At 48.8% G+C, this 214,158-nt stretch overlaps 3 protein-coding genes across 5 annotated transcripts; 2 read left to right on the forward strand and 1 right to left on the reverse strand.

Moving 5' to 3' along the window:
* Window positions 1-13,433: 13,433 nt before the first annotated feature.
* Window positions 13,434-77,694, forward strand: hdac3 (histone deacetylase 3). The gene is made up of 15 exons (XM_073067059.1): window positions 13,434-13,539; window positions 26,796-26,878; window positions 28,767-28,909; window positions 38,602-38,683; window positions 41,094-41,150; window positions 42,782-42,837; window positions 47,736-47,869; window positions 52,619-52,699; window positions 59,773-59,846; window positions 61,195-61,259; window positions 63,302-63,391; window positions 65,300-65,358; window positions 65,968-66,047; window positions 73,028-73,185; window positions 76,430-77,694. Exons 1-15 carry the CDS (start codon window positions 13,485-13,487, stop codon window positions 76,497-76,499), a joined length of 1,287 nt encoding a protein of 428 aa, XP_072923160.1. The 5' UTR covers window positions 13,434-13,484; the 3' UTR covers window positions 76,500-77,694.
* A 4,288-nt stretch (window positions 77,695-81,982) lies between these two features.
* znhit2 (zinc finger, HIT-type containing 2) lies at window positions 81,983-86,848 on the reverse strand. Of its 3 annotated transcripts, none has more exons than XM_073067060.1 (2): window positions 86,304-86,848; window positions 81,983-83,831 (listed from the first exon to the last, which is right to left on the reverse strand). In XM_073067060.1, exons 1-2 carry the CDS (start codon window positions 86,715-86,717, stop codon window positions 83,073-83,075), a joined length of 1,173 nt encoding a protein of 390 aa, XP_072923161.1. In that variant the 5' UTR covers window positions 86,718-86,848; the 3' UTR covers window positions 81,983-83,072. The 3 variants fall into 3 exon arrangements, with proteins under 3 accessions (XP_072923161.1, XP_072923163.1, XP_072923162.1); XM_073067062.1 differs by having other exon boundaries at window positions 86,299-86,634; XM_073067061.1 differs by having other exon boundaries at window positions 86,260-86,634.
* Window positions 86,849-103,960: 17,112 nt separating this feature from the next.
* On the forward strand, window positions 103,961-212,545 carry LOC140739104 (macrophage colony-stimulating factor 1 receptor-like). The gene is made up of 17 exons (XM_073067063.1): window positions 103,961-104,202; window positions 144,968-145,092; window positions 146,542-146,713; window positions 156,181-156,364; window positions 166,572-166,687; window positions 170,250-170,356; window positions 171,731-171,857; window positions 176,969-177,073; window positions 177,923-178,033; window positions 184,811-184,946; window positions 190,833-190,915; window positions 193,250-193,335; window positions 195,732-195,854; window positions 196,243-196,354; window positions 196,833-196,932; window positions 202,445-202,550; window positions 211,785-212,545. Exons 1-17 carry the CDS (start codon window positions 104,154-104,156, stop codon window positions 211,905-211,907), a joined length of 1,965 nt encoding a protein of 654 aa, XP_072923164.1. The 5' UTR covers window positions 103,961-104,153; the 3' UTR covers window positions 211,908-212,545.
* The last annotated feature ends 1,613 nt before the right edge of the window (window positions 212,546-214,158 follow it).

Below are 214,158 nucleotides of genomic sequence, written 5' to 3' on the forward strand. Positions count from 1 at the left end.
ACCGACCCCCCCCCCAGCTCAAAGACAGTGACTCTCCCCGGACAGTAATGCTGACCACCCCCCCCGCCCGACCCAGCTCAAAGACAGTGACTCTCCCCGGACAGTAATGCTGACCACCCCCCCCCCCCAGCTCAAAGACAGTGACTCTCCCCGGACAGTAATGCTGACCACCCCCCCCCCCCCAGCTCAAAGACAGTGACTCTCCCCGGACAGTAATGCTGACCACCCCCCCCCCCCCAGCTCAAAGACAGTGACTCTCCCCGGACAGTAATGCTGACCACCCCCCCAGCTCAAAGACAGTGACTCTCCCCGGACAGTAATGCTGACCACCCCCCCCCCCAGCTCAAAGACAGTGACTCTCCCCGGACAGTAATGCTGACCCCCCCCCCCAACTCAAAGACAGTGACTCTCCCCGGACAGTAATGCTGACCACCCCCCCCCCCCAGCTCAAAGACAGTGACTCTCCCCGGACAGTAATGCTGACCACCCCCCCAGCTCAAAGACAGTGACTCTCCCCGGACAGTAATGCTGACCACCCTCCCCCCAGCTCAAAGACAGTGACTCTCCCCGGACAGTAATGCTGACCACCCCCCCCCCCCAGCTCAAAGACAGTGACTCTCCCCGGACAGTAATGCTGACCACCCCCCCAGCTCAAAGACAGTGACTCTCCCCGGACAGTAATGCTGACCACCCCCCCCAGCTCAAAGACAGTGACTCTCCCCGGACAGTAATGCTGACCACCCCCCCCCCCAGCTCAAAGACAGTGACTCTCCCCGGACAGTAATGCTGACCACCCCCCCCCCAGCTCAAAGACAGTGACTCTCCCCGGACAGTAATGCTGACCCTCCCCCCCCCCAGCTCAAAGACAGTGACTCTCCCCGGACAGTAATGCTGACCACCCCCCCCCAGCTCAAAGACAGTGACTCTCCCCGGACAGTAATGCTGACCACCCTCCCCCCAGCTCAAAGACAGTGACTCTCCCCGGACAGTAATGCTGACCCCCCCCCCCCCAGCTCAAAGACAGTGACTCTCCCCGGACAGTAATGCTGACCACCCCCCCAGCTCAAAGACAGTGACTCTCCCCGGACAGTAATGCTGACCACCCCCCCCAGCTCAAAGACAGTGACTCTCCCCGGACAGTAATGCTGACCACCCCCCCCCCCCCACTCAAAGACAGTGACTCTCCCCGGACAGTAATGCTGACCACCCCCCCCAGCTCAAAGACAGTGACTCTCCCCGGACAGTAATGCTGACCACCCCCCCCCCCCCCAGCTCAAAGACAGTGACTCTCCCCGGACAGTAATGCTGACCCCCCCTCCCCCCAGCTCAAAGACAGTGACTCTCCCCAGACAGTAATGCTGACCACCCCCCCCCCCCCAGCTCAAAGACAGTGACTCTCCCCGGACAGTAATGCTGACCCCCCCTCCCCCCCAGCTCAAAGACAGTGACTCTCCCCGGACAGTAATGCTGACCACCCCCCCCCCCCCCACTCAAAGACAGTGACTCTCCCCGGACAGTAATGCTGACCCCCCCTCCCCCCAGCTCAAAGACAGTGACTCTCCCCGGACAGTAATGCTGACCCCCCCTCCCCCCAGCTCAAAGACAGTGACTCTCCCCGGACAGTAATGCTGACCCCCCCTCCCCCCAGCTCAAAGACAGTGACTCTCCCCGGACAGTAATGCTGACCCCCCCCCCCCCAACTCAAAGACAGTGACTCTCCCCGGACAGTAATGCTGACCACCCCCCCCCAGCTCAAAGACAGTGACTCTCCCCGGACAGTAATGCTGACCACCCCCCCCCCCCCAGCTCAAAGACAGTGACTCTCCCCGGACAGTAATGCTGACCCCCCCTCCCCCCAGCTCAAAGACAGTGACTCTCCCCGGACAGTAATGCTGACCACCCCCCCCCCCCAGCTCAAAGACAGTGACTCTCCCCGACAGTAATGCTGACCACCCCCCCCCCAGCTCAAAGACAGTGACTCTCCCGGACAGTAATGCTGACCACCCCCCCCCCCAGCTCAAAGACAGTGACTCTCCCCGGACAGTAATGCTGACCACCCCCCCCAACTCAAAGACAGTGACTCTCCCCGGACAGTAATGCTGACCACCTCCCCCCCCAGCTCAAAGACAGTGACTCTCCCCGGACAGTAATGCTGACCCCCCCCCCCCAGCTCAAAGACAGTGACTCTCCCCGGACAGTAATGCTGACCACCCCCCCCCCCCAGCTCAAAGACAGTGACTCTCCCCGGACAGTAATGCTGACCACCCCCCCCCCCCAGCTCAAAGACAGTGACTCTCCCCGGACAGTAATGCTGACCACCCCCCCCCCCAGCTCAAAGACAGTGACTCTCCCCGGACAGTAATGCTGACCACCCCCCCCCAGCTCAAAGACAGTGACTCTCCCCGGACAGTAATGCTGACCACCCCCCCCCCCAGCTCAAAGACAGTGACTCTCCCCGGACAGTAATGCTGACCACCCCCCCAGCTCAAAGACAGTGACTCTCCCCGGACAGTAATGCTGACCACCCCCCCCCCAGCTCAAAGACAGTGACTCTCCCCCGGACAGTAATGCTGACCACCCCCCCCCCCCAGCTCAAAGACAGTGACTCTCCCCGGACAGTAATGCTGACCACCCCCCCCCCCCCAGCTCAAAGACAGTGACTCTCCCCGGACAGTAATGCTGACCACCCCCCCCCCCCAGCTCAAAGACAGTGACTCTCCCCGGACAGTAATGCTGACCACCCCCCCCCCCCCAGCTCAAAGACAGTGACTCTCCCCGGACAGTAATGCTGACCACCCCCCCAGCTCAAAGACAGTGACTCTCCCCGGACAGTAATGCTGACCACCCCCCCAGCTCAAAGACAGTGACTCTCCCCGGACAGTAATGCTGACCACCCCCCCCCCAGCTCAAAGGACAGTGACTCTCCCCGGACAGTAATGCTGACCACCCCCCCCCCCCAGCTCAAAGACAGTGACTCTCCCCGGACAGTAATGCTGACCACCCCCCCCCCCCAGCTCAAAGACAGTGACTCTCCCCGGACAGTAATGCTGACCACCCCCCCCCCCCAGCTCAAAGACAGTGACTCTCCCCGGACAGTAATGCTGACCACCCCCCCCAGCTCAAAGACAGTGACTCTCCCCGGACAGTAATGCTGACCCCCCCCCCCCCCCAGCTCAAAGACAGTGACTCTCCCCGGACAGTAATGCTGACCACCCCCCCCAGCTCAAAGACAGTGACTCTCCCCGGACAGTAATGCTGACCCCTCCCCCCAGCTCAAAGACAGTGACTCTCCCCGGACAGTAATGCTGACCCCCCCCCCCCCCAGCTCAAAGACAGTGACTCTCCCCGGACAGTAATGCTGACCACCCCCCCCAGCTCAAAGACAGTGACTCTCCCCGGACAGTAATGCTGACCACCCCCCCAGCTCAAAGACAGTGACTCTCCCCGGACAGTAATGCTGACCCCCCCCCCCCAGCTCAAAGACAGTGACTCTCCCCGGACAGTAATGCTGACCCCCCCCCCCCCAGCTCAAAGACAGTGACTCTCCCCGGACAGTAATGCTGACCACCCCCCCAGCTCAAAGACAGTGACTCTCCCCGGACAGTAATGCTGACCCCCCCCCCCCCCAGCTCAAAGACAGTGACTCTCCCCGGACAGTAATGCTGACCACCCCCCCCAGCTCAAAGACAGTGACTCTCCCCGGACAGTAATGCTGACCACCCTCCCCCAGCTCAAAGACAGTGACTCTCCCCGGACAGTAATGCTGACCCCCCCCCCCCCAGCTCAAAGACAGTGACTCTCCCCGGACAGTAATGCTGACCCCCCCCCCAGCTCAAAGACAGTGACTCTCCCGGACAGTAATGCTGACCACCCCCCCCCAGCTCAAAGACAGTGACTCTCCCCGGACAGTAATGCTGACCCACCCCCCCCAGCTCAAAGACAGTGACTCTCCCCGGACAGTAATGCTGACCACCCTCCCCGCAGCTCAAAGACAGTGACTCTCCCCGGACAGTAATGCTGACCCCCCCCCCCCCCAGCTCAAAGACAGTGACTCTCCCCGGACAGTAATGCTGACCCCCCCCCCCCCCCAGCTCAAAGACAGTGACTCTCCCCGGACAGTAATGCTGACCCACCCCCCCCCCCCAGCTCAAAGACAGTGACTCTCCCCGGACAGTAATGCTGACCCCCCCCCTCCCAGCTCAAAGACAGTGACTCTCCCCGGACAGTAATGCTGACCCCCCCCCCCCCAGCTCAAAGACAGTGACTCTCCCCGGACAGTAATGCTGACCCCCCCCCCCCAGCTCAAAGACAGTGACTCTCCCCGGACAGTAATGCTGACCACCCCCCCAGCTCAAAGACAGTGACTCTCCCCGGACAGTAATGCTGACCCCCCCCCCCCAGCTCAAAGACAGTGACTCTCCCCGGACAGTAATGCTGACCCCCCCCCCCCCCAGCTCAAAGACAGTGACTCTCCCCGGACAGTAATGCTGACCACCCCCCCAGCTCAAAGACAGTGACTCTCCCCGGACAGTAATGCTGACCACCCCTCCCCCAGCTCAAAGACAGTGACTCTCCCCGGACAGTAATGCTGACCCCCCCCCCCAGCTCAAAGACAGTGACTCTCCCCGGACAGTAATGCTGACCCCCCCCCCCCAGCTCAAAGACAGTGACTCTCCCCGGACAGTAATGCTGACCACCCCCCCCAGCTCAAAGACAGTGACTCTCCCCGGACAGTAATGCTGACCACCCCCCCCAGCTCAAAGACAGTGACTCTCCCCGGACAGTAATGCTGACCACCCCCCCCCCCAGCTCAAAGACAGTGACTCTCCCCGGACAGTAATGCTGACCACCCCCCCAGCTCAAAGACAGTGACTCTCCCCGGACAGTAATGCTGACCCCCCCCCCCCCAGCTCAAAGACAGTGACTCTCCACGGACAGTAATGCTGACCACCCCCCCAGCTCAAAGACAGTGACTCTCCCCGGACAGTAATGCTGACCACCCCCCCCCCCAGCTCAAAGACAGTGACTCTCCCCGGACAGTAATGCTGACCACCCCCCCCCCAGCTCAAAGACAGTGACTCTCCACGGACAGTAATGCTGACCACCCCCCCAGCTCAAAGACAGTGACTCTCCCCGGACAGTAATGCTGACCACCCTCCCCCCAGCTCAAAGACAGTGACTCTCCCCGGACAGTAATGCTGACCACCCCCCCCAGCTCAAAGACAGTGACTCTCCCCGGACAGTAATGCTGACCACCCCCCCAGCTCAAAGACAGTGACTCTCCCCGGACAGTAATGCTGACCACCCCCCCAGCTCAAAGACAGTGACTCTCCCCGGACAGTAATGCTGACCACCCCCCCCCAGCTCAAAGACAGTGACTCTCCCCGGACAGTAATGCTGACCACCCCCCCCAGCTCAAAGACAGTGACTCTCCCCGGACAGTAATGCTGACCACCCCCCCCAGCTCAAAGACAGTGACTCTCCCCGGACAGTAATGCTGACCACCCCCCCCAGCTCAAAGACAGTGACTCTCCCGGACAGTAATGCTGACCACCCCCCCCCAGCTCAAAGACAGTGACTCTCCCCGGACAGTAATGCTGACCACCCCCCCCCCCCAGCTCAAAGACAGTGACTCTCCCCGGACAGTAATGCTGACCACCCCCCCCCAGCTCAAAGACAGTGACTCTCCCCCGGACAGTAATGCTGACCACCCCCCCCAGCTCAAAGACAGTGACTCTCCCCGGACAGTAATGCTGACCACCCCCCAGCTCAAAGACAGTGACTCTCCCCGGACAGTAATGCTGACCCCCCTCCCCCCAGCTCAAAGACAGTGACTCTCCCCGGACAGTAATGCTGACCACCCCCCCCCCAGCTCAAAGACAGTGACTCTCCCCGGACAGTAATGCTGACCCCCCCCCCCAGCTCAAAGACAGTGACTCTCCCCGGACAGTAATGCTGACCACCCCCCCCCAGCTCAAAGACAGTGACTCTCCCCGGACAGTAATGCTGACCACCCCCCCCCCCAGCTCAAAGACAGTGACTCTCCCCGGACAGTAATGCTGACCACCCCCCCCAGCTCAAAGACAGTGACTCTCCCGGACAGTAATGCTGACCCCCCCCCCCAGCTCAAAGACAGTGACTCTCCCCGGACAGTAATGCTGACCACCCCCCCCAGCTCAAAGACAGTGACTCTCCCCGGACAGTAATGCTGACCACCCCCCCCCAGCTCAAAGACAGTGACTCTCCCCGGACAGTAATGCTGACCACCCCCCCCCCAGCTCAAAGACAGTGACTCTCCCCGGACAGTAATGCTGACCACCCCCCCCCCAGCTCAAAGACAGTGACTCTCCCCGGACAGTAATGCTGACCCCCCCCCCCAGCTCAAAGACAGTGACTCTCCCCGGACAGTAATGCTGACCACCCCCCCCCCAGCTCAAAGACAGTGACTCTCCCCGGACAGTAATGCTGACCCCCCCCCCCCAGCTCAAAGACAGTGACTCTCCCCGGACAGTAATGCTGACCACCCTCCCCCCAGCTCAAAGACAGTGACTCTCCCCGGACAGTAATGCTGACCCCCCCCCCCCAGCTCAAAGACAGTGACTCTCCCCGGACAGTAATGCTGACCCCCCCCCCCCCAGCTCAAAGACAGTGACTCTCCCCGGACAGTAATGCTGACCACCCCCCCCCCCCCAGCTCAAAGACAGTGACTCTCCCCGGACAGTAATGCTGACCCCCCCCCCCCCAGCTCAAAGACAGTGACTCTCCCCGGACAGTAATGCTGACCCCCCCCCCCCCCAGCTCAAAGACAGTGACTCTCCCCGGACAGTAATGCTGACCACCCTCCCCCCAGCTCAAAGACAGTGACTCTCCCCGGACAGTAATGCTGACCCCCCCCCCCCCAGCTCAAAGACAGTGACTCTCCCCGGACAGTAATGCTGACCCCCCCCCCCCCAGCTCAAAGACAGTGACTCTCCCCGGACAGTAATGCTGACCCCCCCCCCCCCCAGCTCAAAGACAGTGACTCTCCCCGGACAGTAATGCTGACCACCCTCCCCCCAGCTCAAAGACAGTGACTCTCCCCGGACAGTAATGCTGACCACCCTCCCCCCAGCTCAAAGACAGTGACTCTCCCCGGACAGTAATGCTGACCACCACCCCCCCAGCTCAAAGACAGTGACTCTCCCCGGACAGTAATGCTGACCACCCTCCCCCCAGCTCAAAGACAGTGACTCTCCCCGGACAGTAATGCTGACCACCCCCCCCAGCTCAAAGACAGTGACTCTCCCCGGACAGTAATGCTGACCACCCCCCCCCCCAGCTCAAAGACAGTGACTCTCCCCGGACAGTAATGCTGACCCCCCCCCCCAGCTCAAAGACAGTGACTCTCCCCGGACAGTAATGCTGACCCCCCCCCAGCTCAAAGACAGTGACTCACCCCGGACAGTAATGCTGACCACCCTCCCCCCAGCTCAAAGACAGTGACTCTCCCCGGACAGTAATGCTGACCCTCCCCCAGCTCAAAGACAGTGACTCACCCCGGACAGTAATGCTGACCACCCTCCCCCCAGCTCAAAGACAGTGACTCTCCCCGGACAGTAATGCTGACCCTCCCCCAGCTCAAAGACAGTGACTCACCCCGGACAGTAATGCTGACCCCCCCCCAGCTCAAAGACAGTGACTCACCCCGGACAGTAATGCTGACCACCCTCCAGCTCAAAGACAGTGACTCACCCCGGACAGTAATGCTGACCACCCCCCCCAACTCAAAGACAGTGACTCACCCCGGACAGTAATGCTGACCCCCCCCCCAGCTCAAAGACAGTGACTCTCCCCGACAGTAATGCTGACCACCCCCCCAGCTCAAAGACAGTGACTCTCCCCGGACAGTAATGCTGACCCCCCCCCAGCTCAAAGACAGTGACTCACCCCGGACAGTAATGCTGACCACCCCCCCTCCAGCTCAAAGACAGTGACTCTCCCCGGACAGTAATGCTGACCACCCCCCCCCTCCCAGCTCAAAGACAGTGACTCTCCCCGGACAGTAATGCTGACCACCCTCCCCCCCAGCTCAAAGACAGTGACTCTCCCCGGACAGTAATGCTGACCACCCTCCCCCCAGCTCAAAGACAGTGACTCTCCCCGGACAGTAATGCTGACCACCCCCCCCCCCCAGCTCAAAGACAGTGACTCTCCCCGGACAGTAATGCTGACCACCCTCCCCCCCAGCTCAAAGACAGTGACTCTCCCCGGACAGTAATGCTGACCACCCCCCCCCCCCCCAGCTCAAAGACAGTGACTCTCCCGGACAGTAATGCTGACCACCCTCCCCCCAGCTCAAAGACAGTGACTCTCCCGGACAGTAATGCTGACCACCCTCCCCCCAGCTCAAAGACAGTGACTCTCCCCGGACAGTAATGCTGACCACCCTCCCCCCAGCTCAAAGACAGTGACTCTCCCCGGACAGTAATGCTGACCACCCCCCCCCCAGCTCAAAGACAGTGACTCTCCCCGGACAGTAATGCTGACCCACCCCCCCCCAGCTCAAAGACAGTGACTCTCCCCGGACAGTAATGCTGACCACCCCCCCCCCCCCAGCTCAAAGACAGTGACTCTCCCCGGACAGTAATGCTGACCACCCTCCCCCCAGCTCAAAGACAGTGACTCTCCCCGGACAGTAATGCTGACCACCCCCCCCCCCCCAGCTCAAAGACAGTGACTCTCCCGGACAGTAATGCTGACCACCCTCCCCCCAGCTCAAAGACAGTGACTCTCCCCGGACAGTAATGCTGACCACCCTCCCCCCAGCTCAAAGACAGTGACTCTCCCCGGACAGTAATGCTGACCACCCTCCCCCCAGCTCAAAGACAGTGACTCTCCCCGGACAGTAATGCTGACCACCCCCCCCAGCTCAAAGACAGTGACTCTCCCCGGACAGTAATGCTGACCACCCTCCCCCCCAGCTCAAAGACAGTGACTCTCCCCGGACAGTAATGCTGACCACCCCCTCCCCCCAGCTCAAAGACAGTGACTCTCCCCGGACAGTAATGCTGACCACCCCTCCCCCCAGCTCAATGACAGTGACTCTCCACGGACAGTAATGCTGACCACCCCCCTCCCCCCAGCTCAAAGACAGTGACTCTCCCCGGACAGTAATGCTGACCACCCTCCCCCCAGCTCAAAGACAGTGACTCTCCCCGGACAGTAATGCTGACCACCCCCCCCCCCCCAGCTCAAAGACAGTGACTCTCCCCGGACAGTAATGCTGACCACCCCCCCAGCTCAAAGACAGTGACTCTCCCCGGACAGTAATGCTGACCACCCTCCCCCCAGCTCAAAGACAGTGACTCTCCCCGGACAGTAATGCTGACCCCCCCCCCCCCCCCCAGCTCAAAGACAGTGACTCTCCCCGGACAGTAATGCTGACCACCCCCCCCAGCTCAAAGACAGTGACTCTCCCCGGACAGTAATGCTGACCACCCCCCCCCCCCCAGCTCAAAGACAGTGACTCTCCCCGGACAGTAATGCTGACCCCACCCCCCCCAGCTCAAAGACAGTGACTCTCCCCGGACAGTAATGCTGACCCCCCCCCCCCAGCTCAAAGACAGTGACTCTCCCCGGACAGTAATGCTGACCACCCCCCCCAGCTCAAAGACAGTGACTCTCCCCGGACAGTAATGCTGACCACCCTCCCCCCAGCTCAAAGACAGTGACTCTCCACGGACAGTAATGCTGACCACCCCCCCCCCCCAGCTCAAAGACAGTGACTCTCCCCGGACAGTAATGCTGACCACCCCCCCCCCTCCCCAGCTCAAAGACAGTGACTCTCCCCGGACAGTAATGCTGACCACCCTCCTCCCAGCTCAAAGACAGTGACTCTCCCCGGACAGTAATGCTGACCACCCTCCCCCCAGCTCAAAGACAGTGACTCTCCCCGGACAGTAATGCTGACCCCCCCCCCCCCAGCTCAAAGACAGTGACTCTCCCCGGACAGTAATGCTGACCCCCCCCCCCCCCAGCTCAAAGACAGTGACTCTCCCCGGACAGTAATGCTGACCCCCCCCCAGCTCAAAGACAGTGACTCTCCCCGGACAGTAATGCTGACCCCCCCCCCCCCCAGCTCAAAGACAGTGACTCTCCCCGGACAGTAATGCTGACCACCCCCCCCAGCTCAAAGACAGTGACTCTCCCCGGACAGTAATGCTGACCCCCCCCCCCCCCAGCTCAAAGACAGTGACTCTCCCCGGACAGTAATGCTGACCACCCCCCCCAGCTCAAAGACAGTGACTCTCCCCGGACAGTAATGCTGACCACCCCCCCCAACTCAAAGACAGTGACTCTCCCCGGACAGTAATGCTGACCACCCTCCCCCCAGCTCAAAGACAGTGACTCTCCCCGGACAGTAATGCTGACCACCCCCCCCAGCTCAAAGACAGTGACTCTCCCCGGACAGTAATGCTGACCACCCCCCCCAGCTCAAAGACAGTGACTCTCCCCGGGCAGTAATGCTGACCACCCCCCCCAGCTCAAAGACAGTGACTCTCCCCGGACAGTAATGCTGACCACCCCCCCCCCCCAGCTCAAAGACAGTGACTCTCCCCGGACAGTAATGCTGACCACCCCCCCCCCCAGCTCAAAGACAGTGACTCTCCCCGGACAGTAATGCTGACCACCCTCCCCCCAGCTCAAAGACAGTGACTCTCCCCGGACAGTAATGCTGACCACCCCCCCAGCTCAAAGACAGTGACTCTCCCCGGACAGTAATGCTGACCACCCCCCCCCCAGCTCAAAGACAGTGACTCTCCCCGGACAGTAATGCTGACCACCCCCCCCTCCCAACTCAAAGACAGTGACTCTCCCCCGGACAGTAATGCTGACCACCCCCCCCCAGCTCAAAGACAGTGACTCTCCCCGGACAGTAATGCTGACCACCCCCCCCCCCTCCCAACTCAAAGACAGTGACTCTCCCCGGACAGTAATGCTGACCACCCCCCCAGCTCAAAGACAGTGACTCTCCCCGGACAGTAATGCTGACCACCCCCCCCAGCTCAAAGACAGTGACTCTCCCCGGACAGTAATGCTGACCACCCCTCCCAACTCAAAGACAGTGACTCTCCCCGGACAGTAATGCTGACCACCCCCCCAGCTCAAAGACAGTGACTCTCCCCGGACAGTAATGCTGACCACCCCTCCCCCCAGCTCAAAGACAGTGACTCTCCCCGGACAGTAATGCTGACCACCCCCCCCCCCAGCTCAAAGACAGTGACTCTCCCCGGACAGTAATGCTGACCACCCCCCCAGCTCAAAGACAGTGACTCTCCCCGGACAGTAATGCTGACCACCCTCCCCCAGCTCAAAGACAGTGACTCTCCCCGGACAGTAATGCTGACCACCCCTCCCCCCAGCTCAAAGACAGTGACTCTCCCCGGACAGTAATGCTGACCCCCCCCCTCCCCAGCTCAAAGACAGTGACTCTCCCCGGACAGTAATGCTGACCACCCCCCCCCAGCTCAAAGACAGTGACTCTCCCCGGACAGTAATGCTGACCACCACCCCCCCCCAGCTCAAAGACAGTGACTCTCCCCGGACAGTAATGCTGACCACCCTCCCCCCAGCTCAAAGACAGTGACTCTCCCCGACAGTAATGCTGACCCCCCCTCCCCCCAGCTCAAAGACAGTGACTCTCCCCGGACAGTAATGCTGACCACCCCCCCCCCAGCTCAAAGACAGTGACTCTCCCCGGACAGTAATGCTGACCCCCCCCCCAGCTCAAAGACAGTGACTCTCCCCGGACAGTAATGCTGACCACCCCCCCCAGCTCAAAGACAGTGACTCTCCCGGACAGTAATGCTGACCACCCCCCCCAACTCAAAGACAGTGACTCTCCCCGGACAGTAATGCTGACCACCCCCCCCCCCAGCTCAAAGACAGTGACTCTCCCCGGACAGTGATGCTGACCACCCCCCCCAGCTCAAAGACAGTGACTCTCCCCGGACAGTAATGCTGACCACCCCCCCCAACTCAAAGACAGTGACTCTCCCCGGACAGTAATGCTGACCACCCCCCCAGCTCAAAGACAGTGACTCTCCCCGGACAGTAATGCTGACCACCCCCCCAGCTCAAAGACAGTGACTCTCCCCGGACAGTAATGCTGACCACCCCCCCCAGCTCAAAGACAGTGACTCTCCCCGGACAGTAATGCTGACCACCCCCCCCAGCTCAAAGACAGTGACTCTCCCCGGACAGTAATGCTGACCACCCCCCCCAGCTCAAAGACAGTGACTCTCCCCGGACAGTAATGCTGACCACCCCCCCCAGCTCAAAGACAGTGACTCTCCCCGGACAGTAATGCTGACCACCCCCCCCCAGCTCAAAGACAGTGACTCTCCCCGGACAGTAATGCTGACCACCCCTCCCCCAGCTCAAAGACAGTGACTCTCCCCGGACAGTAATGCTGACAACCCCCCCCCCCCCCAGCTCAAAGACAGTGACTCTCCCCGGACAGTAATGCTGACAACCCCCCCCCCCCCAGCTCAAAGACAGTGACTCTCCACGGACAGTAATGCTGACCACCCCCCCCCCCCCAGCTCAAAGACAGTGACTCTCCCCGGACAGTAATGCTGACCACCCCTCCCCCCAGCTCAAAGGACAGTGACTCTCCCCGGACAGTAATGCTGACCACCCCCCCCCCCCCCAGCTCAAAGACAGTGACTCTCCCCGGACAGTAATGCTGACCACCCCCCCAGCTCAAAGACAGTGACTCTCCCCGGACAGTAATGCTGACCACCCCCCCCAACTCAAAGACAGTGACTCTCCCCGGACAGTAATGCTGACCACCCCTCCCCCCAGCTCAAAGACAGTGACTCTCCCCGGACAGTAATGCTGACCACCCCCCCAGCTCAAAGACAGTGACTCTCCCCGGACAGTAATGCTGACCCCCCCCCCCAGCTCAAAGACAGTGACTCTCCCCGGACAGTAATGCCTGACCACCCACCCCCCCAGCTCAAAGACAGTGACTCTCCCCGGACAGTAATGCTGACCACCCCCCCCCCCCCCAGCTCAAAGACAGTGACTCTCCCCGGACAGTAATGCTGACCACCCCTCCCCCCAGCTCAAAGACAGTGACTCTCCCCCGGACAGTAATGCTGACCACCCCCCCCAGCTCAAAGACAGTGACTCTCCCCGGACAGTAATGCTGACCCCCCCCCCCCAGCTCAAAGACAGTGACTCTCCCCGGACAGTAATGCTGACCACCCCCCCCAGCTCAAAGACAGTGACTCTCCCCGGACAGTAATGCTGACCACCCCCCCCCCCAGCTCAAAGACAGTGACTCTCCCCGGACAGTAATGCTGACCACCCCCCCAACCGATCAGTACAGACGCGCCTCCTCAGAAACCCCGCCCCTCGTCTCGGGACATTTGGAGCACGTTATCGCACGTATGACGCGATGACGCAATGACGTGTGACGCCGGATTGGAGACCGCGCCATGGCCAGGAAGGTTTCTTATTTCTATGACCCGGACGTGGGCAACTTCCACTATGGTGAGAGAGGGCAGGCTGAGGGGTTCGGGGGTGAGAGAGGGCAGCTGAGGGGTTCGGGGGTGTAGGTGTATGGTCACGCCTTGTGTTGCTACGATGGTGTAGGTTTGGGGTCAGTGTGTGGGAGTGGAGTGGGTGAGGGGACACTGTTAGGTATCGGGGTGTGTGTGGGGTCGGTGTGCAGGTATGGGGGTGTGGAGTGGGTGTAGGTATCGGGGTGTGTGTGGGGTCGGTGTGCAGGTATGGGGGTGTGGAGTGGGTGTAGGTATCGGGGTGTGTGTGGGGTCGGTGTGCAGGTATGGGGTTGTGTCAAGCGGGTGTGAGGTCAGTGAGAAGGTATGGGGGTGCGTGGTGTAGGGTCAGTGTGTGGAGTGGGTGAGGTGTCAGTGTTAGATATGGGGGTGTGGGGTCAGTGTAGGTTGAAGGGGTTGCGGAGCGGTTGAGGGTCAGTGTCAGTATGGGGGTGTGGTACTGTAACAGGTGTTCAGTCAGTGTGTAAGGTTTGACGGTGTGTGTTTAGATAGTGTAGGGTTTATGGGTTTAGCTTTGGGGAGTGGGGTCAGGCTATAATAATGACTTTATTAACAGCATTTTTCATACAGATGTAGTTCAAAGAGCTTTGCAATGGGATAAAAGTACAAATCTGAGAATAAAATAAATTATTGTGTGATTCCTTCCTGAGAGGCTGGAATACATCACAGATCATTTCTGTTTGATAATCCTGCTTGAGATATCAGGTCTTTCCTCAGTCTCTTAAATTTAAACAATCTTTTCAGAAGATGGTCAAGTCAGCATTTTTGAACTATGCTCCAAAACTCTGGAATTCAATATCTAAAACTATAAGGGATACAGACGTGGTTGACACTTTAAATACCACCTCAAAACCTATTTATTTAATCTTGTTTTTAAACTAACATTGTTCTGTCTTTTATTTTCATGTTTGCATTGTATCACATTGTAAATCACTTTGACCCATAGTCTGTGTGAAAAGTGCTCTGTAAATAAAGTTGTTGTTATAATTCTATTTCCATTAACCATACTGGTTCCCTCTCACCTATTCTCTTCATCTCATCTGTCCATCAGCTCCCCAGGTCCTCCCCACCTTTCCCTTTCTTTCATAGTCCACTCACACCTCCCATCAGATTCCTCCTCCCTCAGCCCATTACCTTTCCCACGTATCACCTCCCAACTTCTCACATCATTCCCACTGGCCTACCCACCAACCTTCCCCCTCAGCTTCCACCTTGTCCTCCTCTTCTCCCCACCTTCTTGTTTTGGCCTCTTACCTCCTTTACAGTCCTGATAAAGGGTTCCAGGTGGGAGCCAGTGTGATAGAGCTGAGGACAGTCCTGGTAAAGGGTTCCAGGTGGGAGCCAGTGTGATAGAGCTGAGGACAGTCCTGGTAAAGGGTTCCAGGTGGGAGCCAGTGTGATAGAGCTGAGGACAGTCCTGATAAAGGGTTCCAGGTGGGAGCCAGTGTGATAGAGCTGAGGACAGTCCTGATAAAGGGTTCCAGGTGGGAGCCAGTGTGATAGAGCTGAGGACAGTCCTGATAAAGGGTTCCAGGTGGGAGCCAGTGTGATAGAGCTGAGGACAGTCCTGATAAAGGGTACCAGGTGGGAGCCAGTGTGATGGAGCTGAGGACAGTCCTGGTAAAGGGTTCCAGATCTTATTAGGGAGCTTAATGTAAAGGAGCCTTCAGGAAGCAATGATCATAATATGGTTGAATTCAAACTGCAGTTTGAGAGGGAGAAGCACAAATCACGTGTATCAGTATCACAATGGAATAAAGGGAATGATAGAGGCCTGAGAAAGGAGTTTGCCCAGGTGGGTTGGAGGAGGATACTTACGGCAGAGCAGAGGTAGCTCAAGTTTCTGGGAATAGTTCACAAGGCGCAGGACAGATATGTCTCACAGAAATAGTTCTCAAATGGTAGGGCTATTTCTCAAATGAAGTTAATGCATAAAAGATAAGGAAAGGGCATATAAGGTTGCAAAAGTGAGTGGGAAGTTGGATGATTGGGAGGCTTAAAAATCCAACAAAAGGCAACTAAAAAAGTTGTAAGAAAGGAAAAGATTAAATAAGAGGGCAAACTAGCCAAAAATATAAAGTAGGATACTAGAAGTTTTATTCAGTTATGTACGAGTAATAGGGAGGTGAGGGTTGATATGGGACCACTGGAAAATGATGCTGGTGATGTAGTACAGGTTTCCCCCGCTATCCGAAAGTAGAGCATTCCTATGAAACCCCTCGTAAGTCGAAATGGCGTAAAGCGAGGAAGCGATTACCACTAATTTAAACTGTATGGGAAACATTTCTGAGCGTTCCCAGACCCAAAAAATAGCCTACCAAATCATACCAAATAACAAATAAAACCTAAAAAAAAAGGCAGGTACATGCACGCGCAAGGCTTCACAGTCATGGTAGTCTTTCTCGGGGTAAACACAAGTTTTAAGCAGCTGCCTTTTTTATATATAAAGTAGAAATTATGTACAGTGTAGTTTCACTTACCGGAATCGGGCAGATTTAGCCAAAAACTGATTTGTAGAAAAATAATGACACGTACGTGCATGCACACATACCTGCCCACGCGAAGGCTTCACGGTCATGGTCGTCTTTGTCGGGGTAAACAGGAGTTTAAAGCAGGCGCCTTTTTTCATAAAAGCAAAAATCCTCTTCGGATTTCTTTTGGTTAACGAAAACAGGTACTAATATGAGTCTTTCGTAAAGTGGGGGACACCTGTAATGGAGGACAAAAAAATGGCATTTCAACTTAATGGGTAAAAGAATCATGGTATACAAAGGATGTGGAAAATCTAGTTAAGAAAAATTTAAGAAAGGATTGAGAAACTAGGTACTGATAGAGCTGGAAAATTACAAGGGTGCCAGGGAGGAGCTTAAGAATGAAATTAGGAGAGCTAGAAGGGGCCATGAGAAGGCCTTGGTGAGCAGGATTAAGAAAAACCCCAAGGCATTCCACCAGTATGTGAAGAGCAAGAGGATGAGCCGTATGAGAATAGGACCAATCAGGAGTGAGAGTGGAAACGTGCATGGAGCCAGAGGAGTTAGCAGAGGTACTTAATGAATACTTTGCTTCAGTATTCTCCAGTGAAGAGGACCTTGGCAATTGTGGAGATGACTTACAGTGGAATGAAAAGCTTGAGCATGTAGGCATTAAGAAAGAGGATGTGCTGGAGCTTTTGAAAGGTATTAAATTAGTTAAGTCGTCAGATCTGGGTGAGATATACCCCAGGCTACTGTGGGAAGCAAGGGAGGAGATTGCTGAGCCTCTGGCGATGATCTTTGCATCATCAATAGGGACTGGAGAGGTTCCTGAGGATTACAAGTTTGCAAACATTGTTCCCTTGTTCAAGAAAGGGAGTAGAGATACCCAGGAAATTATAGACCAGTCAGTCTTCAGTGATGGACAAATTGTTGAAAATCCTGAGAGGCAGGATTTATGAATATTTGGAGAGACATAATCTGATTAGGGATTGTCAGCATGGCTTTGTCAAGAGCAGGTCATGCCTTATGAACGTGACTGAATTTTTTGAGGATGTGACTAAACACATTGATGAAGGTAGAACAGTGGATGTAGTATGTATGGATTTCAGTAAGACATTTGATAAGGTTCCCATGCGAGGCTCATTCAGAAATTAAGAAGGCATGGGATTCAAGGAGACCTTGCTTTGTGGATCCAGAATTGGCTTGACCACAGAAGGCAAAGAGTGGTTGTGGATGTTTGTATTCAGCATGGAGGTCGGTGACCAGTGGTGTTCCACAGGGATCTGTTTTGGGACCCCTCCTCTTTTGTGATTTTTATAAATGACCTGGGTGAAGAAGGAATGAGGAAGTAAAAGGGTGGGTTTATAAGTTTGCTGATGTTACAAAGGTTGGGGGTGTTGTGGAGAGTCTGGAGAGTTGTCAGAGGTTACAGCAGGACATTGATAGGATGCAGAACTGGGCTGAGAAGTAGCAGATGGAGTTCAACCCAGATAAGTGTGAAGTGGTTCAAATTTGAAGACAGAATATAATATTAATGGTAAGATTTTTGGCAGCAAAATCTTGGGGTCTATGTCCATAGGACACTCAAAGCTGCTGCGCAGGTTGAGAGTGTTAAGAAGGCATATGGTGTGTTGGCCTTGAGTTCAAGAGCCAAGAGGTAATATTACAACTATATAAGATCTTAGTTAGACCCCACTTGGAGTACTGTGCTCAGTTCTGGTCACCTCACTATAGGAAGGATATGGAGACTCTCTGGAGAGTGCAGAGGAGATTTATAAGGATGTTGGCTGGATTGGAGAACATGCTTTTTGAGAATAAGTTAAATGAACTTGGATTTTTCTCCTTGGAGTGACGGAAGATGAGAGGTGACAGGATAGAGGTGTATAAGATGATGAGAGGCATTGATCATGTGCGTAGCCAGAGGCTTTTTCCCAGGGCTGAAATGGCTAACACAAGGAGGCATAGTTTTACGGTGCTTGGAAATAGGTACGAGGGGGATGTCAAGGGTAAGTTTTTCACACAGAGTGGTGGATGTTGTGGAGTGCACCGCCAGTGAAGGTAGTCGAGGTGGATACAGTAGAGTCTTTTAAGAGACTCTTAGATAGATACATGGAGCTTAGAAAAATAGAGGGCTAAGCGGTGGGTAAATTCTAGGCAGCTTGTAGAAAAGGTTACCTAGTCAGAGTAACATTGTGGGCCGAAGAGCCTGTAATGTGCTGTAGATATTTTATGATCTACCTTGGATCAGTCTTCACTGTGGAAGACACTAGCAGTGTGCCTGAGATCTGTGAGTGTCAGGGAGCAGGAGTGAGTGCCATTGCTATTACAAAGGGAAAAGTGCTAAGCAAACTTAAAGATCTTATGGTGGATAAGTCACCTGGACCAGATGGACTACATCCCAGAGTTCTGAGAGAGGTTGCTGAAGAGATAATGGATGCATTGGTCATGATCTTTCAAGAATCACTTGACTCTGGCATGGTCCCGGAGGGCTGGAAGACTACAAATGTCACTCCACTCTCTAAGAAGGGAGAAAGGCAGAAGAAAGGGAATTGTAGGCCAGTTTACCCAACCTCAGTGTTTGGGAAAGTGTTGGAGTCCATCATTAAGGATGAGGTTTCGAGGTATTTGGAGACTAATGATAAAATAAGTCAAAGTCAGCATGATTTCTGTAGAGGGAAATCTTGCCTGACACATCTGTTAGAATTCTTTGAGGATGTAACAAGTAGGGTGGATAATGGAGAGGCAGTTAATGTCAATTACTTGGATTTTCAGAAATATAGAAAACCTACAGCACAATTCAGGCCCTTCGGCCCACAAAGCTGGGCCAAACATGTCCTTACCTTAGAACTACCTAGGTTTACCCACAGCCCTCTATTTTTCTAAGCTCCTTGTACCCATCCAGGAGACTCTTAAAAGACCCTATCGTATCCTTCACCACCACCACTGCTGGCAGCCCATTCCACGCACTCACCACTGTCTGCGTAAAAAACTTAACCCCTAACATCTCTGCTCTGCCTACTTCCAAGTACCTTAAAACTATGCCCTCTTGTGCTAGCCATTTCAACCCTGGGAAAAAGCCTCTGACTATCTACACGATCAATGCCTTTCATTATCTTGTACACCTCTATCAGGTCACCTCTCATCCTCCGTCGCTCCAAGGAGAAAAGGCCGAGTTCACTCAACCTATTCTCATAAGGCATGCTCCCCAATCCAATAGACAATAGGTGCAGAAGTAGACCATTCGGCCCTTCGAGCCTGCACCACCATTTTGAGATCATGGCTGATCAATTACTATCAATACCCGGTTCCTGCCTTGTCCCCATATCCCTTGATTCCCCTATCCATAAGATACCTATCTAGCTCCTTCTTGAAAGCATCCAGAAAATTGGCCTCCACTACCTTCTGAGGCAGTGCATTCCAGACCCCCACAACTCTCTGGGAGAAGAAGTTTTTCCTTAACTCTGTCCTAAATGACCTACCCCTTATTCTCAAACCATGCCCTCTGGTACTGGACTCTCCCAGCATCTGGAACATATTTCCTGCCTCTATCTTGTCCAATCCCTTAATAATCTTATATGTTTCAATCAGATTCCCTCTCAATCTCCTTAATTCCAGCGTGTACAAGCCCAGTCTCTCTAACCTCTCTGCGTAAGACAGTCCAGACATCCCAGGAATTAACCTCGTGAATCTACGCTGCACTTCCTCTACAGCCAGGATGTCCTTCCTTAACCCTGGAGACCAAAACTGTACACAATACTCCAGGTGTGGTCTCACCAGGGCTCTGTACAAATGCAAGAGGATTTCCTTGCTCTTGTACTCAATTCCCTTTGTAATAAAGGCCAACATTCCATTAGCCTTCTTCACTGCCTGCTGCACTTGCTCATTCACCTTCAGTGACTGATGAACAAGGACTCCGAGATCTCTTTGTATTTCTCCCTTACCCAACTCTACACCGTTCAGATAATAATCTGCCTTCCTGTTCTTACTCCCAGTGGATAACCTCACACTTATTTACATTAAACGCCATCTGCCAAGTATCTGCCCACTCACCCAGCCTATCCAAGTCACCGTGAATTCTCCTAACATCCTCATCACATGTCGCACTGCCACCCAGCTTAGTATCATCTGCAAATTTGCTGATGTTATTTTCTATGCCTTCATCCAAATCGTTAACGTAAATGGTAAACAGCTGTGGTCCCAATACCAAGCCCTGTGGCACCCCACTAGTCACCACCTGCCATTCCGAGAAACACCCATTCACCGCTACCCTTTGCTTTCTATCTGCCAACCAGTTTCTATCCATGTCAATGCCTTCCCCCCGATGCCCTGAGCTTTGATTTTACCCACCAATCTTCTATGTGGGACCTTATCAAATGCCTTCTGAAAATCGAGGTACACTACATCCACTGGATCTCCCCTGTCAACTTCCCGGTTACATCCTCGAAAAACTCCAATAGATTAGTCAAGCATGATTTACCCTTGGTAAATCCATGCTGGCTCGGCCCAATCCTATCACTGCTATCTAGATATGCCACTATTTCATCCTTAATAATGGACTCTAGCATCTTTCCCACCACCGATGTCAGGCTGACAGGTCGATAGTTCTCTGTTTTCTCCCTCCCTCCTTTCTTAAAAAGTGGGATAACATTAGCCATTCTCCAATCCTCAGGAACTGATCCTGAATCTAAGGAACATCGGAAAATGATTACCAATGCATCCGCAATTTCCAGGGCCACCTCCTTTAGTACCCTAGGGTGCAGACCATCTGGACCTGGGGATTTGTCAGCCTTCAGTCCCATCAGTCTTCTCATCACCGTTTCCTTCCGAATGTCAATCTGTTTCATTTCCTCTGATACCCTATGTCCTTGGCCCATCCATACATCTGGGAGATTGCTTGTCTTCCTTAGTGAAAACAGATCTAAAGTACTCATTAAATTCTTCTGCCATTTCTCTGTTTCCCATAACAATTTCACCCAATTCATTCTTCAAGGGCCCAACATTGTTCTTAACTATCTTCTTTCTCTTCACATACCTAAAAAAGCTTTTGCTATCTTCCTTTATATTCCTGGCTAGCTTGCGTTCGTACCTCATTTTTTCTCCCCATATTGTCTTTTTAGTTAAGTTCTGTTGTTCCTTAAAAACTTCCCAATCATCTGTCCTCCCACTCACCTTAGCTCTGTCATATTTCCTTTTTTTTAATGCTATGCAGTCTCTGACTTCCTTTGTCAACCACTGAGGCCCCTTTCCCCCCTTTGAATCCTTCCTTCTCTGGGGGATGAACTGATTTTGCACCTTGTGCATTATTCCCAAGAATACCTGCCATTGCTGTTCCACTGTCTTTTCTGCTAGGCTATCCATCCAGTCAACTTTGGCCAGCTCCTCCCTCATGGCTCCATAGTTTCACCTGTTCATCTGCAACACTGACACCTCCGAGCTGCCCTTATCCTTCCCAAATTGCAGATAAAAGCTTATCATATTGTGATCACTACCTCCTAATGGCTCCTTTACTGTGAGATCGCTTATCAAATCCTGTTCATTACATAACACTAAATCCAGAATAGTCTTGTCCCTGGTCGGCTCTCGTACAAGCTGTTCCAAGAATGCATCCCGTAGGCACTCTACAAATTCCCTATCCTGTAGTCCAGCACCAACCTGATTCTCCCAGTTCACCTGCATGTTGAAATCCCCCATAACTTCTGTGACATTACCTTTGCCACATGTCAATGTTAACTCCCTATTCAACTTGCACCTAATATCCATGCTACTGTTTGGTGGCCTGTAGACAACACCCATTTGGGTCCTTTTGCCCTTACTGTTCCTCAGTTCTATCCACACAGACTCTACTTCTCCTGACCCTATGTCCCCCCTTGCAAAGGACTGAATCTCATTCCTCACCAACAGGGCCACCCCACCCCCTCTGCCCACATTTCTGTCCCTACGATAGCACGTATACCCTTGTACATTCATTTCCCAGGTCTGATCTCCCTGCAGCCATGTCTCCGTTATCCCACCAACATCATAGTTACCCATTCGCACCTGGGCTTCAAGCTCATCCGCCTTATTTCTGACACTTCGTGCATTCAGATATAGAATTTTTAACCCATTTCTCCTCTCTCTGTTTGAATCGCTACCTATTGTGCTTAACCTAGCTCCCCGAACTCCCATCGGGCTATACACCCCTAGAATTCTGTTGTCCTTCCTACATTTACTTATTCTTTCAACACATTTAACTCCATGTTCCGTCAGACCATCCCTTTGTACACGAGTCCTCCTTATCACTTGTTCCGTCCCACCTTCCTCTACTACACACTTAATATTCTGGATCCCCGCCCCCTGCAAATTTAGTTTAAACCCCCCCCAAGAAGCTCTAGCAAACTTCCCTGCAAGAATGTTAGTACCGCTCCAGTTCAGGTGTAAACCGTCCCTTCGGAACAGATCCCACTTTCCCTGGAACAAGGCCCAATTATCTACAAACCTGAAGCCCTCCCTCCTGCACCATCCTCTCAGCCACGTATTAATCTTTATAATCCTCCTGTTCCTTGCCTCACTCGCACGTGGCACAGGTAGCAATCCTGTGATTGTTACCCTGGAAGTCCTGCTCTTCAGCTTCACACCTAACTCCCTGAACTCCCTACGCAGGACCTCCTCACTCATCCTACCCATGTCATTGGTCCCTACATGGACCACAACATCTGGATTCTTGCCCTCCCTCTCGAGAATAACCTGCACCCGATCTGAGCTGTCTCGGACCCCGGCACCAGGGAAGCAACATACCATCCGAGACTCCCGATCTTCCCCACAAAATCTCCTATCCGCCCCCCTGACTATAGAATCCCCTATCAATACCGCTCTCTTCTCTTCCCTCCTCCCCTTCCTAGTCGAGGGTCCAACCTCAGTGCCAGAGACAGGACCACTGCAACTTGTTCCTGGTAGGCCATCCCCACCAACAGTATCCAAAACGGTATACTTATTTTTGATGGGAATGGCCACAGGGGTGCTCTTCTCTCTCTCTCTGCTCCCCCTGCCTCTCTTGACTGTCACCCATTTGCCTACCTCCTGTCTTTTCAGTGTGACTACCTCCCGATAACTCTTATCTATCTCTGCCTCTGCCTCCAGAATGATCCGTAGTTCATCCAGCTCCTGCTCCAATTCCCTAACTCGGTCTGATAGGAGCTGCAGCTGGATGCACCTTTTGCAGGTGTGGTCATCAGGGACAACTGTGTTGACCCTGACCTCCCACATACTGCATATGGAGCACACCACTGCTCGAACTGTCTCCCCCATTACCTGATCCTAGATTAGTCAGAATAAATGAAAAGCAGGCTTCTTGCCGAAGTCCTCTTGCGCCGAAGCCCGCTGAGCCAAAGCCCAGCACTCCGCTGCCCGCTCCTGAAAGTGGGTCGCTTTTTAAAGCCCGCGCTCGCCACTGACGTCACCCGTGCTTGCGCAGCTTTACCTTCCTCCTCAGGTACTCTCCAGGTAGGTCCGAGGGTCTCGGCCTACCTACAACGGCTGATCCTCCGATCTCCAGTCGTATGTCGATCACGAGCACTCCTTACTCCCACTCCGCTGCCCACACCGAGCAATCCAGGCAACATCCTCGTAAATCTCCTCTGCGCCCTTTCTTTTTTTTAAATTGTTTTTTTTTAATGCATTTCTACAACCACTAGAAGCAAAAACCCAATAGCAAAATGAAGATTTTGCTTCATTTTGCAAAATAAACATATAAATTATATAGTTCAAAACAGTAAGGAAAACGTACCCAGAATAAAATCATATAAAGTTAGTATCCTCCCCACCCTCCCACGGGAAGAAAGACTCCAGGCCAACCATTACAAGATGTAAAAAAAAATTAATCGGAGCATTCAAACCCCCAAAACTGTAAATATAAATAAAAACAAAGAATAATAATGCCTACTACCAAAAAAAGCTGAAAGTAAGGGATTAAAGAAAATAGACTTAATTTAAAGAGGAGTTGTGAAAGTATTCAAGAAAAGGTCCCCACACCTTTTGAAACTTTATGTCAGAGTTAAGAATTGAGTAGTGAATTTTTTCAAGGTCTAAACAGGACATAATATCATTAAGCCATTGAGCATGGGTGGGTGGGGCAACATCTCTCCACCTAAGAAGAATTAAACGTCTAGCCAAAAGAGAAACAAAAGATAATGTTCGACGTTTAGTCAGACTCAAATGTATATCTGCCTCACCCAAGGTACAAAAAGAGCAATCGGGGTTAGGTTCTAAGTGGCAATTAATAATATGGGATAAAGTTTTAAAAAACTTCTCTCCAAAATTTCTCTAGACTAGGACAAGCCCAGTACATACGGATAAGAGAAGCCTCGTCACCTTTACACTTGTCACAAACAGGACTAATGTCGGTAAAATCAGGACAATTTAGATTTGGACATGTGAGCCCTATGTACAACCTTAAACTGTAAAAGGCAGTGGCGAGCACATAGAGAGGTTGAATTAACTGACTTGAGAATTGAGTCCCAAACTGCATCAGGTAAAGAAATATTTAAGTCATGCTCCCAAGCAGTTCTAATTTTATCAAAGGGGGCATGCCTTAGGGTAACTAATTTATCACGAATAAAAGATATTAAGCCTTTGCCCAATGGATTGATAGAAAGAAACAGGTCCTTTCTATGGTTTCCATGTCTTTCCTGTAGTGAGGCGACCAGAATTGAGCACAGTACTCCAAGTGGGGTCTGACCAGGATCCTATATAGCTGCAACATTACCTCTCGACTCTTAAACTCAACCCCACGATTGGTGAAGACCAATGCACCGCATGCCTTCTTAACCATAGAGTCAACCTGCATAGCAACTTTGAGTGTCCTATGGACTGGAACCCCAAGATCCCTCTGATCCTCCACACTGCCAAGAGTCTTACCATTAATACTATATTCTGCCATCATATTTGACCTACCAAAGTGAACCACTTCACACTTATCTGGGTTGAACTCCATCTGCCACTTCTCAGCCCAGTTTTGCATCCTATCAATGTCCTGCTGTGACCTCTGATAACCCTCCAGACTCTCCACAACACCCCCAACCTTTGTGTCATCAGCAAATTTACTAACCGATCCCTCCACTTCCTGATCCAGGTCATTTATAAAAATGACAAAGAGTAAGGGTCCCAGAACAGATCCCTGAGGCACACCTCTGGTGACTGACCTCCATGCAGAATATGACCCATCTACAACCATTCTTTGCCTTCTGTGAGCAAGCCAGTTCTGGATCCACAAAGCAATGTCCCCTTGGATCCCATGCCTCCTTACTTTCTCAATAAGCCTTGCATGGGGTACCTTATCAAATGCCTTGCTGAAATCCATATACACTACAGAAGGCGTTTGATAAGATGCCACACATGAGGCTGCTTAACAAGATAAAATCCTATGGCATTACAGGAAAGATACTGGCATGGATAGAGGAATGGCTGACAGGCAGGAGACAGTAAGTGGGAATAACGGGCCTTTTCTGGTTGGCTGCCAGTGACTAGTGGTGTTCTGAAGGGATCAGTATTGGGACCGCTACTTTTCATGTTGTTTGTCAATAATTTGGATAGTAGAATTGATGGGTTTGTGGATGATACAAAGATAGTTGGAGTGGTAGGTAGTGCTGAGGAAGCAATGCAATTGCAGCAAGACTTGGTCAAATTGGAAGAATGGGTAAAAAAGTGGCAGATGGAATACAGTGTTGGGAAAGGTATGGTAATGCATTTTGGTAAAAGGAACAATAGTGTAGACTATTATCTAAATGAGGAGAAAGTGCAGAGGGACTTAGGAGACCTCATTCAAGACTCCCAGAGTTTGATTTACAGGCCGAGTCTGTGGTAAAGAAAGTAAATGCAATGTTGGCATTTATTTGAAGAGGAATAGAATATAAAAGCTGAGCCTAGACAAGCTGCACTTGGAGTATTGTCAACAGTTTTGGGCCTGGTATATCAGAAAAGATGTGTTATCATTGGAGAGAGTCCAGAAGAGGTTCATGGGGATTAATTCTGAGAATGAAGGGGTTAACATGTGGAGAGTTTGGCAGCTTTGGGCCTGTACATTAGAAGAATGCATGGGGATCTCATTGAAACATATTGAATGTTGAAAGGACTAGATAGTTTGGATGTGGAGAGGATGTTTCCTCTGGTGGGGGTCTCCAGAACTAGAGAGCACAGCCTCAAAATTGAGGGGCAACCCTTTAGAACAGAGGTAAGGAGTAGTTTTTTAGCCAGAGTAGTGAATCTGTGGAATGCTCTGCCATAGACTGCGGTGGAAGTCAAGTCCGTGGGTATATTTAAAGTGGAAGTTGATCACTTCCTGATGGGTCAGGGCATCGAAGGATATGGTGAGAAGGCAGGTGTATGGGGTTGAGTGGGATCCGGGCTCAGCGTGCTGGAATGGCAGAGCAGACTTGGTGGGCTGAATGGCCTAATTCTGCTCCTGTGCCTTGTGGTTTCGACCCAAAACATTGACAGTTTATTCATTTCCATAGATGCTCTTTTCCTGCCAAGTTTCTCTAGCATTTTGTAGGTGTTGCTCTGGATTTCCAGCATGTGCAGAATCTCTTGTGGTTATGAGTAATAAAAGTATAGGTTTAATTGTCAATCAACCATACATGAACACCTATGACTACAGCCAAACAAAGCGGTGTTTCTTTGCAGTAGCACAGTACCAACAGTCACACACAGCACAAGCATGTCTAAGATAAGTGAACAAGCCGTCCTGTGGACTGAGTGTTTTGTGTCTGTTGTTGTTTAGGTGCTGGACACCCAATGAAACCACATCGCCTGTCTCTCACACACAGCTTGGTTCTTCACTACGGACTCTACAAAAAAATGATGGTTGGTGCCGTGACTTGGGAGCGTTTCATTGCACTGAATTGCAGGGATCTGTACTACAAAGCAGGCATCTCTGCTGCTGTTGATAGCCGACACACTCCCACCTCTCAGTGTAGCGGTTAGCGCAATGCTGTTACAGCTTGGGGCATCAGACTTAACTGCCAGCGTCCTCTGTAAGGAGTCTGCCTTCTCCCCATGACCGCGTGAGTGCCCTCCAGGTGCTCAGTTCCTTCCCACAGTCCAAAGTTAGTACATTGTTTGATTATTGTAAATTGTCCTGTGATTAAGCTAGGATGAAATCAGTGAATTGCTGGGAGGCTCAGCTTGTTGGGCTGGAAGGGATTGTAAAATATAGAAATCAATTATCTCCTGCCAGCAGTGATTTTTGGGTAAAGGCGGCTGTAATCTGGGTGATGAGACTCTGCGTGGAACATCAACTGTCCATCTTCCTTCGTCGATTGCGTGAGCTCCTGAGTTTCTCCAGAACCTGGCGTGTTTCTCTTGATTCCGGTGTCTGTGCTGTCCATTGCGTAGCTTGTGATCTTCACCCGCATGGAAGATGGGGAAGAAATGGGTTCATTTCTATAGCCAGAAACTGGAAAATGCTTAAAAAGACTATACAGTAACCATATTATTACATAGGTAGAACATGATGTTTTGCTAACCTTAGAGTTTCAGTTACTCTAACCCTTCCCTCTTACATAGCCCTCAATGCCTCCAGGGTGTAATAATAAACAACATCAAAAACACATTAGACTGACGAGAAAGAAAATGATTAAAAGTGGAGAATATTTTTATGTATTTGTTGAGATACAGCGCAGAACAGCGCCTTCCTGCCCAACCCAGCAGTCCCCTTGCCTCATCACAGAACGATTTACAATGACTAACTAACCTACCAACAAGGGCACTCTGAGGAAACCCAAGTGGTCATGGGGAGAATATATAAATTCCTTAGAGAAAGCAACAGGAATTGAACCTGGGTGGCTGGTAGTGTAAAGCATTGTGCTAACCACTACACTACTGTGCTGTCCCTTGGCCTCACCCTGAGCTGTCTTCAAAGATTAGCTTTATTTGTCGAGTACAGATGCAAACACTGTACAGTGAAATGTATTGTTTGAGTCAAATCAAATCAGCAAGAATATGCTGGGGGCTGCCAGCAAGTGTCGGCCAACACTGCAATCCCACAACCAGCTCACCCTAACCCGTGCTACTTTGAAGTGTGAGAGGAAAGCAGAACACCTGGAGAAACCCCATGCTGTCACGGGGAGAATGTACAAACTCGTTACAAACTGGGACAGGAATTGAACCCCGATCACTGGCTCTGTAAAGTGATTGTGCTGACTGCTCAATCATGCCATCCTGATGGTCTCTTGTTACTTCTGCACCTCACATTTTCAGGATCTTTATCCCATCCCCTCCCACCCAAATCCTGTAATAGTATCGGGTCTTCCTACAGTCTCCGCTGTTCTAGAGAAAGCACATGCCCTCTAATCCAGATAGCACCCTGGTAAACTTCTGCACCCTCTCCAAAGCCTCCACACCCTTCCTATTTTAACAGGATAACCAGAAATGCATACAAGATTCGGTGTGGTCTGACCAGAGTTTTATAGAGCTGCATCAAGACGTCCTGACACTCTCGGTGCCCCGACCAGTGAAGGCCAGCACCTGTGCACAGCGGCAGGAAACTCACTCACTCACGCTGGCACTGTAACGCACTGTGCTAACTGCTACACTATCGTTGCCCTCTCCAAACCCTTCCTGTAATGGGGGCAAAGAGAACTGTACACCTGGTGGAGGTCCCAACAGTTTCTCCAGCCCAATGGTGTCTCTGGCCGCGACGGTGTCTGTAACCTGCCCAAGGGGGACCCGTATAACTGCTCTCTTCCCTCAGGTCTTCAAGCCGTACCAGGCCTCTCAGCACGATATGTGTCGTTTTCATTCCGAGGATTACATCGACTTCTTACAGCGAGTGAGCCCCAACAACATGCAGGGCTTCACCAAGAGTCTGAACACCTTCAATGTGGGGGACGATTGGTAAGATAAAGACTAGTACTGTTAGTATTAACGGACAGCTCTATATTTAATTTTACTTAAGTCCACTGCGACTAGACTGCTGACACTAGCTCACCAGAGTCCTCTTTCTTGACCAGATTTTTGGGTGTATTCTTCCTCTCCCATGGATGAGATCTTTGAAGCTTCTATAGCTCTGGGTTCTCACGGGACGGAGTTACTAGTCCCACACCCAATCCTGCTCCTTTTGCAGCCAAGCTTGGACTGTCCATGGCAGAGTTCAGCTCTGTACTTAACCGCTAAATATGAAATGGACCATTCACTCTGCCTGATCAAAATCTGCTAGAAATGTGGTATAATAGTGTTTGAAATCAACGGAGAAATTGATGTTAGTACAAATACCGAGGAGATTTACAAAGATGTTTCCAGAACTTGTGGATCTGGGTCTTGGGGAAAGTTTGAATAGGTTAGAACTTTATTCCCTGGTGTGCAGGAGAATGAGGGGCGATTTAATAGAGGTAAACAAAATTACGAGGAGTATAGATAGGGTAAATGCAAGCATGCGTTTTCCATTGAGGTCAGGCAGCATCTATAGAAATGAACTAACAGTTGACATTTTGGGCCGAGACCCTTCTCAGGACTGGAAGGGAAGGGGGAAGACCCCAGCGTAAACAGGTGGGGGGAGGGAAAGGAGGATAGCTAGAAGGTGGGTGGGAAAGGTAAAGGGCTGGAGATGAAGGAATCTTTTTCCCTCTCAGGCCCAATCTCTTGTCTTCTCCTATATCCCTTCATGCCCTGACTAATCAAGAACCTGTCAATTTCCGCTTTAAATATACCCAATGATTTGGCCTCCACAGCTATGAATTCCACACATTCTTTCTCTGGCTAAAGAAGATTCTCCTCATCTGCATTCTAATTAGATGCCCTTCTGTTCTGAGGCTACACTCCCCCACCACAGGAAACATCATAAGAAATAGGAGCAGGAGTAGGCCATCTGGCCGGTCAAGCCTGCTTTGCCATTCAAAGCTGATCTGGCCATGGATCTGGCCATCTCCACCCTTAATTCCCCTTCTGTGCAAAAATCTATCCAACTTTGTCCGAAATATATTTACTGAGTATTGCTTCATTGGGCAGAGAATTCCACAGATTCACCACTCTCTGAAAAAAGCATCTCACCTCTATCCTAAATCTACTCCCTTGGATCTTGAGGCTATGTACAGAAGAAATGTGGCAAATGTTCAGGGGATATTTCTGTGGCGTTCTGTATAGGTACGTTCCAATGAGACAGGGATGTTATGGTAGGGTACAGGAACCGTGGTGAACAAAGGCTGTAATAAATCTAGTCAAGAAGAAAAAAAAAGCTTACAAAAGGTTCAGAGAGCTAGGTAATGTTAGAGATCTAGAAAATTATAAGGCTAACAGGAAGGAGCTTAAGAAGGAAATTAGGAGAGTCAGAAGGGGCCATGAGAAGAGCATGGAGGACAGAATTAAAGAAAACCTCAAGGCATTCTACAAGTATGTGAAGAGCAAGAGGACAAGACGTGAAAGAATAGGACTATCAAGTGTGACAGGGAAAGTGTGTATGGAACTGGAGGAAATAGCAGAGGTACTTAATAAATACTTGATAAGGTACCCCATACAAGGCTTACTGAGAAAGTAAGGAGGCATGGGATCCAAGGAGACATTGCTTTGTGGATCCAGAATTGGCTTGCCCGCAGAAGGCAAAGAGTGGTTGTAGAGGGGTCATATTCTGCATGGAGGTCGGTCACCAGTGGAGTGCCTCAGGGATCTGTTCTGGGACCTTTACTTTTTGTGAGTTTTATAAATGATCTGGATGAGGAAGTGGAGGGATGGGTTAGCTGATGACACAAAGGTTGGGGGTGTTGTGGATAGTGTGGAGGGCTGTCAGAGGTTACAGCGGGACATTGATAGGATGTAAAACTGGGCTGAGAAGTGGCAGATGGACTTCAACCCAGATAAGTGTGAAGTGGCTCATTTTGGTAATTCAAATATGATGGCAGAATATAGTACTAATGGTAAGATTCCTGGCAGTGTGGAGGATCAGAGGGATCTTGGGGTCCGAGTCCATAGGATGCTCAAAGCAGCTGTGCAGGTTGACTCTGTGGTTAAGAAGGCGTATGGTGTATTGGCCTTCATCAATCGTGGAATTGAATTTAGGAGCTGAGAGGTAACGTTGCAGCTATTTCGGACCCTGGTCAGATTCCACTTGGAGTACTGTGCTCAGTTCTGGTCGCCTCACTGCAGGAAGGATGTGGAAACTATAGAAAGGGTGCAGAGGAGATTTACAAAGATGTTGCCTGGATTGGGGAGCATGCCTTATGAGAATGGTTTGAGTAAACTCTGCCTTTTCTTCTTGGAGTGACGGAGGATGAGAGGTGACTTGATAGAGGTGTACAAGATGATGAGAGGCATTAATCATGTGGATAGTCAGAGGCTTCTTCCCAGGGCTGAAATGGTTGCCACAAGAGGACACAGGTTTAAGGTGCTGGGGAGTAGGTACAGAGGAGATGTCAGGGTAAGTTTTTTACTCAGAGAGTGGTAAGTGCGTGGAATGGGCTGCTGGCAACGGTGGTGGAGGCGGATACGATAGGGTCTTTTAAGAGACTCCTGGACAGGTACATGGAGCTCAGAAAAATAGAGGGCTATGGGCAACCCTAGGTAATTTCTAAGGTTGTGACATGTTCGGCACAGCTTTGTGGGCCAAAGGGCCTGTATTGTGCTGTAGGCTTTCTATGTTTTCTAGTTCTAGTCTCACCTACCAGTGGAAACAACTTTCCTGCCTCTATCTTATCTATCCCTTTCATAATTCGATAGGTACATTTAATGTCAGAGAAATGTATACAATATACATCCTGAAATTATTTTTCTTTGCAAACATCCACAGAAACAGAGGACTGCCCCAAAGAATGAATGACAGCTAAATGTTGGAACCCCAAAGGCCCCTCCCCGCTCCGCTCCACGTGTAAGCAGCAGCAAAGCATTGAACCCCCCCGCCCCCACCAGAAAAAAAGCATCTGCACCCCCCACCGAGCACTCAAGCGTGCAGCAAAGCATCAGTAAAGGCACAGACTTGCAGTAGCCCAAAGACTGCTCGTTCACCCGGTAATTCGACAGACCATAGGCACTCATTTCACAGTGAGAGGGGAGACATAACAGAACAGCTCACCAATTTATGATGTTAAAAGTCTGTTGCGTCGCTTTTTCGGAGTTCTGTGCCCAAAGAAGTTGGGTCTCTGGGCACACAGCCAGCTCGCTGCTTCCGATCTTACGTGTATTCCCAAGACACACCAGGTAGCAGCACCGACCTTGAATCCGCCCGCCTCCAGAGCCACGAAAATCCAGCACCCTGAAGGCGCGCTAGTCTTCCAGGCCGCGTCCTCGGCATATCGAAAAGAGGCCGGTCGCGAGGCCCTGAGAGCGGGTCCCATTCCCGCAAAGAACCAAAGTCAGCGTGTAACTCAGGTCAGGGTCTTCAAAAGAATCCTGAAAAGGAAAAAAAAGAGATATTAAAGATAGAAATAGAGCTGTTTTTGAAGATGCAATCAAAGGTGTCGCCGTTAGGCGCCTCATCCTAAGCTCCGCCCTCATATAATTTTAAATGTTTCTATAAGATCTCCTCTTGTTCCAGCAAGTACAGTCCTAGGCAACGCATCTCTCCTTGTAGTCTACCCCCTCATCTCTGAATCAACCTGGTGAACCTCCTCTGCACCGCCTCCAAAGTCAGTATATCCTTCCTCAAGTAAGGAGACCAGAACTGCACACAGTACTCCAGGTGCGGCCTCACCAGTACCCTGTACAGTTGCAGCATAACCTCCCTGCTGTTAAACTCAATCCCTCTAGCAATGAAGGCCAGCATTCTCTTTGCCTTCTTGTTGGCATGTTGCAATTTTTTTTACTATTTAAATAATAATCTGCTTTTCCATTTTATCTTCCCAAGTGGATGACCTTGTAGTTACCAACATTTTATTCCATCTGCCAGACCCTTGCCCACTCACTTAACCTATTTATATTTCTCTGCAGACTCCGCATCTTCTGCCCAGTTTGCTTTTCCACTCAATTTAGTATCATCAGCAAACTTAGATACACTGCAGTCGGTCCCCTCTTCCAGATGGTTACTGTATATCGTGAACAATTGTGGGCCCAGCACCAACCCCTGCGAGTCATCACTCACCACTGATTGCCAACCAGAGTAACACACATGTATCCCAACTCTGTGCTTTCTATTGGTTAACCAATCCTCTAACCATGCTAATACATCACCCCAACTCTATGCATCCTTATCCTATGGATAAGTGTTTTATGCGGCACCTTATAGAACACCTTTTGGAATTCCAAGTAAATAACATCCATCTGTTCCCCTCTTTGCTGTCTTCTAATCTACCGGGAACTGCTCAGAGTCCAGAGAATTTTGGTAAAATTATCACCAAAGCCTCTATTATAACTTCTGCCATTTCTTTCAGTACCCTGGGATGTATTCCAACAGGACCAGGGGACTTCCTATCTTCAGGTCTACAGGTTTGCTTAGCTCTACCTCTTTAGTGATAGTTCTTGTATTGAGGGCCTCAACTCCCATTGCATCCGTAACATCTCTCTTTGCCATGTTGGACATGTCCTCCACTGTGAAGACCAACACAAAATACTCATTGAAAGCCTTGGCCATTTCCTCACTACCTAATATCAATTCCCCCTTGTCCTCCAAAGGACCTGCGTTCACTTTAGCCACCCTTTTCCACTTCATATAATTATAAAAACGCTTACTATTCGTTTTTATATTTTGTGCTAGTTTATTTTCTTTATTGCTGGCTTAGTGGTTCTTTGCTGCTTTTTAAAGTTTTCCCAATCTCCCAGTTTCCCACTACCCTTGGCGACTTTGTATGCATGTGCTTTTAGTTTGATGCCTTCTTTTATTTCCTTAGTTATCCAAGGCTGGCTCTCCCCACCGTTATTGTCTGCTTTTAACTGGAATATACTTTTGTTGAGCACCATGAACAATCTCTTTGAAAGACTTCCACCATTCCTCAACTGTCCCATCATATAGCCTGTGTTCTCAGTCTACACTAGCCAAATCCTCCCTCATCCCATTGTCATCTCCATTATTTAGGCATAATACACTGATTTTCGATCAAACTATTGCTCCCTCCATTTGTATGAGAAACTCAGTCATACTGTGATCACTCTTTCCAAGAGGATCCCTAACTACTAGATCAATTACTACAATTTTACCTGTCTCATTGCATAGGACCAGACATAAGACAGCATGTTCCCTTGTAGGTTCAGTAACACGCTGTTCAAGAAAGCCATCACAGATGCACTCTATGAAGTCCTCCTCAAGACTGTCTCAACCAACTTGATTCACCCAATCTAAGTTAAAGTCCCCATTATAACCGCTTTTCCATTCTTACATGCCTCAGATATTTCTGTGTTTGTTGCCTGTGCCACTGTAATGTTATTATTCGGTGGCCGATAGACAACTCCCACCAGTGCTTTTTTCTCTTTACCATTCCTAATCTCTACCCAGATGGATTCAACATTCTGCTCCTTAGATCTTATATCATCTCTCTCTATCACCCTGATCTCTTCTTTAATTAAGAGTGCTACCCCACCTCTCTTACCTTCCTGCTTATCCTTCCGTATTACCTGATATCTTTGAATATTTAATTCCCAGTCCTCTCCCCACTGCAACCACATCTCTTTAATGGCCACTAAATCATACCCCTTTGTACTGATTTGTGCCTCAGGTTCACTGACCTTATTTCGAATACTATGTGCATTCCAATAAAGTGCCCTTACACTCATTGTGCTTTTAAAATCGTGTGATTTTTTGCACTTGACTTTTCTTCACTCCACTCTTACTTTTCTTTTTTCTTTTTTGTTTTTTCTTTATCCACACTTTTCTTTTTTTACTTTATCCATACTTCTCCAATCTGTTGAACCCACCCTCCTATCCACAGCCCTAGTTATGAGATTCACTAGGATCTACATTCCGGTTCAGGTGGAGCCCATCCCATTGGTACAGCTCCCTCCTTCCCCAATACCAATGCCAATTTCCCATGAATTCAAACCCACTTCTCCCACACCAATCCTTGAGCCATGCATTTAACTCTATAATCTTCTAGACGTGGCTCAGGTAGTAATCCAGAGATGACCACCTTTCTTGGTTCAGCTTTTTAATTTGGTCCCTAGCTGTTCAAATTCCCTGAGCAGAACCTCTTTCCTTGCTCTACCCATGTCAAATTGGTACTCATACTGACCAGGACAACTGGAACTTGCCCCTCCCACTGCAAATTCCTCTGCATTTCAGATAAGATGTCCCGAACACAGCCTTCAGGGTGCTCTATCCTCACGACAGAGAACTCTGTCTATTCCCCTGACTATACTATCCCCAATTACCACTACACTTCTCTTTCTCCCACCTCTTGAATGGTTCCCTGAACTACGGTGCCACAGTTAGGTTGCTCATCCTTCCTACAGCCCCCACTCTCATCCACACAGGGAGCAAGAGTCTCAGACCTGTTGGACAAGCTCAAGGGCTGAGGCTCCTCCAGCACTGTCTCTTGTAACCGCTACCCGCCTCACTCACAGTCACACCCTCTTGTCCCTGGCCACAGTCCGAATTTGAGGCAGCTAATCTAATGGGTGTGCCTACCTCCTGAAACAGAGAATCCAGGAAACTCTCCCCCTCCCCGATGTGCCTCAGTGTTTGCTCAGATTCCAGTTCATCAACTTTGAGCCCGAGTTCCTCGAGCAGCCAGCACTTGCTGCAGATGTGGTCACCAGGAACCACATTGGGGTCCATCAGCTCCCACGTCATGCAGCTATTGCACATCACCTGATCCTGCATCATCCCACCTTTATTTAACTACCGTAGCTGTAATTTGGTGACTTTTTATTCAACTACAACAGCAGCCTTACCTGTGCCTCCTCACCGAAGCCTCTTGAGCCACGCCTCAAATTTCCACTTCTGCACTGGTCTACCCACAAAATGAGGTTCCGCTTTGACCCTGCTTTACTTTCATTTTCTACTTCTAATGAATCAATTGGATCACCACTAATGCGGCAAGCCCTGTGAAACATTCCTTTTATAAACTCTTCACCCTGACCTATGTGAAGCTCATTCTCTCTGTGAATCGATTGGTCCATTGCTAATGATAGATTGGTCCGCTGTTAATCCACTCTATCTAGGCCTTTCAACACTGGATAGGTTTTAATGAGATCCTCCCCCACCCCCCCATTCTTCTGAATTCCAGTGAGTACAGGCCCAGAGCCATCAAACGCTCCTCGTTATAAGCCTTTCGATCCCGGAATCATTTTCATGGACTTCCTTTGGGGCATCTCCAATATCAAAGGTTTCAAAGGTACAATTTAATGTCAGAGAAATGGATACAATATACATCCTGAGAAGCATTACCAGGAAAGGCTTGGAACATGGACTATTCTACATAGCCAGCAGAAAGGCAGGCATAGCTGGGGCCATTAGAGCTATCTCTCAATTCTGGAGGAAGTGGGAGGAGTCAAAGGAGAAATTGTTGAGGGTGAGAGCCAGATGGTGGAGGGGAAAAGATTGGTTGTTTTATTGAGAAAGAAGCAGAGAGCTGGAGAGCTTTCAGGCCCTGACGGGGAATGGGAATGTACAGGGACTGGACATCCATGGTGTAGGTGAGGTGATCAGGGCCAGGGAACTGAAAGTTAGCGAAGAGATTAAGAGCACAAGAAGTATACCAGAGATCATAGGTTAAGGGTAAAAGGTAAAAGGTTTAAGGGGAACCTGAGGTGAAATTCTTCACTCAGAGGGTGGTGAGAGTGTGGAACGAGCTGCTAGACAAATTGGTGGATGCAGGTTTGATTTCAACATTTAAAAGAAGTTTAATGGATATACACGTGGATGGGAGGAGTATGGAAGGCCATGATCCTGGTGCTTTGAGCAATTCTTCATATGTAGGTGTTGCAGAGCTATGATTTAGATGGTGGGTAATTGTCTGGTCTTACTCCCGTATATGTGGGATCTGAAATTTAGTCAGTTCGGTCTCCTAACTGGTCACTTTTAATCACGAGCTCTTGTAGATGCTCGAAATCCAGAGCAGCACACATAAAATTCTGGAGGAACAACAACACACACAAAATGCTGGTGGAACACAGCAGGCCAGGCAGCATCTATAGGGAGAAGTGCTGTCGTCAGGACCGAAACGTCGACAGCACTTCTCCCTATAGATGCTGCCTGGCCTGCTGTGTTCCACCAGCATTTTGTGTGTGTTGTTTGAATTTCCAGCATCTGCAGATTTCCTCGTGTTTGCTCTTTAAATCCTGGAGCAACTCAGCAGGACGGACAGCATCTATGGAGGGGAATAAAGAGTCAATGTTTAGGACAGAGACCCCTCACCCGACTTGATAAAGGGTCTTGCCCCAAGCGTGAACTGTTTATTCCTCTCCATAAATGCTGCTGCTACCTGACCTGCGGAGTTCCTCCAGCATCCTGTGTGTGTTTAACTGTTAAGTAGCTGGGTGGTTTATCATTGTCCTGTGTACTGAGATGCTGGTTGGTTTATTGTCTTGTGTACTGAGATACTGGGTGGTTTATTGTCTTGTGTACTGAGATGCTGAGTGGTTTATTGTCCTGTGTACTGAGATGCTGAGTGGTTTGTTGTCCTGTGTACTGAGATACTGGGTGGTTTATTGTCCTGTGTACTGAGATACTGGGTGGTTTGTTGTCCTGTGTACTGAGATACTGGGTGGTTTATTGTCCTGTGTACTGAGATACTGGGTGGTTTATTGTCCTGTGTACTGAGATACTGGGTGGTTTATTGTCCTGCGTACTGAGATACTGGGTGGTTTGTTGTCCTGTGTACTGAGATACTGGGTGGTTTATTGTCCTGTGTACTGAGATACTGGGTGGTTTATTGTCCTGTGTACTGAGATACTGGGTGGTTTGTTGTCCTGCGTACTGAGATGCTGTTGGTTTATCATTGTCTTGTGTACTGAGCTAATGGGTGGTTTATTGTCCTGTGTACTGAGATACTGGGTGGTTTGTTGTCCTGTGTACTGAGATACTGGGTGGTTTATTGTCCTGTGTACTGAGATGCTGAGTGGTTTATTGTCCTGTGTACTGAGATACTGGGTGGTTTATTGTCCTGTGTACTGAGATACTGGGTGGTTTATTGTCCTGTGTACTGAGATACTGGGTGGTTTATTGTCCTGTGTACTGAGATACTGGGTGGTTTATTGTCTTGTGTACTGAGATACTGGGTGGTTTATTGTCCTGTGTACTGAGATACTGGGTGGTTTATTGTCCTGTGTACTGAGATACTGGGTGGTTTATTGTCCTGTGTACTGAGATACTGGGTGGTTTATTGTCTTGTGTACTGAGATACTGGGTGGTTTATTGGCCTGTGTACTGAGATACTGGGTGGTTTGTTGTCCTGTGTACTAAGATGCTGTTGGGTTATCATTGTCTTGTGTACTGAGATACTGATTATTTCATATATAAATACTCTACGTCCAATGTGAGAAGGAAGGGAGAATGACTGGGGTAGTTGGGATGTTTGATAATGCTGGCTGCTTTACTGAGGCAGAGTCCATGGGGGAGGGAGGCTGGTTTCTATGAAATGCGGAGCTGTGTCCACAACTGTGAAGTTTCTTGTTGTCATGGACAGAGCAGTTGCCCTGCTTGTAACTGAATGAAACTTGTATTGTGTTTTTAGTCCAGTTTTTCCTGGATTATTTGAATTCTGCTCGCGCTATACGGGAGCTTCTCTACAGGGAGCAACACAACTGAATAACAAGGTAAATCTGTCACTGTGACCTCATCCATGAATAAATAGTTGGGCGTTGCTTTACAGCAATGGGGGTGAGGGATTTCAGTGGTGTGGAAGGCTCTGTAACCTACTTCGCACCCTGCACTTGCCTGATCTCAGTCTCATGCATTGGCCTAGATTTGTGTCAGTCCAGTTCCCTAGTCTGACTGCTCCCTCTGACCTCCTTCCCCACCCTTTCCCAACCATTCCATCATGTTTGATTTATTATCCCTCTCAACCCCATTCTCCTGACTAATCTGACTAACTTTTGACACCCTGACTAATCAAGAAACTATCAACCTCCATTTTAAATATACCCATTGACTTGGCCTCCACAACCATCTGTAGCAATGAATTCCATAGATTCACCACCCTCTGGCTAAAGAAATTCCTCTCCATTTCCATTGGAAAGGGATGTCCCTCTGTTTGTGGGTGGCACGGTTATGTGGTGGTTAACATAACACTTTACAGCATACCAGTTGTAAGATCACGGTTCATTTCCCGCTGTTGTCTGCAAGAAGTTTATACGTTCTCTCCATGACTGTATGTTTTCTGCGGGTGCTCCAGTTTCCTCCCACATTCCAAAGACGTACGGGTTAGGGTTAAGAAGTTGTGGGCGTGCTATGTTGGTGCCAGAAGCGTGGTGACACTTGTGGGCTGCCCCCAGCGCATCCTTCCAGTGTGTTAGTTGTTGGTGCAAACAACACATCTCACTGTGTGTTTCAATGTACATGTGACAAATAAAGCTAACTTTTACTCTGAGACTCTCCCACTATTGGAAACATCCTTCGTGTTTCACAGACTTTCCCATCTGTTTCTTGTTTTGTTTGGAGATACAGAGCAGAACAGGCCCTTCCGGCCTTTCGAACTGCACTACCCAGCACCTCCCGACAACCCCAATTAAACCCTAACCTGATCACGGGACAATTAACCTAACCAGTAGGACTGTGGGAGGAAACTTTATCATCTGGGTAAACCCCTTACATTTCACAGGGAGGACCTACAAACTCCTCACAGAGGACACTGATGCCCTGAGCTGTAATGGTGTTGCGCTAAACACTATGCTATCATGGCGACTTTGCCCTCACCTTCACCCCAACCCTTCATAATATCTCATGCACCTTTTCCCTAGCAAGCCTACCTTCTCCAGGTTGAGTTGGTGGTGAAGAAGGCAAATGCAATGTTGGCATTCATTTCTAGAGGTATAGAACATAAGAGCAGGGATGTGATGTTGAGGCTCTAAAAGGCACTCGTGAGACCACACTTGGAGGATTGTGTGCAGTTTTGGGCTCTTTATTTTAGAAAGGATATACTGACATTGGAGAAGGTTCAGAGAAGATTAATGAGAATGATTCCAGGAATGAAAGGGTTACTGAATGAGGAACGTCTGGCAGCTCTTGGGCTGTATTCCCTGGAGTTCAGGAGAATGAAGGGGGATCTCATAGAAATATTCCAAATGTTAAAAGGCCTGAACAGATTAGATATGTCAAAGTTATTTCCCATGGTAGGAGATTCTACGACAAGAGGGCATGACGTTAGGATTGAAAGATGTCCATTTAGAACAGAGATGCAGTGAAATTATTTTAGTCAAATGGTGATAAAACTGTGGAATTTATTGTCACGATCAGCTGTGGAGGCCAAGTCATTGGGTGCATTTAAGGCAGAGATAGATAGGTTCTTGATTAGCCAGGACATCAAAGGGTATGGGGTGAAGGCAGGGGAGTGGGGATGACGGGAAGAATTGGATCAGCCCATGATTGAATGATGAAGCAGACTATATCTGCACCTATATCTTATGGTCTTCTCGCTCTCTCCTGCTATCCTTTTTCTCTTTCCCTGTTCTCTGCCCTGCCTCTTGCTTGTGCTGCACACCCTGGCTCTTGGTGCTGGAATTGGGTTGATTTACTGTGTGACACGCACAAAATGCTGGAGGAACTCAGCAGGACAGGCAGCATCTATGGAAAAAAGTACAGTTGACGTTTTGGGCCGAAACCTTTCGGCAGGACTGGAGAAAAACGCTGAGGAGTAGATTTGAAAGGTGGGGGGAGGCGAGAGAGGAATGCCAGGCGATAGGTGAAACTTGGAGAGGGAGGGATGGGGAGGGGTGGGTGGAAGTCTGAGAAATCAATGTTCATGCCATCAGGTGATTGGAAGCTACTGTCCAAGTTTTACCTATCTCCTGGCGTTTCTCTCTGTCCTCCCCACACCTTTCAAATCAACTCCTCAGCACTTTTCTCCAGTCCTGCTGAAGGGCTTCGGCCTGAAACATTGACTGTACTTTTTTCCATAGATGCTGCCTGGCCTGCTGTGTTCCTCCAGCATTTTGTGCGTGTTGCTTGAATTTCCAGCATCTGCAGATTTTTTCTTCTTCGTGATTTACTGTGTGTTTGTGTCTCCAGGTGTGCGATATCGCCATCAACTGGGCAGGAGGACTTCACCATGCCAAGAAATTTGAGGTATTGCACCATCCGATGAAAAGAATCAGTTACACACAACACTCACGGATCAGACCAAAGGCTGATTTATACTTGTGCGTCGCATCTACGCTGTAGGTACCGCGTACTCTACTCCGTAGGGTGACGTGCACCTCCCCAAAAAATTAACTCGTGTCGCGGTGTCGCAGACCACAACAGCTGTGATTGGTCTGCTTGGTAGCATCGCATTTCCTCCTACACATTTCCAGTTGCTTCTTCTCCGCCATGTCTGTACACCGATGCGAATCAGATGAACTAAATCATCTACCTGCCAACATGTGAAAATGTTTGAAATGCATTTCCTCGTCCACGTCTCTCACGAAGAAACTCAACACAGTGGCATCGATTTCCAGGATTTCTCATGTTCTCAGTATTATTCTACTTGCACTGTTTGTCTTTCGCATGTTGGTTGTTTTTCAGTCTCTGTGTATAGTTTTTCATGAATTCTCTTGTATTTTATTTCCTGGTAAATGCCTGCAAGAAAATGAATCTCAGTGTAGTAATATATGGTGCCATTAATTTCAAGATAATTATAGAGAAGGATAGATCTGATCCTTGGGTTGAGATTCTAATTGGAGAAAGGCCAATTTTAATGGTATCAGAAAGGATCTGGCAAGTGTAGATTAGGAGGCCCTCAAAAGTGAAATTTTGAGAGTATAGAGTTTCAAAGTTCCCGTCATAATAAAAGGAAAAGGTAACAAGTTTAGGGAACCTTAGTTTTCAAGAGATATTAAGGCCTTGGTTGAGAACCAGAAGGAAGTTCATAGCAGGTACAGGGAAGAGGGAGCAAATGAGGTAAGAAGTGCAAGAGAACACTTCAGAAGGAAATCAGGAAAGCTAAATGAAGGCAAGAGGTTGCTGTAGCAGACTAGCTGAAGGAGAATCCCTGGGGCTTCCACAGATAGATTAAGAGCAAAAGGATTGCAAGGGACCAAGTTTTACCTCTGGAAAGTCAAAGTGGTCATCTATGCGTGGAGCCAAAAGAGACAGGGGAGATCTTAAATGGATATTTTGTACCTGTGTTTACTCACATTACTGTGTCTGAGGCAGATGTGAGGCAGAGCAGCAGCAAGGTCAGGGACCATATACAAACTTCAGGGAGGAGGTGTTTGCTGTCTCGAGGCAAATTAGGGTGAATAAATCCTCAGGGCCTGACGAAGTGTTTCCATGGACGCTGTGGGAGGCCCTAGCAGAAATTTTTAAAACATCTTCACCAAGGGTGTGGATTGGAAGATAGTGTTATTCCTTTGTGTAAGAAAGGCTCTAAGAAAAAGCCAAGAAATTACAGACCGGTGAGCCTGACACCAGTAATGGGAAAATTATTGGAAGGTATTCCAAGGGATCAGTTATATGAGTATTTGGATAGGCGGTCTGATTAGGGATAGTCAACATGGATTTGTGCATGGTGGGTTGTGTCTAAACAACCTTAGAGTTTTTCGAGGAAGTTACCATGAAAGTTGATGAAAGCAGGGCAGTGGATGTTGTCTACGTGGTCTTTCACAAGGCCTTTGACAAGGCCCCACATAGGACGTTGGTCAACAAAGTTCAGTTGCTTGGCATTCAACATAAGGTAGTAAACTTTAGCTTTGACTTTGAATTCTTCTCTTCCCCAGGCTTCGGGCTTCTGTTACGTCAACGACATTGTCATCGGGATCCTTGAACTGTTGAAGTAAGACACTTTGATTCTATTTCACACAAATAGTGGTGTTTCCCACTCTAAAACATTTTGAAGTGTCAGAAGATGCTAGATAAATCAAGTGCATATATGTTTTAGTTTTTGGGTCATGTTGCAATTTTGGAGATGTTTGTGGATTTTTGGGTGCCAGTGGGGATTGAGGGGAACAGAAAAGCCCAGTCCATCACAAGCGAGGCCTTTCCCACCATTGTAGTGAACAGAAAGGCCTGGACCATCACGGGCAAAGCCTTTCCGATCATTGAGTGTTATCAAATCCCATGAGGCGTGGGAGGAGAATTAGGCCATTCAGCCTGTCAAGTCTGCTTCGCCATTTGATCATGTCAGATTTTATTATCCCTCTCATTTACCTGCCTTCTTCCGTGACCTTTGGCACCCTGACTAATCAAGAACCTACCAACTTCTGCTTTAAATATCCCCAATGACTTGGCCTTCACAACCGTCTGTGGCAATGAATTGCACAGATTCACCAAGCTCTGGCTAAAGAAATTGCTCCTCATCTCCATTCTAAATGGACGTCTCTCTATCCTGGGGCTATTGCCTCTGGTCCTCAACTCCCCCGCTATAGATAACATCCTCTCCACATCCACTGTATATAGGCCTTTCAATATTCAATAGGTTTCAATGATATCCCCCCTCATTCTTCTAATCTCCAGCTGGTACGGGCCTTGTGCCATCAAATGCTCTTCATACATTAACCCTTTCATTCCTGGAATAATTCTTGAGAACCTCCTGGACCCTCTCAATGGGCGGCCATTGTTGGGAGCAGGCCAGTTAGAGTAGGAACGTCAGACTTTGGCTCGAAAGAGGCATTGGCTGTGGGTAAGTTTCTGATAAGGATCCCTTTTTCTTTCTCCTACTGTACCTAGTGTAGTAAATGGCTGTTGTGTGTTCTTCATGCTGGGTGTTGGAGACCCAGAGTCTCCCAAGGAACTACATCTGCGCAAAGTGCTACCAGCTGCAGCCTCTTGAAGACCGTTATGGATCTGGAGCAGCAGCTGGATGACCTTCGGCTTGTATGGGAGAGTGAAGAGATAATTGATCAGAGTTACAGGGAGGTAGTCACCCTGAAGTTGCAGAAGGCGAGTAGCTGGGTGACTGTCAGGAGAAATGGAAATGTGAATAGGCAGTTAGTGCAGAGCGCCCCTGAGGCCATTCTCCTCAATAACAAGTATACTGTTTTGGATGCTGTTGTGGGGGATGACCTCCCGGGGGAATGCCACAGATACTGGCTTACTGGTACTGAGTGTGAGTCCGTGGTGCAGAAGGGAAAGAGGGAGAAGAGGGGAGCGGTAGTGATAAGGACTCGATAGTCAGTGAAACAGGAGATTCTGTGGATGTGAACGGGACAACGGATGGTTGTTGCCTCCTGTGTGCCAGGGTTAGGGACATCTTGAATCATGTCCACAACATTTTGGAGGGGTGGGGGGAGGGGGGAAAAGCCAGATGTCTTGGTATATATTGGTACCAATGACATAGGAAGGAAAAGCAAAGAGGTCCTGAAAAGAGAATTTAGAGAGCTTGGTAGAAAGCTAAGAAGCAGGACCTCCAAGGTTGTAATTTCTGGATTGCTGCCTATTCCACGCACCAGTGAGGGTAGGAACAGCATTATTTGGCAAATTAATGTGTGGCTGAGAAGCTGGTGCAGGGAGCAGGGCTTCAGGTTCTTGGATCACTGGGATCTCTTCTGAGGGAGGTATGATCTGTTAAGGAAGGTTTAAACTCATTTGGCAGGGGGTAGGAACCAGAGTGAAGGGACTTAGGATAGAATGGATGGTTTAAAAAAAAGCAAAGATAGCATACAGTCAGACTGTCAGGATGGGCAAGCAGATGAAAGGACAACATTGCAGCCAGCTGGGTGAGTATCAGTGCATGAGGGATGCAGAATCAAAAAGGATAGCAAATACAGTACTCAAAGTGTTAAATCTCAATGTGCAGAGTATAAGAAATAAGGTGGATGATCATGTTGCACTATTAGAGATTGTCAGGCATGATGTTGTGGCCATCACTGAATCATGGCTGAAAGATGGTTGTAGTTAGGAGCTAAATGTCCAAGGTTACACGTGATATCGGAGAGATAGGAATGGTGGCATGGTTCTGGTGAAGAATGGCATCAAATCAGAAGAAAGATGTGACATAGGATTGGAAGATGTTGAATCTTTGTGGGTTGAGTTGAGAAACTGCAACAGTAAAAGGATCTTGATGGCAGTTATATACAAGCCTTCCAAGAGCTGGGATGAGGACCACAGATTACAACTGGAAACAGAAAAGGCTTGTTAAAAGGGCAATGGTAAGATAGTGTTGGGAGATTTTAACATGCACATCAATTAGGAAAATTAGATTGGTAATGGATCTCAAGAGAATGAGTTTTTTGAATGCCTATGGGATGGCTTTTTAGAACAGCTTGTCATTGTGCCTACTAGGGATCTGCTGTACTGGATGCCGTGTTATGTAATGAACCAGAGGTGATTAGGGAGCTTAAGGTAAAAGAACCCTCAGGAAGCAGTGATCACAATATGATTGAGTTCAACTTGAAATTTGATAGGGAGAAAGTGAAGTCTAATGTAGCAGTATTTCAGATTGTGGAGGCGTTAATAATGATCTTTCAAAAATCATTTGACTCTGGCATGGTGCCAGAGGACTGGAAAATTGCAAATGTCGCTCTTTAAAAAGGAGGGAGGTAGCAGAAAGGAAATTATAGACCAGTTATCCTGAACTCAGTGGTTGGGAAGATGTTGGAGTAAGTAGTTAAGAATGAGATTATGGAGTACTTGGTGACACAGGACAAGATAGGACAAAGTCAGCATGGTTTCCTTAAGGGAAAATCTTACCTGACAAACCTGTTGGAATTCTTTGAGGAGTTTACATGTAGGATAGGTAAAGGGGGATATTATATCATTGGATTTTCAGAAGACCTTTGACAAGGTGCCGCACCAAGTTAAGAGCCCATGGCATTACAGGAAAGTTACTGCCACGGTTAGAGCATTGGCCAATTGGTAGGAGGCAGCAAGTGGGAATAAAAGAATCCTTTTCTAGTTAGTTGCCAGTGACTAGTGGTGTTCCGCAGGGGTCGGTGTTAGGACCAGTTCTTTTTATGCTGTATATCAATGATTTAGATAATGGAATAGATGGCCTTGTTACCTGGTTTGTAGATGATACAAAGATTGGTGGAAGTGCAGGTAGTGTTGAGGAAACAGGTAGGCTGCAGAAGGTTAGGAGAATGGTCAAGGAAGTGGCAAATTAAATACAATGGAAAATACATGGTCATGCACTTTGGTAGTAGAAATCAATGTGCGGACTATTTTCTGAGCGGGAAGAAAATCCAAAAATCTAAGATGCAAATGGACTTGGAAGTCCTTGTGCAGAACACCCTGAAGCTTAACTTGCAGGTAGAGTTGGTGGTGAGGAAGGCAAATGCAATGTTAGCATTTAGTTCAAGAGGTCGAGAATGCAAGAGCAGGGATGTGATGCTGAGGCTTTATAAGGCACTGGCGCGGCCTCACCTTGAGAATTGAGAACAGTTTTGGACTCCTGTGCTAGCATTGGGGAGGGTTCACAAGGACAATTCCAGGAATGAAAGGGTTATCATATAAGGAACATTTGATGGCTCTGGGTGTGTACTCACTGGAATTTAGAAGGTTGAGGGGGGGATCTCATTGAAACCTTTTGAATGCTGAAAGGCCTAGACAGAGTAGATGTTTCCCATGCAGGGAGAGTCTAGGACAAGAGGGCACATCTTTAGGATAGAGGGGCATCCATTTAAAACAGATACAGAGAAATTTCTTATACCAAAGGTGGTGAATTTATGGAATTCCTTACCATAGACAGCTGTGGAGGCCAAGTCATTGGGTGTATTTAAGGCAGAGCTTGATAGGTTCTTGATTGGACACAGTATCAAAGTTATGGGGAGAAGACTGGGGTGTGGGGCTGAGGAGGGGAAAAGATCCAGATCAGCCAATGATTGAATGGTTAGAGCAGATTCGATGGGCCAGATGGCTTAATTCTGCTCCTATATCTTACAATTTCAATAGGTTACAATTGGTACATTTAATGTCAAGAAATGTATATAATATACATCCTGAAATTATTTTTCTTCTCAAACACCCCACGAAACAGGAATGCCCCAGAGAATGAATGACAGTTAAACGTTAGAACACCAAAGACCCCCCTCCCATGCATAAACAGCAGTAAGGCAGCAAGCCCCCCTTCCCCACCAGCAAAAATCATCGGCGGCCCCCACCGAGCACTCAAGTGTGCAGCAAAGCATCAATAAAGACACAGGCTTGCAGTAGCCCAAAAACTACTCGTTCACCAACAGGCATACCTATGCATTCGACATACCACAGGCTCTCTCCCTGATAAGAGAAAAAACAGTGTCCCCATTTCACAGCAAGAGGGGAGACATAACATTCAGCCTGCTGATTTATGATGTTAAAAGTCTGATGTGTCGCTTTTTCCAATCTCTGCACCCAGAGAGTTGGTCCCCAGGGCTCAGGTCTCTGGACACACAGCCCACGGCAGCTAACCCGCTACTCCAATGTTCCATGTTCTCCTGTGACGCCTCAATCAGGGCACTGCCCTGAATCAGCCACGAAAATCTGGTACCCTGAAGGCGCGCTTGTCTTCCAGGCCGTGTCCTTGGGATGTCAAAAAGCTGCCGGTTGTGAGGCCTTGAGAGTAGGTCCCATTCCCGCAAAGAACCGAAAGCCTTATGGTCTCTCCAATACCATCACATCCTTTCTTAGATAAGCAGCCCAAAACTGCTCACAGTACTCTAAATTCAGTCTGACCAATGAGTTGCAAAGCCTCTGTGTTTTTACGCTCCATGAGAAGAAGAATTTTGGCCTGGTGTAATCGATGCTGTCTTCCTGTAGATACCACCCTCGTGTCCTCTACATCGACATCGACATCCATCATGGCGATGGGGTGCAGGAGGCCTTCTACCTCACAGACAGGGTCATGACTGTATCCTTCCACAAGTATGGGAACTACTTTTTCCCAGGAACAGGTGAGACATGACAAAGCTTCAGGTTCAATTTATTGTCATTCAGCTGTACACAAAACAACATTCTTCTGGACCAAGGTGCACAACACAGATCATAAAACTCACACCTATAACGCATCATGTGATATTATCTCGCGTAAATTAGCAAATAATAAGGTGCATTTACAATGCAAGTTAAAAAGTAAACAGTGTAATGCTACTGTGTGAGACCTGGGTGGTGGTGGGAGTTCAGTAGTCTTAAAGGAAGAGCAGGCCGGGGGAAGAAGCTGTTTACCATCCTAACGTTACTTGTTCTAATGTTACGGTACCTCCTGCATGATGGTAGGGGATCAAAGAGATGTGGGGCGAATGGGAGGGCTCCTCATAAATGTCTCTGATGGTTGGAAGAGAGACCCCAATGATCCTCACTACCCTTTGTAGGGAGGTGGTCAGATGCTTTGCAGTTCCGGTGATGCGGCTGGTCAGGACACGCTAGCTTTCTGCATGGAGGAATTGTGTATCTGCAGGGAGGAGTGCCGGATGATATGAGGCATAGATTGAGTGGACAGCCAGAAGATTTTTTTTCTAGAGCGAAAGTAGGTTATATGAGGGTGAATAATTTTAAGGTGATAGGAGGAAAGTGTAGAGTGGATGTCAGAGGTAGGTTTTTTACACAGAGAGTGGTGGGTGTGTAGAATTTGCTGCCAGGCTTGGTGGTACATTAGTGACATATAAGAAACTCTTAGATGGGCACATGGATGGTAGAAAAATGGAGGGCTATCTGGGAGGGATGTGGTAGATCAACCTTGGAGCAGTTTAAAAGGTCGGCACAACATCATGGGCTGTAGACTTCAGTGATGACTTGGGTTTGATGCAGATCAATTTTGAGTGTACCACCTTGTTATGGAGGGGTTGCTTCTTAAAAACGACCCTTCATGCAATTTTCCACAAAGCAAACCCTTCCCAACACCCCTCCACACTCAATTGGTGGAGATGCACTCCCATTATCTCAGCAGTAAAAACCTTGCAGGGCCACAGGCTATAGGCAAGGAAATTCTAGTTGTATTGGCAGCTTTCAAAAGTTCAAAGTAAATTTATTAAAGTACACATATGTCACAATATGGTGCTCTGAGATTAGTTTTCTTGCAGGCATTCCCAGTAAATAGAAGGAATCACAATAGTATCAATGAAAGGCCACATCCAGCAGTATGGACAAGCAGCCAATGTGCAAAAGACAACAAGCTGTGCAAATACAAGAGCCCTGGGGTCCTCTACTGTGTCTGGAGCTCCCTGTGTGGCCTCCTGTACATTAGTAGATTGAGAGACCACTTTGCCAAGCACCTACGCTCTGTCCGCTAGAAGAAGCAGGATCTCCCAGTAACCACTCATTTTAACAGCACTTCCCATTTCCTTTCTGTTGTGCCTATCCGTGGCCTCCTCTACTGTCGCGATGAGGCCACGCTCAGGTTGGAGGAACAGTACGTTATATTCCGTTCGGGTGGCCTCCAACCTGATGGTATGAACATCAGTTTCTCAAACTTCTGGTAATGCCCCCTTCCATTCCTTTTTCCCTCTCTCGCCTTATCTCCTTGCCTGCCCATTGCCTCCCTCTGGTGCTCCTCCCCCCTTTTCTTTCTTCCTTGGCCTTCTATCCTTTCCTTTTAGATTCCCCCTTTTCCAGCACTGTACCTCTTTCACCAATCAACTGCACAGCCCTTTACTTCATCCCTCCCCCTGCCGGGTTTCACCTCCACCTTTTAACTCTACTCCTCATCTTTTTTCCTCTAGTCCATAAAGCAAATCCAAAGGGTTTCAGCCTGAAATGTCGACTGTACTCTTTTTTATAGATGCTGCCTGGCCTGCTGAGTTCCTCCAGCATTTTGTGTGTGTTGCTTTGGATTTCTAGCATCTGCAGATTTCCTGGTGTTTGAGATACAGAAGCCTGGTGATTGAAGTGTGATGATTGTTCCTGAGCCTGTTGATGTGGGTCCTGAGGTTCCTGTACTGCCTCTGGACCCACATCACCAGCAGTGAAAAGAGAGCATGTCCTGGGTGCTAGGGGTCTCTGATAAAGGATGATATTTTCCTGTAACAGCACTTTGTGTAGATATGCTCAATGGTGGAGAGGGCTTTACCCGAGAGCATTCTGACAGGCTTGCGTCCCTGTCTGGTATTGGGGGGGGGGGGGCCTACTGCACAGGACTGAAAGAAGCTACAGAAAGTTGTAAAGTTAGTCAACTCCATCTAGGGTACTAGCCTCCGTAATATCCAAGATATCTTCAAGGAGCGGTGCCTCAGAAAGGCAGCATCCATTATTAAAGCCCCCCTTCACCCAGGACATGCCCTCTTCTCATTACCATCAGGAAAGAGGTACAGAAGCCTGAAGGCACACACTCAGCGATTCAGGAACAGCTTCTTTCCTTCTGCCGTCCAGTTCCGAAATGGACATTGAACCTGTGAACGCGACCTCATTTTTTAAATATATATTATTTGTTTTGCACTGTTTTGAATCTAACTGTTTAATACTGTAAGAGAAGTCAAAGCCAATAGAACAAAAATTAGTGTAAGTTAGACAATTGGGAAACTTTTAAAAACCAACAGAAGACAACTAAAAAAGTCATTAAGAAGGTAAAGATGGAATATGAAAGTAAGCTAGCGGATAATAAAGAGGATACCAAAAGTTACTTCAGATACATAACATATAAGAAAGCAGGGAGAGTGGATATTGGAACGCTGGAAAATGATGCTGGAGAGATAGTAATGGAGGCCAACAAAATGGCGGATGAACTGAATAAGTATTTTGCATCAGTCTTCACAGTGGAAAACACTAGCAGTATGGTGGAAGTTCCGGGTGTCAAGAAGTGTGTGAAGTTATCATAAGTCCTTCCACTGAGGCAACACTTCACCTGTGAGTCTGTTGTGGTCATCTACTGTATCTGGTGCTCTCAGTGTGACCTCCTGTATATCGGTGAGACCTAACGTAGATTGGGAGATCAGTGGCTATTCATTCTATTCCACTTCCCATTCCTGTTCCGACATGTCTACCCATGACCTCCTCCAATGTCGTGATGAGGCCACACTCAGGTTGGAGGAACAACACCTTATATTCCGACACAAAATGCTGGTGGAACGCAGCAGGCCAGGCAGCATCTATAGGGAGAAGTACTGTCGACGTTTCAGGCCGAGACCCTTCGTTAGTCCTGATGAAGGGTCTTGGCCTGAAACGTCGACAGTTCTTCTCCCTGTAGATGCTGTCTGACCTGCTGCATTCCACCAGCATTTTTTGTGTGTTGCTTGAATTTCCAGCATCTGCAGATTTCCTCGTGTTTACCTTATATTCCGTCTGGGTAGCCTCCAACCTAATGGCATGAACATTGATTTTTCAGACTTCTGGAAATGCCCCACACCCCCCCCCGCCCAAATTCCCCATCCCCTTTTCCCTCTCTTTTCCATATATGCTGCCTGGTCTGCTGACTCCCTCCAGCACTTAGTGTATGTTGCTTGGAATTCTAATACAGGTCCACAATCCTTTATCCAAAATCCTTGGGGCCAGTTGCATTTAGGAATTCAGAATTTTTTGGATTTCAGAATCCCTCCTTATTGGTTCCTGGACCCCCCACAGATACCAAAAAACATGTATGCTCAAGTCCCTTATTTAACCAGTCTCAGTGCGGGTGGACTTTAGGACCCGGCGGAGCACCGAACCTAAGCACATCCTCCCGTATACTTAAAATCATCGCTACATTGCTTATAATACCTAATACAATGTAAATAGTTGTTTATTGTTTAGGGAATAATGACAAGAAAAATATTTTATTTCCAACAAAAATATTCAATAAAACATAAAAATATACAGCTTCAAATGAACTGAATCAAACACATGGTAAATGACTTATTGGAATAAATGTAGAACGTCACTGTCACTATAAAACTTCAGTAACCTGTCTTTCTGTTTCTTTAAATCATATACAGTGGTAGTTCCAACACCATATTCTTCAGCAAGACTCCGCACAGACACACCAGAATCAAGCTTCTGCAATAACTCCACTTTCTGCGTTACTGATAATGATAGATGCTTCCTTCTCTTTTTCTCATTGTTATCCATAGGGGTATCTGCAGCTCCTTTTGACATTTTCACAGTGAAATTAAACACAAAGTCAACAGTGAGCACAAAATTTCAGCGAACAGCAAATGCACGTGTAACCAGTACGAGTGCTGAGCCACAACTGACGTCTGGCAGCCTCTGCTAGTGCTGCCACGTCACACCTGAGTGACGTCAACTGCTGGCGAAAAAACTGCGGTTTTTGGAGCTTTTTGGTTTTCAGAATTTCGGATAAGGGATTGTGGACCTGTATCTGCAAATTTTCTCTTAACTGCAATCTGCAAGCGCATTTTCAAGGACTCTACTACTATTCTCAGTATTATTTTTTTTACTTTTTATTTATTGTTGTTATTTTTTGTTTTTGCAGTTTGTCTTTTTTTTACACATATTGGTTGCTTGTCCATCTTTGTGTGTAGTTTTTCATAGATTCTATTGTATTTCTTTAGTGTATTGTTAATGCCTGCAAGAAAATGAATCTCAGGGTAGAATATAGTGACTTTAGGAGACTTTGATAATAAATTTACCTTGAATGTTGAGTACAACTAGAAATGGATGTTACATTAATACCTTTGGATTTGGAAGCAGTGGTTCCTTTAGTAACACATTTTTGCTCTGCATGTTTGGTTGAGAAGGAAATGATTGTTCCTGTGGTGTTGCCTTTGTCTCTTCAGGTGACATGTATGAAGTGGGAGCTGAGAGCGGGCGTTATTACTGCCTCAACGTTCCTCTCCGTGATGGGATTGATGATCAAAGTAAGAGCAAAGTTTTCCATTACTCCTGCCACAAATCCAGTTTCCCAATCCTGCTTTTCTTTTGGGAGCAGCCAAAGTTATCTCTCTTCGCACAGAATAATTAAAAATTCACTATGATTTTACCAGACCCAACCAGTTCCCCTCCGCCACCATTATCCTCTGCCTAGATACTCTGAATAATTTCTCACTCTGAATAATTTCTCCTTTGGGTCCTCCCACTTCCTTCAAACAAAAGGTGTAGCCATGGGCGCTTGTATGGTTCCCAGCTATGCCTGCCTGTTTGTCGGCTACATGGAACAGTCTATGTTGCAAGCCTATACAGGTGACTGTCCTGCACTTTCCCTATGCTACATCGACGACTGCATAGGTGCTGCTTCTTGCACCTGCGCTGAACTTGTTGATTTATCATCTTTGCCTCCAACTTCCACTTGGTTCATTTCGGACACCCCCGTTCCCTTTATTAATCTCACTGTCTCTATCTCTGGAGACAACTTATCTATCAATGTCTATTATAAACCAACAGTCTCTCACAGCTACCTGGACTATACCTTGTTCCACCCGGCTACTTGTAAAAATGCCACCCCCTTCTCTCAATTCTTCCGTCTCTGTCACATCTGCTCTCAGGATGAGGCTTTTCATTCTAGAACGAAGGAGATTGTCCTCCTTTTTCAAAGAAGGTGCTTCCCTTCCACCACCATCAGTGCTGCCCTCAACTGCATCTCTTCCATTTCATGCGTCTGCTCTTACTCCATCCTCCCGCCATGCTACCAGGGATAGGGTTCCTCTTGTCCTCATCTACCACTCCACCAGCCTCCGCGTCCATCACATAATTCTTCGAAACTTCCGCCACCTCCAACTGGATCAAACCATCAAGCGCATCTTTCCCTCCCACCCACTTTCTACTTTCTATGGGAGTTCTATGTGACTCCCTTGTCCATTTGTCCCTCCCCACTGATTATCCTTGTAAGCAGAACAAGTGCTACACCTGCCTCTACATCTCCTCCCTCACCACCATTCAGGCCCCAAACAGTCCTTCCAGGCGAGGCGACACCACCTGTGAGTCTGTTGGTGTCATATACTGTGCTTGGTGCTCCTGGTGTGGCCTCATGTATAACAGTGAGACCCAACATAGATTGGGAGCCCGCTTTGCTGAGGATCCACGCTCCGTCTGTCAGAACAAGCGGGATCTCCCAGTGGCCATCCATTTTAATTCCTCTTCGCATTCCCATTCCAATATGGCCATCCATGGCCACTGTGGATAAGGCCACACTTAGTTTGGAAGAACACCACCTTATATTCCGTTTGGGTAGCCTCCAACCTGATGGCATGATCATCGATTTCGTAAACTTCCGGTAATGCCTCCATCCCACCCCCCCCCCCCCCGCCCACCTTCACCATTTCCCATCCCCTGGTCCCTCTCTCACTTGATCTCATTGCCTGCAAATTGCCTCCCTCTGGTGCTGCTACCCTCCCCCCACCCTGCTTCTTTCTTCCATGGCCTTCAGTCTCTTTTACCAATCAACTTCCTAGCTCTTTGCTTCATCCCTCCCCTTCCAAGTTTCATCTTTCACCTATCTCTCTCCCCTCCACCCACCTTTCAAAACTACTCCTCAGCTTTTTTTCTCCAGTCCTGCTGAAGGATTTCAGCCCAAAACATCGACTGTACTTTTTTAATTTCTAAGGTAAGGACATGTTTGGCACAGCTTTGTGGGCCGAAGGGCCTGTATTGTGCTGAAGGTTTTCTATGTTTCTATTAGGATACTGTGTTTTTTCAGTAATATAAAAAGTAGGTGAGAGTTGATATTGGACCATTGGAAAATGATGCCTGTGAGGTAGCAATGTTGGACAAGGAAATGGCAGATGAACTGAATAGGTACTTTGCACCTGTCTGCACTGTGGAAGACACTAGCAGTGTGCCAGAAGTCCTTGAGTGCCAGGGAGTAGGAGTGAGTGCCATTGCTATTACAAAGGAAAAAGTGCGAGGCAAACTGAAAGATCTTAAGGTAAATAAGTCACCTGGACTACATCCCAGAATCCTGAGAGAGGTTGCTGAAGAGATAATGGATGCATTGGTCATAATCTTTCAAGACTCACTTGACTCTGGCATAATCTCGTAAGACTGGAAGATTGTAAAAGTCACTCCACTCCTTAAGAAGGGAGGAAGGCAAAAGAAAGGCAATTAGAGGCCAGTCAGCCTAACCTCCGTGGTTGGGAAAGTGCTGGAGTCTAATATTAAGGATGAGGTTTTGGGCTACTTGGAGACTAATGATAAAATAAGTCAAAGTCAGCATGGTTTCTGTGATGGGAAATCTTGCCTGAAAAACCGGTTAGAGTTCTTCAAGGAAGTAACAAGCAGGGTGGACAAAGGAGAGGCAGTGGATGACTTTTTTTCTTGGATTTTCAGAAGGCATTTGATAAGGTGCCACACGAGGCTGCTTAACAGGATAAAATCCTACGGCGTTACAGGAAAGATTCTGGCATGGGTAGAGGAATGGCTGAAGGCAGAAGGCAGCGAGTGGGAATACTAGGGCCTTATCTGGTTGGCTGCCAGTGACGAGTGGTGTTCCTCAGGGTTAGTATTGGGACTGCTGCTTTTCACGTTGTTTGTCAATAATTTGGATAGTGGAATTGATGGTTTTGTGGCAAAGTTTGCAGATGATACAAAGATAGGTGGAGGGGTAGGTAGTGCTGAGGAAGCAATGCGATTGCAGCAGGACTTAGACAAATTGGAAGAACAGGCGAAAAAGTGTCAGATGGAATACAGTGTTGGAAAATGTATAATAATGTATTTTGGTAAAAGGAACGATAGTGTGGACTATTATCTAAATGGGGAGAAAATTCAAACGTCAGAGGTGCAAAGGGAGTTAGAATCCTCGTGCAAGATTCCTGGAAAGTTAATTTACAGGTTGAGTCTGTGGTAAAGATGGCAAATGCAACACTGACAATTATTTAAAGGGGAATAGAATATAAACCCAAGGATATAATGCTGAGTCTTTTTAAGACACTAGTTAGGCCACACTTGGAGTATTGTCAACAGTTTTGAGCCCCATACCTGAGGAAGAATGTGTTGTCATTGGAGAGAGTCCAGAGGAGGGTCACGAAGATGATCCCAAAAATAAAGGGGTTAACGTATGAGCAGCATTTGGCTGCCTTGGGCTTGTAGTCACTGGAATTTAGAAGAATGCATGGGGATCTCATTGAATCCTACCAAATGTTGAAAGGACTCAACAGGGTGGATGTGGAGAGGATGTTTCCTATGGTGGGGGTATTCAGAGTTAGATGTCACAGTCTCACAATTGAGGGGTGACATTTTAGAACAGGAAGAATCTTTTAGCCTGAGAGTAGTAAATCTGTGGAATGCTCTGTCACAGACTGCGGTGGAGGCCGAGTCCGTGGGTATATTTAAGGCGGAAGTTGATAGTTTCCTGATCGGTCAGGGCATTAGGATATAGTGAGAAGGCAGATGTATGGGGTTGAGTGGGATCTGCAGTCATCCATGATGGAACGGTAAAAACATAAAAACATACAGCACAATACAGGCCTTTCGGCCCACAAAGCTGTGCCGAACATGAACCTACCTTAGAACTACCTAGGCTTTACCCATAGCCCTCTATTTTTCTAAGCTCCATGTAGCCATCCAGGAGTCTCTTAAGACCCTATCATATCTGCCTCCACCACCGTCACCAGCAGCCCATTCCACACGCACACCACTCTCTGCGTAAAAAAAAAAACTTACCCCTGACATCTCCTCTGTACCTACTTCCAAGCACCTTAAAACTGGCCCTTCGTGCTAGCCATTTCAGCCCTGGGAAAAAGCCTCTGACTATCCACATGATCAATGCCTCTCATCATCTTATACACCTCTATCAGGTCACCTCTCATCCTCCGTTGCTCCAAGGAGAAAAGGCCGAGTTCACTCAACCTGTTCTCATAAGGCATGCTCCCCAATCCAGGTAACATCCTTGTAAATCTCCTCTGCACCCTTTCTATGGCTTCCACATCCTTCGTGTAGTGAGGCGACCAGAACTGAGCATGGTACTCCAAGTGGGGTCTGACCAGGGTCCTATTATAGCTGCAACATTACCTCTCGACTCCTAAACTCAATCCCATGATTGATGAAGGCCAATGTACCGTATGCTTTCTTAACCACAGAGTCAACCTGTGCAGCAGCTTTGAGTGTCCTATGGACTCGGACCCCAAGATCCCTCTGATCCTCCACATTGCCAGGAGTCTTAACATTAATACTATAATTAATGGAGAGTATTAATACCCTCCAATCATATTTGACCTACCAAAGTGAACCACCTCACACTTATCTGGGTTGAACTCCATCTGCCACTTCTCAGCCCAGTTTTTCATTCTATCAATGTCCCGCTGTAACCTCTGACAGCCCTCCACACTATCCACAACACCTCCAACCTTTGTGTATTCAGCAAATTTTACTAACCCATCCCTCCACTTCCTCATCCATATCTTTTATAAAAATCACTAAGAGTATGAGTCCCAGAACAGATCCCTGAGGTACACCAGTGGTCACCAACCTCCATGCAGAATATGACTTGTCTACAACCACTTTTTGCCGTCTGTGGGCAAGCCAGTTCTGGATCCACAAAATAATGTCCCTTGGATCCCATGCCTCCTTACTTTCTCAATAAACCCTGCATGGGGTACCTTAACAAATGCCTTGCTAAAATCCATATACACTACATCTACTATACTCCCTTCATCAATATGTTAAGTCACATCCTCAAAAAATTCAATCAGGCTCGTAAGGCAAAACCTGCCTTTGACAAAGCCATGCTGACTATTCCTAATCATATTATGCCTCTCCAAATGTTCATAAATCCTGCCTCTCAGGATCTTCTCCATCAACTTACCAACCACTGAAGTAAGAAACTGCTTTATATTTTTGGCTAGTTTGTCCTCATATTTCATCTTTTCCCTTCTTACAGCTTTTTTAGTTGCCTTTTGTTGGATTTTAAAAGCTTCCCAATCGTCCAACTTCCCACTCACTTTTGCTACCTTATATGCTCTTTCCGTGGCTTTTATGCAGTCCTTAACTTCCTTGGTCAGCCACGGTTGCCTGCCCCTGCCATTTGAGAACTACGACTTCTGTGGGACATATCTATCCTGTGCCTTGTGAACTATTCCCAGAAACTTCCGCCATCTCTGCTCTGCCATCATCCCCACCAGTATTCCCCTCCAATCCACCTGGGCAAGCTCCTCTCTCGTGCCTCTGTAATTCCCTATAATTCTATTGCAATTCTGATACATGTGTCCTATGCTTCTCCCTCTTGTATATCAGTATGAATTCAATCACATTATGATCACTGCCTCCTAAAGGTTCCTTTACATTAAGCTCCCTAATAAGATCTGGGTTAATTGCAACACCCGATCCAAGATAGCCTTTCCCCAAATACTCCCTGTGTGTCCGAGCAGAACTCTCCCACAGCTGACTGTACCTCAAGGTCGCTGTCACTGGAGTGTTTGAAAGAAGGTTTCTCTTTTTAAAGATTAGTCTTATTCCCGTCGTTGCCTGCAAAGAGTTTTTTCGTTTTCCTTGTGGAATGGGTTTCCTCCGGCCGCTCCGGTTTCCTCCCACATTCCAAACACTTCACTCAGAGGGTGGTGAGAGTGTGCAATGAGCTGCCAATATAAGTGGTGCACGCGAGCTCGATTTCGCTGCTTCTGAAGAGTTTGGATAGGAGGGGCATGGAGGGCTGTGGTCCTGGTGCAGGTTCAGCACAGACTAGGTGGGCTGAAAAGCCCATTTCTGTGACTGTGACATAGGAGCAGAACTAGGCCATCTGACCCATTGAATCTGTTCCGCCATTCAATCATGGCTGATCCTTTTTTTTTAATCTCCTCCTCAACCCCAGTTCCCAGCCTTCTCCCTGTAACCTTTGATGCCACAAGAACCTATCAGTCTCTGCCTTAAATAAACCAACGACCTGGCCTCCACAGCTGCCTGTGGCAACAGATTCCACAAATTCACCATCCTCTGGCTAAAGAAACTTCTCTGCATGTCTGTTTTGAAAGGGCACCCCTCTATCCTGAGGCTGTGCCCTCTTGTCCTAGACTCTCCCACCATGGGAAACATCCTTTCCACATCTACTCTGTCTAGGCCTTTCAACATTTGACAGGTTTCAATGAGATTCCCCCCTCATCCTTCTGAATTCCAGTGAGTACAGACCCAGAGCCATCAAAAGTTCCTCGTATGATAACCCTTTAATTCCTGGAATCATCCTTGTGAACCTCCTCTGGACCCTCCCCAATGCCAGCACATCGCTTCTGAGATGGGGGCCCAAAGCTGTTCACAGTATTCAAGGTGAGGCCTCACCACTGCCTTATGAAGCCTCAGCATCACATCCCTGCTCTTGTATTCTGGACCTCTTGAATGCTAACATGGTATTTGCCTTCCTCACCACTGACTCAACCTGCAAGTTAACCTTCAGGGTGTTCTGCACAGGGACTCCCAAGTCCATCAGCATCTCAGAATCCTGGATTTTCTCCCCATTTAGAAAATAGTCGGCATATTTATTTCTACTGCCAAAGTGCATGACCGTGCATTTTCCAGCATTGCATTTCATTGTGATGTACAGTTAGCAGGTTAATTGGTCACATGGGTGTAATCGGATGGCACAGGAGAGCCTGTTACCATGCTGTATCTCTAAGTAAGTTGTCACCTATAGATGTGTCACTTCCACTTGTTTAGCGCAGTCTGAGGGTTGTGCTGAGGGGAAGGGTAGCAGCTTGCAACTGTTGCCACACCTCTGGTGCAAACGTAGCATTCCCACAACTCACTAACCCCGACCCGTATTACTTTGGAATGTGGGAAGGAAGTGGAGCACTCGGAGGAAAAGTGCGCGGTCACAGGGAAAACGTAGAGGCAGAGGTGGGAATCACTCCGTTTGAAGCTAACCGCTGTACTACTGCGCTGCACAGAAGGCTGCACCATGAGCTTGTGTGGGAAGTGATAAACAGATTGGACAGCTAGAGAGCAGTGCACTCCACTGTAGGTGAGTGAAATTGGCTGAATGTTCTAACCTGATGCTTATGTCCTCGTGTTTCAGGCTACAGACTGCTGTTCCAGCCCGTTATCAAGCAGGTTGTGGATTTCTATCAGCCAACCTGCATAGTGCTCCAGGTAACATTCTTGCCATTTGCTAATTCACCAAAACCCATAGAGTAACAGCAAATCAGGATGGGTCCCTGCTGTTGCTGTCACTCCACCCGTGTCTCGAGTGAAGGGCATTTCCTCCTCCTCTTCTCCCATTCCATTCAACACACCTATTCTATGGTTACTTCTTGCCCCACATCAGCCCCCTCTGATGTACTCACTACACTGATCAGCCCACTCTGATCCATAATGTACTGGTTAGGCACAGGAGTACATTCAGCCAGAGACTCATTACACCGAGATGTAACACTGAGCGTCATAGGAAGTCATTCCTACCTGTGGCCATCAAACTTTACAACTCCTCCCTTGGAGTGTCAGACACCCTGAGCCAATAGTCTGGTTCTGGACTTATTTCCACTTGGCATGATTAACTTATTATTATTTAATTATTTATGGTTTTATATTGCTATATTTCTACACTATTCTTGGTTGGTGCAGCTGTAACGAAACCCAATTTCCCTCAGGATTAGGGTTAGGGTTACTAACCCAATAAAGTCTGTCTGTCTGTCTCTTCATTGCTGACACGGCTCATCCCAGTGTCCTGTTCTGTAGGCACTCATTTTCCTATGCCATTACTGGCCTCTCCTTGGAAACCTCGCTCTTGATTCCTTGCCTGGCTGTACTGGGGTCAGTCGTTCATCTGTGTGGAGCATCACATTTCAGAGCAGGCTTCTGACTTTTTGCTGTCGTAGCTCCATAAAACCCTGGTTAGGCCCCACTTGGAGTATTGTGTTCAGTTCTGGTTGCCTCATTGTATGAAGGATGCGGAAACTTTAGAGAGATTGCAGAGGAGATTTATCAGAATGCTGTCTGGGCATCAGTGTTTGGATCTCTCTCCCTGCCCTTCCAACTCACCTTCCCCCACTCCCTCTCCTCCTGCCCCTCCCCCTTTTCTAGTCCTCCTTTCTCTCCTTCACCTCTCTCTCTGTTCTGTGGGTGTCTGGGTTTCCAGGATGGAGATTTATGTGGCCATACCTGGCATTCTCTCCCTCGCCCTCACCTTTCCCCTCCCCTCCCCCCTTACCCCCTCTTTCCCTACCTCTCTCCCTCCCCTACTCTCCTGCCTTACCCTTCTCCCCCTCTGCCCTCTCCCCCCTCCGCCCTCTCCTCTTCTCCCCCCCGCCCTTCCCCCCTCTCTCCCTCTCTCCATTCCGAGGATTGCCGGTGGGTGTCAGGGTTTACAGGGGTGGGAATTCCCGTGGCCACCCCTGACATATCCCTCTCCCTCTCGCCACTCCGAGGTTCACCGGTGGGTGTCTGGGTTGGTGAATCATACGGCCGTTCCTGACGCTTGCCTCTTCTCTCTCTGTTGCAGTGCGGTGCGGATTCCCTCGGCTGTGATCGGCTCGGTTGTTTCAATCTCAGTATTAAAGGGCACGGGTAACTTTGACTTTTCCTGTTCTGCGTGCTGTGATCTGCACTGTGACCAGAGTCATCCTTGTCACAGAGTGATAGAACACTACAGCACAGAAACAGGCCCTTTGGCCTGTCTAGCTTATGCCAAGCTATTAACCTACCTCGTCCCATCGATTACACACAGGCCATGGACCTCCACACCCCTCCCATCCATGTACCCTTCTAAACTTCTCTTAAATGTTGTAATCAAACCCACTTCCACTGGCAGCTCATTCCACACTCACACCACCCTCTGAGTGACAAAGATCTACCACAGGTTCCCCTTAAATATTTAACCTTTCTCCTTAACCCGTGACCCCTAATTCTAGTCTCACCCAATCTCAGTGGAAAAAGCCTGCTTGCGTTTACCCTATCTATACCCCTCATGATTCTGTATACTGAAATCAAATTTCCCCTCATTCTCCAACACTCAAGGGAATAAAATGTTGACCTATTCAGCCTTTCCCCGTAACTCAGGCCCTCAGGTCCTGGTGACATCCTTATCATTTTTTTCAGTTGCAGTTGAATGCAGTCAGCATTGATTTAATTGGATGTTGTGAGCAGAAACGGGTGGTGGGGAGGCGGCGATGCTCACCTATAGGGTGTGATCTGTAGTATGGGTCATTGCAGAACGTCACAGAGCCCAAACCTGCAGTGTGGGTCATTACAGCACGTTACAGAGCCCAAACCTACAGTGTGGGTCATTACAGTACATTACAGAGCCCAAACCTGCAGTGTGGGTCATTACAGCACGTTACAGAGCCCAAACCTACAGTGTGGGTCATTACAGTACATTACAGAGCCCAAACCTGCAGTGTGGGTCATTACAATACATTACAGAGCCCAAACCTACAGTGTGGGTCATTACAGTACATTACAGAGCCCAAACCTGCAGTGTGGGTCATTGCAGAATGTTACAGAGCCCAAACCTGCAGTGTGGGTCATTACAGCACGTTACAGAGCCCAAACCTACAGTGTGGGTCATTACAGTACATTACAGAGCCCAAACCTGTAGTATGGGTCATTGCAGAACGTCACAGAGCCCAAACCTGCAGTGTGGGTCATTACAGCACGTTACAGAGCCCAAACCTACAGTGTGGGTCATTACAGTACATTACAGAGCCCAAACCTGCAGTGTGGGTCATTACAGCACGTTACAGAGCCCAAACCTACAGTGTGGGTCATTACAGTACATTACAGAGCCCAAACCTGCAGTGTGGGTCATTACAATACATTACAGAGCCCAAACCTACAGTGTGGGTCATTACAGTACATTACAGAGCCCAAACCTGCAGTGTGGGTCATTGCAGAATGTTACAGAGCCCAAACCTGCAGTGTGGGTCATTACAGCACGTTACAGAGCCCAAACCTACAGTGTGGGTCATTACAGTACATTACAGAGCCCAAACCTGCAGTGTGGGTCATTGCAGAATGTTACAGAGCCCAAACCTGCAGTGTGGGTCATTGCAGAACGTTACAGAGCCCAAACATACAGTGTGGGTCATTACAGTACATTACAGAGCCCAAACCTGCAGTGTGGGTCATTACAGCACGTTACAGAGCCCAAACCTACAGTGTGGGTCATTACAGTACATTACAGAGCCTAAACCTGCAGTGTGGGTCATTACAGTACATTACAGAGCCCAAACCTGCAGTGTGGGTCATTACAGCACGTTACAGAGCCCAAGCCTACAGTGTGGGTCATTACAGTACGTTACAGAGCCCAAACCTGCAGTGTGGGTCATTACATTACAGAGTCCAAATCTGCAGTATGCCCGCTATTTTTTAATTGGAGATGCAGTGTAGAACAGGTCTTTCCAGCCTTGCCACCCTGGCAACCCCCAATTTAACCCTAACCTAATCATGGGACAATTTACAATGACCAGTGGGAGGAAACCTACACATTCCACGGGAGGACGTACAGATTCCTTACAGACAACGTTAGAATTGTACTCAAACACTAACGCCCCAAGCTGACGTAGTGTCACGTTAACCATTGGCAATAATGGAGTTTGTTGTACTTGCAGGGACTGTGTGGAGTTTGTGAAGAGTTTCAATATCCCTCTGCTGGTGATGGGTGGCGGGGGCTATACTGTCCGCAACGTTGCCAGGTGCTGGTAAGTGCTGTCGGTTGAGTTTCAGGTTCAGATTCTTTTACTTATCACGTGTACATTGAAACATCCAATGAAATATGTTGTTTGGGGGGTGGGGTATCGTGGAACCGCTTAGTCGAGCACCTACGCTCTGTTCACCACAAAAGGTAGGATTTCCTGGTGGCTAATCATTCCACTCCCCATCCCCATCTCCATCGCTGAAGCTTTATACGACACTAGTCGGGCCGCATATTGTCAACGGTTTTGGGCCTCTTATCTCAGAAAGGATGTGTTGTCATTGGAGAGAGTCCAGAGGAGATTCACAAGGATTATTTTGAGAATGAAAGGGTTAACATATGAGGAGCGTTTGGCAGCTTTGGGCCTGTACTCACTGGAATTTAGAAGAATGTGGAGGCATCTCATTGAAGTCTACTGAATGTTGAAAGGAGTCGATAGGGTGGATGTGGAGAGGCATCCTCAAAATTGAGGGGCAACCTTTTAGAACAGAAGTAAGGAGGAATTTTTTTAGTCAAAGTGTGGTGAATCTGGAATGCTCTACCACAGACAGTGATGGAGGCCAAGTCCGTGGGTATGTTCAAAACAGAAGTTGATAGATTCCTGATTGGGCATACGAAGGGATATGTTGAAAGGGCAGGTATATGAGGTTGAATGGGATCAGGGATCAGCCGTGATGAAATGGTGGAGAAGACTCGATGGGCTGAATGGCCTCATTCTACTCTTATGTCCTATGGTCTTATTCTGACGTCTCGGTCCATGGTCTCACAATGAGATGACTCTCAGGTTGGAGAAGTAACATCTCAGACTCCACCTGGGTAGCCTCCAACCTGGTGGCATGAATATCGATTTCTCCAACTTCCAATAATTCCTTCCCCCTCTCCCTTCTCTCTTTTTCCATTCTTCATTCAGGTTCCCCTCTTACCCCTTCTCTTCACCTCCCTCTGGTTCCTCTCTCCCTTCCTTTTCTCACATGGTCCACTCTCCTCTCCTATCAGATTCCTCCTTCTTCAGTAATTTACCTTTTCCATCGATCAATTTAATATCAGAGAATATATACAGTCTACAACCTGAAATCCTCACTCTTCACAGACATCCACGAAACAGACAGAACAAAACCCAAAGAATGAATGACAGAAAAAAGTTTGAATCCCAAAGCCCCCCACCACCCACAATGCAAGCAGTAGCAAAGCCCTCAGAGACCATGGTCCAGAGTCCATCAGAAGCTACTGTCCAGAATCTAGTAGAAGCTACTACGAGATGCTGAAGTGCAGGCCACTCGATGAGTTCCAAAAGTGAGAACCCACCACCCGTGAAGAATGTAGTTTGAGTGCAGCTGTAGATCATAGTCTCCGACAAGACCCCAGCCACCTTGAAAAGGAGATTTAAACTGGTTCGCAAATGGATTCCAAGAAGTCACCCAGGTCTGCCATCTTTAGCTCCTCACAGCTTAGACAATAGGTACAGGAGTAGGCCATTTGGCCCTTTGAGCCAGCACTGCCATTCAATGTGATCATGGCTGATCATCCACAATCAGTACCCCGTTTCTGTGTTCTCTTCATATCCCTTGACTCCGCTATCTTTAAGAGCTCTATCTAACTCTTTCTAGCTTCTTACTTCATTCCCCTCCCACACTTTCCCCTCACTTGGTCTCAGCTATCACCTGCCAGTTTGTACTCTCCCCTCTCCCCTCCTCCTGGCTTCTTTTCCTTTCCGGTCCTGATGAAGGGTCTCGGCCTGAAACGTCAACTGTTTATTTCACTCCAAAGATGCTGCCTGACCTGCTGAGCTCCTCCAGCGTATTGTATGTGTTGCAAGCACATGATACATTGAAAAAGACAGGAGAAGCAGGCTCCCAGTGTGGTTGTTGGAAACCAGCTTTCTGTTCATTGTTCTCTCTCTCTCTCTCTCTCCTAGGACATTTGAAACTTCGTTACTGGTTGACGAGGAGATCAGCGATGAGCTGCCATATAACGGTAAGTTAACTGGTGTCAGAGGTGCTAAACAGGTAAAGTTAGAATGTAACCATTCAAACTAGGTTACCGATGAGCATCAAAACATAGTTAATGAGCAGTGGGGAATTCATTGCCACAGATGGCTGAGGAGGCCAAGTCACGACCATATTTAAAATGGAGATTCATGGGTTCTTGATGAGACCGAGCATCAAAAGCTAGCAGGAGAATGGGGTTGAATGGGATAATAAATCCGTGAGGATGGAATTGTGGAGCAGACGATGAGCTGAACGGTCTAAGTCTGCTCCTATGTATTATGGTCTTGTGGTCTAACGAATGCTGAGTTCCAGTGAGAGCCAGCACCAAATCTATCCTGGGAGTGGAATTGTGCCTGTGCTGTGGTCAATTTTGTCAGAGCTCGGAAGGGGGGATGAAGCACAGTGTGGTCAGCAACACCGGCAGTAACTCAACAACAGTCCTGATGAAGGGTCTTGGCCCAAAATGTTGACTGTTTATTCCCCTCTGTAGATGCTCCCTGACCTGCTGAGTTCCTCCAGCATTGTGTGTGTGTTACTCTGGATTTCCAGCATCTCAGAGTCTTTTGTGTTAACTCAACAATTCCCTCTTCCTCAGAGTACTTTGAATACTTTGCACCGGACTTCACGCTTCACCCGGATGTGAGCACCAGGATTGAGAACCAGAACACAAGGCAGGTTAGTGCTTGGCCCAAGTACCCAGCCTGTATCTGGTAGGTGGGACATTTTACTTGTGAAACTTGTACTTAGTGAGGTGAGAGATGTCAGTGCAGGAACATAAATGCTGTTTGGTTATCTTTTACCAAAGCGGGGACAGCATAGATCCGAGACAGTGGAGTTCCCTCCACACCATCCCATCACACACTCCTGGGGTCAGACAGGGTGAAACTCCCTCTACACCGTCCCATCACACACTCCCGGGGTCAGACACAGAGTGAATCTCCCTCCACACCGTCCCATCACACACTCCCGGGGTCAGACACAGAGTGAATCTCCCTCCACACCGTCCCATCACACACTCCCGGGGTCAGACACAGAGTGAAGCTCCCTCCACACCGTCCCATCACACACTCCCGGGGTCAGACACAGAGTGAATCTCCCTCCACACCATTCCATCGCACACTCCCAGGGTCAGACACAGTGAAGATCTCTCCACACCGTCCCATCACACACTCGCGGGATCAGACACAGAGTGAATCTCCCTCCACACCATCCCATCACGCACTCCTGGGGTAAGACACAGTGAAGATCTCTCTACACCATTCCATCACACGCTCCCAGGGTCAGACACAGTGAAGATCTCTCCACACCGTCCCATCACGCACTCCTGGGGTCAGACACAGTGAAGATCTCTCTACACCATTCCATCACACGCTCCCGGGGTCAGACACAGTGAAGATCTCTCCACACCATTCCGTCACACACTCCTGGGGTCAGACACAGAGTGAAGCTCCCTCCACACCGTCCCATCACACATTCCCGGGGTCAGACACGGAGTGAAGCTCCCTCCACACTGTCCTATCACACACTCCCGGGGTCAGACAAAGAGTGAAGGCATCTGACCTACAAAGGGTTGTGAGGACTGCTGAGATCATCAGGGACTCTCTTTCACCCATCAGAGATATTCATTAGAAGTGTTATATACAAGGTATACAAGGAAGCTAAAGCTAGTGGGAAGATAGAGGATTGGGAAACTTTTTAAAAATTGTGGAAGGAAACTAAGAAGGTCATGAGGAAGGAAAATATGAATTATGATTGGAAGCTGGCGAGTAATATCGAAGAAGATACTAAAAGCTTTTTTTAAGTATATAAAGAGTAAAAGAAAGTTGAGGGTAAATAGAAGACCAATAGAAAATGACGCTGAAGATATTGTAATGAGAGATACAGAGATGGCAGAGGAACTGAATGCTTATTTTGCATGTCTTCACAGTGGAAGACATCTGCAGTATACCAGACATTCAAGAGTATCAGGGAAGTGAAGTTTGTGCATTGAAAATTACGACTGAGAAGGTGCTCAGGAAGCTTAATGGTCTGAGGGTGGATAAATCTCCTGGACTTGATGGAATGCACCCTCGGGTTCTGAAGGAAGTAGCTGGAGAGATTGTGGAGGCATTAACGATGATCTTTCAAGAATCGATAGATTCTGCCATTGTACTGGATGACTGGAAAATTGTAATGTTACTCCACTACTAAAGACGGGTGGGATGCAGCAGAAAGGAAACTATAGACCTGTTAGCCTGATATCAGTGGTTGGGAAGTTGTTGAAATCAATTGTTAGGGATGAGATTACAGAGTACCTGGAGGCACATGACAAGATAAGCCAAAGCTAGCATGGTTCCCTGAAAGGAAAATCCTGACTGACAAAGATACTGCAATTCTTAGAGGGTGGACAAAAGAGATGCAGTAGATGTGGTGTACTTGGATTTTCAGAAGGCCTTTGACAAGGTGCTGTAAATGAGGCTGCTTAGAAAGATAAGAGCCCATGGAATTACAGGGAAGTTACTAGCATGGGTGGAGCATTGGCTGGTTGGCAGAAAATAGAGTAGGAACAAAGGGCCCTATTCTGGCTGGCTGCCGGTTGTCAGTGGAGTTCCACGGGGTCAGTGTTGGGACCGCTGCTTTTTACGATGTATGTGAGTGATTTGGATTATGGTATTAATGGATCTGTGGCTAAATTTGCCAATACTACAAAGATAGGTGGAGGAGCGGGTAGTGTTGAGGAAACAGAGAGCCTACAGGAGAATGAGAGGGGATGTTATAGAAACATTCCAAATGTTAAAAGGCCTGAACAGGTTAGATATGGCAAAGTTATTTCCCATGGTAGGAGAGTCTAGGACAAGAGGGCACAATTTCAGGATTGAAGGACATCCATTTAGAACAGAGATGTGGAGAAATTACTTTAGGCAGGGGGTGGTAAATCTGTGGAATTTGTTACCACGAGTGGCTGTGGAGGCCAAGTCATTGGGTGCATTTAAGGCAGAGATGGATAAGTTCTTGATTAGCCAGGGCATCAAAGGGTATTGGGAGAAGACAGGGGAGTTGGGATGATTGGAAGAATTGGATCAGCCCGTGACTGAATGGCAGAGCAGACTCGATGAGCTGAATGGCCTACTTCTGCTCCTATGTCTTATGGTCTTGTGTATGGCAGCGCTTAGCATCATCGGGGACTCTCTTTCACCCATCAGAGATATTCATTAGAAGTGCTATTTACGGCAGTGTTTAGCATCATGAATCATCCCCCCACCCCATCCATCCAGCAATCACATTGTCAGTGACACCCCCATCCGTCCAACAATCACATTGTCAGTGACCCCCCCATCCATCCGTCCAACAATCACATTGTCAGTGACCCCCCGATCCATCCGTCCAACAATCACATTGTCAGTGACCTCCCCATCCATCCGTCCAACAATCACATTGTCAGTGACCCCCCCATCCATCCGTCCAACAATCACATTGTCAATGACCACCCCATCCATCCGTCCAACAATCACATTGTCAGTGACCCCCCCATCCATCCGTCCAGCAATCACATTGTCAGTGACCCCCCCATCCATCCATCCAACAATCACATTGTCAGTGACCCCATCCATCCATCCAACAATCACATTGTCAGTGACCCCCCCCATCCATCCGTCCAACAATCACATTGTCAGTGACCCCCCCATCCATCCAGCAATCACATTGTCAGTGACCCCCCCATCCGTCCAACAATCACATTGTCAGTGACCCCCCCCATCCGTCCATCCAACAATCACATTGTCAGTGACCCTCCCATCCATCCGTCCAACAATCACATTGTCAGTGACCCCCCCATCCATCCGTCCAACAATCACATTGTCAGTGACCCCCTCATCCATCCGTCCAACAATCACATTGTCAGTGACCCCCCGATCCATCCGTCCAACAATCACATTGTCAGTGACCCCCTCATCCATCCGTCCAGCAATCACATTGTCAGTGACCCCCCCATCCATCCGTCCAACAATCACATTGTCAGTGACCTCCCCATCCATCCGTCCAACAATCACATTGTCAGTGACCCCCCCATCCATCCGTCCAACAATCACATTGTCAGTGACCACCCCATCCATCCAACAATCACATTGTCAGTGACCCCACCATCCATCCGTCCAACAATCACATTGTCAGTGACCCTCCCATCCGTCCAACAATCACATTGTCAGTGACCCCATCCATCCGTCCAGCAATCACATTGTCAGTGACCCCCCCCATCCATCCGTCCAACAATCACATTGTCAGTGACCCCCCCATCCATCCAACAATCACATTGTCAGTGACCCCCCCATCCATCCGTCCAACAATCACATTGTCAGTGACCACCCCCGATCCATCCGTCCAACAATCACATTGTCAGTGACCACCCCCCATCCATCCGTCCAACAATCACATTGTCAGTGACCCCCCCCATCCATCTGTCCAGCAATCACATTGTCAGTGACCCCCCGATCCATCCAACAATCACATTGTCAGTGACCCCCCCATCCATCCGTCCAACAATCACATTGTCAGTGACCACCCCCGATCCATCCGTCCAACAATCACATTGTCAGTGACCCCCCCATCCATCCGTCCAACAATCACATTGTCAGTGACCACCCCCGATCCATCCGTCCAACAATCACATTGTCAGTGACCCCCCCATCCATCCGTCCAACAATCACATTGTCAGTGACCACCCCCGATCCATCCGTCCAACAATCACATTGTTCGTGACCCCCCCATCCATCCGTCCAACAATCACATTGTCAGTGACCCCCCCCATCCATCCGTCCAACAATCACAGTGTCAGTGACCCCCCCATCCATCCAACAATCACATTGTCAGTGACCCCCCCATCCATCCAACAATCACATTGTCAGTGACCCCACCATCCATCCGTCCAACAATCACATTGTCAGTGACCCCCCCATCCATCCAACAATCACATTGTCAGTGACCCCACCATCCATCCGTCCAACAATCACATTGTCAGTGACCCCCCCATCCATCCGTCCAACAATCACATTGTCAGTGACCCCCCCATCCGTCCAACAATCACATTGTCAGTGACCCCCCCATCCATCCGTCCAACAATCACATTGTCAGTGAACCCCCCATCCATCCGTCCAACAATCACATTGTCAGTGACCCCCCCATCCATCCAACAATCACATTGTCAGTGACCCCACCATCCATCCGTCCAACAATCACATTGTCAGTGACCCCCCCATCCGTCCAACAATCACATTGTCAGTGACCCCCCCATCCGTCCAACAATCACATTGTCAGTGACCCCCCCATCCATCCAACAATCACATTGTCAGTGACCCCCCCATCCATCCATCCAACAATCACATTGTCAGTGACCCCCCCATCCATCCAACAATCACATTGTCAGTGACCCCCCCATCCATCCATCCAACAATCACATTGTCAGTGACCCCCCCATCCATCCGTCCAACAATCACATTGTCAGTGAACCCCCTCATCCATCCGTCCAACAATCACATTGTCAGTGACCCCCCCATCCATCCGTCCAGCAATCACATTGTCAGTGACCCCCCCATCCATCCGTCCAACAATCACATTGTCAGTGACCCCCCCCATCCATCCGTCCAGCAATCACATTGTCAGTGACCCCCCGATCCATCCAACAATCACATTGTCAGTGACCCCCCCATCCATCCATCCAACAATCACATTGTCAGTGACCCCCCCATCCATCCGTCCAACAATCACATTGTCAGTGACCCCCCCATCCATCCGTCCAACAATCACATTGTCAGTGACCCCCCCATCCATCCAACAATCACATTGTCAGTGACCCCCCCATCCATCCATCCAACAATCACATTGTCAGTGACCCCCCCATCCATCCAACAATCACATTGTCAGTGACCCCACCATCCATCCAACAATCACATTGTCAGTGACCCCACCATCCATCCAACAATCACATTGTCAGTGACCCCACCATCCATCCAACAATCACATTGTCAGTGACCCCCCCATCCATCCAACAATCACATTGTCAGTGACCCCCCCCATCCGTCCAACAATCACATTGTCAGTGACCCCCCCCATCCGTCCTACAATCACATTGTCAGTGACCCCCCCATCCATCCAACAATCACATTGTCAGTGACCCCCCCATCCATCCATCCAACAATCACATTGTCAGTGACCCCCTCATCCATCCGTCCAACAATCACATTGTCAGTGACCCCCCCATCCATCCAACAATCACATTGTCAGTGACCCCCCCATCCATCCAACAATCACATTGTCAGTGACCCCCCCCATCCGTCCTACAATCACATTGTCAGTGACCCCCCCATCCATCCGTCCAACAATCATATTGTCAGTGACCCCCTCATCCATCCGTCCAACAATCACATTGTCAGTGACCCCCCCATCCATCCGTCCAACAATCACATTGTCAGTGACCCCCCCATCCATCCAACAATCACATTGTCAGTGACCCCCCCATCCATCCATCCAACAATCACATTGTCAGTGACCCCATCCATCCGTCCAACAATCACATTGTCAGTGACCCCCCCATCCATCCGTCCAACAATCACATTGTCAGTGACCCCCCCATCCATCCAACAATCACATTGTCAGTGACCCCCCCATCCATCCATCCAACAATCACATTGTCAGTGACCCCATCCATCCGTCCAACAATCACATTGTCAGTGACCCCCCCATCCATCCGTCCAACAATCACATTGTCAGTGACCCCATCCATCCGTCCAACAATCACATTGTCAGTGACCCCCCCATCCATCCGTCCAACAATCACATTGTCAGTGACCCCCCCATCCATCCGTCCAACAATCACATTGTCAGTGACCCCATCCATCCGTCCAACAATCACATTGTCAGTGACCCCATCCATCCGTCCAACAATCACATTGTCAGTGACCCCCCCATCCATCCGTCCAACAATCACATTGTCAGTGACCCCCCCCATCCATCCATCCTACAATCACATTGTCAGTGACCCCCCCATCCATCCATCCAACAATCACATTGTCAGTGACCCCATCCATCCATCCAACAATCACATTGTCAGTGACCCCCCCCATCCATCCGTCCAGCAATCACATTGTCAGTGACCCCCCCATCCATCCATCCAACAATCACATTGTCAGTGACCCCCCCATCCATCCGTCCAACAATCACATTGTCAGTGACCCCCTCATCCATCCAACAATCACATTGTCAGTGACCCCCCCATCCATCCGTCCAACAATCACATTGTCAGTGACCCCCCCCCCCCCCCCCCATCGGTCCAACAATCGCTGATGACCTCCCATCCAGCAGGCGATACCGTGCCATTAGGACAAGAACTGTTAGGATGGGTAACAGTTTCTTCCCCCAGACTCAGAGTACTGTACTCCCTGCCAGCACCCAGATCTTGTCAACAATGCCAACATTGTTGTACTGTTTACTTTTTAACTTTACCCTTATTATCTGTTAACGTATTTGTGATGATATTACTTTGGGTTGTCTGTGTGAGTTATATGTCCTGTTGTGCACCTTGGTCCGGTGGAATATTGTTCTTGAGGTGGGACTGTCTGCATGTGAGGCTGGGTTGTGAAGCGCTGGCTGATGGCAGCGTTCCTGATCAGAACGTTGTATTGTAGTACCTCGATCAGATTCGGCAGACCATCTTTGAGAATCTGAAAATGCTGAATCACGCACCCAGTGTTCAAATCCACGACGTTCCCTCGGACCTCCTGAGCTACGAACGGAGTGATGAGCCAGACCCTGAGGAGCGTGGGTCTGAGGACAACTACAACAGGTGGGTGCTACAGGAGGCCCAATAATCCATCCCATCCCCACTCAGACACCGAGAAACTCCCCGCATCCCTCGATAGCTCACCCAATCCCAACAAATTAGCTTCCGAGGACAACCCTTGCTGGGGTTTTTCCCCCATACCTTGTACCCATCCTACTGATTCCTTCCATCTTTCCATGTTATCCTTGTATGACACTGAAATTTGTAATTCTCTCCACCTTCTCCTTCGGCCTTACATGGTGAAACTATTAGATAGGCTCATCGGTAATTTGGCCCATCGAACCTGCTCCTCCATTTCATCATGATTGATCCATTTTCCCTCTTAGCCCCAATCTCCTGTCTTCTTCCTGTATCCCTTCATGCCCTGACCAATCAAGAATCTATCAACCTCTGCCTTAAATATACATAATGACGGTGTCCACTGCCACCTGAGGTAACGAATTTCACAGATTCACCACTCACTGGGTGAAGAAACTCCTCCTCATCTCCATTCTAAATGTATGTCCCTCTGTTCTGAGGCTGTCCCCTCTGGTCTTAGACTCTCCCATCATAAGAAACATCCTCTCCAAATCTACTCTATCAAGGTCTTTTAACATTTCATAGGTTTCAATGAGATCCTCCCTCATTTTTTTTAAATTCCACTAAGTACAGGCCCAGAGTCATCAAACGCTTCTCAAATGACAAGCCTTTCAATCCCGGAATCATTTTCATGAACCTCCTATGATCCCTCTCCAATGTTAGCACATACTTTCTTAGATAAAGGGCCCAAAAATATTCACAATACCAGTGCTTTATAAAGTCTCAACATTACATCCTTGCTTTTATATTCTCGTCCTCTTGAAATAAATGTTAACATAGCACTTCCCTTCCTCACCACCAACTCAACCTACAATTTAACCTTTAGGGAATCCTGCACGAGGATTCCAATGTCCCTTTGCTCCTCAGACTTCCATTTCTTCTACCAAAGTGCAAGACCATACACTTCCTGACACTATTCCATCTGCCATTTCTTTGCCCATTCTCCTAATCTGTCAAAAACCTCTTGTAGACTTGCTATTTCCTCAAAACTACCTGCCTCTCCACCTATCTTCGTATGGTCCACAAACCTGACTACAAAGCCATCAATTCTATCATTTGTGTTACTGACATAAAGTGTAAAAATAAGCGGTCCCAACACAGACCCCTGTAGAACACCACTAGTCACCGGCAGCCAACCAGAAAAGGCCCCATTTATTCCCACACTTTGCCTCCTGCCAATCAGCCACTGCTTTATCCATGCTAGAATCTTCTGCGTGTACCATCAGCTCTTAACTGTTAAGCAGCTTCTCGTGGCATCTTGTCAAAGGCCTTCTGAAAATCCGGAATCTGCTGATTCTCCATTGTCTATCCTGCTTGTTATTTCTTCAATGAATTTTAACAGATTTGTTAGACAAGATTTTTCCCTTGAGGAACCCATAAAGATTACAGCCTATTTTATCATGTTACTGCAAATACCTCAAAACCACGTCCTTAACAATCAATTTCAACATCTTCCCAATCACTGAGGTCAGACTAACTGGTCTGCAGTTTCCTTTCTTCTGCCTCCCACACTTCATGAAGAGTTGAATGACATTTGCAATTTTCAATTCCTCTGGAACTATGCCAGAATCAATTGATTCTTAATAGATCTTTACCATGACCTCCATAATCTCTTCAGCCACCTCTTTCAGAACCCTGGGGTGTAGTCCATCTGGTCCAGGTGACGGATCTACCTTCAGACTTTCCAGTATTTACCATCACCTCTCTTTTACACTTTATGTATCTGAAGAAACTTTTGTTTTCCTCTTCAATATTATTGGCTAGCTTACCTTTGTATTCCATCTTTTCCTTTCTTCCTTTATGACTTTTTTTGAGTTGCCTTCTGCTGGTTTTTAAAAGCTTCCTAATCCTCTAACTTCCCACTAATTTTTGCTCTATTATATGCCCTCTCTTTGGTTTTTATGTTGGCTTTAACTTCTCATCAGCCACAGTTGTGTCATACCGCCTTTAGAATACTTCTTCCTCTTCGTGATGTATATATCTTGCACCTTCTGAATTGCTCCCAGAAATTCCAGCCATTGCTTCTCTGTAGTCATCCCTGCTAGCGTTCCTTTCCAATCAGTTTTGGCCAACTCCTCTCTCATGCCTCTGTAATTCCCTTTACTCCACTGTAATGCTGATACAGCTGACTTCAGCTTCTCCCTTTCACATTGCAGGATGAATTTTACCATCACTGGCCCCAAAGGGTTCCTTTAATTTAAGCTCACTAAGCATTCTAGTTCATTTCACAACAGCTGGACCAGTATAGCTGATCCCCTAGTGGGCTCAACAACGAGTTGTTTGTGGGCATTCCTTCTCTTAGGATGCAGTACCAACTTGATTTTCCTAAACTCCTTGCATATTGAAATCCCCCATGAGTATCGTAACATTGCCCTTTTGACGTGTGGATTCTCTATCTCCCATTGTAATTTGTAGACCATATCTTTACTGCTGTCTGGAACTTCTGTTAGGGTCTTTTTTTACCCTCGTCAACACCTTCCAACTCTATGTCACCTCTTTCTAATGATTTTTTTTTACCAACTGAGCCATGCTACCCCCTGCCTTCCTGCATCCTTTCCATACAATCTGTATCCTTGGACGTGAAGCTCCCAGCTATAATCTTCTTTCAGCCACGATTCAGTGATGCCCACATCGTCATACATGGTAATCTGTAACTGTGCTACAAGTTCATCCACCTTAATCCATATACGGTGCACATTCAAATTTAACACCTTCAGTCCTGTATTCACCTTTTTTGATTTTGTCCGCCTTTTACATTGCAACTCATCCTGTTGACTGCAATTCTGCCCTATCAGCCTCTCCTGCTAGCAGTCTCACTACACACTGCCTTTGCACTTGCACTCCAGTTCCCATCCCCTGCCAATTAGTTCAAACACTCCTGAACAATGCAAGCAGACCTGCCCACAAGAATGTTAGTCCTGCTGGGGTTTTTGTGTAAACCATCCCTTTTATACAGGTCATACCTTCCCCAGAATAGCTCCCAGTGATCCACAAATCTGAACCCGTGGTCCATGTAACAACTCCTCAGCCTCGCCGTCATCTGCCAAATCATCCAATTACCCTCACTGGCATGTGGCACGAGCGGCAATCCAAAAATGACTACCTTAGAGGGAAGGGTTAGATTGAATTTCGAGCGCTGGGCTGTAATGTTCTGTATCGTCTGTCCTAGGCCTGACGCTGGCAACGAATTTTACGATGGTGACCATGATAATGATAAGGAGAGTGATGTGGAAATCTGAAGACCAGATCTGTGGCTTTCCGTCCCATAGAGCAGAGGCTGAGCGTCTCTCGTCTGCCCCTGAAACAGGTGGTCATTCCCCAGCCCCTGGACCCTTTGAGTTTGCTGTTTGGTTCTTTCGCCTAGCGGGGGAGGAGAATTTGTTGGTTGGAATCGCTGGCACTCTGCTGTGGGGCGTGTGGGCAGTTTACATCATCCATTCAGATACCAACAGTTGGTTTTAGACACCAAGCATCGCATCAAGGGGTTCAGGGTTTAAGTCGCTGACACTGAGAATCACCGGATCTGCAGCGTGGGACAGCCGTTCTTTCTCATCAGGGTAATTGAGCCTGGAAGGTAATCCAGAGATTCTGAGGTGTTGTCGGTACCCTGACCCCACCTTCCCTCACAGACATGCGAGTCATTAATGTCCTTTCTGGAATTGCATTATTTTAAGCAACACACTGAAAATGCTTGAGGAGCTCAAGTCAGGTGGCATCAATGGAGGAGAGTAAGCTATCTCTTTTTCCAGTCCCCATTCACCCCTCTTCTCACTTGCCCATCATCTCTGCTGGTGCCCCTCCTGCTTCCCTTTCTCCCATGGTCTACAGATTCCTCCTCCTTCAGCCCTTTACCTTTTCCACTCCACACCTCCCAGCTTCTTACTTCATCCCCCTCCTGGCTTCACTTATCACCTTCTGTCTTGTCCACCTTCCAGTCCTGAAGGGTCTCATCCCGCAAAGTTGACTGTTTATTCCTCTCCACAGATGCTGCCTGACCACCGAGTTCCTCCTGCGTTGTGTGTGTGGCTCCACATTTCTCATTTCTCTGACAATTTCAATGACACCATCCTGAGAATACAGTGGAGTTGTACAATAAATGAGAACATACTCTGAAAGTTCTGAGTCACCAGGCAGAGTTCAGCCATGTGTAGACCACTCAGTGTGTGAGGGAAGACAGTGAGGCTACTGTCTGGAAGCATTTCATGTCGGAATTACATAGCAAGACATTGGTCTGCAAGGTTTGGGGTATCTGTGTCACATTCGTGAGTTGGGTGTGTTAGCAAACTGTGATCAAGTTCAAATCATCTGACAGCAGCAATACACATCGCCCAGTGAGCATTTTATTCTGTCGTTTAGCTTGTGTAAATAAACCAGGGTTGTCTATTTGTAAAACAATTCATTTTCACATTAAAATGCTTTTAATAACTTGTTAAACTTTTGGTCATAGTTCACATATGAGATCTTAGAACTTCAGTAATTTAATTGGCTTTATTGGTCACATAGTCTTAAAACCAGTCATTTTGGGCGGGGGGGGGGGGGGTCTCGTCAGACATCGTTGGCAGCTCACCTAGAAGGAAATTTTTTTTATCTGAAACCTGCGCTGCCCTGCACCTATACCCACTCATGGGGAAGTGTAAACACTGAGGAAAATTCCGGAGCTGGAGTCCCTACATTGAGTTCCTGCGTCACTGCTGGCCCCAAAATGTACCCATCTCTGCCGTTCCTTCAGATTCATCAGCGGTGTGGAGAGGGGAGCCTGCTGCTCTCCAAATACCACCCATCTTGTCCAGAGGTATTCACCCAGTGCCATGGATCAACACCGAGACCACCCATCCAAGCTTCTCTTCAATGTTGCCATTGAACCCACATCTGCCACTTCCACTGGCCGAGCATTTCACTTTTCATCCTTGACCCATGACCTCTATTCTCGTCTCACCCTACTCAGCAGACAAGGTATGACTGTTCTTAGTTAAATTAGTTGATTTATTTTCACTTAATGTAACCAGAGAACGGGCAGATTTGCTGAGTTCCCAAAGCCGGGATAGGATTCTGGTTTGCACAAATTTGCACCAGGTGCTGGAGGAGAGTCTCATCGTACAAGGGCCCTCTGCAGGTGGCGTCTGCTGAACACGAGCCCTCTGGCTGGAGAGCAGCACTATTGTGGAGGGGCCCTGTGAGGCAGACTTGCCTTCAGTTGAGGCTGTGCATTCAGAGTGCCCTTCCCTGGGGAGGGGGAAGGCCCGAAAGAGCAGAGATCACCTGTGGGTGGAGGGTCACTAGTGAACTGTTGCCTCAATCACAGACAAATTTAGATCTAGGAATAACAGTGCATAGTTCCCCGAAGGTGGAGTCTCATGTAGATAGGGTGGTGACGCTGGCCTTTATAAATCAGAGCATTGAGTACAGAAGTTGGGATGTAATGTTAAAATTGTACAAGGCATTGGTAAGGCCAAATTTGGAATATTGTGTACAGTTCTGGTCACCGAATTATAGGAAAGATATCAATAAATTAGAGAGAGTGCAGAGACGATTTACTAGGATGTTACCTGGGTTTCAGCACTTAAGTTACAGAGAAAGGTTGAACAAGTTAGGTCTCTATTCATTGGAGCGTAGAAGGTTGAGGGGGGATTTGATCGAGGTATTTAAAATGTTGAGAGGGATAGATAGAGTTGACGTGAATAGGCTGTTTCCATTGAGAGTAGGGGAGATTCAAACGAGAGGACATGATTTGAGAGTTAAGGGGCAAAAGTTTAAGGGAAACACGAGGGGGTATTTCTTTACTCAGAGAGTGATAGCTGTGTGGAATGAGCTTCCTGTAGAAGTAGTAGAGGCCAGTTCAGTTGTGTCATTTAAGGTAAAATTGGATAGGTATATGGACAGGAAAGGAGTGGAGGGTTATGGGCTGAGTGCGGGTAGGTGGGACTAGGTGAGATTAAGAGGAGGGCCGGAATGGCCTGTTTCCGTGCTGTGATTGTTATATGGTTAAATGTTGTGCCGAGCAATGTCTGGCTCTGGAGCAACCCTACATCAGCATCCAAACATCAGTGAGCTGCCTGTTGAGAGTGTCCAGTACTGGGCGGGTGGTGGTGAAGATGGGTAAGACTTACCCTACCCTGATTCAGGACGTGGCTCTGGGATCCAGGGGTGGGGTCTCCCTCTGTCACCGATCTGGGTGGGGGTGGGGGGTCTCCTGTCACTGATCTGGGTGGGGGTGGGGGGGTCTCCCTCTGTCACCGATCTGGGTGAGGGTGGGGGGTCTCCTGTCACTGATCTGGGTGGGGGTGGGGGGGGTCTCCCTCTGTCACCGATCTGGGTGGGGGTGGGGGGGTCTCCCTCCGTCACTGATCTGGGTGGGGGTGGGGGGGGTCTCCCTCTGTCACCGATCTGGGTGGGGGTGGGGGGTCTCCTGTCACTGATCTGGGTGGGGGTGGGGGGGGTCTCCCTCTGTCACTGATCTGGGTGGGGGTCACCGTCACCGATCTGGGTGGGGGTGGGGGGGGGTCTCCCTCCATCACCGATCTGGGTGGGGGTGGGATGGGGGTCTCCCTCTGTCACCGATCTGGGTGGGGGTGGGGGGTTCTCCCGTCACCGATCTGGGTGGGGGTGGGGGGGGTCTCCCTCCGTCACTGATCTGGGTGGGGGTGGGGGTCTCCCTCTGTCACCGATCTGGGTGGGGGTGGGGGGTTCTCCCGTCACCGATCTGGGTGGGGGTGGGGGTCTCCCTCTGTCACCGATCTGGGTGGGGGTGGGGGGTTCTCCCGTCACTGATCTGGGTGCGGGGGGTATCCTGTCACTGATCTGGGTGGGGTCTCCCTCCGTCACCGATCTGGGTGGGGGGTCTCCCTCTGTCACCGATCTGGGTGGGGGGTCTCCCTCTGTCACCGATCTGGGTGGGGGTGGGGGGTTCTCCCGTCACCAATCTGGGTGGGGGTGGGGGGTTCTCCCTCTGTCACCGATCTGGGTGGGGGTGGGGGGGTTCTCCCATCACTGATCTGGGTGGGGGTGGGGGGGTCTCCCTCCGTCACCTATCTGGGTGGGGGGTCTCCCTCCGTCACCGATCTGGGTGGGGGTGGGGGGTTCTCCCATCACCGATCTGGGTGGGGGTAGGGGGGTCTCCCTCCGTCACCGATCTGGGTGGGGGTGGGGGGTGTCTCCCTCTGTCACCGATCTGGGTGGGGGTGGTGGGGGTCTCCCTCTGTCACTGATCAGGGTGGGGGTGGGGGTGGGGGGGGGTCTCTGTCACCGATCTGGGTGGGGGTGGGGGGGTCTCCCTCCGTCACCGATCTGGGTGGGGGTGGGGGGGTCTCCCTCCGTCACTGATCTGGGTGGGGGTCACCGTCACCGATCTGGGTGGGGGTGGGGGGGGGGTCTCCCTCCATCACCGATCTGGGTGGGGGTGGGGGGGGTCTCCCTCCGTCACTGATCTGGGTGGGGATGGGGGTCTCCCTCTGTCACCGATCTGGGTGGGGGTGGGGGGTTCTCCCGTCACCGATCTGGGTGGATGTGGGGGTGTCTCCCTCTGTCGCCGATCTGGGTGGGGGTGGGGGGGATCTCCCTCCGTCACTGATCTGGGTGGGGGTGGGGGGGGTCTCCCTCCGTCACCGATCTGGGTGGGGGTCTCCCTTCGTCACCGATCTGGGTGGGGGGGTCTCCTGTCACTGATCTGGGTGGGGGGTCTCCCTCCGTCACCGATCTGGGTGGGGGTGGGGGGGTCTCTGTCACCGATCTGGGTGGGGGTAGGGGGGTCTCCCTCCATCACCGATCTGGGTGGGGGTGGGGGGGTCTCTGTCACCGATCTGGGTGGGGGTAGGGGGGTCTCCCTCCGTCACCGATCTGGGTGGGGGTGGGGAGGTCTCTCTCTGTCACCGATTTGGGTGGGGGTGGGGGGTGTCTCCCTCTGTCACCGATCTGGATGGGGGTGGGGGGGCCCCCCTCCGTCACTGATCTGGGTGGGGGTGGGGGTCACCGTCACCAATCTGGGTGGGGGTGGGGGGGTCTCCCTCCGTCACTGATCTGGGTGGGGGTGGGGGTCACCGTCACCGATCTGGGTGGGGGTGGGGGGGGTCTCCCTTCGTCACCGATCTGCGTGGGGGTGGGGGGGTCTCCCTCCGTCACCGATCTGGGTGGGGGGGGTCTCCTGTCACTGATCTGGGTGGGGGGTCTCCCTCTGTCACCGATCTGGGTGTGGGTGGGGGTCACCGTCACCAATCTGGGTGGGGGTGGGGGTCACCGTCACCAATCTGGGTGGGGGTGGGGGGGTCTCCCTCTGTCACCGATCTGGGTGGGGATGGGGGCCACCGTCACCAATCTGGGTGGGGGTGGGGGGTCTCCGTCACCGATCTGGGTGGGGGTGGGGGGGTCTCCCTCTGTCACCGATCTGGGTGGGGGTGGGGGGGGTCTCCCATTGGAGCTAATCTGGGTGGGGGTGGGGGGGTCTCCCTCCGTCACGGATCTGGGTAGGGGTGGGGGGGTCTCCCTCTGTCACCGATCTGGGTGGGGGTGGGGGGGTCTCCCTCTGTCACCGATCTGGGTGGGGGTGGGGGGGGGGGTCTCCCATTGGAGCTAATCTGGGTGGGGGTGGGGGGTCTCCCTCCGTCACCGATCTGGGTGGGGGTGGGGGGGTCTCCCTCTGTCACCGATCTGGGTGGGGGTGGGGGGGGGGGTCTCCCATTGGAGCTAATCTGGGTGGGGGTGGGGGGGTCTCCCTCCGTCACCAATCTGGGTGGGGGTGTGAGTCTCCTGCTGGAGCTGATCTGGGTGGGGGTGGGGTCTCCCTCTGTCACTGTGTCGGTTGAGTCTGCAAGGGGTCGTTCAGTCAATGCATACGATCCTCCAAAAGGGGAGAGGAGGACTGTGTCCCATGTAACATAGAAAACCTACAGCACAATACAGGCCCTTCAGCCCACAATGCTGTGCTGAACATATCTTTACCTTCGAAATTACCGAGGGTTACCCATTAACCTCTATTTTCCTAAGCTCCATGTACATATCCAGGAGCCTCTTAAAAGACCCTATCGTATTCTCCTCCACCACCATCACCGGCAGCCCATTGCACGCACTCATCACCCTCTGCGTAAAAAATCTTACCCTAACATCTCCTCTGTACCTACTTCCAAGCATGAGCCAACTTGCAGCAATGCCCACCGTGCCTTTCCGTGATACGCCAAGTCTGCTCCTGCACACCTTTCACTTCCTTGTATCCACCTGCTGAGCAGCCTCGCTCTGGCAGCAGAGGAGGTCCCCAGTGGGAATCTCTTTACGCAGGGGCCCTTCCCCGGTACTCTGGGGACCCGGGGTGGAAGGTGTTGCATTGGGCAGTACCGTGCAACAGGTTTTTCAGCAGGTTCAGCTGTCCATGGTGCGGCTGGGAGGGGTCAGTGCACCACAGTTATATGGAGTGTGAGAGGTTACGGTCCCCTGTTTGAGTATTTGAGAGAGCTGCTGCTCAGGTCCAGATGGTGGATAGTTGAGCCTACTGTCTGCCCCTCTTCTAGGGATACATTAGTGCCCGGCAGTCCTTGGAGAAGGAACATGCGGTCACATTGGGGGATTTCTGGGAGCAGTGGACCCCCTAGGGAATTGACTGTTTTATGGACAGTAATTATATTTTAATTTGAATTTCTTTACTCTGGACTTTTGTGTGAATAAGCTTTTGCAGTTAAAGCTGGGAAGGAAAATCTGGTGCTTTCTTTAGAGTTTTTATCTGACTCTCACAGTAAAAGTGAATTGTTTTATGAAGGAACACTCACTGTGTGGACCATTCTAAACCTCTGCACCATCATTGAGAATAAACCCTCAAGATGACGCACGGATCAGGAATCCAGTTCCTCAATTAACACTTTTTTCTCTGGCGGACGTTTTGCCCCCCAGGCCTTCTCCAGCTGTGACTTTCCTTCCTCCACATGGAGCAGGTGACTGAGGGAGGCTGTGAACTCTTGCTGTGCTTCCAAGGACAGGGCAGCCAAAGTGCGCCGCTTCTCATTCACCCAGGACAGGAGGAACGTGCATTTCTTCCGAGCTCTGTAGCAATAGTCTTTGCCGGGCTTCCTCTCCCTTTGCCGGCATCGTTGGTCTTTGCCTAGAATGCGGCCGAGGTGGGAGAGGGCAGCCAGGGTGTAGAGTCCACTGCCCCCAGCAAGGAGGGCTGATGCGTCCTCCATCGCCCTCACAGCCTGGAAGGGATTGGAAGCAGAGGGGCAGTTGCGAACGGCCTCAGCACCGGCCTGCAGAGCGTTGGCGGTGGACGTGTACACTTTGTTGGCACTCAGAGTCTCCGAAATGGCCATCACCGTCTCCACAAACTCCTGCCGCATCTCTCCCACCACGTCCCCGTTGACAAGTCTCATGGAAAACGCGTAGGCGTAGAGAACGTTGACCACACTGTATGAGACGAGGGGGGATGGCCTGGCACTCAGAGTCTCCAGAGGAGTGATATTGGTGCAGACAGGAGGAATGGCCTCTTCTGTCTCCCACTCAGGTTCCAGGTCCAATTCTGTCCCTCCGTCCTCTGCACCGCCGACCACAGGGTGCTCATCCTGGACTTTCCCGCTAGTCTCAACTTCTTCCACCACCTTGGAATAAAAAAAAACTAGATCAGTTTGTGTTTGGAAGTGTGTGTCTGACGGTGTGGGGACTGATGGTCGAACCCCAACCCCACTCCCTCGGGAAAGAGTTCCAGCTTACCAACCAGATGAAGCCCCTGCCCCACGAAGAGCCGAGAACATTACAGATCTTTCAACCCATGGTGTTTTAACCTACTTCCCTCACACAGCCCTTCATTTTTCTATCATTTATTTGCCAATCTCAGTGTCTTAAATGTCCCTAATGTATCTGCCTCTACCACCACTCCTGGCAGTGTGTTCCACACACCCACCACTCTATATTTAAAAAAAAAACTACCTCTGACATCCCCCCTGACTTTCCTCCAATAGCCTTAAAATTAGCCATTTCTGCCCTGGGAAGAGTCTCTGACTGTCCACTTGATCGATGCCTCTTATCATCTTATACACCTCTATCAGATCACCTTTCATCCTCCTTCACTCCTAGCTCACTTAACCTATCCTCATAAGACATGCTCCCTAATTATGGCCTCTGCACCCTCTCTAAAGCTTCCACATTCTTCCTTTAGCTCACTCAACCTATTCTCATTAAGACATGCTCTCTCCTTCAATCCTCTTTTACTCCAGCCCAATATCCCCTTCAGCACTCTTCAAATCCCAGCTGGAAGGACGGAGTCCCGTCTCGGCCCAGCTATTTTCCAGGGTCTCTATACACTCTTCCCAGAAGAGAGAAGACCGGACCTCATCACCCAGACAAAGGGGGAGCCCAAAGATCCTCTGTCTCCTCTCCACCATGGCAAAGTGCCCATCCCATCAGACCCCAGTTCCAGGAACAGACCCAACTCCGTTGCAAACCCTAGGAAAACTATACCCAATCCTCTGGGCACAGTGACACTCATGGGTGGGGGTGTCATTCCATTTGGTAAGGGATGCAAACCCTTGGGTGTGGAGAGTTCCTACGGAGATATCTCCTTCCCTCCCTAATGGAGATTCTCCCCTACCCCTTACGGAAGCTTTGTTCGCCCTCTCCAGTACACGGGGCTGTTTCCCACCCCGGGAGGTCACGTCTCTACCCACCGCACGGGACGCCCCACCTCACCCCGGGAGGTCACGTCTCTACCCACCGCACGGGGCGCCCCACCTCACCCCGGGAGGTCACGTCTCTACCCACCGCACGGGGCGCCCCACCTCACCCCAGGAGGTCACGTCTCTACCCACCGCACGGGGCGCTGTTTCCCACCCCGGGAGGTCACGTCTCTACCCACCGCACGGGGCGCCCCACCTCACCCCGGGAGGTCACGTCTCTACCCACCGCACGGGGCGCTGTTTCCCACCCCAGGAGGTCACGTCTCTACCCACCGCACGGGGCGCTGTTTCCCACCCCGGGAGGTCACATCTCTACCCACCGCACAGGACGCCCCACCTCACCCCGGGAGGTCACGTCTCTACCCACCACACGGGGCGCCCCACCTCACCCCGGGAGGTCACGTCTCTACCCACCACACGGGGCGCTGTTTCCCACCCCGGGAGGTCACGTCTCTACCCACCGCACGGGGCGCCCCACCTCACCCCGGGAGGTCACGTCTCTACCCACCACACGGGGCGCTGTTTCCCACCCCGGGAGGTCACGTCTCTACCCACCGCACGGGGCGCTGTTTCCCACCCCGGGAGGTCACGTCTCTACCCACCGCACGGGGCGCTGTTTCCCACCCCGGGAGGTCACGTCTCTACCCACCGCACGGGGCGCTGTTTCCCACCCCGGGAGGTCACATCTCTACCCACCGCACAGGACGCCCCACCTCACCCCGGGAGGTCACGTCTCTACCCACCACACGGGGCGCCCCACCTCACCCCGGGAGGTCACGTCTCTACCCACCACACGGGGCGCTGTTTCCCACCCCGGGAGGTCACGTCTCTACCCACCGCACGGGGCGCCCCACCTCACCCCGGGAGGTCACGTCTCTACCCACCACACGGGGCGCTGTTTCCCACCCCGGGAGGTCACGTCTCTACCCACCGCACGGGGCGCTGTTTCCCACCCCGGGAGGTCACGTCTCTACCCACCGCACGGGGCGCTGTTTCCCACCCCGGGAGGTCACGTCTCTACCCACCGCACGGGGCGCTGTTTCCCACCCCGGGAGGTCACGTCTCTACCCACCGCACGGGGCGCCCCACCTCACCCCGGGAGGTCACGTCTCTACCCACCGCACGGGGCGCCCCACCTCACCCCGGGAGGTCACGTCTCTACCCACCGCACGGGGCGCCCCACCTCACCCCGGGAGGTCACGTCTCTACCCACCACACGGGGCGCTGTTTCCCACCCCGGGCGGTCACGTCTCTACCCACCGCACGGGGCGCTGTTTCCCACCCCGGGAGGTCACGTCTCTACCCACCGCACGGGGCGCTGTTTCCCACCCCGGGAGGTCACATCTCTACCCACCGCACGGGGCGCTGTTTCCCACCGCACGGGGCGCCCCACCTCACCCTGCGCTCCCACCACGGCCTCCACTCGCGTAGCCAGGTCGCGGCTTCGCCGTTCTCCAGTCGGCGCTCGAAATCGCTCTTTTGACGGTCGCTGAGGGCAGCCCAAAGGCGGGAGGTGGAGGTGGAAGGGTCCAGGTCCAGGGCCAGGGCCGGGTCCGGATCCATGTCCTCGGTCTCCCGCAGCCATCTTAAGCCGTCAAGGAGCCTCTGCCGCTCGGCGCTGTCCGCCCGCGCTCCCCGCAGCTCTGCTAGCACCGCGTCACGGTAGAAAAGTTCAGCACAGGCCTGGTGCTCCGGACGCCGGTAGCATGGTAACGAGCAATAAGGCCGATTACAGCGGGGGCAAGTGTACCGTGGTCCGGGGCCCCCGCACAGGCCGCAAGCCTCGGCCTCGCCTGCTGCCCGCGCCGACATTGACCTCCGCCGCAAACCCACGCTTCCTCAGTTTCACGACAGCGTCGTCCCGCTCCGCAGATAGAGCGCTTTCTCCTTCGCGATAATGTCGTTAACTGTGAAGGGGGCGTGGCCCGGGCTCCTGTTGTCAGCAGCCGGGCGGAGTCTGAAGGGGTATGCCTGGGACTGGGAGCCAAGGGCAGTTCAGTACTGTAGGTAAACAGAATCCTAGGGTACAGGGGCAATAACATCATTTATTTTCCCCTCGGACAAGTTCCCTACCAGTTTCCTATTTTCCCTATCATTGATTGAATGATCTTTATTGTCATTATACATAGGTACAATGAAACTCTGTTCAGCTTCCTCTCAGACAATTAAAGCGGTAGATAAAAACAAGACAGTAATAGAAAAACAGTATTAAATAGATAAGTAGCAGAAAATTAAGTTACAGCAGCACCAGAATATCACAGTAGTGCACAAAGTGCTGTTAGTGCAAGTATTTGAGTCCTTGTGTGTGCTCACAGTTTCAGTCATTGTTCTGTGGGAGTGGTGTGATGGAGGCCACAGCTCTGGGGTAGAAGCTGTTCTTCAGTCTATTTGTTCTGGGTTTTAATGTCCTGAACCTTTTTTCTGGATGCCAGCAGGTCAAACCGGGAGTGGCCGGGGTGTGTGGTGTCTCTGGTTGTGCTGATTGCTTTCCTCCTGAGTCTGCTGGAATAGATGGTGTCCAGTCCTGGGAGCTCCAACCTGACAATTCGCTGGGCTGCCTTCACCACGCGATGCAGGTCTTGTTGCTCAACGGCTGTGCAGCTGGCATACCACACTGTGGCGCTGTTGGTCAGGATGGTTTCAACTGTGCTTATATTATGCCATATTGGACAATGTCTCCCATCCACTCCATAATGTACTGGTTAGGCACAGGAGTACGTTCAGCCAGAGACTCATTCCACTGAGATGCAACACTGAGTGTCATAGTAAGTCATTCCTGCCTGTGGCCATCAAACCTTACAACTCCTCCCTCAGAGTGTCAGACACCCTGAGCCAATAGGCTGGTCCTGGACTTGTTTTACTTGGCATAATTTACTTATTATTATTTAATTATTTATGGTTTTATATTGCTATATTTCTACACTATTCTTGGTTGGTGCGACTGTAATGAAATCCAGTTTCCCTCGGGATCAAAAAAGTATGTCTGTCTGTCTGTAGAAGTTAAGCAACTTTTGTCCAGTCATTATATACCTCCATCTCCCACCAGGAAGGCCTCAAAGCTCTTCGTTCCTTTCTGGACACCAGACCTAACCAGTACCCCTCCACCACCACTCTCCCAGGAACTTGTCCTCACTCTCAATAATTTCTTCTTTGGCTCCTCCCACTTCCTTCAAATAAAACATGTAGCCATGGGCACTTGCATGGGTCCCAGCTGTACCTGCCTGTGTGTTGGCTACGTGGACAGTCTGTGTTCCAAGCCTACCATGGTGCCCATCCCGTACTTTTCCTACGCTACATCGATGACTACATTGGTGCTGCTTCCTGCACCTATGCTGAACTTGTCGATTTCATCTATTTTGCCTCTAACTTCCACCTGTCCTCAAATTTACCTGGTCCATTCCCCCCCCTTCCTTGATCTCTCTGTCTCTATCTCTGGAGACAACTTATCTATTGATGTCTATTATCAGAGCCACCTGGAGTATACCTCTTCTCATCCTGTTACTTTAAAAATGCCATCCCCTTCTCTCAATTCCTCCATCTCCACTGCATCTGCTCTCAGACTGAGGCCTTTCATTCCAGACCAAAGGAGATGCTTACTCCACCATCAATGCTGCCCTCACCTGCATCTCTCCCATTTCACGCACATCTGCTCTCACCCCACCAGGGGTAGGGTTCCTCTTGTCCTCACCTACCACCCCACCAGCCTGTGTGTCCAGCACATAATTCTCCATAATTTCCACCATCTCCAATGGGATCCCACCACTAAACACATCTTTCCCTCCCCCCCCCCCCCCCCCCCCACTTTCTGCTTTCCACTCCCTATGGGACTCTCTTGTTCCCACTGATCTCCCTCCTGGCACTTACACTTGCATGTGAAACAAGTGCTACACCTGCTCCTACACCGCCTCCCTCACTACCATTCAGGGCCCCTAACAGTCCTTCTAGGTGAGGCAACACTTCACCTGTGAGTCTGTTAGGGTCATTTAGGGTGTTTGGTGCTCCAAGTGTGGCCTCTTGTATATCAGTGAGACCCAATGTGGATTGGGAGACCGCTTTGCGAGCATCTACACTCCATCCATCAAGGTCTCCAAGGGACAACCCATTTTAATACCACTTCCCTTTCCGATTCCGACATGGTTCGGCACAGCCAAGAAAGGTCAAAAGGCCTGTTTCTGTGCTGTAATATTCTATGGTTCTATGTTAGCCCATGGCCTCTTCTACTGCTGTAATGACCCAAAATGTTGACTGTCTTATCCATAGACCACTGAATTCCTCCAGCAATTTTGTGTGTTTTGCCAACATCATAAAGAATCTCACCCACCCTGCTCAGGGCCCAATGTATTGTTGCAATCAATGTCATTCAATGTCTGTAGTGAGATGCTGAAGATGTTCTATAGGTCAGTTGTGGAGAGCGCCCTCTTCTTTGTGGTGGCGTGTTGGGGAGGAAGCATTAAGAAGAGGGACGCCTCACGTCTTAATAAGCTGGTAAGGAAGGCGGGCGGGCTCTGTCGTGGGCAAAGTACTGGAGAGTTTAACATCGGTAGCTGAGCGAAGGGCACTGAGTAGACTACGGTCAATTATGGATAACTCTGAACATCCTCTACATAGCACCATCCAGAGACAGAGAAGCAGTTTCAGCGACAGGTTACTATCGATGCAATGCTCCTCAGACAGGATGAAGAGGTCAATACTCCCCAATGCCATTAGGCTTTACAATTCTACCGCCAGGACTTAAGAACTTTTTAAAAGCTATTATTAATGCTTTTTGAGATAGTGATTTAGATGCATATCATATTTTTTTTTACTGAGTTAAGTATTGTATGTAATTAGTTTTGCTACAACAAGTGTATGGGACATTGGAAAAAAGTTGAATTTCCCCATGGGGATGAATAAAGTATCTATCTATCTATCTATCAATTACAAAAAAGGTACAACAGCAGCTAAATTTCATCAGGAGCTTGAGGAGACCTGGTATGTCACCAAAAACTCTTGCAAATTCCTACAGATGTACCGTGCAGAGCATTCTAACTGACTGCATCACCGTCTGGTATGGAGGGGCCACTGCACAGGATCGGAAAAAGCTGCAGAAATTGTAAACTCAGCCAGCTTCATCATTGGCACTGGCCTCCCCAGCATTGAGGACACCTTCAAAAGGTGATGCCTCAGAAAGGCTGCACCTATCATTAAGGACATCAAGCACCCAGGACGTACCCTCTTCTCATTGAGGAGGAGGTACAGGAGCCTGAAGACACTCGCTCAATGTTTGAAGACAATTTATTGCCCTTCGCCATCAGATCAACCCATCATCTTTACCTCTCTATTTTTCTCTCTATTATTTATTTTTATATACACTTCTAAATGCTATTTATAGGTTTTTATTATTATAGAACATAGAATAGTACAGCACAATACAGGCCCTTCGGCCCACAATGTTGTGCTGCCCCTTAAACCCTGCCTCCCATATAACCCCCCACCTTAAATTCCTCCATATACCTGTCTAGTAGTCTCAAACTTCACTAGTGTACCTGACTCAGGCAGTGTACTCCATGCACCAACCACTCTCTGAGTGAAAAACCTTCCTCTAATATCCCCCTTGAACTTCCCTCCCCTTACCTTAAAGCCATGTCCTCTTGTACTGAGCAGTGGTGCCCTGGGGAAGACGCACTGGCTGTCCACTCTGTCTATTCCTCTTAATATCTTGTACACCTCTATCATGTCTCCTCTCATCCTCCTCTCCAGAGAGTAAAGCCCTAGCTCCCTTAATCTCTGATCATAATCCATACTCTCTAACCAAGGCAGCGTCCTGGTAAGTCTCCTCTGTACCCTTTCCAATGCTTCCACATCCTTCCTATAGTGAGGCGACCAGAACTGGACACAGTACTCCAAGTGTGGCCTAACCAGAGTTTTATAGAGCTGCATCATTAACCAGCGACTCTTAAACTCTATCCCTCAACTTATGAAAGCTAACACCCCATAAGCTTTATTAACTACCCTATCTACCTGTGAGGCAACTTTCAGGGATCCGTGGACATGTACCCCCAGATCCCTCTGCTCCTCCACACTACCAAGTAACCTGCCATTTACTTTGTACTCTGCCTTGGAGTTTCTCCTTCCAAAGTGTACCACCTCACACTTCTCCGGGTTGAACTCCATCTGCCACTTCCAGCCCACTTCTGCATCCTATCAATGTCTCTCCGCAATCTTCGACAATCCTCAACAATATCCACAACACCACCAACCTTTGTGTCGTTTGCAAACTTGCCAACCCACCCTTGTACCCCCACATCCAGGTCGTTAATAAAAATCACGAAAATTAGAGGTCCCAGAACTGATCCTTGTGGGACACCACTAGTCACGACCCTCCAATCTGAATGTACTCCCTCCACCACAACCCTCTGCCTTCTGCAGGCAAGCCAGTTCTGAATCTACCTGGCCAAACTTCCCTGGATCCCATGCCTTCTGACTTTCTGAATATTGCATTGCATTGTACTGCTGTCACAAAACAATAAATTTCACCATGTATGCAGGTGATATTAACCTGCTTATGGTCTCCCATCAGGGAGGAGGCTACATAGCATCCACACCAGGACCACCAGACTCAAAAACATTGACTTTCCCCAAGCAGTAAGGCTGATCAACACCCCCACCCACTAACCCACCCCTCCACACCCCCAACCACCACTATATCATTTCCTGTTGGTCACCTAATGTACAGACACTCCTGTGCCTAGCGTCACTTTATGGACATACAATCAATCTATGTATACAAGTTATCTTATCTTTCATATTCATTGTGTTTTTTTTTGGTGCTGCATCAGATCTGGAGTAACAGTTATTTCATTTTCCTTTACACTTGTGTACTGGGAATGACATTAAACGGTCTTGAATCCTTGAATAGGCCTTTCAGCCCAACGGGTCCCTTCTAGCCAATCCTCTTGAACTACATCATCTGTATGCAAAGTGTGAAGATCAGTTATGATGATTAAGATCTCCACTCTCAAGACTGTTAGGTGATTTTCCCAAGCTCGCTCTCTCTATCAGTCCCCGACACCAGACAACACCTTTATAAATCTACTTTTCATTCTTTCCAGCTTAATGGCATCCTTCCAGTAGTAGGGTAACCATATCTAAACACTAGAAACAAATCTGGCCTCCCCAACGTGTTGTACAACTGCAGAATTACATCCTAACTCCTGCACTTAATGCACAGACTGAGAAGAGCCAGAGACCAGAAGCCCTCTTCCCCATCCTGCCAAACTGTATACCTGTACTCTGTTCGGTAACACTCCCCGAGGCCCTTTTCTTCAGACAGACATACTTTATTGATCCCGAGGGAAATTGGGTTTCGTTACAGCTGCACCAACCAAGAATAGTGAAGAAATATAGCAACATAAAACCATAAATAATTAAATAAGTTAATCATGCCAAGTGGAAATAAGTACAGGACCAGCCTATTGGCTCAGGGTGTTTGACACTCTGAGGGAGGAGTTGTAAAGTTTGATGGCCACAGGTAGGAATGACTTCCTATGACGCTCAGAGTTACATCTCGGTGGAATGAGTCTCTGGCTGAATGTACTCCTGTGCCTAACCAGTACATTATGGAGTGGATGGGAGTCATTGTCCAAGATGGCATGCAACTTGGACAGCATCCTCTTTTCGGAAACCACCATCAGAGAGTCCAGTTCCACCCCCACAACATCACTGGCCTTACGAATAAGTTTGTTGATTCTGTTAGTGTCTGCTACTCTCAGCCTGCTGCCCCAGCACACAACAGCAAACATGATAGCAATGGCCACCACAGCCTCGTAGAACATCCTCAGCATCGTCCGGCAGATGTTAAAGGACCTCAGTCTCCTCAGGAAATAGAGACGGCTCTGACCCTTCTTGTAGACAGCCTCAGTGTTCTTTGACCAGTCCAGTTTATTGTCCATTCATATCCCCAGGTATTTGTAATCCTCCACCATGTCCACACTGTCCCCTTGGATGGAAACAGGGGTCACCGGTGCCTTAGCCCTCCTCAGGTCCACCACCAGCTCCTTAGTCTTTTTCACATTAAGCTGCAGATGATTCTGCTCGCACCATGTGACAACGTTTCCCACCATCGCCCTGTACTCAGCCTCATCTCCCTTGCTGATGCATCCAACTATGGCAGAGTCATCAGAAAACTTCTGAAGATGGCAAGACTCTGTGTTGTAGCTGAAGTCCGAGGTGTAGATGGTGAAGAGAAAGGGAGACAGGACAGTCCCCTGTGGAGCCCCAGTGCTGCTGACCACTCTATCTGACACACAGTGTTGCAAGCGCATGTACTGTGGTCTGCCAGGCAGGTAATCAATAATCCATGACACCAGGGAAGCATCCACCTGCATCACTGTCAGCTTCTCACCCAGCAGAGCAGGACGGATGGTGTTGAACGCACTGGAGAAGTCAAAAAACGTGACCCTCACAGTGCTCACCGGCTTGTCCAGGTGGGCGTAGACACGGTTCAGCAGGTAGACAATGGCATCCTCAACTCCTAGTCGTTACTTATATCTGAACACGATAGTGCAAGCCCTTCAGCCCACAATGTTGTGACAAACATTCAACCTAGTCTAAGATCAATCTAACCCTTCCCTTCCGCATAACCCTTCATTCTTCTATCATCAATGTTCCTATTTAATAGTCTCTGAAATATCCTGACTGTACCCCTCGTCACAACTCTCCGACTCACTGTTACCTCACAGTAATGAACAACAGAGGTACCGACCCTCAGCATTCCTCACAGGTCATTGAGGTACACATGCCCCTTACGTCATCTAGACCCGATGGTTGACAGCTTAGGCTGCTGAAGTAGGTGGCTGAAATGTGGAATTAATGGATTCTGGCATGGTTGTAGAGGACTGGAACATTGCAAATGTCACTCTATCCTCAAGAAGGGGGAGAGGCAGAAGAAGGGAAATTGCAGGCCAATTAGTCTGACCTCAGTGTTTGGGAAGATATTTGTGTCGATTATTAAGGATGAGGTCTCAGGGCACTTGCAGGCAAATGATAAAATAGGTTGTATGGTTTCCTCAGGGAAAATCTTGCTTGACAAATCTGTTGGAATTCTATGAAGAAATAACAAGCAGGATAGACAAAGGAGAATCCGTTGGTATTTCAGAAGGTCATTAATGAGGTGCCATATATGATGCTGTGTACCAAGCTACGAGCCCATGGGATGGCAGGAACGATTCTAGCATGGATAAAGCAGTGGCTGTTATCAGGAGGCAAAGAGTGGGAATAAAGGGAGCTTTTTCTGGTTAGTTGCCAGTGACTAGTGATGTTCCTAAGGGGTCTGTGTTGGGACCACTTTTTATGTTATATGTCAATGATTTGGATGAAGCAATTGATGGCTTGGTGGCTAATTTTGTGGACAATTCAATGAAAGGTGAAGGGCAGGTAGTTTTGAGGAAGCAGAGAGGCTACAGGAGGACTTAATTTGGAGAATGGGCAAAGAAGTGGCAGATGGAATACAGTATTAGGAAGTGTATAGTCATAGTTTATGGAGTTCACCCAGATAAGTGAGAGGTGGTCTATTTTGGTAGATCAAATATGATGACAGAATATAGTATTAATGGTAAGACTCTTGGCAGTGTGGAGGATCAGAGAGATCTTGGGATCTGAGTCCACAGGACACTCAATGCTGCTGCACAGGTTGACTCTGTGGTTAAGAAGGCATACGGTGCATTGGCCTTCATCAATCGTGGGATTGAATTTAGGAGCCGAGAGGTAATGTTGCAGCTATATAGAACCCTGGTCAGACCCCACTTGGAGTCCTGTGCTCAGTTCTGATCGCCTCACTACAGGAAGGATGTGGAAGCCATAGAAAGGGTGCAGAGGAGATTTACAAGGATGTTGCCTGGATTGGGGAGCATGCCTTATGAGAATAGGTTGAGTGAACTCGGTGTTTTTTCCTTGGAGTGATGGAGGATGAGAGGCGACCTGATAGAGGTGTATAAGATGACGAGAGGCATTGATCGTGTGGATAGTCAGAGGCTTTTTCCCAGGGTGAAATGGCTAACACAGAGGGCATAGTTTTAAGGTGCTTGGAAGTAGGTACAGAGGAGATGTCAGGGGTAAGTTTTTACACAGAGAATGGTGAGTGCATGGAATGGGCTGCCGGTGACAGTGGTGGAGGTAGATACAATAGGGTCTTTTAAGAGACTCCAGGATAGGTACATGGAGCTCAGAAAAATAGAGGGTTATGGGTAACCCTAGGTAATTTCTCAGGTAAGAACATGTTCAGCACAGGTCGAAGAGTGTGTATTGTGCTGTTGTTTTTCTATGTTTCTATGCACTTTGATAGAAGAAATAAAAGGTAGACTGTTTTCTAAGCTAAATGAAAAATTTTTAAAAACTGAGGTGCAAAGGGGCTTGGGAGTCCTTGTGCAGGATTTCCTGCAGGTTAATTTGCAGGTTGAGTCTGGTGAAAAAGGCAAATGCAATGTTAGCATTAATTTCAAGAGGACTAGAATATAAACGCAAGGATGTAATGTTGAGGCTTTATAAAGCACTGGTGAGGCCTCACGGAGTATTGTGAGCAGTTTGGGCCCTTTAAGAAAAGATTGGAAAAGGTTTAAAGGAGGTTCACAAAAATGTTTCTGGGATTGAAAGGCTTTTCATTTGAGCATTCAATGGCTCTGGCCTAGTACTCATGGGAATTCAGAAGAATGAGGGGGGGATCTCATTGATACCTATCACATGTTAATAGGCCTCAGTTGAGTAGATATGGAGAGGATGTTTCCTACGGTGGGAGAGTGTAAGACCAGAGGACACAGCATCTGAATAGAGGGATCTTTAGAATGGAGATGAGGAATTTCTTTAGCCAGAGAGTAGTGAATCTGTGGAATTCGTTGCCACAGGCAGCCGTGGAGACCATGTATTTTTAAGGCAGAGCTTAATAGATTCTGACTGGTTAGGGCTTGAAGAGATACGGAGAGAAGGGGTGAGTTTGGGGCTGAGGGAAAATTGGATCAGCCATGATGAAATGGTAGAGCTGACTCAATGGGCCAAATGGCCTAGTGCTGCTCCTAAATTTTATGGTCTTGTCTCGCCATGAGAAGGTTCTGGCCCTCTTGGAGAGTCGCAGTAAAAAAAATTTCCATTGGGAGTGGAGTATACGCTCAGGGTAAGGTTGGCATTTCTACTGTTCAATGGTCAGTGGGATTAGTTTTCAATGAGTCCACTAGATATGATGTAAAAATGGTGGCATTGCGGTGGAAGGTTGGGAAAGGTTAGAGCGGGTGATAGAACAGGCAGCATTGAAGCACAGTAGAGTCTCTTTGGCCTTCAATGACATTCTAACCTGTATGTAACACGCTGTAAGGATTCACTGCTAATGTAATGGCTTCTCTGTAATGTTCGCTGCTGAGGTAACGGTTTCTCTGTAGCAGCAATGTTTGGGTTATGGCTGGAGATAACAGGACTGTAGTATGCATGTAGCCAATCAGAGATTGTTGCTTTGTCTTATGAATCTGGAAGGTGATTTTTCACGGTCTTGGGTTGAGGAGAGATGAAGCGGGAAGACACGTGTGGAGAGAGCTGGTAGACCACCAGACGGAGTGGACTGGGATCTGAGGGTCCGAAGGTCGGCAACGCTCAGAGGAGACATGATGGAAGAATGGTAACTGGGTGAGCTCCAATGTACACTATATTCAGATTAAGATTTATAAAGTTCAATCATGTAATTGCATATGGTGTACTGTCTGATATTTTGCGTTGTGGGTTTGTAACTGGGGGTACATTACACAACATCCACATAAACATGATTTCTCAGATGTTTCTATGTGCATCATAACGTTTATCAGATCTGCTCTCAGCCTCCAATATATTATATATGGGACCCTAGACCAACACGAGCTGGGTGAGCCTGAGGGTCACATATATAATATATTGGAGGCTGAGAGCAGATCTGATAAACGTTATGATGCACATAGAAACATAGAAAGCCTACAGCACAATACAGGCCCTTTGGCCCACAAAATTGTGCCGAACATGTCCCTACCTGAGAAATTACTGAGGGTTACCCTTAGCCCTCTATTTTTCTGAGCTCCATGTACCTGTCCAGGAGTCTCTAAAAAGACCCTATTGTATCCGCCTCCACCACCGTTGCCGGCAGACCATTCCATGCACTCACCACTCTGTGTAAAAAACTTACCCTTGATATCTCCTCTGTACTTACTTCCAAGCTCCTTAAAACTGTGCCCTCTTGTGCTAGTCATTTCAGCCCTGGGGAAAAGCCTCTGACTATTCACACGATCAATGCCTCTCATCATCTTGTACACCTCTATCAGGACATCTCTCATCCTCCTTCGCTCCAAGGAGAAAAGGCCAAGTTTGCTCAACCTATTCTCATAAGGCATGCTCCCCAAACCAGGCAAAATCCTTGCAAATCTCCTATGGTTTCCACATCCTTCCTATAGTGAGGCGACCAGAACTGAGCACAGTACTCCGTGGGGTCTGACCAGGGTCCTATATAGCTGCAACATTACCTCCTAAATTCAGTTCCACGATTGATGAAGGCCAATGCACTGTATGCCTTCTTAACCACAGCTGCTTTGAACGTCCTATGGACTCAGACCCCAAGATCCCTCTGATCCTCCACACTGCCAAGAATCTTACTATTAATACTATATTCAGCCATCATATTTTACCTACCAAAATGAACCAACTCCCATATCTGGGTTGAACTCCATCTGCCACTTCTCAGCCCAGTTTTGCATCCTATCAATGTCCTGCTGTAACCTCTGACAGCCCTCCACGCTATACATAACATATCCAACCTTTGTGTCATCAGCAAATTTACTAACCCAGCCCTCCACTTCTTCATCCAGGTCATTTATAAAAATCACAAACAGTAGGAGTCCCAGAACAGATCCCTGAGGCACTCCACTGGTCACTGACCTCCATGCAGAATATGACCCGTCTACAACCACTCTGCCTTCTGTGGGCAAACCAGTTCTGGATCCACAAAGCAATGTTCACTTGGATCTCATGCCTCCTTACTTTCTCAATAAGCCTGGCATGGGTTACCTTATCAAATACCTTGCTGAAATCCATATACACTCCATCTCTGGCTCTACCTTCATCAATGTGTTTAGTCACATCCTCAAAAAATTCAGTCAGGCTCGTAAGGCATGACCTGCCTTTGACAAAGCCATGCTGACTATTCCTAATCATGTTATGCCTCTCCTAATCATAAATCCTGCCTCTCAGGATCTTTTCCATCAACTTACCAATCACTGAAGTATGACTCACTGGTCTATAATTTCCTGGGCTATCTCTACTCCCTTTCTTGAATAAAGGATCAACATCTGCAACCCTTCAGTCCTCCGGAACCTCTCCCCTCCCCACTGATGATGCAAAGATCATCGTCAGAGGCTCAGCAATCTCATCCTTCGCATCCCACAGTAGCCTGGGGTACATCGCATCCAGGTCCGGCGACTTATCCAAGTTGATGCTTTCCAAAAGCTCCAGCACATCCTCTTTCTTAATATCTACATGCTCAAGCTTTTCAGTCCACTGCAGGTCATTACCACAATCACCAAGATCCTTTTCCGTCGTGAATACTGAAGCAAAGTACTCGTGAAGTACCTCTGCTGTCTGCCCTGGTTCCATAAACACTTTTCCACTGTCAGACTTGGCTGGTCCTATTCTCAAGTGTGACAGGAATACATAAGGAATACATGATGGTTTTGAGCTGCAATGTATGACATTGGCAATCAAGGTGTTTCCATGACCATGATTGTTTTTGGCAAAGTTCTCTGCAGAGGTGGTTTGCCTTTGCCTTCTTCTGGACAGTGACGGATGACCCCAGTCATTATCAATTCTGTCAGAGATTGTCTGCCTGGTGTCAGTGGTCACATAACTAGGGCTTGTGATCTGCACGGCTGCTTGTATGACCGTCCACCACCTGCTTCACATGACCCTGACTGGGGGCTGAGCAGGGGCTACAGCTTGCCCAAGGGTGACCTGCAGGCGAGCGGAGGGAAGGAGCACCTCACACCTCCCCTGGTGGAGATGCATCTCCACTCCTCCACCGTATAAATAATGTAGGGAATGAAAATTGTTATCTCAGGGTGGAAGTTTTAAATACCTGAGGGCACAGTTTTAAGGTGAGCGGAGAACATTATTTTCTACACAGATCACTGGGTGTATGGAACGTGCTGCTTGGGGTAATGTTGGAAGCAGATATGATGGAGGTGTGTCCTGGGAATGGAGAGATTTGGACCACATGCAAGCAGATGGGATTAGTTTAATTTGGTATGGCCAGCGGAGACATGATGGGCTAAAGAGTCTGTCCCTGATCTGTACTGACTTGTCTTCCAATGATTATTGAACAGTTCCCTTTTAATCAGAGTGAGAAACCTGTCTTCATCATTTACAGAGGCGGGAACTGGGAAAAGAGAACGTGATTTTGATAGCCATACATTCTGCTCGACAGCTCCGTGGTGGATCTGACGGGCTGGCGGCAACCACTGGGAGGCAGTGGAAGACAAGTCAGAAAGACATGGATGAACATTGGCACAGGAGAGGCACCAAAAGGTGTAGGGAGAGTGAGTGTGTGTAGAAGGGCTGAATGGTCTGCTCCTGTTTGCTGTTCATCCCTCTCTAACGTGGGCTTGCTTGCTCGCTCTCTCACACAAACTCACAAATCTCTAAGCACACAAATCTTAAACACACACTCACAAATTTCTCACGCACACTCCCAAACCTTTCCCTCTAACACATGTGCACAATTCTCTCTCATATGCACAAATCTCTCACATACACACGTAAACAAGCACACAAATCTCTCACTCACTCTCTACAGTGTTCAGTTGGTGTTTATTTCACCCTCAAACCCCAGAGACTACGGTACATTGAATATTAGTCCCGAGGTGGACTAATTCAGATCTTCCCCTCCCACCTTAAACCTGTGCCTTGCAGTTTTAGCTGCTGTCCCTCCACTCTGGGAGAGAGGCTGTAACTGTGCCATATAAAGGTTTATAAATCTCCAGAAGGCTATCCCTCAACTATGAAATTTACAGCCACCCTCCAACTCCAACACTCTTCACCTTTAGTAATAAACACAAAATGCAGCAGGAACTCCGCAGGTCAGGCAGCATCTATTGAGGGGAATAAACAGTTGACATTTTGGGCTGAGACCCTTTATTTATTTGGAGATACAATGCAAAACAGACCTTTCCTGACCAACCAGTCGCACTGTCCAGCAGCCAACAGTTTAACCTAGCCTAATCACAGGACCATTAATCTCCTAACCGGTACATCTTTGGACTGGCACGCGGCCACAGGGAGGATGTACAGAGACTCGTTTCAGACGGTACTGGAATTGAACACCGAACTCTGACTCCTCAAACTGTAATAGTCCATGCTAACCTCTACGCTACCCCAGTGTCTGCAGCTGAAACTCGAGCCCTTGTGCAGACATGGCAAATGTCTTCAGTAACCAAGTCTGTCCAGTCTCTCCTTCTGACTAAATCCCTCTGTTTCAGGCAAATTCCCACTAATTCTCTCCTGCACTCTCTCTGTTGTAACCACATCCTCACTGAAGCGAGGGGACCTGAATTGTATGTGGGACTTCATGTGTGGTCTAAACAACGCCTTGAACACTCTCTCAGTGGCCACTTTATTAGGCACACCTGCTGGTTAATGGAAATATCTAATCAGCCAATCATGTGCAGCAACTCACTGCATAAAAGCATGCAGAGATGGTCAAGGGGTTCAGTTGTTGTTCAGACCAAACATCAGAATGGGGAAGAAATGTAGTCTAAGTGACTTCGACCATGGAATGATTATTGGTGCCAGATGGGGTGGTTTGAGTATCTCAGAAACTGCTGCTCTCCTGGACCACACAACAGTCTCTAGAGTTTACAGAGAATGGTGCAAGAACAAAAACAAAACATCCAACGAGCAGCAGTTTTGTGGTCAAAAACTTCTTGTTTGAGAGAGTGGTCAGAGGAGAATGGCCAGACTGGTTCAAGCTGACAAAAAGGCAGCAAGTATGTACACGATGCTGGAAGAACTCAGCAGGTCAGGCAGCATCCGTGAGAAAAGAGTAGCCAACGTTTCGGGCCGAGACCCTTCATCAGGAAAGGCAACAGTAACTCAAATAACCAGATGTTACAACAGTAACATATCAAATCTTGGAGTGGATGGTAACAGCAGCAGAAGATAGCATGGTAGTGGAGTGGCCTGTAAGGAGTTTGTACCTTCTCCCTGAGAACTCATGGATTTTCTCTGGGTGCTCTGGTTTCCTCCAAAAATGCAAAGACCGACCTGGTGGGCTAATTGGTCATTATAAATTGTCCTATGATTAGGCTAGGATTAAATTGCAGAGGCCCTATCTGTGGCGGGAGCAGAGCCTACGAAGAGGTTTCTCGCTGGTCGGCGCCGCTTATTGAGCTTTGCAGGCATTTGGCCATTACAGAGGTCCCATCAGCTGCAGGTAGAGAGCACAGCGAACTGAATAAAACGACAGGAAGGACAAGCAGAGCAGCCATTGTCAGCAGCGGGCCGGTGGTGAGAGTAGAGGGGTCAGACATTGGCTCTGTTAAGGTTTTCTTTCTCTTCTTACTGTACCTGGTATAGTCAATAACGGTTGTGTGTTCCTCACGCCAGATTTTGGAGTCCTGGGAGACCCAGAGTCTCCAGGGGAACTACATCTGCGTGCAGTACATCCGGGTGCAGCTCCTTGAAGTCTGTGTTCGGGATCTGGAGCAGCAGCTGGAGAGTGAGGAGATAATCGATCAGAGTTACTGGGAGGTAGTCACCCCGAAGTTGCAGGTGGTGAGTAGCTGGGTGCCCATCAGGAGAACCGGCAATGTGAATAGGCAATTAGCACAGAGTGCCCCTGCGGCCATTCCTCTCAAAAACAAGTACACCGCTTTTGTGGGGCATGTCTTCCCAAGAAAATGCCACAGAGACCGGATTACAGGCATTGTAGGGGCGGTACTGAGGGAGGGTCACACTGTGGGAGGGGAGATACTGAGGGAGGGTCAGCGCGGAGGGAGGGTCCGCACTGCGGAGGGAGGGTCTGTGCGGAGGGAGGGGCGGCGCGGAGGGAGGGTGTTGTGATGGAAATAACTGGTTCTTTGAGTCTCAACAGTAGAGGCCTGGACACACACAGTTTTAATAATAAGGAATTTATTTACAAGGGGAAGTCGGGTCAACACAAGCAACTACAATACACAGGAAGCGGTGTGGGGACAGGGTACGGTTACACATTAAAAGAACAAGGGAAAAGCACTACAACAGCTATCCCCCTTGACCTTGGATAGCTGCAGCTCCCTTACCAGGACAAACGATAGACCTTCCCAAACATAAATCAATGCACTTACCTTCAATGAGGTGGTCTGTAAGGGAGACCGAGCCAGGGCCAAGTCTCACCTTTTATAGCATGGGGCTGGGCGAGATAATCCAATTAAGGTGACCAATACTGAGGAAGGGTCACACTGTGGGAGGGGTGATACTGAGGGATGGTCACTGTGGAAGGAATGATATTGCGGGAGGGTCGCACTGTAGGAGGGGGCTCTTAGAAAACAGTGTAGAAACAGTAAGTGACACCCCAGAAGTGGTTTTGGATTTAACTCCACCCTCCCTCCCACACTCTGAGCAGAACCCTTCGATGTTTCAAAGAAGTGTCCTGTGTGTGGTGTGGGTGTCAATGGTTATTTTGGATGATTTTGGGAGGGGTGATATTGCGGGAGGGTCGCACTGTGGGAGGGGGCTCTTACAAAACAGTGTAGAAACAGGAAGTGACCCCCAGAAGTGGTTTTGGATTTAACTCCACCCTCCCTCCCACACTCTGAGCAGAACCCTTCGATGTTTCAAAGAAGTGTCCTGTGTGTGGTGTGGTTGTCAATGGTTATTTTGGGTGATTTTGGGAGGGGTGATACTGAGGGAGGGTCACACTGTGGGAGGGGTGATATTGAGGGAGGGTCACACTGTGGGAGGTGTGATACTGAGGGATGGTCACACTGTGGGAGGTGTGGTACTGAGGGAGGGTCACACTGTGAGAGGGGTGATATTGAGGGATGGTCACACTGTGAGGGGGGTGATACTGAGGGAGGGTCACACTGTGGGAGGGGTGGTACTGAGGGAGGGTCACACTGTGAGGGGGGTGATACTGAGGGATGGTCACACTGTGGGAGGGGTGGTACTGAGGGAGGGTCACTGTGAGAGGGGTGATATTGAGGGATGGTCACACTGTGGGATGGGGTGATACTGAGGGATGGTCACACTGTGGGATGGGGTGATACTGAGGGATGGTCATACTGTGGGCGGTACTGAGGGAGGGTCACACTGTGGGAGGTGTGATACTGAGGGATGGTCACACTGTGGGATGGGGTGATACTGAGGGATGGTCATACTGTGGGCGGTACTGAATGAGGGTCACACTGTGGGAGGTGTGATACTGAGGGAGGGTCACACTGTGGGATGGGGTGATACTGAGGGATGGTCATACTGTGGGAGGGGTGATGCTGAAGAAGGGTCACACTGTGGGAGGGGCGATACTGAGGGAGGGTCACACTGTGGGAGGGGTGATACTGAGGGAGGGTCACACTGTGGGATGGGGTGATACTGAGGGATGGTCATACTGTGGGAGGGGTGATGCTGAAGAAGGGTCACACTGTGGGGGGGGGCAGCACTGAGGGAGGTCACACTGTGGGAGGCGTGATACTGAGGGAGGGGTCACACTGTGGGATGGGGTGATACTGAGGGAGGGTCACACTGTGGGAGGGATGATATTGAGGGAGGGTCACACTGTGGGCGGGATGATATTGAGGGAGGGTCACACTGTGGGAGGGGTGATATTGAGGGAGGGTCACACTGTGGGAGGGGGCAGCACTGAGGGAGGGTTACACTGTGGGAGTGGTGATACTGAGGGAGGGTCAGACTGTGGGAGGGATGATATTGAGGGAGGGTCGCACTGTGGGAGGGGGCTCTTACAAAACAGTGTAGAAACAGGAAGTGACCCCCAGAAGTAGTTTTGGATTTAACTCCACCCTCCCTCCCACACTCTGAGCAGAACCCTTCGATGTTTCAAAGAAGTGCCCTGTGTGTGGTGTGGGTGTCAATGGTTATTTTGGGTGTCACTCAGAGCAGAACACCAAAGGAGAAGTTCAGTGGGAGATTCCTGCTGACTCGTTAAAAATTGCTTCAGTGTGCCTTGACAGCACATTGTGACCTGAGTAACAGCGCTTAGCTGCGAATCGCTGAGCTGGGACCACCATGTATCCGTGGCTCCCCCTCCTCGCTCTGCCTATGGTCTGCCGGGCAGGTAGGAACATCACTCCCACTGAACTCTGACTCGGGGAAGCTAGGCACATGGGCTGAGGTACCATTCCAACTGGGTGAAACAGTGTTAAGGGATGTTTCTGTGATCTGGGGTTGTGGAAGACATTTGTGAGACTTAATTTGAAGATGATGGCAAGATTGAGGGTGTAGTGGGCAGCATGGAACACTACCAAAGCTTGCAGTAGGATCTGGCCCAGCTGAAAACTGGCACATGGCATTTAATGCAGACAAGTGTGAGGTTTTGCACTTTGATAGGCCTTACAGGGTAGGGCATTAAAGAGTGCAATAGAACAGAGGGTTCTGGGAATACAGGTAGATAATTCATTGATAATGACATCACAGGCAACATTGGCTTTCATAATTCTAAGTATCGAGTACTGAAGATGGGATGTTATGGTATAAGACACTGGAGACGGCAGATTTGGAGTCTTGTGTTCTATGCCTCTATAACAACACCTTATCTTTGGAAGCGGGTTTTGAAGGACAGGCAATTAGTACGGGAGTTAGAATGTTTCCTATATTCTTAGATTCATGGGATTATTGGACTGTATTTTGGTTTCTTACAATTTTTCACTGTTTTCTTTCTTGTAGATAATTGGTATGTGGGTGATCAGTTAATTTTTTGTGTGTAAATGGGGGGCCTGGGAATTTTGTGCTTTGGTCACTGTGCTTCTCTGCGAGTGAGGGGGTCGGGGATTGTTACTCTCAGTGTGCATTTCTGTGGGTGAGGGGTCGGGGATTGTTACTCTCAGTGTGCATTTCTGTGGGTGAGAGGGTTGGGGATTGTTACTCTCACTGTACATTTCTGTGGGTGAGGGGGTTGGGGATTGTACTCTCAGTGTGCTTCTCTGCGAGTGAGGGGGTCGGGATTGTTACTCTCAGTGTACATTTCTGTGGGTGAGGGGGTCGGGGATTGTTACTCTCACTGTACATTTCTGTGGGTGAGGGGGTTGGGGATTGTACTCTCACTGTACATTTCTGTGGGTGAGGGGGTCGGGGATTGTTACTCTCACTGTACATTTCTGTGGGTGAGGGGGTCGGGGATTGTTACTCTCAGTGTGCATTTCTGTGGGTGAGGGGGTCGGGGATTGTTACTCTCACTGTACATTTCTGTGGGTGAGGGGGTTGGGGATTGTTACTCTCACTGTACATTTCTGTGGGTGAGGGGGTCGGGGATTGTTACTCAGTGTACATTTCTGTGGGTGAGGGGGTCGGGGATTGTTACTCTCAGTGTACATTTCTGTGGGTGAGGGGGTCGGGGATTGTTACTCTCACTGTACATTTCTGTGGGTGAGGGGGTCGGGGATTGTACTCTCAGTGTACATTTCTGTGGGTAAGGGTGTCGGGGATTGTTACTCAGTGTACATTTCTGTGGGTGAGGGGGTCTGGATTGTTATTGTCTCTGTTTTTTCTGTGGGTGAGGGGGTCGGGGATTGTTAACGGGTCTGGTTTTTGTTGCTGGGGGATTTGGGGGTGTATGAGTTTTGTTTCATTTTCATGCTGGGGGGAGTTGATGTGTTTATTTTCATCAACACTCACGGTCTGTCTGTATTTTGTGACTCTCTGGAGAAGACAAATATCAGGGTTGTGTAGTATCTACATACTTTGACAATAAAATGAACCTTGAACTTTTGCCAGTGATGGGCTGAATAGCTATCTAGAAGTACTCTGATAAACTTATCATTTGGATTGATAGGCCACGGATCTGGGATGGTCTCCACCTGCTCAGTGTGGTGGAAGTGTCAAAGTAGATGAACGGCAAAGTCTCCACACTACCATTTTAGACAGACATTTCTCTCAAAGTCCAAATAGAGTTTATTGTTGTTCCCACCATGGAAATAGCACCATAGAATATTACAGCACAGAAACAGGCCTTTTGGCCCTTCTTGGCTGTGCCGAACCATTTTTCTGTCTAGTCCCACTGACCTGCACCTGGACCATATCCCTCCAAACCCCTCTCATCCATGTACCTGTCCAAGTTTTTCTTCAATGTTAAAAGTGAGCCTACATTCACCACTTCATCTGGCATGGCTGATATCAGATGGCAGGATTTGAGATAGTTGGAGGAAAGCAGAGGTGGGATGTCAGAGAGAGGTTTTTACACAGAGTGGTGGGTTTAAATAATTTAATGAATTTATTTAATTCATTATTTTCATTTACTTTATTTAATTAGTTCTAATTTTTTATTTTAAAGTTAGTTACTGTACAATGCTGAACTTTTCTTTCCTGCTGCTTGCTTGTGCCTCCGAGCCAAAGCCTCAGACCTTAGGCTCCACACTGGGCCAGTTACACAAAGTCCACAGGAGCAAAGAAAAACTTCCTTCCAGCAGCGTCACAGACACACGCCGCGGGGTCGCAGGGTCACAGCTGCGGGGGTCACAGACACACAGCCGGGGGGGTCACAGACACACGCCGCGGGGTCACAGACACACGCCGCGGGGTCGCAGGGTCACAGCTGCGGGGGTCACAGACACACAGCCGGGGGGGTCACAGACACACGCCGCGGGGTCACAGACACACAGCCGCGGGGTCACAGACACACGCCGCGGGGTCACAGACACACAGCCGCGGGGTCACAGACACACGCCGCGGGGTCGCAGGGTCACAGACACACAGCCGGGGGGTCGCAGGGTCACAGCTGCAGGGGTCACAGACACACAGCCGGGGGGGGTCACAGACACACAGCCGGGGGGTCGCAGGGTCACAGCTGCGGGGGTCACAGACACACAGCCGGGGGGGGGTCACAGACACATGCCGCGGGGTCGCAGGGTCACAGCTGCGGGGGTCACAGACACACAGCCGGGGGGGGGGGTCACAGACACACGCTGCGGGGTCGCAGGGTCACAGCTGCGGGGGTCACAGACACACAGCCGGGGGGTCACAGACACACAGCCGGGGGGGTCACAGACACACGCCGCGGGGTCGCAGGGTCACAGACACACGCCGCGGGGTCGCAGGGTCATAGCTGCGGGGGTCACAGACACACAGCCGGGGGGGTCACAGACACACGCCGCGGGGTCGCAGGGTCACAGACACACAGCCGGGGGGTCGCAGGGTCACAGACACACAGCCGCGGGGTCGCAGGGTCACAGACACACAGCCGGGGGGGGTCACAGACACACAGCCACGGGGTCGCAGGGTCACAGACACACAGCCGCAGGGTCGCAGGGTCACAGACACACAGCCGGGGGGGGGGGGGGGCCTCAGACACTCAGCCGGGGGGTCGTGGACACACAGCCGCGGGGTCGCAGGGTCACAGACACGCCGCGGGGTCATGGACATACAGCTGGGAGGGTCAAAGACACATGCTGTGGGGTCGCAGGGTCACAGACACACAGCTGGGGGGTTACAGACACACAGCTGGGGGGTCACAGACACATGCCGCGGGGTCGCAGGGTCACAGACACACAACATGGGGTCCCGGGTTCACAGACACACAGCCGTGGGGTCGTGGACACACAGCTGCAGGGGTCACAGACACACGCCGCGGGGTCGCGGGGTCATGGACACACGCTGTGGGGTCGCGGGGTCACAGACACACAGCCGCGGGGTCGTGGACACACAGCTGGGGGGGGGGGTGGTCACAGACACACGCCGCGGGGTCGCGGGGTCATGGACACACGCTGTGGGGTCGCGGGGTCACAGACACACAGCCGCGGGGTCGCAGGGTCACAGACACACAACTGCGGGGTCACAGACACACAACTGCGGGGTCACAGACACACAACTGCGGGGTCACAGACACACAACTGGGGGGTCACAGACACACAGCCACGGGGTCGCAGGGTCACAGACACACAGCTGGGGGGTCACAGACACACAACTGGGGGGTCACAGACACACAACTGGGGGGTCACAGACACACAGCCACAGATAAGCAGTGTTCACCAGAAAACCACCAGGGACTTGGGAGACAGATAAGTGGGTCACAGTCAGGAGGGGGAAAGGGAAGAGTCAGGTACTACAGTGTACCCCTGTGGCTGTACCCCTTGACAATAAGTACTCCTGTTTGAGTACTGTTGGGAGGGACAGCCTACCTGGGGGAAGCGGCAGTGGCCATGCCTCTGGCACAGAGTCTGGCCCTGTGGCTCAGAAGGGCAGGGAAAGGAAGAGGAAGGCAGTAGTGATAGGGTACTCCATAGTTAGGGGGTCAGACAGGCGATTCTGTGGATGCAGGAAAGAAACGCGGATGGTAGTTTGCCTCCCAGGTGCCAGGGTCCGGGATGTTTCTGATCGCGTCCACGGTATCCTGAAGTGCGGAGATGAACACCTAGAGGCCGTGGTACATATAGGTACCAACGATGTAGGTAGGAAAAGGGAGGCGGTCCTGAAAACAGACTACACGGAGTTAGGAACGAAGCTGAGAAGCAGGACCGCAAAGGTAGTAATCTCGGGATTACTGCCTGTGCCACGCGACAGTGAGTATAGGAATAGAATGAGGTGGAGGATAAATGCCTGGCTGAGGGATTGGAACAAGGGACAGGGATTCAGATTTCTGGATCATTGGGACCTCTTTTGGGACAGGTGTGACCTTTACAAAAAGGACGGGTTGCACTTGAATCTGAGGGGGACCAACATACTGGCTGGGAGGTTTGCTAAGGCTATTGGGGAGAGTTTAAACTAGAATTGCTGGTGAGCGGGAACCAAACAGAAGAGATGGAGGAAGGGGTGTTTGGCTCACAAATAGAGAAAGCTTGGAGACAGTGTGTGAGGGAGGATAAGCAGGTGACAGAGAAGGGATGCACTCAGACTAATGGTTTGAGATGTGTCTATTTTAATGCGAAGAGTATTATGAACAAAGTGGGTGAGCTTAAAGCGTGGATCTGTAATTGGAGCTATGATGTTTTGGCCATTACCGAGACTTGGATGGCTCAGGGGCAGGAATGGTTACTTTAAGTGCCGGGTTTTAGATGTTTCAGAAAGGACAGGGAGGGAGGCAAAAGAGGTGGGGGCGTGGCACTGCTGATCAGAGATAGTGTCACGGCTGCAGAAAAGGAGGAAGACATGGAGGGATTGTCTACGGAGTCTCTGTGGGTGGAAGTTAGAAACAGGAAGGGGTCAATAGCTCTACTGGGTGTTTTTTTATAGACCACCCAATAGTAACAGGGACATCGAGGAGCAGGTAGGGAGACAGATTCTGGAAAGGTGTAATCATATCAGGGTTGTTGTGGTGGGAGATTTTAATTTCCCAAATATTGATTGGCATCTCCCTAGAGCGAGGGGTTTAGATGGGGTGGAGTTTGTTAGGTGTGTATAAGAAGGTTTCTTGACACAATATGTAGATAAGCCTACAAGAGGAGAGGCTGTACTTGATCTGGTATTGGGAAATAGAAACATAGAAACATAGAAAATAGGTGCAGGAGTAGGCCATTCGGCCCTTTGAGCCTGCACCGCCATTCAGTATGATCATGGCTGATCATCCAACTCAGAACCCTGTACCTGCTTTCTCTCCATACCCCCGATCCCTTTAGCCACAAGGGCCATATCTAACTTCCTCAAATGAATCTGGTCAGGTGTCAGATCTCTTAGTGGGAGAGCATTTTGGAGATTGTGATCACAATTCTATCTTCTTTCCCATAGCATTGGAGAGGGATAGGAACAGACAAGTTAGGAAAGCATTTAATTGGAGTAAGGGGAAATATGAAGCTATCAGGCAGGAACTTGGAAGCATAAATTGGGAACAGATGTTCTCAGGAAAATGTACAGAAGAAATGTGGAAGATGTTCAAGGGATATTTGTGCGGAGTTCTGCATAGGTACATTCCAATGAGACAGGGAAGGGATGGTAGAGTACAAGAACCATGGTGTACAAAGGCTGTTGAAAATCTAGTCAAGAGGAAAAGAAGAGCTTATGAAAGGTTGAAAAAAACTAGGTGATTAGATAGAGATCCAGAAGATTATAAGGCTAGCAGGAAGGAATTTAAGAATGAAATTAGGAGAGCCAGACGGGGCCATAAGAAGGCCTTGGTGGACAGGATTAAGGAAAACCCCAAGGCATTCTACAAATTATGTGAAGAACAAGAGGATAAGACGTGAGAGAACAGGACCAATCACGTGTGACAGTGAAAAAGTGTGTATGGAACCTATCAGGAGATAGCTGAGGTACTTAATGATGGTGGTGGAGGCCGCTACGATAGGATCTTTTAAGAGACTCCTGGACAGGTACATGGACCTTAGAAAAGTAGAGGGCTATGTACAAACCCCATTTCCAGAAAAGTTGGGATATTTTCCAAAAAGCAATAAAAACAAAAATCTGTGATATGTTAATTCACGTGAACCTTTATTTAACTGACAAAAGTACAAAGAAAAGATTTTCAATAGTTTTACTGACCAATTTAATTGTATTTTGTAAATATACACAAATTTAGAATTTGATAGCTGCATCACACTCAACAAAAGTTGGGACAGAGGCATGTTTACCATTGTGTTACATCACCTTTCCTTTTAATAACACTTTTTAATCATTTTGGAACTGAGTATACTAATTGTAGTAGATTTGCAATTGGAAATTTTGTCCATTCTTACTTGATATAAGACTTCAGCTGCTCAACAGTTCGTGGTGTCCGTTGTCTGATTCTCCTCTTCATGATGCGCCATACATTTTCAATAGGAGATAGATCTGGACTGGCAGCAGGCCAGTCAAGCACACGCACTCTGTGTCTACAAAGCCACGCTGTTGTAGCCCGTGCAGAATGTGGTCTGGCATTGTCCTGCTGAAATAAGCATGGACGTCCCGGGAAGAGATTTCGCCTTGATGGCATCTTGATGGCAACATATGCCATCATATGTTTAAAAAGGGTTCTAGAAGTAAGCCTGGCAATTATAGACCTGTCAGTTTGACATCAGTGGTGGGTAAATTAATGGAAAGTATTCTTAGAGATAGTATTTATAATTATCTGGATAGACAGGATCTGATTAGGAGTAGCCAGCATGGATTTGTGCGTGGAAGGTCATGTTTGACAAACCTTATTGAATTTTTTGAAGTAGTTACGAGGAATGTTGACGAGGGTAAGGCAGTGGATGTAGTCTATATGGACTTCAGCAAGGCCTTTGACAAAGTTCCACATGGAAGGTTAGTTAAGAAGGTTCAGTCGTTAGGTATTAGTGCTGGAGTAATAAAATGGATTCAACAGTGGCTAGATGGGAGATGCCAGAGAGTAGTGGTGGATAATTGTTTATCGGGATGGAGGCCGGTGACTAGCGGGGTGCCTCAGGGATCTGTTTTGGGCCCAATGTTGTTTGTAATATACATAAATGATCTGGATGATGGGGTGGTAAATTGGATTAGTAAGTATGCTGATGATACTAAGGTAGGAGGTGTTGTGGATAATGAGGTGGGTTTTCAAAGCTTGCAGGGAGATTTATGCCGGTTAGAAGAATGGGCTGAACGTTGGCAGATGGAGTTTAATGCTGAGAAGTGTGAGGTTCTACATTTTGGCAGGAATAATCCAAATAGAACATACAGGGTAAATGGTAGGGCATTGAGGAATGCAGTGGAACAGAGAGATCTAGGAATAACAGTGCATAGTTCCCTGAAGGTGGAGTCTCATGTAGATAGGGTGGTGAAGAAGGCTTTTGGAACGCTGGCCTTTATAAATCAGAGCATTGAGTACAGAAGTTGGGATGTAATGTTAAAATTGTACAAGGCATTGGTAAGGCCAAATTTGGAATATTGTGTACAGTTCTGGTCACCGAATTATAGGAAAGATATCAATAAATTAGAGAGAGTGCAGAGACGATTTACTAGGATGTTACCAGGGTTTCAGCACTTAAGTTACAGAGAAAGGTTGAACAAGTTAGGTCTCTATTCATTGGAGCGTAGAAGGTTGAGGGGGGATTTGATCGAGGTATTTAAAATGTTGAGAGGGATAGATAGAGTTGACGTGAATAGGCTGTTTCCATTGAGAGTAGGGGAGATTCAAACGAGAGGACATGATTTGAGAGTTAGGGGGCAAAAGTTTAAGGGAAACACGAGGGGGTATTTCTTTACTCAGAGAGTGATAGCTGTGTGGAATGAGCTTCCTGTAGAAGTAGTAGAGGCCAGATCAGTTGTGTCATTTAAGGTAAAATTGGATAGGTTTATGGATAGGAAAGGAGTGGAGGGTTATGGGCTGAGTGCGGGTAGGTGGGACTAGGTGAGATTAAGAGTTCGGCACGGACTAGGAGGGCCGGAATGGCCTGTTTCCGTGCTGTGATTGTTATATGGTTATATGGTTATATGTCTCTCTGAAATCCTAATATACACCTCAGAGTCAATGGTACCTTCACATACATGCAACTCACCCATGCCGTGGGCACTGATGTACCCCCATACCATCACAGATGCTGGCTTTTGCACCTTTCGCTGATAACAATCAGGATGGTCGTTTTCATCTTTGGCATGGAGAACTCAACACCCATTTTTTCCAAAAACTAGCTGACATGTGGACTCATCTGACCACAGCACATGGTTCCACAGTCTTTCGGTCCATCTGAGATGAGCTCAGGCCCAGAGAACTCACCGGCGTTTCTGCATAGAGTTGATGTATGGCTTCCTCCTTGCGTAATATAGTTTCAAGTTGCATTTCTGGATGCAGTGATGGACTGTGTTAAGTGACAATGGTTTTCCGAAGTACTCCTGAGCCCAGGTGGCTATAATTGTCACAGTAGCATGACGGTTTCTTAGGCAGTGCCGCCTGAGGGCTCGAAGATCACGCGCATTCGACAGTGGTTTCCGACCTTGCCCTTTACACACTGAGATGTCTCTGAATTCTCTGAATCTTTTCACAATATTATGTACTGTAGATGTTGAAAGACCTAAATTCTCTGCAATCTTGCATTGGGAAATGTTCCTTTTGAACTGACTAACAATTCTCTCACGAATTTTGGCACAAAGGGGTGAGCCACGACCCATCCTTGCTTGCAAAGACTGAGCTTTTGATGGACGCTACTTTTATACCCAGTCATGATACCTCACCTGCTACCAATTAGCCTGCTTAATGTGGAGTCTTCCAAACCGGTGTTACTTGAATATTCTGTGCACTTTTCAATCTTATTTTAACTCTGTCCCAACTTTTGTTGAGTGTGTTGCAGCCATCAAATTCTAAATTTCTGTATATTTACAAAATACAATTAAGTTGGTCAGTAAAACTATTGAAAATCTTTTCTTTGTACTTTTGTCAGTTAAATAAAGGTTCCCGTGAATTAACATATCACAGATTTTTGTTTTTATTGCATTTTAGAAAATATCCCAACTTTTCTGGAAATGGAGTTTGTAAGTAAGTAAATAAGTAATTTCTAAAGTAAGTACATGTTCGGCACAGCATTGTGGGCGGAAGGGCCTGTATTGTGCTGTGGGTGTTCTATGTTTTTACATAAATCACAGTGCCCTTCCCTCCCTTAGAATTGTCGTCCCTGATACTAGATCCCCTCCCAATACCGTAAAACATAGGAGCAGGGTAAGGCCATTGAGCTCTTCGAATCTGATTTATTATCTCTCTCAGTCCCATTCTCTTTCCCTCTGTCTGTAACTTTTAACAACCCTGACTGATCAAGAACCTATCAACCTCTGCTTTAAATATACCCAACGATTTGGCCTCAAAAAGCATCCGTGGCAATGAATTCCACAGATTTGCCACCCTCTGGCTAAAGAAATTCCTCCCCATCTTTATTTTAAATCGACATCCCTCTAATCTGAGACTATGCACTCTGGTCCTAGACTTTCCCCACTATAGGAAACATCCTCTCCACATCCACTCTATCTGTGTCCTCTGGTCCTAGAATCCCCCACTTTAGGAAGCATCTTCTCCACATCCACTCTATCTGTGTCCTCTGGCCCTAGACTCCCCCACTATAGGAAACATCCTCTCCACATCCACTCTATCTGTGTCCTCTGGTCCTAGACTCCCCATTATAGGAAACATCCTCTCCACATCCACTCTATCTGTGTCCTCTGGTCCTAGACTCCCCCACTATAGGAAACATCCTCTCCACATCCACTCTATCTGTGTCCTCTGGTCCTAGACTCCCCATTATAGGAAACATCCTCTCCACATCCACTCTATCTGTGTCCTCTGGTCCTAGACTCCCCCACTCTAGGAAACATCCTCTCCACATCCACTCTTCCTAGGCCTTACGATATTCAATAAGTTTCAATGAGATTCTCCCTCGTTTTTCTAAATTACAGTGAGTACAGGCCCAGAGCCATCAGATGCTCTTCATATGATGTCATTCATTCCTGGAATCACTCTCATGAACCTCCTCTGAACCTTCTCCAAAGCCAGTACATCCTTTCTTAAATAAGAGGCGCAAAACTGCTCACCAAACAATATTCCAAGTGTGGTCTGACCAATGCCTCCAGTAAATTCTCTCCCCAGTGTTTTGTCACCCTCCCTACATAGAGGCCAGTGACTGCACCCAGCCTTCCTCCTGAGGGCTGTCTGCAGATTTCCTCTGACCTTACAAAATTCAACAGTGATATGAACCAGGTTGATAATTCCCAACATAAATCACCGTTCACTGCACAAGAGAGGAAAGCATTTCAACGTGCTCCAGTCGGTTGTCACAATCCAATGAGCTAATGAGACGTCAGGTTTATATTTCAGCAAGGGAATCAAACAAGCATAGACGTTTATAGAGTGAATGGTGGGGCACGAGGGAGTGTAGTGAACAGCGAGACTTGGGAGTACGGGTGCATAGAAAGTGACATCCAAAGTAGACTGAGTGGTGACAAAGGTGTTTAGCACGTCGGCCTACGTCAGCCAAGGCATTGAAGATGCTGCTGTCTGTCGTATGCAACAGTGACAGGAAACCAGATTTTAAAGTGAAAAAGCCTTTGCACTGAGACACTTCCACACTGTGGACGTTGGAAGTCTGGGCCCAGTGGTGCGAGTCACAATCGGGGCCTTCCTTGGTTGCAGTGGATGACCATGACTCCTCCTGTGCCTCATCATTCCCTTCGCTCTCATAAAGCTTTGCAATACCGCCTTCCTGGCTGTGGGATCTCACTGTCGACCTTATCCACCCAGACCACCAGAGCTGACTTCACAAGCTAGGACAGGCATGTCCCTATCCCACCAGCTACCCTCACCTGGTTTAGCCTGCCTGTCGAAGTGGTGAACCGGGGTGTGGCCACTGTTCCACGTAAAACTGCTACCGGTACTTGGAGCCACAAGCGAGAGCTGAGTGTCCAGTGGGGACCAAGGATGAGTGGGCTGTCCTGGATTGGACAGGACAAGCCCCTTCACCAGAGGTGCCACCCCTCCCTAGACACCCCATACACTGAGTGATGGAGTTGGGATTTTATATGTAGTTGTATAAGTCACTGGTGAGACCACACCTGGAGTACAGTGTATAGTTTTGGTCTGTTAAGAAAAAATGTTATTAACACTGAAAACATGCACTGCCCTCCCTGACAGACTCTGTCAGACTGTATCCAACTGTAACCATATAACAATTACAGCACGGAAACAGGCCATCTCAGCCCTTCTAGTCCGTGCCAAATCTCACCTAGTCCCACTGACCCGCACTCAGCCCATAACCCTCCATTTCTTTCCTGTCCATATACCTATCCAATTTTACTTTAAATGACAATATCAAACCTGCCTCTACCACTTCTACTGGAAGCTCGTTCCACACAGTTATCACTCTCTGAGTAAAGAAATCCCCCCTCGTGTTACCCTTAAACTTTTGCCCTCTAACTCTCAACTCATGTCCTCTTGTTTGAATCTCCCCTACACTCAATGGAAAAAGCCTATCCACGTCAACTCTATCTATCCCCCTCATTATTTTAAATACCTCTATCAAGTCCTCCCTCAACCTTCTACGCTCCAAAGAATAAAGACCTAACTTGTTCAACCTTTCCCTGTAACTTAGGTGCTGAAACCCAGGTAACAATCTAGTAAATCTTCTCTGTACTCTCTCTATTTTGTTGACAACTTTCCTATAATTCGGTGACCAGAACTGTACACAATACTCAGCCTTACCAATGCCTTGTACAATTTTAATATTACATCCCAACTCCTATACCCAATGCTCTGATTTATAAAGGCCAACATACCAAAAGCTTTCTTCACCACCCTATCCACATGAGATTCCACCTTCAGGGAACTATGCACCATTATTCCTAGATCACTCTGTTCTACTGCATTCTTCAATGCCCTACCATTTACCTTGTATGTCCTATTTGGATTATTCCTACCAAAATTTAACACCTCACACTTATCAGAATTAAACTCCATCTGCCATCGTTCAGCCCACTCTTCTAACTGACCTAAATCTCTCTGCAAATTTTGAAAACCTACTTCATTATCCACAACGCCACCTACCTTAGTATCATCTGCATACTTACTAATCCAAATTACCACCCCATCATCCAGATCATTAATGTAAATGACAAACAACATTGGACCCAGTACAGATCCCTGAGGCACACCACTAGTCACCGGCCTCCAACCTGACCAACAGTTATCCACCACTACTCTCTGGCATCTCCCATCCAGCCACTGTTGAATCCATTTTACTACTTCAATATTAATACCTAACGATTGAACCCTCCTAACCAATCTTCCATGTGGAACCTTGTCAAAGGCCTTACTGAAGTCCATATAGACAACATCCACTGCTTTACCCTCATCAAGTTTCCTCATAACCCCTTCAAAAAATTCAATAAGATTTGTCAAACATGACCTTCCACGCACAAATCCATGATGACTGTTCCTAATCAGACCTTGTCTATCCAGATAATTATATATACCATCTCTAAGAATATTTTCCATTAATTTACCCACCACTGATGTCAAACTAACAGGCCGATAATTGCCAGGTTTACTCTTAGAACCCTTTTTAAACAATGGAACCACATGAGCAATACACCAATCCTCCGGCACCATCCCCGTTTCTAATGACATTTGAAATATTTCTGTCAGAGCCCCTGCTATTTCTACACTAACCTCCCTCAAGGTCCTAGGGAATATCCTGTCAGGACCTGGAGATTTATCCACTTTTATATTCCTTAAAAGCAGCAGTACTTCCTCCTCTAATCGTCATAGTTTCCATAACTTCCCTACTTGTTTCCCTTACCTTACACAATTCAATATCCTTCTCCTTAGTGAATACCGAAGAAAAGAAATTGTTCAAAATCTCCCCCATCTCTTTCGGCTCCACACATAGCTGTTCACTCTGATTCTCTAAGGGACAAATTTTATCCCTCACTATCCTTTAACTGTAGAACTGTATCCTCCAACTGTAGGGAGACTGTATCCAATTGTAGGGAGACTGTAACCTCCAGCTGTAGGGAGACTCTGCAGAGAGTTGTGGACTCAGCTCAGCCCCTCACAGAAACCAGCCTCCCCTCCATGGACTCTGTCTACACCTCACTGCCTCAGTAAAGCAGCCAGTATATCCAGAGTCACCCACCCAGGACATTCCCTCTTCCGCCCTCTCCCTAAACGACTCTCCTCTGCCTGTACACGTTCCATATCCATCTGTACCCAGCCACATCACGTGCCTGTCCAAATGCCCTGTACACATTTCTGTTGTACCACCCCATTCCAGGCTCTCTGTGTAAAATGCTTGCCTACTCCTCACATCTCTCTTAATCTTTCCCCTCTCACCTTAAATATCTGCCCTTTATACAGGCCAGAAACCCACCAATTTAACTCCAATCTAGTGACAGGACAATTTAAATGACTAACTATCCAACCAACTGGAACATCTTTGGGAGGTGGGAGGAAACCGAAGCAGGTGGGACATCTATGCCATCTACCTTGCTGAGTCTGGTACAGGTCTCTGTCACAGCTGCAAACATCTCACACTGCTCAGTTCAGCCTCTCTGCATCAGAATCAGGTTTAATATCACTGTCTTATGGCAGCAGTCCATCGCAAAGCACAAAATACTGTGAGCTACAAAGAGAAATCGATAATAAATCAATAAGCCGTGTACAAAGAGAACAACACAGTTCATTGTCCATTCAGAAACCCGAGGGTGGAAGGAAGAAGCTGCCCCGAAAACACTGAGTGTGTTCCTTCAGGCTGCTGTGCCTCCTCCCTCGATGAGAAGAGCTCACATCCTGGATGCTCAGCATCTGTAATGATGAATGCGACAGTTTTTGAGATGTTTTCAAAGATGGGGATGTTTGTGCCCAAGTAGAGCTGACTGAGTTTGCAATTGCCTGCATTCTCTTGTGATCCTGTGCATCAGAGCCTCCAAACCAGACATTCAGAGCAGTCTTATTGATAAGACCACAGACATAGCTGCAGAATTAGGCCATTCGGTCCATCAAGTCTGCTCTGGCTGATTTATTTTGCCAGTCAGTCTCATTCTATTATTTAATTATTTATTCTATCACTTTATCTTTTTTTATTTTGCGATACAGCATGGTAACAGACCATTCTGGCTCAACGAGCCCATATCGTGCATTACACTCACATGAGCAATTACTGGCACAGAGCGCAACACTTTACAGTAAAGGCAAACCGGGTTCAATTCCCAGCACAGCCTGTAAGAAGTTTGAGTCTTCTCCCTGTGACCATGTGAGTTACCTCGAGATGCTCCGGTTTCCTCCCACATTCCAAAGGTCATTGTAAATTAGACTAGGGTTAAGAACATAAGCGATAGGAGCAGGAGTCGGCCATCCGGCCCATCGAGCCTGCCTCGCCATTCAATAAGATCATGGCTGATCTGTCTGTAAACTCAGCTCCATCGACCTATCTTTTCCCCAGAATCCTTACTTGCCTACGATGATGAAACCTATCTAACTATCTTACTTTGTAAAAACCTATCTAACTGTATCTGAAATATCTTAAATCAGGGGTTTGCTGGACGGTGCAGCTCGAAGGACTGGAAGGGCTTCTTCTGCCCTGTATCTCAATCAATAAATAAATATTCTACCAAGCTTTATGTCTTTAGAACATGGGAGGAAACCGACATGGTCACGAGGAGAACACACAAACTCCTTACACACAGAGTCTGATAATAGTGGGGTAGAAGCTGTCCTTGGGCCTGGTGGGACATGCTTTCACTGATAACAGTGGGGTAGAAGCTGTCCTTGGGCCTGGTGGGACGTGCTTTCACTGATAACAGTGGGGTAGAAGCTGTCCTTGGGCCTGGTGGGACGTGCTTTCACTGATAACAGTGGGGGTAGAAGCGTCCTTGGGTCTGGTGGGACGTGCTTTCACTGATAACAGTGGGGTAGAAGCTGTCCTTGGGCCTGGTGGGACGTGCTTTCACTGATAACAGTGGGGTAGAAGCTGTCCTTGGGCCTGGTGGGACGTGCTTTCACTGATAACAGTGGGGTAGAAGCTGTCCTTGGGCCTGGTGGGACGTGCTTTCACTGATAACAGTGGGGTAGAAGCTGTCCTTGGGCCTGGTGGGACGTGCTTTCACTGATAACAGTGGGGTAGAAGCTGTCCTTGGGCCTGGTGGGATGCGCTTCAGATCCCTCCAGACTAAGACTAATAGGCACTGGAGAAGTTTTTTCCCTACTGCGGTCACTTTGCTGAACAGTTAACTGCCGGTTAACTGTCGGCTAACTATTACTTGGATTGCGCTACCTGTATGTATAAACTATATTTTCATTTATATTTATCATTATTATTGTTATGAGCAGAGAGACAACATGTACCAGAAGTAAATTCCTTGTATGTGCATAGGTACTTGGCGATTAAAGTCTGATTCTGATTCTGATTCTGATAACAGTGGGGTAGAAACTGTCCTTGGGCCTGGTTGGATGTGTTTTCACTGATAACAGTGGGGTAGAAACTGTCCTTGGGCCCGGTGGAACGTGCTCTCACTGATAACAGTGGGGTAGAAACTGTCCTTGGGCCTGGTTGGATGTGTTTTCACCGATAACAGTGGGGTAGAAGCTGTCCTTGGGCCCGGTGGAACGTGCTCTCACTGATAACAGTGGGGTAGAAACTGTCCTTGGGCCTGGTGGGATGTGCTTTCACTGATAACAGTGGGATAGAAGCTGTCCTCGGGCCTGGTGGAACGTGCTTTCACTGATAACAGTGGGGTAGAAGCTGTCCTTGGGCCTGGTGGGACGTGCTTTCACTGATAACAGTGGGGTAGAAGCTGTCCTTGGGCCTGGTGGGACGTGTTTTCACCGATAACAGTGGGGTAGAAGCTGTCCTTGGGCCTGGTGGGACGTGCTTTCACTGATAACAGTGGGGTAGAAGCTGTCCTTGGGCCTGGTAGGACGTGCTTTCACTGATAACAGTGGGGTAGAAGCTGTCCTTGGGCCTGGTGGGACGTGCTTTCACTGATAACAGTGGGGTAGAAGCTGTCCTTGGGCCTGGTGGGATGTGCTTTCACTGATAACAGTGGGGTAGAAGCTGTCCTTGGGCCTGGTGGGACGTGCTTTCACTGATAACAGTGGGGTAGAAGCTGTCCTTGGGCCTGGTGGGATGTGCTTTCACTGATAACAGTGGGGTAGAAGCTGTCCTTGGGCCTGGTGGGACGTGCTTTCACTGATAACAGTGGGGTAGAAGCTGTCCTTGGGCCTGGTGGGACGTGCTTTCAGGCTTTTGTATCTTCTGCCTGATGGGAGAGGGGGGAGAGAGAATGTCCGGGGAGGGTGGGGTCTTTGATTCTGCCAGCTGCTTTACTGAAACAGTGAGAAGTGTAGACACTTCTGCGGAGGGGAGGGAGGCTGGTTTTCGTGATGTGCTGAGCTGTGTCCAAGACTCTCCGAAGTTTCTTGTGGTTACGCGCAGAACATTTGTCATATCAAGCCAAGATGCATCCACAAGCCATAGAAGCAGAATGAGGCCATTCAGCCCATCCAGTCTGCTCCACCATTCCATCATGGCTGACTTATTTTCCCTCCTGTTCTCCAACCTTCTCCCTGTAACCGTTGTCACCCTGACTAATCAGGAACCACTTTATTTAGACCTCTCAATATTCAATAGGTTTCAATGAGACTCCTCCTCATTCTTCTAAACTGCAGTGAGTACAGGCCCAGAGCCCTCAAACAATCCTCATTTTAACCCTTTCATCCCCAGAATGTTTCTTGTGAACCTCTTCTGGACCCCCTCCAATGCCAGCACATCTTTTCTTAAATAAAGGGCTGAAAACTGCTGGTAGTTATCCAAGTGTGGTCTGACCAATGCCTTAGAGGGTGTAGAATATAAAAGCAAGATTGTAATGCTAAGGCCAGTTGAAGGGGAAGGTGTGGCATGTAGGGGAGGAGGGATGAAATCAAAAGCTGGGAAGTGATAGGTCAAAGAGATAAAGGGCTGAAGAAGAAGGAATTTGATTGGAGTGGAGAGTAGAGCATGGAAGACAGGGAAAGAGGACAGGATTTGGTTTTTTTCTCTCTCTGCACATTGGGTACTTGACTGTCTTGTTTTGAGGGATTCTGTTGGGTTTCTTTGTTTTGTGGCTGTCTGTAAGGAGACTAATCTCAAGGCTGAATTAAGTATACATACTTTGATAATAAATGAACTTTGAACCGGAAAGAGGTGATGGGCAGGTGAGGAGAAGAGAAGGGTTGAGAGAGGAACCAGAATAGGGAATGGAGAAAGGGAGAAGGGGAGGGGGAAGAAATTCCCAAAAGTTACATCAGGGAAATCCCAATAAGTGAAGAGATTGTGGCCCAATATTGTCCACCCTGGTCACATTTCCCATGGACCCTTGGGGCAACAGTTTGTGAGGGAAGTGTTAATCAAAATAAAAATAACAATGCAGATGCTGGAAATCTAAATTAAAATACTAGAGATTCTCAGGAGGCCAAGTGGCTTCTGTAGGAAGTGAAACAAGGACAAAGACCCTTCATTCGAACAGAGAAGAGAAGCTGCTTATGATACAGGAAGGAGGGTGTCTTTGACAGGGTTAAACCAGAGTGGCCACAGCACTCTGCAAATGTTACAGCTACAGCATTGGACAGGTTCTTTCAGCCCTTCAAGGTGCACTGCCAGCAGCCTCCGATTTAACGCGGCCTTTCCATGGGACAATTTACAATCACCAGTCAACCTACTAACCGGTTCATCTTTGGACCGCGGGAGAAACTGGAGCACCCAGAGGAAACCCATGCATTCCATGGGGGACTTTCTTACAGAGGATGCCAGGATTGAATTCCCAGCTGTAATAGTGTCACAACTGTGCCTTCCAGTTATCCGATCAGTGCTGATTGGGATCAGTTAGAGAGAGAGAGAAGCTGGTCAAAAGGGTGTGCCGGGGTGGGCAGACTGGGAATGTCTCCCACTCCCAGAGAGAAAACACCAGCTGAATAAACAGGAACCCTAGGAACGCCTGCTCACAGCTTGGTCCGGCAACTGCTCTGTCCGAGACCACGGCAAACTGCAGAGAGTTGTGGACACAGCTCAGCACATCTCAGAAACCAGCCTCCCGTCCACCAACATTGTCTACCCTTCTCATTGCCTTGGTAAAGCAGCCAGCAGAATGAAAGACCCCACCCACCCCAGACATTCTCTCTCCCCCCCTCTCCCATCGGGCAGAAGGTACAAAAGCCTGAAAGCACGTCCCACCAGGCCCAAGGACAGCTTCTACCCCACTGTTATCAGTGAAAGCACGTCCCACCAGGCAAAAGGACAGCTTCTACCCCACTGTTATCAGTGAAAGCACGTCCCACCAGGCCCAAGGACAGCTTCTACCCCACTGTTATCAGTGAAAGCACGTCCCACCAGGCCCAAGGACAGCTTCTACCCCACTGTTATCAGTGAAAGCACGTCCCACCAGGCCCAAGGACAGCTTCTACCCCACTGTTATCAGTGAAAGCACGTCCCACCAGGCCCAAGGACAGCTTCTACCCCACTGTTATCAGTGAAAGCACGTCCCACCAGGCCCAAGGACAGCTTCTACCCCCACTGTTATCAGTGAAAGCACGTCCCACCAGGCAAAAGGACAGCTTCTACCCCACTGTTATCAGTGAAAGCACGTCCCACCAGGCCCAAGGACAGCTTCTACCCCCACTGTTATCAGTGAAAGCACGTCCCACCAGGCCCAAGGACAGCTTCTACCCCACTGTTATCAGTGAAAGCACGTCCCACCAGGCCCAAGGACAGCTTCTACCCCACTGTTATCAGTGAAAGCACGTCCCACCAGGCAAAAGGACAGCTTCTACCCCACTGTTATCAGTGAAAGCACGTCCCACCAGGCCCAAGGACAGCTTCTACCCCACTGTTATCAGTGAAAGCACGTCCCACCAGGCCCAAGGACAGCTTCTACCCCACTGTTATCAGTGAAAGCACGTCCCACCAGGCCCGAGGACAGCTTCTACCCCACTGTTATCAGTGAAAGCACGTCCTACCAGGCCCGAGGACAGCTTCTACCCCACTGTTATCAGTGAAAGCACGTCCCACCAGGCCCAAGGACAGCTTCTACCCCACTGTTATCAGTAAAAGCACGTCCCACCAGGCCCAAGGACAGCTTCTACCCCACTGTTATCAGTGAAAGCACGTCCCACCAGGCCCAAGGACAGCTTCTACCCCACTGTTATCAGTGAAAGCACGTCCCACCAGGCCCAAGGACAGCTTCTACCCCACTGTTATCAGTGAAAGCACGTCCCACCAGGCCCAAGGACAGCTTCTACCCCACTGTTATCAGTGAAAGCACGTCCCACCAGGCCCAAGGACAGCTTCTACCCCACTGTTATCAGTGAAAGCACGTCCCACCAGGCCCAAGGACAGCTTCTACCCCACTGTTATCAGTGAAAGCACGTCCCACCAGGCCCAAGGACAGCTTCTACCCTGAAAGCACATCCCACCAGGCCCAAGGACAGCTTCTACCCCACTGTTATCAGACTGTTGAATGGTCCCCTACTATGACAAGATGGACTCTTGACCTCACAATCTACCTTGTTATGACCTCACACCTTACTGTCTGCCTGCACTGCACTTTCTCTGTAACTGTGACACTTTATTCTGCATTCTGTTATTGTTTTCCCTTGTTCTACCTCAGTGCACGGTGTAATGATCTGATCTGAGTGAACAGTATGCGAGACAAGCTTTACACCCCAAGCTCTGTCCCTGCACACAGTAGCCTTCAAGAGATCTCACCTTCATCTGTGTATATTTGATGGTAAAACTCCACCTTTTAAAAAGATAAACACGAGATTCTGCAGGTGCTGGAAATCCAGAGCAACACACACAAAATACTGGAGGAGCTCAGAAGATCAGGCAGCATCGATGGAGAGGAATAAACAGTTAACATTTTGAGCTGAGCCCATTCATCCTGAGTTCCTCATCTCCTCATTATAGGGAAGCTTTAGAGAGGAGATTTATCAGGATGATGCCTGGATTAGAGAGCATGTCTTATGAGGAGAAGTTCAGTGAGTTAGGGCTTTTCTCTTTGGAAAAGGAGAGAGGCAACTTGATAGAGGTTTACAAAGTGATGAGAGGCATAGATAAATTGGTCAGCCAGAGGTTTTTTCCCAGGGTAGAAATCACTCATAAGCGAGGAAATCTGGGATATTTTAAGGTGTTTGGGGGAAAGTATAGGGGGATGTCTGATGGAGGTTTTTTCACACAGAGAGATGTGGGAGTGTGGAACACCCTTCCAGGGTGGTGGTAGAGGCAGATACGTTAGGGACATTTAAGAGACTCTTAGATAGGCACGGGGATGATAGAAAAATGGAGGCTTATGTAGGAGAAAGGGGTTAGATTGACCTTAGAGTAGGTTGATATAAGTCAGCACAATATTATAGGCCAAAGGGTCTGTACTGTGCTCTAATGTTCTATAATCCATAACTAAACCCTCCAATCCAGGCAACATCCTGGTGAATCTCATCTGCACTCTCTCTATGATCTCCACATTCTTCCTGTAGTGTGGTGACCAGAACACCAAATGGGGTCTGACCAAGGTCTGATATCGCTGTAACATTACCTCATGGCTTTGGAACTCAGTCCCATGGTTGATGAAGGCCAATTCACCGTACACCTTCTTAAAACACCGTCAACCCGCGCAGCAGCTTTGAGTGTCCTATGGACTCGGACCACAAGATCCTCCTGATCCTCTACACTGCCAAGAGTCTTACCATTGATATTATATTCTATCTTCAGATTTGACCTACAAAAATGAAGCACTCCACACTTAATCTGGGTTGAACTCCATCTGCTACTCCTCAGCCCAGTTCTGCATCCTATGATGTCCTGCTGTAACCTCTGACAACCCTCCAGACTATCCACAACACCCCCAATTTTGGTGTCATCAGCAGACTTAATAACCCACCCTTCTACTTCATTGCCCAGGTCATTTATAAAAATCACAAAGAGGAGGGGTCCCAGAACGGATCCCTGCGGAACCCCACTGGTCACTGTGTCCATGCAGAATGCGAACCATGTACAACCACCCTTTGCCTTCTGTGGGCAAGCCAATTCTGGATCCACAAAGCAAGGTCTCCTTGGATCCCATGCCTCCTTACTTTCTGAATAAGCCTCGCATGGGAAACCTTATCAAATGCCTTGCTGAAATCCATATAAACTACATCCACTGCTCATCAATGTGTTTCGTTACTTCCTCCAAGAATTCAATCAGACTTGTAAGGCACGACCTGCTCTTGACAAAGCCATGCTGACCACCCCTAATCAGATTATGTCTCTCCAAATGCTCATAAATCCTCCCTCTCAGGATCTTCTCCAACATCTTGCCCACCACTGAAGTAAGACTCACTGGTCTATAATTTCCTGGGTTATCTCTACTCCCTTTCTTGAACAATGGAACAACATTTGCAACCTTCCAATCCTCTGGTACTTCTCCCGTCCCTATTGATGGTAGTTCATTTTGGTAGGTCAAATATGATGGCAGAATATAGTATTAATGGTAAGACTCTTGGCAGTGTGGAGGATCAGAGGGATCTTGGGGTCCGAGTCCATAGGACACATAAAGCAGCTATGCAGTTGACTTAGTGGTTAAGAAGGCGTATAGTGTATTGGCCTTCATCAATCGTGGAATTAAATTTAGGTGCCGAGAGGTAATGTTGCAGCTATATAGGACCCTGGTCAGACCCCACTTGGAGTACTGTGCTCAGTTCTGGTTGCCTCACTACAGGAAGGATATGGAAACCATAGAAAGGGTGCAGAGGAGATTTACAAGGATGTTGCCAGATTGGAGAGTTTGTCTTATGAAAATAGGTTGAGTGAACTCAGCCTTTTCTTCTTGGAGCGACGGAGGATGAGAGGTGACCTGTTAGAGGTGTATAAGATGATGAGAGGCATTGATCGTGTGGATAGTCAGAGGCTTTTTCCCAGGGCTGAAATGGTTGCCACAAGAGGACACAGGTTTAAGGTGCTGGGGAGTAGGTACAGAGGAGATGTCGGGTAAGTTTTTTACTCAGAGTGGTGAGTGCATGGAATGGGCTGCTGGCAACGGTGTTGGAGGTGGATACGATTGGGTCTTTTAAGGGACTTTTGGATAGGTACCAGGAGCTTAGAAAAATAGAGGGCTATAGGTAAGCCTAGTAATTTCTAAGGTAGGGACATGTTCGGCGCAACTTTGTGGCCCTGTTTTGTGTTGTAGTTTTTCTATGTTTTTTTCTGTTTCTATGATGATCCAAAGATCATCACCAGAGGCTCAGCCATCTCGTCCCTTCATGCACACATTTCCACTGTCACACTGATTGGTCCTATCTCACACAGCTCATCCTCTTGCTCTTCACATACATGTAGAATGCCATGGGGTTTTCCTTAATCCTGCTTGCTCTCCAAGGCTTTTTCTTGGCTCCTTCTGGCTCTCCTAATTTCATTCTTGAGCTCTTTCCTGGCACCCTTGTAATTTTCTAGAGCTCCAACAGTACCAAGTTTCTTGAACCTTTCATAAGCTTGTCTTGACTAGATTTTCTACATGCTTTGTACACCATGGTTCTTTTACCCTACCATCTTTCCCTGCCACAATGGAACATACCTATGTAGAACGCCATGCAGATGTTCCCTGAAAATTTGCCATATTTCTGCCGTGCATTTCCCTGGAACATCTGCTCCCAATTTATGTTCGCAATTCCTGCTTAGTAACATCATATTTCCCCCTACCCCAATTAAATGGTTTCCCAAATTGTCTGCTCCTATCCCTCTCCAGTGCTAATGTAAATGAGATAGAGTTGTGATCACTACCTTCAAAATGTTCTCCCACAGAGAGATCTGACACCTGACCAGGTTCATTTCCCAATACCAGATCAAGTACAGCCTCTCCTCTTGTAGGCTTATCTACATATTGTGTCAAGGAACCTTCCTGAACACACCTAACAAACTCCACCCCATCTAAACCCCTTGCTCTAAGGATGCCAGTCAATTTTAGGAAAATTAAAATCACACATCACAACAACCCTATTATTGCACTATTCCAGAATCTTCCTCCCTATCTGCTCCTCGATGTCCCTGTCACTATTGAAGTCTATAAAAAACACCCAGTAGAGTTATTGCCCCATTCCTGTTTCTGATTTCCAGTCACAGTAGACCATCCCTTCATGACTTCCTCTTTTTCTGCAGCTGTGTCACTATCCCTGATTAGCAATTCTACTCCCCTACCTCTTTTTGCCTCCCTCTCTGTCCTTTCTGAAATATCTAAAGCCCGGCACACACATCAGCCATTCCTGCCCCTGAGACATCCAAGTCTCTGTAATGACCACAACGTCATAGGTCCACATATTGATCCATGCCCTACTTTCATCCACTTTGTTTACAATACTCCATGCATTAAAAGAGAGACATCTCAAACCATTAGGCTAGGTGCATCTTTCCTCTATCATCTGCCTATCCTTCCTCACAAACTCCCTACAAGCTGTCACTACTTGTGTGCCAACTGCCCCATGCTCGTCCTCTTCACTTCCATTCCCACCCCCCCTGCAAATCTAGTTTAAACCCTCCCCAATGGCATTTGCAAACCTCCCTCCCAGGATGTTGGTTCCCCTCCAGTTCAGGTGCAACCTGTCCCATTTGTTCATGTCACACCTTCCCCAGAAAAGGTTCCAGTGATCCAAGAACTTGAAACCCTGCACCCTGCACCATCTCATCAGCCACTGATTCATCTGCTCTACCTTCCTGTTCTGACCTTCCCTGGCTCGTGGCACTGGGAGTGATCCGGAGATTACCACCTTGGAGGTCCTGCTCTTCAACCTCCTTCCTAAATCCCTAAACTTATTGCACAGGACCTCTACCCCCCTCCTGCCTACGTCATTGGTACTAACATGTACCATGATCTCCAGCTGCTCACCCTCCCCTTCAGGAATATTCTGCAATGGCTCAGAGACATCCTGGACCCTGGCACTGAGGAGGCAACACGCTATCCTGGCATCTCTTTTGCTGCTGCAGAATCTCCTATCTGTCTTCCTAACTATCGAGTCCCTTATGACTTTTGCTCCTCCTAACTTCACACTACCCTTCTGAGGCTCAGAGCTGACCACAGTGCTATTGGTCTGGCTGCTGCTGCCTTGCCCAGATAGGTCACCCCCCCTCAGCAGTATCCAAAGGGGTATACGTGTTGCTGAGGGGAATGGCCACAGGGGGACCCTGCACTGACTTCCTTCTCCCTTTACCTCTCTCAGAGTTCACCCATCTCCTCCCCGAATTCTGCACTCTGTGTGTAAACACCTGCTCAAAAGTTGTATCCATCAATTGCTCTGCCTCCAGGAAGTTCATCCAACTCCAGCTCTAGCTCCTTAATGCGTCTTCCATGAGCTGGAGTTGGCTGCCCGTCTCGCAGGTGTAGTATTCAGGGAGACCATCAGGTTCCATGAATTCCCACATCTGTTCCACTGCCACATCTGCCATCCTGCCTGCATTGCACAATGGGCAACCAAGACCAAATCCTCTAACCTGTTTCTTCAGCCTCAGCCTCTTCTTATCGAAGGCTCTTGAGTCAATGCCTGAAGCTCCTACTCTCACTGCTGGCCTGCTCCCAACAACGGGCACCCTGCTTGCCTCATCTGTACTTTTATTTAATTTGCTGTGCACTGCTCCCAATGCTGATTGGACCTCTTCTAGAATTGGTTTTAAAGCTCTCAATGGTCTGGGATCACAGAATCGTTTTTGTTTTATAATTCTGCTCAAACTCTCAGGTTTGTCCTGTCAGTTTCTTAAATTTAAACAATCTCCCTCAAAAGATGATTGGCAAGTCAGCATTTTTGAGCTATACTCCAAAAATGTGGAATTCAATAACTAAAACTATAAGGGATGTATGTTCAGTCGACACTTATAAACACCAGTTCAAAACCTATTTATTTAATCTTGCTTTTAACTAACATCTCTCTGTCTTTTAGTTTCATGGTTATTTTATTTTCATGTTTGTACTTCTATCTCATTGTACAGCCGCTTGAACTACATCATCTGATTGAAAAGTGCTCTATAAAGAAAGTTGTTATTATTATTTGTGTAAAGAAGTTCCTACTAAATCTTTCCCCTCTCCCCTTACACGGTGCCTTGACAACACTCCCCAGACACAAACCTCACCTGTTCATAAGCAGCAAGACTCAATATTGACCCATTGCATCGCTGTCCCTTCTCCTTCCAAGGTCCCAAACTCACCAGAGACCCTGTCATACTTGAGGTCTTACATCCTGAGACCATAAAACATTGGAACAGAATTAGGCCATTTGGCCCATTGAGTCATGTCCAATTTATTATCTCCCTCAACCCCATTCTCCTGTTTTCTCTCCATTTGAAGATTGCAGAGAGACATTGATAGGATGCAGAAGTGGGCTGAGAAGTGGCAGATGGAGTTCAACCCAGAGAAGTGTGAGGTGGTACACTTTGGAAGGACAAACTCCAAGGCAGAGTACAAAGTAAATGGCAGGTTACTTGGTAGTGTGGAGGAGCAGAGGGATCTGGTGGGGGGGTAGTACATGTCCACAGATCCCTGAAAGTTGCCTCACAGGTAGATAGGGTAGTTAAGAAAGCTTATGGGGTGTTAGCTTTCATAAGTTGAGGGATAGAGTTTAAGAGACGCAATGTAATGATGCAGCTCTATAAAACTCTGGTTAGGCCACACTTGGAGTACTGTGTCCAGTTCTGGTCGTCTCACTATAGGAAGGATGTGGAAGCATTGGAAAGGGTACAGAGGAGATTTACCAGGATGCTGCCTGGTTTAGAGAGTATGCATTATGATCTGAGATTAAGGAAGCTAGGGCTTTACTCTTTGGAGAGAAGGAGGATGAGAGGAGACATGATAGAGGTGTACAAGATATTAAGAGGAATGGACAGAGTGGACAGCCAGCACCTCTTCCCCAGGGCACCACTGCTCAGTACAAGAGGACATGGCTTTAAGGTAAGGGGAGGGAAGTTCAAGGGGGATATTAGAGGAAGGTTTTTCACTCAGAGAGTGGTTGGTGTGTGGAATGCACTGCCTGAGTCAGTGGTGGAGGCAGATACACTAGTGAAATTTAAGAGACTACTAGACAGGTATATGGATGAATTTAAGGTGGGGGATATATGGGAGGCAGAGTTTAAGGGTCGGCACAACATTGTGGGCCGAAGGGCCTGTATTGTGCTGTACTATTCTATGTTCTATAACCTTTGAATCCCTGACTTATAAAGAATCCATCAACCTCCACTTTAAGTGTGCCCAGTGACTCGGCCTCCACAGCCACCTGTGGCAACAAATTCCATAGATTCACCTCCCTCCAGCTAAAGAAATTCCTCCTCATCTCCTTTCAATTCTGAGGCTGTGCCTTCCGGTCCTAGACTCCCTCATTCTAGGAAACAACCTCTCCACATCCACTCTTTCGAGGCCTTTTAACATTCAAAAGGATTCAGTGAAATCCTCTCCCCCCAACTCATTCTTCTGAATTCCAGTAAATACAGGCCCAACATCTTCAAACTCTCCTCATTGGACAAGCCTTTCAATCCCAGAATCATTTTCACGATCCTTCTTTGAACCCTCTCCAACATCACCACATCCTTTCTTAGAAAAGGGACCCAGAACTGTTCACAATACTCCAAGTGAGGCCTCAACATCACATCCTTGCCTTTTATATTCTAGTCCTCTTGAAATGAATGCTAACGTCACATTTCCTTCCTCAGCACAGCTTCAACTTGCAAATCAACCTTTAGGGAACCCTGCACAAGGACTCCCAAGTACATTTGCACCTCCGATTTTTAATTTACTCCTTGGAAAATAGTCTACACTTTTATTCCTTCTACCAAAGTGCGTGACCACACACTTGCCGACACTGTATTCCATCTGCCACTTTGCCCATTCTCCTAATCTGTCTAAAGTCCTTCTGCGGCCTTTCTACTTCCTCAAAACTTCCTGCCCCTCCACCTATATTTGCATTGCCAACAAATTTGGCCACAATACTATCAGTTCTGTCATCCAAACCATTGACATACAATGTAAAAAGAAGTGACACACACAAAATGCTAGAGGACCTCAACAGGCCAGCCAACCACTATGGAAAAGAGTAAACAGTCTACGTTTTGGGCCGAGACCTTTCATCAGGGCTGGAAAGGAGGGAGAGAGAAACCGGGGAATTATAGACCAGTTAGCCTGACATCGGTGGTGGGGAAAATGCAAGAGTCGGTTATCAAAGATGAGATAACAGCACATTTGGAAAGAGGTGAAATCATCGGACAAAGTTAGCATGGATTTGTGAAAGGAAAATCATGTCTGATGAATCTTATAGAATTTTTTGAAGATGTAATTAGTGGAGTGGATAGGGGAGAACCAGTGGATGTGGTATATTTGGATTTTCAAAAGGCTTTTGACAAGGTCCCACACAGGAGATTAGTGTGCAAACTTAAAGCACATGGTATTGGGGCTATGGTATTGATGTGGATAGAGAATTGGTTGGCAGACAGGAAGCAAAGAGTGGGAATAAACGGGACCTTTTCAGATCTGTTTATATGACCTGCAGTACAAAGATTTTCGCTATAAACGTATGAGATTCTGCAGATACTGGAAATCCTGAGCAGCACACAGAAAATTCTGAAGGGAATCATCAGGCCAGGCAGAATCAATCGAAAGGAATAAACAGTCAACATTGTGGGTTGAGACCCTTCATCAGGACTGGAAATGAATGGTTTTAGCCCAAGATGGTCAAATATTTCCCTCCATAGATGCTGACGACATGCTGAGCTCCTCCAGCGTTTTATGTGTGTTTTCCACTGTACATGTGACAATGACAAACCGATTTACCAATTTACTGCATAAGCATCAAGAGCAAACAGAGATATCAGCTTTCATCCCTATCCTAGCTTTCCCAGATTAGCCAGACCTGAGAGAGAGTCTCAACCCACAACATCGACTGTCCATTTCCCTCCATAGACACTGACTTCCCCTGTGTTTGAGGTGTTCAAATTTCAAAGCAGATATTTGTCACCACACACTCAGTTTGCTTAATATCCACAAACCCATCCACCTCTCTTTGGGATGAACTCAGTGACTGACCCTCCATGTCTTCAATTTTTTTCATATGCTGAGGCTTTATAAGGCATTGGTCAGACCACATCAGGAGTACTGTGAGTGGTTTTGGGCCCCTTTTTTAAGAAGGGGTGCTCTGGCATTGGAGAGAGTCCAAATGAGGTTTATAAGAATGATCCCAGGAATGAAAGGGTTAATGTATGAGGAATGTTTGATAGCTCTGACTCTGTACTTGTTGGAGTTTAGAAGAATGGGGGGGGGGGGAGGATCTCATTGAAACTTTTCAAATGTTGAAAGGCCTAGATAGACTGGATGTGGAGAGGATGTTTTCTATAGTGGGGGAGTCTAGGACCAGAGGGCACAGCCTCAGAATAGAGGGATGTCCCTTTAATACAGAGATGAGGAAGAATTTCTGAGACAGAGAATGGTGAATCTGTGAGTTTCCTTGCCGCAGACGGTTGTGCAGGTCAAGCCACCGAGTATATTTAAAGTGGGTTGATTAGTCTGGGTGTCAAAGGTTGTGAAGAAGGCAGGAGAATGGGGTTGAGAGGGTTAATAAATCTCTGTGGTGGAGCGGACCCAATGAACCAAGTGGTCCAATTCCGCTCCTGTGCCTTATGGTCTTCAGAATCAAAGATCCACTGGATTCACCTCCCTCGTCTGAAGAAATCTTCCTTCACTTTAGTCCTGGGCAGTCATCCCTCACTCTGAGGCAGAGAGCACACTCCCAAATTCCTCATCGTTTCTGTATCCAGCCTGAGCCATCCTGTAAGGATTTTATGTGAACAACTTCAGCAGAGGGGTTAAAACTCATCAAAACCACAGATTCCTCACATATCTGTACCAATCATCACCCAGACAGTATCTGTCTGAGAGAATCAGTATGCAACTGGGAAGTTAGAATAGGGAACTGACATTACAGGAAAAACACCAGCACAGACCTCCACTGATATCATCTGAAATTCAACTATGTTGGAATTAGAATTGGTTTTATTATCACTTGCACATGTCACAAAACTACTACAGCTACTGTGGCACAAATACTGCTTGGGGCATCAGAGTTCATTGTTCAATTCTGCTTCCTCTAAGGAGTTTGTATGTTCTCCCTGTGACCGTGTGGGTTTCCTCCCTGATGCACCATCAATAACTCACTCTGAGACGTAAAGGCGAGATATCGGTTTTTATTGACTGGAAGAAGGAACAAGCAATGAGTGACCACCATACTACATCCTGGAGACTGAGAGGCCGGGCTCAGACCTCTATCACCTTTATACAGGGGTCTGTGGGAGGAGCCACAGGAGCAGTCAGCAGGGGGCGTGTCCAGACAGGTATATGTAGTTCACCACACTCCCACATTCCAAAGACGTATGGTTGGCAGGTTAATTGGTTGTAAATTGACCTGTCATTAGGCTCGGGTTACATCAGAGGTCGCTGGACATTGCGGTCTGTTCCTCACAGAATCTCTAAGTAAATAAATAGTATTAGTTACAGTGAGAAATGTGTAAGAAATTAATAAATAGTGAGGAACTCTGAGTGTGTGTCTTCACGCTCCTGTACCTCCTCCTCGAAGGTAGCAATGAGAAGCGAGCATGTCCTGGGTGATGAGAGTCCTTTATGATGCATGCTGTCTTCTTGAGGTGTCTTCTTTTGAAGACGTCCTTGATGCTGGGGAGGACAAAGCCTATGACAGAGCTGGCCGAGTTTACAGCACTTTTTCCAGTCCTGTGCAATGGCCTCTCCAGACCAGTTCGTCATGCAACCAGTTAGAATGCTCTCTAGTACACCTCTGGAAATTTGCATGAGTTTTCAGAGAAATCCCAAGTCTTCTCACGCTCCTAATGAAATATATAGTTGCTGTCTTGTCTTTGGAATTGCATCAATACATCGGGCCCAAGATAGATCCTCAGAGATGTTGACATCCAGGAACTATAAACTGCTCTCCCTTTCCACTACTGATCCCTCGATGAGGACTGGTGTGTGGTCCACTTTCTGAAGTCCACAGTCAATTCCTTGGTCTAATCGACGTGGAGTGCAAGGTTGTTGCTGTGTCACCACTCATCCAGCTGGTCTGTCACATTGCTGTACGCCTCCCCGTCACCACCTGAGATTCTGCGAAGACCCTCCACTGTAAGGTGTACCCTCTGGAAGGCAGAGCATTGTCCCTAAGACACAGACTCATCAGCCACATGCCTGCCAGTTCATCAGCGCTGACATTAATAGATGTAACGAGTTTCGACCAGGGCTGATGCTATTGGGAACAGAGGCGCAGACAAGGGAAAATAACAACGCAGGTGGCTGCAGAGAGTTGTGGACACGGTCCAGTCCACCAGAGAATGGGGCACTCTATCTAACTGGCCACCTCAGAAAAGCAGATACCATAATCAAAGACCCCACCCACCCCAGACACTCTCTCATCGGGCAGAAGATACAAAAGCCTGAAATCACATACCGCCAGACTCAAGGACAGCTTCTACCCTGCTGCTGTGTGATAAAGGTGAATTCCTGACCTCTCAATCTCCATCATCATGGATCTTGCACCTCATTGTCTGCCTGCACTGCACTCTCTCTGTAACTGTAACACTTTATTCTGCATTCTGTTACCTCAATGTACGCTTATATGGAATATCTGTCTGGATGGCATGCACACTAAACACAGAACATCATAGACAGCACTAGAACAGGCCCTTCAGCCCACAATGTTGTACTGAACCAATCAAATGACCAACTAAACTAATCCCTCTGCCTACACAATGTCCACATCCCCCCATTTTCCTCATATTCATGTGCCCACCTAAACGTCCCTTAAAAGTCTCTGAGGTATCGCCTCTACCACCACCCAAGGCAGTGCATTCCAGGCACCCACCACTCTCTGTGTAGAAAAACTGCCCCTCACGTCTCCTTTGAAATTATCCCCTCTCACCTTGCATGCATATCCTCTGGTATTAGACATTTCAACTCATGGAAAAAAGATATTGTCTGTCGACTCTATCAATGCCTCTTATAATCTTATAAATCTCTATCAGATCTCCCCTCAGCCTCCGCCATTACAGAGAAAGCAATCCAAGTTAGTCCAACCTCTATTACAGCACATACCACAAAATACTGTGGAGACCAAGTCATTGGGTATATTTAAAAAGGAGGCGGATAGGATCTTGATGAGTCAGGGTGTCAAAGGTTACAAGGAGAAGGCAGGAGAACGGGGTTGAGAGGGGTAATAAATCAGCCATGATGGAATGGCAGAGCGGAGTCAAAAGGCCAAATGGCCCAATTCTGCTCCTAAGTCTTTTTGGACTGATGGGTCTCCAACCTCCTCGACATAAGCATCTTCTGGTAAGTGTCTTCTAAAGTTTTTCAGGGTATCTCAGTCCATGTGTCAATAATAAACCAATCACCAATAACAAGGCAAAGGTCAGCAAATTAATCTTGGGGCCATTTCAAGTGGATTTGCATTAAAAGCAAAATCAGAAAATGCAGGAAACACTCAAAAGATCAGATCACACCTGCAGGAAATGAGCAAATGTTTCAACACTGTATCTCTTTCCCCAGACTCTGACTGACCTGCTGAATATTCCTGGCACTTTCTGATTTTAATTTAGATTTCCATCATCTGCAGTTTATTTGATTTTCACTTTTTAAATTAAAAGTGTGAAAAGGTGCTGAACTGTTCTGATCTCCATGATAAAGATGTGCAGGAGAAGGTGCTGAAGAGATCTCCTGGGCTGGAAACTGAGTTGTAACATTGAATCTCCTAGGCCGAGTTTCGAATATTCTGGTGGCTGTGACTTCAATTCAAATCTAATTCCTTGTTTTGGGACATTTGGGTTGTGGGAATTGTTACAGAGGTTCAGGTAACCCCGGCCTGGAGACACACGAGATCCTGCAGATGCTGGAAATCCAGAGCAACACAGACAAAATGCTGGAGGACGGTCAGGCAGCATCTACGAAGAGGAATGAAGAGTCACCCTCACCCTCCACACCTGCCTATCTTGCCCCTTCCACCTGGATCCACTAATCACCTGCAAGCTGTGTAGGCAGAATTGATTACTGTTCGATGTTCTAAGCTCTTGTTCCACCCTTTCCATCTCTCCTCTTTTTAGCCTTGAATGAGAACTTGAAATGTCAACTGTCCACTTCCCACCACAGCTGCTGTCCACTGAGTTCCTCCTTCCCCACCTGGGTCTGGAGATCAGCCACGTTCGTGGGATACTACCACCCCAAACACTGGAGGGACTGGAAAGGAGGGGGTGAAGCCAGATTAAGAAGGTGGAAGGAGGACAAGCTGGTAGTTGATAGGTAAAGTCAGGTGGGTGGGGAAGGGGGATCAAGTGAGAAGCTGGGAGGTGAAAATTGGAAAAGGTAAAGGGCTGAAGAAGAAGGAATCTCATTGGAGATGAGAGTGGACCATGGGAGAAAGGGAAGGAGGAGAGGCACTGGGGAAGGTGTTGGGCAGGGGAGAAGAACAGAAAGAGGTAAGAAGGGGGCAAAGCGGGGAATTGAAGAAGAGGTAAGGGGGAGTGGGGAGAAATGACTGGAAGTTGGAGAAATTGATGTTTATACCATCAGGTTGGAGGCTACCCAGCTGGAATATGAGGTGTTGCTCCTCCAAGCTGAGATGGCCTCATTGTGGCAGAAGAGAAGGCCAAGGACTGACATGTCAGAGTGGGAATGGGGAGAGTGAAATAAAATGGTTGGCCACCAGGAAATCTTGGAGGGAAGGGTTAGATTGATCTTTGAGCCTAATGGCCAGTACTGTGCTGTAATGTTCTGTGTCTAATGTTCTGCTCTACTTAAAGAGACATGGGCCAACACAGGCAAATGGCTCTAACTCAGGAAGGCAGGTTGGTCATCTTCCCTCTTCTCTTCCAGTCATGATGAAGGGTCTCGGGTTTTATACCTCTCTATAAATGCTGCCTGAACTGCTGAGTTCCTCCAGCATTTTGTGTATTTTGCTCTGGATTTCCAGCATCTGCAGAATCTCTTGTGTTTATTATTACACAAGGATTATTTATTACTGTGTTCATTAATTGATTGATTATTGTAGCTTATAGTTTTTTATTATTATGCATATTACTGTACTGCTGCCACAAAAGAACAAATTTCACAACTTGCATCAGGATAATAAATCTGATTATGATGACCATAGTGGTATTTACTGATAAGCTTGTGTCTCTGAGAAATGTGCACATCGGGAACGCTATTCCAGTGCCAGGGATCTTGCCGAAGTTTGTCCGTCCGTCCTGTGAATGCTTGTGTTTTCTCCGGGTGCTCCGGTTTTCTCCCGCAGTCCAAAGATGTACTGATTAGTAAGTTAATAGGTCATTGTAAATTGTCCTGTGCTTGTTCTGGGGTTTATAGATGGGTGGTGTTGCTGGGCAGTGCGCCTCACTGAGCCAGAAGTGCCTGTTCCATGCTGAATCTCGAAATAGATCATTGTGCGGCCAGGGCTCGATGGGCTAAAAGAGTCTGTTACCATACCATATCTCCAAAGAAAATACATTTTCAAATAATTAAATTCTACTGGAAGACTTTGCAACTTAATAAAAACTGATGGCTCAATCCTTTGAAAAACTGAAGGGATGAGCCGGGATTGGGATGAGATTGGGGAGTGAGAATAATTTTAACTCCAAACAAAAAGACTGGAGTGTGAGGTGCATTGCAGGAACTCCTGGGGTCCCTGCCCGTCTCTGTCCTGAGCCGTACTCATCCCCACACCCAGTTACAACCAGGCCTTCCTGAAGTTGCAACATCTCAGCAGATGTGCACGTTACCTCAGAGAGACCAGCTCATCGGTAAACATCACATCAGAGCAGACAGGACAGGCACAAGTGTGGCAATGCTGCTGCTCGCAATGTGGTCAGGACTGCTGATGTAATCTGCGAGGCGAACGAGAAGTGAGGCTAAGAAATGGGAATTGAAATTGTGACTATTTTTGTATGACACTTATCTAGGTGCTGGTTTATTTGTGAAGACCCAAAGCATTTTCAGACAGCTCTTGGGCAACTGGAAAAATGGGCTGAAAATGGCAGATGGAATTAAATGGTCTTGCACTTTGAGAAGACAAACCAGGGTCGGAGTTTGTGAGCAGTAGGGCACTGAAGAGTGTGGTAGATCAAAGAGGTCTGGCAATACAGATCTGGAATTCCTTGAAAGTGTCATCACAGATAGGTACAGTCAAAAAGCAACTCTATGACACTCAGCTTTTGACTCATCTCAATCACGTTGCCCTCTGATACGCAGAGACTGGATCTCTGCAAGTCTGCATGTATATAAGCAAACAGGCATGGTGAGGGAGGGTCACACTGTGGAAGGGGTGGTACTGAGGGTGGGTCACACTTTGGGAGGGGAGGTACTGAGAGAGAGTCACACTGTGGGAGGGGTGGTACTGAGAGAGGGTCACACTGTGGGAGGGGTGATACTGAGGGGGGTCACACTGTGCGAGGGGTGGTGTCAATATACAGATGCGGAGTAGAGAGCACCCTAACAAGTTACATCACTGCTCGGTACGGAAACTGCACTGTGGTGGACAGGAAGACTCCACAACAGGTTGTCAAAACTGCCGAGTGCATCCCCAGCACCTGCCTACCCACCATCAAGGACACGTATACTGAAAAGGAGTAGTAACATCATGAAGGATCCCAGCACCCTGCTCATGAACTGTTTGTCCCACTCCCATCAGGGAGGAGGCTACGTAACATCCACACCAGGACCAGCAGATTCAAAATCAGTTACTATCTCCAAGCATTAGGGCTGATCAACACCTCCTCCCACTAACACACCCCTCCACACCCCCAGCCACCACTACTTTATCATTTCCTGTCAGTCACCTTACATACAGACACTCCTGTGCCTAGTGTCACTTTATGGATGTACAATCAATATACGTACATAAGCTATCTAATGTATTTATATTTTTTGTGTCTTTTTAAGTATTGCTTTCTTTATCTTTTGTGGGTTTTTGAGCTGTATCGGGTGCAGAGCATCAATTACTTCATTCTCCATTACACCGGTGTGCTGGGAGTAACAATAAACGGTCTGGAATCGCAAAAGACAAGTAATGGAGGAGTTTGCAGCCTGAACAAATGAACTTTGTTCAACAAGATGCTCTTCCAGATCAACGTGTTGAGGGACCAGCCAGGGGAAGGTATTCCAGACCTGATTTTGTCCAGTGAGAAAGTGTTGTTGTCAAAAACACAAGCGATTCTGCAATCGAGGAAATCCAGAGCCACACACACAAAACACTGGAGGAACTCAGCAGGTCAGGCAGCATCTATGGAGACGGAATAAACAGTCAGCATTTCAGGCTGAGACTCTTCTTCAGACCTGGAAAGGAAAGGATGGGGTAGAAGCTAGAATAAGACTGTGGGGGAGGGGGGAGAAGTACACACTGGGAGGTGATAGGTGAGACCAGGTGAGGGGGAAGGTGGGTGGGTGGGGAGGGGGATGAAGTGGGACACTGGGAGGTGATAGGTGAGACCAGGTGAGGGGGAAGGTGGGTGGGTGGGGAGGGGGATGAAGTGGGACACTGGGAGGTGATAGGTGAGACCAGGTGAGGGGGAAGGTGGGTGGGTGGGGGAGAGGGATGAAGTGAGACACTGGGAGGTGAGAGGTGAGGGGGAAAGTGGGTGGGTGGGTGGGGGAGGGGGATGAAGTGAGACACTGGGAGGTGATAGGTGAGACCAGGTGAGGCGGAAGGTGGATGAAGTGAGACACTGGGAGGTGATAGGTGAGACCAGGTGAGGGGGAAGGTGATGAAGTGAGACACTGGGAGGTGATAGGTGAGACCAGGTGAGGGGGAAGGTGGGTGGGTGGGGAAAGGGGGATGAAGTGAGACACTGGGAGGTGATAGGTGAGACCAGGTGAGGGGGAAAGTGGGTGGGGGATGAAGTGAGACACTGGGAGGAGATAGGTGAGACCAGGTGAGGGGGAAGGTGGGTGGGTGGGGGAGGGAGATGAAGTGAGACACTGGGAGGTGATAGGTGAGACCAGGTGAGGGGGAAGGTGGGTGGGTGGGGAGGGGGATGAAGTGAGACACTGTGAGGTGATAGGTGAGACCAGGTGAGGGGGAAGGTGGGTGGGTGGGGAGGGTGATGAAGTGAGACACTGGGAGGTGATAGGTGAGACCAGGTGAGAGGGAAGGTGGGTGGGTGGGGAGGGGGATGAAGTGAGACACAGGGAGGTGATAGGTGAGACCAGGTGAGGGGGAAGGTGGGTGGGTGGGGAGGGGGATGAAGTGAGACACTGGGAGGTGATAGGTGAGACCAGGTGAGGGGGAAGGTGGGTGGGTGGGGGAGAGGGGGGGATGAAGTGAGACACTGGGAGGTGACAGGTGAGACCAGGTGAGGGGGAAAGTGGGTGGGTGGGTGGGGGAGGGGGATGAAGTGAGACACTGGGAGGTGATAGGTGAGACCAGGTGAGGGGGAAGGTGGGTGGGGAGGGGGATGAAGTGAAACACTGGGAGGTGAGAGGTGAAAGGGGGAATGTAATAGGAGAGGAGAGTGGACCATGGGAGAAAGGGAATGAGAAGGGTAACCAGAGGGAAGTGATAGGCAGGTCAGAAAGGAAGGGGGTAAGAGGAAAACCAGAATGGGGAATGGAAAAATGGGGAGGAGGGAGAAAGTACAGCAAGTTAGGGGAATCAATGTTAATGCCATCAGATTGAAGGCTACCCAGACAGAATATGAGGCGTGTCAAGACGTCTTTGGGGAAAACTGATCATAAAATAAGAGGATCTGACAATGACTTTGAAAAAGCAATCATTCAAAGTGAAACAATGGAATGAAATTTAAACAGTGAGGGAGACAGATCAGACTGCAGACGCTGGGGTCTGGCACAACACAGAAAGCTGGAGTTACCCAGCAGGTACCCTACGGAAATGGATGTTTCTGGGAGAAACCCTTCACCTGGATTGGACAGCAAAGGCTGGAGAACACTAACCGATTCCTGAACCGATCACTTGTATGATAACTCAGAGCAGATTGATAAAGTGGTTAAAAGGTGAATGGTGTGTTCGTTAGTCAGGGACTGAGTTCCAGAGCCATGAAGTAATGTTGCAGCTCTATAAAACCCCACTTGAACAACACGTGTTCACTTCTGGTCACCTCGCTATAGAAAGCTTTCGAGAGGGTGCAGAGGTGATGTAGCAGGATGCTGCCTAGAATACAGACCATGTCTCATGAGGACAAGTTGAGTGAGCAAAGGAGGATGAGAGGTGACCTGATCGAGGTGTACAAGATGATGAGAGGCATCAATCGAGTGGACAGCGAGTTCTTTTTCCCAGGATGGAAAGGGCAATATAAGGGAGCACAGCTTTCAGGTCAAACAAGAGAACATTGGCAGTGCAGGAAATCCAAGCAACACACACAAAATGCTGAAGAAACTCAGTCGATGTACAGTCGGTATTTCAGGCCAAGACCATTCGGAGTCATGCCAAAGAGTTTCGGCCCAAAATGTCGACTGTACTCTTTTTCATCGATGCTGCCTGGCCTGCTGAGTTCCTCCAGCATTTTGTGTGTGTATAACTTTAAGGTGACTGGGAGAAAGTATGGGGGATATCAGAGGCCCTTCTCAATAACCTGCATTCCAAAAGCAACCACTCCTTATAACTCACTGATGGGAACAGTTAATGAAACAGGCCTTCAGACCATCTAGACTGTGCCAAACTATTTCAATTATTCTGAATATACCAGAAGTCTCCTCAAGTAAGGGCAGAATATCAAAATGAAACAGTTGCTATAAATTTGCTAGGGGTGTCGAGACCCCTAGGAGACAGAGATGTGGCTGTAGGGACCCCTCACAGTTCACAGGAGACACAGGTGTGGGTGTAGGGACCCCTCACAGTCCACAGGGGACAGGGGTGTGGGTGTAGGGACCCCTCACAGTCCACAGGGGACAGGGGTGTGGGTGTAGGGACCCCTCACAGTCCACAGGGGACAAGAGGTGTGGGTGTAGGGACCCCTCACTGTTCACAGGGGACAGGGGTGTGGGTGTAGGGACCCCTCACAGTCCACAGGGGACAGGGGTGAGGGTGTAGGGACCCCTCACAGTCCACAGGGGACAGAGGTGTGGGTGTAGGGACCCCTCACAGTCCACAGGGGACAGGGGTGTGGGTGTAGGGACCCCTCACAGTCCACAGGGGACAGGGGTGTGGGTGTAGGGACCCCTCACAGTCCACAGGGGACAAGAGGTGTGGGTGTAGGGACCCCTCACTGTTCACAGGAGACAGAGGTGTGGGTGTAGGGACCCCTCACTGTCCACAGGGGACAGAGGTGTGGGTGTAGGGACCCCTCACTGTCCACAGGGGACAGAGGTGTGGGTGTAGGGACCCCTCACTGTTCACAGGGGACAGGGGTGTGGGTGTAGGGACCCCTCACTGTCCACAGGGGACAGAGGTGTGGGTGTAGGGACCCCTCACTGTTCACAGGGGACAGAGGTGTGGGTGTAGGGACCCCTCACAGTCCACAGGGGACAGGGGTGAGGGTGTAGGGACCCCTCACAGTCCACAGGGGACAAGAGGTGTGGGTGTAGGGACCCCTCACTGTCCACAGGGGACAGAGGTGTGGGTGTAGGGACCCCTCACAGTCCACAGGGGACAGGGGTGTGGGTGTAGGGACCCCTCACTGTTCACAGGGGACAAGAGGTGTGGGTGTAGGGACCCCTCACTGTCCACAGGGGACAGAGGTGTGGGTGTAGGGACCCCTCACTGTTCACAGGGGACAGAGGTGTGGGTGTAGGGACCCCTCACAGTCCACAGGGGACAGGGGTGAGGGTGTAGGGACCCCTCACTGTTCACAGGGGACAGGGGTGTGGGTGTAGGGACCCCTCACTGTCCACAGGGGACAGAGGTGTGGGTGTAGGGACCCCTCACTGTTCACAGGGGACAAGAGGTGTGGGTGTAGGGACCCCTCACTGTCCACAGGGGACAGGGGTGTGGGTGTAGGGACCCCTCACTGTTCACAGGGGACAGAGGTGTGGGTGTAGGGACCCCTCACAGTCCACAGGGGACAGGGGTGAGGGTGTAGGGACCCCTCACAGTCCACAGGGGACAGGGGTGTGGGTGTAGGGACCCCTCACTGTTCACAGGGGACAAGAGGTGTGGGTGTAGGGACCCCTCACTGTCCACAGGGGACAGAGGTGTGGGTGTAGGGACCCCTCACTGTTCACAGGGGACAGAGGTGTGGGTGTAGGGACCCCTCACAGTCCACAGGGGACAGGGGTGAGGGTGTAGGGACCCCTCACTGTTCACAGGGGACAAGAGGTGTGGGTGTAGGGACCCCTCACTGTTCACAGGGGACAGAGGTGTGGGTGTAGGGACCCCTCACAGTCCACAGGGGACAGAGGTGTGGGTGTAGGGACCCCTCACTGTTCACAGGGGACAAGAGGTGTGGGTGTAGGGACCCCTCACTGTTCACAGGGGACAGGGGTGTGGGTGTAGGGACCCCTCACAGTCCACAGGGGACAGGGGTGAGGGTGTAGGGACCCCTCACAGTCCACAGGGGACAGAGGTGTGGATGTAGGGACCCTTCACTGTTCACAGGGGATAGGGGTGTGGGTTTGAAGCCAGATATTGGGGCCTGACAAATCGGGGTTTCAAGATAAACCTGTTATCTTTCTCAAAGGCATAAAGTCAAACTGATGTTTATTTGATATTTTTTGGAGATGCAGCACAAAACAGACCATTCCAGCTTTTCACACAGCAACCCTTGACAACCCCTGATTTAATCCTAACCTAATCAGAAGACAATTTACAATGACAAATTAACCTATTAACCGGTACGCCTTTGGAAGGAAACCGGAACACCCAGTGGAAACTCATGTGTCCATGGGGAGGAACATAGAAACTCCTTACAGAGGAAGCCAGGATTAAACTCTAACCTCTGACACACTAATCTGTAATAGCATCATGCAAACGTCCACAGAATACTGCACAGGTGTAATGAAAAACTTACTTGTCACAGCATCACTGGCTCTCAGAGCATCAGATAAACAGCAGTCACTGGAAAAAGTATAAATCAGAGATAAATAATATGCAAAATGAAGCATGATAGAACGTAATCAGAACAAGAAGTCCCAGTGTTGCTGTACTTGAGCTTGTACCAGTTGGTTCTACAGCGAAGTAGCTGTTCCTGAACCTGGTGGTGTGTTACGCTTTGCTTTCTGTGGCTTCTCCCGAGAGGAGCCAAGGGGAGATGTGCTGGCCTGGATGGTGATGACGGGTGTCACTTTCTCCTGTGGACACTACCAAAGGTGGGCAGGGACGTGCCTCTGATATATTGGCATGAGTCCATCTCTCTCTGGAGCTTCTTCTGTTCCTGCGTATTCGGATTGCCATACCAGACCATGATGTAACCGCGCATTCAATGTCACAGTGAGGAGTTATGTGAAACATTGACCGAGTTTCGGAGCCTTTGCTTGGGGAAAAGAAAGTTCTCTCAACAATCTTTCAGCCACTTCTTGTCCACTTCCAGAGTTCCATTTTTCACTCGAACCCAAGTATCAGTTGCGTCTGAGAGGGGAACCGTTCGTGGCAACGTGCACCGCCCTCTGTGACAGCCTCTCGGTGACCGTGACATGGCAGTCTCCGCAGGGAAAGGTCAGTTTGAAGTCTATTCTCCTTTTCTCCAGTAGAGCAGTAGGAGGGAGACCCACACCAGTGCTGGGAGCCTCCTTCCATCTGCCTGGGGTTACATGGGACCTGGTCATTGGCCAACTCACTCACCTCACTGGGAAGGGCTTTTACAAAAGACCCTCTCATGGAAGCTTGGCCAGAACCCTCCATTATAAGACCAGAAGACACTGGATTAGAGTGAGGCCATTCAGCCCATCAGGCTATTCCACCATGGCTGAATTTTTTTCCTATCTTGTTTTCCCCATATTCTCCTAGTAATCTTTAACCTCTTACTCATCAAGAACCCATCAAGCTTTGCCTTAAACACACCCAATGACCTAGCCTCCACAGGCCTCTCAATGAATTCCAGAGTCACCGCCCTCTGTCTAAAGAATTCCTCCTCATCCCTGTTCTAAAGGATGTCTGTATCCTGAGACCGTGCCCTTTGTGCCAGTCTCCCCCACTACCGGAAGCATCATCTCCATGTCTGATCTCTCCAAGCCATCCAGTAAATGGAAGGTGCAAATCTCTCTCTCTCCCCCCCCCTCTCTCTCTCTCTCCCTCTCTCTCTCTCTCTCTCTCTCTCTCTCTCTCTCTCTCTCTCTCTCTCTCTCTCTCTCTCTCTCTCTCTCCCTCTCTCTCTCTCTCCCTCTCTCTCTCTCTTTCTCTCCCCCCCCCCCCCGTTAGCCCTGATTGAAAGAGGATTCAATAGGTGGGGGAGCATGGGTGATGTGGGAGGGGATTCAGTGGGTGGGGAGGGTCAGTGACAGGGAAGAGTGTCCGTGGGCTGTGGGAGGGGATTCAGTGGGTGGGGAGGGTCAGTGACAGGGGAGAGTGTCCGTGGGCTGTGGGAGGGGATTTGGTGGGTGGGGGGAGTCAGTGATGGGGGAGTGTCTGTGGGATGGGATCAGTGGGTGGAGAGAGTCGGTGAAGGGGGAGAGTGTCTGTGGGAGGGGATTCAGTGGGTGGGGGTAGAGTGTCTGTGGGCTGTGGGACGGGATTCAGTGGGTGGGGGGAGTTGGTGATGGGGAGAGTATCTATGAGCTGTGGGAGGGGATTCAGTGGGTGGGGTAGAGTGTCTGTGGGCTGTGGGAGGGGATTCAGTGGGTGGGGAGGGTCAGTGACAGGGGAGAGTGTCCGTGGGCTGTGGGAGGGGTTCAGTGGGTGAGGGGAGTTGGTGATGGGGAGAGTGTTTGTGGGAGGGGATTCAGTGGGTGGGGGGAGTCAATGACAGGGGAGAGTGTCTGTGGGCTGTGGGAGGGGATTCGGTGGGTGGGGGAGAGTGTCTGTGGGCTGTGGGAGGGGATTCGGTGGGTGGGGGGAGAGTGTTTGTGGGATGGGGTAGGATTCTGACTCTTGGACCGAGTGCTCTGGACCTCCCTCCTGATTGGACAAATGCTGAGATCCATTTGTAACTGCATTTTCCCTCACCAGATTGTCGATTCGAAAGAAGAGTTATTTTTTGGGGATAAATTCAAACTAACCTCAAAGCTACACATTCGGAATGTGAGCCAGAACGATGCTGGGAACTACACCTGCCTGCTGGAGGGGACAGAGGACGGGGAAACTGTGGAGCTGCGGTCCGTCTCCTCACTGCATGTTATTGGTAAGGGTGTCCATGACTGACTGCGGACGGCCCAGATCGGGAAAACGTTATCAGCTCACAGCCACTCAGAGGGTGCTGAGAGCGCGGAACGAGCTGCTGGAATGTGGGTTTGATGTTGATGTTTATTTACTTATAGATACAGTGGGGAACGTGCCACCCCTTCGATCAACCCACCAATTTAACCCTAGCTTAATCACAGGGCAATTTGCAATGACCAATGAAGCCACCAGCTGGTCTGTGGACTGTGGGAGGAAGCGTGCTCACACTTCTTACCGACAGCAGAGGAACTCCAACGTCCTGGGCTGAAGTGGGTCGTACTGACGGTGTGCCTCTGGGAGAAGTTTGGATCGGTACATGGATGAGAGGGGGTATGGAGGGTTCTGGTCCAGGTGCAGGTTGGTGGTGCTAGGCAGAACAATAGTTTGGCATGGAGTAGATGGGCCAAAAGGCCTGTTTTGGTGCTGTAGTGCTCTATGTCTCTGTGAAGAAGCTCCTTCTCATATTCTAAAATGTTTCACCTTTCACCTTTAACCCATGACCTCTAGTTCCCTTCTGACTCATCTTCAGTGGAAAAATCCTTCTTGCATTTACCCTATCTATACCCCTCATAATTTTGTACACGTCTCTCAAATCTCCCCTCAATCTCCTTTGTGCCAGGGAATAATATCATAACCTATTCAACCTTTCCTTATAACTCAGGGAATAAAAGATTAAATTCAGATCCAGGGCACCCATGGGTTCCTGCTGATGTCCCCCATAAATGACACCCTCAAACAACTCCAGAAGACTGGCCACAAAACCTTTACTTCAGAGTCAGAATCAGGTTGATTATCACTGACATATGGTGTGAAATGTATTGTTTTGTGACAGCAGCACCGTGCAAGGTATAAAATATTTCTAGAAGTTACAAATTAAAAAGTGCAGAAAAGGAATAAACAGATAGCCAGCACGGACCATTCAGAAATCTGAAGCAGAGGGAAAGAGGCTTTTCTTAAAATTCTTCAGGCTCCTGCTCCTCCTGATGGTGGTAATGAGAAGAGAGCATCTCCTGGATGGTGAAGATACTTCGTGATGGATGCTGCATGGCCTTGTAAAGGCATCCTCGACGCCGGGCTTCTGGTGCCCGTGATGGAGTTGGCTGGGTTTACAACCCTCTGTAACTGTTTCCGATCCTGTGCCGTGGCCCCTCCATACCAGACGGTGATGCAACCAGTTGGCATGCTCTCCACGGTACATCTGTAGAAATTTGCTAGAGTCTTTCTTGACGTACCAAATCTTCTCAAATTCCTATCGAAATATAGCCACTGTGCCTACTTTGTGACTGCATCAATGTGTTGGGCCTCAGAGAGGCTGACGTCCAGGAACTTGAAGCTGTTCAGCCTTTCCATCACTGACCCCTCAATGAGGACACCTATGGATCCTTTTCTTTCACTGTTACAACTGTCACACAACATTCCAGCATCTTGGCTAATATATAGAGCAGAGAACATAGACCAGTACAGCACAGGAATGGCCCTTCGTTCCACAATGTTGTACTGAACCAATTAAATTAGCAACCAAATGGGCCATCTAAACGTCCATATCCTTCCGTTGTCCTCACATTCATGAGCCCATCTAAATACCTCTTAGTAGTCTCTAATGTATCTGCCTTTACCACCAAGTTTGTCCAACCTCTCATTATAGCACATGCTCTCTAAGGTGGGCAGCATCCTAGTGAATCTCTTCTGCACCCTTTCTAAAGCCTTTCTTTCTTTCTTTCTTTTTAAATCTTTTTATTAATTTTTAAGCAAACATAAATGAAACATGAATACAAAGAGTTTGAGAGTACATAGTTAATAGTTTAAGTAGACATTCAAATATATAATAATCAATATATATAACCTCCCAAACTCATAGTATTTATGAACAAAAGAAATAAAAAGGAAAAAAAAAACAAAAAAAGAGAAGAAAAAAAAACACTAACCAACATGGGCCATTGCATGATGTCAGATATATACAGAAGTGCCAATAACTCTGAACCTCCATCCAAATAATTAAGGATAATAAAAGTGAGGTTTAGGAAAAGACAATTTAACTCATATGAAAATGTTGAATAAATGGTTTCCAAGTTTCTTCAAATTTAACTGAAGGATCAAAAACAACATTTCTAATTTTTTCTAAGCTCAAACAAGAGATAGTTTGAGAAAACCACTGAAATATAGTTGGAGGATTAATTTCTTTCCAATTCAATAAAATAGATCTTCTAGCCATTAATGTAACAAATGCAATCATTCGTCGAGATGAGGAGGATAAACGACTATTATCCACCATTGGTAAACCGAAAATTGCAGTAAAAGGATGCGGTTGGAAATTGATATTCAGAACTATTGAAATAATACTGAAAATATCTTTCCAGTAATTTTGCAAACAAGGGCAAGACCAAAACATGTGGGTCAATGAAGCAACATCAGAATGACATCTGTCACAGGTTGGATTAACATAAGAATAAAATCGAGCAAGTTTATCCTTAGACATATGAGCTCTATGTACAACCTTAAATTGTATTAGGGCATGTTTAGCACAAATCGAAGATGAATTGACTAATAGTAAAATTTCTCCCACTGCTCAGTGGATATAAGACAATGAAGTTCTTTTTCCCATTCCTTCTTAATTTTTTCTGATACTTCTGGCTGTATTTTCATGATCATATTATAAATGACAGCTACTAAACCCTTTTGACAAGGATTCAGAGCTAAAATTCTTTCCGTAATGTCCAATGGATATAGTTTCGTGAAAGACTGTAACTCATTATACAAAAGAATTTCTAACTTGCAAATAACTAAAAAAATGAGTTTTAGGTAAATTATATTTATTAGATAGCTGTTCAAAGGACATAAAGCTATCATCCAAAAACAAATCACGAAAACATGTTATACCTTTTGTTTTCCATAAAAGAAAAGCTTGATCCATAAAAGAGGGCCGAGAAAAAAGTTAGATATTATAGGGCTTGATAAAATGAACTTATTCAAACCAAAAAATTTACGAAATTGAAACCAAATTCACTATGTATATTTGACTATAGGATTAGTTATTTGTTTATTCAATTTAGATAAAGAAAAAGGAAGTGAAAATCCTAAAATTGAAAACAATGAAAAGTCTTGTACAGATTTACATTCCAAATTTACCCATTGTGGGCAAGCAGCTGTAGTCGATTCTTGTGTCCAAAGTATTAAATATCGTATATTAACTGCCCAATAGTAAAATCTCAAGTTTGGCAAAGCCAAACCGCCCTCCTTCTTAGGCTTCTGTAAATATTTTTTGCCTAGTCTAGGATTTTTATTCTGCCACAAATAAGAAGATATTTTGGAGTCAATAATATCAAAAAAAGATTTAGGAATAAAAATTGGTAATGCTTGAAATAAATATAAGAATTTGGGTAATACCATCATCTTAATAGCATTAATTCGACCAACCAATGACAAAGATAATGGAGACCACCTGGTAGCAAGTTGCTTAATTTGGTCAATTAAAGGTAAAAAATTAACTTTAAATATATCTTTATGTTTTTTAGTAATTTTAATACCCAAATAAGTAAAATAATCTGTAACAACTTTAAACGGTAAATGTTTATAAATTGGAACTTGCATATTTAATGGAAATAGTTCACTCTTATTAAAATTCAATTTATAACCAGAAAAGTTACTAAACTGAGCAAGCAAGGACGAAATAGCAGGAATAGATCTTTCGGGGTCAGATATGTATAGTAACAAATCATCAGCATATAATGATAACTTATACGTCCCTTCCCCATGAGTAATACCCAAAATATTAGGTGATTCACGAATGGCTATAGCTCAATGTTCCAAAACAATGTCAAATAGTAAAGGACTTAAAGGACAGCCTTGCCTTGTACCACGGAATAACTGAAAAAAAGGAGATCTTTGATTATTGGTAAAGACCGAAGCCAAGGGTTTATAGTATATTAATTTAATCCATGATATAAATTTTGAACTAAAATTAAAATGCTGCAATGTATTAAATAAATATGGCCATTCAACTCTATCAAATGCTTTTTCAGCGTCTAAGGAAATGACACATTCTGGTATTTTGGGTGGAGGAGTATAAATAATATTAATTAATTTTCTAATATTAAAAGATGAATAGCGATTTTTAATAAATCCAGTCTGATCTTCAGAAATAATTTGAGGTAATATATTTTCTAATCTAGTAGCCAAAATTTTACTAAAAATCTTAAAATCCGTATTCAGCAAGGATATAGGCCGATAGGATGCACATTCAATAGGGTCTTTATCTTTTTTAAGAATTAAAGAAATAGAGGCCTCATAAAAGGATTGTGGCAATTTGCCTATAATTAACAAATCTTTAAAAATTTTACAAAGCCAATGAGAAAGTATAGAGGAAAAGGATTTTAAAAATTCTGCAGTATAACCATCTGGACCAGAAGCTTTACCAGAATTCATTGAAAAAATAGCCTTTTTTATTTCAGTTTCCGTAATAGGTGTATCTAGGAATACACTATCCTCTACTGTTAATTTTGGAATCTAAAGTCTTGACATCCTGGAATGGGCAACCAGACCTCTATGCGATGCTCCAGATACAGCCTAACTAGAGTTTTAAAAAGCTGCAACGAAGGAGAATGAGAGATTTAATGGAGGTATCAAAATTATGAGGAGTATTGATAGGGTAAATGCAAGCAGACTTTTTCCACTGAGTTTGGGTGAGACTACAACCAGAGGTCATGGGTTAAGGGTGAAGGGTGAAACTTCTTCACTCAGAGGGCGGTGAGAGTGTGGAATGAGCTGCCAGCACAAGTTGTGGATGCCGGTTCGATTTCCGTGTTTAAGAGATGTTTGGATAGGTACATGGACGGCAAGGGTATGGAGGGTTTGGTCTCGGTGCAGGTCAATGGGAGTAGGCAGTTTAAATGGTTTGGCATGGACTAGATGGGCAGAAGGGCCTGTTTTGTGCTGTATTTTTCTATGAGATAATTTCCTGACTTTTGAACTCAGTGCCTTGACTAATAAAGGCAAGCATGCCATAAGCCTTCTTCATCACCCAACCAGTCATCCAATGTTCTCAGATGCCCCTCTCCATCTTTTCTAAAATAGGGCTCACGTATTCCTCCAGTGCCCTGTATCATCCCAAGTCTACAGAGGCTGGAATTTGCTTACTCTAAGGCGCGTGCTTTTGGGTCGGTGGGATTCATCATCCTTCTCAGGCTCAACTTCTGTAATATTGCATATTGTTACCCACAGAGTTCCTCATTCTCACCACACACTTGATTCCTCATTGTTTCACGGAGCCAGCTTCATCTTCTGCGAAGACGCACTCAGAGTATCAACCACCATTTCCTTGTGGGGACGTGAAAAATGGGAACAGAAAAGGCTATTCAATCCCACAGAATCAGGTTAATACTGACATAATCCATAAGGGCACCAGGCCGTTCAGCCCATTGAGCCTGCTCTGCCATTCTGATTTATTATCCCTCACAACTCCATTCTCCTGACTTCCACACCCTAACTAATCAAAAACCTCGGCTTTAAATATACCTAGTGACTCGGCCTCCACAGGTGTCTGTGGCAGTGAATTCCACAGATTCACCACCCTCTGGCTAAAGAAATTCCACTCTGTAGTAAATGGACATCCCTCAGTTCTGATGCAGTGCCCTCTGGTCCTAGACTCCCTCATTATAGGAAACATCTTCTCCACATCCACTCTATTGAAACCTTTCAATATTCGATAGGTTTTAATGAGATCCCCTCTCATTCTTCTAAATTCCAGTGAGTACAAGCCCAGAGCCATTGAACACGCCTTGTATGTTAACCCTTTCATATCTGGAATCATTCTCACAAACCTCCTCTGGATCCTCTCCAATGCCAGCACACCTTTTCTTCAATATGAAGCCCAAAAGCTCTCACAATAATGATGACCAGAGAAATCATTCTCTCTTCATTGCTGTCTGATTCCCTCTAGGAAGCCCAGATTCCATTTTTCCGTCTCTACAGGCAGGAAGTCCAAATTGTAACCACACGTTGGTCCTGCCCACATTATTGATATCCTATAAATGCGAGCAGGTGGTTGGGACAGGAGAGATGGAGACAAATCTTCTGCTGGCTCTGAATGGTACATGTAACCTTCACTGCCGAGGTCAGCTCCAGTGTTGAGGCCCTGGTTGGGTCACTGTTGTCCAGATCCTCCCCCGTAACCTTACCATCATGGATGAGCCTATGAGGATCTAAGGCCCAGATGGCAAAACTCCACTGTTGGGATTTCAGGAACTCACAAGCCTCTTCACCGTGACAAAGCAATGATTGTTGGAGAAGATGGAACAGTACAGCACCATGCAGGTTCCTTGACCCACGATGTTCAACTCTGACTAAGAGACAGTTCAGGCCCCGAACAATTGCCAGGAATAGCACGACACACAACAGTTGCCATTGAGGGGACTGCGGTGGGAAGGGTGAGCAGATTCAAGTTTCTTGGGTGTCGACATCTCTGAGGATGCAATTATGAATAAGACGTGGCTTTGGCTGTCTTTCATATGTCACCAAAGACCCTAGCAAATTTCTGCAGATGTACCATGGAGAGCATTCTAACTGTCTGCATCACCGTCTGGGATGGAGGGGTCAAGGCACAGGACCAGAACAAGCTGCAGAAGGTTGTAAACTCAGCCAGCTCCACCATCTTCAGAAGGTGAAGCCTCAAGAAGGCAACATCCATCATTAAGAATCCCACCACCCTCTTCTCATCACTACCATCAGGGAGGAGGTAGAGAAGCCTGAAGACCCCTCTTCTCATTGCTACCATCAGGGAGGAGGTACAGGAGCCTGAAGACCCCTCTTCTCATCACTACCATCAGGGAGGAGGTACAGGAGCCTGAAGACCCCTCTTCTCATCACTACCATCAGGGAGGAGGTACAGGAGCCTGAAGACCCCTCCTCTCATTGCTACCATCAGGGAGGAGGTACAGGAGCCTGAAGACCTCTCTTCTCATCACTACCATCAGGGAGGAGGTAGAGAAGCCTGAAGACCCCTCTTCTCATCACTACCATCAGGGAGGAGGTACAGGAGCCTGAAGACCCCTCTTCTCATTGCTACCATCAGGGAGGAGGTACAGGAGCCTGAAGACCCCTCTTCTCATCACTACCATCAGGGAGGAGGTACAGGAGCCTGAAGACCCCTCTTCTCATTGCTACCATCAGGGAGGGGGTACAGGAGCCTGAAGACCCCTCTTCTCATCACTACCATCAGGGAGGAGGTACAGGAGCCTGAAGACCCCTCCTCTCATTGCTACCATCAGGGAGGAGGTACAGGAGCCTGAAGACCCCTCTTCTCATCACTACCATCAGGGAGGAGGTACAGGAGCCTGAAGACCTCTCTTCTCATCACTACCATCAGGGAGGAGGTACAGGAGCCTGAAGACCCCTCTTCTCATCACTACCATCAGTGAGGAGGTACAGGAGCCTGAAGACCTCTCTTCTCATCACTACCATCAGGGAGGAGGTACAGGAGCCTGAAGACCTCTCTTCTCATCACTACCATCAGGGAGGAGGTACAGGAGCCTGAAGACCCCTCTTCTCATCACTACCATCAGGGAGGAGGTACAGGAGCCTGAAGACCTCTCTTCTCATCACTACCATCAGGGAGGAGGTACAGGAGCCTGAAGACCCCTCTTCTCATCACTACCATCAGGGAGGAGGTACAGGAGCCTGAAGACCCCTCTTCTCATTGCTACCATCAGGGAGGAGGTACAGGAGCCTGAAGACCCCTCTTCTCATTGCTACCATCAGGGAGGAGGTACAGGAGCCTGAAGACCCCTCTTCTCATCACTACCATCAGGGAGGAGGTACAGGAGCCTGAAGACCCCTCTTCTCATCACTACCATCGGGGAGGAGGTACAGGAGGCTGAAGACATAGACTCAACGTTTCCAGAACAGCTTCTTCCCCTCTGCCATCAATGAACCCAAGAAAGCTTCCTCACCATTTTGCTCTCCTTTGAACTATTTATTTTTTATTATAATTTATAGTACTTGTTTATGTATTGCATTGTTTTGCTGCCACAAAACAACAAATGTCACAGCAGATGTTGGTGATAATAAACCGGGTACTGGTACTGGTTCTAATCAGGAGCAGGTCCCAGCCGTAACCCAGACGCTGCCTGCTACCTTCCCACCTTTCCCCTGCAGGTTTTCCATCTTCCCTGTGGACGCTCTGCTGATGGAAACCTCGTCCATCCCAGTCATCTCCCTAGCCCTGCTCTAGTGTGTAGAATACTGAAGTCTGTTCACTGGGTCTTTGGTGAGACCGACAGCGGGGAGGCCTCGGTTGTAGGGCAGAACAGGCCCTCAAGTCGTGGGGTCACCTGTGGCCGCTGCACAGGTGAGAGATGCTGGAGGTGGTGAGGCACGCTGGGATCCATGTTGGGTTGGGTTGGGGACTGGCCCCTCCCAAGTGAAAGACAAGCTGGATTGTGTTTGTCTCCAGCTACCTGAGCACCTGGTGATCAGACTACTGTGAGCTTGTTCTTGCTGTCACCCACGCACCATTATTCTATAGGACATGACACTCAAGGCTGGGATATATCCTGTTTTTGTGTGACTGCCTCATATGTGCTGTGTTTATTGATGAATTCATTTAGTGATAGAGTGTGGAATGGTCCTTCAAGTCACACCGCCCAATAACCCAAACCTAATCATGGGACAATTTACAAAGAACAATCGACTTCGCTGGAATGCCCCCTGCACTGTGGAGGAAACCAGGGCACTTGGCGAAAGCTGAGTTTCCTCCCACGTTCCCAGCACGTACAGGTTAGGGTCAGTGGGTTGTGGGCATGTCATGTTGGCACCAGAAGCCTGGTGACACTTGTGGGCTGCCCCCAGCACAACCACAGACTGTGCTGTTGTCGACATTTCACTGTATGTTTTGATGTACAGCAAGAGGCCGTCCATTGGTTGTGCAGTATGCAAACCAGAATGATAGGATGAGAAAGCTGTGGCCCAGGCAACAGGCTGCTCTTCTCCATGCAGCTGATGAATCCAACTGAACGGCGGAGACCAATAAAGTTTGACGTCACTGGAGTTGAACTCAATGTAGGATTGCCTTAGGGACTGCAGCTCTGGAATTTTCCTCAGGGTTTACTCCCAAAGCCTTCCCCATGACTGGGTAAACCGCAAGGCAGCAGAGGTTTGAGATCAGAGTTTTCCTTCTTCTAGATAAGCTGATGAGCCCTGGTTTTAAGGCACCAGTAGCCCACCTTTGCCCCTTCTCCCCTCAGTAGAAATAGTTTCACCGGGGTTAGTAGCTAAGCCACACATGAAGGCCAGGAGCTGAACTTGGTTGTCAGAGGCGATTTGAGTTGCACGCCATTGGGAGCATTTAATAGGTAGTGGGAGCCATGGCAACCTTAAAGAACATGAGATAAAGAAAGCTCATCTTTATCTTTGCCTTGTCATGTCGTGTCTCTGCAGAAGAACCTTATCTCCGAGTATTCACGGAGCAGAAGACCACGCTGCATGTAGACTTCGGGGCCAACTTCCAGCTGAGCGTGATGGTTGAGTCATACCCCGAAATGCAGGACTATCGCTGGATCTACCCAAGCGAGGGCAACCACAGCGATCACAGTGCGACCATGATCACTATGGAGAATTACAGGTAACCCGGCACTAATGGGAACATGGTCCCCATCCCAACCCCACTCTGGCAACCATCTGTCTTGTGCCCGGCTCTCGGCTTTGTTACACAGTTAAGCCCATCACCCCTCCTGGGCACAGGCTGCCGATGGCAGCTCGCCAGAGTCCTGTGTCCTGGACCACTCGATCGGTACAAGGTTGGTCAGGCTTGAGGCTTCCATGGTCTTGTGGCTTTATAGAATCTTAAACATAGAAGAGTACAGCACCAAACAGGCCACTCGGCCCACAATGTTGTGCTGAAGCAGCTAAAAAACAAATCAAAATCACCCAAATACTAATCCCTCCCACCTACACAACATCCTTATCCCTCCATTTTCCTCACATTAATGTGCCTATCCAATTGTCTGTTATAAATCTCTAATGTATCTGCCTTTACCACATTCCAAGCACCACCAGTCTCTGTAAAAAAACACACCTCCTTTGAAATTACCCCCTCTCACTTTCAATGCATGCCCCTGGTCTTGGCCTTAACAGTGTACTGTCTCCTTGCATTTTGCCCTACCAAGGTGTAACACCTCACATTTATCTGGGTTAAGCTTCATCTGCCATTTCTCTGCCCACATCTGCAACTGATCTATGTCACGCCATATTCTTTACCAGTCTTCTCCCCATGTACAACTCTAATCTTGGTATCATCCGCAAATTTACTAACCCACCATCTACATTTTCATCCAAGTCAGTTACACTGTATGCAATTATCACAAACAGCAGAGATTCCTGCAGAACTCCACTTATTAGAGACACCCAGCTCGAATAAATCTCTTCAACAACTACCCTCTGTTTTCTATGTGTAAGCCAGTTCTGAATCCGAACAGCCAATTTGCTACAGACCCCGTGCATCTTAATCTTAAAGATTAAGATTAAGACTAATCGCTCATAGAGCTCTTAAAGATAGCGGAGTCAAGGGATATGGGGAGAAGGCAGGAACGGGGTACTGATTGTGGATGATCAGCCATGACCTCATTGAATGGCGGTGCTGGCTTGAAGGGTCGAATGGCCTACTCCTGCACCTACTGTCTATTGTCTAATCTTTTGGATTAGCCTCCCATAAGGGACTTGTCAAATGCCTTACTAAAATCCATGTAGCCAGCATCCACTGCCCTACCCTCATCAATCTCTGTTGTCATCTTGTCAAAAAATATCTGTTGGTAAGACATGACCTGACATGCATCAAGCCACGCTGGCTCTCCCTAATTAGGCCATGGGTTTCCAAATGCACATATATCCTATCCCGAAGAATTTTCTCCAGCAGTCTCCCTACATCGGACATGAGACTCACCGGGCTATAGTTCCCAGGATTTCCTCTTGTTTCCTGCTTAAATAGAAGTACAACGTTAGCCACTCGCTAGTCCTCCAGATCTGGGGCCCAGCAATCTCGTCTTTTGCCTCCTTCAATAACTTGGGGTAAATCCCATCAGGCCCTGAGGACCTATCCACCTTAATACTCATTAGGAGGCCCAACACTTCCTCCTCCTTGACCTCTAAATGCCCTAAAGTATTTATACACTCAGCACTGATCTCCTGGTCCTCCATATCATTTTCCTTGGTAAATACTGAAGCAAAGTACTCATTAAGTACATCGTTCACATCCTCTGCATCTAAGCAAATGTTTTCCCCTTTATCTCTGAGTGGTCCCACCTTCTCTTTAGTTATCATCTTCCTCTTGATGTATGTGTAGGATGTTTTGGGATTCTCCTTAACCCTACCAGCCAAGGACTTTTCCTGGCCCCTCCTGGCTTTCCTAACTCCCTTCTTTAGTTCTTTTCTGGCTTCTTTCTACTCCTCATGTGCTCCATTTGATCCTGGCTTCTGAAGCTTTTCCTTTTCCTTCTTGACTAAATTCATCTCCTCTCTGGACATCCAAGATTCTTTTATCTTTCCATCCCTGTCCTTCCTTCCAACAGGAGCATGCCTTTGCTGTACTCTGCAATTGGTCTTTAAACACCCTCCTTAGCTCCTGCCTAATGCCCTCATAATTAAGACCAAAAGACCATAAGACGTAGGAGTAGAATTAGGCAACTCAGCCCATCAAGTCTGTTCTACCATTCCATCATGACTGATCCCGGATCCCACTCAACACCTGCCTTCTCGCTGTATCCTTTGATGCTCCGACCAACCAGGAAACAGTCAACTTCCACCTTAAGTACACCCACGGACTCGGCCTCCACTGCAGTCTGTGGCAGAACATTCCATAGATTCGCCACTATCCGGGCTAAAAAAATTCCTCCTTACCTTTGTTCTAAAAGGTCAGCCCTCAATTACGAGGCTGTACCCTCTAGTTCTGGATACCCCCACCATAGGAAACATTCTCTCCACATCCACCATATATAGTCTTCTCAACATACGGTAGGTTTCAATGAGACCCTAACCCTCACCCAAATGCTCCTCATATGTTAACCCTCTCATTCCTGGAATCATCCTCATGAACCTCCTCTGGACTCTCTCCAATGACAACACATCCTTTCTGAGATATGGGGCCCAAAACTGTTGACAATACTCCAAGTACAGCAAGGAGATGGTGGTGGACTTTAGGAGATCTAGGCCTCATATGGAGCCAGTGATCATTAATGGAGAATGTGTGGAGAAGGTTAAGACCTACAAGTATCTGGGAGTACAGTTAGACGAGAAGCTAGACTGGACTGCCAACACAGATGCCTTGTGCAGGAAGGCACAGAGTCGACTGTACTTCCTTAGAAGGTTGGCGTCATTCAATGTCTGTAGTGAGATGCTGAAGATATTCTATAGGTCAGTTGTGGAGAGCGCCCTCTTCTTTGTGGTGGCGTGTTGGGGAGGCAGCATTAAGAAGAGGGACGCCTCACGTCTTAATAAGCTGGTAAGGAAGGCGGGCTCTGTCGTGGGCAAAGTACTGGAGAGTATTACATCGGTAGCTGAGCGAAGGGCGCTGAGTAGGCTACGGTCAATTATGGAAAACCCTGAACATCCTCTGCATAGCACCATCCAGAGACAGAGAAGCAGTTTCAGCGACAGGTTGCTATCGATGCAATGCTCCTCAGACAGGATGAAGAGGTCAATACTCCCCAATGCCATTAGGCTTTACAATTCAACCGCCAGGAGTAAGATATGTTAAAGTGCCGGGGTTGATTGTATTTAATGTATTTAAGTAAACTACTTAAGAACTTTTTAAAAGCTATTATTAATGCTTTTTGAGAGAGTGATTTAGATGCATATCATATTTTTACTGAGTTAAGTATTGTATGTAATTAGTTTTGCTACAACAAGTGTATGGGACATTGGAAAAAATGTTGAATTTCCCCATGGGGATGAATAAAGTATCTATCTATCTATCTATCTATCTATCTATCTATCTATCTATCTGACTAGTGTCTTATAAAATCTCAGCATTATCTCCTTGCTCTTATATTCTATTCCCTTAAAATAAATGTCAACCTTGCATTTGCCTTCTTTATCACAGACTCACCTTGTAAATTAACCTTCTGGCAGTCCTGCACAAGGACTCCAAAGACCCTCTGCACGTCTGATGATTGAACCTTCTCCCCATTCAGATAATAATCTGCACTATTGTTCCTTTTACCAAAATGCATTATCATACATTTCACAGACTCACCTTGTAAATTAACCTTCTGGGGGGATGTTGTTTACCTGGATTTTCAGAAGCCTTTGACAAGGTGCCTCACATGAGGCTGCTTAACAAGATAAGAGTCCATGATATTACAGGAAAGGTACTGGCATGGATAGGAGATTAGCTGACTGGTAAGAGGCAAAAAAGTATAGGAATAAAAGGATCCTTTACTGGTTGGCTGCCGGTGACTAGTGGTGTTCCGCAGGGGTCAATGTTGGGACCACTCCTTTTTATGTTATATGTCAATGATTTGAATGACAGAATTGATGGCTTTGTGGTCAAGTGTGCAGATGGCTAGGATCTTTATGTCCTCGTTGTCCACAGGAATGGTACCGGAGGATTGGAGGGAGGCGAATGTTGTCCCCTTGTTCAAAAAAGGTGCAGAAGGCAGAGGGTCGTGGTGGAGGGAGTAGATTCAGATTGGAGGGTTGTGACTAGTGGTGTCCCACAAGGATCTGTTCTGGGATCTCTACATTTTGTGATTTTTATTAACGACCTGGATGTGGGGGTAGAAGGGTGGGTTGGCAAGTTTGCAGACGACACAAAGGTTGGTGGTGTTGTAGATAGTGTAGAGGATTGTCGAAGATTGCAGAGAGACATTGATAGGATGCAGAAGTGGGCTGAGAAGTGGCAGATGGAGTTCAACTTGTAGAAGTGTGAGGTGGTACACTTTGGAAGGACAAACTCCAAGGCAGAGTACAAAGTAAATGGCAGGATACTTGGTAGTGTGGAGGAGCAGAGAGATCTGGGGGTACATGTCCACAGATCCCTGAAAGTTGCCTCACAGGTAGATAGGGTAGTTAAGAAAGCTTATGGGGTGCTAGCTTTCATAAGTCGAGGGATAGAGTTTAAGAGACGCAATGTAATGATGCAGATCTATAAAACTCTAGTTAGGTCACACTTAGAGTACTGTGTCCAGTTCTGGTCGCCTCACTATAGGAAGGATGTGGAAGCTTTGGAAAGGGTACAGAGGAGATTTACCAGGATGCTGCCTGGTTTAGAGAGTATGGATTATGATCTGAGATTAAGGAAGCTAGGGCTTTACTCTCTGGAGAGAAGGAGGATGAGAGGAGACATGATAGAGGTGTACAAGATATTAAGAGGAATAGACAGAGTGGACAGCCAGCACCTCTTCCCCAGGGCACCACTGCTCAGTACAAGAGGACATGGCTTTAAGGTAAGGGGAGGGAAGTTCAAGGGGGATATTAGAGGAAGGTTTTTCACTCAGAGAGTGGTTGGTGCGTGGAATGCACTGCCTGAGTCAGTGGTGGAGGCAGATACACTAGTGAAGTTTAAGAGATGACTAGACAGGTATATGGAGGAATTTAAGGTGGGGGGTTATATGGGAAGCAGGGTTTGAGGGTCGGCACAACACTGTGGGCCGAAGGGCCTGCACTGTGCTGTACTGTTCTATGTTCTACGATACGAAGATAGGTGGAGGCACAGGTAGTGTTGAGGAAGCAGGGAATCTGCAGAAGAATTTTGGCAGATTAGGAGAAAGGATAAAGAAGTAGCAGATGGAACAGTGTGGTGTGGAAGAGGTTTACCAGATGCTGTCTGGATTAGAGGGCATGTGCGAAAGGAGAGGTTGGACTAACTTGACTTGTCTTATCTGGAGCAGCAGAGATCTGATGGAGGCTTATAATATCTCCAGGGACATGATAGGATAATTGGCTTGTCTTCTTTTTTCAGGGTTGAAATGTGTAATACCAGAGGGCATGCTTTTTGGTGGTGGGGGTGGGGGCAAGTTCAAAGGAGATGTGGAGGGCAAGTGTTTTTTACCTAGAGAGTGGTGGTAGGGGCAGATACATAATATGGATGTATTTAGACAGGCACATGAATATGCAGTCAATGGAGGGAGATGGACCTTAGAAGGATTAGTTTAATTACCTATAACTCATCATCATGAGCCATGTCAGTATGACATGGTCCCATGGCCATGATTGTTCTTGGCAACTTTTTCCTACAGAAGTGGTTTGCTATTGCCTTCTTCTGGGCAGTGTCTTTACAAGACGGGTAACCCCAGCCATTATCAATACTCTTCAGAGATTGTCTGCCTGGCGTCAGTGGTCACAGAACCAGGACTTGTGATATGCACCAGCTGCTCATATTACCATCCACCACCTGCTCCCATGGTCTCACATGACCCTGATCGGGGGTTAAGTAGGTGCTACACCTTGTCCAAGGGTGACCTGCAGGCTAGCAGAGGGAAGGAGCGCCTTACACCTCCTTTGGTAGAGATGTATCCCACACCACCCAAACCCATAATTAGCTTAATTATTTCAGCACAATACTACAAGCTGAAGGGCCTGTTCATGTGCTGTATTGTGCGGTGAGATGGGTCTCTGTGACAGGGAGAGGTGGGCCACAGTGAATCTTTATTCCCTGGAGAGCAGGAGAAGGAAGGGTGCCCTCACAAAAGGTGTGGGTCAGGTGGACAGGCGTAGCCTTTTCCCCAGGCCTGGGCAGTCCGACACTACAGGACACAGATACAGGAGAAGAGAGATTTGAAAACAACCCAAGAGGTACCTTGTTTACACAGAGGCTATTGAGCATCTGGAATGAGCTGCTGGTGAGAATGAGTTACTGGTGAGGATCTGGAATGAGCTGCTGGTGAGAATGAGCTGCTGGTGAGAATCTGGAATGAGCTGCTGGTGAGGATCTGGAATGAGCTGCTGGTGAGAATCTGGAATGAGCTGCTGGTGAGGATCTGGAATGAGCTGCTGGTGAGAATGAGCTGCTGGTGAGGATCTGGAATTAGCTGCTGGTGAGGATCTGGAATGAGCTGCTGGTGAGAATGAGCTGCTGGTGAGGATCTGGAATGAGCTGCTGGTGAGAATGAGCTGCTGGTGAGGATCTGGAATGAGCTGCTGGTGAAGATCTGGAATGAGCTGCTGGTGAGAATGAGCTGCTGGTGAGGATCTGGAATGAGCTGCAGGTGAGAATGAGCTGCTGGTGAGGATCTGGAATGAGCTGCTGGTGAGGATCTGGAATGAGCTGCTGGTGAGAATGAGCTGCTGGTGAGGATCTGGAATGATCTGCTGCTGAGGATGAGCTGCTGGTGAGGATCTGGAATGAGCTGCTGGTGAGAATGAGTTGCTGGTGAGGATCTGGAATGAGCTGCTGGTGAGAACGAGCTGCTGGTGAGGATCTGGAATGAGCTGCTAGTGAGGATCTGGAATGAGCTGCTGGTGAGGATCTGGAATGAGCTGCTGGTGAGAATGAGCTGCTGGTGAGGATCTGGAATGAGCTGCTGGTGAGAATGAGCTGCTGGTAAGGATCTGGAATGAGCTGCTGGTGAGGATCTGGAATGAGCTGCTGGTGAGGATGAGCTGCTGGTGAGGATCTGGAATGAGCTGCTGGTGAGGATGAGCTGCTGGTGAGGATCTGGAATGAGCTCCTGGTGAGAATGAGCTGCTGGTGAGGATCTGGAATGAGCTGCTGGTGAGAATGAGCTGCTGGTGAGGATCTGGAATGAGCTGCTGGTGAGGATCTGGAATGAGCTGCTGGTGAGGATCTGGAATGAGCTGCTGGTGAGAATGAGCTGCTGGTGAGGATCTGGAATGAGCTGCTGGTGAGAATGAGCTGCTGGTGAGGATCTGGAATGAGCTGCTGGTGAGAATCTGGAATGAGCTGCTGGTGAGAATGAGCTGCTGGTGAGGATTTGGAATGAGCTGCTGGTGAGGATCTGGAAAGAGCTGCTGGTGAGGATCTGGAATGAGCTGCTGGTGAGGATCTGGAATGAGCTGCTGGTGAGGATTTGGAATGAGCTGCTGGTGAGGATCTGGAATGAGCTGCTGGTGAGGATCTGGAATGAGCTGCTGGTGAGAATGAGCTGCTGGTGAGGATCTGGAATGAGCTGCTGGTGAGAATGAGCTGCTGGTGAGGATCTGGAATGAGCTGCTGGTGAGAATGAGCTGCTGGTGAGGATCTGGAATGAGCTGCTGGTGAGGATCTGGAATGAGCTGCTGGTGAGAATGAGCTGCTGGTGAGGATCTGGAATGAGCTGCTGGTGAGGATCTGGAATGAGCTGCTGGTGAGAATGAGCTGCTGGTGAGGATCTGGAATGAGCTGCTGGTGAGGATCTGGAATGAGCTGCTGGTGAGAATGAGCTGCTGGTGAGGATCTGGAATGAGCTGCTGGTGAGAATGAGCTGCTGGTGAGAATGAGCTGCTGGTGAGGATTTGGAATGAGCTGCTGGTGAGGATCTGGAATGAGCTGCTGGTGAAGATCTGGAATGAGCTGCTGGTGAGGATCTGGAATGAGCTGCTGGTGAGGATTTGGAATGAGCTGCTGGTGAGGATTTGGAATGAGCTGCTGGTGAGGATCTAGAATGAGCTGCTGGTGAGAATGGGCTGCTGGTGAGGATCTGGAATGAGCTGCTGGTGAGAATGAGCTGCTGGTGAGGATCTGGAATGAGCTGCTGGTGAGGATCTGGAATGATCTGCTGGTGAGAATGAGCTGCTGGTGAGGATCTGGAATGAGCTGCTAGTGAGAATGAGCTGCTGGTGAGGATCTGGAATGAGCTGCTGGTGAGAATGAGCTGCTGGTGAGGATCTGGAATGAGCTGCTGGTGAGGATCTGGAATGAGCTGCTGGTGAGAATGAGCTGCTGGTGAGGATCTGGAATGAGCTGCTGGTGAGAATGAGCTGCTGGTGAGAATGAGCTGCTGGTGAGGATCTGGAATGAGCTGCTGGTGAGGATCTGGAATGAGCTGCTGGTGAGAATGAGCTGCTGGTGAGGATCTGGAATGAGCTGCTGGTGAGGATCTGGAATGAGCTGCTGGTGAGAATGAGCTGCTGGTGAGGATCTGGAATGAGCTGCTGGTGAGAATGAGCTGCTGGTGAGAATGAGCTGCTGGTGAGGATCTGGAATGAGCTGCTGGTGGGGATTTGGAATGAGCTGCTGGTGAGAATGAGCTGCTGGTGAGGATCTGGAATGAGCTGCTGGTGAGGATCTGGAATGAGCTGCTGGTGAGGATTTGGAATGAGCTGCTGGTGAGGATCTGGAATGAGCTGCTGGTGAGGATCTGGAATGAGCTGCTGGTGGGGATTTGGAATGAGCTGCTGGTGAGAATGAGCTGCTGGTGAGGATCTGGAATGAGCTGCTGGTGAGGATCTGGAATGAGCTGCTGGTGAGGATCTGGAATGAGCTGCTGGTGAGGATTTGGAATGAGCTGCTGGTGAGGATCTGGAATGAGCTGCTGGTGAGGATCTGGAATGAGCTGCTGGTGAGGATTTGGAATGAGCTGCTGGTGAGGATCTGGAATGAGCTGCTGGTGAGAATCTGGAATGAGCTGCTGGTGAGAATGAGCTGCTGGTGAGGATCTGGAATGAGCTGCTGGTGAGGATCTGGAATGAGCTGCTGGTGAGGATCTGGAATGAGCTGCTGGTGAGAATGAGCTGCTGGTGAGGATCTGGAATGAGCTGCTGGTGGGGATTTGGAATGAGCTCCTGGTGAGGATCTGGAATGAGCTGCTGGTGAGGATCTGGAATGAGCTGCTGGTGAGAATGAGCTGCTGGTGAGGATCTGGAATGAGCTGCTGGTGAGGATCTGGAATGAGCTGCTGGTGAGAATGAGCTGCTGGTGAGGATCTGGAATGAGCTGCTGGTGAGAATGAGCTGCTGGTAAGGATCTGGAATGAGCTGCTGGTGAGGATCTGGAATGAGCTGCTGGTGAGAATGAGCTGCTGGTGAGGATCTGGAATGAGCTGCTGGTGGGGATTTGGAATGAGCTCCTGGTGAGGATCTGGAATGAGCTGCTGGTGAGGATCTGGAATGAGCTGCTGGTGAGAATGAGCTGCTGGTGAGGATCTGGAATGAGCTGCTGGTGAGGATCTGGAATGAGCTGCTGGTGAGAATGAGCTGCTGGTGAGGATCTGTAAGAGGCCAGTACAATGGCAACATTTTCAAATTCAGCTGTATTGACATCTGATTGTGCACATATACAACTAAACAAAATCGCATTTCTCTGGACCGCAGTGCACCTACAGAATATATACCACACACAGAACATAAAACAAAGTATCACTATAAATAAGTTAATAAAATATAATTCAAATTGCACATGTAGCAGAACAGAGGTAAGCAGTGAACAGCTCGATGTCCGAGTGATGAGACCTCATTGGTGGCATAGTGTTCATTAGTCTGACAGCCTGGGGGCAGAAGCTGTTACCCCACCTGGCAGTCCGAGTCCTATTTAAGAGGCATTTGGATAGGTACATGGTGGGAAGGGGCTAGGAGGATTATGGGCCAAACGTGAGCAATTGGAACGAACAAGGAGGATTCTGCCATCATGAACTACTTGGTCTGCACAGCCCAGCTCTGTGCTGTATCACTCTGTGGGATGTGAAACCATGGGCTAAAGGCCTCCTTGTGGACTGAGAGGAGGGGAGAGGTGAGGGAGCTGGGGATGAGGGTAGAACACACAGACTGAGGGGAGGGATGGACCCTCCACACCGACTGCTGGCAAACAGCATCAGAGTAGAAGAACCTGGTTGGTTAGCATTGGCTGACTGGTCTGCCTGCTTGCTTGTCCCACTGTAACTCTAGAACGTGACTTTTGACAGGTATGAGAGCACTTTGTCTCTGGTACGTGTGAAAGACTCCGAGAGCGGCTTCTACAAGTTCTTGGCATCCAATCAAGAAATGAACTCATCTCTGACCTTCCATGTATTAATCAGAAGTGAGTAAAACCTAAAGATGACGTCTTCCCCAATATCCCCGGAAGCCTCTCGTCTCGCAGGAAAGGTTTGATGCTACTCCCTCCTCTCCACACACTGTCTGGGTGGCTTCTCCACATCAGCCTCCTCATCCCCCTCCGGCCTCCTCATCCCCCTCTGTTCTCCTCATCCCCCTCAACATCAGCCTCCTCAACCCCCTCCATTCTTCTCATCCCCCTCGGGCCTCCTCACCCCACTCCACACCGGGGTCCTCTATTCTGAGGCTGTGCTCTCTGGTCCTAGAATTCCCCACTACAGGAAACATCCTTTCCACATCCACTTGTAATGCCCTGGTTTAAAACCATGCTTTATTTAATTAATATAGCTATGCTTTGGGCATTTTATTTTCTGCAGATTTTTGCAAAATGCAAACGTATAGAAAAGAAAGTTACTTAGTTCCTCTGTTATTTTGGCACATTGGGTGGCACCCTTACTGTTTCTTTAGTGTTAGTCTGTTTTTCACAAGGCGAAGTTGCTAGCTCGATGCTCAAACTAGAACAGATGGAAAGCATCCAAGAAACCTGCGGTGAGAGCGTTACCCACACTGTCCAGACCTTTCTACATTTGCTGGTTTTCCTCATCCTTCCAAACTCCAGCAAGTGCAGTCCCAGACCCATCAAAAACTCCTAATATGTTAACCCTTTCATTCCTGGAATCATTCTAATGAACCTCCCCTGGGGCCAACACTCATTGTATTGACTGTAATTTTGACCAGTCTGTCCTTTGTTGACTGGTAATGTGGAACTTTATCAAAGACCTTCCCTAAATCTTAAAACTCTTAACGTTATTTTATTTAGCAAGTCAGAGTGGAACAAGCCCTTCTGGTCACTCAGCAACCCAATGATTTAATCCAAACTTAATCACAGGACAACTTCAAAGACCAATTATCCTACTTACGGTTACGCCTTTGGACTGTGGAAGGAAACAGGAGCTCCAGGAGGAAACCTATGGGGTCACGGGGAGAATATAAAAACTTATTACAGACAGCACTCGCATTGAACTCTCACTTTGACGCCTCAAGCTGTAACAGCTACACTATCGTGGCACCATGTCTGCAAATTACTCCATGAGCCACACTCTCAGACACCTCCTGGGGTTTGTCAGAGATCCTTTCCTTTTTCAAACCCAAGCTGACCTTCTCCAAGTTCCAGTTCAGTTTATTAGCATTCAGCCTTACACACGTATACCACCAAATGAAACAACGTTCCTTCAGACCAAGGTGCACAACACAAAGTACTATAACCACAAACAAATCAATAAATAATAAGGTGCAATATAAGTTAAAAAGTGAACAGCATAATGCTACTGTGTGGTGTCAGGGAGTTCAGTCGTCTCACGACCTGGGGGAGAGGCTGTTCCCCATCCTAACAGTCCTTGTCCTCATGCTATGGTACCTCCTGCCTGATGGTGGGGTGTCAGAGATTGTTGGACGGATGGGAGGGATGTGTGGTCTTGTGGATATTTTTGAAGAGTTCTGTTATCACAACCCCACAGTCTACCAATTCCTTTACTGCTGACACTGAACAAATCGTCTGTACTTCCCTCTCTGATCACTTCCTCCTGTGCAGTTATATTGGGATTGAGGAGGGAAGTGTGAGGAGACAGTTGGGGAGATATAGGTATATTTAGCTTATATATAGAGATATAGCTTTTATATATATATAAAAGCCTTTTAGGACCGAGATGAGGAAAAACTTCTTCACACAGAGAGTGGTGAATCTGTGGAATTCTCTGCCACAGGAAACAGTTGAGGCCAGTTCATTGGCTATATTTAAGAGGGATTTAGATATGGCCCTTGTGGCTAAAGGGATCAGGGGGTATGGAGAGAAAGCAGGTACAGGGTTCTGAGTTGGATGATCAGCCATGATCATACTGAATGGCGGTGCAGGCTCGAAGGGCCGAATGGCCTACTCCTGCACCTATTTTCTATGTTTCTATATAGAGGTAAGGCTCTGGGCCCCAGAGCAGTAAGGCGCTGGTTTGGGAGGGCAGAAAGATGGGGAGATTGGTGAGAAAGGAGGAAGAGATGGAGAGAAGGTGAGGGGGGGGGCGAGAAATGAGAAAGAGGGTTAGAGAGGGGTGAGAGAGGGCAAAGGGATGTCGAGAGATGGAGGAAGGGGTTGAGGGAGGAGGAGGTGGTGAATGAAGGGAGAGGCTGAGAGACTAGAAATGGATAGGAGGTGGAAGAGAGGGGTAGGAAGTGGTGAGCTGAGGGAGTAGGAACGAGGTTGGAGGAGAGGATGAGAGGATGGGGAAAGGGAGTGAGGCTGTGAGAGGGGAGGGGGTGAGGGTGAGGAAGGTTGAGAGAGGGAATGAGGGTTAGAGAAGGGGAGTTGGTGACGGAAGGGAGAAACAGTGAGGGAGAGGAGTGGGGGTGAGGGAAAGGAGTGAGGGTGAGGGAAGTTGAGAAGATGAGGGAGGGGGATGAGGGTGAGGGAAGGGAGTAAAGGTGCAGGAGGGAATTGAGGGTGAAGGAGGGTGAGGAAAGTTGAGGGAGGGAATGAGGAACTACCTCAGTTGAGGCCAGGATTTTCAGTGTGCTCTGGTCACAAGGACAGGGGAACAGGTGGACGTGGGGGGGGGGGAGTCTAGGACAATGGGAAGAGGGAGGGGGCATCCCAAGCCCTCTGGAGTCCCCAGAGTGTCAACCCATCTCTTGAGGCAGTTAGTGAAATGTTCAATTCCCACTGCTGCCTGTGAGGAGTTTGTACATTCTCCCCATGACCATGTGGGTTTCCTCTGCATGCTCTGGTTTTTTCCCACAGTCCAAAAGACTTTAAGACCCAGGAGCAGAATTAATCCATTCGGCCCATCAAGTCTTCCCCACCATTCCATCATGGCTGATTTACTATCCCTCTCAACCCCATTCTCCTGTCTTCCCTCCGTAACCTTTGACACCCTGACTAATCAAGAACCTATCAACCTCCACTTTAAGTGTACCCAATGCCTTGGCTTCACAGTCATCCGTGGCAATGAGTGCCACAGAGATTCACCACCCTCTGGCTAAAGAAATTCCTCCTCATCTAAATGGACGTATCTCTACTCTGAGGCTGTGCCCTCTGGTCCTAGTCTCACCCACTATAGGAAACATCCTTTCCACATATCTAGACCTGTCAATATTCAATAGGTTTTAATTAGATCCTCGCTCATTCTTCTAAACTCTAATGAGTACCGGCTCAGAATCGTCAAATATTCCTCATATGTTAACCCTTTCATTCCCGTAATCATTCTCATGAACTTCCTCTGGACCTTTTCCAATGCCAGCACATCCTTCCTTAACCCAGGGGCCAAAACCTGCTCACAACACTGCAAGTGAGGTCTGAACAAGGCTTGTAAAGCCTCCACTTTATAAACGTGTATGGGTTAGGGTGGGTGTGATACGTTAGCACCAGTGAGCAAGGCGTCAATTGCAGGCTTCCCCTGCCCGCGACTGTGTTGGTTGTTGACACAAACGACATATTGTATGTTTCAGTGTTGTGATGTGCGTGCAACAAAGAAAGCTAATATCTGCCTTTAATCTGTCAGGTCACCATGGGGCCAACCTGCTCTTCAGCTGGGTGCTGTGGGTCTCTGTCTCGTTGCTGGTGCTCCTGATATTCATTGTGGCCTTCCTGTTCTACAAGTACAAACAGGTCAGTCCTACCACTGGACAGGCACCAGCGGGGTGGGGGGGGGGGTCCACAGCCTCGCATTAACCCTAACCTCACCTCCCCATCCTCATTTCTCTCTAATCTCACCTCCCCATCCTCATTTCTCTCTAATCTCTCCTCCCCACCCCCATTTCTCTCTAACCTCACCTCCCCACCCCCATTTCTCTCTAATCTCACCACCCCACCCCATTTCACTCTAACCTCACCTCCCCAGCCCCATTTCTCTCTAATCTCTCCTCCCCACCCCCATTTCTCTCTAACCTCACCTCCCCAGCCCCATTTCTCTCTAATCTCACCACCCCACCCCATTTCACTCTAACCTCACCTCCCCAGCCCCATTTCTCTCTAACCTCTCCTCCCCAGCCCCATTTCTCTCTAACCTCACCTCCCCACCCCCATTTCTCTCTGACCTCACCTCCCCACCCCCATTTCTCTCATCTCTCCTCCCCACCCCCATTTCTCTCTAACCTCACCTCCCCACCCCCATTTCTCTCTAACCTCACCTCCCCACCCCCATTTCTCTCTGACCTCACCTCCCCAGCCCCATTTCTCTCTAATCTCTCCTCCCCACCCCCATTTCTCTCTAACCTCACCTCCCCAACCCCATTTCTCTCTGACCTCACCTCCCCAGCCCCATTTCTCTCTAATCTCACCACCCCACCCCATTTCACTCTAACCTCACCTCCCCAGCCCCATTTCCCTCTAACCTCACCTCCCCAGCCCCATTTCTCTCTAATCTCTCCTCCCCAACCCCATTTCTCTCTGACCTCACCTCCCCAGCCCCATTTCTCTCTAATCTCACCACCCCACCCCATTTCACTCTAACCTCACCTCCCCAGCCCCATTTCCCTCTAACCTCACCTCCCCACCCCCATTTCCCTTTAACCTCACCTCCCCAGCCCCATTTCCCTCTAACCTCTCCTCCCCACCCCCATTTCCCTCTAATCTCACCACCCCACCCCATTTCCCTTTAACCTCACCTCCCCAGCCCCATTTCCCTCTAACCTCTCCTCCCCACCCCCATTTCCCTCTAACCTCACCTCCCCAGCCCCATTTCTCTCTAATCTCACCACCCCACCCCCATTTCTCTCAACCTCACCACCCCAGCACCATTTCTCTCTAACCTCTCCTCCCCACCCCCATTTCTCTCAAACTCACCTCCCCAGCCCCATTTCTCTCTAACCTCACCACCCCAGCACCATTTCTCTCTAACCTCTCCTCCCCACCCCCATTTCTCTCAAACTCACCTCCCCACCCTCATTTCTCTCTAATCTCACCACCCCAGCCCCATTTCCCTCTAATCTCACCTCCCCACCCCCATTTCTCTCTAACCTCTCCACTCTCGCGTTTCTCCAGAAACCGAAGTACGAGGTCCGGTGGAAGATCATCGAGGCAGTCAACGGGAATGATTACTCCTTTATCGACCCCACCCAGCTTCCCTACAATGAGAAGTGGGAGTTCCCCAGAGAGAAACTCCGCCTAGGTACAGACTCCCTCGACCCCCAGCAACTGGGGCCTCGGGGGGATGGGGGTGTGCTGGCTGGATGTCCAGAGAGGACAGCAAGCGAGAGTCAGGGGTTCGAATCTCATCACATCCTGGTTCTGGGATCGGAAAGTGCACAGTCCTGGTTCTGGGGCTTCTCACATCCAGGGGAGGTGTGGTGGGAAAGATGGTTGAGACGGTTGATGTGAGTGGAGTGGGTGGGTAGGGGTAACTGGAGGAAGGGTGTGAAAAGGGGAGGTTTGGTGGGTGTGGGATAGGACAACACTATTACACATCGGGGAGTTGGAGTTTTTAGTTCAGTTCTGGTGCCCTCCATAAATCAATTGATATGTTTGTTCCTGTGAACGCATGGGCTTCCGGGTATTCCGGATTACTCCCACATTCCAAAGACAGGACCTTTGGCGACTGTAAATTTTCCTGTGATCTGGCTAGGGTTAAATCAGTGGGTTGTTGGGTGGGGCGGCTCACTGGGCAGGAGGGGTCACTTCCGTGCTGATCTCAATAAAAAAAACAAAAAATGAGAGGGGTGGATTGAGGGTTAAAGGAGTGAGGATAAGGCCATGATAGGTTAGGCTGAGGGGAGTAAGGTGAGAGAGTAGGAGAGGGAGACTAATGGGATGAGGGGAGATGTGTATGGAAGGAGGAGGTGGGAGTGAATAGGGTGAAGGGGAGGTTGAGGGAGGGGTTGTCAGTGGATGGGTGAAGGGATTGGGAGTGGAAAGGATGAAGGGGAGGTTGAGGGAGGGGCTGGGAGTGGATAGGGTGAAGGGGAGGGTGGAGAGAGGGATTGGGAGTGAATAGGCTGGTGAGTGAAGAAAGGGTTTGGGAGTGAATGGGGTGGAGGGAAGGGTAGATGGGGGTTTGGGAGTGGATAGAGTGGTGGGTGGAATGAGTGGTGGGAGTGGATAGGATGAAGAAGAGGTTGAGGGAGGGACTGGGAGTGAATAGGCTGGTGGGTAGAGAGAGGGGTTGGGTGGATAGTGTGAAGGGGAGGTTGAGGGAGGGGCTAGGAGTGGATAGGGTGAAGGGGTAGGAAGTGGAAAGGGTGAAAGGGAGTTTGGGGGGGGGGTTGGAGTAAATAAAGTGAAGGGAATAGTGGAGGGAGGGATTGGGAGTGAATAGGCCAGTGGGTGGAGAGAGGTATGGGAGAGGATGCAGTGAAGGGAAGGGTGGAAAGGATTTGGAAGTGGATAGGGTGAAGGGAAGGGTAGAGAGAGGGATTGGGAGTGAACAGGCTGGTGGGTGAAGAGAGGACGGAAGAGGATAGGGTGAAGGGGAGGTTGAGGGAGGGGTTAGCAGTGAATGGGGTGAAGGGGTTGGGAGTGGAAAGGATGAAGGGGAGGTTGAGGGAGGGGCTGGGAGTGGATAGGGTGAAGGGAAGGGTGGAGAGAGGGATGGGAGAGGATAGGGTGAAGGGGAGGGTGGAAAGGATCTGGAAGTGGATAGGGTGAGGGAAGGGTAGAGGGAGGGATTGGGAATGTATAGGGTGGAGGGAGGGATTGGGAGTGTATAGGATGAAGGGAAGGGTGGAGGGGATTGGGAGTGTATAGGGTGAAGGGGAGGGTGGAGGGAGGGATTGGGAGTGGATAAGGTGGAGGGAGGGATTGGGAGTGGATAAGGTGGAGGGAGGGATTGGGAGTGGATAAGGTGAAAGGAAGGGTGGAGGGAGGGATTGGGAGTGGATAGGGTGAAGGGAAGGATGGAGGGAGGGATTGGGAGTGGATAGGGTGAAGGGGAGGGTGGAGGGAGGGATTGGGAGTGTATAGGATGAAGGGAAGGGTGGAGGGAGGGATTGGGAGTGGATAAGGTGAAGGGGAGGGTGGAGGGAGGGATTGGGAGTGTATAGGGTGAAGGGGAGGGTGGAGGGAGGGATTGGGAGTGTATAGGATGAAGGGAAGGGTGGAGGGGATTGGGAGTGTATAGGGTGAAGGGGAGGGTGGAGGGAGGGATTGGGAGTGGATAGGGTGAAGGGAAGGATGGAGGGAGGGATTGGGAGTGGATAGGGTGAAGGGGAGGGTGGAGGGAGGGATTGGGAGTGTATAGGATGAAGGGAAGGGTGGAGGGAGGGATTGGGAGTGGATAAGGTGGAGGGAGGGATTGGGAGTGGATAAGGTGGAGGGAGGGATTGGGAGTGGATAAGGTGGAGGGAGGGATTGGGAGTGGATAAGGTGAAAGGAAGGGTGGAGGGAGGGATTGGGAGTGGATAGGGTGAAGGGAAGGATGGAGGGAGGGATTGGGAGTGGATAGGGTGAAGGGGAGGGTGGAGGGAGGGATTGGGAGTGTATAGGATGAAGGGAAGGGTGGAGGGAGGGATTGGGAGTGGATAAGGTGAAGGGGAGGGTGGAGGGAGGGATTGGGAGTGTATAGGGTGAAGGGGAGGGTGGAGGGAGGGATTGGGAGTGTATAGGGTGGAGGGATGGATTGGGAGTGGATAAGGTGAAGTGGAGGGTGGAGGGAGGGATTGGGAGTGTATAGGGTGAAGGGAAGGGTGGAGGGAGGGATTGGGAGTGGATAAGGTGGAGGGAAGGGTGGAGGGAGGGATTGGGAGTGTATAGGATGAAGGGAAGGGTGGAGGGAGGGATTGGGAGTGTATAGGATGAAGGGAAGGGTGGAGGGAGGGATTGGGAGTGTATAGGGTGAAGGGGAGGGTGGAGGGAGGGATTGGGAGTGGATAAGGTGAAAGGAAGGGTGGAGGGAGGGATTGGGAGTGGATAGGGTGAAGGGAAGGATGGAGGGAGGGATTGGGAGTGGATAGGGTGAAGGGGAGGGTGGAGGGAGGGATTGGGAGTGTATAGGGTGAAGGGAAGGGTGGAGGGAGTGATTGGGAGTGTATAGGATGAAGGGAAGGTTGGAGGGAGGGATTGGGAGTGGATAAGGTGAAGGGGAGGGTGGAGGGAGGGATTGGGAGTGTATAGGTGAAGGGAAGGGTGGAGGGAGGGATTGGGAGTGGATAGGGTGAAGGGAAGGATGGAGGGAGGGATTGGGAGTGTATAGGGTGAAGGGAAGGGTGGAGGGAGGGATTGGGAGTGTATAGGATGAAGGGAAGGGTGGAGGGAAGGATTGGGAGTGGATAAGGTGAAGGGGAGGGTGGAGGGAGGGATTGGGAATGTATAGGATGAAGGGAAGGGTGGAGGGAGGGATTGGGAGTGGATGTGAAGGGGAGGGTGGAGGGAGGGATTGGGAGTGTATAGGGTGAAGGGAAGGGTGGAGGGAGGGATTGGGAGTGTATAGGATGAAGGGAAGGGTGGAGGGAGGGATTGGGAGTGGATAAGGTGAAGGGGAGGGTGGAGGGAGGGATTGGGAGTGTATAGGGTGAAGGGAAGGGTGGAGGGAGGGATTGGGAGTGGATAGGGTGAAGGGGAGGGTGGAGGGAGGGATTGGGAGTGTATAGGGTGAAGGGAAGGGTGGAGGGAGGGATTGGGAGTGGATAGGGTGAAGGGAAGGATGGAGGGAGGGATTGGGAGTGTATAGGGTGAAGGGAAGGGTGGAGGGAGGGATTGGGAGTGGATAAGGTGAAGGGAAGGATGGAGGGAGGGACTGGGAGTGGATAAGGTGAAGGGAACGGTGGAGGGAGGGATTGGGAGTGTATAGGGTGAAGGGAAGTGTGGAGGGAGGGATTGGGAGTGGATAGGGTGAAGGGAAGTGTGGAGGGAGGGATTGGGAGTGTATAGGGTGGAGGGAGGAATTGGGAGTGGATAAGGTGAAGGGAAGGGTGGAGGGAGGGATTGGGAGTGGATAAGGTGAAGGGAACAGTGGAGGGAGGGATTGGGAGTGTATAGGGTGAAGGGGAGGGTGGAGGGAGGGATTGGGAGTGGATAGTGTGAAGGGGAGGGTGGAGGGAGGGATTGGGAGTGTATAGGGTGGAGGGAGGGATTGGGAGTGGATAAGGTGAAGGGGAGGGTGGAGGGAGGGATTGGGAGTGTATATGGTTAAGGGAAGGGTGGAGGGAGGGATTGGGAGTGGATAGGGTGAAGGGAAGGGTGGAGGGAGGGATTGGGAGTGTATATGGTGAAGGGAAGGGTGGAGGGAGGGATTGGGAGTGGATAAGGTGAAGGGAAGGGTGGAGGGAGGGATTGGGAGTGTATAGGGTGAAGGGAAGGGTGGAGGGAGGGATTGGGAGTGGATAGGGTGAAGGGGAGGGTGGAGGGAGGGATTGGGAGTGTATAGGGTGAAGGGAAGGGTGGAGGGAGGGATTGGGGGTGGATAAGGTGAAGGGAAGGGTGGAGGGAGGGATTGGGAGTGTATAGGGTGAAGGGAAGGGTGGAGGGAGGGATTGGGGGTGGATAAGGTGAAGGGGAGGGTGGAGGGAGGGATTGGGAGTGTATATGTTGAAGGGAAGGGTGGAGGGAGGGATTGGGAGTGGATAAGGTGAAGGGAAGGGTGGAGGGAGGGATTGGGAGTGTATAGGGTGAAGGGAAGGGTGGAGGGAGGGATTGGGAGTGGATAGGGTGAAGGGGAGGGTGGAGGGAGGGATTGGGAGTGTATAGGGTGAAGGGAAGGGTGGAGGGAGGGATTGGGGGTGGATAAGGTGAAGGGAAGGGTGGAGGGAGGGATTGGGAGTGTATAGGGTGAAGGGAAGGGTGGAGGGAGGGATTGGGGGTGGATAAGGTGAAGGGGAGGGTGGAGGGAGGGATTGGGAGTGTATAGGGTGGAGGGAGGGATTGGGAGTGTATAGGGTGAAGGGAAGGGTGGAGGGAGGGATTGGGAGTGTATAGGGTGAAGGGAAGGGTGGAGGGAGGGATTGGGAGTGTATAGGGTGAAGGGGAGTGTGGAGGGAGGGATTGGGAGTGTCTAGGGTGGAGAGAGGGGTTGGGAGTAGATGGGGTGAGGGGAGGTTGAGGGGTGTTCGGAAGTGGATAAGGTAGGGATGTGGAGAACGTGGGACACGCTCTGATGCGGAGGAGAAGTAAGAGGGAATATAGGACGTGTGTCACAGGTGGATCTGAGGTAAACAGCACAGGGATTTCGGGGAGAACCATGAGAGTTATGGGAATCCAGGCAGTGGGTGTGGGCCAGCAGGATGCAGAGGGACTGAGTGGCTTGGGTCTGTGTTCATTTCCGGGTCTCATCCTAAACACTTCTCTTCCCAGGGAAGGTGCTTGGTGCTGGAGCTTTTGGGAAGGTAGTGGAGGCGACGGCCTTCGGCCTGGGTCAGAAACACGAGGCCACCAAAGTGGCTGTCAAGATGCTGAAACGTAAGAGTTTAGTTCAGCCTTCTTGCTGCTTCCCCTACCAGGGTCATGATCCTCTTATTGCAGAGTGTAACCCTCTCCATGTCGCCTCCTAGGGTTGTGACATTCTCCTCACCTCCAACATGGGACCGTAACCCTCTCGTCACCCCTCCTGGCTTCATGGTCCTTTCCCAAGCTTCAACATCAGGGTCACGACCTTCTCTCTGTCTCTGACACTGGGTTCATGACCTTTTCCCTGCCACTGATACTGGAGGGGTCAAGACCCTCACCCCTTTTGCCAAGGTGTAATTCTCTCTTCACCCTTTTCTCCACAGTCATAACCTTCTTCCCATCTCCAACACCAAGGGTCAGTAGTTTACCTCACCTTGGACTCCAGAGGCTTTTAAGCACTATAATCGTGCCAGTCTCTGCCCGCTCATCTGGCAGCTCATCCCACATACTCAGCACCTCTAAGTTACCCCTCCAGCCTCCTTTTCAAGCCCCATCACCCCTGCTGGGGCAGAGGCTGCCAACAGTAGCTCACTAGAGCCCTCTGTCCTGGTCCAGGCTTTCACGTTGTCTCCAGGTGTAACCCATCTTCTTGGTGTATTCCTCCTCTCCCAGGGATGAGATCTGTTGGCACTTCTGTAGCACTGGGTTTCTAACAGGATGGGACTGCTAACCCATGCCCAACTGTCCTTCTTTCACAGCCGGGCTTGGGACCATCCATGGTGGAGTTCTGGCTCTCAGGTCCCTGCCTTTAATTCTCTCCCCTCTGACCCATGCTCTTCCCTCCCGGCTGTCTGCTTGACCAGTTGCAGCCATTACTGCCAGAGATGACCAGACTGAGTCTCTTTCTCTCTGTGTCTGCAGCCAGTGCCCACTCCACCGAGAGAGAGGCCCTGATATCTGAGCTGAAGATACTGAGCCACTTGGGGCAGCACTCCAACGTGGTCAACCTCCTGGGGGCATGTACACTCAGAGGTAAGGAAGGAAGTAGGGTGGGAAGGTGGCACGGGGTGGTTGAAGCAAAACATCCCCTCATCTTCGTACGTGAAAGATTGTGGGAATGCAGAGAAGGAGGTTAAGGCAGTAAATGGCATTAGTCAAGGCGTTATGTTCAAAAGTCAGCAAGTTATGTTGCTGCTTTATAAAACTCTAGTCAGGCCACATCTGGAGTGTTGTGTACAGTTCTGATCGCCCATAATAGGAAGATACCCTCTTTGGAGAGGTTCACCAGGGAGGGCATGTGCTATACCAAGAGGCTGGACAAAATTGGGTTGTTTTCTCTGGAGTGGCAGAGGCTGAGAGGAGATCTGATAGAGGTTTATAAGATTATGAGGGGCATGGATGGAGTAGACAGACAGTATCTTTTTTCCAGGGTAGGAACGTCTAGTACCAGAGGGCATGCGTTTAAGGTAAGAGGGGGTAAGTTCAAAGATGAGAGGGGCAAGTTTTTTTTATACAGAGTGGCGGGGGCCTGGACTGTGTCGTCTGGCAAAGTGGTGCAGGCAGATACATCAGGGGCTTTTCAGAGACGTTTAGGTGGGCACATGAATGTGAGGAAAATGGAAGGATATGGGCATGTATAGGCAGAAGGGATTAGTTAGCCATTTGTGACTAATTTAATTGGTTTACCAAACATTGAGGACTGAAGGGCCTGTTCCTGTACTATACTAGTCCATGTTCTGTGTTCTAAGGTTCAGATGCTTGGCTTTCAGGATGAGGAAGTAATCTGGATTCACACTGGAGCGTACAGGGAGAAACTGAAGTGTAGTAGCTCAGTACTACGCAAGAGTCTCAGCACCCTAAATCTTTAATATACCTTTTGTTTTAGACGTCTATTTTTCATCTTTGCATTAGCATGTCAGTAGAAAAGAGCAAGTTTTAGATTTACAAACATTCATTTTCCAAAACGTTAAATGTTAGAGAAATTTTTTGTATTTCTTTAAAGAAAGTATTAAGTAACAGACTTCTCAAATAAAAACTTGATTAGTTTGTAGGTATCTAGCCCAGTGCATGATTAAACAAAAGTAACAAGCAGGTGCTTGTGACATAATGAGTCAATTGAACTAAACTGATGAACTGAAACAGAAACAGGTGCAGAAGGAATCAAACTGGGCAAAGGACAACCAAACTAAAAAGGTGAGAGTGTGGCAGATGTGACAGTTTAACCTTCAAATCACCAAATGTTACACCATGCTAAGAGACACAAGACACAAGGTGGTCATTCTGCATCAGTAAGGTCTCTCCCAAGCAGAAATTTCACAGCAGGCAGGAGTTTCAAGATGTGTTGACGAAGCTATTCTGAAGAAACACAGAGAAATGGGTAGGATGAAGACGAGAAATGCAGTGGCCGGCCACAGAAACTGAGTGCAGCAGACCAGAGATACATCAAACTGACGTCCGTTCTCAATCAGAACAAGTCCTGCATTGCTATCAGCTCTGAACTCACAGAAACCACTGGAACCCAAGAACACCCCTCCACAGTCCAGAGAAGTCTTGTCAGAAGTGGTCTCGTGGAAGAGGTGCTGCCAAAAGCCATTCCTCTAAACTGGAGACAAAGCCCAGAGACTCACTTCCATACGAAAGCACATGTACTGGGCTGTTGAACAATGGCAGCAGGTGTTCTGAACTGACATGTCAAAATTTGAATTTTGGCTCAAACAGGAGGCAGTTTGTCCGTAGAGCCATCTACAATCACTATTTGCCTTCTGTGGGCAAGCCAGTCTGAATCCACAAAGCAATGTCCCCTTGGATCCCACTCCTCCTTACTTTCTCAATAAGCCTTGCATGGGGTACCATATCAAATGCCTTGCTGAAATCCATATACAAGACATTTACTGCTCATCTACATCAATGGGTTTAGTCACATCCTCAAAAAATACAATCAGGCTCGTAAGGCATGACCTGCCCTTGACAAAGCCATGCTGACTATTCCTAATCATGTTATGCCTCTCCAAATATTCATAAATCCTTCCTTACAAGAACTTTTCCATCAACTTACCAACCACAGAAGTAAGACTCATTGGTCTATAATTTCCAGGGCTATCTCTACTCTCTTTCTTGAATATGGGAACAACATCTGCAACCCTACAATCCTCTGGAACCTCTCCCATCCCCATTGATGATGCAAAGATCATGTCAGAGGCTCAGCAATCTCCTCCCTCATCTCCCACAGTACCCTGGGGTACCTTATCCGGTCCCAGCAACTTATCCATCTTGATGCTTTCCAAAAGCTCCAGCGCATCCTCTTTCTTAAAGCCTATATGCTCAAGCATTTCAATCTGCTGTAAGTCAGCCCTACAATTGCCAAGATCCTTTTCCATAACAAATACTGAAGCTAAGTATTCATTAAGTACCTCTGCTATCTCTTCCGGTTCCATACACAATTTTCCACAGTCACACTTGATTGGTCATATTCTCTCACATCTTATCCTCTTGCTCTTCACATATTTGTAGAATATAACCATATAACCAAATAACAATTACAGCACGGAAACAGGCCATCCCAGCCCTTCTAGTCCATGCCAAACACTTACTCTCACCTAGTCCCACCGACCCGCACTCAGCCCATAACCCTCCATTCCTTTCCTGTCAATAAAGAATGCCTTGGGGTTTTCTTTAATCCTGCTCACCAAGGCCTTCTCATGGCCCCTTCTGGCTCTCCTAATTTCACTCCTAACTCCTACCTGCTAGCCTTATAATTTTCTAGATCTCTATCATTACCTAGTTTTTTGAACCTTTCGTAACCTTTTCCTTTCTTCTTGACTAGTTTTTCGACAGTCTTTGTACACCACGGTTCCTGTACCCTACTATCCATTCCCTGTCTCATTGGAATGTACTTCTACAGAACTCCATGCAAATATCCCCTGAACATTTGTCACATTTTTGCCGTACTTTTCCCTGAGAACATCTGTTCCCAATTTATTCTTCCAAGTTTCTGCCTGATGTCTTCATATTTCCCCTTACCACAATTAAACACTTTTCTAACTTGTCTTTTCCTATTCCAATGCTATGGTAAAGGAGATAGAATTGTGATCACTATCTCCAAAATGCTCTCCCACTAAGAGCCCTGATACCTGACCAGGTTCATTTCCCAATAACAGATCAAGTACAGCCTCTCCTCTTGTAGGCTTATCTACATATTGTGTCAAGAAACCTTCCTGAGCACACCTAACAAACTCTACCCCATCTAAACCCCTTGCTCTAGGGAGATGCCAGTCGATATTTGGGAAATTAAAATCTCCCACCACGACAACCCTGTTATTATTACACCTTTCCAGAATCTGTCTCCCTATCTGCTCCTCGATATCCCTGTTACTATTGAGCAGCCTATAAAAAACAACCAGTAAAGTTATTGACCCCTTCCTGTTTCTAACTTCCACCCACAGAGACTCTGTAGACAATCCCTCCATCACTTCATCCTTTTCTGCAGCCGTGACACTATCTCTGATCAGCAGTGCCATGCCCCCACCTCTTTTGCCTCCCTCCCTGTCCTTTCTGAAACATCTAAAACCCGGCACTTGAAGTAACCATTCCTGCCCTTGAGCCATCCAAGTCTCTGTAATGGCCACAACATCATAGCTCCAAGTACTGATCCACACTCTAAGCTCATCCGCTTTGTTCATAATACTCCTTGCATTAAAGTATCAAACCATCAGTCTGAGTATATCCCTTCTCTATCACCTGCCTATCCTTCCTCTCGCACTGTCTCCAAGCTTTCTCTATTTGTGAGCCAAACACCCCTTCCTCTGTCTCTGCAGTTGAGGTCCCACCCCCCCATCAATTCTAGTTTAAACTCTCCCCAATAGCCTTAGCAAACCTCCCCGCCAGCATTTTGGCCCATTGAGATTCAAGTGCAACCCGTCCATTTTGTACAGGTCACTCCTGCCTAAAAAGACGTCCCAAAGATCTAGGAATCTGAATCCCTGCTCCCTACACCAATCCCTCGGCCACGCATTTATCCTCTACCATCATTCCAAATAAACTGATTCCTAAGCTCCGGAACCTGGGTCTCAGCACTCAGATCTGCAGCTGGATCTTCAACTTCCTCACAGACAGGACCCAGGCTGTAAAAATAGGGGACAAGCTCTCCTCTACAATCACTCTGAGCACCGGTGCCCCACAAGGCTGTGTACTCAGCCCCCTGCTGTACTCACTGTACACCCATGATTGTGTAGCCAAGTTTCCATCAATCTCAATATATAAGTTTGCTGATGACACCACAATTGTAGGCCGTATCTTGGGTAATGATGAGTCTGAGTACAGAGAGGAAATTATGAACCTAGTGGCATGGTGCGAAGACAATAACCTATCCCTTAACGTCAGCAAGACGAAGGAATTGGTTGTTGACTTCAGAAGAAGTAGCGGTCCACACGACCCCATCTACATTGGTGGTACGCAGGTGGAACAGGTCAAGAGCTTTAAGTTCCTCAGGGTGAATATCACAAATGACCTGACTTGGTTTAACCAAGCAGAATCCACTGCCAAGAAGGCCCACCAATGCCTTTACTTCCTGCGAAAGCTGAAGAAATTTGGCCTGTCTCCAAAAACCCTCATTAATTTTTATAGGTGCGCTGTAGAAAGCATTCTTCTAGTGTGCATCACAACCTGGTATGGAAGTTGTCCTGTCCAAGACAGGAAGAAGCTTCAGAAGATCATGAACATAGCCCAGCACATCACACAAACCAATCTTCCATCCTTGGACTCACTTTACACCACACACTGTCGGAGCAGTGCTGCCAGGATAATCAAGGACACGACCCACCCAGCCAACACACTTTTTGTCCCTCTTCCCTCCGGGAGAAGGTTCAGGAGCTTGAAGATTCATACGGCCAGATTTGGGAACAGTTTCTTTCCAACTGTAATAAGACTGCTGAACGGATCCTGACCCGGATCTGGGCCGTACTTTCCAAATAACCGGACCTGACTTGCACTACCTTACTTAACCTTTTCTATTTTCTAATTATGATTTATAATTTAAATTTTTATTATATTTACTTCGATTTGTACTCCAGGGAGCACGAAGCGCAAATCAAATATGGCTGTGATGATTGTACGCTCTGGTATCAATTGTTTGGTGACAATAAAGTAAAGTACACTCACTGTCAAGTAGCACAGGCAGTCATCCCGAGATTACTACCTTTGAGGTCCTGCTTCTCAACTTCCTTCCTAACTCCCTGCAGTCTTTTTTCAGGACCTCCTCCCTTTTCCTCCCTATGTCGGTGGTACCAATATGTACCACGACCTCTGGCTGTTCTCCCTCCCACCACAGGATATCTTGAATGTGATCCGAAACATCCTGGACCCTGGCACCTGGGAGGCAAACTACCACCTGTGCTTCTTTCCTGCGTCCATAGAATCTCCTGTCTGACCCCCTAACTATAGAGTCCCCTGTCACTGCTGCCATCCTCTTCCTTTCCCTACCCTTCTGAGCCACAGGGCCAGACTCTGTGCCAGAGGCACAGCCACTGTTGCTTCCCCCAGGTAGGTCGTTTCCCCCCACCCGCCCCAGCAGTGCTGAAACAGGAGTATTTGTTAAGGGGGAGAGCCAAGGGTACTCTCCTGTATCTGATGCGGTATTTCAGATATTGTTATGTATACACAGTCACACCTAACAGTTCCTTGTACATTGAGTTTTATAGGAATGCTTTTATTGTGTTCTTTATGCTGCATCAGATCCACTGTAGAAATCATTTTGTTCTCCTTTACACTTGTGTACTGAAGAACAGTCTTGAATCTTGAAGATTGGGGCTGTCATGGACATTGAGTAAGATTATCGAAGTTTGCAGCGGAATCAGGACCAGCTGGAAGAATGGCAGACGAGTCAAGGTGTTGAGGCACTGAGGAGTGTGTAGAACAGAGGGATCTGGGAACGCAGGGCCATGATTCATTGAAAGTGGTGTCACAGGTCGTGAAGAAAGCTTTTGTCACATTGGCCTTCATTGTATTGAGTATAGGAGGTGGGATGTTATGTCAAAATTGTACAAGACGATGGTGAGGCCTAATTTGGGGTACTGAGTGCAGTTCTGGTCACCCACCTACAGGAAAGATATCAATAAGGTTGAAAGAGTACAGAGAAAATTTACAATGTTATTGCTGGGTCTGGGGGGCCGAAGTTACAGGGAAAGGTTGAATAGGTTCAAACTTTATTCTCTGGAGCATAGGAGAACGAGCGGAGATTTGATAGAGATATACAAAATTATGAGGGGTATAGATAGGGTAAATGCAAGTAGGCTTTTCCCACAGAGTTTGGGTGGGACTAGAACTAGAAGTCATAGGTTTTGTGTGAAAGGTTTAAGGCAATGAAGAGGGGGAGCTTCTCCCTCAGAGGGTAGTGAGAGTGTGGAACCAGAGGTGGATGTCGGGTCGATTACAACACTTAAGGGAAGTTTGGAAAGGTACATGGATGGGAGGGTTACAGAGGGTTATGGTCTGGGTGCTGATCAATGAAACCGGGCAGATTAATGGTTCGGTGCAAACTACCTGTTGCTGTGGTGTACAGCTCAGTGTTTGCATAAATATAGAGAGGGGAGAAGATAAAGAAATAGAGAGACAGATAGATAGATAAATAGACAGAGATAATGGAGAAAGAGGGGCTCGGTCAAGGAGGGAGAGGTTATTAATCTGAATTGTTACATGTCAATGATTGCAGGCACTGGTTGCTGGACGCTGAGAGGTTTGGCTTATGAGGGTGGAGCTTTTCACTAACACAACAACGTGTAACAGGCTCTTTAACCTGATCACCTCTTATTGCAGGTCCAGTCCTCGTTATCACCGAATACTGTTGCTATGGCGATTTACTGAACTTCCTGAAACAGAAGGGGCAGAGCCTGGCCTACAGTGACTGTGAGAATCATTACAAGAACGTATCCCAGCTGAAAGGAGGCCTGAGGTGAGGGAACTTCTGTCCTCCCCACCAGGTTCACATCATCCTACCACAGGCTCAACCTTCTTCCAACCAATCCTACCCACATCTGGCTTCTCAACTCCCCTTCCCTCCCTGTCCTGCATAGGCAGGCACCCCCCAGTCTCCACCCAGCTAACAGGAGTCACTTGCAGCCTATTTAAACCCAGCTCATTCATCAAACCAGCCAGCCTGAACCAGTGGCTCCAAGCCTTAAGTTACCTTGTTATCTTGACGTGTTTAGTTCTTGTTCTCTTTCGATTTGTGGCCCTTGGGGCTTGCTACTTTGTGATAAATATCATTTATTGCTAAATTGTCTCCACCCCTCTGCTTTTGGGTCAAGCTGCCTCTACATTAACAGGAAAAGATCATAGACTCACACTCCCTCCCCACCCAACAACTCCCCTCTCTGGTCTTGGCACCAAAGTCAAAACTTGCCCTCAGCCCATCTCATCTGCTCCGTGGATCTCCTGCACTGCCCGTGTTCTTTAGGATATTCTACCTGTCGATGAAATGTCAGCCAGACGGAAATAATCCTGGAGTTTGATCAAAGTGTCAAATTTGGTTTCAACCTGAAACATTGATGGTTCTTCCCCACCCCCCACCCCCTGCGGGTACTGCTCAGTTCGCTGTTCCTGCCAGATAAATGTGCGGTGTTGTAAATGCAAGGAGACAGTACACTGGTAAGGGCTGAAGGGCCTGAAATGTGCTGTAGGGTTCTATGGTAAGGGCAAGGTCATTAAAAGTGTTGCTGAGCAGAGATCGTGGGGTCCAAGTTCATGGAAGTGGCTACACAGGTCGATAAGGTGATTAAGAAGGCTTATGGAACGCTTGCTTTTATTAGTCGAGGCATTGAGTTCAAAAGTCAGGAGGTTCTGTTGCAACTTTATAAAACTCTGGTTAGGTCACATCTAGAGCATTGTGTACAATTCTGGTCTCCCCACTATAGGAAGGATGTTGAGGCTTTGGAGAGGGTGCAGAAGAGGTTTACCAGGACGTTGTCTGGTTTAGAGGGTGTGTGCTATCATGACTCTGGAGTGTCGGAAGCCGAGGGGAGATCTGATAGAGGTTTATAAGATTATGAGAGGCACAGATAGGGTGGACAGGGAATATCTCTTTCCCAGTGTCGAAATGTCTAATATAAGGGGCATGCATTGAAGGTAAGAGGGGGATGTGAGGGGTAAGTATTTTACTCAGAGTGGTGGATGCCTGGCATGGTGGTAGAAGCAAATATGTGAAAGGTTTTCAAGAGAAGCTTAGATAGGCACATGGATGTGAGAAAGATGGAGGGATATGGGCATTGTGTAGGTTCCTTAGGTTTGTTAGAGAGACAGAGGGGTGTAAAATGAGGGTAGAAGCAAAAAATAGTAAGGTGAAAAGTAAAAGTGGCAGGCAGGCAAATCCAGGGCAAAAAGAGCCACTTTTCAACATAATTGTATAAGGGCTAAGAGTGATGTAAAAACAAGCCTGAAGGCTTTGTGTGTCAATGCGAGGAGCATTCGTAACAAGGTGGATGAATTGAATGTGCAGATAGTTATTAATGAATATGATATAGTTGGGATCACAGAGACATGGCTCCAGGGTGACCAAGGATGGGAGCTCAACATCCAGGGATATTCAATATTCAGGAGGGATAGACAGGAAAGAAAAGGAGGTGGGGTAGCATTGCTGGTTAGAGAGGAGATTAACGCAATAGAAAGGAAGGACATTAGCCTGGAGGATGTGGAATCGATATGGGTAGAGCTGCATAACACTAAGGGGCAGAAAACGCTGGTGGGAGTTGTGTACAGGCCACCTAACAGTAGTAGTGAGGTTGGGGATGGCATTAAACAGGAAATTAGAAATGTGTGCAATAAAGGAACAGTAGTTATAATGGGTGACTTCAATCTACATATAGATTGGGTGAACCAAATTGGTAAGGGTGCTGAGGAAGAGGATTTCTTGGAATGTATGCGGGATGGTTTTCTGAACCAACATGTTGAGGAACCAACTGGAGAGCAGGCCATTCTAGATTGGGTATTGAGCAATGAGGAAGGGTTAGTTAGCAATCTTGTCGTGCAAGGCCCCTAGGGTATGAGTGACCATAATATGGTGGAATTCTTCATTAAGATGGAGAGTGACATAGTTAATTCAGAAACAAAGGTTCTGAACTTAAAGAATGGTAACTTTGAAGGTATGAGATGTGAATTAGCTAAGATAGACTGGCAGATGGTACTTAAAGGGTTGACAGTGGATATGCAATGGCAAGTATTTAAAGATCGCATGGATGAACTACAACAATTGTTCATCCCAGTTTGGCAAAAGAATAAACCAGGGAAGGTAGTGCACCCGTGGCTGACAAGGGAAATTAGGGATAGTATCAAGTCCAAAGAAGAAACATAAATTAGCAAAAAAAGAGGCACACCTGAGGACTGGGAGAAATTCAGAGACCAGCAGAGGAGGACAAAGGGCTTAATTAGGAAAGGGAAAAAAGATTATGAGAGAAAGCTGGCAGGGAACATAAAAACTGACTGTAAAAGCTTTTATAGATACGTGAAAAGAAGAAGATTAGTCAAGACAAATGTAGGTCCCTTACAGTCAGAAACAGTTGAATTGATCATAGGGAACAAGGACATGGCAGACCAATTGAATAACTACTTTGGTTCTGTCTTCACTAAGGAGGACATAAATAATCTTCTGGAAATAGTAAGGGACTGAGGGTCTAGTGAGATGGAGGAACTGAGGGAAATACATGCTAGTAGGGAAGTGGTGTTAGGTAAATTGAAGGGATTAATGGCAGATAAATCCCCAGGACCAGATGGTCTACATCCCTGAGTGCTTAAGGAAGTAGCTCAAGAAATAGTGGATGCATTAGTGATAATTTTTCAAAACTCCTTAGATTCTGGATTAGTTCCTGAGGATTGGAGGGTGGCTAATGTAACCCCACTTTTTAAAAAAGGAGGGAGAGAAAAACCGGGGAATTATAGACCGGTTAGTCTGACATCAGTGGTGGGGAAAATGCTAGAGTCGGTTATCAAAGGTGTGATAACAGCACATTTGGAAAGAGGTGAAATCATCGGACAAAGTCAGCATGGATTTGTGAAAGGAAAATCATGTCTGACGAATCTTATAGAATTCTTTGAAGATGTAACTAGTAGAGTGGATAGGGGAGAGCCAGTGGATGTGGTATATTTAGATTTTCAAAAGGCTTTTGACAAGGTCCCACACAAGAGATTAGTGTGCAAACTTAAAGCACACGATATTGGGGGTATGGTATTGATGTGGATAGAGAATTGGTTGGCAGACAGGAAGCAAAGAGTGGGAGTAAACGGGACCTTTTCAGAATGGCAGGCAGTGACTAGTGGGGTACCACGAGGCTCAGTGCTGGGACCCCAGTTGTTTACAATATATATTAATGATTTAGACAAGGGAATTAAATGCAGCATCTCCAGGTTTGCGGATGACACGAAGCTGGGCAGCGGTGTTAGCTGTGAGGAGGATGCTAAGAGGATGCAAGGTGACTTGGATAGGTTAGGTGAGTGGGCAAATTCATGGCAGATGCAATTTAATGTGGATAAATGTGAGGTTATCCACTTTGGTTGCAAGAACAGGAAAACAGATTATTATCTGAACAGTGGCCGATTAGGAAAAGGGGAGGTGCAACGAGACCTGGGTGTCATTGTACACCAGTCATTGAAGGTGGGCATGCAGGTACAGCAGGCGGTGAAAAAGGCAAATGGTATGTTGGCATTCATAGCAAAAGGATTTGAGTACAGGAGCAGGGAGGTTCTACTGCAGTTGTACAAGGCCTTGGTGAGACCACACCTAGAGTACTGTGTGCAGTTTTGGTCCCCTAATCTGTGGAAAGACATTCTTGCCATAGAGGGAGTACAGAGAAGGTTCACCAGATTGATTCCTGGGATGGCAGGACTTTCATATGAAGAAAGACTGGATCGACTAGGCTTATACTCACTGGAATTTAGAAGATTGAGGGGGGATCTTATTGAAACGTATAAAATTCTAAAGGGATTGGACAGGCTAGATGCAGGAAGATTGTTTCCGATGTTGGGGAAGTCCAGAACGAGGGGTCACAGTTTAAGGATAAAGGGGAAGCCTTTTAGGACCGAGATGAGGAAAAACTTCTTCACACAGAGAGTGGTGAATCTGTGGAATTCTCTGCCACAGGAAACAGTTGAGGCCGGTTCATTGGCTATATTTAAGAGGAAGTTAGATATGGCCCTTGTGGCTAAAGGGATCAGGGGGTATGGAGAGAAAGCAGGTACAGGGTTCTGAGTTGGATGATCAGCCATGATCATACTGAATGGCGGTGCAGGCTCGAAGGTCTGAATGGCCTACTCCTGCACCTATTTTCTATGTTTCTATGTTATAGCGAGGATGGTAATGGAGACAAGCTCTCGCTGCCTATTAAATGCTCCCAATGTTGTGCATCTCAAATAGCCTCTGACAACCAAGTCCAGCTCCTGGCCTTCACGTGTGGCTTAGCTACTAAGCCCAGCGGAACCATTCCTACTGACAGGAGAAGGGGCAAAGGCGGGTTACTGGCACCTTAGAACCAGTCACTTCAGTCAAATGGGGCTTGTCAGCCGTGGTTGGCAGCTCACCTAGGAGAAGGCAAACTCTGATCTCACACCTCTGCAGCCTTGTGGCTGTACCTAGTCATGGGGACGGCTTCAAGAGTAAACTTCAAAGGGAGTTTCCAGAGCTGGAGTCCCTGGTGCAGTCCTGCATTGATTTCAGCACTGACTGGTACCAAACTGTATCGCTCTCTGCCGTTCATCAGACACGCGGAGAGGGGGAGCTTGCCCTCCATATCGTGCTGCACAGGCTTGTGTACTCAGACCGCTGGGATGTAATATCCGTGGTCAGAGGCCTCGGCAGCAGTAGGTAGGAGGGACTGGTTTGTTTTTGAGCTGGGCAGCACAACATTGTGAGCGAATGACCTGTCCAGTGCTGTACCGTTCTATGTTTTAACTTGGCCTGATCATAATCCAGAGCTGGTGAATGCAGATCGGGTTCAATTCGCGGTCTATAGAGCAGAATTTCTGGCCCATCAGATCTGCTCCACTATTCCAGCATGGCTGGTTTTAATCCCTCTCAACCCCATTCTCCTGCCTTCCCCGCGCTGCCTTTGACTAATCAAGAATCTACTGACCTCCTTTTTAAATAAACACAATGACTCAGCCTCTACAACAAACGTGGCAATGAATTGCACAGATTCACCACCCTCTGGCTAAAGGAATTCCTTCTTACCTCTGTTCTAAATGGATGTCCCTCTATTCTGAGGCTGTGCCCTCTGGTCCTAGAATCTCCCACATCCTCTCTATGTCCACTCTATCTAGGCCTTTCAATATTCAATAGGCTTCTGTGAGATTCCCCCTCATTCTTCTAAATTCCAGTGAGGACAAGCTTAGTGCTATGAAATACTCTCTATACTTTAACTCTTTCATCCCAGGAATCATTCTTGTGAAACACCTCTGGACCCTCTCCAATGCCAAAGCACCCAAAACTGCTCAAACAACACACACAAAATGCTGGTGGAACACAGCAGGCCAGGCAGCATCTATAGGGAGAAGCATTGTCGACGTTTTGGGCCAAGACCCTTCATCAGGACTAACTGAAAGGAAAGATAGTATATCTTTCCACCAGCATTTTGTGTGTGTTGTTGTTTGAATTTCCAGCATCTGCAGATTTCCTCGTGTTTGCACAATTTTCCAAGTCCGGTCTGAGCTATGTCCTCAGCGTTGCATCCTAGTCTTCTCAAACTGAATGCTAAATCACCTTCAGCTGGACAGATCATGTTGTGTCTCCTTCCTTAATCCTTCCCAGGACACAAAGGCAGTTGGAACCAACACTCTGCCCTCTTCTCTCCCACAGGTCGGGCAACCACCTGCCCAGGAGGATGAGAATAGGGAGTACCGCACCAATCATTTCTCAGTCTGAACACCAGGACTCTGAGGGTAAGCATTCAGATCACTGGCAGTGCTTGTAATGCTTGTTCCCAGGTCGGGGTGGGTGGTCAGCACTGTCCTGAGCGTACTGACTGATCGGTAATGCTTGTTCCCGGGTCGGGGTGGGGGATGGCCAGTGGCCGAGCGTACTGACTGATCGGTAATGCTTGTTCCCGGGTCGGGGTGGGGGGTGGCCAGTGGCCGAGCGTACTGACTGATCGGTAATGCTTGTTCCCGGGTCGGGGTGGGGGATGGCCAGTGGCCGAGCGTACTGACTGATCGGTAATGCTTGTTCCCGGGTCGGGGTGGGGGGTGGCCAGTGGCCGAGCGTACTGACTGATCGGTAATGCTTGTTCCCGGGTCGGGGTGGGGGGTGGCCAGTGGCCGAGCGTACTGACTGATCGGTAATGCTTGTTCCCGGGTCGGGGTGGGGGGTGGCCAGTGGCCGAGCGTACTGACTGATCGGTAATGCTTGTTCCCGGGTCGGGGTGGGGGGTGGCCAGTGGCCGAGCGTACTGACTGATCGGTAATGCTTGTTCCCGGGTCGGGGTGGGGGGTGGCCAGTGGCCGAGCGTACTGACTGATCGGTAATGCTTGTTCCCGGGTCGGGGTGGGTGGTCAGCACTGTCCCGAGCGTACTGACTGATCGGTTCTTCTGGCAATGAACAGCATCACCCACAGCAACCCACCGATTTAACCCCTGCCTAATCACAGGGCAATTTACAATGACCAATTAACCTACTAACCGATGTGGCTTTGGACTATGGGAGGAAACCGGAGCACCCGGAAGAAATTCATGCATCTATCAGGAGAACATACTGTTACGTACCCCGTAACTGGGTGTCTAACCAGCAGAGAAAAAAGTATTCATTGGAGTCTGGTGGTACTATACTAAAGGAGTTTATTAATAAAAATAAGCAAAACCATATCAATAATGCAAATATACATATAAAACTAGTTAGCAGTAATAAACCTAAAAGTGTAGGAATAATAATAATCAATAATAAATAAGCTCTATCGATGTCTAGGGGTAAATAAATTGTCATAGAAAAGTATAAAGTTCAGTTCAGTTCATGAGTGCTGATGTAGTTATGGTTGTTGTATTGTAATCGTTGGAGAGAGAGAGAGCGAGCGAGCGAGATGTAACAGCTACAGTCAGGCAAGCCTTCCTTTGCTTTCTTAATCCATCGTATCGATGTGGTCATTCAGTTATGACCCCTCCATCCTTCTGCTAGACCGTTCTTCTGTGGTGGACTCGTCACTCTGGCATGAGTGGACACACACACAAGTCCCCACCGGCCCTGCGTTAACACTGATTGCCTTAATGACCGACCTCCTGGTTTGGTCTTTGAAGCCCCCACCTTTCTTGTGGGTTCCAACACTCAGTCAGTGTCCACTGGCGTGTCTGAAGGGTGTCTCTGCAGACCTGTCTTTTATCCCTACTCACGGGGACTCAGCTATCCATCACTCCTGAATGACTGTGTCCATCAAATAAGGCCACTCCTTCAGTCCACTGAGGAATGTTTATGAGCAAACTATTGTCCTTGAAGCAAAACAGTAAATAATTCAAAAAGGAGTCACAATACGGTTAATCAGCAATTTCCCCCTCTCTCTTATCTGTCGCCGATGTTCTTGCTTGTTTTTCCGTCTCTCTTTCTCATGGTCAGCATAACAACATAATAGTTCGTGTTTCTTAGGAGGGGAATGGTTAACTCTGTACCCCATTGTCCATCAGGTCTGTTCATCACTCGTAACAATACAAACTTCCTTACAGAGGAAACCAGGATTGAACCCCTGTGCCTTGAGGCGCAATAACATCACACTCCGACCTGTTATGCTGAGGTGGTAATCTGGGCCAAACGGACAAAGACAGAGAGTCATTCCGGCTGGGAAATGTGTAGTGGTTGGTGCAGTCACTTATGATCGGGTTCAATTCCCACTGCTGTCCATAAGGAGTTTGTAGCCCATGGCTGGGCAGGTTTCCTCTCACAGTCCAACGATGTACAGGTCAGTGGGTTAATTGGCCCCTTGGGACAAAGTGTGTGTGGAATCTGGGGTAGTTGATGGGAACACGGGAGAGAATATAACGAGATCTGTGTAAATGGGTGGTTGATGGTTAGCACACACTCAATGGGCCAAAGGGCCTGTACCTCACTATCATTCCGTGACCGAGTTACCCAAAAGAGACTTGGTAAATGGGGAGTTTGGCTGAGGGAGGCAGAGGTTTAAGGAACAAATGAGTGGATTGGTAAGGTGCTAGGATAGGGGTGTGATGGCCCAAATGGCCACCTTGTGTGCAGTCACTATCCCTAACGCTGTCCTGCTTTGCTGTGTTGTGTACAGAGGACGAGGAGCAGCTGAACCTGGATGATCTACTGAGATTCTCCCATCAGGTGGCCACTGGCATGGAGTTCCTGTCCTCCCGAAACGTGAGTGTGACTCAGATAGAGGGAGGGTGCCTGACTGCACTCACACACTCACACTCACACTCTCCACACTCACACTCTCACTCACACACTCACACTCACACTCTCACTCACACACTCCACACTCACACTCTCACTCACACACTCCACACTCACACTCTCTCCACACACTCTCCACACTCACACTCTCCACACTCACACTCTCACACTCTCACACTCACACACTCACACTCTCACTCACACACTCACACTCACACTCTCACTCACACACTCCACACTCACACACTCACACTCACACTCACACTCTCCACACTCACACTCTCCACACTCACACACCCACATTCACACACTCATACTCACACTCTCCACACTAACACTCGCACTCTCCACACTCGCACTCTCCACATTCACACACTCACACTCTCCACACTAACACTCGCACTCTCCACACTCGCACTCTCCACACTCACACTATCCATACTCACACTCTCCACACTCACACTCTCACTCACACACTCCACACTCACACTCTCCCCACACACTCTCCACACTCGCACTCTCCACACTCGCACTCTCCACACTCACACTCTCCACACTCATATTCACACACTCACACTCACACACTCCACACTCACACTCTCCCCACACACTCTCCACACTCTCACTCTCCCCACACACTCTCCACACTCACACTCTCCACACTCATATTCACACACTCACACTCACACTCCACACTAACACTCGCACTCTCCACACTCGCACTCTCCACACTCACACTATCCACACTCACACTCTCCCCACACACTCTCCACACTCGCACTCTCCACACTCACACTCACACACTCACACTCTCCACACTCACACACTCACACTCTCCCCACACACTCTCCACACTCACACTCTCCCCACACACTCTCCACACTCACACTCACACACTCTCACTCACACTCTCCACACTCACACTCACACTCACACTCACACTCTCCATACTCACACTCACACACTCTCACTCACACTCTCCACACTCACACTCACACACTCACACTCTCCCCACACACTCTCCACACTCACACACTCACACTCTCCCCACACACTCTCCACACTCACACACTCTCACTCACACTCTCCACACTCACACTCTCCACACTCACAATCACACTCTCCACACTCACACTCACACTCACCACACTCACACTCTGCACACTCACACTCACACACTCATGCTTGCGCACATAGGCACATTCACACACACTTACACAGGTACACAGCACTCTCACTCTCACTCTCTCATCCACTGTTGCTCTCTCACTCTCATTCACACAATCGCACACTCTCTCACTCTCACTTACACACTCTCTCTCCCTCTCGCACACTCACTCACACTCTCTCACTCCCTCCCTCACACTCACACTCTCTCCCATACTCACACACATTCATTCACACACATTCATTCACACACACTCACACTCGCACCCACACTTGCTCACTCACACTCACACACCCTCGCACACACATTCACACTTGCACACTCATGCACACACACACTCAGACTCACATACACTCATGCACACACTCCTGCACAAACACACACACACTCTCACTCTTACACACACATACACACCACTGGCCTGCAGTGACATTTCCACATTTGCCACCAGTGCCCTGGGTTAGCAACAAGGGGAATTTCTCAATCTGTTCCCTGTCCTCCTGGAGCAGCCAGGATTGAGGGAGAGGAGGTGGGGGAAGGCGGGGTATCTGCTCTCAGTGTGATGGAGAGTCTGCATGGGTGAGGGGATGGTGGATATTGAACCAGTGGCCAACTGTGTTTACAGTTTGTTTTTACACAGTGGGTGGCACCTGGGTGCAGCAGGTTTGATCCCAATTTCCTATGTTGTCTGTGTGGTGTTTGCACATTCTTCCTCCGTCCGCACGGCTTCCTGTGGGTGCTGCGGTTTCCCAGTGATGTGCGGAGTCATTGGGTTACTCGGCCACTGTGGCATCTGGGGGCAAATTCGCTGCTGCAGGTGGCAGTGGAGGCCGAGTCACTGGGCACACTTAAAGGTGGAGGCTGGTAGATTCTTGATTAGTCAGAGCGTCAAAGATTACAGGGAGAAGGCAGGGAAGATAAATCGGCCATAATAGAATGGCAGAGCAGACTCGATGGGCCAAATGGCCTCATTCTGCCCCTGAATGTTATGGTCTAATTTGGAGTGAAAGATATAGGCTGGGTGACTGGGTGTTTGATTATCAGTACATACTCGATGGTCAGAGGGCCTGTTTCCGAGCCAAGTGACTCCGCAGTCCAGCAGGCCGCAGAGGTGAGTGACGGGGCTGTGGAGGACCGAGGGATAGTGAGACCTGGCAAGGGTTACTGACTATTGGACGGGATCTGATTGTAGTGCATCCATCGGGACCTGGCTGCCCGGAACGTCCTGCTCTCAGACGACCGAGTGGCTAAGATCTGTGACTTCGGCTTGGCGAGGGACATTGTGAACGACTCCAACTACGTGGTGAAGGGCAACGTGAGTTCTGAGATTGGCCAGCCGCTGAATCAGCTCTCTGTCCGCTGCTGTCAGCAACCCCACCCCCCAGTCCTTCCCGCTACCCCCACCCACCTCCTGTCCTGTACCAGTACAGACTAAACGCCATTAGTCAGGGTAACCATCTTCAGTATCTAAACACTCTCCGTTCCACCACTAATCACCCATCCCATCCACTCTGCCCATTCCCCTCCCTCCATGGACTACCCCACATCCACTGCTGCCCCTTCTCTCCCCTCTCCCTCCTCCCCTCTTTCCTTTCCCCTCGCTACCCCTTCTACCCTCTTTCCTCCCCTCCCCATCGCGGACCGTCTCCCCAGCGCCTCTGCTGCCATCCCGGGCCAGTGTTACTGACTCTGCTCCTCCCCAGGCTCGCCTGCCGGTGAAGTGGATGGCTCCGGAGAGCATCTTCGACTGCGTCTACACGGTACAGAGCGACGTCTGGTCGTACGGCATCCTCCTGTGGGAGATCTTTTCTCTGGGTAAACAGACACACACAGTCTCTCTCAGACACACACACACCATTCTGTACACACTCACACTCACACACACCATTCTGAATATACATGCACGCATGCACTCAGACACACAGACACACGCACCATTTTATACACACACACACTCACACACACTCACACACACTCACACACACTCACACACACAGACACAGACACACACAGACACCCACACACACACAGACACAGACACACACAGACACCCACACACACACACACACACACACACACACACAGACAGACACCCACACACACACTCACACACAGACACCCCCACACACACACACACATACACACACACTCACACACACAGACACCCACACACACACACACACACACACACACACACACACACACACACACACACACACACACACACACACACACACACACACACACACTTCCCTGAGCACCAGTACAAACACAGTGTGTGTTCCCACTGCAGGTTTGAGCCCGTATCCGGGAGTTCCGGTGGACAGCACCTTCTACAAGCTGATCAGATCAGGTTTCCAGATGGGCCGACCAGTCACCGCCCCTCCTGAGCTGTAAGCCAGTCACTCCATGGGGTGGGGAGGGATGAGGCAGTGGGAGGGATTCAATGGGAACGGTGGGGTGGGGAGGGATGAGGCAGTGATCTGGGAGGGATTCATTGGGAACTCTCCAATAAAACTGGACCAGGGAACACCTTCTGAACGGCTCGGCAGAAGTGGGAAGTGCATGGACCCACCCCTCGGGACTCCTGTCACGCTGGATCTGAGAGCAGTATCCAGGGGCACATATCCCAGTCCTTCCTGTTCCCTATCCTGGACATCACATCTCCAACATCACTAATGAAGTTTTGGAGCAAATACAGTTTTAAAAAAAAATCTGGTAGTTAAAACGTCCAATGCTGCCTTTTACTTCAGCTCACCACACCAATTCTTTCCCAACTTCTTGGTGATCATGAGGTCCTTGGTGCTTCTGAAGGCGTTCCTGTAGCTCAGGATTTTCACAGGGTCTGTTACTAGTCCCATACCCAACCCTTCTCCTTTTTCAGTCAGGCTTGGGACTGACCAGGCTAGTTACGAAACTGCCACAAATCTGTGGTAAAACAGCCACAAACTCCCCCACGTTTGTCTGCAGGGAACCAGCCAGTCTTCTGCACAGAACTCCAGATCACGGGTCATTTGTCTGACCGATGGGGCAGTCTGAGGGTGCGGATGAGCTGACCGGTGGGGCAGATGTGCAGAAGCTTATTCAATAACCAAAGTACGCATAATAATCAGGGATTCACAATCTATTTACAATCTCAACTTAAAATACACTTATTATTATCAACAAAGCATTTAATTTGCTAGGGGGCCAAGATTGTACCAAGCACAGTGTGACCCTCCCTCAACACCACCCCTCCCAGTGTGACCTTCCCACAGTGTGACCCTCCCTCAGCACCACCCCTCCCAGTGTGACCCTCCCTCAGCACCACCCCTCCCAGTGTGACCTTCCCACAGTGTGACCCTCCCTCAGCACCACCCCTCCCGGTGTGACCTTCCCTCAGCACCACCCCTCCCAGTGTGACCTTCCCACAGTGTGACCCTCCCTCAGCACCACCCCTCCCAGTGTGACCTTCCCACAGTGTGACCCTCCCTCAGCACCACCCCTCCCAGTGTGACCCTCCCTCAGCACCACCCCTCCCAGTGTGACCTTCCCACAGTGTGACCCTCCCTCAGCACCACCCCTCCCAGTGTGACCTTCCCACAGTGTGACCCTCCCTCAGCACCACCCCTCCCGGTGTGACCTTCCCTCAGCACCACCCCTCCCAGTGTGACCTTCCCACAGTGTGACCCTCCCTCAGCACCACCCCTCCCAGTGTGACCCTCCCTCAGCACCACCCCTCCCAGTGTGACCTTCCCACAGTGACCCTCCCTCAGCACCACCCCTCCCAGTGTGACCTTCCCACAGTGACCCTCCCTCAGCACCACCCCTCCCAGTGTGACCTTCCCACAGTGTGACCCTCCCTCAGCACCACCCCTCCCAGTGTGACCCTCCCTCAGCACCACCCCTCCCAGTGTGACCTTCCCACAGTGACCCTCCCTCAGCACCACCCCTCCCAGTGTGACCTTCCCTCAGCACCACCCCTCCCAGTGTGACCTTCCCACAGTGTGACCCTCCCTCAGCACCACCCCTCCCAGTGTGACCTTCCCTCAGCACCACCCCTCCCAGTGTGACCTTCCCACAGTGTGACCCTCCCTCAGCACCACCCCTCCCAGTGTGACCCTCCCTCAGCACCACCCCTCCCAGTGTGACCTTCCCACAGTGTGACCCTCCCTCAACACCACCCCTCCCAGTGTGACCTTCCCACAGTGTGACCCTCCCTCAGCACCACCCCTTCCAATGTGACCCTCCCTCAGCACCACCCCTCCCAGTGTGACCTTCCCACAGTGTGACCCTCCCTCAGCACCACCCCTCCCAGTGTGACCTTCCCACAGTGTGACCCTCCCTCAGCACCACCCCTCCCAGTGTGACCCTCCCTCAGCACCACCCCTCCCAGTGTGACCTTCCCACAGTGTGACCCTCCCTCAGCACCACCCCTCCCAGTGTGACCTTCCCACAGTGTGACCCTCCCTCAGCACCACCCCTCCCGGTGTGACCTTCCCTCAGCACCACCCCTCCCAGTGTGACCTTCCCACAGTGTGACCCTCCCTCAGCACCACCCCTCCCAGTGTGACCCTCCCTCAGCACCACCCCTCCCAGTGTGACCTTCCCACAGTGACCCTCCCTCAGCACCACCCCTCCCAGTGTGACCTTCCCACAGTGACCCTCCCTCAGCACCACCCCTCCCAGTGTGACCTTCCCACAGTGTGACCCTCCCTCAGCACCACCCCTCCCAGTGTGACCCTCCCTCAGCACCACCCCTCCCAGTGTGACCTTCCCACAGTGACCCTCCCTCAGCACCACCCCTCCCAGTGTGACCTTCCCTCAGCACCACCCCTCCCAGTGTGACCTTCCCACAGTGTGACCCTCCCTCAGCACCACCCCTCCCAGTGTGACCTTCCCTCAGCACCACCCCTCCCAGTGTGACCTTCCCACAGTGTGACCCTCCCTCAGCACCACCCCTCCCAGTGTGACCTTCCCACAGTGTGACCCTCCCTCAGCACCACCCCTCCCGGTGTGACCTTCCCTCAGCACCACCCCTCCCAGTGTGACCTTCCCACAGTGTGACCCTCCCTCAGCACCACCCCTCCCAGTGTGACCCTCCCTCAGCACCACCCCTCCCAGTGTGACCTTCCCACAGTGACCCTCCCTCAGCACCACCCCTCCCAGTGTGACCTTCCCACAGTGACCCTCCCTCAACACCACCCCTCCCAGTGTGACCTTCCCACAGTGTGACCCTCCCTCAGCACCACCCCTCCCAGTGTGACCCTCCCTCAGCACCACCCCTCCCAGTGTGACCTTCCCACAGTGACCCTCCCTCAGCACCACCCCTCCCAGTGTGACCTTCCCACAGTGTGACCCTCCCTCAGCACCACCCCTCCCAGTGTGACCCTCCCTCAGCACCACCCCTCCCAGTGTGACCTTCCCACAGTGACCCTCCCTCAGCACCACCCCTCCCAGTGTGACCTTCCCACAGTGTGACCCTCCCTCAGCACCACCCCTCCCGGTGTGACCTTCCCTCAGCACCACCCCTCCCAGTGTGACCTTCCCACAGTGTGACCCTCCCTCAGCACCACCCCTCCCAGTGTGACCCTCCCTCAGCACCACCCCTCCCAGTGTGACCTTCCCACAGTGACCCTCCCTCAGCACCACCCCTCCCAGTGTGACCTTCCCACAGTGACCCTCCCTCAACACCACCCCTCCCAGTGTGACCTTCCCACAGTGTGACCCTCCCTCAGCACCACCCCTCCCAGTGTGACCCTCCCTCAGCACCACCCCTCCCAGTGTGACCTTCCCACAGTGACCCTCCCTCAGCACCACCCCTCCCAGTGTGACCTTCCCACAGTGTGACCCTCCCTCAGCACCACCCCTCCCAGTGTGACCCTCTCAACAGCCTCTCCTCACTACACATTGCCCCTGTTTGTAAACCAGCTACCTCACCTTCATCACTATTACCCGCCTTTCCTACGATGCTCCTTGCATTGAAATAAATGCAGCTCAGGACACTAGTCACACCATGCTCAACCTTTCGATCCTAACTTTGTGGAGGTCTTACCAACATCTGCCTCCACAACCTCTCCACTACTTGTTCTGGCATTCTAATTCCCATCCCCCTGCAAGAGTTTAAATGCCACCATGCAGCATTAACAAACCTTCCAGCTGGGATACAGGTTCCCTTCCAGTTCAGGTGCAAACCGTCCCTTCTGTTCAGATCCCACCTTTCCAGGAAGAGAGCCCAATGATCCAAAAATCTTATGCTGTCCCTCCTATACCAGCTCCTTAGCCACGTATTAAACTGTATAATCTTCCTAGTTCTAGTCTCACTAGCGCGAAGCACAGGTAGCAATCCTGAGATCACAATCCTGGAGGCCCTGCCCTTTAACATATCACCCTGAACTCCCTGTGCAGAATCTCGTCACTCGTCCTACCCTTATCATTGGTACCTACGTGGAGCATGACTTCTGGCTGTTCACCCTCCCACTTAAGAATGCTGAGGACTCGATCTGAGATATCCTGGACCCTGGCACCCGGGAGGCAACATACCATCTGGATTCCGTTCTTGCCCACAGACTGTCCTGTCCGTTCCCCGAACTAACAAATCTCCTCACATCACAGCTCGCCTCTTCTTCCCCTCTTCCCTTTTGAGTCACAGAGGCAGACTCAGTGTCAGAGATTCCCCCATTGCGACATTTCTCTGTTAGGACATCCCCCCCAACAGTATCCAATGTGATATCCCTGTTGTTGAGGGGGATGGTCACAGGTGAACTCTGTACTGGCTCCTTAACCCCTTTCCCCTTCCTGACTGTCACCCAGTTCCCTGTGTCCTGCACCTTGGGTGTAACTACCTCTCTGTATGTCCTATCCATCACTCCCTATCCTCCCGAATGGTCCCATCTTTCTATAATGGGACTGTAAGAGACTCTCAGATAGGCACATGGATGATAGAAAAATGGAGAGTAGGTTAAAAAGTCGGTACATCATCTTGGGCCAAAAAGCCTTTACTGTCCTGTTTTCTATGTTTAATGGTCTGAGGTAAGATGCTAGATAGGGAATGTTTAAAGATAAATAATAAAGATTAGATCTACTTGCCACACGTATGCACAGCAAAGCATCAAATCATACAGTGAAATGCTTCATTTGCGTCAGCAACCCTGCTGTCCAAGGATGGGGAATTGAGCTGAACCAGCGACTGCTACTTCTTTCCAAGATGCTGCCCGGCCCGCTGATCTGTGTGGATTTCCAGCATCTGCAGGCTTTCCATTGTTTGCAGTCCAAGGCTGTGCTGGGACAGCCCACCAGTATGTCATGCCCAGAACTCACAAACCCTAATCCGTACATCTTCGGAATGTAGGAGAAAACTGGAGCAAGGGAACCCTCATGTCACAGGGAGAACCAACGTTCATTCCAATTCTTTTTTATCAGGAGTAACCATAGCTCTGAACAGGAAAATTGTGAACAGCCTGAAAACCGCGCTGAACTTTCATGAAACATTAGATAAAAGAAAATTCCATGTGCGCAGCAACAAAGGCTGTGTGTGTGGGAGCATTTCAGTTAGTGTCTGGCCGCACACCCGAGACGGAACAGTGAGGAGAGCGTAGAAACTCCAGCAGCGGGAAGTGAACCTCAATCATTAGCACCGAGGGAAATGGGACACAAAAAAAGGGATTGGTGTAGAAGGGCATCTTTGTTGCAGTGAAGAGCCTGTTTCTCTGTGCACTCCGTGATCTATGGTATGGCTGAACCCTGGGTGCAGGACTACAGTGCCCAGTGGCCCACAACTTTGGAGGTTTGATGCAGGGGGCTGGGAGTGACATCCAAGCTGAGATGCTGCCTGACCTTGACCTGGGAGACAGGGTCTTGCAGTCAAGAAAAAAAGGGAGATGACCCATGACCTTTGACCTCTGACCTTTGAACTCTGTTCCCCAGCTATGACATCATGACCCAGTGCTGGAGATTGGAAGCCACCGAGAGGCCGTCCTTTAGTCAGATCGTGAGACTGATTGGGAAGCAGATGGGCCAGTTCTGTGAACAGGTTCTCTTCAACTCATTATCTCGTGTTCTTGTTATTTATTGCTATTTATTCATATTTGCATCTGCACAGTTTATTGTCTTCTGCACTCTGGCTGATGTTTCACTGATCCTGTTATAATTACTATTCTAGCGATTTGCTGAGTATGCCCGCAAGAAAATGAGCCTCAGGGTTTTCTATGGTAATAAAATTGACTTTGATTGTATTCAGGAGAGGTCAAGGGGCCAGGAATCAGAACCAGGCTTATTACTGTTCTGTTGGATGTCAGCCAGAGGTCGTGGTATATCTTGGTACCAATGACACAGGCAGGAAAAGGGAGGAGGTTCTGAAAGCAGAATACAGGGAGTTAGGAAGGAAGCTGAGAAGCAGGAACTCAAGGGTAGTCATCTCAGGATTGGTGCCTGTACCACGCGACGGTGAGGATAGGAATAGAATGAGGTGGCAGATAAATGTGTGGCTGAAGGATTGGAGCAGGGGGCAAGGATTCAGATTTCTGGATAATTGGGACCTCTTCTGGGGTAGATGGGGCCTGTACAAAAGGGATGGGTTGTACTTGAATCCGAGGGGGGCCAATATTCTTGCGGGCAGGTTTACGAGAGCTGTTGGAAGTGGTTTAAACTAATGTGGGAGGGGGATGGGAACCAGTATGATGGAGATGAGGATGAGCCAGTAGGTTTACAAGTGGATGATGGGTGTAACATGAATGTAAAGGACAAGCCAATGACTGGGTACAAATGCAGACACAGCAAAAAGTTCAAAAAGGGCAAAGAATGCAGGACTGAAGGAGCTGTATCTTAATGTGTGTAGCATTCAGAATAAGGTGGATGAACTCGTGGCACAATTAGAGACTGGTCAGTATGACATTGTGGGCATCACTGAGTTGTGGCTGAAAGAAGGCCGTAGTTGGGAGTTTAACATCAAAGGATATACTTTGTATTGAAAGAACAGACAGGAAGGCATGGGCAGTGGTGTGGCTCTGTTGATAAGAGATGGAATTACATATTTAGAAAGAGGTAACGTAGTGCCAGAGAATGGTGAATCTTTGTGGGTGGAGTTAAGACCCCGCAAAGGTTTTAAAACTACTATGGAAATGTCAGATGAATTTAATGACTACTTCACTGTGGAAGACACTAGCAGTGTACCAGTGGTCTGTATGTGTCAGGGAGCAGGAGTGAGTGCCATTGCTATTACAAATGAAAAGGTGCCAGGCAAACTGTAAGGTTTTACGGTGGATGAGTCACCCGGACCAGAAGGACGACATCCCAGAATCCTGAGAGACGTTGCTGAAGAAATAACGGATGCATTGGTCATGATCTTTCAAGAATCACTTGATTCTGGCATGGTCCCGGAGGACTGGAAGATTGCAAATGTCACTCTACTCTTTAAGAAAGGAGGAAGGTTTAAAAAACTATTTGCATCTTTGCATCATCAATGGGGATGGGAGAGGTTCCGGAGGATTGGAGGGTTGCAAATGTTGTTCCCTTATTCAAGAAAGGGAGTAGAGATAGCCCAGGAAATTATAGACCAGTGAGTCTTACTTCTGTGGTTGGTAAGTTGATGGAGAAGATCCTGAGAGGCAGGATTTATGAACATTTGGAGAGGTATAATATGATTAGGAATAGTCAGCATAGCTTTGTCAAGGGCAGGTCGTGCCTTACAAGCCTGATTGAATTTTTTGAGGATGTGACTAAACACATTGATGAAGGAAGAGCAGTAGATGTAGTGTATATGGATTTCAGCAAGGTATTTGATAAGGTACCCCGTGCAAGGCTTATTGAGAAAGTAAGGAGGCATGGGATCCAAGGGGACTTTTCTTTGTGAATCCAGAATTGGCTTGCCCACAGAAGGCAAAGAGTGGTTGTAGACGGGTCATATTCTGCATGGATGCCGGTGACCAGTGGAGTGCCTCGGGGATCTGTTCTGGGACCCCTACTCTTCGTGATTTTTATAAATGACCTGGATGGGGAAGTGCAGGGATGGGTTAATAAATTTGCTGATGATACAAGGGTTGGGGGTTTTGTGGATAGTGTGGAGGACTGTCTGAGGTTACAGCCGGACATTGATAGGATGCAAAACTGGGCAGAGAAGTAGCAGATAGAGTTCAACCCAGATAAGTGTGAGGTGGTTCATTTTGGTAGGTCAAATACGATGGCAGAGTATAGTATTAATGGTAAGACTCTTGGCTGTGTGGAGGATCAGAGAGATCTTGGGGTCTGAGTCCATAGAACACTCAAAGCTGCTGCTGCATTGGCCTTCATCAATTATAGGATTGAGTTTAAGAGCCGAGAGGTAATATTACAGCTAAATAGGACCCTGGTCAGATCCCATTTGGAGTACTGTGCTCAGTTCTGGTAGCCTCACTGCAGGAAGGACATGGAAACTATAGAAAGGATGCAGAGGAGATTTATAAGGATGTTGTCTGGATTGGGGTGCATCCATTATGAGAATAGGTTGAATGAGCTTGGCCTTTTCTCCGTGGAGCGGTGGAAGATGAGAGGTGACCTGATAGAGGTGTGTAAGATGATGAGAGGCATTGAACATGTGGATAGTCAGAGGCTTTTCCCAGGGCTGAAATGGCTAACACGAGAGGGCACAGTTTTAAGGTGCTTGGAAGTAGGTACAGAGGAGATGTCAGGGGTAAGTTTTTTACTCAGAGAGTGGTGAGTGCGTGGAATGGGCTGCCGGCAACAGTGGTGCAGGCCATTACAATAGGGTCTTTTAAGAGACTCCTGGATAGGTATATGGAACCTATGCAGAACTCCACACAAATGTCCCCTGAACATTTGCCACATTTCTTCCGAACATTTCTCTGAGAACATCTGTTTCCAATTTATGCTTCCAAGTTCCTGCCTGATAGCCTCATATTTCCCCTTACTCTAATAAAACGTTTTCCTAACCGGTTGTCTCACTGTAGGAAGGATGTGGAAGCATTGGAAAGGGTACAGAGGAGATTTACCAGGATGCTGCCTGGTTTAGAGAGTATGGATTATGATCAGAGATTAAGGGAGCTAGGGCTTTACTCTTTGGAGAGAAGGAGGATGAGAGGAGACATGATAGAGGTGTACAAGATATTAAGAGGAATAGACAGAGTGGACAGCCAGCGCCTCTTCCCCAGGGCACCACTGCTCAGTACAAGAGGACATGGCTTTAAGGTAAGGGGAGGGAGGTTCAAGGGGGATATTAGAGGAAGGTTTTTCACTCAGAGAGTGGTTGGTGCGTGGAATGCACTGCCTGAGTCAGTGGTGGAGGCAGATACACTAGTGAAATTTAAGAGACTACTAGACAGGTATATGGAGGAATTTAAGGTGGGGGTTATATGGAAAGCAGGGTTTAAGGGTCGGCACAACACTGTGGGCCAAAGGGCCTGTACTGTGCTGTACTATTCTATGTTCTAACTTGTCTGTTCCTATCCCTCTCCAATGCTATGGTAAAGGAGATAGAATTGTGATCATTATCTCCAAAATGCTCTCCCACTAAGAGACCTGACACCTGACCAGATTCATTTCCCAATAACAGATCAAGTACAGCCTCTCCTCTTGTAGGCTTATCTACATGTTATGTCAAGAAACCTTCTTGAACACACTTAACAAACTTCACGCTATCTAAACCCCTTGCTCTAGCAGGATGCCAATCGATATTTGGGAAATTAAAATCTCCCACCATGACAACCCTGTTATTATTACACCTTTCCAGAGTCTGTCTCCCTATCTGCTCCTCGATGTCCCTGTTACTATTGGGTGGTTTATAAAAAACACCCAGTAGAGTTATTGACCCCTTCCTATTCCTAGCTTCCACCCACAGAGACTCCGTAGACAATCCCTCCATGTCTTCCTCCTTTTCTACGGCCGTGACACTATCTCTGATCAGCAGTGCCATACCTCCACCTCTTTAGCCTCCCTCCCTGTCCTTTCTGAAACATCTAAAACCCGGCACTCAGAGTAATCATTCCTGCTCCTGAGCCATCCAAGTCTCTGTAATCATTGCTCTAAGAACAGATCCACACTCTGCGCTCATCTTCTTTGATCACAATACTCCTTGCAGTAAAATAGACACATCTCAAACTATCGGTCTGAGTGCGTCCCTTCTCTATCACCTGCCTATCCTCCCTCACACATTGACTACAAGCTTTCTCTATTTGTGAGCCAACCTCCTCTTCCCCAGTCTTTCAGTTTGGTTCCCATACCCCGACAATTCTAGTTTAAACTCTCCCCAGTAGCCTTAGCAAACCTCCCCACCAGTATGTTGGTCCCCCTGGGATTCAAGTGCAACCCGTCCTTTTTGTTCAGGTCACACCTGCCCCAAAAGATGTCCCAATGATCCAGAAATCTGAATCTCTGCCCCCCGCTCCAATCCCTTAGCCACACATTTATCCTCCACCTCATTCTATTCCTATACTCACTGTCACGTGGCACAGGCAGTAATCCTGAGATTACTAGCTTTGCGGTCCTGCTTCTCAACTTCGTTCCTAACTTCCTGTAGTCTGCTTTCAGGCGATATTGCTGAGCCTGTATAAGACACTAGTCAGGCCACACTTGGAGTATTGTCAACAGTTTTGGGCCCCATATTGCAGAAAGGATGTGTTGTCATTGGAGAGAGTCCAGAGGAGGTTCCTGAGGATGATTCCAGGAAAAAAGGGGTTAACATATGAGGAGAGTTTGGCAGCTTTGGACCTGTACTCACTGGAATTTAGAAGAATGCATAGGGATCTCATTGAAACCTACGGAATGTTGAAAGGACTAGATAGTCTGGATGTGGAGAGGATGTTTCCTCTGGTGGGGGTATCCAGAACTAGAGGAAACAGCCTCAACATTGAGGGTCGACCCTTTAGAACAGAGGTAAGGAGGAATTTTTTTAGCACTTTATGTCAACTTGTACATCTATAGAATAGATCTGTTAATGTTATTTGACGTGCTGTGTGTGATATATGATTGTGTTATGCACCTTGGTCCCTGAGGGTCATTGTTTCGTTTAGCTCTATACATATTGAATAACTATAAACTTGAACTGGAGAGTGACTGATTGATGAAAACAGAGGAACTAGGAGCATGAGGAGGCCTTTCGGCCCCTTGTGCCTTCCCCCTCCTTTCCATAACATCATCACTGGTGTCCCTGGGCAGAACTTGCCCACACTATCAGGTTCATTATTACTAACATGTTGTTTTACAACGGTACCATGCAAGGACATCAAGTGGAGCTGAAGGGCCCCAATCCGAAACATTGACTCCACAGACACAGCCTGACTATAAGAGTAATGTAACCCTCAGGCAGTGTTAGTTGAGGGAAGGCAGTCTCTGGTCCCACTGAACGTGTGAAATCTGAGGGTGCAAAACCTCCTGTTTGTGTGGATGCCCCGTGATCTGTTCCTCGTTACAAATCAGTGCCACGAAATAACAGACAGCACACCACATGCAACTAAACAATTTAGCTTTATAATTCTTATTTGACTAAAGGGTCAGTAAAGTAAACGGCCCATTTAATGAAACGGTCTAATGTGGACGTTGGAGTTCCTGGTTTCCCTTCTGCTGATCTTCCATCGATTTCCCCGCGCTTCGTCGACTCCCGGCCCCACTCCAAGACCACTCCATCCTGGTGTCTACCAACCCCTCCTTTCTGGCATCTTCTCTCTTCATCTTCCACCGAACAAATGACCCAGATCACCTCGGTCTCAGGAACACAAGAAAAAACATTCCCCTCATAGGATGGCACATATTCCAAAGCCCCTGTTATCTCTGGCCATAACCCAAACACTGCTGCTTCAGAAAGGCCACTACACTGGCAGGGAAACCTTTCCCAGGGCGTTACACTTAACAAGCAGAGAATACACAAGAGATTCTGCAGAATCTGGAAACACACACAAAATGCTGGAGGAACCCAGCAGGTCAGGCAGCAGCTATGGAGGGGAATAAACAGTCAACATTTTGGATCGAAACCATCCATCAGGACTGGAAGGAAGGGGAAGAATAAGAAGGTAGGGGGAGGGGAAGGAGTACGTCCTGATGAAACGTTGTCCATTTATTCCCCTACGTAGATGATGCCTGACCTGCTGAGTTTCTCCAGCATTTTGTATGCAAAGCAGAATTAGGCAATTCAACCCATCGAGTCTGTTCTACCATTCCATCATGACTGATTTATTATCCCTCAACATCATTCTCCGGCCTTCTCACTATAACCTTTGATTCCCTGACTAATCAAGAACCTATAAACCTCCGCTTTAAATATACCCAATGACTGGTCTCCACAGCCGTCTGTGGCAATGAATTCCACAGATTCACCACCCTCTGGCTAAAGAAATTCCTCCTCATCTCTGTTCTAAAGTGATTCTGAGGCTTTGCCCTCTGGACCTAGACTCCCTGACAACTGGGACATCCTCTCCACATCCTCTCTGTTCCAGCCTCCAGCACTTTGCTACATTGGTTCTCTGTCCCTTGTTCTGTGGATCTGAGCTCCAGCTCACTCTTTAATATATATTATTTCTGTTTTTTGCATGATTTTTAAATCTATTTAATATACATATACTTCTATATTATATATCACATTGAACTGCTGCTGCTAAGTTAACAAATTTCACGTCACATGTCGATGAGAATAAACCCGATTCAGCTCCAATGCTGGAAATCCTCACGTTTATTGTCATCTGACTGTACATTTATACAAGCAAACAAAACAACATTCCTCTCGACCTTGGTGCAGCTTGCAAAACAAGTATATCAGAAACAGCACATCAACCAAAGTACTACCACAGATAAGTTAACAAAATGTCATTGAAAATGCAAGTGGTGCACAGCAGAGGTAAAGAGCTTGCTGGCCTTGTGACGAGCCCTCGGTGGGGTGGCAAGGTGTTCAGCAGGTTGGCCAGTCGATGTTTCTGATCCGAGCCCCTTCGTCAGAACTCTGAAACAATGACCGTTTTGTGTTCAGTGGGAGGGAGAGGTGTGGGTAAAAAAGATTAAAAATTAGCTTTATTTGTCACATGTACATTGAAATGTCAAAAACACAGTGTCAATCACCAACACGGGCTGAGGACGGGCTGAGGGCAAATGTCACCACACAACTGGCACCAACGAAGCACGCCCACAGCTTGGTACCTACTAACCGGTATGTCTTTGGAATGTGGGTGGAAACCTGAGAAACCGGAGGAAACCTACACGGTAACGGGGAGAACGTACAAACTCTTTACAGACAGCAGTGGGAATTGAACCCTGATCTTAGAGTTGCACTAGCCACTATCGTGATAGACCAGGATCAGACTCAGGGGGGTGCAGCTACAACACTTTAATAGTATGGAGAGGGGATTCGAGAGGGTGCAGAGGAGATTCACCAGGATGCTGTGTGGATTAGAGAGGGTGCAGAGGAGATTTACCAGGATGCTGTCTGGATTAGAGAGGGTGCAGAGGAGATTTACCAGGATGCTGCCTGGATTAGAGAGGGTGCAGAGGAGATTTACCAGGATGCTGTGTGGATTAGAGAGGGTGCAGAGGAGATTTACCAGGATGCTGCCTGGATTAGAGAGGGTGCAGAGGAGATTTACCAGGATGCTGTGTGGATTAGAGAGGGTGCAGAGGAGATTTACCAGGATGCTGCCTGGATTAGAGAGGGTGCAGAGGAGATTTACCAGGATGCTGCCTGGATTAGAGTGGGTGCAGAGGGGATTCACCAGGATGCTGCCTGGATTCGAGAGGGTGCAGAGGAGATTTACCAGGATGCTGTGTGGATTAGAGAGGGTGCAGAGGAGATTCACCAGGATGCTGCCTGGATTAGAGTGGGTGCAGAGGGGATTCACCAGGATGCTGCCTGGATTCGAGAGCATGATTTATGAGGATAGGTTGAGTGAGCTCGGCTTTTTCCCTGTGGAGTGAAGTAGGATGAGAGGTGACTTGATAGAGGTGTACAAGATGTTAAGATATATCTCAAGTTGGAAACGCTAATACAATGGGGCAGGGCGTGATAGTTCACTGACACTATTATAGTTCAGGGTGTTGAGTTCCGAGTTCAATTGTGAGTTTATATCACTGGGGAGTTGTCTATCGGCCACTGAATTAAAAACATGACAGTGGCACAGGCAACAAACAGAGAAATACCTGAGCATGTGAGAATGGAACAGCAGTTATCGTGGGGGATTTAACTTGCACATAGATTGGGTAAATTAAATTGGTCAAAGCAGTCGTGAGGAGGACTTCACAGAATGCATCTGTGATGGCTTTCTTGAACAACATGTCATGTTACTGAACCTACAAGGGAACATGCTGTCTTAGATCTGGTCCTGTGCAATGAGACAGGGGAAATTAGTGATCTTGTAGTTAGGGATCCTCTTGGAAAGAGTGATCACGGTATGATTGAGTTTCTCGTACAAATGGAGGAATAGTTCGATATAAAACCAGTGTATTATGCCTAAACAATGGAGACGACAATGGGATGAGGGAGGATTTGGTTAGTGTAGACTGAGAACACAGGCTACATCATGAGACAGTTGAGGAACAATGGAAGATTCTCAAAGAGATTTTTCACAGTGCCCAAAGAAGGACTGTATATTCCAGTTGGAAGCAAGGACAGTGAGGGTGGGGACAGCCAGCCTTGGATAACTAAGGAAATAAAAGAAGGCATCAAACTAAAAGCTTGTGTGTACAAAGTTGCCAAGATTTGTGGGAGTTAAGGGTTATGGGGAAAAGGAAGGTAGGTGGAGAAGAGTCCATGGCCAGATCAGCCATGATCTTATTGAATGGCGGAGCAGGCTCGATGGCCGACTCCTGCTATTTCTCACGTTCCTATGTTCTGTTCGGTAATTCCGCCGTCCTCTGCAAGAAGTTTGCACGTTCTTTCCCCATGCTTCGGTTTCCTCCCACAGTCCAAAGACATAGCAGTCAGTAGGTTAATTGGTCATTGTGAATTGTCCCGTCATTAGGCTGAGGTTAAATCGGTGGGCCTGGTCCGCGTTGTAACTTTAAATAAAAATTTTAAGTTGATTGGAGGAAAGTATTGGGAGATGTCAGAAGTAGGCTTTCTTTTACACACACAGTGGTGGGTACATGGAACGCCCTACCAGGCCTGCTGGTAGAGGCAGGTACATAACAGACATTTAGCTGGGCACATGGATGATAGAAAAATGGAGATTGATGTTGGAGGGAAGGGGTAGAGTAGGTTAAAAGTTTGGTACAACACGGTGGGTGCATGTTCCGTGTCTGTTGGTCCTTTTCCTGCTGAACCCTGACGAGCTGTTTCTGATTCCGTGTTTCTCTGCAGGACTACGCCAACCTGTCGAGAGACAGCGATCCAGATTCTCCTCGCTGTCACTCTCCAGTTCACAAAGGGGATGAGATTGGTGCAGACACCCTCCCGCTCATCAACCCCTACAACAAGATGTGAGACCAGGGAAGTGGGAATATTTCCCTCGGTGTCCGAGAGAGCTCAAGGACAGCACAGCACCTGCGTGCTGAGTCTCTGCTTCACCTTCTCCTAATCAATGCTTCATGCTGTGACCACTGACTCAAATAACACAGGGGTTAGACTTGTGCTGAGGTTCTCTGGGAGGGGAGGAGATGTGCTGGGGTATCTGGGAGGGTTAGAGTTGTGCTGGGGTCTCTGGGAGAGTTCGAGATGTGCTGGGGTATCTCGGAGGGTTAAAGTTGTACTGGGGTATCTGGGAGGGAGGAGCTGTGCTGGGGTATCTGGGAGGGTTAGAGACATGCTGGGGCATCTGGGAGGGTTAGAGCTGTGCTGGGGTATCCGGGAGGGTTAAAGCTGTGCTGGGGTATCTCGGAGGGTTAGAGTTGTGCTGGGGGTATCTGGGAGGATTAGATCTATGCTGGGGTATCTTGGAGGGTTAGAGTTGTGCTGGGGGTACCTGGGAGGGTTAGAGCTGTGCTGGGGTATCTGGGAGGGTCAAGGCTGTGCTGGGGTATCTGGGAGGGTTAGAGTTGTGCTGGGGTCTCTCAAAGGGTTACTGCAAGGATGTGGGAAATGAGAGCATGATGGAAGAGGGAAGGAAGGATGAGGGAGGGGGAGAGTGAGGGGAAGAGAGAGGGAGGGAAAGAGGGAAGGAGGAGTGAGGTGGGGGTGGGAGGGATGAGGGTGGGGAAGGGAAGTGGGAGGTGCGAGAGGTGAGGGTGGGTGTATGAGGAGGAGTGTGAGGATGTGTGGGAGGGGGAAGGGGCTCTAATGAATTCACCAGGTCTGCAGGGTTTTGGGGCCTAACTGGAAGCTGCAGGCAATGCCTCTGTCTCATTGCTGCCATGGATACCGCAGGCTGGGGTCTAACTCCGGTGAAACTCTGGTTGGGTTTTCACAGTCATTTACAATTGGGAGATACCGAGTACTGAATTATGCTTTTTAAACAAAGTTATTAGAGTTCTAACATTCTAGCAATCATCTAGCTCACGTTTAAGGCCTTGTCCCTTACATGCTGAAAAATGGGAGAGATGAGGGGGAGTTGGTGGCTGGGAACCATGTTTGCTGTTAGGCCACATTCTCCACTGGGAGATTTATTTATTATTTAGAGATACAGCATAGTAGCAGGTCGTCCCAGCCCAATGATCCCACAACACCCAATTACATCCACATATCTTCAGAATGTGGGAGGAAACCAGAGCACCCGGAGGAAACGTACACAGTCACGGGGAGAACGTAAACCCCTTTACAGTCAGCACCGGGAATTGAACCCAGGTCACTGGTACTGTAAAGCACTGTGCTAACCACTCCACTACCAAACCGGCCCAAGATTCCATGAAATTTCCCAGAATGTCTCTGAGTTGGGGGAAAAATGCATTTCCACAGTGACTGAGGTACCATTAATACATTTTAAAGGTTTCTATTAACCCTTGACACTTGCCCAGGGTATTAATGGCAGCTAGAACATACAACATTACAGTATAATACTAGCCCTTCAGCCCATGACGTTGTGCCAACCTTTTAACCAAGATCAATCTGTCGCTTTTCTATCACTTAGCTCTCCATGTTTCTATTATCCATTTGCCTAACTAAGAGTCCCTTAAATGTCCCTAACAACCACTAACCTAGCAGGGTGTTCCACTGACCTCCCCCCCACCAAATACTTTCCTTCAATCATCTTAAAATTTGGCCTCTCGTATTAGCCATTTCTACCCTGGAAAAAAGTCTCTGGCTGTCCACTTGATTGTTGTCTCTTATCATCTTGTACACCTCTATCAAATTACCTCTAAACCTCTCCTGTTTCATTGTGTTTTGACAATGCTCGTTCCCTTTGGGGGGTTTAGACATAAGAGCAGAATTAGGCCATTTGGCCTATCAAGAGAAAAGCCCTAATTTTCTCAGGAGCCTCTTAGACAGGCACATGGAGGGAAGGGTCGGATTGGTCTTAGAGTGGGTTAAGGGTTGGCACAACATCGTGGGCCGAAAGGCCTGTACTGTGCTGTAGTGTTCTATATTCTGTTCTACAACCAGGAGCAGCATCCGCCCAGCCCCAGCAGAACATAGAACTCTGACAGTCCCTGCAAAGCAATAGAACTAATGTTTGAATGTTGAACTCGTGGAAGCACTGAACACTGTAACCGATAAACTTCCAACGCTATAGAGATTGTACTTGGAATAAATATTAATTAACCTGTCTTGTTCCACTGTGTTTTGACAACTATCGTTCCCT

The sequence above is a fragment of the Hemitrygon akajei genome, chromosome 15 (genome assembly GCF_048418815.1).
Source record: "Hemitrygon akajei chromosome 15, sHemAka1.3, whole genome shotgun sequence".
NCBI lineage: Eukaryota > Metazoa > Chordata > Chondrichthyes > Myliobatiformes > Dasyatidae > Hemitrygon > Hemitrygon akajei.

Coding starts and splice junctions, on each gene's coding strand:
- hdac3 (XM_073067059.1), top strand. CDS start 13,485: ATGGCCAGGAAGGTTTCTTATTTCTATGACCCGGACGTGGGCAACTTC. Junction 13,540..26,795: donor CGTGGGCAACTTCCACTATG/GTGAGAGAGGGC, acceptor GTTGTTGTTTAG/GTGCTGGACACCCAATGAAA. Junction 26,879..28,766: donor GACTCTACAAAAAAATGATG/GTTGGTGCCGTG, acceptor CTCTTCCCTCAG/GTCTTCAAGCCGTACCAGGC.
- znhit2 (XM_073067060.1), bottom strand. CDS start 86,717: ATGTCGGCGCGGGCAGCAGGCGAGGCCGAGGCTTGCGGCCTGTGCGGG. Junction 83,832..86,303: donor GGCCGTGGTGGGAGCGCAGG/GTGAGGTGGGGC, acceptor TTTTATTCCAAG/GTGGTGGAAGAAGTTGAGAC.
- LOC140739104 (XM_073067063.1), top strand. CDS start 104,154: ATGTATCCGTGGCTCCCCCTCCTCGCTCTGCCTATGGTCTGCCGGGCA. Junction 104,203..144,967: donor GCCTATGGTCTGCCGGGCAG/GTAGGAACATCA, acceptor GTCCACTTCCAG/AGTTCCATTTTTCACTCGAA. Junction 171,858..176,968: donor CAGAGAGAAACTCCGCCTAG/GTACAGACTCCC, acceptor TTCTCTTCCCAG/GGAAGGTGCTTGGTGCTGGA.